Here is a 288,358-nt window from a genome sequence, read left to right as displayed (position 1 = left end):
AGAGCTCTAACAATGAAAACAATCCTTTAGCCTGTTGATCAGAGAGAGGCAGTCATTATGTCCATTTAAAACCTGTAATCAAAGAGCACAACATTTCTGTGAAACTATAAAGTCCATATGATCCTCATCATGTCCAGTGACTTCAGAGTGGATCCTCCTGTCATCCGGCCAGTGTTTGATGTGTGGCAAGCAGCACAGAAGCAGGATAGCTGAGGACTTTAAAAGAAGAGCAGAAAACAGGAACATATGTAGTTGTAAATGTAAATACCGGTGATACTTGTCAAAAGGAATAAAATAATGAAAATGTTAACTTACACACTCATTTAAGGAGGATCTTGACACTGCACAGAGGAGGCACAGTCAGTCTGACAATGATGGTGATCTCCAGTGATGTTTTCCTGCAGAAACATTCCTGCCGACTGGCCATATGATCCAGAGTAGTTGGTTTGTAATGAACAGAAAGGTGTATATGTTAGGTAGTGTGCACTTAGAGCTGGTCCTAAGAAACAAACACATCCTGTAATAAACTGAATACCTTTAGTAGTGCTGCTGCAAATATAAAGCCCTTCTATCATGTGTGGTTTCAAAGAAGGTGTTTTGGAGGCTCAGTCACAGAAACTGTGCAGTCTGTTCAGTCTTGAGTGTCTCAGCTCTGAAGGGGATGGATCACAGAGGGAAACACCTGAGTAGAGACATTAAAATACACTCAACATAACACTCCTAAGGTCAAGTGAAAACACAATTTAAACACTTTACAAAGAATTAATACATGTTTTCATGGAATAATGTCATTAACCCTTTTTGTTGTGAGTAAATCTCACCAACTGCTTGTGGGACAAGCTAGAAGGAGGACTTATCACAGAATGTCTCCTGTGCTCCAGATGTGAAGTCTCACGCTCTGATCGTACGGCGATGAAGATGGTGATGATGAAGCCTCTCTGATCTGTGGCATTACAGTTTCTGGCTGCTATGTGCTTCACACTGTTGGATTTTACATGTGAAGCTTGGAGAAGACACAGGAGGACTGTGTCTCTCTTGAAAAGAAAAAAAGAAAAAAAGAAACCTAACAACCTCCCACCGCACCCCCACCCCCATTCAACTCCCACCTACCCACTCCACTCAACTCCCCAGCCTCACACCATCCAATGTCTATACAAATGTAGGGTATCAGCTGGTAACAAAAAGCAAGTGTAACATATGTAGTACATATGTGACACTGCTGAAACATTTCTGGCCAGAAATCCAGAAATGTGCAGTTATCAGCCAGTGCATTTATCAACCCAGACCCAGACCCACCCTGATAAATGCACTGGCTGAAACACGATAAAAGCTCATAAAAATGTATGTTTCATTGAAAGATTTGTCCAAAAATATAATCATATACTTTTGAAAAAGTTTAAAGATTATAACAAACTGAAATCAATAACATTTTTGTAAATATTATTTCAAAATAGAGGCACAGATAAACTGGCTTAACTGTCATTATTGCTGTAATTAGGTTTTTCTTTTTTTCCTTTTTCTTTTTTTTTTAAAAAAAGCAACCTTTAGTCATTGTTGTTCTCTCAGAAACAATGAAGAAGCTGTTGAACATTTATGTGTTGTGTGGGCAATCCTCTGGTCCACCCTCCCTCCCTCCCAGCCACAGTGAGACTGGGGCAGCCTGAAAGGATTTTGAAGCCTGGCTGCAGAGGATATGCCTACACTGTTCGTTTTAAACTGCTATATTTGATTTTTCTGACATTCATAGATTACTGATTTTTAGATTTTCTGTAATAAATAAAATTGTCATATTTTACTGATATCATTACTTTATTCATTTAATTGTATTTTATGTAAAAAGAATTCAAACATTATACTGCAATGCAGGGCGTTTTTCTTAAGTCAACTTTTAAATATCGCTCTACTTTCTTAAGTCATTCAAAAATATAAAATTACTTACTGTAGTCAAAGATCTAGATCATGAATCATCACAGGACAATGCACAGTATACAGGGTCATGGTAACTATGGTAGGTCTTCATGACTCCAGAATGGAGACATCGCTCTGGCTGAGAAATGAAAATAAGGTCAAGCAGTGTGTTCTTCTCTGTAGTAGGGGCAGTGATGACCTGTGCGTATCCCCTAGACTCAAACAGCTCCAGGATTGGTTTATTTGCACTGGATAAAACATTCTCATTAAAATCACCACAAACTATGATGGGATGACAGTCCATGATCTCTAATGAGTCTAATAGGCTTACCAGGTTTTTCAGGAATGGCCTCAGAGTGTAGTCTGGAGGTCTGTATACAACTGCAATCAGTGCACTGACTGGTGCTTCAACCTTTAAAGCCAGAAATTCAAGGTCAGTTACATTATGGATGTACTGTTTTTCATGCACTTTAATGTCACTTTTCACATAAACAGCAACTCCACCACCACTTCTGTTTGCCATCTGGGGAAAGTTTGTGTAGGACAGGTGTCTGTTGCGTTTGAACAAATTGTAATTTTCCAAGTGGAGACTCTCTGCGACAAAAGAGCCCGCAGGTGTGTTTCTGTTAGGCACAAAACATCTGCTAGACAGAATTCATGGTGACTCTTGATGTCATTAATGTGAGCTGGCAGTCCCTCTGTATTATGATGAACAATGGTGAAAACCTCTGACCTGCTCAGTGTTTTTCTCACGTGTAGAAGAGGCATCATGTCATCAAGGTTGGCTTGTCTCATGTTCTCAAGCGCTGCAGTGATTTCTGGGTTGGTGAATATTTTTTTCTCCTCCATATCAAGAAGATACAGTCCACTGAGAGACGTCACTCTACTGACAGCTACGTAGGCCATGCCGGGCTCAAAAATGCTCTTAAGAGAGACAACAGCTGATGTGGTTGTCATACCCTGTACCTTATGTATTGTACATGCAAAGGCCAGCTTTACTGGGAACTGTCTTCGTACCACTCCTTTCTGCTTTAGATTCTCCTCTGCTCTCTCAATGTACACCATGTCGTCTGCTGGTGTGCAGTTATTCTTTCCAGATGTCTCATTATCCATTTTAAGTCCAAGCTTGATGATGTGTTGGTCATTTTCAGAGTAAACTACTCTAAGTAGTTTTCCAAAAGCTCCATTAACCAAACCATTTTGTATGTCAATGTTTCTGGTGAGCATGACACGAGCTCCTTCTGCAACTTTCAGTGTGTCTGGTAACTCGTTTTTACCTCCTTTGAATGGTCTGTCTTGAAGTGCCATTCTGCCAGTTCTAGGATCCTTTCTATAATCATCTGCATGGATGTCAATGATATGAGTATGGAGCAGAGCCAGTGTTGCAGAGTTGTGTGCATCCACTTCTTTATTAGTTGCAAAAATGTGCAACGCATCAGTCGGACAAAGGGCTGGTTCAGTTATGGCCTGTGACAACAAATCTCTATCTGCTTCGCAAAGCTCATCCAACTTTCCTTTCACACGGATTCTGTTCAGCATCTCAGCAAAGACAACATCATCTTTCTGACGCATAATCTCAGTCAGAGTGATCATCTGAAAATGCTCCCGCCACAGGTCGATCTCGGACGGGTCGTGCACACAGAGCGGTTTAGACTGTCGCACTGGGGGTAGCTGATAGAAGTCTCCAACAGCAATGACTGACATGCCTCCAAAGGGTCTCCGAGTCCCTTTGATCTGTTTGAGTCTTGCATCTACATATGCAAAGAGATGTCTTGACACCATAGACACTTCGTCAATGACGATTATTTCAGCATTCAAAAGTTCTGATCTGACTTCATCCAGCTGATTGCCAAGTCCCTGAATGGGAGGTTTTAAGCTTCTCGGGAGCTTGAGAAGAGAATGCAGTGTTGTTCCAGAAATGTTAAATGCTGCAGTCCCAGTGAAAGCAGTTAACAGGACAGTGGGTTTTGATATGTCAACGTCGTCTGCATATCTGGGCACTTTGCTCAGTATCTTAGATGCTTCTGAGTAGATGCATTTGATAAGATGTGATTTTCCTGTTCCAGCACCACCATTAATATAAAAGAAAAACTGCTCTGGATTTAGAGCACAGACTCTTTTAATGCACCAGTCTCTAACTGCATAAAATATGCAGGCTTGCTTCTTATTCAGATTCTGAAACATCTGACGTAACAACGTGGGATCAATAGCAGGGGGTTCCCTGATGGCTCTGACTTCTGTTGAAGCATCAGCCTGACGGCTGTAGTCAGGCACATCTTCCTGTTCATTTTCATTGTCTCGCTCTCTTTCTTGTTCAACAAGTGGCAACCTTACGAGATCTGATTCAGGTGCCAGATTACACCATTCATCAGTCATACCTCTGTTCTGTTCATATTCCTCAACAGCGCTCTCGATCTCCTCACTGTTTTTCTCATATTTCTCTCTGTTTCTTTTGACAATGTGTTGCACGTACTCAAGACGGTCAGTACCTGGTAGCTGTACACAGCCAGCACCATAGAAAGCCTGATAGGTTGGCAAAGATGGTGTTTTCAGTTCGTGGTCTGAACGATGAGGAAGGTACAGTTTAAGCAGTCTTCCGTAATATTGCTCTGGATGTTTTTCTTGTGAGCAGCGGTGAAATCTGATGATAGCAGGCTTATCATTTTTGCGCCTTTGCACAAATCCCATCTCATTGAGAAGGGGCAAAACATCTTTACCTTTTGTCTGTTGGCCATAGACAATCCTGCAAGTAGCAGCAAAGTCTGCCATGCACATCTCCTCATACTCTGGTGTTTCAGGTCTGGCTTTGTATTTGTCATTCAAAGATGTCATCCAAACATTGGAAGACTCAGGTGTTGTGTTGTCCAGAACTGACAGGGGACGACTCATTTTCACAGGATTATCATCTGTTGGTATGAATATTACAGCACGTGAACATTGCTTCATGTGAAGACCACATGCACGAGCAACACACTCCTGTGCACTGATCTCTCGCTTCTTTGAATATGCCTGCATGACGGCTCTCATTTCATCGCACTCATTTACACTGTCCTTATGGGAGTTCTCAATGACAGTTTTCAGGTACTCAGATAGCCCGCCCTCTTTTTTTGATATATATTTCATTAAATAATTTGCTGCACCGAAAGCATCTAGAACAAAGCTTATGTCGATATTACTGTTCCAGGCTTCAAGCAGATGTGGATTATAGCCGTTTATCCAAGAGTCTTTTGGATCACGCTTTAGTATGATCGTACTCCTTGTGTTCATTTTATTCAGGTATCTCTCATATTCTGCATGCGTCAGCTTGCATCGAGCCAAGAGCTGCTCTAAACTCATGGAAGCAGTTTCAGGTTCATTCAGCAGCTGGTTCAGTGGTCTGAGCTTGTTCTTTGCTGTTTCTACCTCCAGTTCATCATCCTCACTTGGTCTTGTGATCATTGTCTCATTGCAGGGTGGTTTGGGAAAACCAAAACGGCACCCAGAGCTTAAACTCCTAAAGCACGTCTTTGTGTGGTTCTTACTGTGTTTTTGCACTTCTGTTACTTTCTTGTACAGTTCAGGTTGTTTATGTGGATCAGGCAGCTGAGCTGTGATGTATTTGTTTATAAAATCAACAACAGTTTGATCATCATCCTCCTCAAACACAGGAGCACCTTCTACCCACAGGAGACAGTGTATGTGTGGGCTTCCTCTGTGCTGAAATTCAACTCTGTAAAAGTAGTCAATGACTTTGCCAAGTGGCTCTGCAGGAGATAAGAGTAAATCTCTGAATAATGCTTCAACTCTCTTGTCAAACATGCGCATTGTTGTGACAGGATTGCTCCTCAGGATGTCACACTTTGCTGACCAGTCGAGTCCTTCAAAATTGACTTGTTCACCTTGCTGCCTTGTTATTGCCTCAATCACTTCAGGCCAGCGCATTTCAGCAGCTGAAAATGTGCAAAAGAACGTGGGAGTTCCCAACTGTCTGATCATAGCAAAAAGATCTCTTGTTGTTTTCTCCCAATAGGCTGGGGTTCCTCTCAGAGGCTGCATGAATCTCACTGCATCTTTATTTTTCACCAGTTTCTCCACCTCATGTTTATCTTGTAACATGCCTGAGGTTATTTTTCTCCCATCTCTGGTCAAAGGCTTTGCCTTTCTTAACTGTATTGTCATGCTGGAAGTAGCCAAGTGTATTTCAGTCACAAACTGTGCAAAGAACAAATAGTTTGTGTCTCTGGCAAAACGATCATCAGTGCAGAAAAGTCTTGATTTGAAATACCCACTGGGGGATACTTTGATCAGCCTTCTTTCATCAAGTGTGTTTTGGCCTGTAGGAAACTGCACAGGGAAGGCCATGGCCTCCAGTTTAGGTGTTTTGAAAAAACTTATTGGATTGTTTCTCTCTGCAGGAGCAACAGAGTAGATTCCTTCACTGAAACATAATATTTCCTCAGCCACATCAGGGGGCTGCAAACAGGACTCAAGTGCAAAACCACCATTAGTCAGTCCATCTGCTTGCTCTGAATCATCTCTCATCTGCTCATGTGGTTGTTCACCATCACAGGGTAACATGTCAATATCCTGTTCATTTTTATTTTGTGCTTCACTCAGTGCATTTTTCTCACAGCTGTCAATTTCCATTAAATCAGCCTCATCATAATCGTCCTCATTCATGTTTTCATCATCCTCCTCCTCATCATCTTCATCAGGAAGTGTTGGGTCACACAGCTCAGCATCATCTCTGATGCTCACATCCTTATACTGTGGATGAATCTGCTTGAGTTTATGCAGTGCTTGCACAAGTTTAGACCAGCTTACAGTCTGAAACAGCTGATGACCTTTGTAAGACAAGCGTCTCTTCAGTTTTACTCTCATCACCTGAGAATTAATTCTCAATCGAGGCAATGCTTCAACAGTTTCCTGTACCTCTGATGGGACACAGACCACATTTCCTCTAATTGCTCTCTGCCTGCCTTTGGGAAGAGGAATAATCTTGGCAAATGGTATGCACTTGGCTATGAGATGTCTCTCCAGTATGTTGAGATCAGACAATTCAGGTGGAATATCAGCAAGATCCAGTTTATTGGCAACAGCAAGTGCTGGCATGGATCCATTTTTAAGATGATCGTGGCAGGTGTGACAAATCCACTCTCTCTTTCTCTCATCAGGCACATTGCACTGCTCAGTTCTGCAGTTTTCATCACAAACATGAACATACTTTCCTGTCAAACATGTTGCAACCACATGTGGGTTTTTGACATAATTTGACCTTGTGCAGGGTCGTACTTGGTTTGGAAATGAAGCCTTGAAACAGACAGTACATGGGTATGATGGTCCAACTTTGATTTGTGATTTGAACACCGATATGGCCTCGTTGATCACACTGTTGTCACTCTCTTGGGTTTGTCTGTTCACCCATCTGTATTCCCTTCTTATTTTCATGGCACATCTCATGTTGTGCATAATCCTGAATGCAAGATTACTTTGATACCTGTCTCGCATTAGTTGTTTCATCAGTTGTCTCTGTCTCTCTCTGAATTCTGGGTTTTCTCGATACCTTTTAGTGATGTAGCTTTTTTTCTCCTCTCTGAAATCAGTATTCTCACAGTAACGTCTTTTAATATATTGTTTTTGTTTTTGTCTAACTTTAGCATTCTCACAGTAGCGTCTTTTAACATATTGTTGTTGTTTCTTTCTGAATTCTTCATTCTCACAGTAACGTCTTTTAACATACTGTTGTTGTTTCTTTCTGAATTCAGCATTCGCATGGTAACGTCTTTTAACATACTGTTGTTTTTTCTGTCTAACTTCAGGATTGTTTTTATATGCCTCGCTTGTGCAAGATTTTTTCTTTTCTTTGTAATCTTTATTTGAAGCATACTTTTGTCGTTCTTTCCTTTTTTGGTTTTCTTTTCTCTGATTTCTGGGTTTCTCTGATGCCATTAATCTTCTTTTCATTTTGTGCCTTTGTTGTTTATTAACTTTTTTCAGTTTTTGTAAAACTATATCAGAAAGATCACAGGCAGCAACATTTGTTATTGCAGCATTTGATTGACATGAAAAAGCATCCCTTGATGGAAGGAAACTTAATTCACTGCATAGTTCTTCAGTTGGTATATTAGGAGGTTCATTCTGATCTTCATATGATGTGAACTGAGTCATGTGGACTTCTTTTTGTTTCACCAGTGGCGTACAAATGGACATTTGACAAAAGATGTTCTCAGTCAGATCAGTGATTGTATTTCTCCTTGGAGTAGAGGAGTTTGCTTCATCAACAGTTGTATCAGAGTGAGTAGGTGCCACAGCAGTGGCAGCTGTTGGTCTGCAGACTGTGTCTGTGATAGTATCACTCAGGTTGACTGTGCTCATACTGTAGAATTGCACAGGCTTCAGCTCATAGTTACAAAAAGGTGATATCTCCATCATTTCATAAGAATCTTGGAGCCTCTTAATCATGTCACTGAGGAGTGTGAATTTGAGCATCAGAGCTGTACCACGATTACGTGACTGTAGTGGTAGAGGAAGACCACAGGCTGTTCTGGAGTGTGGATCAAAGAAACCATATTTGCCTGATGTGGATCTGAACACTGCGATACACAATCCACTCATAATCAGTAAGGCATACTGCACATCTGACAACAGGCAGCTCAGTCCTGCTTCAAAGCTGAGAAAGGTATCTACTGCTTCTTCTGGAGGTTCTTCAAATGTCCCATACCGGGAAGGCTGTGTCATGTCGACATGATACATAGACCTGCGAGCATAAACTTTGTCTGGCAGCTCATCGGTTGCCAAATGAATATTTTTAGGAAATCTTTTCTTGGCCTCTTTGTACATCACATCACCTTTATCCAAGACCAGATTAAGGTCAGCTGTAGTCATGTTTTCATTCTCATGAAGGAATGCAAGAAATGTGAGTGAGTTACATGTGCACTGCTTGTTTCTGGAGTCTCCATATTTACGATGTGCCTGGCTGTGAGATGCACAGACATGTGTTACAGAGGGCTGGTTTTCAAGGTTCACTGTTTCTGCATGAGATGGTCCTGCCACATCAGTGTGACGGCAACTTTTCACAACATCAGCATAACCCACCTGTGGGGTACTTGACACCTTATGTTGGTCTCTATGATATACCTGATGTTCATTAAATTCATGCTGCAGTCCACTCTTTACAGCATCCGCATAGGATACCTGTTGTACATGTGCAGGAACATGTTGACCTGCCCGTTTGACACCATCAGCATTGGTCTTTGCAGACACACAGTCTTCTGCAGAGCTCTGAGGAAAATCATACTCAGCTTGTTCACATGTTGGTACTTTGTGAAACTCATGGAACTTCTTCCAGCGTTGTTTTGCAGCTTGTGACTTTTTCTGCTTTTTTGGCATTTTTACACACCTTTAAGTGTTTCTGTTAGTCTTTAGAAAATATATTCAAAAAATAAGAGTGGCACACACCAGGAGATGTTTTCTTTCTCTTTATAGTTCAGTTTTTATTTCTCAAAAACAATGTCTTTGTTTGTTTGACAGTTTGTTCTTCAGTCGAGAGAATATTATGCACTCTCTTTATTGGCTTGGCACAATTTAGCAACAAGCCCAGAATGAAAAACAGGTAGAGAGAAAATCTAGAAGAGAGAACAGGCAGAGCAGGAGAGACACGGCTTGTAAATCAAAATAAAACCGTGAATTAGAGTTTTCTCTGTTCAGTTTGTTCTCAGGGTAGAGGCAATATATGCACTCTTTATTGCTTTAATGGCTTGGCATTTTTCAGCAGCAAGCCAAGAGTGAAAAACAGGTAGAGAGAAAATTTAGCAGAGAGAACAGGCAGAGCAGGAGAGACACGGCTTGGAAATCAAACCGCAGAGTTTTCTTTGTTTGTTCTCAGGTAGAGGCAATATGCACTCTTTATTGCTTTAATGGCTTGGCATTTTTCAGCAGCAAGCCAAGAGTGAAAAACAGGTAGAGAGAAAATTTAGAAGAGAGAACAGACAGAGCAGGAAAGACACGGCTGGGAAATCCCAATTAACCGTGAATTAGATTTTCTTTGTTTGTTCAGTTTGTTCATAGGTTGAGGCAAAATATGCACTCTTTATTGCTTTATTGGCTTGTGCATTTTTCAGCAGCAAACCAAAGAGTGAAAAACAGGTAGAGAGAAAATTTAGCAGAGAGAACAGACAGAGCAGGAGAGACACGGCTTTGAAATCAAACCGCAATAAGATTCTTGGTTTGGCAAAATTTCTCACAAACCACAGGGTGAAATACAGATGGAAAGAAGGCAGAGACAACAGGTGGAGCAGGACAGAGGATAGAGGGGATGGGGGGTTGGGATGTGAGACAGAAGACTGGAGATCTCGTCCTTGTTCTTCTTCTGCACACTGTGAACAAAAAAGAAGAAAAAAATAATAATTTTATTAAAATGATATCACATGTTAATTGTATGAACTAATTGTGACTACTGAAACAGGACAAAACAAATATTCAAGCTAAACTGTTGTGGCTGCCATGTGCAAAAAATTATTAATCTAAAAAAGTTGGGTATTTTTTAGAATAATAATTATCTAATTCAATTCAATAATAAAATTTTTAAATAAAAATATAAATGAGTGAATCGTTAAATAATCACATGTAGTGTGACTACAAAAATGTACGAAAAAAATATTTTAGCCCAATTGTTAAGCTGCACTTATGTGTATTTATTATAAAATTGTGTTTAAAAGGTCTAGCACAAAGTTTGAACCCATCACTTTACAGCTTATATTAGTCAGATTATCTTTTTATTTTGGTCTACTTCTCTTGCAGTATGTGCACACCTACCAGTCAAAGCACAGATGTCAGTCAGGTTCCTGAAAGTGTAAGACGAGAAATAATGTTAGTTGTCTGTACAGTATTATCAGACTATCAACAGAAATACAAAGCCCACACGACATGATACACTGAACTTATAGTCAGCAGGTTAATTATAGAGTAATATAGCACACCAGCTGACACAGCAGTCATTTTATAATTCAAACTAATTAACTGAAGTATTTCCACTTATATAAGGCTACTGTTAGACTGCTGCTAGCCTTAGCATTGCTGCTAGCGCTAGTATTGCTGCTATCATTAGCATTGCTGCTAGCGTTAGCATTCCTGCTAGCAGCAGTGCTAACACTAGCACTCTTACTGTTAAAACTGAGCCACAGTGGCAATAATAAAGCTCATTTGTTACTTTTGTCTCACTGACTGCCAATAACTATCACAGGAATATCACAGGAATACTCTTTTTGACAGTTAACAACCACTAAGGCTAGTGTTAGCACTAAGGCTAGTATTAGCATTGTTGCTAGCATTAGCATTGCTGCTAGCATTAGCATTCCTGCTAGCGTTAGCATTCCTGCTAGCAGCAGTGCTAACACTAGCACTCTTACTGTTAAAACTGAGCCACAGTGGCAATAATAAAGCTCATTTGTTACTTTTGTCTCACTGACTGCCAATAACTATCACAGGAATATCACAGGAATACTCTTTTTGACAGTTAACAACCACTAAGGCTAGTGTTAGCACTAAGGCTAGTATTAGCATTGTTGCTAGCATTAGCATTGACGCTAGCATTAGCACTGCTACTAACAGCAAAATGTCATAAACCTATATAAATAATAGTGAAGGTTATTCTTTTTTTTTGCTTTCTTTATTGTTTGAACTCTGTTGAACTTTAAAAGGACTTGTTATGTGAGTTTAATTGTCAAACATGTATTTTTACCATCATAAAAATAAAACAGTGCAATACTGAGTGTTTTGTACTTACCACAGCAGAGAGCAAAGCGGAATGACGACAGTTGGTCCCGTGATGGGTTAAAAACAAATGAGGCGTTCAGGTGGTGCTTGGAAATTTGACCATCAGTTTGAAGAGCAATAATGAGCATATACATGTCTGTGTGTTGGTCTGTGTGTGTGAGACAGAGAGAAAGAGGGAAAAAAATACACTAGACTCATCAGTACAAATTGGTACTTTGAGTGAGTATAAGCAAATGAGTGACAAACAGAGAAAGAGGGCAAATGGCATTAAATGAGCAAATAAAAAGTATATCATCTTGAACTGTTTTGTGGGTTTTATTTTAAGACTACTTTAAGTGTGTTAGTGGGGGGATAAACTATACAGACTATAAACAGAGACATTAAATGAGATTAGATTAGTTAAAAGTTAAAATGTGGGAAAATCAACTACAGACAGGTAAATGCTGTGAGTTTTAATTATCCAGTCAGAAAAGATTATTTTAAAGTCATCAACTGACTCCAACTGCCCAGATCTGAAAAACCACTGTGTAGAAGACAAGTCCACCACTAAACTATAAGGTTGAATTTAACAGGCCAATCACAATGGTCTACTTAGTTGGGATATTAATCTGTGGCAAAACCCTGTCAAATCTGTCTTATTGTACCTATTGAAAAAGTTAATCTTACTACAACTGCTTAGATGCAACAGACATTTTTAGGTTTAACCATGGCAGAGTGAGAGACAGAACTCGTTAAGCAGGCAGGTGTGAGCCTGGTTGCTATAGTGATTGCACCCAATGGCTCCACACACAGGCACACAGACATGCACCTCACTTGTGCTGCTTAAAATGAACAGAAAAGTCAGCCGAAAACAAATCCTTCCCAAATGAAAAGTAAAAGTCGCATTGACAAAATTCTTTCACCGTGAGCAGCAGCAATGTCTAGTCTACTGAATTCTCAGTTTTCATAACTGTGGAGTTTATTATATTGACGTGGTGACAGTGTAAAGACAGCCCGTACTTCTGGTTTTCAAACGAAGAGAGTGCATTTTCTGAAGAAACTGCAGTGTGAATGCTTGAATCTGAATGTATGCACTGAAATGAATTAATTGCTGAATTTTAAGTTAAAAATAATTTTAAGTTAAAAATAAAAATGTTGAATGAGCTGGAAAATACAGAGTTTTTAACCTGAAAACAAAAGTGCAGAACTTTTGAAAGCTGATGTTCACGCAGAACAAGTTGGAAAAGAGCTGAAAAGTTTTTAAATTAAAATTTGGAAAACCTAAGAAATGAGAACAGAAAATTTAGAGTCAGAAAACATCTGAATGAATATTAAAAGTTCATATTCTTTGAATCACTGAATGACTAAAGTGTAATCCCTCCACTTGGATCCACACACTTTTAAAGGTTTACATCTCTGAGCTTTGAAAGACATGCTGGTGGAAAGAGAACAACGATGGCTTAGTTTTGAGGGTAAAATGATGGCTGTAGAGCAAACACTGTGGACACAGCAGCAGTTGAAACAGAAATGTTTAAGATGAATCTTGGCACAGTGAGAGACAGCTCGTTAGGCAGGCAGGTGTGAGCCTGGTTGCTATAGTGACTGCACCCAATGGCTCAGTACACACGCACACAGACATGCACCTCACTTTTGCTGCTTAAAATGAACAGAAAAGTCAGGTCGAAACAAATCGCTCCCAAATGAAAAGTACAGGTCCTATTGACAAAATTCTTTCACCGTGAGCGACAGCAATGTCCAGTCTACCTAATTCTCAGTTTTCATGCCTGTGGAGTTTATTATATGGACGTGGTGACAGTGTAAAGACAGCCTGTACTTCTGGTTTTCAAACGAACCTTCTGAGCCATTTTAACATTAGAGTCTATGGAGGAGCTGGAGGGAGGAGGCTGTGCATTGGTGACATTTATGAAAGAACCATAACACCTAGTACAATAGTAAACACATTGGATGAAAGAGGACAGCGATGGCTACGTTTTGAGGGTAAAATCATACCTGTAGACCAAACACCGTGGACACAGCAGCAGTTTTAAAAAATATTTTAAGAGTAATTTTTTCGCTCCTCTCACTCTAGCAGCTGAGCTGTCTCACTCTAGCCCCAACATTCCGTCCCATACACACCCATTATAAACTCTGAAACGGGTGAAAAAACATCATGAAACTTAAACTGGAACTGAAGAAAAAGTATAAAAGATATTGAAAAGATAAATACAAGTTGAATAGTTGAATGTCTTGTCTTCGTTTTAAAGTTTGAATGGTGGCTCTACGTCAATGTATGTGGAAGTAGATACAGTTTAAAGAGGAGTGAGTTGAATGAGAATTTGAAGGGTGTCCCCATTGAAATACATGGGAAATTTTTGTTGAAAAAAGTTGAATAATTTTAAAAATATAAATGTTATGAATGAGAAAAATAGAAGCAGTCGTGTCCAAAAGAAGAGGAATCTAACGGTGTTTGAATGGTTTTTCTAAGTTGAACGGTTTTGAAGGAGATAGAGTACAAAAAACGTACGGAATCTATAATAAAATAGAATAAAGATTAGAAGAACAATACTGTGAATGCTTTTACAAGCATTCACACTAATAAAGATTAGAAGAACAATACTGTGAATGCTTTTACAAGCATTCACACTAATTAATGACATTGCATTTCATCTCAACAACTGGTCAAACCCTGAGTATGAGTATGTATAAGGTGTTTGCTGGATTATAATTCTTTGTCTGAATCATGGATGCATCTTTCCAAATGTCTACATCTTTGCAACAGTGCTGCCTTTCCAAACATCTAGATGCTGCAATTAGACATGCCCAACATAATCTAGCACCATTCATTTCCCATTCAAGTAAATAAGGGGCCAACTGCAAAACTGGTAATATGGCTCTTGCACTCGTATAATCTAATATTATAATATTGCTCTTTATCTGTCTCTAGCAGTTCAAATGTTTATACCTTTTTAGAATCTGTTAAACTCTACAGGATTTCTACTCGTTTTACCAGACAGATGCTTCCACGAAATGATTGCCGGCATTTGTCTCAGTTAACCCACAGCTCCGCTTTAGGAAACGTGGGAATACTGTATAACGCCATTCAAATTAAATCTAATGTGCCAGCTAATTACAGAACTTATTTTCCATTCCTCCACGCTCACCTTCAACTTAATCACAGGTTTCTTTTTTATTGTCTACTGGGGATAAAGAGAGTTTCTGGGAAATTCAATTATCTAAGTGGAAGATACTGTTCTTTGACTACACATGCGACGGTCCCTGATTCAATTTATTTTCTCTTTTACTCTGCAGTGAGGGAGCTCTCCGATTTCCCCAGTGCTTCCATCCTTTTAGTCCTAGTATAATATTTATTATAAATAACCTCTAAGTCCTAATATTATAATATTAATTAATGAAGTTTTTTCTTGCAAATAGGAGTTAAAATTACTTGGCCTTTTGGGATGAAGCAGGATGCAAAATTTGTGTATCTAAAAGTGGATTTTTTTCAGGTTGGTATAGAGAAAATCCTCAAGAGCCAAAACAGAAGGAGACAGCAAGTTAAAGTGTTTTAATTTTTGAAGCCCAGATCAAGATCAAGAAATGTCACAGGCCCGAATGCTGTAAGCAGTGTGTTAGAATCCAGGAATCCCTCCTCCTCTTTTTCTCTCACTCACAGACAATATATGTACAAACACATGTTGACAGCATAAAACACTCTCTGCCCACACACACAAAAATCAAATGTGTGTAAGTGTGTGTCCTCTTGCACGGTGAAACCTACAAACTAAACCTGACACCACCTGCCACAGCGAGTCCCTGAGGTTTTTTCTCTTTTTCATTACAAGACCCCGTTTGTCTCTGCCGAGGTTTTAAGATGTAAAATCACACAGGAGACAGTCTGAGGAAAGTCATGTACTCCCATGTGGCCTGGGCCGTTTCAGTAGACTGAGGCAAATAAATAAATCATTCTTGAAATTACAATAGTTTTCACTGCTCCACTGTCATGAATGATATTTGATGAAACCTTTTGTTTCAATTACAATTATAAAATGAGCTATTAAAAGTTAATTCCATCACAGTTACTTCTTGATAATCACACAAACATACACATCATTTAGTATAGGGATTACAGATTGGTGTAGGCCATCAACACATAAAATAACTAAGGTAGGTAAAATTATAAAATAAATGGTAACAGATTTAACAGGAAAGAACTTTTAGATATGCTGTTGCTTTTTTCTTCCATTAAATACCAAACAACCTGAAATTGTTTAAACTGTGCCAGAAAACTGTGCATTTAAACAACTACAGAATGCCAAAGTTGAACGACTCAATCACGCTAGAGTAAAAACAGGACAGCTACCGATTTAAACTAGGAAAGAACTCACTGGTTGTGCAGTGATTACACTGAGTTTTTTCGTATTCAGCAACCAATTGTAGATATGGAGACCACTTTTGGTCACAAGGCAATTGGACAGGTCACCTGGTGGCAGGACACTGGTGTCCAACTAACTCTGGTCTGACTTGGGCTGAAATTGGAGGTTCAGTAAAAATTGCCATCTAATTTAGAAATCCAGACAGTCTGACTGCAACTTTCTGTTGTCCAGAAAGTCCAACTCTTCTGCAGTTGGGGATCTGACTTGATTAGCTGGGACAGGTTATATTCCAAACAACGTCTCTATGACATTTTGCAGTTAAATTGCCATTCTGAAATTTCCAAATTTCTCTTTTGAATCTGTGAGGTTTTGACTGGACTTTCATTGCATGTTAATGTGAATTTCTGTACATGCAGATGTCAACATTCTCCCCACTTGTCAACCTCAAATTAACCCCAGACAGTGCATCAGAAAATAAAATTGCTATTTTTCTTTAACTCTCCTTCACTGCTTGTGTCACACATAACACATTCAAGCCAAGTACATTCATTAGAATTAGAATTTAAATGGAATAACATTTTGTATTCTCGTGTTCCAATAATTTTTTAGTGTTATATTAATATGACATAAGGTTCAGATACCTTTACTTAGAAAGAGTTGGTTGAATTGTCCTTCAAGGAGCTTTTTTATTTACTTTCTGACTTTGAGTGTGTTCAGAGCCTGTACAACTTTTACTGTAGTATTTCTTTAAGCCAGGTATTTGTACTTCTACTTAAAATAAGAATGATGTTTTTTACTTTTGTCAGCTCTGGCATTCACATATGTTAAAGAAAAACAGCAAACCTGCACAACTGAAAATCTAAAACTTGAAGCTTTAAAACATGACTGGTGGTTAACAAATTGTTAAAATAGCTCCTCTGTGAAACGACTCATCAATCAGCAGTTTGCATCTATACAGCTTGAAATATTCAGTATGCAAGGTACGCTTTAAGCAGTTGAGCAATCATTCCTTCTTCCCGGGTGAAATACGTTTTTGTGGCACAACACAACCTTCATCACTGGCATATAAAAGCTGCCAAGCAACATAATAACATAATAAAGCTTCTTCCCAACACATCCACAACCTGCCGTGACCTTTGATGTTTTTAACCTTCTACATAACTCAGATAAGGACTTTTGATTGAGTACTTCTGGGGAATGCGTAGGCAGGTGTTTGCGTGTGCGTGCATTGGGGAATGGGATGTAAAAAGTAAGTTACAGAGTTTGACACCTACTCCATCAGCTCTGTGAATTGTGGAAATGCATCGATCGCTGCGACAACGTTATTGTGTCTCGCCCAGCCCAGCTGGGGAGCGAGATAACAGAGATAACATAGCTCGTTTCTCATGAGAGCATGCTTCTGTCTGTTTCCCCGCCTCTTCCCCCCGGGCTGCGCGTCTGAACACCTGCGTGTGTTTGTATGGATGTGTTTGGCCTATGCCGGTTGGATGTATGTTATAGGAGGGGTGTTTCGGTGACAGTGCTTGAGATAACACATCGGCAACTGGTGTGTGTGTGTAAGAAAGACAGAGATTTCCCATGTAAAATATGTTTTCACCTGCAAACAGGCTAATAGGGGGCTGTCAGGTAGTTTGAAATTTAAGCCAAAAACAGACATGAACGCACAAACATCAGGTGTTATCATCTGTCTTTTATTGTACTGCAGTGTGAGGAGGTAATGGTGCAATATGTTAACCAAAGACAGCTCCAAGGTTAAATGTTTGCATTCCTGTGTGCTCTGCCCCATCAGAGTTGCATTGATGAAAAAAGATTTCCCACTCTCTTATCTTTTTTTTTCCGGTGGAGCCCTTTGGATGATGATGAAGTGGTGCCGAACATGTGCAAGCAGCAGGGGAGTAAGAGATTAGAAGAGGTCTTATGTGAACTAATAGACTGCAGAGTACCTGAAGGTGGAGCTCGATCTGACAATTATCTTTGAGCACTTTGACGCCTTGGCATAAAAATGGATCCCTAAACCTTTGCATTTGGCTCTCCTTTCTGCTCTGTCCATGTCTCCTTTTTCTTTTTTGCCCTCCCCATTTTCCTGCCTTGCCTTTTGTGTCCCTCGCTCTTCTTCATCTTCAGCCGTCTCTCCTGAGAACAGAACGAGGCTCATTTTACTGCCAGCTCACTGTCAGAGAGAAAAACGAGATCATGAGACACATGGGACACAAAGTAGGCTTTTGACCGTAATGTAATTATGAGGCGGTGGTTGAATATTAAAGAAGGGGGAAATGTAAAGTGACATCTGAACAGAAGGCTAGCAACAGTTTGTCAGAGCTAGCGGTCGTTCCTGCGCCATGCAGTGAGAGGTGGATGCATCAGAGATGACAAGGAAAACGATAAAGGCTCCCACAGTCTGTTAAGTATTCCATTATGTGCCATCTTGTGATGCCAGAATGAAGAGGAAAGAAAGAGGGGTTGTTAGTCAGAACACCGGAGAAAGACATCCTGTGGAGGCCATGGTGCTCTCAATCATTCAAGGACAGCTTGCTAATAGAACTGTTTACATGCAAACAGCAACCCCCTCTCTCTTTCTGACGCATGCGGGTCTATAGAGTATGCATGCATGCCATTTATATGCGTTCCTGTTTTTCCCTTTGCTACAGACTGCACCAATCTCTGCACGCACACACTGAAATTAATCAAAACCAAGATTTCTTCCTGTATATTTAAATTCAGAATAGTGTGCTGAACTTGCTGTTTATGCCTGCATGTGTGTGTTTAGTCAGCAAGGCTCAATCTGGGACAAGCAGGCCTGTTAGTTTAACCTTGTGCCCTGCTTGCGTGCCCAGCAGATAATGGGCACTGTTGGCAGGAGCTAGTTAGTATCCACTGACTTCGCATCTGCCATGTGGTCTGGCCAAGTGTGAGGCCGGTTTCTGCTGAGGAAGGCTGCTGTACCTTCTGACTGATTTTAATTCTCACTTCTGCATCGCTTCTTAACACACACTGCAAGTTAGCATGCATGTGCTGTGTTGTTGTTGGGTTGCACCTGCCAGTCGTGCACCTTTCAGAGCTGCAGCAGGCTAGCAGCATGGGCAGCGATACACAGTTGTTTAATCAAAGGGCTTGAGCTCAAGCTGTCGCCGGGTCCTTGAGTGAGACGCTGTGTCGCTAATCCTGAAGGGAAAGCTTCTGGATGGCTTCTTGGTTTCTGTGTCTGACTGGTTTGAAAATGAGATTCCTGCTACCACTGTTGACAAAATCTGCCTTCAAAATTACAATTTCTGTTCTGTCGTCCCATGGGTTTCTAAAGAGGCAGGAACATCTGCCTTGAGAAGCACAGTAAAGCAATGGTGAATTCATATAACACAACACTAGACCCAGGCTGGCCAATAACTAAAGGATTTATCAGCTCTCAGCTGGATTGCATAGTGGTGAAATGGCATATTGTCTTACACAGACTGTAATATGTGGGGTTTCTGTCCAAATATCTAGCTTTTGAGCATCACCAACACCAAACTGATTAGATGCAATTGCTAAATAACTCAAGTAAACATAACCTAATGTGGGAGCAATAAAACAAATGAAGAGGGTATTTATTTGCCTAATTTATTTTATTCTACCGCAGCATGAGAGTCTCTACTGCATATTGGTGTAATTTACGGTACTTTACAGCGCTAGTTTCTTTCTTCTCTTCCTCCACGCTTCACAGTGTGAGCTCATTGTCATGCACAGGGGGAGGAGTGCATTAATGCAATAATGCTGTTAATCTGAAAACATTAACATCAGTCCAGAAACCAGTAAAGCAAACATATTTACAAGAACATCTTTTTTTAATCCAGACAAATTTGGCAAAGTAGCAAATGTAAATCAGACAAAGTACACCTTGGAGCCTCTAAATGAACAAATATTTCACAATAACACATTTTATAGAAATGATGTAATGGTATTTGTGAATAAAAAGCAAGATATTGTTTGATATATTTGCACTGGCACCAAAATATTAAAAATAAAGGGGAAAAAAAACAGCCAAATGTATAATTAATAGTGGAAACTTTTTCCAGTAGCCTATACTTGGTATGTTACTATGCTATATAAAACAAAAATCGTAATAAATAGTAAAGCAAGTTTAGAAAATTAAATAGAACCACAACCCTGCTTTCCCATGTTTGTCAACCCTCCTCATCAGTGTTTGTTTGCTTCTAAATCACAGTTAACTTGTTGGTGGATTAAATGCAATACTAATTCTCCTTTTTGAGGTGTACACATGCACTTCCACTGATGTGCAATGCTGTAAACAAAACTAAATGGGTCTTATTTAAGACTTCATAGATTTAGATCCTATTTGAGACAGTATTGGTCTGCACCCCTAGCTTAAAGCATCAGAATTTGTTGGGTTTTTTTTCTATTCATCCATTCAAGTTCTTTTTTTACTCTCTGTGTAGGTAGATCGTATATTTCTTCTGATCTTGATTTCAATGTTGTACAGAGTTGGGCTGTTCTGTTCTGGTAAATGTGGTTCACGCAGTGGAAAGGTTGGAGAGCCACAGATATTCTTTCTCTCCCTGACACCTCCTGGATATTTTAGACTAAAAGCTTTTATGCTCATGATAGAGAGTTTCCTTGAGGTTTTTTTTTGTGTGTGTGTGTGTGTGTGTGTGTGTGTGTGAGAGAGAGAGAGAGAGAGAGAGAGAGAGAGAGAGAGAGAGAGAGAGAGAGAAACACAGGTGGCACAGGTGGCAAATGAAAATACAGAAAAAGGTTTGCGCTCTGTAGTTATCTTGAACCATTATTTAAAGGCTGGTTATTGATATACATATATATACATACACAAACAGTATTCATCTATACCAAATAACAATATGTGTTTAATGTGACAATAGCTTCAGTTTGGTTTTTTTGTGTCTCATCTTTCTTATGACATGATTTTATTTCAAAATTCAAACACACACACACACACACATACATGCATACAGTTAGCCTGAGGCTCGCAACAGGATTTTATGGTGCAAAATAATAAAAAGACATTTTCGGTGATTAATATGCTTCTCCTCCAGCCTAGGGAGAACTGACGCCTCCACTCAATCATGTCTTGAATCTATTAGAAATTATTGATTTTCTAGGAAAGACAGAGAGAGTGCCATAGAAAGAGAAGGAGAGAAAGAAAAGTTGAGATATGGAGACGGCATAAAGATGAAGACAAACAACGGGAGACAAAGAGTGCAGCAATAAAGTTGTCGTCTCCCATCAGTAATTGGAAAATGCCATCCGAGCGGGCACGCCTAACTTTTTTCATAACAGTTGTTAAATGCGGTGACAAGTTTGGCAGAAGTTTGAGGAGTGCGGTGTAGTTCACACACGGCGCTGGCCTCAGGAGCACGCCGTCTCTGATGTGACCCTTTATCTTTGGTGTCGACTACGTCCTCTCTGCTCTGGCAGTGACTGATGTGGAGAGACAAGAGCGAAGCGGTGAAAGCAGTTTCAATGCAAAGCCGTTCAGTGAGTCCAACAACTGAAGAATGGGCAGGAATTCAGAGTGCTCGGAGACTGGCAGGTCTTCTCTTGAATTTTAATATCTAACATATTAAAAAATACACACAGACACCCATGCACACACACACTGACTGTAGGTGAAGTGGGTAGAAGTGTGTGTTTATGTGCGTTTATAGATTGGGTCTTAGGATGAATGTTTGATTTTAATTCCTACAGACAGGTCTGGTATTTCATGGTGAGCTGAGGCTCTCTGAGCCTGATGCAGTGAGTTGATGACAGCATCGCTCAGACGTGCTCTCTCACTGGCCACCATCTGTCCCCATCTTACCTGTTAGCTGCAGATACATTAGTCAGTCCTCGGTAATAAGTAATCCACAAAAAGGTTTCTGTAAAGAGATCTGGCACTGCACGGCATTGAATGGGATGAGCTGTCATGATGAGCATGAAGCAGGTCCAGACAGAAAAATCTCGCCAGCTGGAAAGATTGATATTGAACATGCAGACCTTTATAGATGGGATGTGGACTTCCTGACCGGTCCAGCATGGGTCAGATTTTGCAGACCCATATCTGCAAAATCAATTCAAGAGCAGTGAAATAGATTAGACTATAGGTTTTGTATAAAAAAAGAGAAAATTAATGGAGTGGATACTACTCTATTGAAGCCTCGAGCTGAGCTTTCTTTTTTATTTTCCCTTTCTGTTCTTTTTTAAACAGGACGTGACCCTGCTTTATTGTCTCTTTTACTCTAAAGGGGTCCGCACTTTACAAAATGGACATCATGGTGTATTGAAGAAGAATTGAGATCGCCTATTGGGATCATAAAACTGTCTGGAAAGTATTTATTAAAGTTATAAATCAAGTGATTTTTCCCTTGGACTTTTATATAATCTGACTTCTTTTTGAAACTAGAAGAAGCACTGACTACACTGACTTCATTTTTCTCACCTAAAGTCTACATCAGTGTTTTATATTCGGTTTTATGTACAGTCTCTTAGAAAAGGGAGGAAATCAGCGGGAAGGCATAGGCTGGTAACAGGCAGACAAAATGCCAGGAAAGAAAGTCAAAGGGGGGATTGGGAAAGAGGCCGGCAGGATTAAAAAAAAAAAAATAGGTTGGAAAGCTGCCGCTGAGATGGCATACACAGGCCCATTGACCTTTCATTTATCACTGCCGGGCTATTGGTGATTAACTCATTCACTGGCTTCAACATACACACACATGCTCTCCTCTGGCCTCTCGTGTCAACGCTGTCAGTTATGATACCGTGCTGCTACATTAACCTAAAGGCAAAGTGAATAGTTAATGATACTGTTTTATATTTAATTTAATGTATTCACAGCTTGTATGACTGATATCACCCACATCCGAGCAGTGGTGCTCAGATTGTGGGTGACCAGTGTAGGGTGCATTTGAATATTTATCATCGGTAAGTTGCTGGCATGTTTATCCAAGCCTTCTGGATAACAATGGAAACGTGAAACAGAACAAGACAGCCATCTGTCAAAACAGTTTCACACGGATGATGAGTCCTTATTAACTCTCAGTCGTTCACCATGATAATAATGGTGCGGACTGGTTTCTTCTTTACTCTATTGGATTCATTTTGCCCTCGATGTGGCTATTTTTTAAAGATTGTTATTAACACGGCTGCCATAATTTATCCTCTGAATTGTTGGTTAAATGTCACCTTCTTTAATTAGCCTCCAGGTTGGGAATCAGCTATCTGATTTGTGACCAGACTTGCCTCCTAACCTGCTGTCCAGGAAGGGAGACCAGATGCTTCTCACAGCATGATTAACTCATGAGACTTGACTGGTTTTGTGAAAGAGCAGATGCAGTATTTTTGGAGTTTTTGTTTCCTTTTCTCTGCGCTTTCTAACATGCATAAAGACACTTTTCCCTTGTTTGTAAAAGTCCTGCAAAGATCTGATGTTGCTGAAGAAAAAAAAATCACATACTTGCCCTGCTAATGCTCTCAAGTACATTTAAGTTGGGAGCAAAAAGAGTAATGTGAAGTCAATCTTTAATTATACCAAGAGTGTAATTTGGGGACATCTACTCACAAGGTGGTTGACCATTGATTCGCCAATCTCACTGCTTACTGATGTTAAGGCCTGTTCGGACAGAAGGTGATCATTCTGTGTACAAAAGACTCAGCAATCTTGCTTATATTGATTCTCCTTAATCCTCTCTTGATCTTTTGTCTAGAAAAGCAGCCGCAAATTCACTTTTGGTCACTGAGTTTAAGTAAACTAGGAAATTTTAGTGTCATCATTTCATTAGACTTAATCCTTATGCACTGAAGGATGCTCACATTTCCCTGTTTTATTAACATAACACACATCGCAGTGTTTAGTGGCACAAAATGGGGAAACGGTACAGGAAACATAGTGGAGAACAGATTTAGGAAACACTGTAATCATCTGAGAGCTGTGGTCTGCCTCTGAATCAGCAGCTCCTCTAAAATTGCTGCAAACCTTCTGAAGCAAATACATTAAAAATAGGTTGGGATGTCGTGCTCAATTTTTATTTATTTATTTATTTTTTTAATCTTGATTCAGATCCCTTTAATATATCATGTCTGCTCATGCTGCTGATAAGTCCCGCCACCATATTTTTCACAAGCCTCTGGAGCCAAACACTGAAGTTGATAATAAAAGGTTATTTATGTTTTATGAATGAGAGTTTAGCAGAAAGAAAGAAGGAAAGAAAGATTCTTGGCGTCACAAACGAGACTGCATAAACACTAATTTCAGCTGATGATGAGTGTGATGATTTACCTCATAAACGATCTTTGGCGAGGCGCCCGTGTCGCCATACACTTAAGGCACATGTCACATAACTTCAGCACCTGCTGTTTGTCTGAGTTATTTTCTTTCTTGTGCATCTGCTGCAGGTGGTACGCTTATGATTAATAAACCTGCTGCCTGCACCAATTTTAAGTCAGTTTTTTCAAAGTGGCAGTCAGTTCCTGTTAAGTATATAAAATTCCTTACTGAATTTAATGAGTAGACGGAGCATTTCGTATACAGTTGTGGTCAAACGTTTGGAGCTTTTAATAATTTCTTTGAACTGTTCTTTAATCTTTAATGACTTTAAAAAAAATAAGAATTGGGTGCACAACTTTGATTTTCTCTAATCCACACAGGCTCAAAGTATAAATACACTCCCAATAAAACACAGTTACATGTCCAGATGCTTTTGGTAACCATCACTAAGCTTGTGGAACAATTCTGGCTGAATATTTGACCACAGGGACATTTAATTTTATTGTGGGGTGTGTTTACTTTTGACCCTGTGTGGATTGGAGAACATCAATTAGAATTTCAAACTTTTGCACCCGATTCTTGTTTTGTTGAAGTCATTAAAGATGTTTGCTGTAGAATCAATCCACCCTGGAGAAAGAACGGTTCAAAGAAATCAGTAAAAGCTCTAAAATTACCATAACATTCATACCCATAATGAGTGTGTTTGAACTTATGATCACAACTGTACGCATTTATCAATAAGACCGAAGAATAACAGCTTTGCATATTTTGTGAGCGACTGACTCATAATAGACACAATCAGCAGAGCAACCAAACAGTTTTCTCATTTACACATGTAATTTCCACTGAGTGATGCTCACATTACAGAGCTCTGCTGCAACAGTAGCAGGCAGAGGTGGTCAACACTGAAAGGACCCGACTGTGTTCTGCTTCATTTTAGCTGGTATTGACGCTACAAAACATCATTTCCATTAATATGCTTTATGCACATTTCTATAAGGCACTTGGAGGGAAAAGGTGGGCGATATTTTCCCAAAATTATATCACAGTATTTTAACTAAATTTGCGTTCATATTTCTCATGATATAGACGAAAGTAAACTGAAAGTTTTATCGATGATTGCGGCTTGCAGGAAGAAGCATTTATTACCGCAAATAAAATGAAGGACATTTTTCGCCCTTCTTTTCCAATGAGCCGCTGTCACTGATGACAGACTACCTGATTTGAAGTGTGAATATTTTGCCACAAAGTGTCAGCAGCAGCTTTATAGTGCAATAGTGAGACAGCAGTATATACAGGGCACAACGTAAGTCAACTGTAAGGACAAAAGTAGCCTAGGTACTGTTTTCTCTGGAGATTTTAAGTAGAAGTAAAACAGAACTGCTTAACGTTTTAGTCTAAAAATAATCAAAGCAACTTGACTTTGCAGTTCTTCTGGATCCTGCACAATATTGTCACAAAATAAAACTACAAAATTTAAAATAAAAAAGTTTCTACCTGGGATGTTGTAACTTGAGCTGAATTTTCTAGCATTTGTGTTTATCTACCATTTGAAATGGCATCACATACTTGGCGCAACAATATGTAACTGCATCAGTAATTAACATCCACCCTCTCTCTTCCTGTCATACAGAGTCTAACTAGCAAGTGCTCTAAAGAAGCTTGGTTGAGCCATTTGTGTGTGTTTGCACTCTAATTGTATTCCCTGATATGTTTTTGAATGCAGACACACTGCTCTATCTATCAGACATTTCTGAGTTTGTCTCCATGTTGTGCACATTAGCAAACCTAAATGCATGGAGTTGCTATAGCAATGATATGGCACTATGATGATACTTTTTCCATGTAGAAATCTGTTCCAGTACTAATAGATATTATATACCAAAGCCCTATTGGTGAGTAGGTTTTACGAAAAGGACACGGTTCTTTGGATTTAAGCTCCCTGCATTTTCTGTGTATGGCAGATGTGACTCTTTGTGGAGAGAAACTATCCATTCTTCATTCTTTTAAGATAGCACTATGTGGGGTCCGTGTCATACTGTCTAAATAACTGAGAATTAAATGCCTACCTGATTATACTGAATGATGTAAATCAATCATTCATTGTTCGAATCTGCTTGTTCAGGTGAAGGATCCTGTTTTGACAGGACATGTTTTGATCAGATATTTAGCACCAACATGTCCGCGTGGCTAACTGTGGTTAGCAATTGCCCCTTTTCTTCACCATGGCTGTAATCTACTCCTCCACGAGTGTCTGCCTTTTACATTTATGCACTGGGCTTCTGCATTTCACATACAGTAACTTTTAAAGCAACTTGTCTGTAAAAGGTTTTGTCACTTCTTTAGAAATAGAATCTAACATAACGAGAGATTAAAGGCGTTGGCTGGTGACTACAAAGCAGATAGATCTGTGAAATGAGACCACGAGTGTTTGCATTCATATGGGCGTATTGTCTCCCTAATCTTTATCTGGACAGGCCTCACACAGACAGACAGATGCACACACACACAATGACATTTATTCATTGACATTTAAATAAATCTGGCCTCAGGGTCACAGAGAATATTTGAATCCATAAAGAAAACATCAAATGACAGCTGTCATTTACTTACAGTCGTTAGCACTGACGTAAAACTGTCAAACAGCTCTGAAAAGACAAAGAAGATCTATGTGCTTTCTCTACAAATATAATAAACAGTAGCAGTAAATGACAAATCATCCACAAAGAGTTCTACGGTTCATATTGTCGTTGTTTTTGGTGCTGATAGCGAGACTTTTTAGATCTTTATTTCCCTGCAGCCCAGCAGTCTGTTAGTGGGATTTCACAAGTGTCAGAGCCAGATGGTGTGTACGTGCCATCATGAGCATGTGCATGGTGCTGTGTTGAAACTGAATAAAAACAGGTGTGCCTCTCTGTGCACTGCAATGTTCAATAATTACACAACATACACATGAAATTTACAGTGCATTTAGTGGCAGAATAGTATTCTGAAATGCTCTTGTTAGCTAATCCACCCTTCCCCTCGTCTGTCTTTGTTAACAGCTCTCCTGGTGTGTAAATACCAGTCTGGTGATTAATGGTAGGATGTAAGTCCTGTTGTGTCTTTGTCACATCATCTATCATATAGTCTAGGATCACCAATAGCACTGACAAGATGAATGGATCTGATAAACTGGGTTTGCTGGCCTGTTACTAAGCTGGCCATCACTGTTTAATTTTTTATTACTTTTAAGGCATTTCACCTGGACACTGATTACCACACAATTTAGCTAAAAAAAAAAAGTCAGCATGAATCCTAAACACAAAGAATTGATTCAGCTTGTCAGCCCAGATTCCACAGGACTTAAAAAATACATTAGTTCTGCTATTTATAATGCATATGATCTTGGTATAAATGGCCTGTATTTATATAGCGCTTTTGTAGTCACTAAGGACCCCAAAGCGCTTTACATATCCAGTCATTCACCCATTCACACACACATTCACACACTGGTGATGGCAAGCTACGTTGTAGCCACAGCCACCCTGGGGCGCACTGACAGAGGCGAGGCTGCCGGACACTGGCGCCACCGGGCCCTCTGACCACCACCAGTAGGCAACGGGTGAAGTGTCTTGCCCAAGGACACAACGACCGAGACTGTCTGAGCCGGGGCTCGAACCGGCAACCTTCCGATTACAAGGCGAACTCCCAACTCTTGAGCCACGCTCAACAAGTCCTGCTCAGATTCGGTGTGGCATTGCCCTCTCAAAATAATCCAAACTAGTAAAATATATGCTCCTGTGTGTGTGAATGAACTGTTGCACACATAACTAGTGTGAGCATGCCCACAGGGCACTACAAGGAAGCACAGTGCAATCAGAGAGCCAACATATTACATCTGGAGCTGAATCTGCATACCTCAAGGGCATACCCTGCCCTTTCTGAAATGCTATCCGTTGCTTTTTTGCCACAAAGGGGCCGTTGGCTCTCACCTTCGCAGGCCAGGAGACCTTCCTGGTCCCCAGTGGTGTGCTGACCTTCTCACTCATTGAAAGAGAAATCACACCCTTCGCTTGATTCCACACTGAAGAGTCAAAGGTAATGCACCACAGTGAGCACCTTTAGCTAACAGGTAGCCTTTTTCATTCTTATAAATTGTTCCTTTTGTGTTCTTATAATGTATTTAATTGGTAGTAGATGACTCCTAACTATTGGTAGACACACTGATTCTTTAACATTAACTCTCACTTGTTTATTCTGCGCCTAGTTACCCTTTCATTCATTTGTACAGGGTGGTTGTGATGTTGGTTTACAGGCACTGAATCAGAATATCATTGAGAAGGTCATTCTCTCAGGCATACCCATAGAAAAGATAAGATTCATGAGCAATGTACCAGAAATGCCGTACAGCCTTAGCTTTTATTCCTCATAAATCACATAATGTTAATCAGCATAGGAGGGCCTTTCTGTTGCATAATGCATGGAAAAAGTAATGTCCTGAATTGCACTGATAGCTGAAGTGATAAACTTCCACTGTTATTGCTGTTGGTAACTGATCTTCACACCTGAACATAAAGCGTAAAAATCAAACACAACACCTAAAATGTTCAATAAGACAGAATATTTGGCTTAAATTCAGATTCACAAGAGGTCCCAGGTAATTCGTCCGGTGTGAACAAGGCCGTTCTGCAACAATTCACTGCCTCCACTTGTTTTGGGAGTTCAGCTAACTGCGCTGACGTTCCCAGGAGCCGTCCACACAAAGCCGGTTGAGCTGGTGGATTCTGGCCGCTATGCTTGACCTCTCTGCTGCCTGAAGTAATTGGCAGTCTAAAATCTCACCTCTCATCTACAAAGGGAAGGGTCTGTGCTCAGCATAAAAATAACATCTTGTCCATATACGCTTCAGAACACCAGCACTTGGTGTCATTGGACTTCATGCGGAGAGAAAAGGAGGACGAAGGTCTCGTCTCCATCTTGCATTTTCTCTTTCTGAGGAAGAATTGTGTGATTAAAGATAATGAAACTCAGCTTTTTCGTTTTAAATTGACTGTACTTTGATAGGATCTCATTTTCTTTCATAACAGTTCTGTTACTATTTCTAGCATTAGTATAATAGCATAATAGCTTATGCATTAATATAAATGTACAGCCTAGAGTACAGCTGCTCATCAGATGACCAAGATATCATGAATCTCATGTCTTGGACAAGTGCTGACCAGCATTAACCAACTGACATTATAGTCGTTAGCCCCTAGTGTGGCTATAAACACACGTTTGATGATTATGTACAAAATAGAATCTGACATGATGCCAAAGTGTTTGTTGCTGGTGCATTAGTTTATAAAAGTAAAGTTTTTATATCACAATTAACATTGTGCAATTATTGAAAATGATACACATACACTGTTCAAACTCAAGATTTCATCCATTCATCAGTTGTTGTTTTTTTTTTTTAATCAAACGTGCTTCAGTCGCGTCACTGGGCTACAAATACAAAAAACAAAGCCTGTTGCAGGGCTAACATATATCACCACTTAACCTATTGTGCATTTCTTTGGACTGAGGAAGGATGTCGGACCAAACTCCACTAAAGAAGGTTCTGTGATCGCAGCAACGGATGAATCACAACTAAAACATTTAAAGGTTTATTTGCAAATGAGGAGAGTTCAGTGACCACCGGTAGGGAGAAGGGGCAAATTTTAATTACTGGTCGAGTATTTGGACAGCGTCTTTGGAAAAGGAGAAAGACCATTAGATAAGGCCAGTCTGATCCAGACGATTGCTAAAATGAAGAGAGGGTCGACAGGTTGTGGTCTTACTTGTTATTGTAGGAGATCTGAGCTTGGAAAGGTGAAGATTTGAGGTGAGAGGCAGAGTGTTTTTGGAGAGTGGGCAGGCAGATGAGGAGCAGGTAAGTCTTCAAATCCAGAGTTTTTGGCTGTGAGAGCAAAGAAGGCCCTGAACCCTCGACTCCTTGAGGGAACACGGGCTGATGTTTGTTCAGTCAAAAATGAGCCTCATAGTTCAATCCATCCATCAATTTTCTTCCGTTTATCCAATTCCACCTTCTTATAACTAAATCATTTTAATCAAAAAAAAAAAGAGGAAAATCCTACTTTTACAACTTATTGCACTCTTTATGAGATGTTAGATCAGTCCCTGCCATGCCTCTTAGCTTGGAGTGGCCAGTCTCTCCGTGTCTCATAGGCTACATCTGAAGTCTGAAGCAGAGAAAACTGCACCAGGGTGCATTGCACTGCTGTTCCGACTTTAACACGCAGTATGCGTTATTGCAGGTGGATACTGTTTCATTAACCCACCTGTCAGCAGAGCAGGGTCTAACAACATTTCTGGAGGAAATCTAGCTTTGCATTCTGTGCAGCTCAGAAAACAATTTAAAATGTAGAATATTCACTGAAAGCCTTACAACATTAAAGTGAAGGGAACTGTGTTCTCACAGTTGGCAGCTGAAAGAAACAAAAAGCCATTTTTCCCTCTAAAAGAGCCCATCAGCGGACCTTTCACTTCAGATCATTTGTCACAACAGGTGTACATGTGTTGCAATCAGTCCAGCTACGGTGGCTGGCAAAAATGTTGTTCCAATTACAAACTGATTGTGTTCTCCTGTCCTCTGGAATTTGAAATCTCGAATTGAACTTGTCAGTTTTATGATGCCAAGGCTCTTAGTCTGAACATGAAGAACAAAGTATTAAAAAGGTCTCGTTTTTTTTCCTGTAGTCATGTTCTCACTGTTGCCAAGCAAACAGGAAACCCTGTAGGCTCCGTTTTAATAAGAGTTTCAACAATACGCCTGGCAAGGCATTAGATATGTGGAGAAAACCAACAAAAAATGCGTATTTGGATATTTGTGGATCAAATCATTTAGGACTTGTGAGTCATAAATTTCTGATCTCAGCTGGTACAGTATGTGTGCACAACTACATCTTATATTCCAAACATGTGCAGGCCTATCTACACACACCTTTACATATGACTGAACAGCTCTCTTGGCTGTTTATTTATTCATTTAAGCTCTGTTTCTCTCAGAGAGCGACCCTCTGGCTTTCATATCTGTCTGTTTTCATGATGATCTCTGCCATCACACCTTTCACATATGCACACAGAAGAACAATTGCGCTGTTCACTCTGGGCCCTTTCTAACCCCTAACACACACATGCACACACACACACACACATATAAAAGAGTATGAAAGAGTAGAACACCATTTCCACTGACACATTACAGCTTCCAGTATGCATGACCTACCTTGCCATTATCTCAACTTAGAAATAATTTGAGTGTCAGATGTTTCGTCAGGGGGTGGTGATTATTCACCCTGTCAAAGATTGTGAAATTCAGATGGGCGTTGAGGGAATGGTGTTAAATTTAGGCCCTGTATGAAAATGACAGTGGGGAGATTTGGCGGAGATCTGACCGGGAAAATGAGACTTGTGACTTATGGTTGTGCGGTTCAGCTTTTTAAAATGTGATGTGTTATCCCAGTTTTAAGATCGTTACAGCAAAGTCCTATTATCTCTGCTAATGACCTCATCATTCAAAGTGAACAAGCTTTATTCACTCCCCTTGTGATTTTCAATATAAGAGAGCAGACTTTTTGTGTATTTTTTTTTTTCGTTCGGCAAGCTCACATGAAATCACTACTCACTGCTACATCTTGAGTGCTATGGAGTGGAAAGTTGAAGTTGAAGTTCACCACGCAATTGTAAAATCAGCCCCATTTCAGCTTCCCTCAGCTGGATGATGGATTTGAAAATATGTTTCATCAATTGAAACTTAAGAAAATAGACATTTTAGGAAAACTGCCTCCAGATCAACATATCCTCTGGGGAAACATCAAACTGAGGAAGTTAGATGTAAAAATGCCAATCAGTGTGGAGGCCTTCATTTCTGGTGCTGTGAGCAAGGACATCCTGTCTGAATGAAGCCAATTCCCTGGATAGTTTATCAGATGGGTATTGCTGTTGGAGCAGCTGGTTTCCTTTAGGCTGAGGCTTGAATCACAAAAAAATGATTCTTTGTATCCGGGAAACAGTGCAGAGCTAAGAAATATGAAAAAATACATAAATAAATAAATTTCAGAATGACTTTATAGCCATGCTTAAGTATGCCACCTGTCAGTTGTAAGATTTTACATATTAGGATATATTAAAAAATCATCTGGTCTTCAAATGCAGTAAATACAGCCTAAGGAGCTTGGAAAGAAAAGCGTCTGGACTTCTTTGAGTTGCTTGAAGACGTTTCACCTCTCATCCGAGAAGCTTCTTCAGTTCTAAGGGTCAATGGTGGAGAGTCCCAGATTTAAACCCAGTGGGAGTTTCCCCCCAAAGAGGGACCAAGGACCCCCTGATGATCCTCTACCTAATCACATGAGCCAAGGTGTGAAAGTGGGTGTGGGTCCCAATCAGCCAGGGTTTCGGGTGAGCTCATTGTGAAACCTGGCCCCACCCTATCATGTGATTTCCTGAGGTCAGATGGCCCAGGATGTGAGTGGGCGTTAAGGCGTCTGGGAAGGGATCTCAAAACTGGATTATAGATGGCAGACAGACATGGCTGTGGTGGAATTTTGGCACATTCCCTTTTTACAAAGTTGCTTCCGTACTTTGAGGTATTTCAGATTTGTATATACATACTGTGATAACTCCTTGAGAGCGCACTATTTCAACTGGGTTGAGGCTTGGACTTTGATTGGACCATTGCAGCACCTTTGTTCTTTTCATTTTCTGACACTAAGTTATTGATTTTCTGCTGTGCTTGGGATTAGACCCAATTACAGTCAAGGTTGTCAGACAGATGGTCTCACATTTGACTCGAGAATATTTTGGTATATAGAGGCGTTTATGCTCAAGTCAAATAGAGCAAGGAGTTCAGGTCCTGTTGTATCAAAACAAGCCCAAATTATCGCCCGTCCATTGGTGCTTAATAGTTGGTATGAAATATTTTACAGATATGCTGTGTTTGGTTTTCACCAGATGTGTTGCTGTGCATTATAACCAAGTATAGTGCTACAGTGGTCTCTTTGGTCCAGAGGACATTGTAGCAGAAGTCTCATGGTTTTTCCAAATGTAGTTTTGTGAACCTAATCCATGCTGCCATGGCTTTCTCATGGAGCAGAACCGCTGCTCCTGCATGTCAAAAGGAGCTAGCTGAGGTGGTTTGGGCATCTGGTCAGGATGCCTCCAGGGCACCTCCTTTTGGGAGTTTTCCGGTCATTCCTAAGTGGGAGGAGTCCCCTGGGGTAGACCCAGAGCCCATTCGAAATTTGGCTTGGTAGAAATGATCTGACCTAAGTGCAAATTTGCTAGACGATTGTCTTGAATCTCTTTCACTTGTGAATAATCCTTCTCACTGATGGCCAGCAACAATTGCTTCTCTAAGATCACTGCTGGTGTTTTTCCTCTTTAACATTTTCCCGAAGGACACCTGAATGCTCCAGACGAGCAACTTCTGAGGCCTGTTAAGGATCAGATTATTTTCATGTCCTGATACATGAAACCTTAGAATTGAAAGAGGGTGTACTTTCTTTTTACTATGTGTGTAGGTTAAAGGCTGATAAAATTGAATAAAGTAGACAGCCTCGCTTTCACTTTTCCACACCTACAGATTTTGTGATTGACGAGTGCATTAAACGCTCAGCAATCAAACAACAGGCTCCATCAGCTGTTGGCTCTGCATTATAGGGAACAAAAAGGCTGCAGCTGGTGATTAGTCTGACTGACACCGCTGACACGTTAGCTGGCACAACAGGGGTAGCCTGTTTACAAATCTCGAGATGCAACTGTGTAACCTGACTATAGACTGAGATGGCCCTGAAGGCATCAATATTTAACCAAGCAGGCTGGCGGACAAAAAGAGCTTGTCCTGTTTTATCTGTCCCAAGAGGAATCAAGTACTCCGGCAGAGTAATTGCATTACATCACTATGCACAGGCAGTTTACACCTTTTTTTTTCTTTGAGTAAACCGACCATATGCCCAGACAGGGCTTTCCACAAGGATATGAAATAGCCATCCAGTGGTACAAAATGAGCCTTTTTATAGATATGAATGCATCTATTGCATCATGCATATGTACGGATCCAAATATTTTCAATAATTACATGGAATTATATTGAATGAATTGAAGATGAATTAACCAACATGTTGTAGTCCTTGCAGCTCTTGCAAGGACTAAATGTTTTAGCCCTGATGTTATTGTCTAAATGTTTGTTATAACTCAATACCTCCTCTTTGAAGCTCCCTGTAATTGATCAGTGCTTGTTGGCAGCTGTTTTTACAGCTGCTAAAAGGATTGTAGCTTGTTGCTTTAAACCACTGCGTGCACTGTGTGAAAGGCTCTGTTCCTGCTGGGGATAGTGCAAGGTCCTAACAATAGAATATTATTCATTGGTCAGAACTAAATATTGGTGTTAAATTGTGTGCGGTTTGACTGTTCAACATATATACATGTATTTCGTGTGCATTCTATGCTGTCTTCGCACATATATAATGGAGGATAGAGCAGATTACAGGTGGTAGCTGGGGGCGGCAGCTATGGGATGCTCTTTGAAAGGTCTGAAAGCTCTGCTTAGCTCAGGCCTAACTGTAAGTGCGCATGAAAAAAAGAAAAACAAGAATAAAAAACCAACACACAAGCACTGTGGCGCTGCATGAATTCACAGTGATAAAATTGTAAGGGGTTTTTTTTTATCGTTTTACAACATTGTGGAGAGTGCTAAACGACCTTGAAAACAGAACACAGAAATATTGTCAGAGGCCCAAATTGCTTTCTTTATATTCTTATGATCAATAGCCTTAGGCTGTCTTGCTTAAATGAAATGTTTAGATTTCAAATAGAATTTGAAATGCAAAGTAGTTCATTATACTAATATGCTGAGTCCTGGTGTTTCATATGCATAGATAAACAGTCTAAACGTGAATCTCTTATAGAATTCACTTAGCGAGATGGCTGCCGTTACAGATCGCAGTGCACAGGATTTCGGGGAGAAAGGCTGAATATATGACAGCTGTACAGTACATTTCTGCACATGTACTGTACCTGTATGTGTAATTTTTATAATTGGATTTCCTTTAGTGTCTAAAAGGAGCAATTAAGTGTTCAGAGGCACCTCGGCTTATTCAAGTGTGCTGATGGATTTAAAGCCCTGCTTAATGGGATGCAGAAAATTGACGGTCTCCTCTCCCAGCTCTGTCAGTGAGTGGGCTACCTCTCTCTCTCGTTCTCTCTCTCTGACATTTTAATACAATTCATTTTGATTCCAAATGTTGTACCTTTCTTCTAACAGATCTGCTTTAATTGTGCACTTCAACCTGCCCCTCTCTCTGACAGTCAGGAAGAAAATGCCACATACCACTTGCTGCATGTCAGGTTGCCTTAAAAGAAGTCTTGTGGGTGGATAAACTAAAATGTAGTTCTCAGCAAGAAATGGCAGCTCTATTTGTGTGTATAAAAGGAGACAGCTTCTGTGTCCATCACCAAGATCTGTTTAGTTAGATTTCATTATATCAGAGCAAGGTCTCCACATTGTCTATTAAAATGAAGCGTATTTCATCAGCCTTCTCCAGTGATAGAGGAAATACAGTACATGAACACAGAGTATAAAGGAGCAGTACAGAGGCTGATGTGACAAAACTGCAGGGCACATCGCAGATTTTTGTAAACAGTGTCAGTGGAGATGTACCTTGATATATTTGTCTTTGCATCTGGAGATCAGATTGCATAACTGACATGCCTGCGGCTGAGACATATGGTCACAGTATTTGATTGAATTGAAGAAAATACACATTTAGCTGAAATTTAACCATATTGTGGGAGGTATGGGAGGAATAGGAATTTGATCCAGTTAACTTGATTGACAGTGAAAATGCCACAGACCATTAGTTCACTATTCATCTTTGGTCACGGGGCCTGGAGCCTGACTTTTCATCAAGATGCCTGTGAAGATATACAGTAGCAGGAAAATGTCAAGTAATTTCACTAATGCTAATACTAGTACCCCAAAGTGTTGGCTTGTCTCAACTTCAGTTCATCTTTCGTCTCAACTTTTGGACTGTTTTCAAAAATGTAATTATGAGGAGCTTCATTGGTGTTTGTGGAATTTTACAGGTGCCAGTGATGGGGATTAGGACAGGACCCCGTGGTGATGGTGAAGATGAAGATGGAGGATTAGATGGATCTCTCAGTGACCAGGGTGAGGCAGAGAGGAGTTGTGTTGCACCAATGAGGGTCTAAAAGGCAGAAGAGCAGTGAAATTGAAAGCATGCTGAGTGGAGGCTGATTAGCTTGAAGAACGCTGGAAAGAAGATGATTGGATTAGGGCAGTGATGTCACCGCTCAGGTTGACAGCTTGGGAAAGGGTAAGTGATGTAAAGAATAGACTAGCAGCTAAACACCCAGGAAACTAGGCAGATTAGTGATTATAGATCTTCCCTACTGAACTCATGTCTATCTGCAAACTCGCAAACCTCCAATATATTTTGTAAAACAACTAAACCTAACGAGGCAGACTTTTCACAACTCTTCAAACTGTTCTCCTGACTGGGAGAGTCTGGGGAAATGTGGAGGTTGTTGATAATCAGATCAAATAACAGATTGTTTTCAAATAACTTATTGTATTTTTTTTTATATATGTAACATTTTGAATCCGAAAGTTAAAAACTGAGACAAAAGCAAAAGTTAATCGCTACACAGTTTGGTTTAGTAGTCCAAACCCAGCCTTAGGTTGTATCTGCTGTGTGTTGAACCAGTCAGTGCATGACTCAAATTGCATTGCTATGTATCAGGAGTACCGTCTATAACCCCACACAGGACACCACCACCTCTTCTTGCACTTTGGTCAAACTTCAGTCTGGTGTGTTTGGTAATGTAGAGGACAGCTCCAACACAGGGACTACATCTCCCACATGTAGAGTGACTCAGTGACAGGAAAATAAAAAAAGACATTCAAACTCATGTCTTATTACTTAGCATTGGAGAGACTCAGTCTGTCTTCCTGCACTCTCAGCATCTGTCATCTCTTTACCAGAAGCCCCAAGCACTTTCTGGAACACAGCATACAACATACCGTATGCAGACACAGGCACACAACGTACACATTTTAACTCGGATTCACTCCTTTGAACTTACATAATGAATCTACATTCAATCTATAATCCCTCTGTTCTGTAAATGTGGAAACAAAATACAGTACTGCATGATGCACAATAAAAATGTCTCTTTTTATATACACAATAACGTAGATGGCGTACCCTGCAGCTATTTTGGTGTTTTCTCGTTTCTTCAGTGTGAGTGCGGCTCAGTGACTGTAGCTTACATATCAAAATGATGGCAGTTGGTGGGTGACTTCATGAGGATACAAGCATCAGGAGTTTAAGGAAGAATCAGTGGTGAGTAGCATACCAATGACTGTTTTGCAATAGTAAAATTGTCAGTGGAGCAAGAAATCTCTACATGACACAAAATCAGTTTAGGAACTATAGTAAGTTGTTAACAGCTCTCTGAAACAGTTTCAAATTAAATGAAAAAAACATATGCTCTATGGAGGGACATTGTTTTTGTGGCCACTAGATTTCATTCGATTGAATTATGTTGTACAAATCAACTTAAATGTACCTTCTTGGCAAGAAGTACAAAAAAGAAAAGCTGAAATCTGTGTGTATATAATGTACAGTGTTCACTGGATTGGACAGTGAAAAAAAAACATAGCAAACACGCAGATATTTTAAAGCATTATTGTGTTTAAGCTCAACTCAGTCCTGAAACTGTTCGTCAGTGGCATAAAATCACTTTTAGAGTGAAATGAGCAAACTGTGAGTTTCATTTTATTCCATGTAGATATCAAGTGGAGATGAGATATGAATTTATCTTCAACCTCATGCACACTGAATGAGTTATGTTTACAGGAACTGGTGAGAATTGATAAGAATTTAGTGATTCTGATTCTATTATCAATATCACTTATAGGCAGGGGTGCACATAAGTGGTCCGCAGGTGCGCATTTGCTGTCAAAATAAAAGACGCGCACCAGATAAGAAGTTGCAACGCGCGTTTTGATTTGATTTGATTTGTTATCAGTTCTCTTATTGATTCTTGCTAGCTCTGCTTCGAGAGTAACCACCATGACACGTTACATTTGTGCATGAATTGCATGCTGTGACGTCAAATGTTTGTGGGTATTGGAGGTGTTTTCCCTCCTCGTTTTGATCAGTGTTGGCTCATTACTCACAAAAAGTAATGTGTTGCGCATATTACACAGAACACTTTTATTAAAAGTGATGTAGTACATTACTTAATTACGCCAAGGAGAAAACTATTCATGATGCTACTCATAACATTACTTTGATCTTATTTTGTAAAATGATTTGAAACACAATAGCTCATAATTACCGTTTAACAATATAAACCTGAGGCTACAGTCCCACACACCAACACAAATCCCTCTCCTGATGAGGACACACGTGGTCTTTCTCTATTTAGGTATGGTAGAAATGAAGGTTGCGGCTTGACTGCTTATTTGTTTGTTAGCTGATGAAGTTCAGAGGCGGCTGGCTTCACTGCAGCTCACAAATGACGGCTCACTTGACCCCAATCCTTGGCTGGGATTGGCATTCCCTCAGCTTCAGCATCACTCTGGGTTTTTGGGTAGCTTACCATTAGCATGCTCTCTCTGCATATACTTGCAAAGAGCGGAAGTTGTGTTAGCAGCATATTGCAGTTGTTTCTGTTCTGGAGACAGTTTGCACTTCATCATTACGCTCTTGTCCTTCTGTGCAATAAAAATAAAAGTAATGTCCATATCTATGCTGTAAACTACTCTACTATTTCCTCCTCCAACACACGAGCTGAAATCAGCTCATTGTATCACATGTGCAAGAACCGATAAGGTTTAATAGGCAAGCGGACTAATGATTCCAAGGAATTCGATTCCTCTAGTTTGCATACCAAAGTATCCTTGGCCAAGATATTTAACCAGTGCGATTGTGACTGATAGCTAAATAAGGCACCACGGTGGTGTGGCGGGTGGCACCATTTCCTCATAGCAGGAAGTTTCCGGAGTTTAAATCCATGGGTTGTCTAGGGCTTTTCCATCTTGACATTGTGACAGAGCTCGGTCGTTTCTCTCTCTCTACTTTGGCTTCTTCCCACAGAGCAAAGATATGTTACGTTAATTAGGTGGTGATTCTAAATTGGCTGTAGATGTGAATGATTGTCTGTCTCTGTGTTAGCCTAGATAGGCTCCAGCACAACCTTGAACTGGATAAGAGGGATCAATGGATGTATGGAACTAGTAGAAGTCATTTTCTGTTTGACTTTATCAGTCTCTCACATCACTGTGGAGGAATTTTGACCCACTTTTCTTTACAATGTTTCTTCTGTTCATTGAGATTTGTGGGAATTTGTTCATGCACAGTTCTCTTAAGTCAGTGCCCGTGTCCTGTGGCTGCAAAACAAGTGCTTGACAGATGTATGAGATGTTTGTGCTGATTTGGTTTTTACTGCTTTGAGCTCATCTGTCCATTGTTCCTAAAGTCTTGTGGTCTTGTTCTGATGCAAATCTGGCAACTGTTCCATACACCTCATACTTGTTTAACCTTTTTCTAATTGGACTGTCATGAACTTTAACATTTAACATGTTGAGTGAGGCCTGTAAAGTATCTGAAAAATTCAGTGTCTGACCTTGAAGTGAAATTACTGTAACACAGACTCCTATATAGGATTGGCATTGCCTGAAAGGACCCTCTTAAATCCTATGGAAGCAAGTAAAGGAAGTAAAGGTACTTAGTTGTACTATTAAAAACTTTCTTCTTCATGTGACTGTAACCTGTAATGTGCAATTTTAAAATTTATTTTGAACTGTATGACTTGTAAAACCTGTAATCAGGTCCAGATATTGTCGGCTTGTTGATCGTTTTTACATGTACCACACAACAGTGGTTAATCTTTTTAAAACCAGCTGTCACTATTGGTAGTACTATTTGTTTTTAAGCAAGGTAGCTGTCTGGGATGAGGTTGCCAAGGCAGCAAACATGACATTAAGTTGCACTGAATCCCTCAAACCATTATATGTGTAGTCCCAAAAAGGCACAGATGCACTTTACATGAAAGTTTAATGTCCTTGTGTTTTCACTTGCACCCCATCAATGAATTCTTGGGTTGCACTACATTGTAAAAAAACACCAAAATATTTGACACTTCCTGCTTATTTTTACCACTACTGTTTACATTTTTTTAATGACCAAAGTTTTGAAATTATATGTCTGTGACCCTGGAATTTCGATTGTAAGTAAGAATAGTATGAGAAACCACCTACCTCACATGCAACTGGTTATGTAATGTGAGAAGAAAAAAAACACCAGGCACACGAGGATAAAGAAAGTTCAAGTTTAGCCAACAGTTTTACAAATGCCAGCCCCTGCTATATTTTCCCTCTAGCTGCTAATTCAGACCTAATACGGACAGCAAGCACCACCGTGGAGGACACTGTTTGTACAGCAGTTTAAAAGAGAGGTCGCAAAGAAGAGAAGCTTTCCATCACTTGTTGAACCACTTGACACCTGCCCCAATGAGAGAGTTTCCAAGATGAATGGTCACCTAAGGCACTCATCACCCCACCCGTGACAAGCTGTGCTGTGAAAAGACTCTTCTTTGCTGTCACTCTGATATAAACTGGCATCAGGACATGAGTGGGGGCACTGGTGATAAACAGTTCAGCTTAACTGAAGGAAAATCGACTAATTTTATTAGACCATAATGAAATATTAATCAAATCAATTTTGATGCAATCAAATAAAAGCAAAAAGGAAAGAAAATCAGCAACATTATTTATTGGGCATATTTTTAATGTAGACTTAATGGGTGCAATCAGACTTTATGATGCAACTTCTGTGACCCTGAATGGATAAACAGGTATAAAAATGGAAGGATAAATGTCGCTATTGCCAGGTGCATGCATATCCCTGTACTGTATGTGTGTATGGGCTTTTCCTAGGCTTTTAGGAGCTGGTTTTTATTGCTTGTCCTTGTCCTTCTTGTGTAATCCGTGTTTGTGTGTGTGTGTTCTCTCCACAGATTTCAGTATTACTGTTTTTTCTGGTAGCTTATTGTAATGTGCGTCTGTTTTTTTTGTTTGTTTTGGGGTGTTTTTTTTGAAAAACTGTTGTTCCACAGATCCCTCAAAGACCACCTAATCTTGTCACTAAACATTTTATAGTCAGGATAAAATATATAAATATATGCATGCGCACGCACGCACAAACGTGCACACACACGTGCGCGCTCCAGTACCTGGCTGTCATCATCTTTTTGTTTTCATGTTTATTTATTTAACCAGGACATACTGTGGTGGCTCTTTGCAGTCAAATGCACTGCAACTTAAGACCCCAGCAGATAGAAAAATGCTGCAAAAGCACACAAAACATAATACAAGTTGAGTAAAACGCTGCAGAAATGGACAAAAACACAAAGGTTGAACAAAATAAAATGGAAGTGTTTTTGGGCAGACAGTAATGTAACAGAACAGCTGCGGAAGTGAAAAGCTAACAGTAACCGGCTACTAGCTGTATCTACAGTGTTATATGAATTATGCAATTAAAAGACACATTATTGCATCTTTTTCTCTCTCACAACACTAATGAACCGTCTGCTTCTTTTAAGCATATTTCATTTGTTGTTGTTACATCCTGTGAGGCTGTGGGAGTGTGTGGGCGTGGTGTTGTCCTCTCCTCTTCCTTGCCCCTCCTCTTGTCTTTCTGCCCCTGCCTTCTCCTTTAGGACACACCTGCTGCTCATCTGCCCTCGTTTACCACCAATTACCCTCCAGAGGTGATGTAAGCTGGAGGAGAGCAGTGTGGGTGTGGGAGAGGCTTCTGGTGGATTTCCTCTGTGCTGGTCAGTGTGTGATTCTGGTCTAGGTGTGGAAAAGGCCCACTGTGTGTGGCTTTTTTTTGTGCGTAGCTCTCAACTGAGCAGGGGGTTTTCCTTAAGTGTCAGCGGCCTCCATTACTTGGTTTGGCCTGTCTGGTTATTGCTAATAGCAGCGTTGCTGTCTTTCTGTTGAATCCTTGTAGTTTTCTTAGTTGAAGCGGCCACCATCTCTTTGGGTTGGCCTGTCTAATTTATCATTAAAGCAGCGTTGCTGCCTCTTTCTGTTGTTACTGTTTATATGATTATTGGGTTAACTGATTATAATAAAAATTTATTTTGTGTTAAATACCTCTGCCTGGCATCCTTTTCATTCCAATCCAGATCCAGTTGTTACTGTCCCCCACCCTCTTTGCCTAGCCTTCATGTGGGGACGTAACAGTTGTTTTGTGACAATTTTTTCTTTAAACCGCTATTGCGTTGTCTTTTGTTTTATTCAACTTCCGTGGTCTTAAACTTTTGTGCTGTGTTTGAGAACCTTTTCAAATTTTTTTTTTTCTATTGTTTTTTTTTTTTTTTTTTTTTTTTTTTTAAATTAAACTTACTGTTACTTTTATTTTTGTATCCACACCCTGGCAGTCAAGCCAGCTGCTTTAAAGCCAGGCATCATTTGATACACAAACAATATGTCAGTCAGCCTCTTATAAATCTTTGTAAGTCTGAATAGAATAAAGTACTCTGTTGGGGTGATATGTTATTAGAAGGTTTTTAAGATAAGATGGGGCCTGATTATTAGATTACGGATATAACAGGCTGCCAGTTGAGATAAGCCAATATTGCTAAAACTTACAACAGCTACTAGCCCATGGAAACCCATTCAATGAAGCTCTCTATGCACTGTTCTTGAGCTGAAGGCCACATGAGGCTTGGAGGGTTGCAGCGATTAACTCTGTAGAAAGTTGGTGACCTCTGAACACTATGCGCTTCAGCATCTGCTTGTCAGGGCCGGGAGGCCAGGTCAGGAGAATGAACCCGGACACGGACGGAGGCACCGTTAGACGTGATAACTGTTTTACTTACAGACTGATATGGCAAACTTGAACTGTTAACTATGGCACAAGCGTGAACTATGAACAAACGCGGAGCATAAACTGAACTATGAAAATCTTGAACTATAATTCAAACATGAACTGTGCGCCAGGCGTGGAGCATGAACTATGAGTGATGAAACTATACAGACTAAAGAGTCCATGAAGGGGGGCTAAAGGTGAATCTCAGGAAATGGGTCGTGGTTCAGAGAAGGTGCTCAGTCACTGCAACAAGAGGAGAGAAATATCAGGAGAGTTCCAAAGAGGTGTCAGGTAAGTAAGTCAGGTGACTTTCAGTCTCTTACTCGTTCGCAGGTGGAGGACAACGTGGTGGGGAAAGCAGTCAGAGAGGTCCGGGTGAGTTTCCTGTCAGATGTCGTGATCGCATGAATCCCAGTAGCCGTGGCAGGGAGGCAGGTAGATGGAGTGAAGAGAGGAGTAGAGCATGGACTGTTACAGTGAAGCTCCTGAGAAGACCAGCGTCCAAATAAAGATGAGTATTGTTAGTAGGTTAATAGGTGAACAAGATGACTGGGTGGGTTACTGGAAAAAGAAAAACAAGGTAAGCAAGACTAATAACTGTGACAAGAGCACACGAGAGCTTTGGTGGTCTAACACAGGTTAGCTAAAGATCTGGTGACGAGATCGCTGGTCTTAAATACAGGCAGCCTAATTGCTGACAGGTGTGGACAGAACGCTGAATGCAGTGGCTCCGCCCAGAGGTGGAAACTTTATGGAAAAACACAGGCAGTCACCTGGACCATGACACCACTAATCCAGCTCTATGATTTCACATGGTCTACCAGTTTGTGGCTGAGTTGCTGTCATTCCCATTCACTTGCACTTTGTCATAATTCCACTAACAACTGACTTTGGAATATTTAGTAGTGATTTCATGACTGAACTTGTTGCACAGGTGACATCTTGTCATGGTACCACACTGGAGTTCACTGAGCTCCTGAGAGCGACCCACTCTTTCACAAATGTTTGTGGAAGCAGTCTGAATGCTTAGGTGCTTGATTTTATACACCTGTGGCCTTGGGAGTGATTGGAACGCCTGTATTAGATGATTTGGAAGGGTGCATGAATACTTTTGGCAATATAGTGTAGGAGTGAAGACGTGTCACAGGAAGTTGCGTCCTATTACAGTAGCTCTTTAGAATGACCCATTCTTTCACAAATGTTGGTGAATTGCATAGTAGCTGCTTGATTTTATACACCTTTGACCTCAAAAATAAAGAGGTGACGCCCAGTACCTTTCTCTATATAGAGTAGTTGCATGTAGCCCCCTCTCTTACAACGAATTCATGATGCAAGCATTTGATTCATAATTTCTTTTGGTCAACTAAAACAACAACATTTCAGCACCGGCTTCTTTTTCTATGATCCCGGCTGCAGCGATGACCCACACAGCAACAACACGCTGTTTGATGAGCAGTTTGTGATGATTAACTTACACGCCCGAGGCACCAACTCCGTGATGGTCTTTTGTAATTTCATTCTCAATTTATCTGATTCAGATGTAGCAGAACGTGTGCTTAAAGCCAGCAGCATATATCATTATTCAGAACATTACTTTCTGATGGCAGCCTAAAAAGTTGCTTTCCCTTTAACTGCACCCATAAATCAGTGAAAAGCTTTTATGTTTCATTATGGGATGGAGGCATTATCCATCATTTGTCTGTGTTCAGGTTTGTTGTCTGGTCTGCAGACTAAAAAGGGAATATTTAAAAAGGTTAGATGGGGGGTTTGTCAAAACTATCAAGGCTTTAAAGTGCTTTCTCTCTTCAGAAGTAATAAGTAGGAATAATGAAACATTTTAACTTTTTTAAACAATTCTTTGAGCTCACTACATTTTTCCCCTTCAAATATTTACAGCATTTTTCTGTGGTTCGTTTAATTGAATCCTGCCTGACGACATACAAACAGCAGCATGTTACTTAGTCGAAACAGAAGACCAGATATTCCCTTGGTGTGTACAGTATGCCAGTAGATCGGTGCTGTAGTGCTTCAAACCAAAGTGGACTTCCCACTGTGATCTCCTCATCTAAATCAGGCTTTAGCTGCACAGAGTAATTGCTTCCTGTGGCACATTTATAAACTGTGATTATAAAGCAGGCCAAAAAAAGTGTTTAGTTCATTATAAGAAGTTGAACTTTGCTGGAGGTTTTAATGGTCGTCTGACTCTTTGCCAAGAGATTCATTTGGCTTTAATCTTCATCTCCCCAGGTACAAAAGAGTGTGTTTGGGAAAGATGCTCCTCCATAAAGAGATTCCTGCAGAAGTGCCTCTTATTTAAGATATCCAATGCAGCGAGGACATGCCATCAGTCATTTGTTAAAACTGTTTCTCATCCGAGTCTGCAAGTCGATTAAGGCTAACATCACCCCTCAATTTCACTGATATTATAGATCTAACAAGCCCTTACCATGATTTAATTATGCGATACACTTCAGTCAAACGTGGCAAATGATCACTACAAGGCATTATTTTAAAAAAACACTATCAGTATAAGGGAGGAAAGGCTATAAATTTTGTCAACCACTTTTTGGGTATTTGTTTTTCTTTCTTCTATTTTTTCCCCTCCATATTGTAATTAGCTCTCAGAGCACAAATTAAACCATTCTGGTGGAAAGCTGCAGTCTATTAACTCAGATTGCAAGAGCGAAAACACTGACCTTTAATCATTACACAATGTGCCGAAACTATTTACAGGTCCTGCAGTTTTGTTTGGATTACAGAAGAGAGCCTGATTTCTAGATCCGAGTGTGTGTTGTTTCAGTTTGTTTGAAAAATCATCTTAGATGTGTTGCAATGAATTATTTTCATTAAAAAAAAAAAAAATCTGAGGAGAAGGAAACTGTGCAATAAGAGTAGACGTATCTTCACCGTGTTACAAGTAGTCCAGTTCAGAGCAAACTGCACGGGGCGTGGAAATATTAATTCCCACCATCTTTGCCTTTGTGCTTGGTTGGCCTGTTGTGCTCTGATAAAGCAGCTCCACATAAATCAGCCTAACGGTGTTTACAGCATGAGCTGTAAGTGGCTATTTAACTAGCAAGTTCAAAAAAAGTATTCATTTGGCTATTGCACCCTTGCTTTATTGATCCAAAATTCATCATAAACATGCTAACCCGAGTTTGTTGTCTTGCAATATTTTGAGCATACATCAAGCTTTATTGTTTGCTGCTAACTACACTTGCACAGAACGGTACCTACGGCATATGGTGTACAGCTCCCAGTTCTTCCAGCCACCATGAATGAGTAATAATGCTCCTTTTAAATGGAGGTGAAAGAGTCTGACACTGAGCGCCATTATCAGAGACAAGAGTTTCTTTCTCAGGCCAACTGAAACAAGCACAAAAGAGTGACGGGGCGCTGAAAGAAGATAAGGCACATTCTCTCCATCTCCCCAATTTACAGGCCTTGAGAGTCAAAGGAAGACTCAGGCACTTATATTAAAGGTTTAAAAATGGAGTTGTGTTTTTATTTCTTTTCCCCAGACCTCATTTTATCTGCTCTGAAGCTGTTGGTGCAATTGGTTTCAAGTACAGAAGAGTCTGCCCTCACTACACTGCTTTGCCTCTGTCGGATTGTGTGCAAACTCGCCTCTATGCATCTTTATTCCTTGGTGTGTATGCTTGGTATTTATTATCAAACAGAATAACCCTCCCTCTGATTTCATAGAACATTCATTATTGTGAGGAAAGGGAAGCTTTCCTCAGCGAAGGCCTTTCTGTGTAAGAAAAGGAGAAGAGGAGAACATTGGTTTAAAACCTTTAATGCCTTCGGGAGGGAAAGGAAGTTTGAGAGAGCGTGTGTAAATACGGCGGGTGGTTGAGCTAAAGACGCGGCATGTTGTCCTCGAGGTTAGTATGAGAAACCACGCTTCTGGTGATAGGTGACATTTTATTGATCTGCAGCCAAGTTGGAGCTAAGCAGCAGTGTGAGCGAGGTAGCATTACGTGACTGGATACTTAAATTGTGACAACGACGGGCTTTTTCTCTCCTCACTGGGCTGGGTCTTCATCCCCTCCTCCATTGTGCCTTTCGATCCTTTTTCTACTTTCCCCTGCCTTTCTCTGTCTTAATGATTGAAACATATGTCAAGAAATCTAAAAAAAAATTCCCAGAGAGGCAGAAGACCAAAGTGAGCAGGGGAACTGCGGCACGCTCTAATTGAGACCTTACATCACCCTTTACCCACTGGAGTCCGCTGTCTTTGTTTTATTCAGCACATGGCTTCTTGGACTCTTCCTCAGACACAGTTTCACACAAACACAGATGCACAAATAGAAAAACAGAAAAAAGTAAGGCGTCCTCTTCTCCTGTAGACACAGGGACCTTGAGACAGCTGCTGTGAATGGCAGAAAAACAATGAAGCACTTTTCGTCCTCCAGTGAAGAGGCGTTGCCAGGCAGCGGGAGCAGGAGGTTGTTACCACCTTCATTCTGCCTCCCCACTCACAAGGCAGGAGAGGGTCTGTGTTTCACGGGAACCCAGGACCTCGAAACTCTATGCCTCCATATATACATATATATAGGACTTAGACAGACTTTAGCAATGTGTTCTAACTAGCATTGTACTCCAGAAATGGATATCGATTGCAATAAAAATGAGTAAGTAGTGAGACAAAGCATTTTAAATATGGCCATAAAGAATATTATTTATGTGTCGGGGATTATTCCTAAACATAAGCCTCGATATGAAACCATGTTTTCCATCAACCAATTTTTTCTGATTGAATAAAATTTGGCCATAGTAGAGGAGTAGCTACTGTTAGAGAAATATGGGGTATTATATTCACATGGGAAGGTCAGGGTAATATTTTTTTAACTAATATATCACACAAGCATTTAATTACAAGTAATGTAATATCCTCCTCCATGAACCTTTCCTTGCAGCTTCAGGTCAGGCACCAGTTCTAATCGTTGTTTGTGATTAGGTTGTAAATAAAAGCTTTGGTATGTGTGGCCTTCTGGGAGTCCTTGGGAGGGGTGCTGGAAGGCTCCTCATCTGGGAACATTGTTGTAGTGCTGGGGACTCGTGTAAGTAACAGGAGCAAAACCTCGGTATGTGTGGATTTGTTTAAACGTGGGCTTCGGTGCTAATCACAGTTAGTCCATAACTAATCCTCTGTTCAAGTAAGCATAAGGATGGACTACCAACAGTGGTAGGTAATCTCATATATAGATACTCAAATAGAGGAGCTGAGCCGTGAACTGATAGGGGTGGTCCAGCTGGTGGTAAGTCGGATAAGATGCCGGGAAGTGAGTTTGTGTTGGGAGCTGGTTTTGTAGCAGAACTTTTGCAGTAGTCATAGGGAAGCTGGGGACAATGAGTCTGAATAGTCCTTAATTCCTCCCTCCATTTCTGAGACAGCTGTACCTAGCTGCACTTAGCTGTTCACACCTGGATGCACATGGCCACACACGCTCCCCATCTCCTCATCCGTAATCCAGTCTTGTTTTCAGGTATTCATCGTTTATCAGCGGAGTCGGGATTGTCAGTTACTCAATAAGTCACTGTGACTCACCTCAGAGCAGAGCAGCGTCCTCAGTCTCTCTCCTGTAATCCTCTAATTCCTCGCTGGGTTGCTCCCTCTTTAATAAATATTATGTCTATGGAATTTGTTACATGTAGTTTTTTTTTTATTATTATTTGTCAAACGGCTAATTTTATGTAGCTCTTATCAGCCTGAATAGAAAAACAAATTGGGCAGACTTGCAGATGTGGCCCCACAGTTCACTGTGGAAGCAAAGACTTGCAGTGACACTGGACTTGAGTAATAAGACCTAAATGAGAAAAGAGAGTGATTCAGGCAGACGTCATAAAACATTGAAAACAGGGAAGGATTATGATAATATGTGCTAATTTTGTGTTCTTTCTTATTCTGAAGACTGTAGTTCTCCAGTGTCACGGCACCCACTCAGGACTGGTATGTGCAGCAATATGTGTCTTTGTTTTTATCTCCCCACCACTCGCCCACCTCTCGATCCTTTTACCCACCCATACCCCACTCCCCTCGAGCTGTCATTCTTCACCCCTGGCCGAAGATTAGCATATTATAATAAACTTATATACATATATTCAATTTGTACATGTTTATAAATGTATATTAGGTTGAACTACTTAGACACTCAGGATTTATATGTATGTCTGATATGCTGCCGCGGTGCAATTAATGCAAACTGAAATCAAGCACAGCAAACACTATAATCTGATATGATCACCGTAATTATACTCACAATCAGGGTTTCCACAGTGTCTATAACACATGTGGAATATTAATGTCGTTCACATTAAAGCAGCACACATTTCCGTTATTTTACATGAAAGGTCACTGAGCTTAATCAAAAAGTTGTTTGTCTTCCATTAGCTGCATGCACATCTGAAAAAGAACAGCATGCACAACAAGAAAGAGGAAAAGAACATTTTCATTAGGACATAAATACAGACTGGATAACATAATTTGTCCCCCAGCTCTAAAAAGACTGAAAAGGAGGTCTTAAAATGCTGCATTTTTCTTTCACTTAAAAAAAAAAACCCCACTGCTACAAGCCTTTCACAGTCTAATTAGATCCATCCAGGATGGAGAATCTATCCATCAGTCATCCCTATTCTTCCACAATTCAGGGTCACACTTGGAACCTGTTTTACAATTTCTATTTTTGGGAGGAAGCTGGACAGTCTGGAGAGAAACAACAGCCTGAGCTGTTTTTTTTCCCCATCCAGACCAAGATGGCCAAGAGGCTTCCTAATTGATCCTGCCAGTAGTATATGCTTATCTCAGATTAATGCGTGCTGGTGTAAGTACATGCAACTGCCTCAGTGAAGCTGTGAATGGCTCATTAAATCAGTTATGGTTCCTTTGATCACTCCTTGGTTATTTGGATAACAATTCTGGACTTAACATGCATATAAGGACTGAACTGCGGGTGTCGATGACCCAAAACCCGTGTGAGGAGTCCCTCCAGGGACATCTTATTTGAATGTCTGCCCCATTAGCTTTTGAAGTAACTTTGCGTGTGTACAATGGTGATTGTGGGTAACTGGGATTTAGGGTTTGATTCTGGAGAAGGAGCCTGAGGAATGGCTACCACATCCAAGGAAGGCAGCCACTCCTGCCCACTCCTGACCTCGGGGAACAGTGGAGAAAAATACTGACACAGGACTTTTTCAAGGCCCTGTAATTAGAATTAAATGACTATATGAAACTGTTTAAATTACATTACAAAATCACTTCCACTTAAAAGTTACTTGTTATTTTATCGCATTATCTAGGAAAAACTCATTGGAGTACTTTATCTACCAAAAGTGAGTATCCCTTAGTGCTCCACTGTCCAGAGAGCATGTAGCATGCAGTACATCTACTTCTGAACGAATGAACTCGACCTTAAATGAATCTGACATGTTATTAGGGCCCAAAACAAGCAGATTACATTAGCAAAAAATGCTACATATTTATGTTTAATGTAATGTAAGAGCAGCAGTTTATCAAACGTTAAAACACAGTTTTGCTGATTGATACAGTGTGAAGGATTACTTGTGTTTGGTAGAGTTTAAATGTGCAATCTGGCTGTTTAATAGTAAATTGGGTTTGATAAATGTGGAAAACTGATGAAAAATGCATTACATTACCATTTATGCATAATCTATTTTATGTTCCTCTGTAGACGATGAAAAAAGTCACATTCTAAATTCACAATTTTAAGTGTTTGTCTAGTCCAGTTTGCAAGCATCTTATATATGAATTGTGTAAATGTGTAATGATTTATTGATTTGCATCAGTTTCCATTCATATTGTTGCATGTGTATCACATTTACTTACTAAATGTCTGAACACAGAAAAATGAAATTACATACATGTATAAATTTGCAAACCTTTTACAGTTTACAAGATAAAAATAGGAAGTTTTCAAATGACTATGCATTCATTAATTCCATAAGAAATGGGAAATGTGCTTCATTAATTGATCATCACCAAATACCTGTATAAACGCAGAGGTTTTGGCAGTTTGCTTGTCTGGAGCATTCAGGTGTGTCTTAACACTGTGCTGCAAACTTCCTAGGAGTGGACATCCCAGCCAATTCACCCCAAGGTCAGACTGTGCCAGCTTCACAGGCCTCAGTTAACACGTTAAATTTTAAAGCTTATGACAATAAAATTACAAAAAGAATGAACGAGTGTGTCTGAAGGGATGACAAGAGGGAAAAAATGGCAGCTCTGCTTAGGTTTGCAAACTTGCTCTGAAACAAACCATAGAACTTCTGCCACATTGGCCTTTGGACAGACTGAAGTGGACATGTTGGACAATAATGCACAGCGCCACATCTGGCAAGATCTAACCACAGCTTATCAGCACAAACACCTCTTACCAGCTGTCAAGCATATTTAGTGGAGGGGTGATGATTTGAGCTTGCTTTGCAGCCACAGGAACCTGAGCATCTTGCAGGCACTGAGTCAGCCATCAGTTCCTCTGTGAGCCAAACTGTTCTGGAGTCAAATGTGAGGTGATCTAAAGAAGATTGGACAAAATGTCTCTGATGTGAGAGACAAAGTCACACAGACAATAATTGCTTCAAGTTATTGCTGCTTAAGTTGAATCATACGGCGTAGTTTATTTTTCACAGATTTGCAGAGTCCTGTGAAAACCTTGTTTTTCACATTACTGTATATCTGTTGGAAAATGTTCATTCAGACCCATGAGACGACCGCATTACAGCTGCATACACATGTTGAAAAATATGTTTATGTATTACAGACCTTTCACAAGTTATGCTTAGCAATAACCTTGCAGTACTCATGCATATCACTTTTATTTCCTGTCCTAAATAGTAAATTGCACATAATATGTTCTGCTAGAGAGGGTTAAAGTAAGCGGTGATTTTGGTGAAAGGTATTCCCTGCCTTCATACACCTTTTGAATATAAAGTGATTACAAGCTGGGGCCATCGAAGTGTGCCAAACTGACTTGAGTTTCACTCTGGAATTGAATATTTTGGAGTACATTTCAAGTTAAAAGGAGAATCGCACAAACAAAATACTCCGCTGCTACACCGTGTGCCCAGAATGTTTAATAGAGATGGCATACTAATCGCAGCTTATTTAAAAAGCGCACCTGAACCACCCAGCAGGACAAGGCGTCAAACTGTCACGAGAACAGTATGTTTAGACAGTTTTTGTTAAAGACGTTCATGATAAGGCTGCTTCTGTTTATTCCGTTTCAGCGTATTCATCCAGCTGGAGATTTTATATGAGGGACTGAAAGTTTGCACTGGGGTATTATGAATGTTTGCTGCCTCTGAATTCGTTTGCATGGTGGAAATATGAACTAGTGCCAAGTTCAATGGAATGAACTTTGGTTAAAAGTGGGAGTTTCTTCAGAAGCCTTGTGGGAAATTAAGGGCAAACTCAGATCCCCACTTGAGATATGGATGATGACTCATCATATAATACCAGTCTGTGAATAATACCCAGGATTTTGACATTTACATGTGATGAGGAGCTTTAAAAAGAGCCTTTCTAACCACTGAGTCTCATATGGTGTTTTGCCAAGTAGTGATGATAGCAAAAGAGCATATTGTACATCGTTTACAGTGATCTATTTAACCCTCTCGAGGGTTAAAGTTTTCACCAAGCCAAGATGACATTTTGTTTCATTCATTTATCCAATGTCCTCTTACTTTAAAAAAAATAATTAAAATAAATTACTTTTGAGCTAAATCTAAAAAGCAATGCTATTAAATAGTGTTTTTGCAAAGAGAACTATTATCAGTATATATCAGTAACATCACTAGGTCCTCATACTTCTGTTTTCAGAACATTAATTACCTCCGTCCATCTCTCTCACCTAACAGTACTGCCATTCTTGTTCTGCTTTAGTTACATCACACCCATCCTTCAGAAGCTCCATTAGCTTCTAGTTAAATATCGTGTTGATTTCAAGATTCTGGTCTTCACCTTTAAGGCAATCCACCACCTCGCTCCGCAGTACCTCGCTGAACTGCTGAATGTCTTCCCATTTGTACTCTCAGATCTTCTTCTACCCGCCACCTCACCACCCTATGGCCACCATGGGGTCTGGAGCTTTCAGCTGCTCCGCTTCCTGAAGAGCAGTCTAAGAGTGATCAGTTTCCAGTGAATATCAAATAGTGCCTGTTTTTTTTTTTTTTTCATGTCGATCCCAAATGGGACTGGGAAAAGAATGAAGTAGAAGAAGATTAAAGACAGAACATTTGTGATGTTCTGCATGTGGCATGGCAAATAGCAACAGAGAGGATGGTAATATAAAATAAATGACTCTGTTTTGCATGATCTAAGTGAGAGTTAAGTGTATGCTGGCATTTTTTAAATGTGCTTAATCTAAGGAAAGAATCATATTTTACTCCATTTCTGGTCCCTAAACGCTTGAATGCAGGAGTGTGACGATGGTGTGTAGCCAAAAGGGGGGGGAAAGTAAGTGGACACTTTTTGAATCGTAAAAAAACATTTTTAAAAGCCTGGTGTTGTGCTCCTCCCCCTGTGACTCCGAGAAACCTTGACTCAAAGCGGTTCCTCTCAGCTGCACATCACCGACTCCCTCTGGACGCTCCCACCACTCTGCTGTCACCACATGCTCTATTTCCCCTCCAAATGTGAATACTCTCCATCCCTCTGTCTTCTATATCGTTTAGTGACAGGTGTTTGTGTGGCTGCGTGTGTGTGTGTGTGTAGAGTGTACTCTGTTTATGCAGTTGTGTTGCACCTCTGTGCTTGTCTGCTTGAATGAATAGATGTGTGTACTCAGTTAAATAGACTCTCATAGAATTCCATTAGTATCTATTTCAGTGTACGGTTTTACTGTTTCTGACATCTTTCCAAGTACTTGATGGTGTGTGTGTGTGTGTGTGTGTGTACAAGACTGGAGCTCTCTTGAGGGAAGCAGAGAGAACAGTGGGACTGAATGTCGGACATTTTGGATGGCTTCCAATCCGATACAGTGCAATACCTTGCTTCTTCCTCCCTCAGGCTTGGTTGACATTTAATTTCTCTATCCTGGTGACCAATGCATAAAAGAAAAGGTCCTGCTGCAATTACAGCCAAGGTCAGTGCAATGAAGTGCAATGCACTGTGATGTTAAGATGTCGAATGAGCGCTTTTATAGCATAATTGTCCTACTCAGCGCCGGTGCACACACAAATACCCACAATAGTGCGCAACAGGGAAAGGAAATCTTCATTTTTTATTAAAACAAAGACGTTATTATCGTCCCACAGTATTACAGCGCTGAAACCATAAATGTAAGAGCATTTTTTGTCTGTGTCAGTCAGGATGTGTGCATATTTAATTTAATCCATTTATAGCTATTTTAGTCATCTGGCGTGGAAACCATGCGTGTCATGAATTCTGCCTCCTGCTAATGGTTTTAACATAATGGTTTGGTTTTACTCTGTCAGCCTGATAGATATGTGGGCTTCCATGTGCATTAATGACCTGTCAGTCAAGGACAAGCAGAGCAAAAGCAACCGCAGACAAACAAACATGACCTAAACACACACGTTTTTTTTAAAAAAAAAAAGGTATGCAGTCACCTAGAAACAGTCATACTCGGATCTGTGCAGTCATTTGTCCGTCAGTTTCTGGCATGGTCATTAGTGTGGTGACTCTCAGTGTGCACATATTGCTTTAACCCTGCCAAAGCCTTACTTACTAGCCTAGCTTAACACCAAGCCAACTGAAGTGACACCTTGTTATCATTTTTTTTTACCCCCACTTACTGCAGCTCTCAATCCTGCCAACCTTTTTTTCTCCCTCTATCTCCTTCTCCTTCCACCTAATACCTCGGCTCTCATCTCATTTAGTTCCTTGCCGGAGGCTCATTAAACAGCTTACTCTGGACAAATGCCTGGCCAGTGGAAGTACTCGTACCTGTGTGGGTGTAGTTGCGGCGAGCTACCACCAAGGGGTGATATTGTGCCATAAAGAATTTGCTTTTTCAACCCTACTTTACTTTCAAGTGTTCCTCCTGAGCCCCCCACCCCAAAGTAAAATCATGTAGCCCAAACATGTGTGACCATGTAAGTGAAGAGGCTATGCAGGAAGAGTGAAATTAAACTGTACATATGGGAAAAAAGACTTAGAAGGATGGAGCAGATGGTAGACAGATGGAGGAGGGCGGGCAAAGACGAGAAACGTCGCAAGAGAGGAGAAAGGGCAGGATCGAGGGTGAATCAATCAGCGTCTTCCTGTGAGGCGTGACAGAGTCGCGGGCAGCTAGATGGATGCCCGTAGGCGTGCTCAGTGGCTGGCAGAGCAGCTGGCTGTTCACTCCCTCGTTTTTTTTTTTTTTTCGTTGGATTCACCTGGATGCTCCATTGACACACGGCGCTGACACAGCACCGGCACCCCCACACGCAATCACGCATTCACCCTCGGCTTATCGCACGCGCACACAAACATGTTTAAAATTCACAGTAAGCCCTGCAAATCGAAAAGCTGTTTACAATGGGATTAATATGGAAATGGAAGTTAATGCATCTGTAGCTTTTTCAGAACAGTGATCACTCTGGAGCGGAGCCCTTTCGGTGAAACCTGGGTGAATACACACTGAGGCTCCGGTGGATGTGACTCAGTGGAGTGAATGGCGAGACTGAGAGAGACAAGTTGGTGAAGAAGTTGAATGCTGAGCAGGTCCTGCCTGAGGGCCAAGAGCCAATATCCGTCACCGTGGCATTAATTATATTCTCTGTTCATTAGAGCACACCCTGGGGACTGCTGTTATTAGACGCAGCCCAATTAGGCCTGCAGTGAGCTAACGACGCCGGGCTGAGGCAGAGGGGCAGTGAAATGCATAAGGAAACCTAGAGGGCTCCATCATCTCATATTTTTTTTCTTTTTTGTGAGGGTAGAGACCAGATGGAAAAGGATGATGTAAGAGGAAATGTAATCTTACAGGACATATCCTCAAAGAAATCTACTGCATTTGCTGAACTCTCTTTGAGTATATGAAACAAAAATAAAGGCTTGTGTGAAATGCAGATATGAAAGAAGGCCTGTGTCACAGGATCAAGAGAGAGAATTCTTTAGAGAGAACCAATTTCCCATGTTGGCATTCAGAGTTTTACCTGAAATAAACCTTGTGATAGATATATGTGATGGAATATGAGTGTGTGACAAAGATCTGTAAGGCACCGTGCATAGGGCCACCACATCCCAACAAACTAAATGTGGGATACAATGGTGGGAAGTAGTCAGATGTATTGTATTTGAATGTAACTTTTCCAACTCTTTTGCTAAGTAAACACAATAAGAGTAAAAGTTTTTAAATATGGTCTCATGCGAGTCTTTATGGCGTCCTGTATTCTCTGTTATCTCACTGTTATTTCACCTGCTGTTGCATCTAGTAACAGTCTCTGGGTTTCAGCAGGGATGCATCCAAAAATTGGTATACTTATTATTTTGAGTCATACTTGACAATTTTAGCCAATTATGACACATACTGTGTGTCGCTTCACATTATATTTTCCCCCTGAGCGAAGTTGAAAAGTGACTCTAGCAAGTGACTCTTTGTGGTAGTTTCCTTCATATATATTTACTTAAGCTTATGACTTTCTGTTATTGTGTAACAGTCACTGATGGCCATAACGTGAGACAGGCTAACCTTCATTTGACTGTAAAGTCTTCCCTTCACATGCATTGATTAAAAGCCAGACTTAGAAAAGTGCATGTCCTGCAGAGACGGGACCGCAGGACAAGGTAAAAATGCTGTACAGCCATCATTTAAAGGGGGACATCAGGTCGCTCATACGTGTACATCATTTTATATAACGTGACATCCGTGGCTCATGTGGTAGAGTGGATTTCACGCTAGTCACGCTGTTGCCAGTTTGATCCCCAGCCCTCTGACACGTGTGTCCTTTCGTGAAAAACTTACACCCCAGGTTAGTCCTGATGGCAGGTGAGCACTTTTCATGTGATGAATGATAACCTTACTGTAAAGTGAATTAGACCTGAGCTAAGGCTTACAGGGGCTGTATGAGGGTGTAAGTGCAGATTTACTTCAGAGATTTCAAGACTTTTATTACTTAAAGAAAGCTGCTTGGGAAAAGTCACTGTCCCATGAATGACACTGCCTATTGCTCATTTTTACAATCCCAGAAGGAGACAGTGGAAGTGAAATGGAGCCTGTGCATTGAGGAGTAATATGTCAACTTTATGATTTGGTGAAGGGCTTCCAAATGTAAATGGGTATTAGCAGATGAGAGGAACTTCACAGTCAGCATTGCAGCCTATCAAGCTTTTTTGCTATATATTCCATACACTGCTAAAAAGTTGGTGAACTGTAGTTCAAGATATTCTTCTGATGTCAGCTTAATTAATTGTAGTAATTCTCTGATCATATTTTTAACTGTGAGAGCTCATTTAACAGCTCCAGATATCTATTTTTATTGTAGCTTAACATTTATTTTTATAGCACTTTGAGTGGGATTTAAGCTGAGAGTAATATCCGCGTGACACACCAATATTTTTGGCAAACACACGTTGAGACCACAAACCTCCATCAAGGCAGCTCACTCTCTAGGCAGTGTTTAAGTATATAAAAGAATATTATTGTACAAGTTTATTTTTGTGTTGTTTTGGAAAAAATATGACTTATTCAGGAATATTGTAGATGTGTTGAAATTGTCGTATTGCTATCATTTAAACGATTTTAACCTGTTACTGTAAAAAGTCCTAAAAGTCCTTTGGGGTCAACTTAAAAGAAAGTAAAAGCTGTCAAATGTGGAAATGAAGTTTGGTGTGATATTTAGAATCTACATATACCAACATCTTTTCCTAAATGTTGCCAAAACCAACAAAGGCAGTAAATTTTAGGCATTTTTAAAGAGAAAGGCATTTTGACCTTATTTGACCATGTAGGGTTAGGGTCAGAGGTCAGAGGTTCAAAGTAAAGTGATATTTAGAATCCCCATATATTGGTCTCTATGTGCTCCCTATGTGTTGTCAATACAAACAATGGCAGTAAAAATCATAATTTTAAATAGCTCTATAAAACATTATTATCAAGATCAATCTATAGACCTTGACAGAGAGGTCAGAGGTCAAATGTGACATGATATTTGAAATCTGTATACGGTACCTTCTCTATGTTGACAATTGACAATGTTGACACCACACTTGTAAGCATCATTGTTTCTGTGTTACAAGGCTTTTTGTCCATTTTCGACCAATAAATCATTACGCTGACCTTGAAGACTCTGGTGGAAATGAGCCAAATCTTAATGGACTGTTAACACAAACCCACCCTACAGCCCTGCACAGTTTGATCACAATCTCATTCAAAACTTTTCAAGCTATTGAGTTTACAGACAGAAAGGCACACAGGCAAACACTACCAAAAGCATGTGAGAATATGGTTTCTTATCTGTTTGTTGATGTTATTTCCTTTGTCTGCTTGAAAGGTGGGGGACCCTTAATGATAAGATTCCAAGTCAGACATGAATATAAGCATTGCTTTAGCTATGGAGCTCATATTCATTGTTTTGTGTAGTTTCTGTAATATGCGATGACTGAATGACTAAAGAAATATCGAGTAAATGTCAAAAATCTCAACAGAAATCAGCAACACACCAGTGCTTTAGTTTTGACAGCATGCAAAGCATCACTTTGATTACACCCATCTCTGCTGACATAAATCCAGCAACCCACCTTTGCTAATCTAACGTGAAGGCAAATAAAACACAACCCGAGCTGCTGAACTGCGCACATCATGGCACGAACACAACTCAGCATGACAGAACGCTGTGGTGTTTGTGCTAACGGTCTTAAGCTTCTACAAATATGGAAATTCCCCAGCACGCCCCCTTGAGATTCTGCAGTATTAATGAGGAAATGCAGACAACAGCAAACAGGTGTTTGTGTTGTGTATTTATCCAGAAGACACTTGTGTATTCTGTGCTCAGCAACACTGTGTTTGCGAAAAGTAAAAAACTGCAAATTGGGGCAGTAGTTTTGTATTTATTTGTATTCCCACATTGTATTTATAATGAAAGACATGCAACTAAAGAAGAAACTGAAAACATCAGCATGGATTTCATGACTAGATCTTCGGAAAAAAATGCAAATAAAGATCATTTCTAAACAACACAGTCAGCTGTTGTGCAACAATTGCCCTTTTGGTACAAAACTGATGGAACAAGTTCATCTCTATGTGATGTTAAAACACAGCAGTACTTGAATACCATATTGATCTTCTGTTGGTGTGCACCCTCGCTTCCTGTTCAGTATTATTTTTGCCTTTCAGGTTATTTTTTCCATCTCTGTAATGATGACTGTAAATGTGAGCGTGCACTCAGCTGCCCCAGTTCAGGCAGAGCAGATACAGTGTGCTGTTATGTCTGGAGGAGAGGTGAATTAATGTGTCAGCACTTCTTTGGTGCAGGGCCTGTTTCGCTACAGCGTGTCTTTGGTTGATTAAACACATCGACTGGCCTGTCAGCAGGCTGGAGGGATGGCCCGCTGCAGGATTCTATGGAACCACTTCTCCACAATCTCTGAGCCTTAGTTGGAGGCTAAAAGTCAAAAGCAGTGCTGGGTGTAAAGTGATGTCAGCACAGTAAATTTGAAAACACAAAATCATGTCTTAATCTCCACTGTTTTACCTCCTCTTGCTGTTGTGTAGTATTACTGACAGGGAACTTTTATCTTTTAATCTCCAGCTATTCCCCACTTCACATCCTGCAGCGTTCTTCAAGGTCCAAGACTAAAGAACTGCACTTCCATGGTAATAACAGTGCCCATTTGAATACTAAATAGATGCTCATATTCTGTAATTGCTTCTAGCTGCTCTCTATTACTGAATTAATCCTTTCAGACGGCCTTCTTTCTCTCTTTTATACCCCTAACCGTCTCTAACTGTCGCTCTATCTCTGTCTGACTCTTTGGGGGAGCTGATGCCATGATATCGATGACTGCCCGCCTGTAGTGCAACCATAGGCTGATTATGCACTTTCCCCTTCAATCTAATCCAGCTAATGATCCAGGGATTTCATATTTATTAGGCAGCATCCTATTATTTATCATTTCCCAGCACCCCACATAAATAGTGCTATTGGATTCAAGCAAATGAGAAGAAGGCAAAGGCAGAACTAACTGTCTGGAACCTGGGAAGCATAATGCCACCATTTACTATAACGGGCCCAAAGCAGGTATTTGTCTCAGAGTATCATTATCTCATTCTCCGCCAAGTTACCTTCAAAAGTGTTAATGCGATGAGACCCATGGATATACACAAAATGGCTGCTTTTACAGTTTTCTTCCACATGACTGGCTGAAGGTTGTTATCGATTTAACACATCTCGTTTTATTGAACTGGTTCAGTCCAGCCGGGCCTTAAGGGGACAACCTACCAATTTCAGAAAGTCAAAGTTAATCATCACAGTCAAGGGTTGTTTGGGTTCTCACAGATATTTTAGTTTTGGAGACTATAATTTGTGAAGGTTTCAGAGTTGGTTTTGAGAGGCAAGGGGAATTAACCCAATACATCTGGCCACTCTAGGACTACACCTCCTTAAAAGTGTAACTAATGTTTGTTACTTGTGCAGCACAACAAACTAGGATTTTCTAGTTCGTGAGGTTTGTGTAGGTTTGCGAGTCCCTCTCAGTACTCTTACTGCAGCATTTTGGATCAACTGAAGACTTTTCAGCGAGCTTTTAGAGTTTCTTATCCCAACGTGATAATAATGAATTACAATAGTTGAGCTGAGAACACGTGAACTAGTTTTTCAACATCATTCTGTGAGTGATGTTTGTAACTTTAGCAACATTGCGCAACTGAATGAAGGTGGCCCTAATATATTTGTTTAATGTGCATTCTACAGGGCATATCGGGTGGCTGTGGCTCAGGCGGTAGAGCAGTTCACCTACTAATTGGAACATTCGTGGTTCCAGTCTGCATACTCACCCCAAGTTGCTCAAACGCGTGAATGTTAGATGGCAAGCACTTACACAGGAAACGCATATAAAAAAGAAAGTGCTGATGTGAATGGGTAAGGAGGCAAGTTGTATAAAAGCCACTGATCATCACAGTGTCGCTGGAGGCGGAGGTAATGCCAAATTAAGTATCCGATTAGACACCATGTATCTTCCTCTAGATACATATTTAAAACTGAGTGCTTAAATACAACAATTGTTTGCTTTTAGAAGAACTTTCAACAATATTCAGCTAGCATGCAGCTCATGGTGAGCTGAGGTTGCAGTGAGGCTAGGAAGGATAGGATGAGCTGAAGGAGGCTTGTACAGCAGAAAGCATGGCGGGCACTTTGAGTTCAGTTAGTGGATGGGGAATGAAGAGCAGGATAAGCAGGGCTGGTAGTTGAATGGTCCATTGACATGGAGCTACTGAGGAACAGGAACAAACAAGAATTTCTAGGGAAGTCAAACAGCAAAATAAAGAATGATTATGAAGTAAAATTAGCACCACATTGGTAAACTGAACAGTCAGGGCTTTATTCACCTTTTCAGTCTTATACAAAGTAATGGGTTTTTTTTAAAATCTCTTTGTCATCTACCAATCTGGATTTTGGTCCACAACATAAAGATGCAGATAATAAAGTATTTCAACAAGAAAAAAACTCTTCTTGATGTTCCATAAACTCAGCATTATGAGTTTAAGAAATACTTTCTTTTTTTCTTTTTCTTTTTTCTTTTACATTTCACCACCTCAGACTTCTTCTAACCCAGTAAGGGGAAATGACCTTTTTTCACTTTCTCCTCCAGTGCAGACTGCTGCTGCATTCTGATGTGTCTGTCAGAGCACGCACACACACATACACACAGAGAAGGAGCACGCAGTGGATTACAGATAGATCTGATATAGTGTTTGCTTTCTGTACTCTCCTTATGTTAATTGACCCCATTGATTCTGTCAGGCCGATCCAGAGCCTACAGACTCTCTGCCTCCTCGCCCCCTTCAGCACACGTTTCACCTCAGTTCATTTTCCGTTAGCCAACACACACGTACACACAGAGCTTTTCGCATAATCAAGGTGTGGCTTATAAATACATATTTCACAGGTCATGGAATTTCTATTTGCTGCACTCCAGCCCCGTAATGACCACATGCTGTTTTGAAATAACTATAATGAGAATTTCTGTTTTCTCAGCAAGTATGCGCTGCTCTGTATGCTCATTCATACGGCTATGCAATTGTAATACAATAAGGGGCTGGCCAAGATGTATGAAATGTCATATACAGTCACCTCACAGTGCTGCTGCAGAGATTGGCTAAGCAGAAGCAACAGCAGTAGAGTTATGAGAGTACTTACTGTCTTGGTTGGGTCACATTATGGTCCAGTTATAAGCACGTGAGTGACAGTGACTGATTGTCCCAGCCGGGCTTATTATCGCCTGGTGTTAGATTCAAACTGTCTGAGTCAGATCAGCTGTGTTCTTTGACACCCCCCGCCCCCCGTACAAGTATTACAGGGGAAGTACAGAATTAAAGCTCAAATTTGCATGAGATCATGATTGGAGTGTTTTATCACCATACTTTCTAAATGGCAGAGTATAGCAGAACGCGGTGGAGTGAAATGGGCCAAATGTACCTCGTGGTGCAGCAATTCATCTTTACAAAAGTCTATTTCTGCTAGATTCTTTCCCCTGACATCCTTTCAGGTACTCCAACGCTTTGCATGTTCCATATAATCCTTCTTTCTCTCGGTCAATTCGGCTCTGCAGCTCTACCCTGCGCCTAGATTAGGGTGCTGGGAGATGTGGAAAATGAAATCTTTTGGAAGCAGCCTGCTGTGATATTGCAAAGTTCTGCTGCCCTCACACCTACGCACACCCTTTCACCTTTACAATATTTATTATAAGCACACACTCGACACTTTCTAGCGCTGATGGATGTTGTGACTGAGGGCCGCCTTCCTCTCCAGTCACAAGTCGCCGTGATAGGCAACTCGGCTTCGGCTCCCAACCATTTCTAATTAAACGAAAAGAGATCCAGGCAGCATTTCTCTGTAATTCTCCGATCGTGCTGTGATTGTGATTCACAGTGTAAGCAGCCGAGGAACTCCACGCTGCCCTATCGTTTTGACACCTGTTATAATTCCTGCAGCTGATAAATAGGGGTCATGGCTACCTGGAATTGGTCTAGACTAGATATGTAAAGTGCCCTGTCGTTCTGGAGGAGAAAAAGAAAAGAGAGGACAGAGAGAGGACAAATGAAAGGAAATAAAAGAGCATGATGGAAGCTGAAACCGAGGGCTAAACTGCACAGGGATATAATGATAGACCTGCCTGAGCTACAGACTTAAATGAACCAGATTAGATTTACTCCCCAACACTATAATCTAGACTGTGAACCCAGGGCTTTAATGTATTATGTCATGGCCGGGCAGAGAAGAGCCATGTTCAGCGATTGTCTCTAATGAGCTCACCCATGTTGAAGTGCAAAATAGGCTGACATTAATTCTTAATGGGGGCATTAAAAGCTTAGTTAATGGAGAATAGTGAGCATTTGTGATTAACTGGCCAAATTAATAGCAAGTGTCACATTTAAACTTTGCTGAACTCGGTGTGCCGGCCTTTCTGCAGCGAGCAGGGCTTTACGAATTGCATCAGAGGGTATTCTGGATCTGCAGTGAGAAAATCCCCAAGAGAAAACAAACAACTCGAAGGCTTTGCAGGAGGAGAATGGTGTCATTCGGCTTTTTGCCATGAATCACATGGAAAAAAAAAAAACCCCAGAAGCAATCATTCATAGTCCACCTCTCAATACTGTCCAATTTCCCTGCTCTGTGTGTGGCTCAACAGGAAGCCTGTCAGTTTGTGCTGAGATTGACACCTTTATAGTTCATTCTCACAAACTTTGAGTCAAACAGGTGAAAAAGAGCTTTTTTTTCTTACCGTTGGCGTTTAAAAATTTTAAATTCAACCTTCATTGTTCTGCAAGTAGAGAGCACAAAACACACAAGAGCCAATTTCTCTCTGTCAGCTGTTAGACTGACAGAGAGCGATGTCCTGCCCACCAGACTCAAACCTCAAGCTTTATCTTTAACAACAACACTTGATTTCTTTCGTCCCTGACCTTTTTTATTTTTTCACGTCTGTAACTCTTCAAAGGCCTGTGCGGACTGTTTATGCTACTGTTTAACAAAAGGTGCATCAGTCTGTGTGATCGATATCAGTTCAGAATGACGGCGCCTGTTTGCGTTTGCTGATGCAACCCTCTGCAGGAGATTGTTACCCTGGCCTTAGAGGAGAGTTTTTAAAAATCACAACAGAGGAAAATTTAGCTGGAGCTTTTAAACATCGACTTCTTTCCCATTTGCGAGGTTTTCTTATCACGTCTGCGTAATGAACAGGGAAAAGCTAAGCATGCGATGCATCTGATGCCTAATTAAAAAGCCATTTGTATTATGACCCTAAACTGTTTCAGTCGGCATGCTAACATGTTTTTTTCTTTGATGAATCCAAATGATTTATGCCATATCCCTGTCTGTCGTTCCTTGTTTCGGTTTTAATGGGAAGCACATTAATCAGTGGTAATGCTTTCTGTGTTGCTAATGAAACTGATGTGACATTGTGTCACGCATATGAAGTAACTTTGTTAGATAAAACTGGTTTTTGTGGCTCTGTAAAGAATTCACTCTCAATATTTAAGAGTTACCTTATGGTTGCATCACAAAGCCAGTAGCCCAAACTATACATTAATCATTGTTTTGGCTCATTTAATGAGTGTGCACCAGTGTGAGTGAATGCAGTCTTCCAGGTTGAACTGGAACTGGCTCATAGTTTAGCCAAATAATGAATACCACACAGATAATCTTAAATTGAATTCAAATTTAATTAATTAAAATAATATTACTGTGATAAAAAATATAAGGAGGGGGGGCAGTGTCGTGAGTGCTTTGATAAGGTAAGTTAAGGCAAAATTTATACAGGAAATAAAGATAAAATAAAGCAAAGCGGAACCACATACTAAGCAGAGCTCGTGCTTGGCAAGATGAGATAAGATATACTTCTTTTTTTGTTTCCAATGTTTGGACATTTCTTTAACAGCAAACAAGATATTAAACACAACCTTGACAGTTTGCTCAGTAATTAAAATACTATATAACAAAACAAATATTTAAATAAGGTGAGAAAAAAATGCAGACAAGAGGGGAGCTCAATAAATTGGAAAACATAGATAAAGAACAACACAAAGGAGCTTAGTAATTAAAAAATATGTAAATAAAATACTGTAGAAATTAGTGAGGAGGGAACTAAAGAGGGAACCCTGCCATAGCAATCACAGAAATGATGTCAGGTCTCTCTTCTCCCTGGACTCTCCGATACCGCTCCAGCCACCTCCAACACAAAACCAAGAAAAATACATAAATAACAGGCAACCTGGGGGACGTCATCCCAATGTGTCATTTCCCCTTCTATTGAACTGTGACAACACCACATTGCCCCATTTAAGCAGAAGTTCTCCTGGACTTTTAGCCCTTCCACTCCCCAGAGTCATGCTGCTGAGACATACACATCAGAGCTCATTTATTTTGATAGTTGGAGACTAAATGAGTGATTAAACAGGTGAAGCAATTGTTATGGTTATAAAGTGGATATTTTAGAGAGACATATTGCTAAAGAGCCCAATTTGTTCCAGTCCATTTTTAGACCCAGACTTTTTTTCTACAGGTTATAAAGAATTCAGTCCACACATACATACATATGGAAGCCGCCGCATAGCAGGAGAACTATCCACCCCTCGGTCGTCCTCACTCTGTGGGACACTCTCTGTTCCTCTCTACGATCTCTTGTTAGACTAAAAATCAATCCCATCGTGGAGTAGCAGCCCATTTGTCCTTGGCTTTGATAGTGGCGTGGGTCAATAAACGGCACTGCACCGCTTCTCCCTCGTTTGGCCTCCCAGCGAAACCTCTGCTTGGCACAGCAATACTCTGACTGGAGTTCATGATAGATGGCACAGACATGTGAATGGAATCACTGGAGCAAGTCAGAGCTACTGGGAACCATTGACATATTTTCTTGCTCTCTCCCTTTTATATCAGGGTAACACATCAAATGCTAAAAGGCCTGCTTATACTGTAAACCACCCAAAAGCTGTTTGCAGGGGCTTTTGTTACCTTAATAACAAGCTCCCAGTTTGGATTATGGAAACTGACACTCTGTAATCTTAAGATTAGGCTTAAAACTTTCCTTTTTAATAATAAGTTCCTGTTAAAAGGGAGTTTTTCCTTTCTGCTCTCTCCAAGGGCTTGGTTAGCAAGTTGTGTGATTGTTGCCGTTTCCTTTGATAATTGTAGGGTCTTGTGTGTATATATGTATACATGTGTGATTAATTATGACGGATAATCATTTTGGTCATAGCAGTATAGCTGTAGTACCATTTATGTTGGTAGACTTTTATTTTATTTATTTTGCTTTGTGCAATCTACACATGTAAAGAAATCCATGGGCCCAACTAGTGGCCATGTAAGCCTGCACAATGATGCTTTGAGCAACATGACGGGATTACTCCACAATTTAAACGAGCGGGACCCGAGTCCATCCTGTCAAAGTTTGTATTTAAATGACAGCTTTAGACGAGTCGTTTGGCTCAAAATCTTTTCCCATCTGTGCTGCTGTCCATCTCCAGGTCCATCTGAACAATGCTGTGCAGGTTTCCGTGCTTCTGTAGCTACAATTAAGTATTCAGGTCCATACTTAGGTTGACTTACACGTGTAATGACTAAAGTAACACTAAGACAAGTAGTTTAAAAGATTTAGGAATGAAACAATAAATCGAAATGCATCTTCTTTAAATCTGATGTCAGCTACTGATAGTTTAGGTTCATGTCAGCATAGTCACTAAACGTAAAGTCAGCTTAACAGAATTACTTACTGCGACATATACAAAGACAGATGTTTGTAACAGGAAAATGTTGAACAATAACTTGTGAGATATGAAGTGTTATTTCCTGTTTCCTGGTTTTGGTATTTTTTTAAGTGCAACAATAAAAAATGCCACAGAAGTTGTGGGGTATTCACCATGGAAACGGCTGTCAGCAGTCTACAGCCACAACAATGACAATGGCCAAAATAACTACTGGTGACGTGAAGTGGATGGGTCCTGTGTTAAACTCTTTTTTTTTTTTTTTAAATGAGTTGAAATGATTACCAATGAGCCCGGAAATTGACATTTGAAAAGGTATTAAAAACATTAAAGAGTCATCAGGCAGCCAGACCCTAACCATCAGCTATAAAGTCATGATTTACAAGGAAATAACTTGCTGTGTGGACAGGAAGCCAATCTGTGTACGAATAGGTCAGACGCTGTAGTCAGACTCCTCGAGCAAGCTGGCACAGATCTGACATGTGTTGTATGTGTATATATATCTATATATATCTATATCTAGCTCGAAACAAACACTGAGTGAGATTCCCATTAGCTGTGCAGTTATTCAAGCACAGACTCATCTAAATGTATCCAAATTATCTTAAAGAGTAGTTTACAGTTTTCATACTGAACCACAGTGTGTGTGTATGTGTATCAAATGTTTGGGGGACCCATTCTAGCCAAAAAGTTGCTGCTGAGATTTATTGCCTTTGACCAAAATGTCACACAAACAAACTGAAAGTGCCTCTCTTTGAGCCACTACTGTTCTTGTGGTTTCCAAAATATTTATTGGTCACAAGGAAAAAGGAAGTTGGGAAGTAGTCATCAGTTAATGAGTTACACGGTAAATGATCATGAGATTTATTTCCATTGACCTTTGAATGCTTAAAATGCTATATTTGCATTTAGGTAAGTACGTAAAATGTTTCTCAGGAATTCATTTTTTTTTACCACGACTGGCTTCGAATCTCTCGGACTCGGTGGGAAACAGCGTGTAGCAAACTAGGTTGTCAAATTAATTTCCTTAGTGTTAATAAAAGACAGCTTAGCCTGACTAAGAGGAACATAATTAACAAAAATCCTTTAATTTACTTGATTGTCCCTTGGATGAACTTGTGATTTACTAATTAACCTGTTGCAGCCAATTTCCCTCAGTCCCAGTAATGAGCAGACTGGTGAATGCAATCAGCCTGACTCTGTCATTATGCGTTATGAATAAATGTATGCATTACCATTATTATCAATTACATGTCCTACAATACATAATCACGCATAAATTATGCATATCTATTCAGCTCCTCACCTATTAGCTCTTTTCTGAATTGCTTATTCAAAAACAGCTCAGCTAACAGGCACGCAGTCCCCAGCACAGACCCACATGCACAGACTCACACAATCGACACTAACTGGAGTTTCCCAAATTCTCCAAATGATCTAAACCAAAAAGGCCAACTGAGAAAACATTTGAATAATGTGTGGCCACATGTGTGGGGGGGGTACAATACTTTCAACAGCTAAAGTACGGTGGGACAGACCCTCCTCAGCAAAGAGCTGGAACAGCTTGTCACTTCCTATTCACTGCATCATGTGGCTCATGGTCTCGGCTACTTCCTCTTTTCACTACGTATCAATACTAGACGACAGTATTTACTTTCCACCACACACACTGGGGAGGCTGTATGAAGAACAACTAGTTTGAGGACTTCATGACAATTTACATATTCGATTTATAATGGATGGAGATCTGCTGTCTTTGTCATCTTCCTCCTCGTTATCATCTTCAGCAGCAGAAGCAGAAGCAACAGGAGGACAGAAAGATGCTTCACCTAAGAGTGACAGCAGCCTTCCTCAGAGCCAACAGGAACCCAAATCAGCTGAAGAAGAGTTGTGGTGAGTGTGTAAGTGTGTGTGAGTGCGTGTGTGTATATCTACGTATGAAATAGAAACAAAAACAGGAAAATATGCCGTAAATCCTGTCAATCACAGCCTCAAATCCATACTTCTCATGGTAAGATTTATGATGGCTACCTATACTGTACAAGGGCTGCTGAGTTTCTGTCCACCTAAAAAAGTACATAGTTTCAGAGCCCGAGGTATACAATAAATATTTAGGTGTCATTTTAACAGTCGTCTCGTCAGTGCCTGTAAGCTCTTCCCTTTTAGAAATGCTTTAAAAAGACTCAAACTCCCATTGTAGATAAAGTCCTTTTTCTTGTGAGATGTTTGTAAAGATATTTGTGTAGTTTTACGAGGAAGTTCCCCTCAGTGAGAGGAGGAATAAAGAGTAACTGCGGAGTTTCCCATGAGATCACCAAAAAAACGTAGGCTTCAGTTCACTGTTTCGCAAGACTTGGTTTAAATACAAATGCCACCAAAATGTCATTTCTTGCTTAATGTCAAGAAATCAACCTTTTAAAAAAGTATAATTTATGTGTCTTTTATGTTTATTATGCTAATTATATGCTACATATTAAACATACATGTGTGTGTGTGTGTGTGTGTGACTAATATTCTTTATTCTCAATGGGGAACAGTATTTACGCATATGATGAGTCTGTCTTAAAGCAGCCTCGTCCGCCTCCTCCTGTGGGGCTTTAACTGTGGCCACCCCACGCACAAGTAGAGTGATATTTGTCAGGGTTACCAGCAAGAAGGAAAGATTTTTTTCTGTCTACCTCTTTATTATATGACATGACAGTAAATTACCATATTGCCGCAGAAGGCAGTAGCATTTTGGTGTGGTGATGGCATATGATTGAAAACTTAGTGAAACTGGGTCACAGAGTGTGTATCGGCTGTCAAAGCTGGAAGAGAAAAAGCTCTGTATCAGGGAGACATGAAGCATAGTTGCCCCAGTGGGATGGCTGAATACACAGCGTTAGCTTGCCAAGACAGGGTTTTGGGCATGGGTGCATTTGTATTTAATGCCGTACTGGCCACTAAAGTTAGGCTCCGTTTCATTTCATTGTGTTTCTTTACAGCTTCTGCCCTCATGCTGCACCTCCCAAACTGCAGAGCAGGGGGTTCATTGTAGTTGATTTCCCTATTAGTGACCATAAACAGTCTGTGCTAAAGCCCTTTGCGCTCTCGTCGAGCCCAGAAATATGACAGATGGCACAGAGTGTAAAATTAGACAAGCAGTTTTAACCATGGTTACACTTGCTTTTTGTATAATAACCGTTTCAAATCTCAGAACAGGCTTTGAGCATTTTAAACGAACCAAAGGAACTTTTGCAGAATTTCTTCAAGGTTTTTGAAAATATCAGCTTTTCAGAGAACAAGGAAAAAGTCACTGTTCTGAGCTTTGTTAACAACATTCGTTTGATTGTCCAGGGCTTTCAGCAGTTCTCAGAAAAGCATAGTTTTTAAATGAGGTTATACAGGGCACTGGTGTATTTGGAGGAACTTTTGAGGTTTGTTTTGTCGTTGCTAAGCTAAACTTTTGGTGCCCAAAATTAGTCACACTAGACATAGAATGAAAATTTTAAAAAAAACAACTTCCCTTAATACTGTTCCTATAATCACAAGAGGACACAGAATGTATTGTCCCATTAGAGAAACTGATGAACCTGACAGCAAAGTTATCTATTTAAATAAAGGTTAGCACAGAGGGGCATGTAGGTCCAAGTAGGGTTTGAATCTGGTAGCTGGGGCCTTTTTACATGTACTTTGACTTCCTGGAAGCCAAGTTTGGGGGGATTCCCACAATCCTATCTCTATCAGCCCAGACTACGCCCTCTCAACCTGTGACAGCTGCGATAGGCTTCAGGTAGAGGTGGGCAGATCGAACCAGATATCCATAATATCGGTATCATTTTTTGAAAATTAAAAAAATATACCACAGACATAACATATGTTATTTATAGCCTATAGCAGATTTACAGATTTAAACAAGAGAAGCTAACCCAAAGTGCTTTAGAGAAAGGTACATTTGCATTCCAGATCTCCAAAATCTCCAAAAATCCCAGTTTCTGTCACCCAAATGCAGAACTAGGAAAAAAAAAAGTAAAGTAAAAATCACAGCTTTACTCAACGCTGGAAAAAACAACAGAGAACAACAACTAACTAAACTACTGTAGGGATGTACACGTGGATGTAAACTCATACATCATGAGTGAAAACGCAACAAAGAACAAACGGAGACAATAGATGCACAGCAGAAGCAAGAATGGACACACCTGGGGTGCACAGGCAGGAGACTATCAAAATAAAACAGGAAACAACACACTCGACCGAGACACATGAAGTTGACATAGGACGTGAAAGGAGAGGGAAATCAGACAAACACGGGGACATGACCAGGGAGATAAAGGATAACAAAACTCGGAGATTAGACAGACTAAAACAAGAGACACTGATGATAAGGCAGAGACGAAACCAAGGAACAGACTAAACACGAAAAGAGAACTAACATACACTGCTCTCTCCTGCATACGCCATCTTCACAGCTATCAGTACTGTATCGGCAACACTGGCCCTGCATTTACTTGGTATCGGATTGATCCATGTGTGCAGTATTGCACAACACTAGCTTCAGCGACCCTGAAATGGATAAATGGAAAAAAATGGATGTATGGTTAGATTTACTTATTTTTAACAGATTACATCACATTTATATATAAAAAGAGTCTTGCTAGCAATAGTAATAGGTTCTAAAGTTAACCCATTGTGCCACTTTGCTCATGATTAGACTTCCATGTTCCTATTTGTGGCTATTGCCTTGCTGCTTTCTGAAATTGTGTAACACAGATTTTCACATAGCAGGACACTGAACATAAGTGGATGAAAGCATGTGTTTGCGGAGGAGTTTAGCCTTGAGGGGAATGAGGTATGATCGCAAATTGTTATTCTTTGTAGTACTTAGCTCTGTGAGGTTGCGGCAGTATTTTTGTGTTAAGAAGCCCTGCGGCCTGCATTCACGGTTTTGTGTGTTCCTCCGTGAGCAGATACCCCACCTCCCCACCCTCGGGCTTCTTCTCCCCCTTTCGGCTGCCGCTCTCTTAGCTGCTTCTTTTTAAGTAGATCTCTTATCAGAGCTGGTAGAAAGGAAGCTAGTTTGTCTAATTAGGCCTTGCAAATATTTTTCGTTCCTGCATGCAGTTCAATAGAAAAGTGCATTTTCCAGGGATCATCACCCACGTTGTTTCCATAGGCTATCAATGCGCAGACACATCGGATAGTAAACAAACTTTGATATGCCAGGAGAGACACTGAGAAGAACATCGCTCTGTGTGTGTGTGTGTGTGTGTGTGCCTGAGTATTTTGAGTGCATAATGTGACTATGCATTTGTGTGTGTGTGTGTGTGTGTGTGTGTGTGTGTGTGTGTGTGTGTGCGTGGGTGTGCATAATGGCTCCTATTCGATTCACTGTAAGTGCACTCTGCGGGAGTGGGCGTTCAAAAGTACCTTGACTTTTTTTTAAGTGTACATGTGTTGGCTTATTAATGGAAATCCTTTTCTGATGTTCTTCATCATGATTTTATTTAAGGCAAACTCCATATCCTCTTCTGATATGTATGCATGCGTAAACAGCATCTGTGTGTCGGTGTGCAGGGCGCAGGAGGAGAGTCCCGTGGCTGACAGGCTGCTGTCCACAGAGGAGCAGGTGACTCTGATCACAGAGAGTCTGACAGTCACCTCGACTGACCAGGAGAAACTGCTGCTGCTCAACAAGAACACTGAGCTCCGCAGAGTCAACAAGGAGGTACAGCATCGCATTAAAACCGGCACATATCCTCTGCTGGCCCGCATTTTATTGCTGATGTTGGCAATTACATTTAGTTCTCTCTGAAAACCAGAGGAGAACTGTGGGTGTTGTGTGAAAACTGCTGCAAAGCTGTGAAGAACCATCATTTGAGTTCAATTTTTCACTATTATACAACCTCGGCTTCCTGATTTTAATTAGTTGCTTCTTAATAAAAAAGGGAACTGGTTGGGGGTGGGTAGGGGGGTAACTCTAATGCATTTAGAGTAAGAATGAAGTGCCTGGCTTCAGTTTGTGATGCCAGCATTGTTGTGACGACAGACAGAGTGACGGAAGTAAAGATTAAATGAACGATGCTATTGATTACTGCAGTGGAGGCCTTGGCAGTAATGACTGTTGTGAGATGATGATGGTGATGATGATGTGTCACAGCTGATGAAGCTGAACGAGGACTGGGACCAGGTGTACCGCAGTGCCACGCTGCGACTACAGCACAGGCTGGAGGCTTTGGAGCTGGAGAACAGCGCAATCAAACAGCTAAACAACAGACTGCTCCTCAAAGTTGAACATCAGCAGGTAAATGCAACAATATTTTAAGCGCTAACACGCCACCGCACGATTTATTCTGGGCATTTGCTTATATACTGAGAAGTGGGTGTCACAGACAAGGGGATTCCTAAACAGTTATCTTGCGCCTGTTATAAATAGCCATCGATAATAGATGTGGTTTGCATGTGTGATATTTGTTGCTATATTTGGGATTGCAGAGTGCAAAGGAGTACTATGAGCAAGCATTGATGCAGGAGCTGAAGAAGAACCAAGAGCTGCAAGAATATATCAGACTGCTGGAGAACAGGTTGCACCACCCAGGGAGAGACTTTACACCTGCCAAACCGGTATTGCTCCTGTCAGAGGGTCTCACCTGGACCTGATCACATTGTGCATTTTCTTTTCTTTTTTTTCAGTTGTATGATCACAGTGTTGCTCATCTCTTTGTCTTTTTTTTTCCATCAAAGGGAAGCTTTACTACTGTGATGCGAGGTCCAGCTCTGGGCCCGGGAAGTCATCCTGACCTGTCTTGCGGCTCTGGACAAAACCCTTCACCCTCCTTTTTCCCAGCTTCTACCAGCCCAGAGGCTGAGTATCAGCGAAAAGGCCAGGCCAGCAGTTCCCCACTGGGAGCGATGGAAAACTCCAAGCAAGAAGTGCAGGATTTAAAAGAGCAGCTGGAGGCACTGAGATGTCAGGTGGGCTGCTCTCTTCTGCACAGCTTCCAGAAATGTGTCTGTTTCTAATGAGACGAGAACAGAATTGATGTCGACTCGCTGTTGCCAGGGAAAGATTTGCTTAATGCTGAAAGAGACTTCAATGAGGCGGTGAACTGCACCACCAAGTGGTGGCTCTGTGCCGCGCAGACATTCATAGTAATAAGCGTCTGCAGATTGCAAGATACGGCTTTAACGCTGGCTCGCTGCCATGTTTTTGTCTTGTGTCAGCAGACTGAGATATATGAGGCAGAATATCAGACAGAGCACAACGACCACAAGCACACGCTGCAGGAGAACCGAAAGCTGAGGAAGAAGAGAGAGGAGATGCGCCAACAGGTGGCACTACTGCAAGAACAGGTAGTGTTTTTATCTACGCACAAGAGCACACAATCACACAGGCGAACACACCCACATTCATACTTAAATCCCTTAAACAAAGATTATGAAGCCTGCCTGCTGTCTGATCTTGATCCAAACCTTGCAAAATAAATGTAAAGCAATAGAAAATTCATGCAGTGACTGGTTATTTCTTTTGGTTTATAGTGTCAAACTAGAGACTTTAATGCCATATTTTTATTTATGCAATATGTTTAAACATATTGTAGTAGGCATATATGATTAATCCACAGCTGCTCCAAATAAAAAAAAATGTACGGATTAAACCCCTTTCAGCTTCGACCTTAATGTCTTAAAGATGTGTTTGTCACTGGAATCTCGTGTGTTTTTCCCATCAGCTTAAGATATATGAGGATGACTTCAGACGGGAGCGGTCGGACAAACAGATGCTGCAGAGGCTGCTGTTACAGAAGACGTCTGAACACAAAAACCCTGTGCTCATCCACCGCTGTAATAACGAGCAGCAGCTGCTAGGGGGCGACAAGAGACCACAAAACGGAGAGAAAAGGAAACAGCACCACCCACTCTGCCCAAAGCACCCTAACAGGGACAAAGACTCAGTGTGAGACTTAGAGAGTCATGTTTACAGAAAATGATTGCCTGGTAACATCAGACTCACTAAATGTGTCAGCAGCTCTCAAAGGATCTTAAGTACTAAGTCTCGTCTGGAAAAGCATCATTAGACAAAGTCAAACTCTTTAAGTAATTTTTTTAAGCACTTCAGCAGAAACATTTGCCAGTGTGTACATAACTATCACTGCTGCAAGTTTGAAGTTTCCTTATAGTGTAAAAAGAACAACTTTATGAAATATTCCCTTCACAGTCGAAGAGAAACTGAAACAAAAAGAACAGAAAGAGAAGTAGGAGCCCAGAACTGAGCGAGAAGATGAGCGAACCAAAAACTCTAGTTCGAGCTAAACAAACACCTCACAGATCCTCAACTGACAGATTCACTGTTTGTGCACAAATGTGCTGGTTTGTGAAGGGAAGTAGTTGCACACTGCTGTACGTATGACATCATCACTTAGAACAAACATAACCTGACAAGTTTCAGAAGAAAGTTCCTTCTTTTATTTTTAAGGAATATTTTGAAACTATAATGACGTCGTTACTTAACATGACAGTTTTCAGCTGTGCTAACTCGATCACTTACCCACATAACTTAACTTATACCTTAATAATTTAGCAACGCGGGACTGACATTGGTTGAAGATGTGCCTGTGTAGATAGTTTAGTCAAAATCAGGCATGATTTATGAATGTAATTCATGACACTTGCATCGTTTCATGTTTTTGATAAGGAGTAAATATGCTTTTATTAGGATTAACATATTTAAGTCGCCTTTTGAATCTTTCACTTCATTGCAAGACTTTTGTATAACCCTTTTTTGTAAAAGGTCATTTAATATCTATAATTTTTAATTAAAGATACAGATAATTAATATCACTAATAATTATATTTTCATTAGTTTGTGTAATTAAAGATTGTTTAAATGGCATATGTTGTATATACCATGGTGTTGTAACTATGGATATCGTGTAGTACAATCATGATTTTACTGATCAATGATCATTCCTGGCATCTCACAAACACAGACAAGGTGTTATGTTATGTTATTAACATAAGGTTTAGCTTCATACTAGTCATCGTAATAATGCTTATATATGCATTACAAATTACTTACTCTCATATGGATTCATAAATGACAGTTGTGGCTTTATTAAACTGTCTGTGTAATGTTCATAGATACTAATTGGCTAATATACAAAGCAGTTATTAGCCAATTAGTAAACATTATAAAATAAAGCATGATTTGATGATCAATTTTAATACATGTATTCACATTGATTCAGCATACCAACACAGCTGTGCCGTTTATGTAGTTCTTCAATGGACGCATTGCACTGAACCATCAAACCTATTTGCAATTTCAGAAAGTTGTAAAAGGAAGTAGGTTTGAGTGGGTTTTTTTCCTCAGAGGTTAATGTTTTTGCAGTCTGAAGGAAGTGGTTAGTGTTGCTGTGCCTTTTTACTGCTAAGTGGTCTTTGTCTTCACTGAAACCAGAGGTCACCAAAGAGTGACTGGAGGGGTTTTCCTAAACAAGATTTTCCACAGCATACTTCCAGGTTTTTGTAACAGGCTGTGAAAGGTTGCCTGTCTTTGTATTAAAGGGTTGTTATGTTTATTCGGTCATTGATTCATTGATTTTCACAGATATATTTAAAAGTAAAATTGCTTGTCAGCACCAAAGTGACAGAAGGAAGTCACTGTGGAAGGTGTTGTTTGTTTGTCACACTGAAACCGATCTGCATCCTCAAACTGATGGGTTGTTTCCATGCTGCTCATTTATCTCTTTTTCCAGTTTATAAATAAAATATATTGTTATTAATCTTCCCACAAGACCTTTTATTGAATCTAGTTTGGTTTTTTATCAGCTTTTATCACTGAAATAAAATGACACAAGTTATGGTTATGGTTATAAGGTTATGCTTTTATTGCATTGGCACTGTGTTTGGGATTTTTGCCATGCTGAAAAATTAAGCCGTTCGCAACCAGGTGCTTTCCAGATGGTGTTTTACGGTGGATCAAAAGAGGTACTGACATCAGTGACATCAATCTGGACAAGAGCCCAAACACCAGTGGCTGAAATGCAGCCTCAAACCATGACAGAGCCTTCACCGTGTTTTACAGATGGCTGTAGAAACTCACTGTTTTACGTCTATCTTGACCTGCTGCCCACAGATGTGCTCAGAAGTTTACATATGGGCATAGCTGTCAGTCCAGTTCTTGTATAATTTGGGATGCCTTACCCTTTTCACCCTCTTTCCCTTCATTATGAATGGCTTCTTGACAGCCACCCTTCACAGAGACCATTTCTGATGAGACTTCAGTCAAGAGTAGATGGTTTAACTGAAGCACCAGATGTATTCCTGAAATCTTGTCTCAAGTCTTTCCTGGATTTTTACCTATTTTTTAAGGACAGAAGAGGCTTGGTTCAAAACTTTTACACAGCACCACAGATATAATAAGAAAGGACGGAGAAAAATGAAACAAACAATATGAAGTATGTCTTTGTCTCATCGGTCTCTCATTCTGTAAATTCCTGACAAGTAAGAGAACATGCTGAACAAAAGGTTGTGATGAGCAGGGGAATTTAGTCAATGAATTCATGTTGCTTGAAATGTTATTGTTACTTGTATTTCACAACATGTCACACCTTTAAAATACCATTTCTTTTTCCTGATGGTAAAATGTGGCTCCGGGCTAACAATACCAGCACATACATCCTTTTTCCATGCTGCCTTGGCTGTCTTGAATCGTTCACTGCTCTGGTATTCATTGACTTGAAAAGTATGTGAGTCATGGGATAACTGTTGTGTAGCACAATTTCAAAGCAAAGAAGTTTTACGATGACACAGAGAGAGGAGTTCCTTGGAAGGTGGGTTGTACACTATATAAACCTGTGCAGCAGAAGCATTGGAGAGCATCCAGGATCCAGACTCAGAGAGACACCAACTGAAAACTGAACAGTGCACAGGTATGATGCTATTAACACATTTACTCCAGCAGTTATGGTTAATAATAACAGCTGTATTCCCTGTGGTGCATTCTCCACATTTCACCAAGTTATACATTTCTTATTTTACTTGTTTTTTACTGTGGTTTTGCCACTCCAGAAAAATAAGTCAGTTTTGCACCTCTGTAGGGTGTTTTCTTAATCTGCTTTAGTCCACAGAACAAACATTGTTTATATGGTTTATTTTCACCCATCATGGCAAGTGGGCAGGGCTTTTTTATTTTTATGTCACTGAAAACACGAAGGAAAACAGGAACTGTTCTGCCTTACCAACTCTTTCTATATCTTCTCTAGCCCTTAAATACCACCCCGACAAACAGCTTCTACCTTATAAATTCTGAAAAAGTCTTAGCCATCGTCTGTGAGACAAGTCCTGCAGAGATGACTGCATCCACAGAGAAACTGCGAGAGAGCTACAACCAGCAGGGCTTCCTCTCTGCACTGCCTGTGCTGAATGAGACAGAGCTGAGGGAAGCCAGAGATGCCTTTTCTAAGTTGGAGATGGAATTTGGTAAGTAGCACACAGCGATGAAGAGAGATGGATAACAAGACAATGCTAGTGCAGAAAAGGCAGTTGAGAAAAAGTAGCAACAGATCATTAATGAGTTAAATTTATTTTCTAAAAGTACGAATATACATAAAAGTAATTAAAACTAGTAGGCTAAATGTTGCCCTGTTTTTTTCTAAGGAAAGCTGCGTTATGTTTATACGTATCTCCAGGTACTAAGTACACGCAGTACAGCCTTCACAATGTTCACCTTCAGTATCCATGGGTGATGAACCTGACCAAACACCCTCGCATCCTGCAAGTGATCACAGCTGTCTTGGGCCCAGATGTCATCCTGCTGGATTCCCGCTTCATCTGCAAATACCCAACACTGGTCAAACCAGCCGAGGAGGAAAAGATTGCCCAAAGCAATGGGCATGCTGAAAAAGATGAACTTCCATACGTTGCCTGGCACCAGGACATGAGGTAAATTTTACTCAACAGGCAAAGAAGCAAACACGTGTTTGTTTTGCTTTCCTTTGTCTCACTCTATTTGTTTGTTCAGGTACTGGGGTATCGCTGGTGGCCCTGTTCTTTCTGTGTGGCTCGCTTTGGATGACTCACTAAAAGAAAATGGTGCCCTTCAGGTTATCCCAGGTATTTCATCTGCTTTAATGTTTTGTTTTGTTTTTCTTTTATGCAACTTGCTATAAAATGTGCTTTCTAAAATCAGCAGTCTTGCTCACAGTGTTGAGTTTTCCTCCTGTAGGCAGCCACTGCTCTGGCATGTTGCCCCATCGCCAAGCCCTCCGCCCTGGGAACATGCTGTCAGTGAACCAGGAGATCCCAGAGGAGCTGGTGCAAGTGGAGGAAGCTCTGTTATGCCCTCTGTTAGCTGGACAGATGTCTGTGAGTTCGGTTTTATACTTAACTTAGAAGGTTATAAATGAGGCTAAAGACATTGTATGTTGAATGAATGACCTTTTGTTTCTTTAACATATAGATTCATGATGGACTCCTTGTGCACGCAAGTGATGCCAACACATCACAGAAGAGACGCTGTGGGTTTGTGATCCGTTACGTTCCCACCTGTGCTTACCCCATAGAGGTAAGGCCGACGTTTTTCCCTGTTTTGAAAGAATCAGTTTCATCTCGTATTTTTCCGTTTTACTTACTTCTTTTACTTCTGTTTCTTAGGATCCTGATCGTCCAAGGAAGTTTCATGCAACAAAGTTGGTCAGCGGGACAGACGCATTCAATCATTTCTCCAACAAAAGCATATGAATGCTTACTGCAGTCCAACTTGCAAGACCAGGAGTTAATATATGTACAGAAATATAATGTGTTTTTAAAGCAAATGTTTAAGTTTATGTGATCAGCTACATGAAATGTATCCTTTCATTAATCACATGTCTACATGACTTTTCACCTAGTAACTTGTGATGAACCTATGCAGATACTAACTGCTTCCTGTTTTTAAAGAACATTTAGATGTAGAGAAGTGAAACCTCAGCTCGTTTTCAAGAAAATACACACACACACACACACACAGAACAATCTTGTATAAATAAAAAACGCAGACAGTGACAAAGCGCGAGTCCATGAGTGTCTCCTGTGCGAGTGCTCTGTGACCGTCCTCGCGAGTGAAAGAACTGCAGTGTTTGTGTTTTCTAACTCAGGAGTCTTGGCTAAAGAAAGAACGGCAGGGTGATTTAAAGAAATCCCCTGTCATAAACCAATCAAATTTCAGATTTCTGTCAAATTTATTACATTTCTGTAATTTTATGACATGATTTGCTGTGTTTAAATTCCTTTAACACTATATAATGAATTAATTAAATAATTTAATGTGTGGAAACTGGGTTTTTTGTGCCATAAACTGGTTTGTAAAATTTTAAATAAATGGTAAATTGCATACAAACAAAAGAGACTCACAGCAATTCTGTTTTTCAACTAAAATCTTTATATTATATTAATGACGAAACATCTACAGTATGTCAAAAACCAGTTTAGGATGTTTGCTTTGTGTAACAGATTTTTTTTTTTTTTTTTTTTTTGTTACTCAAAGCACTACATTCCTATTTACAGGGAGTGCAGAATTATTAGGCAAATGAGTATTTTGTCCACATCATCCCCTTCATGCATGTTGTCTTACTCCAAGCTGTATAGGCTCGAAAGCCTACTACCAATTAAGCATATTAGGTGATGTGCATCTCTGTAATGAGAAGGGGTGTGGTCTAATGACATCAACACCCTATATCAGGTGTGCATAATTATTAGGCAACTTCCTTTCCTTTGGCAAAATGGGTCAAAAGAAGGACTTGACAGGCTCAGAAAAGTCAAAAATAGTGAGATATCTTGCAGGGGGATGCAGCAGTCTTAAAACTGCAAAGCTTCTGAAGCGTGATCATCGAACAATCAAGCGTTTCATTCAAAATAGTCAACAGGGTCGCAAGAAGCGTGTGGAAAAACCGAGGCGCAAAATAACTGCCCATGAACTGAGAAAAGTCAAGCGTGCAGCTGCCAAGATGCCACTTGCCACCAGTTTGGCCATATTTCAGAGCTGCAACATCACTGGAGTGCCCAAAAGCACAAGGTGTGCAATACTCAGAGACATGGCCAAGGTAAGAAAGGCTGAAAGACGACCACCACTGAACAAGACACACAAGCTGAAACGTCAAGACTGGGCCAAGAAATATCTCAAGACTGATTTTTCTAAGGTTTTATGGACTGATGAAATGAGAGTGAGTCTTGATGGGCCAGATGGATGGGCCCGTGGCTGGATTGGTAAAGGGCAGAGAGCCCCAGTCCGACTCAGACGCCAGCAAGGTGGAGGTGGAGTACTGGTTTGGGCTGGTATCATCAAAGATGAGCTTGTGGGGCCTTTTCGGGTTGAGGATGGAGTCAAGCTCAACTCCCAGTCCTACTGCCAGTTTCTGGAAGACGCCTTCTTCAAGCAGTGGTACAGGAAGAAGTCTGCATCCTTCAAGAAAAACATGATTTTCATGCAGGACAATGCTCCATCACACGCGTCCAAGTACTCCACAGCGTGGCTGGCAAGAAAGGGTATAAAAGAAGAAAAACTAATGACATGGCCTCCTTGTTCACCTGATCTGAACCCCATTGAGAACCCGTGGTCCATCATCAAATGTGAGATTTACAAGGAGGGAAAACAGTACACCTCTCTGAACAGTGTCTGGGAGGCTGTGGTTGTTGCTGCACGCAGTGTTGATGGTGAACAGATCAAAACACTGACAGAATCCATGGATGGCAGGCTTTTGAGTGTCCTTGCAAAGAAAGGTGGCTATATTGGTCGCTGATTTGTTTTTGTTTTGTTTTTGAATGTCAGAAATGTATATTTGTGAATGTGGAGATGTTATATTGGTTTCACTGGTAAAAATAAATAATTGAAATGGGTATATATTTGTTTTTTGTTAAGTTGCCTAATAATTATGCACAGTAATAGTCACCTGCACACACAGATATCCCCCTAAAATAGCTAAAACTAAAAACAAACTAAAAACTACTTCCAAAAACATTCAGCTTTGATATTAATGAGTTTTTTGGGTTCATTGAGAACATGGTTGTTGTTCAATAATAAAATTATTCCTCAAAAATACAACTTGCCTAATAATTCTGCACTCCCTGTAATGTGAAGTGAAGTCTACTTTTTGAAATTAAACTTTTTAACTCTTAAATTTTAACATTTTCCTGTTCAATTCTCATCATAAACAGAGCTGCTCATACAGCTGTTAACATATACAGTAATGTGCAAAAGGCTTAAGCCAACTCTCGGTTCTGTATATTTTCCTAGCAAAATGGCTAATAGGTAATATAAATGGAAATGTATATTCTAACAAGCTTAAAACTAAACATTTGTTGTGATCACCTTTATGCTTCAACACAGCCTGAACTCTTTTAGGCAGATTTCTTGTCATTTCTTTAAGTAGTTTTCAGGAGTAGTTCTCTAGATTTCTTGTAGGACATTCAAAGCTCTTCTTTGAATGTCGGCTGCCTTTTTGTTCCATTCTCTGTCATTATGATCCCACACTGCTTCAATAATGTTGAAGTCTGAGCTCTGGGGAGGCCAATCCATGGCTGATGGTAGATTTACATAGGATTTTTGCAGCTATCCTATCCAACGCCACTGGCTGAAATGCAACCCAAACCATGACAGAGCCTCCACCCTGTTTTACAAATAGCTGTAGACACTCACTGTTGTACCTCTTTCATAACCTCCTTTGTACATATTGATGACTGCTTTATCCAAAACTTCAAATTTGGACTCATCACTGCACCTGTAGCGGTTGATGTTCAGTCCAGTTCTTGTGTAATCTGCAGAGGTGCAGTGATGTTTGTGAGCAGGTACGGTATGTTTGAGTTGTAATTTGTTTCAAACACTATTTCACCACAGTAGTTCACATTATACAACTACAACTGCGCATAAAGTCTTCTGTCTGACCATCTTCGTACATACTGCTTACACCTCACTCCTCTCTGCATGAGTGTTCTTTTTTTCATTCTTTCCTGTGGGGTGGAACTCAGCTCTCTCTAAGTCTGATGGTGTCTCTCTCTCCTTGGTGAATTCTGTTTTGTAGCGCTTTTCACAGAGTTAATGTCAGAGTTAGAGAAATATTTGACAGCGCAGCGCATGTATTCCACCGTGAAATCTGTGTAACAGTTGACCTGTAAACAATAGTTACCGTCAGTTCCTGACTCTTCCGCGTATTGAAGTTAGAAGGCAACTGTGTTGCCTGCGTAAATCCCCCCGTATTTACTGTAATGTATTACGAAGCTTCGGGCAGAGCTGGAAGAGTTGGCACGACCCGCGCATGGATACCGATGGTTGCACCCTCTTGCAGTAAAGACATGGTATGTTGTGTCACAATAAACCAGCTGATGAAGTTATTTCTCTGACTCATCTACACAACATGATCACTACATATTTTTGCTTCATATATATATTTATATATATATATATATATATATATATATGTGTGTGTGTGTGTGTGTGTGTGTGTGTGTGTATATATATATATATTTTCAGCATTAAACAGCTGCATTCGAAGAAGACAAAGGGAAGGTTCAAAGGCAGTGACACCAGTGGCTGTCTTGTTGTATTTGTACCAAAAATGGGCAAGATAATCACGGAAATCTGATTTGCTTACGTCTGCAGCACCCAATTTAACCTCCTAAGACCAGAACTCCTTCATGCATGCATTTTTATTTCTCTTTGCTATTTGGGCTGATTGTAACCTGGTGAGTGTAAAAACAAAGAATTCATTCTTTACCTGATTTTTTGTTTCTGAGAAAAATAATATCCACGTATGAGGACATTCGTTTTAAATTTCGATAGAGCAGTGGCAGTAAAATGTCCTCGTAAGTGGATATCAGGCCCTTATAGAGCAAAATTTTATATTTTGGTCTAGAAAACCCAAAATTTGATGTCCACATATGTGGACGCAAGGTCCTAGAAGGTTAAGGCTAATTTAATATGGCAAAAACATGTTATCTTGGCTGTGAAATTTGTAATAGCTGGAAGTGTTAAAATTGTTTATTATATAGTGTTAAAATGTATTTATTTGGAATGAGACGAGGACATGTTTGCAAAAAAGTGGGTAACGTGATGGGTGGATGGCTCGAAGCTGTGGGCGCAGTGCTAAAACGTTGGCTCTGTCCTGTAACTCTTCACTGAGTGTTTAGAGCTGAGTCTCTTTGTCAGTAGTGATAGTGTTTTACTACAACTGAACAAGCACAACTGAACGAAACTAAACATTTTCCAGTTTTTCAGTTGCATGTTCGCTCGGAAATCGGTGCATAATTACAACGTGTTTGCGTGTCTTTTCTCGATTTTCGTGGTTTCATTTCTATCAGAGCCACACAGACACACCGTACTTAAATTTCTAAAGCATATAAATGAATGTGACTGTGTCAGTGTCTCTGAGTTTAATAAGTACCTGCAATCTCGCTGAAAAAACGAACAATGCGCGCATTTACGCAGGTGGCGCAGTAATCTTTATTAGCACAGGGAGGGGTTGAGATCTGATAGCAAATAATAATTTGCAGCTCTTACAAAATGCAAGTCACTGTTACACACGGATTTCAGGCATACAAGGTGAAATAATTTGTAATAAAGGATAAATCTGGATAAATCTTACAGTCTCACAGTCCCAACCAGACAAGTTCACACTTATAGAAAACCATGTTGACTCCTCTCCATCCTCCTCTCATTCATTTCTCTGATGGAATCACGGACTTACACTGTATTATTTTAGTTACGACATCAATCCCATCTTTTCCCTCCCTCATGGGGTGTGCTTGTTTCTGAGCCGCTAATTTGTGCCGTTCTTGGCAGGTAATTATCGAAATGAACCGACTGCATCCTCGTGTATAAATTGGGGCACTGTTAGAGCACCCAAAGAACTTTTCATTCCCACGAGCCCATTTTTGCCAACGCATCATCTCGCTAATTTCAGTCACAGACATGAACCTGTGTCTCTTTGGTAAACTCATACAGCAGCTGATGCTCGACGCAGACCGTTGGCTACTAAATAAGATCACCCTGAGAGATCACGATGACAGTGTAGACTACTCACTTTGCCTTTATCAACGTTCTTGCATGAAATATCCTATTCTTAAAATAACAAGAACTGCTAAAATTGTATATATTGTAAGGACGCGTTTAATCGTTTGCCTAAATGTTCCGCAGAAGTCGTTCTGGGATATTTTTAGAGATATGTCAAAAATATTTGACACTGTAGTGACAACATCATTACAGGTGAAGAGAGTGTGTTGAGAAGATCAGACTAGTACTTTAAGCAGCTCATGAATTAAGTAAAGGATAGAGAGAGGTGGACAGTGAATCAGGAAGTGCAGAGGATTGATGTAAAGTAAAGGCAGCTATGAGGAGGATGAAGAGTGGAAAGGTGGCTGGTCCAGATGATACCTGTGGAGGTAATGGCGTTTTAACCAGACTGTTTAATGCAATCTTAGAAAAGGAGAAGTCTTTATAGATCTGGAGAAAGCATATAATAGGGTATCAAGAGAGGAACTGTGGTTCTGCATGAGGAAGTCAGGGCAGTTTAAATAACCATGTTGACGCATGAAGTTACCCCGGCAACATGTCCAGGGTGCAAACTGTCTTTTGTCTCATATCTGCTCACATGAGCTTCAGGTCCTGGAGATGCAAAGTATAATGAGAGATTAGGAAAATGGATTGAATGAAAAATAAATGATAAAGGTCCAGTTAGTTTGTCAAACAAAGAAGCAAATAGTCAAGTGTGCAAAGCAGTCTAATCCACATGGAGAACTCACTGTATGAAAGAAGGCAGGTGGCAGTCTACACACCTGCCAGCATTCAACCCATTACAACCCCTTTCAATTCCCCAGTGTTTCCCAGCGACAACACTTGAACCGGATATTTGACAGGCAGTGAGACAATACTGTTAAAATGTTACTGGTGACATAGGGCTCCTTTCCATTAAGTACTTTATCATTAAACAATGCAAGCGTTTTGGTAGGTACACATATTTCTTACTCCATGTGTAGTCGTATGAAAAAGGTTGTATGGGGAACCTCGGGCAAACAAGCCAATTGAAACGACACAGAAAAAGTGCATGAATAATTCCAAAAAAATAACAAAAAACGTTTTGCTGGCCACAAAAATAGTTATTAATCTGTTACTTTGCTTAAGGATACTGACTGACTTTTGCCTACAAATGAGAATCTCCAGTCTGTTCATCCAGTAAACCCCTCGGAGTAATAAAGCAGCCAGTTTCTATCACGATAGGTTTGAACATTATGGATTTTTGTATTATGGGTATGTCAGGAGATTATTGAATGACGTGTAAATAAGGAAAAACAATTGAATTGTGTTGTTTTTGTTATATAACCTTTTATTGAAATTGTTAGGGCATTCAAAGTTTCACATCAGGTCAAAACAAAAGTAGGAAATAGGTAAGAGAGCTTGATAAGCTTGATAGAAAAAAGGAAAGAAAAAAGCACCCCATAGATCACTAATGTGATTAAACTCTTGTTAAGCCAGTTTCAGTGTTTCTTTAACCATGGCACCTATTCCATCATAGACTTTGTGAATGGGAGCGTTGCACATGAAGGCAGAGGTGGTCACCAGCTTGTTTTTGGCGTCAACATGAACTTCTTCCACATCTTTGTTCACGTGTTTGCAGCCCAAGTCCTTCAGGGCGCCTGCTGTCTGAGCATATGGCCACCTGATGACAGGAAGAAAAGGCACTGTCAGAGCGGCTGACTGATGTAGTTTTGTACCCACATTAACATCTGATAATCAACTACTTCACCCACTTGTCACACTCTTTGTCCTGCCCCACGGTGAGCTCGCAGCCCGGCAGGATTTTTCCAGCCAGGATGGGCGCTATGCAGCACATGCCCAGCGGCTTTCCAGCTTTGTGAAAGTCCTTGATGACCTTCTCTACATTTGGCTGGACGGCACAGTCCTTATTCTTCACTGCCCAGTCGCTCAGGTTCTTAGCCACACCGAAGCCCCCTGAATGAGTACAAGAGAACATCACAAAAGTGCAACTAGCACAACAGAAAGACACAGCTTGTGTGTTTTATTCTGTGGTGTCTCACCTGGGATGATGGCAGCATCAAATGCTGAGACATCTAGCTTGGCCAGATCAGTCACCTCACCCCTGGCGATACGGGCGCTTTCCTGCAGGATGTTTCTCTTCTCTTCTGTGGGTTTCCCCTCGCAGTGGTTTACAACATGCATCTGATCTGCATTTGGAGCAAACATTTGCACCTGCATACACATGAAAGAAGAGGTTAGCCTCTGCAAGATTAAGGGATGTTGTAGGAGTTCAAATACTTCCAAATGTCACAGGGTTCAGATAAGTACAAAGATGAATGTGTAACAAGCCTTTTCTCGCCCTTACTTTTGCTCCTGCACGACTCAGGTGGACAAGGATGGCAGAGGCCTCGTGGACCTCTGTGCCGTCATAGACTCCACAGCCTGACAGAATGACTGCAACACGCTTGGCCATGATTCCTATAAAAACACACACAAAACAATCTTCCTTTAACTGAACATCAGCCAGCATGGACTATGGACTATTTCTTTCCCAGTCCGATATGATAACTAATTAGTTGGCTAATCACTGCTTCTGTGCCACCTGTTCTGCGTTCACATAAAATTTTTACATGAGCAGGTGAGTCATGAGTCCCAGGCGTGCTGCCGCTGCCAGGTAACACTTGACACCAGTAAACTGGAGTTACAGGATCGGGTGTTTAATCTGATGAATAATCAAGTTGTATCAAAGAGTAGTTTCGTCTGAACAGAGTTTTTCTTCTTTGCATGTCATGAATGAATGAATGAATGAATGAATGCCTTTATTGTCTGCAAAGAAAACTGCAAGCAAATGGCTAACAAAACAAATCTATCACTTGGAATTATCCTTCATTCATCAATGTTTGTCTCTAAAACGTAACTTGGGCAGTACAAGCAAAGACGGATGGATTTTCTCACCTTGAACGGCTGTCGGTCGGCTAGTTCTTCAGCTGTGCGCAGCAGAGTTTTCCAGTAGAGGTGTGATGACTGAACTCAGAAGCAGACTCTTTATAATCCCTCCCGGTGTCTCCTCCCCTAACAACTCTGTAGCCCGACAGACTGACATCATCCGCGTTACCGATAACGAGGAAAACGCTGAGTCATTCCGCGTTGCAATAAAGTTGTAATAACATGCTGAGTTATGAAAAGAAAACATGAAAGATAAGCCACGAAGCTACTGCATTAAAAAATCAAGTTCACTTCTTTGGCCTAACTTTTGAAAAAAGTGGCATATTAAAGCCACCGGGAATGGAAGACGTTTGTGAGGTGTGATAGGAATATCTGTCTTATCCTGGTTTGGATTTTTTGCAGCGGGGGAATGGTTAATAATTATTAATTAATTAATAATACTCTTTTTTGCATGATTCGGTTTAACTTTTAGGTATTTATCTGTGTATTTTACATGTTGTGCAAACTTCCAAATAATGACTACATTTTATTTTATTTTATTTTTTATGCAATGTAAAACATGTGCCGCTGTACCTAAGTGATTCATTTTAGACACACAACAGATGCCTGTTGGATATTCCATGGGCGCTGCCCGTGTTATTTCCCGGTGAGACGCGGTTCGCCCTCTCAAGTGTCTGCTGATGTTACGCCCACATGTATAAAACTCAGCCTCCGTCGACAGAGGGAGACACTACAGCCATGGCTCAAAGCGGCTCTCTGCACATATCCGTCGGCATCCTGAGCATCGCCGGTGGTAAGCTTATGGTTTGCTTTCGGAAGTGTTACCAGCTTTGTGTTTGTTTTGTTTTTTTCATGTAGACTATCATGGTGAAATGTGCGCTCATATTAATATCTTATGTCACATTAACATGTGGTGAAAATAATGAAGTACATTTTAATAAAGTGATTTAACTAAACTGCTGTAAGTGACCTCGAACAGCCGTCTGTCGTGAACGATATCAAGACATTTTAAGCCAGAAAGAACATTTCTGTAAGCTGCCATAAGTTTACGAAAAAGTGATTTTTATTTATCCTTTAAAAGAATATAATTAAGATGATAAAAACCTCTTTTTCAAGAGCTCTATAAATATATTTTAAGTTGAAAAAGGAGTAGTGTTAATATAGTGCAGAAGACAGAGGTACAATAATTCAGTCACAAGGATACTTGCAAAGATGTTATGTCTTTATTTTCTATGTAACCTCTTTGAGAATCTTGTTGAATACAGCCTATTTACCAAAATAAGTAAAAATATTAGATGAAATAACAACTACACACACTTAGAAAAGCTGAAAATCACTTTTAGCATTATTTTTTAAACTATGCAGTCTGCTGTAAATAAATAAGAGTTCATAATAATAAAAAACTAATTCATTATTAATTATGATTTAATAATTAAAGAATAATATAAACAATAATAAAACAATATTTTATGATGATCCTTCTAAGGTTGTTAAGTTAACTTAAAAAACAAACTAAAAATAGATGTGAAAAAAAAACACTTTAGTTAACCAAAAATAAATAGAATGGTTTTTTTTAGGTAAAAAAAAAATAAAGAGATAAAGATGAGAAATAAAGATAAAGTCAGTGATTTTATCCTACAGGTTCACTCCTGCTTTTGGTGAATGGTTATGGCAGCACGCCTGAAAAAGATTTGGTCCCCCACACTGCACTGGGGATTCTGCTTCTCATCACCGCAGCACTTCTGGCTTACTCAGGTTTGTTTAGGTTTGAGTTTTATTATTGCATGCTGTCATGTAGCTGTAAGTGTTTCTCCTGACCCTGCCTTGTTTTTTCCTAGGAATCCGTCACAGTCTGTCCCACGGCCGCCTGTTTTCCACCTTGTGTCTCACTGTTTCTGCTCTGTGGTGTGGCTCTGGTCTGGTGTATATCCTGGGAGGGCAGAGTGTCATACAGCCCACACAGCTTAGATTCGCATTCGTCCCAGGCCTTGCGGCGTTTATCTTGGCCTTGCTCATCATAGGCATTGCTGCTGTTGTAGCAAAGAAAGCAGTTCTCTTTCTCATAGCTGTTGGTATCTCCTTAGCTTCTGCCCATCAGATCGCAGGTCTGTCAGCGGTAGGTTTTGGCCTGTATGCCACAGCTGCTAACTACTTCCTTGTCTGTCTGGTGTGTCTTTACTTTGGTTCTGGACGTCTGCTGTCTGTGATCACTCACGGTAAAGTGGAACTTCCTGGAACAGGTGTGCAGAAGAAAGCTGAGCTGAAAGCAGAGCAGAACCAGGGGTGTAATGATGCCGTGTCAGTGAGTTTGGTGATGAATTTATTATCTGCATCTGTACTAGCCTGTCCCCTGCTAGGTGTGGTCCCTGCACTCTCTGTCGGTCATGTTCCCTGGCTGTGGACAGCTGGCGTGTTCCAGCTCGGCATGTGTATCCTCTTTTACAGAGGTATGGATATGCTGGCTGCCACTTTTTATGGCTTCACTTCCCTGTTTGCGTTTGCAGAGGGTTACAGTGCCCTGCTGTCATTTTATTCCATTCAGCCTTACTCACCTGTTCCCTTTCCCGTTGTCTTCTCAGTTCTTTTCTTCATACTGGCTCTGTTCAGTACTCAGAAGGACCTGCTGGAGGGCTTCTACCAGCTATTCTTTGTCGCCTATTCTATTGCTCTTGCAGCCCAGCCTCAAGGCTTCTTCCAAGCAGGCACTCAAGGTGTCCAGGCAGCTATATTTGTGGCTTCTGCTTGCATGCTTTTGATTACCACCTTTAACATGGCCTCTAGTACCAAGATTCCCACAGGGCAGAGCTGTTTCAAGGCTTTAGTTGGCAGGATGCAGAGCGTTACTCTTAGAGCACATGACAAAGAATTGCACACACCTTACCTGGGGTACTCTAAATATGCAGATGCAGAGGTGTTAGGTCATGCATCTAATGTGCTGGCTACATTCGCAATCACAGCCACAGTAGGTAGCCAAAATCCTCTCTTTGTGCTGATTCTACCCTGGGTGGTCATGGCTGGCGGAGCACTGGAGCTGCTGTGCGGCGCAGTAGCCTTTGCTCGGGGTAAAACCTTTGAGAGCACAGTCTTTATTCTCTATGGGGTGATGTGGACGGTGTGGGGGCTGACACGATATGGCGGCCTGTATGGGGAGACCAGAGGTCTTAACGTTGCTGTTGGGATCATTACCTTCCTTGTGTTCAACATTTTAGTGACAGCTGCAGCGCTGTTTATGAACGTCGCATGGTTTGTCTACGCATTTACCTTCCATCTCATACTCATCAGCTTCGTGCTGGATGCCATGGGCTCACTGCCTTATGGCTATGACATAGGAGTCACAATCATCTTTGGCCTTGTCAGTTTTTATTTTTTCTTGGCACACATTTTCAATAGCACCTTCAAGTCTCCTCAGATCCCCTTAGGAAACCCTATTATCAAGCTGACTGGAGCAGGGGGAGGGGCAGCTGTCTGTCCACATTTACCAGCCCGTAAAGCCACATCTGTCCTAGAGATTGCAGGTAAGATATAAGATACATTGATGCTGAGTCCTCAAATAAGCAGATGTTAGTATGCTGGATGTGGGTTTCATTTTACTATCACTCCCTCTTCTTTCTTCATGCAGAAATCATGAAAAATGGCGGCATATGTGGAATGCCTACTGACACCGTCTATGTGCTGGTGGCCGCTTGCAACAGACCTGATGCTGTAATCAAAGCTTACAAGTGAGTTTCCTATTTCATGTATTTCACTTGTCCCTGAGTGTATTTATAGCTGTCTAATTCCTGTTAAATCTCACTGTTTTGTTTGGCTTCAGGGTGAAGAAGCAGGCAGAGGACCGTCCCATGTCCATGTGGATCTCCTCCGTCAAGCAGCTGGAGCCGGTGCGACACCTGCTGAGCCCTCTGCTTCTGGACTTCATGGAGGCTGCATGGCCATCTTCCATTAGCATGGTTATACCAAGAGGCGAGTGTAACACTGTGTGTGGGTGTGTCTGTGTGCTGGTGGGATTTTTCTTATTATCATCATTTTTTGTGTCTTGCTTTCTCACACAGGCCCGTGGATGGAAATCTTTGGTTTGGGAGATGCTGCCAAACACATTGGGACTCCACAAAGCATTGCTATCAGAAACCCCGACTGTTCTGTAGCCACACATCTCATTGGTTTGGTAAGGGCCATTAATATTGATCATTGCATGTCCTAAATTGAACCAAAATCAGTGAATACCAACTTCTAATACTTATTCCTACAGGTGGGGCCCATTGCAGTAACATCAGCCAACCCCACAGGTGAAGCCGATACAACTCACCACAACCAAGTGTATGCCAAACTGGGAGACAAGGTAATGATGATAATTTAGTTAATGAAGACTAAATGAACTGCTCATTCCTAATTTTTTTCAGTTTTTTTTAGTTTTTACTGAACTGGATGTGGTTTTGTTTCTTAGGTGGATGGAGTGTTATGTGATGGACCCTCCCCAGAGAACATTGCATCTACTGTGGTCGACTGCACCAAGATTGAAACTGGACAAATTGGTTTCTTTAGAGTCGGTCTCATTCCAAAATCAAAGGTAATATAAAGATCACACAGTCATTCTCTCTGTTGTAGTAATTTGGTGGTTGTTTACTTTGAAACCTGCTATTTTTGTCTGCTTTCAAGGTTCTTCAAATCTTTGAGGAGGTTCAGAGGCGGCACAGACAAGGGCAGACGAATCCTGCCTTTCAGGATGATACGGAGCAACCACTTACAGAAAGAGACATTTCAGAAGTGGGAAGCACCGAAGATTCGGGAAGAGAGTCTGAAAACTCAACACCCTCCCCGCCTTCACCTGAAGAAAATCAAGTCGTCGGGAATGGATCGTAGTTTTTATGCATTGCTTAAAATATATTAAATAAACACAGCCTAAATAAATAAACCAGCTGGGAAATCACATGGAGAAACTAACTGGGTGATTTGTAATGTACTTAATAAAGTGTTATTTATAATGTTTTCCCTTTTGTCTGAAAATTACAAAATTACAATAATGCACCTTTTAACTTTTCATGTTGAAATATAAAACTGCATTTGATTAATTCTAAATGCCAATGTCCCTATCCATAAAATACTGTGTGAAAAAAGTTGTGTTTTCTTTTATTCTTTGACAAGTCATAATGTTCATAATGACATGTGGGTTTTTGATTATAATGAAAGTAGCTGATTGTGTCATAAGAGTATTGCAATTTTAATGTGCATTATTAAAAATAACAATAAGTAATGAAATTAGTAACAAATGTCTAATCTTACTATGATGATGTATGCATCACTGTATGTCCGTAACAGGGCTAATCTGAATACTCTGGATTTTCATATAAACTGCATGCATTTCACAATTCCCCTGCAAATGTGATGTTACATTTGTTTGCATTTGTTGCACCTGCAACGTGCATAACTTATAACTACATAACGTATAACAATCACCAAATGTTTTATCCAAGGGAGAATTTAGTTCAAGCCATCAGAATTATTATAGCTTTGAACTTCTAATTAGCTTTTATTTTGATTTAGTTTTGACTTTTTTTTTCTAGTCGTTTACTATCAGCAGTTTGCTTGTTTCAGTTTGGTTTTTATTGGTTTCAGTGCTAATTTTAGTCTTTAGCAGGGTATAGTTTTATTTAACTATAATAACCTTTTATAATAACCTGTAATAGACTTTTGCTTGTGATGATAAAATAAGCTTGCATTTACATTGCACTTTTGAAGACTAAAAGTCACAAAGTACATTACAAAATAAAATAAGATACAACATACAACATTAATATACAAACATAAAAAGAAGAAGATCCAACCAGTTGGAAAACTGTTTTTCTGTCTGTAAAAAGTGATTTTATCCAGTCAGTTAAATGAGGTGAAAAACATGTCAACGTGTTAATTTCCTTAATTTACATCACTACTAATTTTATTAATATAAATGTGATTAATAAATCGATACCATTTCAGTAGACTGAGCATTGCAGTATATGACATGAGTTATCAACTGTTCCAAGTATACCACTGTTTTTACCCCTTAATTAAAAGCTGGACCAATATTAGAAAATCATCTTTTAAAAGTGTATTAACGGAGCCTAGTCACCAGGAGAGAGCAGACTGTGTTCTGCTCGAGCAATTTTTGTATTTGACTTTGTAAAAAAACAAACTAAATCAAGTGAAGGCATCCAAATCTATCTGGTTACGTTTAGGCACTTAAAACTACAACGATTTTGTAGTTTTGGTTCAAATATTTCCCTTTCCAATACTAATGTTTCACATTAACTTCATGATTTATATATTTAATGCCAAGCAGTCTTTCATAAGCATGACAAGCTGACAGTAGCTGTTTTACAGCATTATTTTGTGAGAAACATCACTGGCACAAAAGAATGCCTTGCATGAGAGAAACAAAACAGTGCTCCTTGTCACCCTGGGAATGGAAAAAATGTCAAGATGTATCTAATATAGTTTTACGAGAAGAAGCATGAAGAAACAAAACCATTTATTTGTTGTTGTTTAGAGGCAAACACAGATCACCCCTAATGTTTCTAAGCAAATTCTTCTTTAAAAAAAAATCGTTTCAGAGAAGTGCAATTCAATTCAAGTGATACTCGTGTATTAATAAGCAACTCTTCATACATTCTTTGTCACCCTATAAAAAGTCTATTACCTGATACCGGAACCAGGAAATATTCAGGTCACTTTTTCTGAGCATCTACAGGCACGGCTTTTTAAACACAGTGAGTGGATGGCCCTGAAGTCTCAACAAAAAATCAGCAACATTGTGACACTAAAAGACACTCATCTTATAAAACGGTATTAAAAGTGCATAGATTATCAGTCAGGAGACAGCAGTTTTTGCCCTGTTGGTGAAATTTGTGTGAAAAACTGCTTTGTTAGTTTTAGGAAGTACTGTGTTTTTGGTTAAATATGTCAAAAACATCCCCACATGATGCTGCTACCACCATGCTTCACTGTAGGGATGGTATCGGCCAGGTGATGAGTGATGCCTGCTTTCATCCAGACATGACGCTTGCCTTTCGGGCCGAAGAGTTCAGTCTTTGTTTCATCAGACCAGAGAACTTTGTTTCTCATGGTGGCTTTAGGCAAACTTCATGTGCTTCTTACTGAGGAGTGGCTTCATCTGGCCACTTTACCATGGTTGTCCAGAAATGGTTGTCCTTCTGGAATGTTCTCCTTTGTCCACAGAGCAGTGCAGGAGCTGTCAGAGGGACCACTGGGTTCTTGGTCACCTCCCTGACTAAGACCCTTCACCCTGAGTGCTCAGATTGGTATTTCTGTACCTTTCCCTAGATCTGTGCCTTAATACAATCCTGTCTCTGAGGTCTACAGACAATTCCTTGGACATCATGGCTTGGTTTGTGCTTTGACATGCACTCTCAGCTGTGAGACCTTACATAGACAGGTGTGTTACTTTTCGAATCATGTCAAATCCACTGAATTTACCACACAGGTGGACTCCAATCCCCTGTAGAAACATCTGATAGATGATCAGTGGAAACAGGGTGCACCTGAGCTCTGTTTTGAAGTTCAGGTGCTTCAAAACACGGCTGTTTCCTGAATGTTTCTAAGCAATTTAGATAAAACCAGCATTGTTTTAAACACTTCCTTAATTGCAAATAATTAACCTGCAAAAAAACTCAAGTGATACTCAGTGATCTAATATATATATGTACTTTGTGACTGTATAATCAACCAGTTACCTAAAATTGTGCCAAGGAACCAGGAAACGTACTAGTCTCAGTGGGCTTTTTCCCTCGCCACACTTTCCTCCTTCCTCGAGCAGCAAAAGTCCCTCTGCACCTATTTTATGATGGGAAACTTTGTAGCTCAGAGTGAAAGCAAGGCCCCACCCAAAGTCTCAGAAAACTCGAGCTCCAACAGGTAGATGGGGAGCGTCAATTTTCACCCATTTCCACCCATTTTCAGATCTCTCCAGTGATGTTCAATCAGTTCAAGTCTGGCCTCTGGTTCGGACACTCAAAGTCCTTTACTCTGTAAAACAAACAAACAAAAAAATTCTAAATTGATCAAGTGAAGGCATCAAAATCTACCTGGTTACGTTTAGGCACTGAAAACTGCTTTGTTACATTTAGAAAGTATTGTGTTTTGGTTAAATATGTCGCTTCGCAACATAAATGCTTTGCATTAATCTCATGATTTCAATTTAATCCAGTGACTTTCATTAGCATTACCACATAACAGTAACAGGTGTTTTACAGCATTTCCATATCTGGTGACTAACATCACTGACACAAAAGAAATGTATTGCACATACGAGAGGAAATAAAGCCTTTGAGGTGTCCCCCGGGAATGGGAAAAATGTTAAGCTGACATTTGGCAGCATTGTCAGCTATTTCATTGTTATGATTGAAACGCCCGCATTATGTTGCCAGAAGAAACAAGAAGAAACAAAAGGTGTTTTGTTCTATTTTGTTTTGTTCAGAGGCAATCTCATGTTTTAATACTTCCTGACTTGTGCAATAATTGAAGTGATACTCTTCCATGAATAAGCAACTTTACAACTTTGTCACACTCAGTATGGCAAGCTGAGAGCAGTAGCTGTTTCACAGTATTATTTCCATATCCTCATGAGTAACACCACTGACGTAAAATGGTGTTACAGCCTTCATCAAAAATGCATTACATTCATTTTTCTACACACAACACTCCATTATCAGGGCTCTAAACTAACTCTTTGCCAAACTTTTTTTCTTAGGTGCACCAGCACAAAAGTTAGGTGCACCCAAATTTTTCAACTGCATCACTTAACACCGCAGCTTTACATGTTCACTTTTTTAAAAAAAATTGCTGTCCATACACACAATATTGATTTGTAAATGATTAACTAACAACTTGTCAACACAAAGTTCCTTATTTGGAGAACATTTCTACAAGAAATATAAGTTACCGTATATTTTTGTACCATAAGGTGTACCGGATTATAAGGTGTGTTAAGCAAAACCAAACAGTCAGATAAGCCCAACTTTACTCAACTCATTCTTCTTGCTTCCTCCACTTCTGTACCATTGATCATTAATGTTAAATTCTATTGCAGCTGCTCTATTCCCATGTTCTACTGCGTGACTGATAGAGTTTGAAACCTGCTTCGTAAGCATGTCTCTTAACAGGAATCAGCCCATATTCTATTCCATTTTGGGGTCCTTATACACACACAGTACGGTAATATTATGCTGAAGCACGGTACATATTACTCCGTGAGGCTCCTGACTATGGTAGCCATCATGCTACAACAATCTATCAAGCGGTGCGGTTTCATAGCTTACCAAAGTTGTACTAAAATATTTTGACTGATTTTCGAGCGCTGTGTACCACATAAAATCGGTTCGCGGTCAGTAAGCACAACCAGAATTTATGCATAAGGCACACTTTTGAGGAAATGAAAGGATTTTAAGTGCACCTTATAGTCCGAAAAATACAGTACTGAAAAAGTTCTTGTGTTTAAAGTGCTTCACTGTGCTGAAATTTAAACTTAAAATATCTCAAGATATATAAAATAAAAAGAAAGTCAAAATTTAAAGTGCCTCAAAGGCTTTGAACTGAACATCTCAATATCTGAACATCTTACCTTGGGCATGGGCATCTGAGAGGTTCCGCCCTTTACTATCTTTGATTGGTTTCAACTACGATATGGGCATAATGTGTGTCTGTTGTTGACCACACGGAGACTTTCAGAGTTGCGGAGACTTTTTTTTTTTTAACTCAAACACACCAGAGCGACCTAGGATTTTCTTGGCGGAACATTGGCACATTGGCAGAATGTGCAGGTGTCGCCGTGCGCTATTGGATTCCCTACATCATTTCCCCTTTCTGCATGTCTGTGCAGAGACACGCGCATGACACACAAATCGATCGAACAGCAGCAGCGCAGAGTCGGTGCCGCTGTTCGATGACAAAAAAAGTTTGCTTGAAATTTCTTCCAAGTTTATTATTTATTATTATATAATAAAACATTTATATATAAAAACATGTAGTCAGAACCTTTGCTCAATATTTTTTTGAAGCACCTTTGGCAACAATTGCAGTCTTTCTGACTATGATGCTACAAGCCTGGCACACATATTTTTGGACAGTTTCTCCTATTCTTCTTTGAAGAACCTCTCGAGCTTCAACAGGTGGATGGGGAACGTCCATTTTCACACATTTTCAGATATTTATTTGGGTTCAAGACTGGGTTCTGGCTGGGACACTCAAAGACATTCACAGAGTGGTCCTGAAGCCACTCCTTTGTTATCTTGGCTCATTGTTTCGGGGCATTGTCCTTTAGGAAGATAAACCTTCCCACCAGTCTGAGATCCAGAGCACTCTGGTCAGGTTATCAACAAGGATGTCGCTGTATGTTGCAGCATTTGTCTTTCCCTGGACCCTGACAAGTCTACCAGTTCCTGCTGCTGAACAACATCCCCACAGCATGATGCTGCCACCACCATGCTTCACTGTAGGGATGGTATCGGCCAGGTGATGAGTGGTGCCTGCTTTCATCCAGACATGACGCTTGCCTTTCGGGCCAAAGAGTTCATATTCCTTAGACTTCTTGGGCTTGGTTTGTTCTTTGACATGTACTGTCAACTATCAGACCTAACACAGAGAGGTATGTGCCTTTTCAAATCATCTTGTATCCACTGAATGTACCACAGGTGGACTCCAATCCCCTGTGCAATATCTGATTCTGGATCTGTTTCTCAGAGTCATGGCAAAGTCTTTGAATGCTGTATAATAATGTCGATGTTATTTTGTTTTTTAATTATTATTATTAATGCATTTGAAAGAATGTCAAGCAATCTTTTGCAAAGTTTTCATGTAAAAAAAATGATTAATAATATGTGTAAAAAGATTTTTATTAAATGCATTGCTGTTTGTGATTCATATTGCTTGCCGGAAGCTCGTCCTTGGACGGCCTGCTGGGCGGGAGAGCATGCCTGTGTAACATGTCTTGATAAAAAGAGGAACGGAATGTTCCAGTAAGACAGCCACATACTTAGTTTTTTGGCTGTGGCGCATTTTGTATGGCTTCTTTTCTTTGTTTAATAGCTTTCTGCCTTCACCTGAGGGTGTGCCCTAAGCATGTGACTTCAGGTCTCCATAATTGGAGTTTATTTAAAGATAAACAAGATGATTTCATATATTGCTCGCAGATCATGCACTAGACGGTATGTTGCAGTATTAACCTGCTTCAAAACTTAAACAAAACATCACTCTTTGTTTTATTATTATTATTATTATTATTATTATTATTATTATTATTATTATTATTATTATTATTATTATTATTATTATTATTATTATTATCCTGTCTCAAAACAGAAAATGAAATTGTAGTTGTTCTTGGCTGAGAAACACAAAACCTCTCTTTTTTTTTTTTTTTCAAAACAAGAAACTAAGTTTTAATTTTTCAGCCTTGTCACATAAAACAAAGCAGACAACCCAGCTCTCAGCAGGCTCTGGACTTATCATCATCAAGGACACATGGTGAGAGCCACTTCAGAAGTTACAGTGCTCATCACTCAAGCAACATTTCAAAAAAAGGAACAAAAAACAAAACTCAGCACACTACACAGAGAACAACAACAAGACACAACTGAAGGCGTTGTTCTTGTTTGTTCTCCTTGAATTTTAGAATAAAGTTATTACATCTCCATTAGTAAATCATATGCCTAATCATTATGTGCCACTGTGATCCACAAGTATGATCACACATTTATTTTCCAAACTTACTAAGCAAACAAACAAAAATAAAACAAATTGCCTATGGCATCAAGGCTTTGCGTTCATATTAATTGAGTGTAAGCTGCTTTCTTCATTGCAAGTATTTATTACAATACGGTTTAATTCATGCATCTTATCACAGAGTTCTAAATTCAACCTATCTCCTCACACACACACACGGTTTCCTGTCACCGACAGGCACACATTTCCTGTTTCTGCAGACTCTGTCTTTCATTGTATTTATAGTCTAAAAACCCTCTTTAATTCTACTAAAAACAATCTAAATCCTTTGATCTAAAAACGATACATTTGATGTATATACTATGGAACGTGTGACCAACTTTTCTGGATCAACTTCAACGTGACAAACCGGAACACATCCATTCACTTCCCAGTGTTCTTGGACCAAACCCCAGGGAAGAACCACTCCATGTGCTACCAGCAAAACAACGGTAACAGACCGCTTGGAAACACCACTAACTGTAATCAGACCGCTGGAAGTGGAGAAGGTGCCCCTGTGAACATGACCGGCCCCCACTTACTGGGTCCAAGGAATGGCCTGGCTATGTGGACAACGTGCTTATTTCATACTACCCCCAGGCTGGACCAGAGTTTGCGCTCCCATCTTCATCTCAGATCACACCTTCAAAATAACTATGGGAAATGCCACAAGGACCCGACGACGACGAGACGTCTCTGCAGTACAACCACATGACCCTATCTGGGGATCAGATGTTCGACAGGAATTTAAGCTTTGGACAACCGGCCAGAAAGTGACCCACGCCCTGTTTCCCTGGGTAGGAGTCGGAAAACATGCTTTACGAATTGAAACTCTGGACTACCGTTTTGGACTGTTCCTGAATGCATCCTGTAACATAAACAATAAACAGAATCAAGAAATTGACGCTCTGCGCATTGCAGTAATGCAACACAGGGTGGCGTTAGACATGATCCTCGCTGAAAAGGGAGGACTATGTGTCCTCTTTAACAACACATGCTGTACGTACATTCCTGATAATGTTCACTCTTCCAACATGACCGACGCCTTACGCACGCTGAAACAACTCAAGGATGCTCAGCAACAGGACTATGTCACAAACACTGAAGATTGGCTTACATGGTTGATAAGCGGCTCATGGAAGTCCCTTTTGATTAAAGGATTAGTTTTTGTGGGAGTTTTACTGTTATTGCTTTGCTGTTTTACCACATGTATTCTTCCCTGCATACAGTCCATGATAAACAAGGTGATCGCAGTCCGTGTACAGGCATATTTGACTCTGCCCATGGACGAAGACGAAGATGACCCTCCTAAAGATGACTTATCTATGATGTTGTAATTGATCTGTGAATGACATGCTGATTAAAAATGCCAAGCCAAGAAATCATGCATAGATAACAAACAGATTGTTTAACTATTAGAGAAGTCAAACAACAGGAGGGAAATGTAAAAAGATTTTTATTAAATGCATTGCTGTTTGTGATTCATATTGCTTGCCGGAAGCTCGTCCTTGGACGGCCTGCTGGGCGGGAGAGCACACCTGTGTAACGTGTCTTGATAAAAAGAGGAACGGAATGTTCCAGTAAGATAGCCACATACAGAGTATAGTCATTTTTCTGAGAAGAGCGAAAATACGCCGCCCTGTTGTGTGGGCACCAGTGACTATAAATGCACGAATAAAAAGGTACACTGTGTGACTCTGTCTCGAGACGTTCACCCATGTACATGTGATTTATTACGCAGTCTCATTGTGTTCTGTTTATATTTGCAGTTTGTCATTTGGGATTTTCCCTTAACAATATGAGTAGTCAGTTTTTGAATAAGGCAAATGATTTCTGGATGCACTGTAATCTTTGATACCCTGGGAATGAGGAAAATGTTAAGCTAAGGTTTGCCCAGGAAATTCAGCAGTTTAGTTGTTATGGTTAGCAATGCCTTTGTTATGTCTTGTAGATAAAAACATCAATTATGTAACTAAGAAAGTGCTCGAAGAAGAAACATGGATAAAAAACATGACGAAAAGTAACCAGTAGCTGTAGGAAACCCCCGCAATTCTGATTTAGAAAAAAATCAGAATTGTTTTAAATACTTCCTTACTTGCAAATAATTAACTAGCATAATAACTCAAGTGATACTCAGTGATCTGCTCTTCATAGGAACTTTATGACTTTATATGCTGCCCCTGCTTCCTGGAATAATCTGTAGAAGGAACTGAAATTATCAGAATTGGTTACCTTGGGAGAGTTTAAGTCTGTCTTAAAGGAACGAGAGAATAACGAGAGATTCAGGTCTTTCCTTCCCTGCAAGGCTACTTTCCTTCCTTACCTGCAGCGTACTATACACCATGGTAGTTCTTGTCAATCCTTGTCACTACATTGGATGCCTGGCCATAAACATATATACACAGAGTTGTACATATATTTATATATTTATATAGCCACACCTTATATAATATGCATAAAGTCTAGTTATACACACAGACACATCTATATCATTCACAGACAGACAGACAGATGTGTGTGTGTATACATACACCAATATTTTTGAATACTCGTGTCCATATATATGTTTCCAGATTGTTTGTATAGTGCACTTTCTATACCGTGCTCTGTCCACTTTTTTGCAATGACAATGCAGATTTTCCACTTGTGGGAGAAATAAATGCAGATTTGCTGTGTGTGTGTGTGTGTGTGTGTGTGTGTGTGTGTGTGTGTGTGTGTGTGTGTGTGTGTGTGTGTGTGTGTGTGTGTGTGTGTTTGTGCAACATTTGTTTACTCAGATCCAAGGCAGGCCAAACCTCTGTGTTACAACCTACATACAAAAGACACACATTCACAATATATGGGTACACAAGTCTGTTTTATTTCAAAGTGTTTCAAACTTTACAGCGTTTGCAGACCCAGTGTCCATCATCCCTGGATTTGGCACAGGTGAACTTCTGACATGTTGCACAGGTAAACCTGCTGCGATTCCTGCTGCAGCTCTCTTGCACCTGGCACTGCGTTGTCTTTACAGTCCCCGGCACAGCAGCTGCAGCAGCCTGCCTCTGTGCTAATATTTCCTTGTGCTGCATGAATCGGCAATGAAGTTGCTGAGCTAGAAGACTCAGAAACAATCTTCTTTTGCCTGTCCACCCTGTACATGCCTTGTACAAAATGTAGGCATTCACTGCCGCCAGGTCCAGCATATTGTAGAAAACTGCTACTGGCCACCTGCGTGTTGCTGATCTTACAGAATACATCCATGTCATTTGGTCCAACACGTCTACACCACACTGTAAAAGCAGAGAGAGTCATGAGTATATGTTTTTTTTTCTATAGGCCTGTATAGCACACATCAGTAAACATTGTAGCACTGGTGTAAAATTGTACACACATTCACATACCTTCATGTGGTTATAGTCTGTTATCGTGTTGGGTTTCCTCTTTCTGCCGTCACCGATCGTCACATCTTGGTGCATGGAACTTAGAACACACACAGTCTTGGTTTTTTTAGGTGCATAAATTGTCAAGGAGACACTGCCACTTCTAAGCACTGAAGTGGAGAATACCTCTCGCTTTGCAGTATCTTTTGCAAGTTGAGGAAGTTCACGCCAGACTTTATTCACCATGCCCAGTAACGTTGTTTTGCGCTGCAGCAGTCTGTGCGACAGTAACAGTGAAGTAAAGAAATTGTCCGTTGTGACATTTCTCCCATCATCCAAAAACGGCTCCATCAGTTTCATGACCACGTTCTCTACCAGCCTCTCTCCCTTCTGACGACTGGGGTCCTTTCCCAAGTAAGGAGATGCACTGCAGACATATTTGGTGTCCAAATCCGTGGCCATCCAGAACTTGAATTTGTCTGGCTTGGTTGCAATATACTGTGTGAATGGACAACGAACCTTGGTAGGGAACAGCTGTTCCCTACCAAGGTTCGTAGGGAAGCTGGCAACAACGGTCGTGCATTCAGTATAGTTGTGACTTCCGCAAGAAATGTGGTCAAAATCTCATGAGTAAGTTGAATCATTTCTACCAGGCATTTCTGAAAGTTGTAACACAGAGGTTTGGCCTGCCTTGGATCTGAGCAACTCTGAGTGAGCAAATGCAAATGTGCCAGGCCTCAAGGATAATGGGTGGTTTGCACAACAAAAGCTGGAGGAGAAACAAGCTGACGACCTGTGAAAATCTCAGCAGGGGTGCTTAACACCTCGGGACTTGCACCAGAAAATAAAAAAGCCAGTAATTCTAGGGGGTGTTGGGTTTAGGGAAGTTACGCAAATTTGCACAGGATAGTAAACCTAGTGTTAAATGTTATATACTTATGTGGTATGTGTATTTTGACTTTTGTTGCCATGATGCCAGGTCGCTCTTGGAAATTAGATTTTTTTTTACCTGGATAAATAAAGGACTAATAATAATAAAAATAATAATAATCAACCAGTTACCTAAAATTGTGCCAAGGAACCAGGAAACGTACAGGTCTCAGGGGGCTTTTTCCCTCGCTACACTTTCCTCCTTCTCTGAGCAGCAACAGTCCCTCTGGACTCATTTAATGATGGGAAACTTGTAATGTAGAGTGAGAGCAAGCCCCCACCCAAATTCTCAGAAACCTCTAGGTGTGGATGGAGCAGTAATATTGTCAAACTATTTATATGTGCATGTGCAAACATTCGTAATATTTTGCTCAATATGTATCTTTGTTTCACTGCCTTACCAACTTTAAGCTGTATTCTAATGTTTTTCGTTTCTCTAATTCAGACCATCCAAAACAGCATTTAAAAAATAAATATTTTGCTGTATTTTTTTGTAATGTTATCTAATGAAACTGTGGAAAGGAGAGACACAGTGCACAGTGTACTGCAACGTGTTCCACAGTTTGTCATGTAACAGCCTTATTCCAAAATGGATTAAAGTCATTTTTCACCTCAAACAATCCTGTGAAAGGAATATAATAACGTATAGGTTATTGGAAAGAATTTGACGCAAACTCATTTCAGTTTATGATTATGTAGCATTGTTTGCAGAATGAATTTGATGTCACATTTTTAACTAAAAGTGCAACATAGTGAAGCCCTGTGAATACTTTTCGGATGCACTGCAGGCCATGTGACAGCTGTGAAAGCTTTTTAATCTAACTGCTCCTTCCTGGTAATAAATTGGCTCATTTACAACAGTTTGTTTTGTTCTTTGTGAGTCTCTATTAATTTCCTATTCAAAAAGATACCTTGCTCAATGCGTGTTTGAGATAATGATGGAGGAGATGACACTCCTTATGAACACTCCTTAAAGCAAGTGTGACAAATGTTTTCTCGTAGATACAGAGATGAGACATGGTAAATTCTTTGGCGTGAATAAAAACAAGCCTTTACATTTCTTTCTAATGAAGGACGCTTGAGAATATTTTCTTATTATATTTCATGGTTAGCTTTGGCTTGCTGTCAAACCCGTATCACAACAATATTTGTTCTTGGTGTGGTGCAAAGTTTTGGATAAAACTGGTTTTGCTGATAATTGTTGCAGATGACACGCTCTCTTATGTAACCACACTATAGTGACCATTACATGATTATTTGTCATTGCACTTTAAAAATCTAGTAATGTTTCCTTTTACACGAATCATCTTATTGTTTCTGTGTTTTTGTGAAACACGTGAGGTAATTTAAGTGGTGCTTTTTTTTTTTCAGTGACCCACCCAACGTGTTATCCTACTCAATTCAATGAAGAAAAGAAGAAACATAAGGGGAATTCAATCTACAGTACAATGTTTGGGGAAACTACACGAGGTGCACTGGTTTTTTCTCATCTTGTATCCAGTTAAAGAAATTGTGATTTTATTGAAGGATGTTAATAAATGGCCAATGGTCACTTTGTTAGTTACACCAGTCACTGCAGCATTGTTGGTTGCACATCCATGATATGAATCTGTAAAGTGACGAAATGTGCAACAAGTGAAGCGCTGTAAGTTCTGTTTGGATGCACTGCACACCATGGCTATGTGACAGCTCTGAAAGAATTTCACAGTAACTGTTCCTGGTAATAAATTGACTCATTTAGTAGAACAGTTTCTTTTGTTCTTTGTGAGTCTCTATTCAAAAAAGATGCCTTTTGTGTGTTATAGATAATGACAGAGGAGATGACATGAGTATGTACACGCCTTAAAGCAAGACTGACAGGTGTTCCTTTGTAGATACTGTGATGAAACAAGGTATCCGAATATTTCTTTGACTTGAATAAAAACAAGACTTCACATTTCTTTCTAAGGAAGGGACGCTTGAGAATATTTTCTTATCATATTTTGTGTTTAGCGTTGGCTTGCTTTCAAACCTGTATCAGGATAATATTTCTTCTTGGTGTGGTCCAAAGTTTTCGATTAAACGGTTTTGGATAAAACTAGCTTTGCTGATAATTGTTGTACACGACACGCTCTCTTATGTAACTCAACTTTACTGACCATTACATGACTTTTTGTCATTGCCATGAAAAATTTACGTTATGTTTCCCTTTTCATGAGTCATCTGACTGTTACTTTGTCTTCATCAGAGTTGAAACTTGTCAGATGAGGCAACATTTTCCACAACATTTTCCAATCTTATGTTATCCTGTTTTTATTCTGTTGTGAACTGTAGCCTCAGTTTCCTTTTCTAAGCTGCCAGAAGCGGTGCCTATGGTGACCAGATAACCCTCTGTACAACATTTGTCACAGGCTTTGCAGATTGCAGTGTATTTTGGGAAATACCCTTTTGTCTATTTCAATAAAATTATTCCCTAAACGAGGAAAAATATAGTGTAAGAGTGTAAGGTGACATGGTATATATGTATCATAACATGGCTAAAAAAATGGCTCAAAAATAATGACCTATGAATCTCTCCCTACTGAAATCCAATAAAAATAGGGAGACAAAACAGCAGCTGAAGTAACAGCATCATAAAAGAGAATACAGGAATGTATAAAGATTATGAGACCATGAATACAAACTTCAGCTTCCTGTTATGCTCTTTGGTCTTATAACATTTAGTCAGTAAGACTAAATTAGAAGAGTTGCTTATAAATCTTATTTCTTTCACCTTAACATGCTAAACGTAAACATGCTAGTCTGCACAGTTTATTGTAAATTGGTTTAAAGTTGGATGTGAAAATTTTGGAGAATATACACACACACACACACACACACACACACACACACATATATACATATATATATTCAGAAATAGTCTGCTGAATATCTTGATTGTGAAAGTGATTATTTGAGTTTCTGCTGCCTTCCTATCAGCTCAAAGCAGTTTGGCCATTCTCCTTTAATGTATCAACAAAGCTTTCTCACGTAGAGAACTTTCGCCTCTGGATATTTTTCTTTTTCAGACCGCTCCCTGTTAATGCTAAAGCTGATTGTGTAGGAAAATCCCACTAAATCAGCAATTTTCTTACTCAGACCAGCCTATCGGGCACCATCAACCATTCCATTTTCAAGGTCACTTAAATCACGTTCCTTCTCCATTGTGAGGACTAATGTTTAAACTTTACAGGCTATCTTGACCACATGCACAGGGTTGCCACGCGATGTGATTGCCTGATTAAATATTTGCATTAATGAGCAACTGTACAGGTGTACCTAATGAACTGGCTGGTGAGTATATGCTGACAACAGGAAATCAGGTGATGTTCTTTACTGTTACTGATATTCCTGTGGCCCAAGGACTTTGAGAAGATGTATAACAAACACAATTGACTTCAACAAAAACAAGGGTCTAAATTTCCTTTAGAGGAAGACTGTGGGAATGTACAATGCACCTTTGTGTTCTTTTAAAGAGCGTTAAGAGCGTAAAAAGTGTTTGCCCAGAGCACCAAACAGGCCAGAACCGCCCCTGGCAACAGGTGAGAACATTTTGTTCAACGAACTACCCACAAGGAAGTTGGCACAAAGCGGTGAACAAAACAAGAATTGTGTTGTAAAACGAGGTGTGATAGATGTGTGGCATGAAATCTTCAGCACATGTTTATCCTTTAAGGGAAATTCTGAAAGATGTGCTTCCACAAAAGACAAGATGTACAATGACTGCATGCACGAAGGCATCACTTACATAACGTGCATCCAAAAATGACACAATGGCTTTGTTTTCAGTTTAAACTCTAGCGAACCCACAATAAAAGTATAACACACAAAGCTTCATTAATAAAATAATGGACCAAAAAAATCAAAGAAAAAAAAGATTTAAAACCCCTTTCTTTGGATTACTATAATAGGCCTTATGGTGTTATGGATTTATGGCAGTAAGGTTTTCTTTGGGCATATTTGGACTTTCAAAACAATCTTTCTTTTCTTTTCTTTTCTTTGCATCTTTAACAAAGATATTGACCCATTGTTTGGACAGTGTAGTCCAACCTGTCATTAAGGTTAGTTTTATTTATTTGTCTTTTCTTGCCATACATTGTATGGAATTAAAACAACTTTTATATTATATTATATTATATTATATTATATTATATTATATTATATTATATTATATTATATTATATATTTTTTGCTGTTTATGTGGATACTATACCTTAGTTAGGGCATTATTCTTAGGGCATTTGTGTTATTTATTCTGCATTATTTTTTCTGAAAAATAAGCAGCAGGTGCAGCAATTTATTGAAAAATAAATGGAAATGTAGTATGTAAGCCAAAAATAGAGTTTGTAAAATAACAAGCTTGAAAGTCAATATTTGCTATGAACATCTTTATTGTTCAGCAAAGCCTGAACTCTCTCAGGCAGGCTCTCTTGCTTCTTGCTGTCTTTATGTTGTCTTCAGGAATAATTCTCTGGGCTTCTTGAAGGACATTCAAAGCTCTTCTTTGGATGTTAGCAGTCTTTTAGCTCCTTCTCTGTCAAGATGATCCCACACTTCTTCAATAATGTTGGGGTCCGGGCACTGGGGAGGCCAGTCTATGACTAATAGTTATGTGGTGTGCGTTCTTTCCAGATATGTTTTTACTGCAGTATGTTGTGGATCACTGACAAAGATCTCCAACTGACCACCATCATGATGGCCTCCAGTGTGTTTAACAGTTGACTGTAGACACTCAATGTTGTAGCTCTCTCCTCTTTTCATCTGTACATAGTGATCAAATGACTCATCACCCCAGACCTGATACTACTGATTTTCAGTCCAGTTCTTGTGTAATTTGGCATACCTCAGCCTATTCTCCTCCTTCCCTTTTTAAAAAATGACTTCCTGAAAGCCAATCTTCCAATAAGACTACATGATGACGTATGATTCATAGGTCAGTGTTAAGTGGCTTAACGAACAAAAGAAAATATTCTTCTGTAAATGGTCAGGTACAAAGTCCTCCTAACCTCTAACCTTGGAAAAACCAGGCAACGTACAAAGAAAAACTCGTAAAGACCTTCAAAACACCCAAACTATTGCTCAAGAGTACTTTAAAAAATGACAATAAATTTTGTCTCTTTGGAAGCAAAATATAAAGAGATAAGAAAATTAGGCTTTTGCACAGTACCATAGCTGCACAATTCATGTTTTTGATCAAGAGAAAGCAAAAAGTGACAGCTTGCTTGAAACAATGAACCTAATAATGTATATCCTATAGACAAGTGCCCAAATGTTTTACACAAGCTGTCTTGAAATGTTTTTGGAAAACTGTCAGCTTGTTGAACACTTGAATGGTTTCTTTTCAGCCTGCTTTCAAATGACACCATTGTACCATTACTGATGAGGCTTCAGTCAACATTAGATGGATCCACTGCAGGGCCAGATCTATATCTCAGGTCCTGTGTCAAGTCATTGCTAGATTTTCTTTCCTATTTTTTAAGGATGTAACTTTCAGATGTTGCTCATCTGTTGTAGTTTTCTACTAACTGCTCTTTAGAAATCACTTTATTGACACATAAGATACAATTTCCTGCCTTCTAGGCTACAGTGGCTTGCAAAAGTATTCGGCCCCCTTGAACTTTTCCACATTTTGTCACATTACAGCCACAAACACCAATCAATTTTATTGGAATTCCACGTGAAAGACCAATACAAAGTGGTGTACACGTGAGAAGTGGAATGAAAATCATGCATGATACCAAACATTTTTTACAAATAAATAACTGAAAAGTGGGGTGTGCGTAATTATTCAGCCCCCTGAGTCAATACTTTGTAGAACCACCTTTTGCTGCAATTACAGCTGCCAGTCTTTTAGGGTATGTCTCTACCAGCTTTGCACATCTAGAGACTGAAATCGTTGCCCATTCTTCTTTGCAAAACAGCTCCAGCTCAGTCAGATTAGATGGACAGCGTTTGTGAACAGCAGTTTTCAGATCTTGCCACAGATTCTCGATTGGATTTAGATCTGGACTTTGACTGGGCCATTCTAACATATGGATATGTTTTGTTTTAAACCATTCCATTGTTCCCCTGGCTTTATGTTTAGGGTCGTTGTCCTGCTGGAAGGTGAACCTCCACCCCAGTCTCAAGTCTTTTGCAGACTCCAAGAGGTTTTCTTCCAAGATTGCCCTGTATTTGGCTCCATCCATCTTCCCATCAACTCTGACCAGCTTCCCTGTCCCTGCTGAAGAGAAGCACCCCCAGAGCATGATGCTGCCACCACCATATTTGACAGTGGGGATGGTGTGTTCAGAGTGATGTGCAGTGTTAGGTTTCTGCCACACATAGCGTTTTGCATTTTGGCCAAAAAGTTCCATTTTGGTCTCATCTGACCAGAGCACCTTCTTCCACATGTTTGCTGTGTCCCCCACATGGCTTGTGGCAAACTGCAAACGGGACTTCTTATGGTTTTCTGTTAACAATGGCTTTCTTCTTGCCACTCTTCCATAAAGGCCAACTTTGTGCAGTGCACGACTAATAGTTGTCCTATGGACAGATTCCCCCACCTGAGCTGTAGATCTCTGCAGCTCGTCCTGAGTCACCATGGGCCTCTTGGCTGCATTTCTGATCAGTGCTCTCCTTGTTCAGCCTGTGAGTTTAGGTGGACGGCCTTGTCGTGATAGGTTTACAGTTGTGCCATACTCCTTCCATTTCTGAATGATCGCTTGAACAGTGCTCCGTGGGATGTTCAAGGCTTGGGAAGTCTTTTTGTAGCCTAAGCCTGCTTTAAATTTCTCAATAACTTTATCCCTGACCTGTCTGGTGTGTTCTTTGGACTTCATGGTGTTGTTGCTCCCAATATTCTCTAAGACAACCTCTGGGGCCGTCACAGAGCAGCTGTATTTGTACTGACATTAGATTACACACAGGTGCACTCTAAGCCACTGTATGTTATCGTTAGCATTTTTCATAGCATTTAACTGAAAAAAAGAGGGCAAATGATGTGTTTTTCCAACTAATTTCCAATTGCTACTCTAGCAACAAACTGCTCAAAGTAGAATGGATCCTTTGGAAAGTTGTCTGTTATGTTTAGAAGCAACACTGGTTCATCCAGTTAGATGACTTTTTAAATGCTGGAGTGATTCATTCACAAAAAAAAAGTCATTCCTTTGAACATGGTCAGGTACAAGAGCTGAACTGAAAATTAGTGAAAAGGCAGCTAATGTCCAAAGAAAACCTTTGGAAGACCTTCAGAAAGCCTGGAGAACTAAAACCTGGTCACTTAGGACCGCTTTAAAAAGAGTGGCCGGAAAGCCTTGCTCATTGGAAGCAAAATATATGGAAATGAAGGGTGGCTCAAGCCTTTTGCAAAGTGTTCATTTTTATTCATGACTATTTCTTTATCGAGAAGTAAAACTTGGTGCATATCGGTTCAGTCTCTGCTTCAGTAAAGGATCTTTCTAAAAATCTGTTTGTTTTCTCTTAATGCTGAATAATAAATATGTAATATATGACTATGGAATATTAACAACAGCATGAAGACAACATCAGTTAATGTATTTATTTATTTCAGCATAATTAATCAGTACAATTAAACATAAAGAACTTAAATACATATACATACCCAAGAAAAGAATATAATTTAAATACATATATACAGGTTTAAAAATTATTAGGCAAACAACAACAATTTTACATATATGTGTGTTACTATTACTGTAGTTAGCATAAAAATAATTTTTAGAATGGCACATCCGAGACACGTTATCTTCATGAAGCTGTAGTATCATAGCAGATTCTTCATCCGCATACAATTTAAGATAAAGTTCCTACTACAGCTAACAGATGGCATGGATGGAGTTTTTATTGTAACATATACCCATACATCCACAATTACAACGACATAAAACAGCACGAATAAGAGCATTGAGAGTTCCTGAGAGTATTGAAAAGAAAGAGAAAGAATGACAGATAAAGCTGCTGATCCTGAAGGCAACCATTCAAGCATATGCTCCAATTAAAGAAAAGAATCGTAACAATCACAACATAGTGCTTTTTACTCGCTCAAAGATCTGGTAAACTTTAACTGCAGGGACACAGCCCTCTCTCACAAGGGTGATGGTGCCTGCAGAAAGAGTGAGATAAGCCAGAGTTAGGTGGTGCTTCATAAAACACCCAAAATTTGAATTTTATGCGATTTCTTTTGCGTTCACCTTCATCAATCTTCAAGCAGTTGACCACAGTGGAAGCAACAACTTCATTAGAGTCTCCATCACACAGAACTCCTTGGATCTTGTGTCCGAGTCGACTGTGCCAAAAAAGGGTGGGTAAATGAGCGATTAGCGATCACCTATTAGTAATACTCCACATCGTAAAATAAATTATTTGTCACTCTTCTACAGAAACATTGGCTGTAAAAGGACTACAAATACTGTCACAGGTTAGATCAGTCTATTACTTTGTAAGCTGTTTGCAAGCTCTTACTCAATGACCATGCTGTGGTGGGTGCTGTCTGCCTCTCCACTTGGATTGGCTGAGGTGATAGCAAGTGGTCCAGTAATATTACACAAGTGGCCGGTAACCGTGTGGTCAGGGACACGAATCATGATGCTGTCCCGAGTCCCAACACGGTCATAAGCTGGTCCCACTCCTACACAGACAGATTAAACTGAGGTGAGTGCTGATAAATGACACAAATTCCAGTAACACCATATTTACGCTGCACTACAAAGTTTACCGAGTTGGAACAGCCAGTCTCCTTTCTTGACAATGCAGCTGATGCCTCCAGGATACACATTCCTCATAAACTCCCAGAGCAGAGGACTGAAAGGAGGCTTGGCTGCCACCAGCTGTTCCACACTAGAAATGCAAATACATATGGGCTTCTCGGCTGGTCTGTCCTGGAACAGGTTATAGATTAATAAGCTTTATACATTACACACACGTGAATATTGAATTAATTTGCCAATCTTTTAATGACTCTTACTTTAATGTTGTATATTTTTTCAATGGCCTGAGGATTTTTGCAGGATGCAGCTAGGGCGTACACAGTGTCTGTCGGAATGCCGCATACTCCTCCTTGCTCCAGAATTCCAGCGATCTTCAAGAGACCGCTGGTAAGTCGTGAGCTGGCTATCGGACATGGCAGCTCTGGCGAGGTTTCCTGCTTCTTTACCTCCTAAGACAGGACACAGTGGAGAGGGCATGTTTAAAAAGTTGACTTTGAGAAGGAGCACAAAGTCAGTTTCATCTCTGCTTACCTTTAGTAAGGGAGGACCCATAGGTATGAGTCTCTCTGAGAAGATGCCGCTCACCAGTGTTGCCAGAATGCCATATACACAAATTATTGCCACCAGTGCAAGCATGGCAACTGTAAAAAAAAAAAAAAAAAAGTCATAGTTTTAGAAATAATCAGCTCTATATAACATTTTATATCATTTTTAATCAAAAGTGAATCCTATGTTTAAAAATGAGGCTTTATCTATACTTACTTTCCAGCCTATATGGCAGTCGCTGGAGGGTTGAGAGCAGGAAACAGACGAGAGCAACTTCCATCACAGTCGTCAGAAGCAGCAAAACCAGGTTCTTATAGGCAGCTAACACACACACACACATAAAAAAATCCTTCTTGAAACAAATAATCCAATCAACAAATCTTCTATTGAAACTAACAGTGAATTTTAATCTTACCAATCAACATGAGGAAACCATTAATGACCAGGAGGGCAATGGCTCCTGCTGTGAAAGCGTAAGCTGCCCCTGTGGAGAGCTGAAGCAGGGTACCTAGAAAAAAAATAACTTGGGTTAAGAATATTTTCTAAATCAGAAAGGGAAATGTCCCCACTAATGTTTGTACTGGCATACCTGCAAATCGAAACCAGGTCCATGTCGCCCATACTCCCACATAGATGGATGAGATGACTGACCCAAACCGGCCACCACCTGTGACTTGCAACCTGCTGACATAAGCCTGGATGATCGCTCCAGAGATCAGGACCCAAGGGATGGTCAGATGAAGGAATGTGGGATTCATACTGGACACCTTAGAATGAATAGCTGACAGAGCTGCGACCCCATTTAAAAGGTAAAACAGAACATCGGACGCCTGGTCAGTGTGGGGCACCATCTCACTGCCTACTTGTTGCGACTTCCCCCACTTCAAAGCCTTCTTCATATTTGCAGTGGAGACAGGCTGCTTCCCTACAGGGATTAGTAACTTTTCTGCTATACTGTTGATGAGACGTGCAAAGGTGCCATAGATGGAGACTGCGGTAAACAGAGCGCAAGCTACACCAAAGAAGATGTAGTAACCCTCAAGTGGAATCTGGGGTACTGATGAAACTGTGACTAGGACAAAGAGCATGTTGTGGATCAGTTCTAGGATGTCCATATTCAGACTTCCCACACACAGAATCAAGCCTGCCACCACAAAGAACCAGTTTCCCACCATTGCTTCTCTAGCAGAGCCTACTTCGCTCTTATTTCCGATCAGAGCAGACGCCACAAACTCACCCCAAGCCTTAATCAGCCAATATGTGGCATGAAATCCAAACTTTGTAGTGTGGTAGCAGTCTTGGCGCAGATGGGCATAGTAGCTAGAGAACAATTGGGCGAATGAGATGATTGAGATCCAGGCAGCTCCTAAACCAAATGACTTCATGTACCCGAAGCTGTAGAAAGCAAATATGAAAGGAGCTATAGAGTCACAGAAGAAACCCAACGCCATTGGTTCGGCATATTTGGTGTTTTTCTTCTTCTCTTGGCCAATGCTCTGCGCACTTGCTGAGTTTCCAATTCCTAAGAGAAGAACATTAAAGAGGGGGGTCCCAAAGCCTTTGAGGGCTAGACGTTGGGTCAAACCTTTGAGGAGCAGTACAGCTGAACCGTAGATGGCAAAGATCAAAATGAGCAACTCCAGGACCCCGGATACTACGAGAGCCCAGGAACTTGCTACTATAGCCACTGCTTCAAAGATTAAAGTGGCAGTGATGGCCCCAAAAACAAAAGGCATGATGTAGTTGACTGTGGCAGAGCAAAATGCCAGGAGAAAGGACAGTAAAATGTAGGGGATCAGACCCGCAATGGCTGACTCTTTTATGGACAGGAAGAAATAGCCACCTGGTGTCTCTGCGGAGCCATTCAGAGATATGTTGGTCATGAGGTCAGTGGACAGAGACAAATTGCTTGTCTGATTTGTTGTTTGATTGTCAGAGACACCAAAGTAGATTCGGGTCGCCCCATAACTAGCCCAAAGAGCAGCATAGCCAATAAAGGCAGTGCCACTCAGGTGATCGTATTTTCTAAAGGAAAGTAGCCCGGCAATAAGTTGGCATATACCGCCAATCAGGATGAGATGAACACCTGTTAAATAAAATGAAAATGACTTAGTTAAATCTTCCGTTATTTTTAATTTTTTTTTACATTATTATAGCTGAATGTCAAAAATATGTACCTGCAAGTATGTTCTCCACCCCATATGCTTCTTTGCCAGTGTGGGCTGCATTGAAATTCTGCAGAAGTACGAGGAATGCACTGATCCCATTGGCTAGCATGCCCAGTACTCCTGGTTCCCCATAGAAACTGGCAGGAAACCCTTCTGGTGTTGCCATGATAGTTTTGCTGTCAATCTACAGATGTGTAACGAAGCAAATGAGGCAAACAATGCAAATCATTCAAAATAAATTTCAGATTCTGACTTAATCTTCTATTCATCTGGCTAATGTAATGTAGTGTTAAAACAACTTAAACATTGTGGGAAAATACATTAAAAAAATGAATAAATAATTCTAAATAATTATTTATAGATTCATGAGTCATTTTCACATAAAAATAGCAAAAAAAATTAAATTAAAATTCTTCGAAATATTCCAAAAATACACTATACAGCATACTGAATCACACAGCTTCACTTACATCTTGTTAATTAACTATAGTTAGGCTAAAACAATATGTATCTCACTAAACATTTAAGGCTGAGGGGCTGTCATTACAGGCTCTCCTAAAGGCAGCAGAGACACACACAGAACTCGTATTCAACTTTCCTGCTCCAGTAACTGAAAATTGTCACTGAGCACTAACAGGGAATTTTATTCATATCTAATGAAAAACATTTACTGAATATTTAACAGAAAACAGGCTCTGTTAGATCAATTATATAGTGTCATTTAGCTTGTATTTAACTTTAAATGGTTACATATTTTTTAACCAAGTAAAGCTATTTAGCTCACGTAAAAACATCATCTTAATCAGTACAGCTTTTTAAGTTGTAGTTGGGTTACATGTTCCTCTAAAAAGTAAAGTAATAAAGAAAGTGAAAATAAAGTCATACCTGGCAGAGAATCTTAGAAAGATGAACGGGCAAAGTGCTCTGAAGCTGGAATGACAGTTTGCCATAAATAAGGCTTCATGTAGGAGGAGTTGCTGTAATTTCCCCTGTCCCAAAGCCCTTAGATGTGACATCATCTTTGCACTTTGGACAGTAAATCTCAATCTTTCCTCCTCCTCCTGCTGTGGCGATGGTGATGTTGAAGACGTTGCCCACAGTGGAAACTCCTTTTTTTTAAATGATAAGTCTTTGTTATGGATAAGCCTGCCCTTCCCCGTTCCTTTGAGTCAGGTATAAGATGTCATTGTAGTCCTGGACTATATAAGGCAGGTATCGTCTCACACTTAGAAGCATCAGCATCCCTGCTGCTGGTAAAACTGCTGCATTCAGAAGAAAAAGAAAGAAGGACAGTCAACTTGACAGAAACACCAGACTGGAACCATGATTTCAACTGTAAAGGTAAAAGTTATTTTTGTATTACTATTTTTAGTAGAAAACATTCATAAGTCCAATCAACGAAATAAATATGCCTCAATTTAAAACTGGCTGCCGGACTTAATTCAGTCAAGTGAATAAGAAAAACATAAATCCTAATATCATATTTTTGCAGTGTGTAGTTGTTTCTCTGAGTAGACAGCAGAGTGATACTTAAATGAGCTCTTGGTAAATTTTCAGCAGGTTAGTCATGCTGTCTTACACCTGTTACAGCAGCATCGTGTCAGCACAACAGCTCTTTCAAAAAAGTCACACGGCTGAGTTCTACTCATTATAGTGATGCCGATGTTTACTTAGACATTAACAAAGCCAGAGTAGAAAATAACTGTCTCTAGAGTGTGTAATAGATCTGAGATGTTTTAAAAAGAAAGTACAATGTGTGTTAATTTCAGCATGGTTGTTGCTAATAAGATTTTGCGCTCTTTGTCCTGTAGAAAGCCATTAGACCTGTGTGGGCTGCCAGGGCAATCCATAAATCTGCAGTGGAAGGTAAAACCTTTGTTGTGTTTCACTCTGTCAGTTCACCAGGAAACACATTGTGAAACACACGTTTCACATTTTCCTTTTGCTTAGTCCAGACCGTGTTTTTTTTTTTTCCTCATTGCATTCTTCATTCATTCACTCCTCCCTGCAGTCTTGAAGCAGCCAGCGCCCGAGGACACAGTCACAGCCAGCTTTGGGAAGTTTATCGGTGAAATTAAGCCCCAGCACCTATCCCCTGTAGTGCTCCACCGCAGTAAAAGAATGGTGCTGGACAGCATTGGAGTTGGGCTGATCGGAAGCACAACAGATGTGTTTGAACTGGCCCTCCAGCACTGCCAGGTGAGTTGGGGAAAGGGATTAAAAATAAAGGTTTCTTATTAATGTTTCCTCCCATATAAGGCAGTAAGACAGGTGAAAGCAGAAGCCTGACCTTTTATTTTTGTTTTAAATTTCCTTTCTTTCTGATGATTTTTTTAGTTTAGGTGTTTGTCATATAACTTACACAGAAACCTGTTGAGGTCCCATCGTTATTTAAAGCGATGGGACAAACATTTAGTTTGTGTGTGTGAATGTGTGTGACTGTGTACACTGAGAGTGTCAAATGTTGCATTGTGCTTACCTGTCTCCGTCGCTTCCCCTCAGAACATGTACGCTCCTGGTGACACCAGCTCTGTGTACGGACGCAAGGGCATCAGACTCTCCCCAATACTGGCAGCTTTTGTCAATGGAGTGGCGGTGAGTATGAATAAGTGGAACAGATGTGTCAGCATGCCCCAGACAATTTCACGTGCACAGAAACCCATACCACTCCTAAAAAGTTGCATGTGTGTGTGCTCGGTTTTTGGTCCAATCCTGGGTGGTAAACAAAAGTAGGAGTTGGTGGAAAATCTCAAAAATTTCCATCATTACATCAGGACATCTGCAAACATTGCTTTTTAAAGATGCCATCAGAGTGCCAAGCTCATTTCTATAGCCTGTGTTAGTCTCAGACAGTAAAAGATTGTAAAGTGAGAGGATTTTCTAATGAAAAGCCGCCTGTGACCAAGTTTAGCCAGGAAGAGTGTGCGCACTAAAAATAATAATGTGAGTGTAGAGAGCTAAATTACATCATTTAAACACAAACACGATGCTTGGTACTGGGTTATTTCAGAAACAGGAAGCACCTGTTTTTGCCCTAAGCTCAGGAAATGTATCAGTAGCCATCTAATTCATTTTAACATTAAACTAATGCTGTGCAGGGCTGTGATGTCCAATCATTTGATCATTAAAATCTTTTTGGTTCAGACTCACTCCATGGACTTTGATGATACGTGGCACCCTGCCACTCATCCCTCCGGAGCTGTCCTTCCTGCTGTGTTAGCTCTCAGTGACATGATGCCAGCTAACAATAAGCCCAGTGGCCTGGACTTCTTACTGGCTTTCAATGTTGGCATTGAGATTCAAGGCCGACTACTGAGGTTCTCTAATGAGGCCCACAATATCCCCAAGAGGTGAGTGCTTTAGAGCTCTATAGCTACATTACAGTATGCTATGCTTAACTGATTGTATCATTGATATTAGGTTAGTTTCTCATTGACAATTCTGCATAGATGACTCTGGCTCTGCTGATCTCTACCCTGCAGTTTCCAAGCAGGCTGCAGAGGTGTAATGCACCGTCTATGAATTGTGTCAACAAGCTCTAAAAGGCGTGTTTTTGTGCTCATGCGGGAACAGCTGAGACTCTGTGGGTAGTTTTAGCACTGCTTAGCCATGTGGAGCAGAAAATGACAGAGGACTCTTTTTGCCATGTGCTTACACCCTCAAATGTGTCACCACATTATGTGCTTGTTGATTACTAAAATGACCAAAAAACTCTTACCACTCATGAAATGAGCTCACTTACACAAGTGAGAGGCTGTTTGAAAAAACAAATTTTCAGACAGGAGCTCTATTATGACCATTACGATATGTAGCACCCATTTAAGACAACTAATCAAAGTTTCTGTTTCTTTCTGATGAATTTTCCAACAGGTTCCACCCTCCTAGTGTCGTAGGCACTATGGGAAGTGCTGCTGCGTGTGCACGCCTCTTATCTCTGGACCCCACCCAGAGCAGTCATGCATTGGCTATAGCTGCTTCTCTAGCAGGAGCCCCAATGGCTAATGCTGCCACTCAGTCCAAACCCCTCCACATTGGCAATGCCTCCCGTTTGGGGCTAGAAGCAGCTCTCCTGGCCTCCAGAGGCTTAGAGGCAAGTCCTTTGGTCCTAGATGCGGTTGCAGGGGTAGCCGGCTTCAGTGCTTTTTATGAAGATTATGTGCCACAGCCTTTACAATCACCCAGTAATGACAGCCATATGTTCCTGCTGGAGGAACAGGACATTGGCTTCAAACGCTTCCCTGCTCATCTGGGGATGCACTGGGTGGCAGACGCTGCAGCCTCAGTCCATAAGGTTCTCGTTGGAGTTGGCCCTGGCACCATCTCCCCAGCTCAGGTGGAGGACATCCTGCTCAGAGTCCCCAAATCGAAGTACATAAACAGGCCTTTCCCAGAGTCTGAGCACGAGGCACGTCACTCCTTCCAGTTCAATGCTTGCACTGCTCTCCTGGATGGAGAAGTGACAGTGCAGTCCTTCACCCCCGCTGCCATGGGCCGCCCTGACCTGCACGCTCTGCTGAGCCGTGTTCGCCTGGAGCATCCCAATGACAACCCCGCTAATTTCAACCGCATGTACGGTGAAGTCCAGCTAACCTTGGTTGGGGGCGACATTGTGAAAGGACGCTGCGACACCTTCTACGGTCACTGGCGCAATCCACTGTCCAAAGACAGCCTGAGAAAGAAGTTCAGGAGCAACGCAGAGGTGGTGCTTCCCTCAGAGAAGGTCGAGCGGCTGATTGAAGTGGTGGAGGACCTGGACCAGCTCAGGGACTGCAGGAACCTTCTCTCACAACTGCAATAGACTTTGGTTTTGTTGGAGTTACACAGTAGCCTAACAGCAACACAAATATTCTTGCACATAAAAATATTCAAATCAAAATATGAAAAAATCTACATTTTGAGCCATCTGACAATTTTAATATTGTAATATAGACATATATTGTTATTATCTCGGTTCATGGAAAAATCAATATTTTGAGATAATAAGTTACATTACAAAGGGAACATAGGTGGGTTCTATCTACTGAATGCTCTCCAGTATTGCTGCTGTATATACAATGTATTAAGAGTGCTTTTCCAAGCAATGGATTCCTAAGCGGGGTAAAAGGTTGCTGCTTTTAATCTATATATCTGTTTCTATTGTCCTTCAAAGAAGATAAATTCAGTATTTCTGTTTGTGTGTTTTCATCTAAATAAAATTACAAAAAACACAAAAAGCATTGTCTGACATGTTCTGTGTTACATATCCCAAAGGTGCTTATAGAGTCAGCTAGCTAATGATGCAATAAAGTAGAGCCCCAATGGTTTGTCAATAAATGAATCACACCCATTAGATAATTTAAAACTCAAATACATGGCGTGGTATCTGATTTGATTATAAGAAGAAATATGCTCGTGTACTTCAACTGACACCATCAGAACATCTACAAAGCAAAAGAAAAAGTTGATAGCTGGTTTTATGTTTCAAGTGTGTTTATTTGGAGTGCAAACAAAAAGATGCGATAAAATGCAAACTAGTGCTGGGGAATGTAGGCTGGTTTCCTCATTCCTGCTCCTTGAGCATATGTGTGTTTAATGATGTGTCCACTTCAGTCTCACACAGTGAACTGGAATAAACTTGAGTTTGGATCGTAAATGAATAATTTCACAAATTAAAACAAATCAAACTGAGATTAATGAAGCAGAAAAGAAAAGTCACTTTTAAGTTAATCTTTAAACTAAGCAACAGTATCATTACCTTTGGTGCCATTTCAGTGGTTTCCCCTATTTCATAAACCTTTGTCTGGTATTCATCCTCTTATGCATTCATATTCATATTCATCCATTTTCTTTCACTTATTCAGTTTAGGGTTGCAGGGTTGCCGGGGGGAGGGGGGAGGGGAAAGAAGAGTATTTTGCTTTCAGTTATAATAATAACAATTAAACACGATATCTGTTCTGTTTTTCAATGCTGATAAACAGCTTCATAAGAGACAACTGTGTGTTTTACTTATTTATATTTTTCTTTAACTGTGGGCCAGCAACTGAATTTTTAGCATTTTTCCGTTATAAGACGAAGGCTGGATAATGCTCTTCTATTTTTTCCTTTGGTAGCTATTTTTTCCTTTAGTAACTATTTTTTCCTTTTGTAGCTATTAATGTGAGGTCTAAACATGTGTCCAAAAATGTGCTGAAGCAAGCAACATAAAGCCAACAAAAAGAACTATTAGTGAGGTGGGAAAGACTTTGGGAGTGGCAGATAAAGGCTTCCTAACTGCATTCGTAACTGCTATGTTGGCCTTTCACAAATGAAAAACAAAGAAAAAGTACGAGTTTGCTAACACTTGTTGGGGACGACATTGTGAAGGGATGTTGCTACACCTTCTACACTCTCTGGTCCAATCCACTGTCCAATGACAGCCTGAGAAAGAAGTTCAGGAGCAATATTTGTATCCATCCATCCATCCATTCACTGCCGCTTATCCTTTTCAGGGTCGCGGGGGGCGCTGGAGCCTATCCCAGCTGTCATAGGGCGAGAGATTTTAATTTAAATCTTTAAATCTGTTTCTATTGTCCTTCAAATTCAGTATTTCTGTTTGTGTGTTTTCATCTAAATAAAATTACAAAAAAAACGCCTAGAAAGCATTGTCTGACATGTTCTGTGTTACATATCCCAGAGGTGCTTAAAGAGTCAGCTAGCTAATGATGTAATAAAGTAGAGCCTCACTGGTTTGTCAATAAATGAATCACACCCATCAGATAATTTAAAACTCAAATACATGTTGTAGTATCTGATTTGATTATAAGAACAAATATGTACATATACTTCAACTGACACCATCAGAACTTCTACAGAGCGAAAGAAAAAGTTGATAGCTGGTTTTATGGTTCAAGTGTTTTTATTTGGAGTGCAAACAAAAACATGTGACAAAATGCAAACTAGTGCTGGGGAACGTAGGCTGGTTTCCTCATTCCTGCTCCTTGAGCGTATGTGTGTTTAATGATGTGTCCACTTCAGTCTCACACAGTGAACTGGAATAGATGAAGGTGTCTGTCTTTGGATCGTTAATGAATTACATTTGGTGCAATTTCAGTGGTTTCGTTTATCTCATAAACCTTTGTCTCTTATTCAACCTCTTATTCATTTATTCATCCATTCTCTTTCACTTATCCAGTTCAGGGTTGTGTTGGGGGGTTTCCATCCTGTCCCACCTCTATCATGGGCAACCTGAATAGGTTGTCAGTTCATTAAGTGTCTTATATCACATGGAAACATTTAACCATATAACTGTGTAAAACTGAAAAACTATGGTGTATTATCTGATCATCAAAGGTGTGTCTTTAATAAACATTTGATAAGGACACAGTTTCTGTAATTTTCCCTCTGTACCCCAGTGCAATGGATTTAAAAGGAACCAAGCCAGGTATGACATAAGTGTGACCTTTCAACTTTAATACACAATAAGAAACATGTTTGATGAACCATTTAAAAATTACAATAATCCACCCCCCACCCCCGAAAACTGTCCCTCTATTACCAAGGGGTCAAAAGTAATTATTTAAGTAACTGAAGTACTAAATGGTGTTATGGGCAGATGTGGTTCACTGTATAGCAGAAAGAAGAGTATTTTGCTTTCAGTTATAATAATAACAATTAAACATGATATCTGTTCTGTTTTTCAATGCTGATAAACAGTTTCATAAGAGACAACTGTGTGTTTTATTTATTTATATGTTTCTTTAACTTTGGGCATGCAACAGAATTTTTAACATTTTCCATTATAAGACGAAAGCTGGATAATGCTCTTCTATTTTTTTCCTTTGGTAGCTATTTTTTCCCTTTAGTAGCTATTAATGTGAGGTCTAAACATGTGTCCAAAAATGTGCTGATGCAAGCAAATAATTGCCAACAAAAAGAACCATTAGTGAGGTGGGAAAGACTTTGAGATTTGCAGATAAAGACTAACATTCCTAACTGCTGTGTTGGCCTTTCACAACTGAAAAAAAAAAGTTGAGAGTTTGCTAACACTCGTTGGGGGATACATTGGTTTTATAGTTACACAGAAGCATAACAGCAACACAAATATTCTTGCAAATAAATATATTCAAATCAAAATATGAAAAAAATATACATTTTGCATATTGCAGAGCTGAAAAATACATTTTGAGCCATGTCACTATTTTTAATATTTGTAATATAGATTTATGTTATTATTATCTTGATTCGTGAAGAAATCAATATTTTGAGATAGTAAGTTTCATTACAAAGGGAACATAAGTGGGTTCTATCTACTGAATGCTGTCCTGCATTGCTGCTATATATACAGCATATTAAGAGTTAACAACGCTTTGTGCTTTTCCAAGCAATGGATTGGTAAATGGGATAAAAGGTTGTTGGTTTTAATCTCTATATCTGCTTCTATTGTCCTTCAAAGAAGATAAATTCAGTATTTCTGTTTGTGTGTTTTCATCTAAATAAAAATTTTTTAAAAAACACCTAAAAAACATTGTCTGACATGTTCTGTGTTACATATCACAGAGGTGCTTAAAGAGTCAGCTAGCTAATGATGCAATAAACTAAAGCCAGACTGGTTTGTCAATAAATGAATCGCACCCATCAGATACTTTAAAACCAAATGCATGTTTTAGTATCTGATTTGATTAAAAAAACAAATATGCTTGTGTACTTTAACTAACACTATCAGTTGAAGTACAGGTCAAAAAATGTGCTGATGCAAGCAAATAATTGCCAACAAAAAGAGCTATTAGTGGGGAGAGAAAGACTTTGAGATTGGCAGATAAAGACTTTGGTACATTCTTAACTGCTGTGCTGGCCTTTCACAACTGAAAAAGAAAGTTTGTCGATGCATCATTCTTACATAACTACAATCCAATCTAGCTGTTAAAGTGGATAAATGCCAGACAAAGTTGGAGAACTACACGCATATGTATTTACACAGGGAGGTTATCACTGAATATTGCTTAATTAGAAAATATAATAGTAGATGATTAACAGAGAGTTTGTGTGTTTAGGTTTTTTTTTATATGGAATAAAGATCATAAAAAGATGTTATAAAATGCAAAATAGTGCTGGGAAATATTATTGTTTTCCTCATTCCTGTGTCTTGTGCTTATAAAGACAATATTACTGATATAAGGAATAACAATAATAAGGAAACGATAGAAGGAAGGATATAAACTATTTTTACCTTACGGGATAACTGTGACGCTTGTATCACACATCATTCATTATAATTCCATAGTGTCCATATATGGACACTACACTGTTTCATCGTGAAAAGGATTACAGCTAAAAATACCCTCCTCTGTGTTAAAGCCCATCTACGATGAGGAAAACTCTTAATATGATGCAACATGAATCCTTTTGTATTGGGACACACTGATCAACAAGTCAGAGAACTCAAACACAATAGGCACGAATACCACAGGTTCAGCTATTATACTTTTTACACCCACATCAAAACAGACAATATAACGGTGGTGCAACACCAACCCTCCCAACGCTCATCGATACTGCTTCTGTTGTCAGGTAGCATAGGGGGTGTTTACAAGTGGGTTATCTGTGTCATCAGTGGGCCTTTTCCTTGACAACAAAACAAAAACTAGAACAATGAGCATTCATGCTAAAGGGTTAAAAATCAGTGGAAGACAATAAAAGGTATGTTTGTTATGCAAACGTCACTTTAACATTAAGGGAAAGTCCTGAATGGGAGAACTGTAAACTGACTGAGAGCTCTGGAGAAAGAAAACAGGTTATATAAGACTTCTGGTTTCAGTTTTTCATGAGTAAAAACTCGAGTCAAATAGCCCGTAGCTTAAAGACTATGTGAAATTCAAAGATCTAAACAACTCTGCAAGGAAGCAGCTTTAGTGTATTCCCTGGAAAAATTAATTCAGGGCTTCCTTCTGGAAAGAGACTTGACCATTGATTATTTTGGTGACCAAACCTTGACACACAAGATGATGACTCGGGAAGTGAATGAGTGCCTTCATGCTCAGGAATAAAGAGAAACCGCCAACCTGAGCTGGGGGATATTGTTAGGCATCTGAAGACTCAATCATCCTTCACTAATATGGAAGATTTTCAGGAACAAGGTGAATTACTATAACTAAAGGCAAACTTCCCTGTAAAACTGAAATGTAACATAGCCCTTGTATATTTACTACTCCATGAACTCTAAGCGGGAATTACTGGTGTGCAATTTTGGGTTGCAGCAAACATTATATTAGTAGTTGGTTCCTGCTGTGATAGTGATGAAGTTTCCATATAACAATAGCTGGTCAGGTTACTTGTGACTGACAATGATAAACAGTATTATGTTTTCTGTCCAGTGATAAATGGGAAATCGGCTTTCCGTCCTGTGACGGGGTGGATATAGTCAATAACTGGGTCATCTGTAGTGTCTTGTTACGGACATGAAAAGAAATCACTCACGTTTGAATACTTTGAATGGGGAAAAAAATTAGAATATAAAGACGACAATAGCAGTGGCACCACTACCAGAACTAAATTTGTATTTATTTGTTAATAGGTTTTTTTTAACTTATAACATCCATGTGATTGTTCTTCACTAAATCATAGAAACGTGTAAAAAAATTTATAATCATCTAAACAAAAGCTGAAGAGGCAAAGTGCATGAAAAATGTACTTTGTGCCACTGCCAAAACTCTGGGCCATAACTGTAGCTCATATCCCATGTTTAAATGGGACATTGTGTATGTCTGAAGCAGCAATAAAGAAATAATATAACATGGGTGAGCCAAAAGAATTGTCTCACTGTGGGGTTGAGAAGCTAGAGAAAGGGCTTACCTGTTCATGAAAGCGCTTCAATATTATGTTATATACAGTTCAGTATACAGCAGTAATTTTAGCCATTCAATATAAGCTGCCAGAAGAGCTCCAAACCTCTCAATGCATCAACATCAGTACATCAGCACTCCGGGAGCTTCATGGGATGGATTTCCATAGCAAAGCAGCTACTGCAGATGCAACGTGAAGGTGGCACAGTACTTTAGTTCATACAGTGCTTTTTCAGGTAGCGTTTTTCAAATGTTTAGGCCATCTCAGTGTTTTGGCTCTTCGATAAATCCACACTGATTACATAATGTTGACATCAGACCTCTTTGTTATTCTTCTCCAACAAATTTATCTGATTAGATGCCTTATGTTAGTGTGCCGTAACTATCGATTTACTGCGATCTCACAGCCTCTACCACAGCACACTTATAAAATAGTTTTAGTACTACTCTTGCATTTAAATAACTTAAATGCCAGGATTTTATTTTTCACTCTTAATCTAATGTGCAGGTAAACGTTATAATGCTGAGTAATGCAACTGTAGTGCTGCATTAATAAATGGCTTAAGAACCCAAAGTGACAAAAACAACACAAGAAATGGTAACAGAAGGAGCAGATTTTTATCTTGTTTCCAAAACAGTTATTTAAAAAAAGCAGAAATCCAACAGAGCCTTTGGTGCACATTATAACCTTTTATTTTCCTCTGCAAAGCAATGTCACAGACAGAGTTATATAAAAAACTTCATAAGTGCCCATTTAAACTTGTGGATAAACATCCTCTGGTAGTATTCTTCACTTTTTCTACTAAACTGTGCCTGCACTGCCTTGTCCAAACACAACTAAAACAGAAACTTGAGCAGAGCTGAACATCCACACCCTGTCCTAATGACTCATAACATTAGTCATTAAAATAACAGTTTAAACTAAATACAATTATAGTAAACGCAATAATTTTGCGTTGTATACCAGACTAGAATGAGTTTGGTGGGCTGGTGAGTTGTTTGACATGTCAGTAACCAAGGCCAAAGAAGTATCAAGAAGAGTCCTTTGCTGTTGACTGGTTATAGTTTGACACTTCAATGAGATTTTGGTCAGGATCTCTAAAGTACAGTGAGGTGATGGTCCCCACAGCCCCCGTCCTCTCCACGGGACCCTCTTCAATCTTGACTCCACAAGCCTGCAAGAGGAGAAAAGACCATTTTAACAAGCACTGATTTTTTTCCAACTTCCTTTCCTCAAAATGGTTACATAATATGACCTGTAAAATCAAAACCACTTAAGGAATTGTGTGAACTACCTTAAGATGAGCAGCTACTTCAGCTAGAGGGGTTTTGGTTATGAGGCACAAGTCTGCAGAGCCAGAGGTTGGATGCTTAGCTTTTGGTTCAAACTCCTGCCCCCGCTGGTGAAGGTTAAACTTCTGCTGCCCAAAGCTCAGAGCCTTGCGGTTTCCCTTGAAAATGCAGATAAGATGTGAGTGGGTGTACAGAAGACTCCAGGCTCAAGACTCATAATCAAAGCATGCCACCTAGTGGACATTTGTTTTAAAACCATGGCAGTTCACTTTTTCTACTGCAATACAATGATTTGTCATTATAATAAACAAGCGTATTTAATAGAAACATGTCCAACAGCAATAATAATAATAGCAATGGGGTTTTACTGTGCATACCTTAAAAGTGACCACCTCCATGCCAAGAACTGAGCTGTAAAAACTGATGGTATCTGGCACACTTTTCACTGTTAGCACCAAATGATCCAGATGGCTCACTTCAACGGGACAGGTTCTTTTGTATTTGACAGTTCCCAGTGTTTGAAAGCTGGTAACCTACGAGAGAAAAGAGAATAAACTTTAATTAAGAGTTGACTTTGTCGTCAGGAATAGAAAACGCTGTAGTTGAGCTGAGTGCCAACAGCGACGCTCCGTGGTGAGTGTGTGCTTCAGCCCGTAGACGTGTGAGAGGTGAAAGGAAGTCGTATACACCGGTTAAAAACAAATCGACTTAGCTTTTGTAACTTGTTAGCCCATATCCTTAGCTCGTCAATATAAACTCGAGCCACTTACACCATTAACCAACTTCACAACTCGGTTCCGTCGCTTCCCTAAAAACGGTTGTCTAAACTGTTTTTGCGTCTAAACATCTGCAGCCTGTCAAAGTTTACGGGGAAAGAGTGGTGATAGGTGTGCACTGTTAGCCACATTTCCAGATAATAACGCATTTTACCTTCAGACAGCTCCTCTGAAACTGCCATAAACGACCTCCAGCTGCCCGGAGCGCCATCCTGCCGTGATCTGACAGCGGTAGGCTACTTCCTCGTTTTTTCCACTCGTGTCCTGTGAAACATTTACCACAGCACAATGGCCGTACGTTTATATGCTTGTCGAAACATGCAGTTTATGCAGAGTGCATGGGCATAAATAAGGACCATTGTTTTTTGTCTGTCGGCTGGGATTCTGAGGGGTAATAACAACACTAATCGTTGTACACTATAACGCTTTAACAGATACACCTGTGCAGGTACGGCTGCCCTGCCGTAAAGTGTAATCATGCCTTTAATGTAAATAATAGTCTGAGTTTTGTTATTGTTAATGAGGTCATATTGATGTACTGCATTCCTCTATTTAAATAAGGACAGTGCTCAGGGTAAACCACTAAGTACACTAAGCCCATCATTTAATGCACACTTTACAATGCTCACACTATTCCACCTTTATAAAATTTGCAGTATTGAATTTCAAACAAAGGGGTCACAGATTTTTTGGTTTGTGATATAGAGCCTGCTGACAGGCAGGCTCATGATCCATCTACTTGTTCTGATCACAGGGTGCTTTTAAGGATCTGCTCAAAGGCCCGTTAATAAATACCTGGCAAAGTACAAATAATGTGCACTTACTGGCCATTTCATTATGTACACCTATTTAAGTGCTTGTTAATGCAAATATCTAATCAGGCAATCACATGGCAGCTTTGCAGTGCAGTTAGGCGTGTGGATATCATCAAGATCACATGCTGAAGTTCAAGCCAAGCATCATAATCGGGAAGAAAGGTGTATAAGTGACTTGGAAAGTTGCATTGCTCTTTGTACCAGATGGGCTGATCTGAGTGTTTCTGATAATGGTCTGAAAAAGAGAAAATGTCCAGTGAGCCAGTTTTCTGGGTGAAAAATACATAGCTAATGTCAGAGGTCAGAGGAGAATGGCTAGGCTGCTTCAGACTGATAAAGCCAATAGGAAGAGGATGAGGAAACTGAGGCTATAAGTCACACAACCTCACCAAAAAAGGACAATAGAAGATTTCAAAAAAGGTTGCCTGGTCTGATAAGTCTTGATTTCTCCTACGACAGTCAAATAGTAGGATGAGAATAAGGCATAAATGCCATCAAAACATGTATCAACAGTTCAGGCTGCTGCTGGTGGTGTAATGGCGTGGGAAATATTTTCTTAACACACTTAGAACCCCTCACTGCCAACTGAACGTCGTTTCACTTGACCGTGTCCGTCCCTTTAAGACCACGATGTGCCAATCTTCAGAGGACTGCTTCTAGCAGGGTAAGTACCGTGTCACCAAGCTCAGATCATCTTAAACTGTTCGCTTTACTCAGATGGCATCCGCAGTCAATAGATCATAATCCAACAGAGCATTGTTTTGGATGTGGTGGAATGGGAGATTTGCATCATGGATGTGGAGCAGCTGAGTCTCGCTGTCATGTCAATGATGATGCCAAAATCTCTTGAGGGATGTTTCTAGCACCTTTGTTGAATCTGTGCCATGAAGATGTAAGGCAGTTCTGGAGTCAAAGTGGGGTGGGGGTCCATCTTGATCAATCAAGATGTAATTAGTGAAGTAGCCAGTGACTACAGCTGTGGACAGGTGTTCATTTGATCAGACAGCCCAGTAAGTGTAGAGAATGCATACTGGCAAAGCATTTCATAGCATAACAACTTGTTTAATTCAGCGGTTAGTTTTCATTTAACACCCAGTTAACATACTGCACTGGGTGGATCACAGAACAAGGCCAAAACTAAAGCATGGCCTATGAGGGAACATACATTTTGTTTACATGTTAATGGTATCCAACATCACCTTGCATTCAAACCTTTATGCTCCACAAAGGGAAGTAATAGTTGTGGCTAAGACATCAAACAATAAAATAAGAAATGTGACAGGATGGCTTTAAGAGTGTTGCTTTTTTTCTTTTTTTCTTCCTTTAGCCAGTGTCCCTGTTCATCAACAGTGCTATTAAAACCTACAGAACTTCTAAATAAAATAAATTCAACACATAATGGGTAATAAGTCTTCATTTCCCTACTTTTACATTTGCATGTATTGCACACAGATATGGAGCATTTGCTCTTGAGGCAGGAGGAGGGCACAGTGGTCAAGAATCTTGACTTTCTTATGACGCAAAGCCCAATGAACAATAATGGAAACTTTCCCACCCCAGACTTGGTATATATCAAACCTTTGGGGCAATAACTTAAGCTGCAACTTAAACATGAAGGTGGACTGACAGGTAAAGAGATCTGTTGTGGCTTAAGCTGAGGAGGCAAGTCTGCATTGCCATTTTATTCAATCTGTGATTATTTCACTCTGCCAAGACCACAACTTATTTCGTATTTAATTAATCCAATTGTTAGTAGAAAAAAAGAATCGAGAAGAACAACAACACACAAAAGGATCACAACTGTGACATCATTTAGTATTAAAAGTAAATCTCCTTTTGCATCTGTGTCATGCCTGCTAATATTTTAGAGGTGGGGAACACACAACTTGATACTGACAAAGCCTCCATTACCCATATTGAAAAAGCTTTCATTTTCTCATACGATTACGTCTGGCATTACAATAATTAAGAAAGTAAGAATACAATATTAATCCAAAACAGACTTTAACTTTGAAAAAAAAAAAAAAATCAAACCTAAAAAGTTCAACATTCTGGGGGGTTTTTTCTCTGCGAGTTTATGGTATATCCCGCTCAAAAACAAACAAACAAACAAAAAAAAAAAGAACAAAAAAAAAAAAAAAAGGAGTTTGTTTCTTTAGGGTGAACAAGAATGGAGAGCACAAGTCACACTGTAAATTGCAAAACACTTTGTCCTCCATCCTTTGGACATCACAATCTGTAAATAATTCTGCTGTATACATTGTTAGCACCTAAACATTTAAAATCAAATTCAGAGAGTAATTGCAGACCATCATGACCCAGATCTTCAAATGAGTTCATTTACAATCCGAAACCAATTCAGTGATACAATGTATGATTCAAAATTATTTTACAAGCTTATTTACAGCTAATACTTTGAACTGGTGTAACTAGCAACTGTACCTACACCCAGCTAATGTTGTACAAGGGGCCATTCGGGAGTTGAGAGAACAGAACAGATTTGAAGTGCCTGAACTACCTGCAAGTGTGCAGCATTTATAATCAGAGGATTTATTTTTATGAGATATCAGTCTACTTGTGCGCATGGCTTGATGCAACGCAACACTGCACAGCCACTACCGGTTGATAGACAGCATGCATCGCTTGTGCCCCACTTTGGACTGCAATAATAATAAATGTCTAACTAAAAACTAAATATTCTCCATCGTCACTGTAAGGAGCACCCCAAATAAAACCTGTTGTCTGCGATACGATCAAACTCACAAATAGTATGAAGGAAATACATTTCAACAGCGGAAACACGTTTTCTCACAGCCTCTTACAGACTTGGGAGATATTGGATTACTTCGGCTTAGACAAAAGGCCTTCAGTCTGTCAAAGAGTTACACCACACTCTCTCTGTTGGCTGACACTAGGACAGCCCTGCGGCAAATGGGGCACGTGGAGTTTTCCGAGAGCCAGCGGTCTATGCAGTGCACATGGTACTCGTGAGAGCAGGGAAGCTTACGTAGCTTGTTCCCTTCTGCATACTCTGTTATGCACACACTGCAAGTCTTCAAGGCATCACTCTCTCCAAAGTTGCGCATGGAGAGGTTGTCAATCTGTTCTTTGGTCAGCCCCTGGGGCTGGTCTTCATCATCATCATTTAGTAGGAAGAAGTGAGCAAGTCGCAGGAAGGGCAGGGAGCTGGGCTCCTCCAGGCCGATAGGTGGTCTTGGTCGAGCCCTGCCACCAGTGGGAGGCGGACCAGTGGCAAGGCCTTCATCCATATCAGTCTCAACCGTCCTTCCTCTGCCTCCAGCAGCAACCGGTTGCTCGTCAACATCAGCAGCAGGAGCATCGGCAGGTGTAGCATCTGGATTATGGAGGGGTTCTATTTCTGCAGGAGCATTGGCTCCACGGTTTGAATCTGAAGAGTCGGAGTCCGAGTCCATGAGGTAGCCGAGCTCACCAAACCCAGTCATGATCTGCCGTATCATAGACTGGAGAGCCAATGAAGTTGCCTCTCCCAAACCTGCATCGGAGATTCTTCGGATGGGGATGCGAATAGTGCTGACGTAGGTCCTCACACCAGCACGCTCAGAGCGCGAGAAAGTCCTACGAAATCCACCACGTTCACTCTCATACATAAATGTGTTGTTTGAGTTCTGGGAGCGCGAGCGAGTACGGCTGGCAATGCTGTCTCTTTGCCGATATTCACCTGGACGCACACGGCGCACCTGAAGATCAAGCATAATAGTAGGGGGACGGCGCCCTGCTGCGCCCCCTTCGCCCCCAGAGGCTTCTCCCTCCTGAGAGGCAACATTGTGGGCCTCTGGAATGAATTCTGCAACTGCCCTAGACTGCTGAGCATCTCCCTCAGTGTTGCTTGGTCTTGAAAGAACATGCTGTCGAGTCCGTGAGCTACCCTCCATTTGAGGTACAGGGGGAGCACTGCTGGAAGAACTGGCACTTTGAGAGATGTAAGAATGCCGTGGATTAGGGAGTCCATCAAGTTGATCCAAGTTGAGAGGGGAGCGGCTCCTGGCTAAACGGGCCCGAGTCCTGCGTGGTTCTGGACTACGGCTGCGGGGTCTCCTTTGCCCTCTGCGTGGAGAAGGACAGAGTGGTGGCTGCACTGGCAGGGGACAAGGTGAGGTGGGAGATTCACTTACAAGCTCTTGTGAAACAACCTCTTCTAGTTCAGGCTCTGGTTCCACTATGACCGCCAACTCATCTACAACTGGTTCTTCTACCACTTCTGTCTCCATGGGAACTGGTGGTTCAGCATTTGCCACTATTTCTTGACCTTCTGGAGCTTGTTCTGGAGACTGTTCTGGCAAGTCTTCTGGAGGTTGCTCCGACCTCTCTTCTGGCGATTGCTCTGACGATTCTTCTGGCGATTGCGATTCTTCTGGAGATTGCTCTGATGATTCTTCTGGAGGTTGCTCTATAGATAACTGCTCTCCCTCGACAGCTGCCTGTTGCTCAGCCAGACTGCGGTTCACGCTGATTTCTAGACTGAAGCGAAAATCGCCACTGTTCGGGTTGGTCTGACTCACAGCCCGCCATGACTGATTCCCACGATGACCGGTTCTAGTTGTGTTGCCTGTGCGCCTCACAGTGTTCAGCCAGTCAAGCAGACTATCGCCACTGGCAGGATCCTCTGAGCTTTCCGGTTGTTCTGAAAATGAGCAGAATTAGCAAGTGAGAAATCATATTTTGACATAAAAGCACAGTCAAAGAATGAGAAAAAGAAAAAGAAAAAAAACAATATATAGAGAAATATCAAACGTACCAACTGGATCTTCTACACTTTCAGTACCAGCGGTGTTATTCTGTTGCTCAGGACCATCTTTGATTTGCTGAAGTCTATTGAATAACTCATCTTGTGTTACCTCGCCTGAAAGAAACATCACAAAATAACATTATGTTATTAACAAAGAAAAAATAAATAAATAAATCATCAGCAGTCCATCTGCTCCTTAAGGGTTAAGTTCGCTTCCTCTTCTCAAGCAGCTGGTAGAAAGTGCCAATTTAACTCCCTACAATAAAAACAAATATTGGATTTAATGCAAGGAAGGAGGGGAAGCTGACAGAAGAACAAGCTACATAGAACTACATATCTTTCAGCTAATACATTAAAAATATATTATTAATAATAATCATTACATATATTTTGATTGACCACTTTTCTTTGATCACAGCAACAGGACAATACTTAAAACCTCTAGACTTACCAGGGCACGACACTCTCCAGTCATAGCCCTCTCCTTGTAGGGTGCTCCACTACATGCTCCAAACTTACTTTCCCACTCCCACTCTCCTGGGACAGAAATGGATTGGACGTCTTCAATAGTCCATAAGAGTTGAAATTTCAAGGATAGCGGCGAATCCAAAACTAGCCGTAGGTACCTAAGCTTAACATTTACTTTAACTTCTACTGACAAGCAGGAGCTATGTAAAGATGGGAGGACAGAGATTAGACCAACAGGTCATAAATTTTTATATCAATAAAACTGGCAGAAGACAGCTAAAATAAGATGAACCAAAAGAGGGGCTTTCAAGAAGGACCATCTTTTTCTCTCATGGCAAAGTAGGAGAAAATTACTCAGTGACAGGACAACTGAAAATAGAAACTACACATGATATGTATGATGCGGAAAACCATATCGACATCAGCATATTAAACTATATGCTGATGTCGATATGGTTTTCCGCATCATACATATCGTGCAGGAAATTCCATTACATCAGATTTTATTTTCAAAACATAATTTGGGGCATCAGACTATTTCACATAGTTTGGTAAAGGCAATAAAATATAGAAAGTTATAGAAAGTTGTACACTTTAAACTGTGGTTGATGAATAGCGTTTTATAAGAAATGCCTGTTGACAGTTCGTGTTTTAGTTAACTTAGAGGTAAAGCTACTGTTAAAAAAAAAACAACAAAAAAGACACATTCCAACTACAATTACTACAAAAGATTGTTCAAAGATAAACTGTAACTCTACTTTCCACAAACAGCCAAGAGATTTATCCACCAAGAAATCTGGGTTTGAAAACAAAAAACAAAAAGAAAGCCAGTATGTGAAAAATACTGCACTGTCAGTGTGATTTTTAATGCTTACTGCTCAATCAAGGTGCCTTGCGTGTGAAATTATTTAACTTTCTTCATATCAATAGCATAGCATATTCCTGCCTTCATCCCAGTTAAACAGCTCAAAACTTTTAAAGAGAGGTGCGAGTTCAGCACAGAACATCGAAAGGGAGTGCAGAAAAGAAAATGATTTACACAGGTAAAGATTACTTTAACAAGACTAAAGAATAGACAGGTTAAAAATTTACTACCTGGAGTGCCCAAAAGGTTGTTGTCTCTCATGAGACGGTAGTCCTCATCACTGAGATTGTTGACAAACTGGTAAAAGGCCTCCTCCCTGTCCAGGCGGTCCAGCTGCCTCCTGCGCTGTGACTCTGGCAGGTCACTGCCATTCTGCTCCACGCTGTCAGACCCCTCCATTGGTTCAGAAGGGAGGGCGGACTAGAGACGATCCAATATTCAGCAAGATCCAGTTGCTTCAGAAAAAAGTAAACAAAGGATTAGGTGTTGATCTAAAAGACATGAGCATGCTCTCCTGCAACTGGGATTCATCACCAACCACTCATGAAATGTATTATTTGATACATCAAGTATTTGCACAAAGTATCACAGTTATTGTAGTGATGACAGTTAAGAAGAGAGGCAACTGGGCATCAAAATTAGACATAAACAGGCACCACGCAGCATCAAATAAGAATAACGACACATTAGCAAATGTTAGCACCGGTAATGTCTTCAAAGCGTAACATGGAGCCACACTTGTAAGATGAGCCCATATCGAAACGCAGAATACGATTTCCTCAAAAATGTCACATGTATTTTAAAGTCGTATAAATAACTCAAATAATATAATGATCTATGTGATTGTAAGTCGTACGATGAAGCCGTATGTTGCTCAAAGTCAAAGTCGAGATAAAAACAAAATGGCATCATCTAGCTTAGCTTATGCTGGCTAGCGACCAATTAGCATGCTACATAGGTGCTAACGCCGGCTACTTCCATCATTTTCAACCATAAAAGAGGACCCAACGTGTGTCTAATGACCTGTAAATCAAACAACAAGCAACTCGCTGTGTAGTGACTGCGACATCATCCAAACAAGATTATTCAATGACAAAGCAATCCGGGTTGTGCTGCGCTAACACTAGTTAGCTTCCACGTCAACTAGCCGAGTTAGAAGCGTTACAAACGTCTTACCCAACATTAGCTTTTAACTTTGTGCTAGTGCTCGCTTTTACATCAGCCCCATGTGAATATATGAGGCAAAACAAAGCTGAGGCTGGAATTTTGAACTTGATATTATTCTTGTTTACCGTTACTGGACATTGACTATAAACATCACGGTTTCATTAAAAATACATTGAGCTACCATTAGCATCACCGCAAGCTAACGACGTCAACCAGTGACGTTAATAGCCATAACCTAACCAAAGCGATCCAGCTAAAATTAGCTAGCTAAAGAGAGTAAAGTTAATTAGAACGGATACACCATCTGTCACCAAACCACTAATACATTACCTGCTTGGCGATGTTAACGACAGCGTTATCGTACAACCCAGCTGCCCTTTTAATATTCTCTCAGAAACGATAGACTGTTTAGCTAAGTGCGACTGCCAGATTCCATTTTCTTTCTTGTAGGAAGCCTAAAATGATTTTCCGGAAGCGGACGAAACATTTGGGTTTTACCCCGAGTGATTCCTTGCAGGCACTGCCAAATATCTCGCGTTTAGGCGTAGCGATGGAGACCGGGTGACAGAGGCGCAGCATTCCTGAGAGACTGAAATCAGGGCGATAAATTTTTTTGGATTAAAAAAAAAGACGAACAAGGATGTTTGTTGACGAGGGAGCTCCGCTGGTGAGTTGTAGCGTCGCTGTGCGGTCACTAATGCAAAATACTAGGTAGAGTTTTGAATTTTTAAGTGTCCAGCATAATACAGCTGTGTGTTTTTTTTTAAGGAAAGTTAGAAATAAATAAATTAAAACAATGAAAAAAAAACCTCTATGTTTTTGCATAAATTCTCAAATGAGATTTAGCTCTTTGGCGGAGAAAAGAAAAATCTTATTTGAGAATTTATGAAACATTAGTTTAATACAGTATAGTTCGTGTTGTTTACATCTTTTACAATTATACGCCGTGTGAATGTTGTACATAAAAACAAGATAGAATGCATTTAATGTAATAATAATGTGGGGACTGAATGATGCAAGTTTATAGTTCAAAATTTCAACTGCTGTAACCAAAGACATGAATGCATAAAGTCTTTTGGGATAAAGTATTTTTCATCTTATTATCTTGTAGGGTGACTTCATTATGCCATTACGTTGATGTGGCCTACCAGTTAAGACACCACAAAACTACAGTGTCTATAGTTTGATTCTTTGCTATAACCATGTCTTCATTTGTTGTGTCTTTGAAGATGTGTTTTGTAATAAACGAAATAAAGCTTTTGTAGTACCACTTCAAATGGTTTCCAACTACAAACAAAAAAATGGGTCTAAAAGACAGTCAAAGCATTTAAAGTCCTGAAACAACCCAAGTGTAAGGTTTGAGGAAGAAACACCAGAGACTTATATCAGTCCCTGTATATATTTTTAAGGCCAGGAGGGAGCATTATTGCTACAGCATACCAGAAGAAACCCAGTGATGATTGTTTGGTAGTAGTGCTTACAGGTAATTTGTAAACCAGCGTGGGGAAAAATTGCTCACAAACTAACAAGACACGAATTTGTGAAAATTACCTGGAAATACCATCAAGAAAACCCACTGGGCAGCTATTGAAAGCCTCTGAAATGGCTTCAGCTTCATTGTTCTAACACAGAGAATGGATTACCCAGCAGAAGTACTGTGTCATTTTTAATGAACTCCGCACATCAGATTAGCCCGTAAAGCTTTCTACTGAAAGAACTCCCTTTGTTTTACAGCAAATCTGCCAAAATGTATAACAATGTGTTGCGTAATTATTTTGTTTTTTTGGTCCCCATGATTGCACTCAATGAACCTGAGCTATGAAAACATGCCAATCCCTTTAAAATGTTGCTTTATAGCTCTATAATTTATTTATTTATTTATTTTTAAGATAAAAACAGTTCTCCTAATGACAAAGCTGGCTTATGGCTGTCTATACAGCATAAGCACATACTGACAAAACAACTAGCATCTCATTTAATAACCACAGGTGTACCTGATCCATTGCATTAGACATTCCATCTTATAATTTGCTCGCTCCCTTATCTGCTACGGGTGACTAAAGAACAAAAACAATGCTAATACCAGCTGACAATTTTGGAGGCATACATCACAGGATCTGTTTATGGTCTCAGACTGCATCTCCAGCTCCAATTAAGCATGCCAGAATGAGTTGCAGTGTGGACCACAGCAGCCCAGCTCAGAGTTATGGATGAGCAGTCACTCTAGCAATGCCTGACCCTGAGTGCTAATTAGATATGACATTAAAATAACATGAGCCAAAGCCAGACTTGTGCAGAAATTAAAACGACTTTCGTCTAAGAATCCTCCAATATAACAACCAGGGAAAGACTAATTGGAATTATTAAGGTTGTTTTTACACTTACACGTTTTGTGGCACGAACAAACTGAATGGAATTGATAATATTTATCCACATTACTGTTATTTTAGTAGTATCAGAGAGAAAGGTGGAATATTTACTTAGCAGAGATGCTACGTTGCCTTTACTCTTGACATCTTCATGTAGTGTCTGCAATATTAGTTTTATTTTCCACAATACTCCACATCACAACCTTTACTAATTGTGTTTTGAATGGAGTGAAGCTGTTTGCAGATATGCTGGTAGAGTGAAGATTTGTAAATGTACTCCAGCGTGATAGTAGTTCCTGGTTAAAGCAATGGATGGGTATTATATTCAAATCAGCTTTAAATAAGCTACTAGAGTGAAGCTAAGCTAGTAGAAGCTAGGAGAGAAGCTATTAGAGATTTGTAAATTTACTTTAATGTGATGTAGTTCCTTTTGAAAGCAATGGGTGGGTGGTAAAAAACAAAAAACAAAACAAAAGACAGCCCAACTCTCAAAAAAATACTGTTTTAAGTTATACATTGAAATTTTATTTAAATTAAATTAAAAGCTAGTAGAGTGAAGATAATCTACAGATGCTATTAGAAGCTAACAGAGAAGCCAGCAGAGTCAAAATTACTACTACTTTATTACTATAATGTAATGTAGTTCCTGGTTAAAGCGATGGGTGGGTGGTAAAAAACACAACCCAACTGTCTTTAGAAAGCAGCATTCAAAATCTTACTTTCAATTAAAATAAGATTTAAATAAACTACTGGAGTGAAGAGTAGCTAGTGAAGCTAGTAAAACCTAGCAAATAAGCTAGAGAAGCTAACAGAGAATTGTAAATTTACTCCAATGTAATGTAGCTCCTTTTTAAAAGCAATAAGTGGGTGTTAAAAAACACAACCCAACTCTCTTCAGAAAGCAGCATTCAAAATCTTATTTTAATTTGTATATTTACTCCATAAACATTATTACAAAACTCAGCAAGTTACCAATATTACATTATCACCATACAGGCTTGATCACAAATATTTAAAACCTTTGCAACAGTTACAACAAAACAAAAAAAACAAAATAATACTCAAATAATTTACATGAAAATCTATAAAACAGCAAATTGTTCACAAATTATATTTTTTTCCAAGTTTTCATTTTTTTTCTTTGCTTATTTGTGTTTTGCACAGTAACACAACACTCTCACAACAAGATCATGGTCTTATTACAAAACTCCCAACAAAATGTAAATATTTCTAGTTTTCTGTTGATACTTTCATATTTTGGTTTTTAAAACCAGAAACTTGTCATTGTATATCCTTTCCACTGCCCATAGAGGCGCATAAAAGGTTACTCACACACACAAATACTTCACAGCACTTTCTAAGAAAAATATACACTTACAAAATATGTTACAAATTGGCACACAAAAAATATACAAGATTTTGTAGTGTCAAGAGTTCATTAAGATTCCTTCTGGTAACAACTCTAGACAGTATATATAAAGCTCGGTAATCTTTTAATGAAAAGAGCAAAAGTAATTCCAATCAGTGTCAAAGAATCATGAAGTGAATACATCAAACATAACATTATAATATACATTCATAAAGAGGGTTAGGAACCTAATCTATTTTGCATTTCTTTTTTTTTTTTCGTTAACACTGGTGAAATGAAACATACCGAAAAATGAAAATAAAAAAATCGAAACTGAACGGTAAAGAAAAGAAAACAATTGTCAGCTTTCTTAGCACCATTAACATGAGGCAGCTCAACAGTGGCACATTTTAAAAACAAACCGAAAAAAAAGAAAGAAAGAAAATTATGAACTCAGAGAAGTACATTCAATTTGACAATAGGCAGAAATGAGAGAAGGCAGACTAAATGGGCTTGCAGCCCATGTGGAGCTTCCCATCAGCAGCTTGTCTTGGTCCTAACCCTGATACACTATAGAAAAGAAACAAAGGATCATGGCAGAGAGGAGAGAGAGAGAAAAAAAGAGACACAGAAAGATTGATTACGATTCTTGCCGTATGCAAGCAATCAATTAATATAACCTGTGTGTCAGAACTGCCATATCCACTGTGACAAGGCCTGCTTTAAAATCAATCAATCAGTCAATCAGTTTGTCCGCACATCTCCATGCAGTCTCATGTAATTACTGCTAAAAATGATAACGTTGTTTAAAAGACAGTGAAAATAATTTCACATATTTCTACACAATATACTAAGTGTTTGATTGGATCTGCATTTCTCCTGAAATTCGTTTAGTGTATAAAATCAAAGCGATTTTATTACTGATTAAGCGTGATTGTATGGTTCATTTTTAAGTGGCTTTCTAGATATTTATTTCAGAGCTGTGAGGTAGTGAATGAGCCCAAATTAAAAGAAATGGCCTGTGAATACGCTGGATCAGACAGACGCAATATATATACATATATATATATATATATATATAATATATTTCTTTTCAATTTGTGCCTGTATTTAGCCTTAAATTTCTGGTCACAATATTTTCTGCCAGAAGTCTGACCCATTAAACAGGACAATCAAAGATGTAAAATGAAGTAGAATGAAAAGAAAGAAACATTATGGACATTATGTGAAATATGAGCTAAATAATCAGACTGAAATACGGCAGCGCCATGAAATAAATTACATGAGAATGTCAAGAAAAGTTACTGTTTAAATTACCATTTTTTTCAGGTAAGATAGAAGTAAAAATTCCACATGGAGTGAATGCAAAGACATGCTTTCCTTCATTTACAAGATTACTGTTTCTATTTGTACTGAAAACTGCTTTCACGTTCACGCTGACTGCAATAATGTCCATTCGTGACTGATGTGCGCATCAGAATCTCTACTGCCTTAAATTTCCAGTACAAACAGCTTTTCGGTGAGGCACAGCCCCAAATGACAAATCATCTTCTTGCTTACCCTCAGACATCTGCGCTACACTCTTCTTGGTCCAGAGAAAGCTCATTTGAACATCTCTCTCTTTTTTTTTCATCTCCTTCCTCTACAGTAGCCTTCAGAGCAGATCTCCCCTTTGCCTCTCTTTTGTTGCTTCTCAGTGCCAGGCGATGTTGAGGTAAATTGAATTTGGCAAACAAAGTGGGGGAAACGAGGAGAATTCAGAGTCTTTCTGATTTGGTTTAGTGAGTGGTGGTGTACCACTGCCAGCTGTTGGTGCCTTTCATCAGAGAAGAGAGAGAAAAGTCTCAAATAAAGAATTCCTGTAGTTGCAAGTCTCTGTAAGGAGTCTCCAACCCGAGCAGCCAATATTCCAATGGATAGAAAAGAGGAACAGCCAATATTCACACATATATAAGAGGTCATTTACACAGCATTGTTACTTTTGGCACAATGATTTTAAGATTATAATTATCTTTTTTTCTTTTTTTTCTTTTTTTTTTTGCAAATATTGCATGTCCCTGTACAACAACATTGACAAAAATACTCTGAGGGTGGAGCTTTTATGAATTTGCAAGGCGTAAAAATGTTAATTTAGATAACCAGTTCCTCTAAACTCCAGAAGAAGAAAACAAAAACTTGACAAAAGGAAAGGGGGAGCCATTCCAACTTTGAGGGGGGGAAAAAAAAGACAATGTCTGATATGTCATCAATACAAAATGGTCCCATCTCGTGTTTAAGATGTCTCGGGCTTAAATTGGGCTCATTTATTGAAGGTTTCCCTCTTGAAATGAGCCAGGCAGTGTATGACGGACAGCAACAACAGGACATCCATATTCTGCATACAAAAACAGATGAGGAGGAGGGGTGCGTAGATGTCACTCAATGCATTTATGTATATAGCTACATCTTTAGGGAAAAGGGAAATAAATATGTAATTCAGGGAAGCTAGTTCTGCTGAGAAAATACAAAAACAAAGTTCCTCAAAAAGGCGACAGAACTTTTTTCAAGGCTTATTTCTCTTTTTCAGACAAAAATCAAACAAAAAAGGAAAGAAAAGAAAAAACGACTATAAGAAGAACAAACAAAGCAGAAACAACAAAAGCAAGAAAAATGCAGCCATGGTCGTTTCAAATCTCAATCAAGCTTGACACAATCACTCAATAGGTAGTTTGCAAAGTACAAGAAGTTTCTCATGCAGATATTAATTTCCTCTTCAGGGGGTTAAAAGGAAGTGGGAGTAGTCAGGGGGGAAACGTAGAACTCATGCAGCTCTGGCATAGCGTCAGTGTAGGTATGTTTGGGAGGGAGGGCTGAGCAGGTAGTGGGGGAAAGTGAGAAGGGGAGGGGAGGGGGTACAACAGCAGCTGATAACAAAATATTACCTCAGTTTCTCAAAAGAGGTCATCAGTGCTATGTCCTTATTTGGGTCTCTCTCAGCTCGCTTCCCCTTCAGTGTCTCAATCCGAGGGAACTTTGCACTCGTCTTGTGGCGGTACAGCTTTTTGTGAGCAGGCCCGGGGTTAATAAAGTTGGGTTTATCAAACATGTTACAGCCTAGAGCAAGTTGAGGGAATAAAGGATGAGAGGGGTTGAATTTGGCCTGGTTTTTGCCTCCTTTCCCCCCTGCCTTTCTGCCTCTCCCAGCCCCTGTGAGCACAGCTCCTTTTTTCTTCAGGTCAGCCTCAGTTCCTGCCAAGATTTTGAGGGTCTTTAGGTTGAGACTGTTGGCCTCAGAGGGCATGCAGGCCTCCGACATGGGGTTCCACAGTGGCTCAATGGAGGCCATCATGAACCTTTGGACCTCGGCCATGCCAGAGACAATGTTGGACAGAATATTGGAGGGCTCCTCAAATTCTCTCTGGTCATCCCCCACCAGGCTGTTACTCTCCGACCATCCGGTGCCAGGCCAGTCCCCAGTGCTGCTACTGTCAGTCAGGCCTGTGCCACCTGCCTGGTTCTTTGCTGCCTTACCCTCTAACATGGCCTTTATCTTTTTGGTGGAACGAGAGTTCTGTTTGGGAGTCTTGACCTTCTCTGACTTGGGGGCTCTCGGCGCCCGTACCTTCTTCGGGCTCTGTCCTCCTGCTGTTTGTTTGCAGCTGCCTTTCCTTTTTGACTTTATGCTTTTCGCGCCATTCTGTTCATCAAATTCTGTAGCTGCCATCTCCTTTTTATCTAAACCTAAGACATCTTGATTGTTGAAGTTGTGCAGCGGAAACTGGTTGTCCTCCACCGGGTATGCGCTTGCCGTGCGCTCCTGTTGCTGTATGACGTCACAGTTCCACTTTACCTCCCTATTGCAGTCCATGCTTATATCATTCACATCCTGGTATTCTCCAACATTCCCTGCCATCTTCATCTCACGCCCAACAACCTGAGGGGACAGATTTGGGGTCTCAGGAGGGGAAAGCTCTGACAGTGATGAGTGCCTAAACTTGTCAGGGGTGAAGTTAGAGATATCCAGCAGGTCTGAGGACTCCCTGAGTGGGGTAAGGGCATCCACACTCTGCTGAATCACCACTTTAGGACTGCAATGAGCTAAGAAGCTGTCTCGGCCCTCCTCCTCACCCTCTCGCTCACAAGACTTGAGGCTGAGTGAGCTGTAATTGCTGGAGGAGGCTGACAGAGAGCCCACTGAGTCATAGCTGATGAGCCTGCCATTGTCTGTGCACAGGGACCCTCGCTGGTATTGCACCTGGCCCTCCACGCAGGCAGACTGACACACTTGCAGATCTGCCCCGGGCTGCAGCCCAGACTCACTCAGGTAGCTCTTCTCATAAAGCAGCCTGTCAGCCTCAGGGCTCAGCTGGCTGTAGTTAGACACTGGCAGGCTGTCATTCAGGGGAACAGCAGCTGGGAAGTTGTTGGGTAAGATGGGAGTCTCGGGGGTCTCAGGCCCAAAGCTCTGGCTGTGACTTGCACAGAGCTGTGGGTGCCACATCTGGGGGAAGCTGGGGCAGTTCTGAGGAGACTGCTGGAGCTCGGACTCAGAGGGAGGCGAGAGGACGCAGCTCTGAGCGAGCTGCAGAGAAGAAAACTGTTTCTCCTCCAGGGACAGCCCCAGAGAATACTGCTGCCTAGAGGACTGCTGGGGGAAATAAGAGATAGCCGCTCCACCTGAGGAGTCTGTGGCATCTAACAGGGTCTGCAGGTAGCCCCCCGGGATGACAGGGACACCCGTCTCCACCTCCTCTGAGGAGGAGGCAGCTTTGTCAGGAGAGCAGGTGGATGAAACAAAGGGGAATTTCTCCTCAGCGGCTTGAGCGGTGGCGGTATTGTCAGAGAAATGCGGTTTGACTGTAGTTGAGCTAATGCCTGCCTCTTCTAACCCAGCAGTGGGGTCCTCAATCTGTGCCGCAGTGGCACAGGCATCCGTTTCATTTGTCACGCTCCTCCCCTCCTCTCCTTCTGCCTCTTTTATTTTCTTGCTCCTCAGCCTGGCTTCACTTTTGAATTTCCTTATCCTGACTGTTTTATTTCCTCCCAATCTCCTCCCCTCCCTCTCCTCCCTCTCCTGGGAGCGGCTCTTGGCTGTGACTGTGTGTGTGATGGAGTTTGTGTCTAATGTGACTGGGAGGCCTGGGGCTGCTATTATTCCTCCTACCGTGGGGGTGGCCTCTTCTTTAGTGACACCTCCCTGGCCCCGATCAGAGAGAGGGGAGGACTGTGCTGTTGCTGATTGCTCCACAGTGTGAATCCTCTGAACCTTAAGCCGGTTTGCAATCTTGTATTTCCTTTTGGGATGACTAGAATTAAAAGGGCGATGGTGGCGTCCGTTTAGATGAAAACCGCGTTGTTGTTTATCTCTGGCAGCCAGCTTAAGCTGTTCCTGTCTCTCTCTTTGCTTCTCCTGCCAGAAATGCTTCAGAGGAGCCAGTGTCTCATATTTGCTTACTGTGTCGGCATTTAAGCTCACAGTCGCATCCACAGGGTCCAGCTTGCCCAGTTTCACTGACATGAGTCTCTCTCCTTTAAACCTGTTGATGATGATGTACTTGATGACCACGGGTGGCTCTTTGCGGCAGGATTTCCGGCGTTTTTTGGGGCACCAGTCTACATCCTCCTCTTCTTTCTGACCAGCGGGGGCTTTCTCCTTTTTCTCCGCATTTTTCTCACTCTCAAGCGAGTCAACATCATATAAGTAATCATCGCTGTATCGAACCTTTCTTTTGGAACGCAAGCCATAGTTGAGAGGGTTCGAGGGACTGAGGAATCTCTTTGAGTGGCTCTTTTTAAACTTTCCCTCCTGCAGGGTGTCTGAGGACGAGCCAGTGCAGGAGCTGTCATCACTGAACTCCCCTGACTCCTCTGTGGAATTGAAGTCCATTAGGTAGCTGACTTTGGGAGTGGACATAGGCGAGCCGTGGGAACCATCAAGTGGACTCCTAGCACTGCAGTCCCCGGCCTTTCCTTCCTGTGCTCCCTCCAGGATGAGTTCATCAGTTTTGGGCTGAAGATCCTCTGCGGTTCTCCTCAAGACTGCTGCTCCTTCCTCTTTCTTGGCACAGTTGGCCAGGACGCTGGGGAAGAAGTTGAACTGCGTCTCCTCCTGCAGAACATTTGTTTTTTCCCTCATGTTGTCCTGGAAAGACTCATAGCGAATCTTGAGCGAACAGACATCACTGCTTAATGTCGAATCGTCGTCTTCGTCGTCAAACAGATTGTCGACGTCTTCCTCTGAGAAGAGGTTGACCGACAGTTCATTCTTAGAACAAAGGTCCAGCAGTTCCATCTTACTCTCACTGATAAAAGACTCAAAGTAGCCCCAGTCCTGGCTGGCATTAGCCAGCAGAACTTCTTCTCCACTAACCTTGTCTAGTAACAGTCCTTCATACAAATTCTTAGCTGTTGCATCATCTTCGGGGTCATCGCAGTCCCCTGTTGTTTTGTTTGCATCCCCTCTCTTGCCCTCACCTGGGGCTTTTGGCAGAGGAAAGCTAAGTAGCTGGTCAGAGAGGAGCTGTTCTCCATAGTGACTCACTGCCTCCCCCGCGTGGCTCAGGCACTGAATGCTGATGTTGTTGATGTCAGAGAAGTCCTCTCGGCTCACATCCCCTATCCTTACACTTAGACCAGTCTCCGTGTCAGGGTTGGCGGTGGGGTCGTGGGGTGTGTTCTGGATGGCGTTAGGGTCAGTGGCATCACGTGTTTCAATGAAGCAGCCGAGGCAGGTTCGGTTAGGCTGAAGAAGACACTCTTCCGTCAGGCCAGACACGGTGCCAGGCTCCATCATTGTCGCTGATAGAGGGAGGGCAACAGGTAATGGAAGGGACGTTTTCTGGTTGTCTCCTGTCGGCGCCCAGGAGCTTACAGCTGGGCTAGAGAGTGATGAGGGAGCGGGCGTGTGGTGAAGATGGGGGACCACAGTTGGAGGGTCATTGGAGGAAGGGGATGCTGTTAGGCCCAGAGAGGGCTCAGTCCCAAGGGGCAAGGGGAGGGCTGGCGATGTAGGAGTGGTCCTCTGATGCGCTGGGCAGGCCTGTTGTGAAGTCTCTGCGTCAGGAGGAGGCGAGGACGGAGGGAGAGCAGCATCGACGAGCCCGCACAGACTCAGATCGCTACTCTGCTCACATAGCCCTGCAGGGGGAAAAAAGAGAAAAGATTTCAGCTCTTTGAAATGTAAGTGTGGAGTTAAATTACATTGTTTTTGTTCTTTTAGTTACCCCGACATTCTTCTAAGCTGCTCAGACGCAATTAGTGTCAATTAACCCCCTAGAGCTCAAAATGTCATTTCATGATGCCAGCCTTAAACATTAATAATTCAGTTTTGGTTCCAGATTCAATAAGAGGTATTAGCAATGTCAAGTTGGACAATTCCTTACTCATTACTTGCTTGATGTTCAAATGTGAAAGCCGAGACTCGGCGAGAAGCAACACAGCCGTAAAGAAATCCCACCAAACTCTGAGAGCACTTAAAACACAAAGACGATCAAAGATAAAATGGAGTCACCTTTATGTAATGTTAGCATGCTGGCAAAAGTGAAAGTGATACAGAGCTGCAAGAATTTTAATTGGCTTATTTGACAGAACAAAAGGAGCAATTGTATCACATGCTTGCAGGTGACAATGCAAAGAGCCTGTTGTCGTTCCTGCCCGAGCAGTATATACGAGATCAAATTAATGCAGCCACCTTGCTTCATGTCCCCCACCCTGCAGTGTTTCTGTGCAGACACAGAACCACTAGCTTTTAAGTAACAAGATACCATTAAATTACACAGACCGACCGAAACAATGACTCAAATGAAAGTAGATTTCGGTGATTTTCCACAGGTCACTTGTGACAATGTCTTAATCAGTTGAAGACATCCATCTGATGAGTAACAATCAAAACTCGCAGAAGTGGCTTGCAGCAGCAGGCAGATCGCTGTGTTTGCTCTGCATAATTAGATGACAGCAGCGGAGGCAGGTATGTACACATGGGACACGACAGGCCCATATGTTGGAGACTGTATAACCAATACCATCCACACCTGCCTCCCTCTACAATCCCAAGCTGCTGCCTTCCAGATATTCTTTAAAACGATGCCAGGGAGAGAAAAAAATAAATAAAATTGAAAACCCTAGCACAGCAATTAATGTGTTCACAGAGGTTAACTAGCAACAACCCCCATTTTAGAATGGATGCGCCTAATCATTATTGAGGTAGTGATAAATGCTTGAGGGGAAGACTGCTTAGCAAACCGTATTCAGCGTTGCTGTATTGGCGGTGAGTAAATCTTTGAATATGGATATGATTTGAGAGTGATTTAATGAGGTAATGAAATTTCTGAGAGCTGGTCTCTACGGGTCTGCGGCCTGCAGACACACCGGAGCAGCCACAGTGCTTACTAAAAGCATGCGACTGCGGTACTGTCACTCTTAATGAAGAAAACCTCTAGAGAAATATCCATCCTCTCTTTCCCTCTCGTCGTCAGAGAACTGTTATAGCAGCAACTCGTCAGAGGCTGCAGAAGCATCACAGCGAGGCGTTCGCCATCAGGTCCTCTCAATCTGTGAGCCAAAATGACCTCAGAGCTAAAGCATGGGACTGACACATGTTCTCTGCGGAGAGTCATGACAGATACCCTTTTTCTACATTTAAGATTGAATACTAGCAAATTTACATGGTTGCTTACTGTAAAGAGGAGGACTACAAAAGGAAACGCTTTCCATTCGTGAGCACACTTCATCTTGAATTACATGTAAACAGAGCAGATTTCCAGCAAGCGGAGACAAGACAAATATAAAGCAGAGATTAGTTATCGCTCGCCCTACAAAGGTGCGAAGCCACCGAAATGAGGAAGTTACACGAAAAGGGAAAGAGGTTATTAACTTCCTTCATCCCTCTGTGCTCACGTGTAACTTAAGCTGCCACCAAATATCGCCGAAAGATTGGTCAAAATTGCCCTGAAACATTAAACTCATATTGAGAAATGTGTTTCCTCTGGGTTTATAATGGATTAACAATCTATCCTGTCCAATGTGTGTGTGTATTGTATGTGCTGAGCGGGGCAGAAAGTGTGTGTGTGTGTGTGTGTGTGTATGAGAGGGAGAGTGATAGAGTGTGAGTATTGGCTTGGGGGTATAGTGTTATCGAGAGGCCATCTGTCTCCAGCTGGACCATTAGCTCTTCAGCTGTTCAGAATGTGGCACAGATCAGTCAGTCAGACAGGTATACAAACACACACACACACACACACACACACACACACACACACACACACACTGGGTCTTACAGTGATGACTGTAGCTGACAAATCGAGTTTGACATTTGAGGTCAAAGGGGGGATCGGCAGCTTCCTGTTCACTGATATGGTACAGCATAATGTTACTACAATATCTGAGCTGGCAAATGTAAACAAGATACACATCCAAAATAGTCGCTGCTGCCAGAATTCAATATTTAGCTTACAGAAAGAGTAGCAAAAAAAGAAAAAAAAAACAAGCTTTATACACTCTGAGATCCTCCAAGCACGGCTGTACTTTTCTAATGGTGTTATCGGGAGAGGAGCTCTTCGGATAGAAACTGAGGCTGGATGTGACATGGCTCATGCAATCTGGCGTGGACATTCACCACTGAGCATATGGAAGGACCCCGGCTGCTGGCAGGTGGTGGTGATCTTCTGATTCCCAACACTGCCAAGCCCAGCCATGCTAGACAGCCCGATCACTGCCAAACTAGACCAGACCAGACCAGACCAGTTAGCACTCGGAGCTCTCCGAGACACATCTCTTTTTCTAGCCATAACATTCGGGGCTTCGTCCACCTGAGGTAGGCCCAGGCTGCTTTGTGCCAGGCAGCTCTGCACGGTAACAAGCCCATGCCGAGGGACACGGTCACGGACATGAGGGGAGAGACTAGTTGGCGCCTGTGGGCCTGTCTATTAGTGTGTCAGATGCCACACGTGCGCATACACATGTATGCTTTTTTTGTCTTTAATTACATTCCAATTAGAGCTACATTATAAAGCAAAGAAAAACAGAAAAGCCTAAGAATAACAGGAACATCTGTCACTGATATTAAATTAAATTCATGCATCTTCTCCAAAGGAATGGCCAAAGGAACACATTTTTCAGCTATCACAATACGACACACAATGCAAATGAAAACAGCTGACATGGCCTTTTCCCCTTTTGCGATGGCTTTTAGAAAGCATTCCTTTTTCCATCCCCCTTTTCATCCCTTCTTCCACCCTTTTCCCTTCCAACTTCCTGCTTCTTATCCCCATTACATGGAGGCTTTTACAATCGTAAAATGCAGAGCTAGCCATTCTGCAGCTCAGCCACCCGGGGCGTTCAGTCATCCAGCTGGTAGGCCAGCCACAGAAGCCGTTTGCTCCATCTTCACTATATGACATTTTGTGAATGGTGGTGGCGGTTGTGGTAGTGGTGGGGGGGGAATCAATCCGGCCAGTACAGGATGTTCATAATAAGTGGTGAGTAACTGCGGCATGATTCATGGCCATCCTCCTCAAAGAACTGCCCTATTCCTGCTCAATGGAGCTGCTTTCACTCTCTCCTGTATTTTTTTAATGCTCTCATTCCACCTCTCCTCGTCTCTCTTGCTCTCTTTTCCTCTTGCTGCCTCTCAAGGAGTAGGCAAGTGCTGGGGATAATCTGTCTCAGTTCCAACTGAGGCTGACCAGAGCTGAAACACCGAGATAAACCTCATCGAAGGATCAGTGGTGCTTGGTAGATAGAAACTATGGGGAGAAGTAGGTGGTGGGTGAATGACTGAAAATGCACAGCATCAGTAGGGCTTATTGTCCAGTAAAAAGGAAGAGATTACACTGCTAGCTGATTTCTTTTGAGTTAGATTTGGTTTTAAAAACCATTTATACAGCTAACAGAAACATGGCCCCATATTGTAATGGTTTACACATTCGCCTAGCACTGAAAACTCTCCTGTTTGATCCAGGAAAGCGACGCAGATCCCTTTGGGTTCTGTCAGAAAAGGCATCTGGTGTAAAACAAAAATAAAAATTCTGCCAAATCAAACATGTGGAGCTAGCAACTGTGGAGACCCCTTGTGAATAAGGCAGCAGCCAAAAGTAGCTCATATACCTTTTAGAAGAAAACATTTGTAAACCCTTTGGAGATACCAGGATTTCTAAATTGATATGTGGTTGCAAAAAGTAAAAAAACAAAATCCAACTGGACTAATTCATAAATAATTGTGTGTGTTTTTCATAGTGGACAGGGAACAAGTGAATTTAGCAAATTGTATAACTTTCCGAAGGTGTTTTGCTGTCTCTCTTCTGGTGCTCTTGGTATGATCTTTGCAAGGAAAGCTACAAAAGTCCTGAAATTCCTCGACTTGGACACAGTTATGTCCATCTTCATAACACTCCTCCTAAAGTCCTCTTAAAGTCCTGTGAAAGTTGGTTCTTTCTTCATGAGGGCAGAATTTGGCACTAACCAGATGTTTGTCTTTATTTGGGGACAGGCTCGATTCCATCTCGCACTCCAACGTCAAATTGCAGACGGTCTTTGGAGTCAGGTGTTCCTTAATCACAACATCTGACTCTGCTGGAGCCTATCCCCCATAAGGGCGAGAAGTGCACTTTGCACAGTTTGTACTTTTTGAAATTCCCTTACTTTCATTAATAAAAAATGCATGAAAAATGCATGTTTTTGTGTGTTACTGATTAACCGTTTTCTACATTAGACAACGTCTAATGTTGACTTTTGACACTTCCGTTTATATCAATAAAGATGTGTTTTTTTTCATGGGTAGCTGCATAGGCAGGGACCACCTTCACTAACTTCTTAGGAACCAACAAGTCATTGCGTTATATAAGCAGGCCTGAAATATGACAGAAACCACTCAGGTCAGACAGGAACTTTAAGAGTTACTCCTCATAGGCTTTCAAGGGGTAAAGAGTTAAGTGAAACTGTGTAGAGTGAATGAAGTTCAGACGACAATGTGCAATGTAGAAATCTTAGCAGTTTCAAAGCATTTGCAACCTTTTTCCTGCAAATATATAATTACTAATCAAGGTTTCGGTTTCTGAGATTTTGCAGAGAAAAAAAAACAGGAGCCCAAAACTGAACTATAACAAGAAAATAAAATAACAATACAGTTATTATTAAAACAATGATGTAGACCTTTTGTTTTCACTATGTAATAAATGTGTATGAGAGAATTAATGGCTCCACCCACTTTTATATTTGCAGCTTTTTATGAGAAAAGATAGATTTATATTTCTGAGTTGTGGAAGCATAAGCAGAGAGGATTAACGACAGCTTAAAAAGCTTCAATTAATAATTCTTTTCCACTTTTCATTTAAAAAAAAACACACAGGATGTGTTTCACGCTCCCCATATCTTGTAAAAGAGCTTAAAACTGAGGGTGAAAAGCTAATTCAAGAAAAGCTAATTCTGTGCTATGTGCTAATACTAATTGTCTTTTCAAAGTTTTAAATGTGTTGTGAGAGAAACTGTTGTTAATAAGCTTTCATTTATTTTAATGAGTGCTTAAATATTCTTGGGCAAATTAAAAAAAACTCCTCTCTTCTGCAACCAAGTTTCTCTAAATGTTTAAAGCTGAGAAATAAAGAGCAAAATTAGCGTTCATGTGAGCTACTTAAAAAAACACAAAAAAACATGGTGTTAACGAGATATACCTGAATAGTTACCTGTGCTCTCCACTGCATTTGGATTCTCGGGTTCTGAAGTCTTCACAATCAATGTGAGACTGCTGTCTGTTAACACATCCATCAATACGGCTCAACGCTGCACCACCCACGCATCATTTTGACTGTCCCACCTGTTGAAAGACAAAGAGAAATAGAAAGAGACGTGAGTAAGAAGGCAATCGGTAAAAAAGGGCGACCGCCATGCGTATGAGGCAGAAAGGCATTAACGGCAGTGCATTAGATTTCATTACAACAAAAGACCGACGTTAAGCACAGACAAACAAAGTTGCGGCGGTTCAAGAAAAAGCTCCAAACGTGATCGAGGCATCAAACAGGCCCTTGGGGCATCAAACAATCACTCATTTCTTCTCCGTATCACAGATTCGTGTCTAAGATTAATTTAAACTTTGCCAACCACGAAAGTACACAAAGAATCGCAGCTTGGATCGCTATGGCAACTGTATGCCATACGATCCTATTTTAAGCTTCATTTAACATTTATAGCAGAGTTGTTAACCTATGCCAACCTTACATAGGCGGCTCTGAGCATATTTGTTTATTGTAATTAGCTGACTCCCTCCCTCCCGTGCGCCTCAGCAGCAAGAAATCTGAAGGAGCTCAAAGAGGAGAGATTAAAGAGATGTGACTGAGGCGGTGACAGCAAACTGTGAACACTGACAATACTTTTTATTGTAGCAAGTGATGGTGAAAAGTGGGGGTGGGGGATGATTGAGAGTACACGCGTGCGAGGGCCGGGTACGGCGTAATACAAAATAACATGTTAAAGGGTAGAGGAGAGAAGAGAGGTTGAAGTTTGTCGGCCTTTTAAAAATAGACACGGTAAGAGGGGCAACAAAAAGAAAGCATATTAATCTGCTGTGATTGTGAAAGAATAATGGCGATAAGAGAGACTCTGGGCTGGTAAATGATGAACATTTGATGTTGTGGCCTCCTGCCTGCTTATATTGTTTTCTTTTTTCCTCTCCTGCAGTCCTCCTCTAGAGGAGTGGTGCTGCAGGATGACAAATGAGCCCAGGGAGGGGATCTAATAACACGATCTCCTTGTGGTGTGAAAAGGGTGGCTCGGAGATTAAGACAGACGGCAGACAATAAGACAAAGGTAGTGTGTGGCTGACTACAACCAACTGCCACCTCTTTCATCCTATTTCTTCTAAATGTCATTAGCTGTTCACTGACCTGAGCGAGAGCGCTACCTGAAGGGAACCCCTGCTTCAGCTTACAGTTGCATACACACCAGCTCAGTGGGTAATTACCTCATGAGCCATCACATCTACTCATGTGTGCAGCAGGTACAGGGACCCTGTAGGTAGACTCAGTTAGATCCTGTTCTTCTCTTCAAAGAGAAGCACTGTTACACCCAAAGCCTGGGCTTAAGTGTACATTTACAGAGCTATGAAATGGTTTTGAGGCCATCTCCTATCAATTCGCCTCACCGAGGAGCTGAAATTCGACATCTGGCAATAAACGTGTCACCTGCAACAATGCGCGAGTTGGAACTGGATATCGCCACCAAACTGGATGACCCGGTTGAGCTGGGCTCAGCTTTTTGGGCATCACCAATGCAACGATCCTGAGGTGAATAGCAAAGCCACAACAGCAACCTATTAAATATAGGCTGTGGCCACCGAGCAATGTGTCTCCAGCATGGCTGTGACACAACACACAGCTGGGATGCTGGTCAAGCCACAGAGGTGCTGCTAGAGTTCAGCACTGAGAGCTGCTTGTGGGTGTGTGTCTGTGTTTATGCTCAGTTGCATGTGTGTTAGATAAAGCCCCAAGGCTGAGGATCCACAGCATCAACATCCACTGGCAGAGGCTGCACATACAATCACATGGAGAGAGGGAGAGAGGAGCAGAGAGAAAATGAAAGCCAGGCATTTAACAACACTCCCAACACCCCTTCTGCCAGCCAGCGCCAGTGCTTCAAATGTGTTTATTTTCCACATTATTCATGATTCTTCTGTATGTCCCCCCCTCACCACACGCGCACTCCACCCTTTACCATCTCCACCACTCTGTCAAGACCTGACGAGAGGCCATTTCAATAATGAAGATGGACTAACTGCAATAGAGAGTGCACATAAATTGGAGCTACAGCCAACAAGCATGTCCAATTTGCCAAGCGGTTAAGCCTGATGTCTGGGTGCAGCTTTAAGAGAGCGCCACGGCTGCCGTCAACAGGTTTGTGCCGACCTGATTCATCCATCCACATCATTAATACTTCACAGAGGGCACCACCATTTAACTCTGCTGCGGGAAACCACTCTTTAAACACCACACATTAGGGCACATAATCACTGTGCACTCATTTCTGTAGCATTCAGCAGGTGTAGGAAAATAGCTAGCACTTCTGACCCCCCTCCATTGTTCTTGCATGTGGGCTGGGGTCCTTTGCACGATGAGAAACTGAAATAGAGACAAAGAGCAGCGAGCGGAAAAAGCCAAACAGAATGATTAGAATTTGATTTATCCTTTTAAACCCTCCTCCACACGCGCCATGTGTTAATATGTAAGCTGGATAACAAGATAAGAACATGTTTACTTGCTCTATATGGAACTTATCAGCGCCACAATCTAATTCCTGCAAGCCTCTTCCCGGTTCTCCGTTTCACCGCATTTCTCCTCGATCCAATTGCATTTCTCGTCAATGAAGCGGCAACGAGAGGGATAGATGGAGTGGGATTGTGTATAATTGCCAAAAACTACGAGGCAAGGTCCCACAGCAGTAGTATATGTAGGTACAAAGGGGCCATTGTGCCAACAGAGGGATAGAGTCAGGGGCTAAGGAATAGATCCCCAACAGAGGAGCTCTCAAAGAGGGCATAGCGCCACAGGGAACACTGATCCAAACAGACAGCGCTGAAATGGCGAGTCCTGTTTTCAGCGCAGGTATACGGTTTCAGAGCAGGTTCACTGGTTGCAGACAGCCTGAGTAACCTGCCTCACACGCAACTCACGGTAATACTCCCGAGCTTGTGAGCTTGCAGCACTACGTGGTAGGACTACAGAGAAGCAGAAATCCAACACACACACACGCAATTGTACACACATCATGAATTTTAAAAATATCACATACTGTATTCACAGACCCACACAGTAAAAGCAGTTTGGACTCGTCTTTCAGGTTTTCTAAATTTGGGAAGAAAACCTTAGTGCTTAGAGCCACACCGTGAACGACACTGAGAATTTAGGTAGCTTTTTTAAAACACACGTGGAAACTCTTCTGCACGCTAGGGTACGACCTGCCCTGCTCCCCTCCAACCCTTCCTTCCGTTTCTCTGTCACAAACGCGAGCTTTGTTCTGTCAAATGGTCAACGGGCCTCCTCGCAGCTCATATGTCAGAGCTCTCCTCTTTCGAGGGCCAAGTGAACCTCAGAAAACCCTTTTTCATTGAACCATTTGCATCAACTCGTGTTGCCACGTCTTCTGATAAATGCTCCAAATGAACACATTGCAAAGACTGCTGCAGATGACCGCCTGCTGAATGCCAACATGTTAAACAAGTGAGCCATCGGTGTTTGCAATTATAGCTGGTCGATATGGCGGCACAGTATTAATCTTTCTTTTAATGCCGTGCTGTAACAAAGGCCATTATGCAAAACCTCATACAATTAGACCAGGAAATACAAGACTGACGTCGAATACGGCGAACACATTAGCAGTGTTGCTAATTTGCACCTGCAGTAACAGTGTTCAGCAGCATTTATGTTTTTGACAGCAACAACTGCTGCATCGCTAGCACCATATGCTTCCCGTGTTGTGCCGCTGTTTTTGTTTCAGCTGCCTCTTCAACACAAAGCTCACACCGGCTAACTCGTGTCATGAGCGTGCTCTGCAGGTTTGGCCTGTGCTGCTGTTGCTGCTGCTGCTGCTGAGGAGAAATCTCAATGATTTTGTCTCTGACACATGGAGAGGGAGGGAAAAAAAAGATTCCTTATCTGCAAATCTTAATTCAATGGTGTTTCCTACACGCGCCTCTGCTACTGTGCACCTTCCTTGTCAGCTGTTTGCTGCTGTATTTGATCCAACATCCTCACCTAAAACCCCCCTGACACGGCCACGGTGATGGCAGAGATACGGCCTGCGCTTGAGATAATCACTGTCAATCACGGGCTGCTGGAGAGCCCAGGAAGCATCTGATAGGTAAAGATTCACTATGAATCAGGATTATAGAGTTGGATCTTTATCAGCGCAGCACAACCTGCAGAGACAGATCTGGACAATTGTAGCTACTGTTACCCCCTCAGGCCTTTGCATGCTCCAAAATAAAGGTGCAGGCCCAGGAGTGTATGGCAGGAGAATGCTCAAGCCATTAATGCTATCTTCCTATTAAAATGACTGCAAGCCTGCTGAAATATAGTATGAGTGACAATGATGACGGGATTTAATCCAAGCTTGCGTGGCCTTAGCGTGCACCGTCACCGTTTTAAATATCTTTGATTACGGTTAATGTTTACTTATTTAGATATTAAGGTAATAAGGGCTTAGACTTCCAAACCTGTGCTTTTAATCTTTCTTTAGCTAAACCTGGATAAAACGCTTTCCGTGTCTTCAGGAATAACTAAGTAAGATCTCTGGTCTCTTGTTGGAAAAGCCGCCGAAATATAATTCAATGCAGCATAATACCGCTTTAATTTCTGTTAAAGTCGCAGCTCGATAAATTGTTTAAGTAAGCGTTCATTCACTTCTAGCCGCTGTGGACACAATACAGAAGCATTAAGGCCTTATTGTTTTACTGTTGTTACTATTGCATTTCATTTCAAGTTGTTTGCTGCCCTGTTTTCACAAATGCAGTAATAATCACACGCAGTAACTACTCCATTAAATGACTTGAGCGAATTGTGCGTGTTATTGCAACATTAATCCCCCATGTCAGGTTTCAGGGTGGTTTTTTTTAATATTAAACAGATAGAAACATAATTTCTTTTATATCATCGCGTGTTCTCGAGGATTTATTTAAAATAATTGCAGGTTATTTTAATACAAGCTCCTGACAATGGGATCATTTAAATGTGCGGAAATGATCGATACACAGGAAATTGCTGCAGATTAAAGGAGGTGTTCTACCCTGGACGCAGCAAAGTGATTCTTCCTATTTAAAATGATTATGGAAACGTATACACTTTGTAACAGGCGGAGATTGCAGATAAGTGGACTATTAAATGACTTAGATACACAGCATTTAACAATAAAAAAAAACACATTTAGTTTGTTTTCCTATAAAGTGCAGAAACAGGAATGGACTGAGGCTACTTTTCAAATGCAAAATATTACAGACTGCATAGAGCTGCTACACTGTAAAAAATACAACTTGTAATCTTGCAGTTTTGAAGACTTTGACAGAGTTATGCAACTGTTAACAAACTGCAAATGTTTAAACAGAGCAGCAAAGCTGAAAAAGTTCTCTGCAAGCTGTCGATGATTCCCAGGTTTAAGCATTTTGATGCTGAAAGCATTTTACCTCTATTAGCACACTTTACTCTGCAGTACCCACAGAGCAGGGATGTCAAGCTCAGTTTACATCATGCCCCACATGGAGCCCACTTTCATCTTAAGTGGGCCAGACCAGTGAAACCCATCCTTTCTATCAGTGTAAAGGAGTTTAACGGTTTACACATTCAACATTTAATCCGTAAAATATCTCAATATGAGAAAAAGAAGTCCAATTTCAACATTACATCTCAGTTTTCCTACATGATATAGAATCTCTGCTGTATTAAAGAAAGAAATCTGTCAGCATGAGTCTTTGACTGTAAAAGTCTGTAAAATTATATTAAATTTTCAGGTAGCACATTGACCAGATTGTCCTGTAATTATAATGCAGGACATTTTTTGTTCATTCACAGAAAATACTCTTTTTTTAAATTTTGCACCCATTGTAAAAAAAACAAAAACAAAACAAGACTTTTAATGTCATTTCATTGTTGATCTATTACTTAATTACTTTGGTGTAATATGAAATACCATGGGTGAGGCTTTTATCAGGAGGAAAGCTGCAAAACTTGTGAAAATACAGTTTAAAGTCCATCCTTTATAACCTTATCTGCATTTTCCAAAGCCTTCCAGTGGACCGGATTGGAGTCTGTGTCAGGCCCATTCTGGTCCCTGGGGCTTATGTTTGACACCCTGCCATTTCCTGATTCCTGAAAGAAAATACTGTTGACTTTTCAGCACTGAAAGGTGTTCTCGTCTGATGACATGACCGCCTGCCGTGTGGTCGACTGGTTACAGGCATGGCAGGCTGCTTGCTTTCAAAAACAAAACCCAAACTCTAAGAGCATGCTGCCAGATAAATGGAGCGTGTCTAGACGTAAAGCCATCTCCTTATAAGCTATCCTGCCCCTTGATGGCGTCCACCCGCTTGTTCACAAGCTTATCTTTTATCATTTTAACTCATAGCTGTAATTTCATTTTTCTGAGTAACTGTAACAGATTGTAATTACCTCTCCTTTGTAGTTTAATTACGCGACACAGTTAACTACCTACCACATGGTACATTAATTTTGCATGGTTTGATATTTACTTATACTGTTTCTCTTTTATCTTCTATACATCCCGAGCTCTCCAACAGTGGGGTGAAGAAGACAGTAAGAGATAAGGAAAGGAGAAAAATAAGTAGAGGGAAGGTCAAGAGTGAGGAGGGAGACAGCCTATTACAATAAATCCCTCCGTGCCTCCAGAGACTGCAGCAGCATGTGTTTACAATACTGCTTCATTCATACATGGACCGCTGATCAGTCAAAACAAGGTTACTGCTTACCAAAAAGAAGAAGAAGAAGAAATATGGGATGGGGCAGCGCCCGGTGAATGGCAGAGAGAAGAATGGCAATAAGGCAGGCAGTAGGCGAGGTGTTAAAAGTTGATTAGGTTGTTAAAGGTCATATAGTCAGGCCTCATCAGCTGTCCCAATGGAGCACAAGAAGCAGCTCAGGGCCTCAGCACTGCTGCTAATGAGACAGAAGCGATGGCATCCTCACTAACATATGGATATATCCTGCTTCCATGTACAGCAGTCTCCTTATGGTATATAAGCGCATAGCAGTACCCAGTTAATGTGATGACATTAACAAAAAAAAAATGTCGACCAGCCTGAGGCTGTTATAACAAGCCCAGTACAGAGCGCAGAGGAAGGCTGTGTGAGGCGTGTAATGCTAAATTATTTGATCACTGAAACTAGAAATGTATGGTATGTTTGAACATGCTTATACACACAAAGCGTGCACATACACACACACACACACACACACACACACGGTAAACCATAAACTTCCACATTACAGATTCATTTGCTCATTTGAGCAAATCTGCGTTTGGTCCACCCACCGCTCTTGAAGGGTCAGTCTTATGAAACAATTGCGTATTTAATGAGGCTCTGCATACAAGCAACTCTGTGCACGAGCTCAAACACACACATGCACATTCCCATACACACTCATTATGTACGCAGTGCTCCCACTCAGTACAGTTAAAAAGATGCTGATGTATGAGTAACTGCTGATAAATACAGAAGATGCTTCCACCCCCCAGAAACACGGAGCCAAAACTAACAATCATGACCATCGCTTCGATCTCCTGACTGACACACACAAACCCGAGCGCTCTCACGCTTGCACAGAGAGCATGCATCAAATAATCTTTGCTGCAACAGCAATGGAGATGCAATTATCTTATTTCCAACAGGTGCATTTATTAGAGCTACGCTTCATTTGCTTTGCTGAATCTAAATCAGGCTCTGCAGACTGGGGGCTGTTACTTCAGCGCTGACGCAATGACATAATGTCCTGCAGGTTTACATTCCTGCAAAGGCCCTCTGTCAATGCCTGTTTCTGCCACAACGATTCCTGTCAGGCACGCTGTGGGCTGAGTGATCGATATTTTTTATTACCACCACTTTATTCAACCTTTCTCACATGCGCGCTGGAATAATGGACATTTATGCAGTTTTCATGGTCACTACCTACTCTTTCTTTGCATTCGAGCAAATGTGTGCCATGCTTACAGATCTGTGCGTGTGTCTGTGTGTGCTCCTTGCTATGAACAAACACGCACTAGTCTTTGTCTATGGCTATGTATTGCCTACAGGTGTGTATGTGTGTGTGTGTGTGTGTGTGTGTGTACTAACATTTATACTGTGTGCACAAGTGTGCATGCTACGCACATCTCCTCATGTAAGAACTTAGAGTCCCTCATAATGAGAAGCCCTTAAAGGTGAGGCTGGATCACAAGGAAAGGGCATCAGAGGAAGTGATGATGGTCGCTATGGTGCTGGCCTCCGTGTCAGGCAATCACAGCTTAGGGGGGGGGGAAGCACATGTAGCAACACAGAAATATACTGTACCATTTTAATTCAGGCTCTGCAAGAACAGACCTGCCTACAGCAGAGACGGTGGAAAAAAGCAAAAATCACACTCAATATCAGTGTTGGCTACAACTGCCGAGAATGGCTAATCAATAGAGCAGTGCACCTATGGGAGACATGTTCCATTAAGTCTGTGGGTCAATGTGTTTGCCAGCAGATAGCACTGGTTTATTTTCCCTGATGCTTGTCCCTATCCCCATACCCCACATGCTTGATTAGCTGCCCTACTTGGCTCCATTGATGTGTATCAGTGATCACCTCCGGAGTCCTATCAGTCAGTGACTCTCGAGAAGGCAGAGGGTGAACACATGTGACCTGTGACCTCTGCCCTCTGCCCCCCTGACCCCGAATGATCCTCAGTTAATTAGCTGCGTGTTTACCCAACACCTGCTTCACTTCCAAAACCACTCTTTTATCTAAAATACAAAATCACAGACACAAATACTGTTGATGATTTATGATGCAGGGGAGGATTGAATATTGAGCAAGCTAGCTAAGAGACAAAAGACTGCAGCCAAATTTCAGCTATCCAACACACGTTATTGGGCGCTTTGAAGAAAATGTGGGTTTATTTTTGCATAACTGACCATCGCTCTTTTTCTTTTTTATCTTCATCGTTAAAAGCAAGGTGTTTTGTCAACACGTGCATGACAATCACTGCGCAGGCTGAGAATATGCACCCATCACAGGAGCTAATAATTAATGAAATGACCTCTGAAGGCTGCACCCAAAGCAAGCCCCTCTCATCCCTGCCACACAAACACACACACAAATACACGTGCACGCTACTAGAATGGAAAGGCTGCTGGAACCTGCCAATTATTCTCTACTTTACTGGACCCTCGCTACATCAGAGGTGTGATTGGAATAACAACCATCCACCGAACCACGCAATTCTCCATTCCCTGTAGGGCAGCACTGAACCAGCAGGGGAAGAAGGAAGGGAGCGTGAAGGGATTGTCGCGATGATGAGGAAGAGGGTGCATACAAGACAGAGGAAGAGGAGTTGTTGGGGGGGGTAAAAGCAAACGCTAAGGATTACATGAGGAAAGGGGGAGAGGGGAAGAAGTCAAAGCTGGGGCTCCCTGGCAACATGCAGAGGCAGAGGCTGTGTGAGAGTGAGTGCTGTCTTGAGTGACACTCACTCTCATATCCCCCCCTCTGGGGAAATAACCCCCTTAATCCAACATGCTCTTTCAGATAGACAAGATCCCCCTTCTTCTCCCAGCAAGGATATGAAACGCTCCCCCTTGTGATTCAAATACCAGGGATGAGGGCTGGAAATCGAATCGACAACAGTGTGACGTGGCACAGCTAGAGAGAGACATCAATGTCCCTGTCTCCTCCTCTCCAGCAGCTGACTCACTGCCACAGAGTCATTGGTTACTCTCTGAGGAAGTGGCCTGCCATTGGCTAGCTGTTGGGAGGTGGCATAACATTGGTAGTAAGAGGCACTATATTAGATAATAGGCTGATTTTTACTACAAATACCTGCTGAAAGAATGTCAGATGCAAACATTTAAGCTTTTATTGTGCTACCATGTGCATTTTTTTGTCTAAAATAACTGGCCTTAATAAGCAGCTTGTCTGCGATGATTATGAAAAATCACCTTCTATAGCCTTTTCAACTGTTTAATGCCCGGGCCCTCTTTGTAATATCCTTTCTCATAAGCACACACAATGTTACAAACATTCAGAAACACAGTTAATTAACAGTACGCAGCGCTAGATGGACCACAGAATCAATAAAGTCAAGGCGGGCCCAGTCGCAGCAGGCCGAGCGGCAGGACCCGCCAACCACACAGCCTTTTCAGTGTGAACCGAGGGAGGTCTTTTTCTCTCCATACTGGTAAATCACTCCACAGCCAGGCTGCTTGGTACACAGAGCGAACTGCAGAGCTAGGCCGACACAGTGTGATATTATATTAGCATTACAAAGGCTTTCCCACCATCTGTGACACACTGTGGAAGAAAAAAAAATCACTTTTCTGTTTCCAAGCCCCGACTGCTGATGTTTCCATAGGTTCTGCAGGGAGGGCTGATGGGACTGTGGCTGGGAATGACAAAGGAAACATGCGTTTATTACAGCCTCTCTGACACGCGTGATTCACTTTCAGCACACACGGCACATGCAACAATTTCAAAGCCTCGCAGTTTGTTTCCTGAGCCTTTAACTTTCAGATCAGGGTTAACAAATGTGGTTATTCACAGCCGTCACAAACCTACTAATACCACCACACTCCACCGGTATGTCTAGTCTGATTCAAAGAGATGGCTGGGTTTATGATAATTTCCAGCATAGCGTCTGATAAAATTTTTAAAAAAAAATCCATAAAGTGCTATGTTCTCCTCAGTGAGAGCAGATAGAGTTCTGCGCTTCACTCAGCGGCCTAGGGGAATGAATAGACTTGGCGCATCCACACAGCTCTCCTTGCTTTCCACTGTAGCCTGTTGTCACTAGCCCCTGGTCGTATGCCAGTCGCCTACTTGGCAGGGAGAGGTGCTGTACAAAGCAACTGGCAGGTCTGGTAAATAATGCTGATGGAGTGTGATAGAGAGAAAAGCATCTCCTTTATTCCACACAGCTACTCTATCTGTTTCAGCAGAGCAAGAGAGAGAGAGAGGTGGGGGAGGTGGGGGGACAAATGCTGTCTCTTTTTTCCTGCAATCTATTCGACTGGAGAATCAGGAAAAAAAGGAAAAAAAAAACTACCTAGCTCATCGTTGTGTTATCTTTCATTATGTTTGCCAGCTTAAGAAAAAACCAATACCCCTCAGCCAATGGCTTCCCAGAATACGTAGCACTACAGAGCAGACAATCTGCCAACAGCTGGGATTTACAGTTGAAACTTCACGCATACAATTACACAGATGAAGGAGGGGCAAGTGGACAATAGCAGCGCGGCATTGAGGGGAAACACTCATCCAGGCAATCATGCAAAGTCCTCTACTTAGTCAGTGAAACAGGAAAATGGAGAGCGAGGGAGATACGTGATTATCACCCACTGCATGGCTGACTTAGTTCAAGCTTCAGTATCACATAAACATGATCCTGTGTGACTGCTGCGTTTCCCTCAAGAAAACCGAATTAGGCAAGCACGAGTACAAAATAAAAGTTCAGTCACCGTGTCAAAGTGCAGTGCATCTGCGTGTCTGTACAGATATGTATATACGGCTGCATATACCAGACTTATCCGATCGCTCATTATCCCCACTGACTACATTTGCAACCTTCTGTGCCTCTTTAAAAGCATAAAGAGGATGAGCAGCTTACCAGGGAACTTTACTGAATAGGGGTACTCCCTGCTTAGCTTACCTGCACACATTTCATTGCTTTAGGAAAAAGAAGCATGCACACTTATCAGTGGACTGATAAGAGAGCAAATCCTGCAAATGACAGCTCAAGATCCTGTCTACAAGCTCCGCATCCACCGTAACCCACGTATATGAGCGGATGCGCTGCTCATGTGGATCCTTGTCATCTGATGTGGATATTAACTGGGAGCATTACTGCACATAAAGAGAATATACGGCCCAGTGGCAATAAATAAAGACACTGTCATCCCCATGGGAGTGCAAAGGGTCAATGAGGGTTCCAGCCCGGTGTAATATTCCTGTCACTGAGCCTCATTCTGCAAACACCTGTAGATGCATCCAGCATCCTCCTTTTCACTAAGTGTAATTCGCATTAGCATATGGCCCAGTATACCCAGTGTGGCGAGGCAGTCAGGAAGACAGCCCGGTGAGAGCGAAGGTAGCAAGGTTAGCTCTCTTGTCAAAACCAATATCCACCTCTTGAAGACTAGACTGGGGAGCAGCAGCCAAAATCATCTGCATAAAGGAGAGGCACTAAAATCACCTCTCATAAAATACGACAGGGGAGCCAGCTCACACTGGTTAAAGCATGATGAAAGGAATGGAATCCAGCACAGCTCCCTGTCTGTGGATAATCAAACAACCCTGGCACTAAAAGCATGGCATTCAAATTCAATTGTGAAAGCTGCTACTGTCTGAGGAAAGAAAAAGACGTGAGGGAAAAATACACTCTTGTTGTTTTGAACTCTGTGGGAGCTTAAAAGATGTGTTTTATAATGCCTCCCATTAGGAAAAAAAATAATTTAAAAACAAAAAAAATAGTTAAGGGTAGACTTAGTGTATGCTGGAGTAAAGACGTGTAATTGCGTCAGATGGTGGCTGATTGTTAATGCAATGAAAGCAATAAAGATTTATTAAAGTGCCGCCAGGACCACGATATGATGTCTTCAAGCCCGAGCATGACAGCCACATCTAATCCCCAAGGAAACAGCGGTACATATTAACCAGCAGACGATGACAATATATCACACGGATTCTCAATGCGCAAGATAGCCTTGTTTCAACAAGCTGATCACCTTGTGCAGCGTTGCATTGTCACAGAAAAGGACTGAAGCGATGAGAAAAGAGCCGTTCTTGCGTACCTACAGTGTACGTTTACACGTATTGCAATGCAGCGGTGCGCCAAAAACAGCCGAGGCAACGGAGAGAGAGCGTACCGATGCCTTATTACAGTTTGTGAAGTGGAGCCGGGAGCAGGGAGGGAGTGAGGAATGTCTCAGTGACAGAGGCAAAGGCTGATGAAAGCCCCGCACAGAGCAGTTGAAAGCGCAGACACATGACACAGCTCATAACTGCTCACCATCCAGGACAGGATCGTACTCATGTAGCCCTCTCCTTCATGTATATTTAAACACTCGCAGCTCCAGCTCAATTTCAGCTAAAAAAACCTTTTTTTTCTAGCACATACTTTACATTTAAATAATATATTTATCAGCCTTACATATAAGCTGCTGACGGCTCTTAAAACACACCAAAAGTCTTTATGTCATTTTTAAAATGAGTAGAAAAATCGAGCAGGCTGTAGTGGCCCAGACACATTAAGACTGTGATCTCACACGTGGCGTATCTTCAAGGCCCTTGGTGTTTTTTGTGTGTATGGGTGTCAGTGTGAGAAAGCGTGTGGGTGTGTTTGCTTGACTATATCTTTGTGTAAGAGAAAAAGGGAATGACGCGATGATGTGAGCGACTGAGTAAGAAGGAGACGTGGAGAGAGAGAATATGGACAGAAGGAATGAGTGTGAATGAGACGGAATAAAGGAAAAAAAATGGCGGTAGCGGTGGTGGTGGGGGTCTGCGCGAGCCCAGGGGGTAGGTAAGATTACAGATGTACACACAATGTTCTAGAGCGCAGGCCAAGGGCTGAATAACAGAGTGTTGCTGTTTCTCCAGAGCTGCTTGCTGCAGCTCGCTCTGTGCCTTGTTCTGCTCAATGCCCAGGGCAGCCATTCAGAGACGCTCCCTGAGTAGCAGCGCGGATACACTTTCATATCCCAAATAACGACAGAACGGCACTGTTGTTGATGAGCCTTTTGAAAAACACCCAAAGCACAGAAATTCAAGAAAGCACACACACCCCCAGTACCTAGCCCTTCAAAGAGCATCTCTAGCTTCTATTATTTATGCAAATTTTTTGCTTTTATAATTTGTAATGACCCCAATGTTAAAATGCAGGGCACTAGGTAAGCCTCCTTCCATTATCATTACATTCAGATTAAGGTGTTACTACAATTATCTAGACTGCCACGTAAACATCCAGGCTCATGTTAGTCAAATTAAGGTGGAAATAATCTGATTACCCTGGCTTACCTGTCAATTACTGTGACATGTATAGAGCTTAACCTAACTTCTGTCTATGCTCTAATTCTCCACACAATAATGAAAAAAAAGCATCTTTCTACACATAATTCACCAAAAACAATAAACAACAACTCATTCTGATTCCTTCAGCTAGCCTTTCTACTAATAATTCTGATTATTAAAAAAAATTAAAGTCACATCAGCCATATTTACTGAGCAACACCGGTGTAAATGCAGTCTGTCTTTCATTGTAGGCATTTTGAATATAGCAAGCAGTGAAGAAAAAAAACACACACACAAAAAAAACAAAGGTAGAACCGTTGTTGTCAAATGTTGTGTTTGTCAATTTGAAGAAAATGCACTATGTGGTAATAAAAGGTAAGACATGTGAACACTGTTTTTCTCCATAGCAGCGATATCAAAATATGTCCTGTGAATTTTGCACTTGTACAAACAAATGTTATACTTGTCTTTGGTAATTTGCCTCTTTTGTACCTTTTATTCTCGCTTCACTTTGTATGACAAAAACGTCACATCACAAATTCACATCTACTCTAGTGAGGTGCAGGCTCAAAGCCAAACAGCACATAAGAGGAACTAATTACCCTGTTGTAATTATTTACTTATTAAAAAAAAAAAATCAACACTTCAGAAAACTGTTACCTGCCATTTATACCGAGTGGGACATGTGTTATTGTTTCAGGACTTTTGCTAGATCGACTTATATATATGTATGTATATACGAACTGTGCATTAATCTGCATGTGTTTCTGCCTCTTCTGTCTTACTAAAGTTAGCACAAGGCTATCAAAGCTATTTGGCATTCACTGGTATAACTTGTGCACATGCCAACCTATCCTACTCGCATATACGCTTAAGTGTGTTAAGCTTTTGCTCTTTAACCTCTTGCATGCTTAATTTTAATTAGTCGAAGGCAGACTCTGGGGAGGTTTGCGGTTACTGCATTATTCAGGTGGGAGCAGAATTAGCAAAAACACAAATCTATGCATTTTATTTCTGCAGACCAGAGCAATAAGTCATTCCTCAAATTCACCCAGCAAAAAATCTCAGGGCATTTTTTTTTTCTTCAAACCAATGATGCTTCTCTCTTTTATTTTTGAATACCAAAATAATATTTTTCTAAAAGGAGAATGAGATTGTTATAGGGGGTAGCAGAAATGCAATCATGTAAATTGCTATAGTAAAACAGGCGATTGCTTTCACACAGGATGTGGATGTTGAGAGCTGTGTTGTCATTATGTAATTGTGCCCAAGTGCTGCTGCTTTGTATTGTCACAATGTATATTTTTACATGCAGCCCAGGAAGAATAGTTGTTGTCATCCAAAACCTAATGGGAGTCTAAACACACGGTATTTTGATTGGACAAAACTGAACACTGACTGCCAAACACTCTTTTCAACTACACACAGAAACCTGCGCAGGAATCCCTCTCTTTGAAAAACTGCTTAGTGTACATGCTCGCAAACAAAGAGGAATGATTGTTGAGTGTATATTTAGATTTGGGGTATCCCTCAACAACCCCAACACGGACGGTCGTGACAGGAGCTGATCTGATGTTGCACCCCACCCTCTTAAGATGGAGCGCAGCTGATCTAATGGTCACTCTATCTTTTATTTCCACTGCTCCCGTGGCTACCTGAGGCTTGCACTTGTTTCTAAGGAATTTCATGAAAACAGTTGTTGGGTGGAAAAGCCGGTGTAGTATTTGAAAGCCACATTTCTGCACGTGTCATAATCATTGGGATGTATGAATAATAATGAAGGAATATTTTCCTCTTCCTCTTTCTAAGTCCAAGTGATCTGACAAAGGAACCTCGCAACCTACAGCGACCTGTGGGTCCGCCCCCAGTCATGAATATTTAAGACAACCCTAATAATATCACACAGACCCTTAACTTTTTCTCAGTTCAGTTTTTAAGAGTCAGAAATTTTGACTCTAACTATCTTGGGTCAAACAATTAATGCTAATGTAGGATCTGAATTCATCTCCAACCACATAAAGCAGCAGTAAAGGCATTTAATACTATGCTTCTTATTATGGTGGTAAGTTGCTGTCTGTTGTTTTCTATTCTACTGTGTCGTTGAAGTAACTTTTAAAAAATCAGCTTTGCATACTTTGTGCAACAGTCACTCATTTCTTTTAGTGTTTTCTTCCCCTGGTCAAGAGGATCCACTGATTTGGGATAAAACCTCTCTGCCAAAAGTCCAAATGGCTCTACATCCACAACATTGTTCCCAAATCAGGATTAACAGTGTTGTGAAAGGATGAACACGGGCTTCAAGCACATAATTATAATAATACAAGCTTATCATATGATTAAAGAACTGTGTAATTCTAGATGTAAAGCCCCCTCAACCGAACGTTTGCTCTTCTTCTTCCACAAGATCTTAGATCACAGGTAGCGAACAAGCAAAAATGCAGGAGCGCTGTCACTGCTGCATACAGTACTGTGCAAAAGTCTTGAGCCATCTCTTATTTCTTTATTTTTTGCTAGGATCAGATTTATTTAAGTGCGCAAACATGCGTAGTATATAAGGAAAAAATCATTTGTACAATTTTAACAGGCTTGAAAGTCAGTATTTGGTATCACCACCTTTATTCTTGATCACAATCTTCCTTTCTGTGTTTTCTGTCCAGGTATGCTTTTAAAGCGTGTTTCATGGTGAAAAATGAAGCTGTTACCAATCAGATGCTTTTTAGGTGTTATTACAAAATCTGGTCGTACTTATTCATAATTTCATCAGTTTAACAAGATCTCCAGCACTACGGGCATGTTGTGTCAAACCATGACAGATCATTCACTATGTTTTCACACTGTCATACCTCTCCCCTGACCTCCTCTCTACATATCTATAGAACCAAACATTTCAAATTTGGATTCATCCCACCATAAAAGCAGTTGACGCTGATGTTCAGTCCAGTTCTTGTGTGATCTCTCACGTCCTGTTTCTGGTCTTTGCTGGCGTGATTCCTATTTCATTTACCTTTGATAGTTCTGACTTTCATCTGCTTTAGATAGGTTTTAGGCCTGGCACTGTAGTTTCCTCAAATTTTTTAAGGACACACTGCACACCATGCTGAGATAAGCAGTTTGTTTTGCAAATAGCTCTTTGGGGATCATTTTGTTGGCGCAAAAATACTGTTATCTTTGACATTTTTCATGAATTTGAGAAAAAAATGGGAAATATTATGCGTTCTAGTGCCTAAAGACAGAAATTAAAAATGGTTCCTCGCTACGTTTTCTGTAATATGTAAATAAAACCCTCCTTTTTACCAGTTAGATGCTTTTTTTAATGCTGAAATTTTTTATTCAAACAAACAAAAGGAATTTGTCTGAAAATGGTCTGGTACAAGGAGTGAACTGAAAAAAGACAGTGAAAAAGTAGCCACTGCCCAAAGACAAACTTTGAAAGTTTGTCAGAAAGCCTGGGGAACTACTGCTCAAAAACTTACCAAAGAAAGTCTTGATTTGGCTGACGTGTAAAGGAAACATGGATGGCTCAAGACTTTTGCATAGTACTGTATGTAGCTTCCTACAATAACTTTTAATCAACTATTCAGTTTTAATGACATGCAGTTTGATAATTACTGAATGGACACTGTGATCATCAAGTGTAATTTTTGCATTGAATATATATGCAAATTATGACCAATGCGGACGCTTTTATATCTGAGGGGATACTGTCATACATTCACTTTACCCAAACACTAGAAGTCATAGCTTACATTAACAGCACTGGCAGTTTACTTCATAAAGCCCAAGGTCAATGAAGCTGACTGCCTCCATGTGCATTTCAAATTTTCATTTTCTCAAAAAAATATTGAATAAAAAAATTAACACCTTTTGTGTCGTTTTTTTTCTCTCTCTCTCTTTCTTCTTTTACAGGAGCTAACAAATGAGGGTCACATTGTGAAAAACCAATTACAAAATCTACTGCAGTCAAAGTCAAAATGAGTTTCTCTTACGGCTGCACCACCCTGAACACGCCCAATTTCAGAAGCTAAGCAGGTTGGGTCCTGGTTAGTTCTTGGATGGGAGACTGCCTGAGAATGCAGATACTGTAAGCTTTGTTTAACAGTCCATATCTTATAAAGCGCCTCGAGGTGACTGTTGTTGTGATTTGGTGCTATATAAATAGAATAGAAACTGAGCTGCTGCTTAGCATTCTTCTATTGTACGTATTCACGTTTTTTATGGTCAACCAAAGGTCCCAAACATATTCAGATTACTGTTATTAACAAAAACACTCAAACGTGAGCAACTGACATAAAAGAACATGTGGTGTTATTTTTTTCAAGTAAAATCTTTGCATTAACTTAAAGTACATATAAATGCAGAGCATTGATCATCTTTTAAATATCAAAATAATCATGGCAAGTGTTCAGTTTTGTTCTTTAAAAAATACCCTACCTTGTTTTAATTGCTGCATATGCAAAACTGTGCAACATGTTACCTTACAGACGACACACATCCAAAATGTTATCAAGCAAATTAAGTAGCTGATTAGAGACGTGAAGATCAGCATTTCCTTAAAAGTGCATTTTGTGTTTCAAAATCAAGGCCACGGTACTGTTATGTCACTGAAACAATGCACCAACTTCACCACAGTGCCTCTCTGACCTTGTTAGATGCTGTTTTTTCCCTTTACAATAACAGCCTAGCATTGGGCTTTTGTCCTATTCCACGCCGTGGTGGCCTTGCCTCTATCCAGCTTCTCCTGTGTGAATGACAGCTGATAAAAGCCCTGAGCTTTTGCTGGCGTCACCGCCACTATGTAATTCCACTGCAGGGGAGTGTGCTTTTAGCTATGAAGCCCACTGTCACAAGAGCACTAAAGACACAGGCACAAACCCTTGCCAAATTGCCCTCAAGCTCCAGAGATATTTCATCTGACATTTTATTGACAGAGACAATTGTCACTAACCATGTGATATTTATTGTATTGCATCAGTAGCCCTGCATCTACCACCGCCACCACCAGCACACAGATAAGGCTGGCAGCTGCATCAAATACAGCCACCCTAATTACGAGGGTCCGCATTAAAATTTCATAACAAAAAACAAGATGACAATAAAGCCTCTCAAGTCAATAATGCGCCAAGGCAGCACAATACAAAATTATTTTCAACAACCACCAAACCTCAAGTAAAATACTGGACCGAGCTTAGTTATGCTTGCAAATATGCGTGTGCCTGTGCGTGTGTGTTTGTGCACATGAATGTCAGTGGATGTGTGCGTGTGTTAGCGAGAGAGAGAGAGAGAGACCTTGAGTGCAATGGGAGGAGTAGATGCTGCAGCATTCAGGGAGGGAAAGCAAAGCTAACTGTGAGTCAGACTCTCTCTTTCTCTCTCTTCGGCCCTTACCTCCCTCCTTCCACTTCCACTCTCCCCTTCTCCTCCCTTTCTCAGCACTTAAGCAGCTGCCTCCACTTATGCAGGGCACATTTCAGATGACAGGAGGGAGGGAGGGGAGAACAAGGGGTGGCAGGGAATGATGGTCGGGGGGGGGTAGCAGGAGCAGCACTGGGGGGAGGGAAACAAAAGGTTGCACGATGATTGCACAACGATTCAAAAGCTGCTGAAGGGGGACATTCCAAGCTTAGGTGAGGATGCTTTCCCCTCCTCCTCCTCCTCCTCCTCTCCTGCTCTAAAACACCCATGCTGCTATACATCAAAGAGGAGAAGGTTAACCGCTAGACATAGTAACCTCTGTAATAGAACTGTTTTCTAATGACCATCAAAGACTGTTTACTACCTCTGCGCCTGTGATTAATGGCTGTATGCACGGACAACGTCCCATTTCACATGCTCGCTCCCTGCGCTTGAAGATGGTAAAGGTGATGTGGAGAAAATGACAGACAGAATGATGATGGAGGATCCTTCTGAATGCTCCTCGAGGATCCTTTAGGATGTGGCCCGATCGCCCGATCCCTTCTAAAAACATGAGCGCCTAACATCAAACCACAAGAAGAAAAGCTTCAACGACCCTGTTGTGATAACACCATTACTGTGTTTTTACAGCTTAATGAATGATGATGAAGATGATGATGATGCAGCAGTGAGAGCCAAACACCTACGGGCTGTTTTACATTGTTTTATATTGATGATTCATTTCTACGGTAGTATTTTTTGTTTGTTAGATTTCAAAGTTACCATTCTGTTGGGTTTTCATGATTACCATTTAACCCCTTAAAGCCTAGTGCATCATATTTGATACATAGAGCTCTTTATGAGTTTTTGAGATTTCTGCATCATCAGTCTGATTTTACTCTAAATAAATCACACAATACATTTTTAAGCAATTTTTTAAATGCCAGATGTAGCAAATACGATACAAATTAAAAGTCACATATGAAAATTAAAACGTCATTAATTTTTTAAAACAAATTTGTCACATGGTTCAGTAAATTGGTTCAGTAAAATAGACATTTCTGGCAATTATTTCATGGTTCAGGCTTTAAAGGGTTAACAGAATATCGACCTGATGTGACAACGACACTAGGAATGCCACTGTCACCTTTCATGACTTAAGAGGATAAACACCTTTTTCTTCTGGCTTTTAAATTATGGCTCTCGCATCTTATTTTAAAGATCATATAGTACCGTATCACCCCAATAGAGCGCTTCAATCTCAGACTGTGAGGTCACTTGTGGTGCCTAGAGTATTTAAAAGTAGAATGGGAGGCAGAGCCTTCAGCTTTTAGACCCCTCTACTGTGGTACCAGCTCCCAGTTTGGATTCAGGAGACAGACACTCTCTCTACTTAAATCCTCTGTTAGTTCCACTGCAGTAGGTGTAGTCTGCTGGGAGACTTCCCATGATGCACTGAGTGTTTCTTGTTCATTCACCTTTTTTACTCTTTATGTGCTTACACAGCACTCTGCAGTCAACCATTAGTTATTATTAATCTCAGGCTCTTTTCCACAGTGTGTTTTTCACCCTGTATTACTCGCCTCAAATCCCCCCAACCATTCATGGTGGCAGGTGCCCCCCCTCCCTGAACCTGGTTCTGCTGGAGGTTTCTTCCTGTTAAAAGAGAGTTTTTCCTTTCCAGTGTCGCCAAGTGCTTGCTCAAAGGGGGACACTTAATAGCTGGGCTTTTCACTGTATTATTGTAGAATCTTTTCCTTACAATAAAAACCACCTTGGGGCAACTGCTGTTGTGACTTGTGATTTCTATATAAATAAAACTGAACTGAATAAAATTGAACATTTTGAATTGCACAATACGAAACAAATGACAAAGTTTGTTGTTTTTTCATGCCCGAAAAACAAATACATCTAACACCTGTATGACAGTCAGAAAGGACCACATCAGTCTGAATCTTGAAAACCACTGAAAAGGAAGTTCTAAAACCAGTTTCTGATTACTGTTTGGATTAAGAACAGAAAAAATGAAATAGTAAGCTTTAGCCGAGTACTACGACTACTTTTTGTACTAAAGTCCAAAGTTTTTTGTTGATCCATCTTTTAAAACCAAGTCCTTTGTACACTCACTACAGCCACTGGAGGGTGTCGGCACTTCCACTGAACAGCAAGCAGCAACCTGAAAAAAATGAAGCCAAGGCCGACCTGCCACTTGAGGCTGGCTCTGAAAGTGAGTCACTCCATCTTAAAATACCAGTCATTACACCTTGGTACAAAAACTTTAAGACAGTTTAGCCCCTTCATGACCCTTCACAAGGGTTTTTACTCCGTCATTTAACGTGCCAAACTTATACATTATTTAGACTGTGGCTGCTTTGGTTGACAAGTGGGTGCCGACTAGGCCGCTAAACAAATCATGCAGCTTGACCTCTTGACCGTGTTTGTGCTAATGGCATCTTTTAGAACATTTTTAATGCCGTTACTTAATTAATTACATGGCTTGCTGTGTGGTTAATTGTAACAGCCAGTCAAATGATTTCTCTGCTACTTAGCATTACTACCAGGTACCTGTAAAGTCGGTGGATGGGGCTTGCTATCCAAACTTAGCAGTACTAGAGAATAATGTAGCTCTCCACACACTTTCCCAAATATCTTCAATTCTGGCCTCAAAAACTCAAGCTGGCAGTTACGCTAAAATCAAGGCTTCAAAACAGGTCTTCACAAACAGAGGCTATATCGATTTTTTAAAGCTGCTGTTTGCACATATGTTACATAAACAACTGCAATTTAGCCTTTTTATTTCAGCTCGTACATCTGACCATAACATCTCGTTCGCCTACTGCAAAATAATTAAGTCTCCACATGAACAGCTGATATGTATATGGAGTGAGCTGTGTGTGAAAAGAAAACAAAGACATTTAAAATAAGAAAAAGAATCAGTGCTGAATGTCTTTACCGCTGCAGTGTAGTGAGCCGGTATCTGCATAAAGAGCAACATATTAATCTACTGACTTTTTTGGTTTAAAAGCACTCATATTTTTGTCTACAGTGGAGATTTAAACCACATCAAGTGTGCCCTGCAGCTTTCTTGATAACAGTTTTAATATATTTTAGCTGTTTATAAGTGTAATTTTAATAATCTAATCTTTAACAGCGCTAAACACAATGAATATGACTGCATTTCAAACCTGGACTATGTTTTTATTGTTACCAGTGCGCTAACAGCACATCACTAGACAGTCATGTCTAATTATTGGTGACAAAGGGATGGTAAAGTTGTGTCACTGTAAGGTCTGTTCCCCTGCAGACTGTGCTGATGGCTGAGAATTAAAGATGACTAATCCTGTGACTCTAACAGCTACCAGAAAGGAAGCTAAGTCACTCCCCTCAGTGTTGAGGGGGCAGGAGGCTGCAGGAGTGATGCAGGACTCTGTGCCGCTGCTACAAAAACAACACATCTCCCTCTTCTCTGTGGCCTGACGTGAAATGCACCAATCATGCCAATTCTTTTTTTTTTCTGATTAGTATTCATACTAGGATTTACTGTTTCACAACATTAAAAAAACACACCTTATCTGTGGGGGTCATATTGGTTTGGCTAAAACCATTAATCATTTCAGCGCTTTCACTCACTGTCTAGACTGCAAATTCAGTTTTTGAATATTTCATTGTCATATTTTGCTCATTTAGTATTTTCATCTCATTTAGAGATGAAAAAAGTATTATTTTTTAGGTATTTCTGCAATATCAGGAAAACTGTAAACTGCATTGCTAGCATCTTACTAATCATATATATTTAATTGCGTTATTATCTTAACATGTTTTTTGCTGAAAAAGTAATTCCTGAAACATCACAGGAAGACTTTAAACAAGCAGTTTATTTATGTTAGGGTGTTTTAAATAGAGCTGAACAAACAGGTATTAGTTAGCTATCAGCGTGGCTTAGCTTAGCATAAAGGCTAAAAGCTAAAGAAAACAGCTAACCTGGCTCTGTCGAAAGTATCACTGACATGTGTTCAAAGAGACATGATGGCAATTCACATCACTCTCTAAGTTATAATTGTAGGTTAGCAGTCAGTTTCTTCAAACCTGCATTATTAATTACTATTAATCTAAACTGTGTAACATAAGGGGTCCCTGACAACGCTTTAATCACAAGAATTATCACCACACCTTCTAAGCCTTTATGTTTTAGCACTCCCCCCTTATGCTTTTGCCACAGCTGCTGTCATTAAACTTTGTAGGCATAGTTTTTGAAGATAAAAAGCTCCATTAAAACCACATATGTCTCAGTACCTGCCCAGCACCAAACAGCAGACAAAGTTAGCACCTATCAAAGGAACAAAGTCAAGCATCTAGAATGTTAAGGACCCAGATGGTGGAGACGAAACCAGACAAAGCCGAAATAAGAGTGAATATTCAACCACCAACATATCTTGCCAGAAACTCAACTCCAAAAGAACAATCACGCTGCTCCTTGTTTGCAGGATGTGAGAGAAGGTTATTTTTTTTAACAATAGCAACTTCTTAAGCTCATAGCTTTCGGTTATGTGACCGGCGCGGAGAGCTGGAGGGCAGCGTGCCAGCCAAACACTGGATAGAACTGTAGCACATGCCTGTCAACTTTTCTTCTTCTTCCTTTTTTTAAAAAGCCATAAATATTTAGATCTCCTTTTAAGTGAACAATAAATAAAGATATGTGAAGAAACTGCCAGTTTTGAGCACTTGGGATTCCAATACTGCATCCGAGCACAGTATTCCTATCACTATGCCCTGCCAGACCCCCATCTTTCCCAAACTTTGATGTAGCTTGTGGAGAATCCCTTTCTTTATGATGCTACCAGGATGAAAATGTACAAAACTGCAGAGAGATTAAGATTTTGGTGAGAAGTGCAGGGCGAAAAAGAAGTAACGGTAGCGCTAATTAGCTAGCTTTTATTTTATCAATTCAAATGACCCAAAACTGACCTAAGTAGGTCTGGAGAAGGAAACATTCATAGGATGTTGACTCTCTTCTTTTATGGCAGGATTACAAGGATGTTTACATGCTGTAGTAATTTACTTATAAATGTGAACAAACTGAGTGGCTGTCTCCTAATGGTACTCTCAGTTTCCTTTTCTTAGCTGACTGGCTGGTGTGGTCTTCTGCTGCTGTAGCTCATCTACTTTAAGATATGTGTTGTGCATTCAGAGATGCTCTTCTGCATACCTTGGCTGTAACAAGTGGTTATTGAAGTTACTGTTACCTTCCTATCAGCTTAATGAATTCAACACGTTCTCCTCTGACCTCTGGCAGCAAAAAGGCATTGTTGCCCAGAGAACTGCTGCTCACTGGATAATTCCTCCCCATTCGATTTGAACTTGCGATACCTATATTATCAAGCAATTGAACAATATGGCGAGTTGAGGTAAGTGTATACGGATATGTATACTAAGATATATATTAAGTTTCAGTAAGAAAAAAAGGTTTAGCCACGGTCCAGCCTACAAACAGTGCAAACATTACACTACTATAAAATCCAGTGTACTATAATAGTACGCTGTCTGATAGCCCTAACTGATAGAGTTATTTGAGTGTGTCATACACAGAGATTCAAGGGAAAGAGCAGACCGACAATTATAATGACAAAATCTGTGGTCTTCTACCAGCATTAATCTGCTTTGGATGCCCAGCTACACATCTTTATGCCTTCAATGAAAAGTCAAGAGATTTTTAGCACCTACCAGAGAGCCAGAAAGCAATAAGGTGAGGAGGGTCATTAAATCGTAGGGCTCTACTTAAACCCACTACTTCACTTTCTTTGGAAATTATTTCAAATCTTATTTATGTACATATATATATATATATATATTTTAATTTAATGATTAAATAGTGGATTTTCAGGTTACTGCGAGAATCTTGAATACAAAAGGGTCACTAATTCCCTCACTGAAGTAATGCCAGCATATTTTTAAAAAGCTACGAAATTTCTATTCCGTCCTTTACATGCTGGTGTTAGGTTAGCTTATTGTTTATTCACTTCCAGGAAAGAGTACTGCAGAAAACAACAACACATCTACTATACTAGAAAGATATAGGTTTGCTTGTGAAAACATACAATCAGTTACTGGGTTAAAAAGCCTGAATAATGAAGAGGAAATACACATTGAGGAGCCTGAAGTAAGCCTTCAGCAGACATCCACTGCATCTCTGGCCTCGTAACTCCTTATTTTCAACACAATAAATGTCCTGCTTATATGTCCACAGTCTCCTGAGCCAAGACAAAAGCAGCTCATTGATAACAGCTCAATAAGTGGGTATGGGGCTCTCCTAAGGGCTTTGAGGAATTTGCAGTCAATATATGATGATAATGGGTTGCACATGGCCTTTTTAAAACTGTGGTGATATTGCAGTAGCTTGAATTTAGATGCAAACTTTTACAACTCTGTTAAAACCACCAAAAATGCAACTGTAGCGCAAATATATATATTTATTTATGTTTTTGTGGGGTTTTTTAAAATATACCAACCATAATCCTGATATAAAAGAAAAATCTGTTTTGTCTGTATAACAGAGTTATTATTGTTCTCAGTAAATTAATCTTTTACGAGTATTTTGTTTTTTAAAATGAGAGCCTAAAATGAAGACGGTTCCATCCACATCACAAAAATCCGTTCCATTACTCTCACAGTAAAGACTTCCCTTTGTTCTCGGAGCCACAAATTATTTCCCCGTTGCTTCAGAAAGCGACTCCTTTACTTGGCTTCAAAACCAAAGGACAGGGGCAGGAGGGGTGGGAGGAGGGGGGTAGCAGAGGACAGAAGGAGAAGAAAGGAGATACACAGAGAAAAAGCGAGCGAATGAGGCAATGGGAAAGGGAGGGCAGCGGGAAAAGAGCCAGGGAGACAAGGCAGGAAAATGCAGAGAAGGGTGTCAGTCATGTGTTTGTATGTGTTTGGGGCTAATAATGAGGAGGGCACGGGACAGAACAACAACACTGCTCCGTCTACAAACTCAAATCTCGATATTCACCATCTCTGGCTGCTAATACGCCTCCTTTCTTTGATATTTGTTTTCCCTTTTAAAGTCATTGATGTTATTAGTTTTTGAAACCCGGCTTAGAGGCTTATTGATAGGCCGCGCAGATGGAAATATTAATGGCCTCGGAATCGCTGATGAGAAAGAACAATAATTCTTGTCTGCTGCCCGTAAAGCTGCGGCACGTCTACAGCGCAAACCGCGCCAAGAGGGAGTTTCTGTGTTTTTCCTGCATCGAGACGCTCTCTGCGCTGCAGTTTTGGCCACTGTGTGTTTTCAGTGTTCGTCCTCAATAATAAATGAAAACCCAGCTTTCTTGCGAAACACTTAATCGGGCAGTATGGAATCAGCGAGAGCAGTAAAAGGAGCATACTGTCACGGCTTTAATGTGTGTCTCTCTGTGTTCGGTGAGGGGGGTGGGGGGGGTAGCCTCTCTGATGTGCCACAGCTGAAATTGGCAGGCTATCAGTCACAACCCTGTAACACAATGTACAGCATTTCTAAACAGTATAAAGAGAAATGACAGCCAAGAAGGCAGAGAGACAGACTGAGAGAGGAGGAGAGGGATGGAGTCAGTGCAAAACAGAGAGTGAGAGTGAGAGAAAAGCCATTTTTAGAAACCTGATGTGTAAGTCTAAATGTTTTCTTTACAACTGGGTCAGAACAGCACATTATTCTAGACTCACTGAACAAGCATTTGTCGTTTGACGCGCTCAGATCCAGCTCTAGGTGCCGCAGGTTAAATCTCTCGTCAGAATAGCAGAAACGCCGTGGCTGTGGGCTTCAAATGTTACCAGACTGCGCCTGAATTAAAGCAAAAGTTGGCAAAATGTTTGGTGGGAAGGGAGGTGGGGGGGCAAATGAGAACCGGTGTTAATCAGGCCTATTGATTAGAGCCTGTGTGAGTCTGGGAGGAGCTGGGAGCCGGTGGCTGTGTGCATATGCACAGGGGTATTACCAGCACTTATTCTTTGGGCCTGTGGGACAAAGCAGCCTCTGAGCGAGGTGATTAAAAGGCCCAAGCTATTGAGCTCCTCCAATCAATACCCTCCTATGCTATTGGACAGAGCGGGAGGCCGCTTCCTAAGCAACACAGAAACACACGCACACACATGCTAACACGCTTTCACCTTCACAACCCCGTATTTTTCTTCTGTTTGCCCCAAATCTTAAACCAGCTTCATTAAGTGTTGGGGCAAAGGAGGACAAATCCCCATTGGCCTCCTGTAAGGCTTTCTTGACCATACCACATTGGAAAGGGACTTGCCATTTTCATCATGTGCAATGGCCAATTAAACAAATCTAATACAGAGGAGAAGACGGGGTGTGGGATAAAAGTGGGAGCTTTTCATTTAAATGGATAAGGTTAATGAGTTATTTGTATGGTTGACGTATCCTGATGGTTTAAAAGGTTAGGCGCATCTACACAGCTGCCCTTTGGAGTGATCTCCTCCGTTTCACGCTCCCTCAAGCAGTGGTAATGAGAGGTCACTGTGCACCACGAGGGCCCTGGGAGCTAGCAGCCCAGCCAGACAACACACAGCCACCGACATATTACTATTTCCTCCAAAATAAACAGGCCTCGAAGAGAGGAACAGGTCATTTCAGCCCTTTCTCTTAACCTGCCTCTCCCTCTCTCTCGCTCTCTCTTTCTCTTTCAATATCCTGACAAGTGGTCTGCTCTCAGCTCGCCGTGACCAGAGAACACTCCTCTCTCTTGTTTTTTCGGAACATCCACTTTCATATTTTCAATAACTGCAGAATCCTATTTTTGTTTCCTAATGGAGCCCCTCTCCTTTTTCCCCCCATCTCTAAATTCCATTTCACAGAACTGGCCCGCCTTCTTTACGTTCGCTGCCATAACAAGATCAGCTAGGCTTTTGTTTTTTTGGTTTTTTTTCCGAGTCTCATCAACACCTCGGGTAATCCGGTCAAAAATATCTGCACTGCTGACACATAATCAGTTATGCTAAACATAACTCAATCACAGCGTGATTATTAAAGAGCACACAGCAAACACTTACAGCATCACTCCCACCGGCCTTAATGGCCTCGCTGCAGCCCTGGCCACGGCGGCTGCTGAGAATCACGAGAAAAGGCCTGGCTTTGCTTAATTCAGAGCTATTGATTTGGTAATTATTTCATAAGCCGCTATGTCCAAATACTCACAGGCACCGAAAAGCCCATATCACAGGCGACCAGGCAGCCCGGGGTGTGTTGCTGTCAGGTTTGCCAGTGTGAGCGGACAGAGGCGGTGGGTTCTGCTTAAGACAGAGTATTGGACAAACACAAACAAACGAGGCAGCGGCCACTGTGACTCAGTGCTCTAATGAACCAGCGTATTGACTTGCTGGCTTTCTCTTTCTCTCTGCCTGCATGTCTTTCTCTTCCTCGCACACACTCTGCCTCGCTCGCACTCTCTCCCTCTGTCTGCTATGTTTGTATGGATCCCAGCTGCCACTCGGAATACCAATTACTGTAGGTCCAAGATGGGGGGGAAGAGTGAATGAGAGAGAGAAAGAGGGACTGTATGAAAAGGAGAGAGAGAGAGGGAGAGAAAAATGAAGTAAGGAAAGAAAGAGGAGAAGCCATGCAGAGGGAAAATAGCGTGCACCCTGGCAGGTGATGCAGGACGCTCGTCCCCCCCCACTTGGTCACCAGGAGAAACACCGTGGTGTTGTAGCTGATGGCGAGGAGAAAAAAAAGGGAGGGGGGGGGTCCTCATTCCTGATGCGGTGGCACCTCACGAGGAGGGAAAATCAAAAAGCATCTTCATGTGAGACACTTACATCCCTGATGCTCCCTGACACTCCTGCAGCTAACACACAAGGAAGGGAAATCAAAGGGGGCCTTTTTGTGGTCTACCACAAATAGGTGCAGCTCCTGCACACGGAGGAAGGGAGGGGTGTCACATTCCCCCCATGAATTCCTGGGACAAAGCTAGGGTGCTGCATCTCCCATTACCAGATATTTGTATTAGATAAAGGGATTTAGACCAAGGGGAGCTGTTGGGTCCAGTGACACTCCTTCGCGCGCTCCCTTTTCTCGTCTCTTTTCCAACTGCCGCAACAATTCTCATGACAACCATAATGAGCATGCTCACATTCAGCACGATACCACTAATTTGAGAAATTTCCAGCACAAAGACATAATTAGACAAACTAATTAGACGAAGACTTCGCTGCACAGAGATCCTCCACAGTTCAACTCATCCGCCTACCTGCCGATGACTAAAATAGGAAGCAGCCGTCAAGCCCATCCATGCTTATTCCCCTCAGTTAGTGCAGTGAGATGTTTGTGAGATGGCGCACAAGGGAAAATAACATGATCTCTCCCAAGGGCTGCAGACGCTCCTCAGCAGCAGCAGCAGCACAGCAATGCCTTTGTTGTGGCTTTAGTGTCAAATAGGACTAACAGGTCTTACCCAGTCACAGATTGTCTTCCTATTTATATCTGAGGCAGCAACACTGTCTATATGCTGTGAAAGAAGCTGCGCAGTCCTACACCTATATGCCACTGTGCAAGACATATTAATAAATCACAGTGAGCCACTCACATGTGCCTTAAAAATACACAGAGCTCCGCTTGAGGTGTTCATAGTGAGCTATAGGTGAAGTGGTGGGTTTTCTAATGAAGAATATGACAAGAGTACTTAGAGAGAGTTGGAGAGGCGAGGGAGGTAGAAAGGTAATTGATTTTAAAAGTGATGGGAAAACCCACAGGTCTCAGGAGGGAGCAGAAAACCATCTCAACGGATCCAGAAGCCCCAGCTGCCTCCAAGAATAATGGAATTAATTCTTAGTCTCACTTAAATACATTTTATAATGGGAACTTAAATTAACATTTGGTAAGGCCCCCAGAGATGGAGTCAAAGTGTAAATTGTTACCATTTTTTTTTTTTTTTTTTGCTTTTCTCTCAACAATGGAGCCCTTGTCCTCTGAATACGCTTTCCTTGTAGGCACTCGGAAAATAACTGTGCTCGCCCGTTATTGTTTTGTGCAGCGCGCGATGAAAAAACACATAACTAATTTTATTACTACATGAAGGCTGACCGATTCATGCATATACAACAGAAAAACAAACAAACTTCCGTGCCCACATAGAAGTCAGGGGCCAAGACTAAGCATGTGCACATGTACACATTCATATTTTGAATGCTTGGCACACTGTCACTGCATTCACCGTGGAGTCTGAATAGTGGTGGGCTGATTTGTAAGAGCACAAGAGAGAAACACAGACGGTGTGTTACACTGTTTGTTACTCCTAATCTTCAGTCGGGTCAGTAAGTCCAGGTAGACTCACAGTACACTGGCATTAAGAGTCAGCACAGAGGGCTTCTGAAAGAACGGGCAGCGCCTAAAAAGCAATATTTATATATATATATATACACACACACACACACACACACATATACAGCACTGTTCCTCCATAACTACAGAGGACATTATATTGACTTCAGTTTAGTTTCTGGAGACTTAATTTAACATTAATCACAACTACAAACCCCCTATCCTTAAAACAGCTCTTCACCTTAAAGTGCTGGACCTGCCTTGTCCCCATAAGGAAGACAAGTCCCCATTATATGACGGTGTAAACAGATCTAGGTCCCCACAACATGAGTAATACCCACCCACTCACACACTCACACACACGAACACTGAGCACGTAGCACATACAGTACAGCATGCACAATGCACACGAAGACACCGCATCTCCAGAGGCCTCATCACTCGAGCCAAAACACCGCAGCAGCATACATCTTTGATAGCGGCTTTTAAACCTATTAGATCATATGGCTATAAAGTATGCATACAGACTGTACACTGGCTCTCCCACGACAAAGAGTTTCTCTCAGTGGAATTACCTGCATAAATAAACCATAAGCAAATCCCAAATATTGCACACAAAAGGCAAAAAGGAAAAAAAGTGCACTCATGCAAGTGCATATACACACTCACGCCTCAGAGGGAGATCTCAAAGGAGCAGGTAATACACAAAGTTATTTGAATATAAAAGGGAGATACCTGGTCTTGTGATGTTCCCGAAGTATTTAGCCGAAAGTGACAGAAACAGAACGACGACAGGAGCAACAAAAACGTGTTTTCACTGGAAGTAATAACAGCGATGAGGGCCAAGCATGTCCTTGACACCACTGGTAGCATCTTATTAAATGTAATTTTTCCACTTCACTTCCCCACTAGTGACTACATTTACATCTGTAGCCCCCCCCTTAAAAAACTGTATTCTTGTATCACACAATAATGACTGTTCCGTCCACTGACTTGTAAAAAACAAAGCAATCCTCTTACATTTTGAGTTTAATTTTGTCTTAAACAAGCCGCAACCACCGATTTTTTTTGTCGTTATTTGCTGACTCCCCCCTTTTGTGCCACTAACCCGCCAATTTACCCTTAAATTATTAAAAGAAAAGCAGCAGATCCGCTCAATTAAGACGACTATCTCGAGGCAGGATTTTTCTTTCTTTTTTAAAATAATTTCTGTTCAAAAATGTCTTAAACAGATATCAAATTAGTTGCAGATTATTTTCCTAACAATCAAGAAAATGATTGACTCACTAATTACTTGAGCCCTAGTCCAAAGCCACCAAACAGCAACTTTAATTAAATTACACGCTCTACAATGAGCTAAAGAACAATTCTAATCAGTGTATATGATATAAAAAGAAAAGACAGAGTAAACAGCACAGGCATTCGGTGCCCGCCTTCTGGCTGGTTCTGGTGCTCGTTGCGATGGACAAATTTCAGTGATTATTCATACAAAAGCACAACCAATCATAATGAAAATACCAAATGCAAAGAGATGCATAAACGGAACAAATAAATGCGGCACTTTATTCAAAATCGCAGCTAAATACCTACATCGGAAAACCTGGATATTATTCATTAAATGCAGCAATGCTGAATTTGAACCAATATTACAAAGAATCTCTGAGGCTTTGTGTGACTAAATGATGAATTAGCCCTTTTATCAGCAGCGGCTACACTGAGGTGCATATTTGACTCCTCGTGGAGAGCATTTTACTGGCTCAACTGTGATATATGCGGGTCGTATTCTGTCAGTGTTGCTGAGTGATGACTTGGGGAAATGGGTTAGAAGAGCACCGAGAGATAGTGAGTTGAAAAATGTCTATTTGCGCATGACAGAGCTTCGGTACGTCACCCAGTGCTGCTGTCAGGGGTGAGCCCAGAATAAATGTGAAGCTGACATCCTGGCCCTTCAAGTATCTTTATGCTACAATTAGCTGCTTGTTTATGACAGCAGAGACTGGGTCACTGTCATGATGGAAAATATACAGTAAGTGTGAGTGTGCAAGAGACAAAAGGAGTCCCGAAGCAGAAGAAAACCCAGAACCAGGAGATGGAGAAATCTTACTGAGCCTTGCTAGAGCTAAAGCACACACACACGGAGAAACAGGGGAGTATACACACAGCTGTTCATCCTAGAAGTCAAAGTACACACTTCATACACTCTCCTGCGATGCATCTGAAATGAGAAGTCCTAATTATTATTTCCATTGTGTCCCACTCCTGTGACAAGGACCACTAGCTGTGAATGATTATAATTATTACCCGTAGTAGAATAGCAGTCATGCTGTTGTATCATCAGCAACATCATCCAACAGATCAGGGTCAGATCCAACTTGAAATTCATGTATGCAACGCAATTCACATCCTCTGTGTTAAGATATTCAAAAACATTTCTCATTTGACTTCTGCTCAGAAGCAGTATGCATGGATTATGTTTTGCCTCTGGCGCGCTATGGTAAATGAAAAGTAAAGCGCCATCCGTCAGCTGACTGCATCTGACAGAAAGACCGTTGCATCTGCTCCACAGACCTTTTTTTTTTTTCTCACTTCTTCCCATCACGCTCGCCTGCATCAACCACAACTTATGATTAAAAATAGCCATTTGATTCAATTACCTCTAATGTTTGATTAGGGCACAAATGCCGCAGTCTCCACAAACAGCAGCACAATTAAACTGAAGTGAATTACAGCAGATCTTTGAGCGAACGCCGGCCATGCCATAAATTTTAAATACTCGACTTGGGGAGTGAAAAAAAGAGAAAGAAAAAAAAGAAGAAGATTTACAGCAAAATATGGCCTGTCTCTTATTTGTACATAAATTCACAACATCGTTTAGAGTAGCAAACAAGTCTGTCTTGAATGGCTGGTAATTATGTACAGCAGCAAATAAAGCGTGGTTTTCTTTTCTGAGGCACTGGTGGCTTGTTAAGTGGTGAACAGACAAAACAGCATTTAGAAAATGAAAGGTGGAGGGAAACATCCAGGGCACAGCGAGCTTCTCTCCCATTAGAAACAACGCTGTCTGTCTCGCGACCGTTTGTTTGTTCCAACTGGCTGTACTGGAAAGACGTGCCCCGAACCCCCACCACCAACACTAACTACGTCTTTCTTGTTGTTTCTGTCCCCTCTCCCTCCGTCTGTCCGTCCAGTCCTTCCTCTAATCTTCCCACCATGTCCGTCCCCCATCTCCTATGCAGCTCCTCTGTTTTGTTTTGGGTTGTTTTTTTTGTTTTTTCTGCATCCTACCTAATGTTTTGGTCCCTATTTTTCACTTTATCAGTCCTTCTTTTTTCAACCCGCCCACATCCACTCCTTTTTCAACCACCAAATCAAAAATAAGGCTAACAAATGTGGCCTATTATCCAGTATTCGGGACACTGACAGTACGTGTCCATGAATGTAGAGCTCCAAATGGCTCAAACATGAGGAATCTAGAAAAAAAAAATATGTTCGAATTAGACCAGGGGCACTGCAGACAAGGGGAATCTATTACTGTTATTATATAACAAAAAAACAGAGCTGTTATTGCCACTGTGTGCACCATTACAAAGGAAACAATGCATAGGAGCACACTGTGTGAAACCAATTAAAATCCAGCCCTGTCATATACCTTCCTCTCTTTCCAGTCACGTTGTGAATATGCCATTTTTACACCATTCATAACGGCGCACCTGTGTCCACTGCGTTACATCTCCGCCTCTTTCAGCATCCTTCTCAAATTTTCCAGCATCGGATCTCACTCTCTGTTTCAAGAATCCCACGAGCTGAAAATACAAGGGGGCCCGGGAGAGTGTGTGAGCAGAACAGGGGAAATTTCACATTATCTATCTATCTGCAATATAAGAGTGTGATGTGGAAGCAGGAAATGAGCTATGAACGTCAAGCCTGCATGCTCATGGTCCCAGTGGCCACCAGCCTACATATTGAGATCAAGTAGGCAATGTGGAAAGTGGTTTAATAGACCCCAGTTTAATTGGACTTTTATTTGTTAATGGCTGAAATCCTGATGCATTACTTTAATTATCTTGGCAGAACTAATTCATGAACACGTAGGAAAAGAAAAAAAATGTGGCCGGACTTGGCATTTAAATAGCATCCAAACGCTCCCTCCCTCCCTCCCTCCCTCCCTCGCTCTCTCTCTTTCTTTTTAAAGCTCCTATCCTCAAAGTACTCTGCTTTTGCTTTCCATGGGATTCTCTCTGATACGACTTGTAAGGCATGTGATGGTTTAAACCCTCAGTGTGCTTTAACCAGCCAGCTGTCATGAATGAGTCCACAGAAAGAGGAGAGGAGAGCACTGAGGCCATTTTTCTCATCTTTTTTAAAAGCGCTGGGGCCCACCCAGATCCTATACGTGAGCATGGCCGTGTTTGCTCTGCCCTCCGAGTGCAGAGTAGGTTTGGCTGCTGCCATGGAAGTGAAAGAGGAGGGGAGGGCGGGCTCACTTCTACACTTACTAAGCCCACTCACACATGAACTGCTCCGTCAATGCTGAAGAGCAGCCAATGAAAAGGTGAGTTCCTTAATGTCTTTCTGATTGCGTCGTTTCTAATTCATCACATGACTGCACTGTAACAGTTTTCGCCTCACACTGACACTTGTGTTCTTTAAAACAGGGCGTTCTTTAAAGCAGTTTAGCACAGTTTGACTTTCAGCTACAGGGGAAAATGTTTTCCTCCCTCAGCCAGTGCATGTGTACAGTATTTTTGCATTTCATGGTGTGTTTGTGTGCATGCTGCAGATTGCACTGGAGCATGTTTACGTCTGTGCACACGCAAGTAGTATGCGAAAACAAATGTGTGTGTCTTCCCTGGAACGGCTCCTGTCTGGGTGGGGGGGAGCGGAGCAGGCGGTGAAAGAGCTCAGCAGCGCCTCAGTCCCTCAGGACGGACTGCAGCTCTCTCCTCGCGGCCATGAAAAGCAATCAGAGCTCAGCCTTCTCCCCTGGACTTACCTCTGCCTTTAATTACAGAACTCAGCAGCAGCAGCAGCACAGAGAAAGACTGCCTCCGCTGGGCCACAGCCAGCCCGTCACAACCCCAGCACAGGACTGAGGTCGACACAGCAGGCCTCGGCATACAGTGGCCTGACATAAGCACAGTGTGCTTAAACATGCAGTCGGCCCCGGTGAGCTCAGCGTGCTTCTGCATAGACCGAGACTTGGCTAAGGTGCTTCTATACTGAAAACCACAGCGCTCCAGGCATAAAACACAGCAGGGCTCCATATGAGCTAGGAATGGCCTTTCTGTATGCCTAATGAGATGTTCTCACCTGTGCTCTAGCAGGATAATGCAACATAAGCGACTGGGGAATTACGGAAAAATAATCAATAACACAAATAAATGTTTGCTGCTCGGTACACACATGCACACACTGCCGACCAGAAGCATGACCCTGAGATATGAAGAATGCGAACACTTGTAGGGAAAAGGATTACTGATGAGGAGCTATTCATTGTGTATAATTGAGACTCTTTCCCATTCAAGAGACATGAGAGTAGAGGCCCAACATGTGCCTTTAGGCTGAGCAGAGGAGAAGCCACGGTGCACACATGGACAGGGGAAGATAAGAGACTATGTACACAAGCTGCTGGTTTTATTGCTGCAACATAACGCTCGGATAGCATTTTAAACACATTTTCAGAAAACCTGCCAGCGCCGTCCTCGCTGCCGTGGAACCGTGCCACGCTGCTGAAATGTGTCATTGGGCTCAATTTCTCACCTAATTTCAACCGAACGGAAAATGGCACTTTGGTGACAGCAATGAGGCTGACCAGGAGGAGATGTGAGTGGCAAATGCCGTAAAAGACAAATCTCCACGGTGCACTCGGTGGCACGTCGCCGAACGAAGGCACGGCTGATATGATAGCTATCATCATTTCCGTATCTATGATCCTCAAACAAGGCCCTCTCCCCCTCCACACGTCACATAGCCTCGGGTCCAATGGCGCACTGTGCCGTCACACGTGATAATGACACCCACATCAACGTGTCAACTCAATTTGGCCCTCTTATAGGCTCTCTTTGACTCAATCAATGCATGGCCTTCCATCTGGGTTCCACTCCTGTCCTCACATTAGAGGAGTGGGGACGGACAGACATTTTACTAACGGCTCACTATACCTGCCCCCACTCTCCACCCTTGGACATCTGCAGTTTAACATCACATATTACATATTTTCTTTAAACTAATAATCCAACAACTTTCTCAGACCGTGCAGCAAAGTCAAAAGCACCCTGTCAAGTAGGCTACAAAGGCTTCAAACACAAATCAAAAACCAAGTCATGCCGGGTCAATAACTGTGAGCTGAACAGATCATTAACTGTGGCGATAAATTTGCCAAGTTTTTCTTCTTCTTCTTCTTTTTTTTTAATTTGAAAATCCCATCTTACAAGGCATTCCAATAAATATCAGGCAGGCACATTTCTAGCTCGTTAAAATTTAATCCAATTAAATCCCTATTTAAAACAAAGTTACACCTCCACAACAACCAAGCACAGAGGCTGTTATCTTGGACTGCAGCTCATTATTTCTCAGAGAGGCTCGTCTGGCTGACAGTGTGGTAGACTGGGACATCCAGTAAACATCTGTCATGAAGCATCCTTACAGGGGAGCACAGACACAGTAAGCTACTGATCCAGTGACCCGACAGTGCAGGCATTCACACATGCCTTGGTGCACCTGCGTGTGAGCCTCTGCTATCGTCATGTTTAGGCCAATTTTAAGGATTTGTGCTTATAAACCGTTTATGAATCATTTATTCGCCATCACAGTGGAGGGGCCTAGAGAGATGATGTGTTATCCCATTAGGTTTCAATAGCTCATTCATGAATCATTCATCAGTTTGGACTATAGATTATTCCCCCTTTATTCATTTCTTATTCATTTTGGGCCAGTATACTGCTCGGGATGCATTACGTTGCTTCAAAATGACGTCCACAGGCCAGCGTTTGCCTTCAAAACATGCAAACAGTGCAAGGTAACTGGCATCAACGCGAACAACCACACGTGGCATCTGTATTTGGATTGAATTTGTGAGCCTTAAGCGAATAGATCGGAGCTTGTGCTTTAAGTAAGTGGGGGTATTTTTTTTTCGCAGGGAGAAGGTAATCGATGGAGCAGAGACGAATGAATGTAGGCTACGACAGCTGTCCCAAGGAGGTAGGGCTGCTACTACACCGCATGCATGGTGTGAGTTCTCCCTTTGAATAAAATGTCCGATCAGACCAAATCAAGGAAGGCAGGGATATAAATCAGTGTGTGCGTGTGTGTATGTGTGTGTGTGTGTGTATAAATCAGGCTGTCCTGTGCATACCAAATAGAGCTCGCTCTCTATTCAAATACACACGGCACGCTGAATAGCAGCATAATAGCGTTTTCTCTGCCTACCTCCAGAGCGTGTGCGCCCAAACTGCGTTTTTTCCCCCGTCGCAATGGGATCCTTCTCAGCTGCCCTGGACAGTATCAGAGATGCGTCTTTCCCCCGAAATGCAAACACTTCCCCTGCATGTCCCCCAACCCTCCCTCCCCTGCCGCCACCACCAGCACCACCACCACCAGCAGCAGCAGCAGCCCGGGCCTCCAGTAATAGCAGGTGGACGCGCCTCTCAATGATGGAGACAGCGCGACTCTCCTCTCCCCCGCCGCTCCATTTTCAATTACGGAAGAATTCGTATTCCAGGAAACGCGCTATAGGGCAGCCAGCATGTCCTAATATCGCCGCTTTTCTCGGGACCAACAGGGGCCGTCGCCTCTCAAACTCCCGATTCGTGGCGCCCCCTCGCCTGTTATCTACCTTTTACGAGATGCTTGATGTTGCCATTGTCACGGTGTATTTTTTTTTCGCCTTCCTTTTTTTTCTTTTTTTTTCTTTTTTTTTTCAGCTGAACCTCTACCCCTCCTTGCGACGCGCAGTCTCGTAGGCGCGCACTTTACTTGCTCCCCCTCCGATTCTTCTTGGTCCGACCTATGAGCGCGCACAGCCAGCCGACGCAGGGCCACGCACTGCTTTGACGGACGCGCTGAGCAAATCAGGTATAGCCCACTCCAAATAGGACTGTATCATAACAGGGCAACTGCAATGACATGAATAATGAATAGGCTACTCATGTTTGCTGTGCTGTGTGATAGGCCCACTCACAATGCGTACCGGACTGGAAGCGATATTTGGGGAGACTTGAGCGTCTCTCGCTCTCTCTCTCTCTCTCTCTGTCTCGCTCTCTCAGTATGAATTTGATTAGCAAACTCAATAAACCATTACTTTAAAAAAACGTGTTTTGCATGTACATGATTATTTCTGTGTTATTAAAAGGGGACAATGTTTTTTGTGTATTTTTATGGATTTTAGATCATATGTTAGAGTATATAACGATGTCTATCTATCTATCTACCTATCTATATGTGTGTGTATATATATATATAATGTATATTGCCCTCTTCACTGTCCAATTTTCAGCTTCACAAATACATGTTTTTAATTATTTCCCTGATTACTGATCGATTGTCACACTGAAAACATAAAATGTTATTTTAAAAAGTGGCAACAGCCTGATTTCATTTTTCAGAGGCCAAAGTGTCAAATTCAGACTGCATCCTTCACATGTGACAGGGTAGACCAGCATCATTAACTTAACTCACCACATTTGTAAGTGGCACTGGTTTGGGAGTGGTTTTCTGCGTGTCTTACACAGTTGCTGTGAGCCAGTGGACCACTGTATTTGATTGCGTTTCTACTGTCGTCTACTTATGCTCCACACTGTCACTTTTTTTTTTTTTCTTTTGGGAGGGGACCTATTTAGTGCATGTGTGTTACACCGTCCAGGCTTAGATTATTAGTAGAAATCAACACTTCCATAATAGATATTTCTTTTGAGGGTCTGTGAGCTGTACAGTTAAGATCCACCTGAACACGTGGTCACATTTTCTCATTCCTCTGTGTTTCTTTGTGCAGGCCAAGGCGTACAACATGCTTCAGGCTGAAGGCGGGTGATTGCACAGGGTGGAAGGTGTAGGAGGATGACTGCCGAACCCTATGCAAGTTGTCAGCGTGCTAAATAGGTTAGGCGACCCACAGTACTGCTGACTCTAGCCTTGGACTGTGGGCTCTGCCAGTTTTACAGGTGGGACAAAGGACTCACCCTTCCCTGCTTTAACTTTATATACAGTTGTATACTGCAGACAGATCTCTTGGATCTTTGATTGTAGTGTTTGCCTAATAAACCAGAATAAAATTCTCCCTGGAGGTGGTCTTTTTGCTCATAGCAGTGACTGTCGGTCATATCTAGAATCTGTGTATTACACATCCGGCTCTCTAAAATTAGAGTTTGCTGTTGCTAATGACAAAGACTTCCATCAGATGTACACAACAAGGAAAGGCAGCAAAAAGCAAATGTTCAACATTTTTGCACAATGGACTGAAACATGAAGTGTCAGCTGTCAGTTTGTAAAACAGTTAGTCATTAAATTAATTGGTTGGTATAATAATGACAATTATGGTTTCATACTGTTTAATGAATAACAAATACTAAACACTTCTTCTTTCAGCCCCTGAAATATGATGATTTGATGATAGTCTGAAAAATAAAGGGTCTGATTTCGAGAACTTCTGGTGGATATTTTTATTTGTTTTCTAATATTTTACAAACAAAACTTCTCTCCTGATTGATTCATTTTTCACTTGCTTAAAAATGTCTGTCCCATCGTATTTAACATTGTTAAACTTGAATAATCAGGTTATAACTAAAAGGTATTCTCTCAGCCAAATAAAGCGATTACTGTTTATCTAAACTGGGTCACAGTTTACATACAATGGATTATTATGGACATTTGTTTTTGGTCTATATCTTTTGACTTATTTTAACTACTCTACTAAGTCCTGATGTACTAAACAGAGGACATCCTGGCCTTTCCAAAGATATCTCATGTGCTTGGGTGTCTTTTAGCTCCAAAGAGGCAGGAAATTACAAAACAGTTAAACTGAAAAATGTTTTTTCTTCAGTTCTCAGGTTGTTGTATTCAGTCTATAGCTATTTGTGGCCTATATATAGTCATCATGGGCATGAATGTTATGGTCATTTTGGACTTTTAATGATTTCTTTGAACTGTTCTTTTTACAGAGTTGAATAATTGTAGAGCATATATCATTAATAACTTTAACAAAAATGAATTGGGCCCACAAGATTTTTAATATAGTTGAAATTTTCTCTCATCCATCTAATCCATAGTCCATACGTTCACCCCCCACTAATGTTTGATTAAATGTCCCTTAGCGAGTTGTACCTGAACCACACACCTTTAGAATCCATCAACAAGCTTCCGGAGCAATTCTGGCAGGATATTTGACGACTCTCCTTGGTAGAATTTGTAGAGTTCATTTAAATCGGTTACTTTCCTGTCACACACCCAGCTTTTAAGCAAGTCCACAAATTCTAAATAGGGCTGAGGTCAAGGTTTTGGGACGGTCATTCCAGAAGCTAGTTGTTAGCCTGCTTTATCCACTCCAAAACCAGCTTTGATTCATTTTGGCTCATTTTCCTGTTGGAACAGACTGTGTCCAAATTATCATCTTGCTAGCTGTTTGTTTGAAAAAATTGAGTAATCTTGAGGTAGCCCTCTGTTGGGTCTCCACTTGCAGGCCCCGCTGGTTCAGAGACTTATCACCCGTGAACAAAGCAAGACAAACAGCTTAACCGGTTTTTAACTTGCGGCGCAAGGGAAGCCGATCAGATCAGGATCTTGGAGCTGAACGCTCCTCCACCTGTTCCCAGCCAACTTCGACCCCCAGCCTTCCCTGCAGCCTTTTATTCTGTGAATACACGAGCATAGGTGAGGCCATAAATGGCAAGAAGTAAACATCCTTACTAAATAAGGGCACAGAACCTTTAGATGGAATGTGCCTGCAGTTAAACACTATAACTAATTGCTTCCCCCACATCCTACATATGTAGGGGAGGAACAGAAGAATATCTGAACATGCAGTTTAAGACAAGGTTTACAAATTTAAGTACAATAATGACAACTATTACCAAAATCAACTTAACACCCTCCTTTTATTATTTTATCCACTGTTTACAATGTACCAGTACCACTGGCAGGAAAACAGCCCCAGAGCATGATGCTACCACCACCGTGTCTGACATTTAGTGCAGTCTTCTTAGATTTAAAAGCCACGTCAATCTTTCATATACAGGCTATAAACACTCTTTTTTTTTTTCAAATACACATAACAATACATAGTATTCAACTTACAATCTCCAAAGAAATTTCAGTTCCAGCTGTATGTCTCAGTTTTTCCATATTAGTCAGTCTGCTGTCATTACAAAGAAATGCTACTCTCATAACTCTACAGATCATGCTAGCATGGCACTGAACAAGCTAACTTGGTTGTGGTATGGCAGGCTTTGGATAATCATCTTTACATTTGGAGCAGATGAAGTCTGTATCCATATTTTAACAACATGCAACACAAATCGCAGCTGTTTAGGTTGTTATTAAAAATGACACCCTGATAGTTTAGATTTAAATGCTGATTCTTGTCCTATGGCACGATGTCTGTCTGCAAACAGCTGTAAACTAAACAGTTTATTTCCTCTTGTGTGATCGATTTGTAATGGTCTCCAATATAAATCGTCCAGTCACGTTATTACTGAAGTCACATACAAGGACAGATTGCTATTCTTTGATATTTGATATCGCTCTTAGATCCGTCCTCATAACCATGTCTATCTATAACTCTTTGAAACGCGTTCAAAGAGAGCGCACACAAACACACACGCTGCAAATTACCTTTGAAATAGATAGCATTTATTTGATTACCTATGTTTTCACTGTAGAAGTAAAGTACAAGCGCTGATGATCTCCATAGTGATTCCATAGTAACAGAAATTATATCCATACTTCTTAAAATACCTTTTCAACTGCATACATCAGTACAGATGTGTTTTAAGAAAGAGACAAATTAACTTACAGCTTCTCTCAGTGCAGCAAGTTATTAACTAAACTCAAAGCTGCCAGGAGAGAAACGTTTTCATTCCTCTATAATTAGAGTTTCTTTGTGTCTTTACAGTAAACAGAGGTAATAAATACTGTCGTAGTGGAATTAATGTGAAAAATGTGCTCAGCTTTAAAGACTCACAGTGAAACTTACATTTTGCTTGTACAGCTAACAAATACACCTGAAAACCACTGTATTAGGTACACCTGGTCAACTGCTCATTAACATAGATTTCTAATCAGCCAATCACTTTGAAGCAACTCGGTGCATTTACACATGTAGACATCAACAAGATGACCTGCTGAAGTTTCAATGTAGCATCAGAATTGGGAGGAAAGGAGATTTAAGTGACTTTGAACATGGCATTGTTGTTGATATCAGACGGGCTGGTTCGAGTATTTCAGAGCCTGATGATCTACTGTGATTTTCCCACATAACCATCTCGAGGGTTTGCAGAGAAAAGAGAAAACATCCAGTCCTGTGGGTGAAGAGGCTGCCAGAGGTCAGAGGAGAACGGCCTGTAAGCTTCAAGCTCGCAGAAGGCAGCAGTTACTTAAATAGCCACTTGTTACAACCAATATATTCAGAAGAGCGCACAGCATGTTAAAGATGGGCTTCAGCAGCAGAAGACCACACCAGCTGCCACTACTGTCAGCTAAGGACAAATCATCAGATTGCACCGTAGAAGATCTTTATTTGTGCTGCAACATTCAGATGATAGAGTCGGAATTTGGATTAAGCAACATGAAGGCACGGCTCCACCCCGCCTTGTATCAGTGGTTCAGGTTGCTGCTGGTGGTATAACGGTGTGAGGGATATTTTCTTGGCACATTTTAGCCCCTTTGCTACCCACTGAGCAACATTTAAATACCACAGCCCACCTGAGTATCTTTGCTGCCTATGTGTGTCCCTTCATGACCACAGTGTACCATCCTCTGACAGGAAAACACACTATGTGGTAAAACTCAGAGCAGTTCAAACTGCTTTCTTCAACATGACAATGAGTTCACTGTCCTCAAATGAACTCCACAGTCAGCAGATCTAAATCCAATAGAGCACCTTTGGGATGTGATGGAACTGGAGATTCACATTATGGATGTGCAGCTGATAAATTTGCAACAACTCTGTGATACTTTTATGTGAGTATGAACTAAAATCTCTGAGGAATCTGTCCAGCACCTTGTTGAATCTATGCTGTGCTGAATTAGGCCGTTCTAAAAGGAAAAGTGTGTCTAAGATAGTTTTTGCAAGGCGTACCTAAAAAATTATATAATGTATAATTTAAACATTTAAATTAGGACGTGAAAATGTTGGCTTATCAACGATGATGGCAGAAATAAATATTGATCACCAAAGATCCGTCCATACAGTGTCAAAGAGGAGCTGGAGCCTACCCCTGGTGTCAGGAGGAGAGGTGGGGTACATCCTGGATTGGTCATCAGTCTGTTGCAGGGCATCCCCATAGATGATATGGGATTATTATAATATAATCCCATATCATAGAGCACAAAGAAACATTTCACATATCTATTTCATGAGACAGGTGAGACAGGCCAAAGGCTGCACACTGGTCAATGTGCAAATGTGCATGTAGTGTTTGAGTGCGTGGGAATGATTTGACATGAAGCTCAAGAAGAGCGAACTGGAATCTGCACACAGATTTAAAAACTTGTATTTCCTCCTTTCGAAACCAGCTTCTTTACAAAGATTTAACATGCATACACGCATAACTGACAGCAGCTTTAAAGAATTTTTTTTTTTTTAAAAGCACACAGTGATGTAAATCACAGAAAAATAGGTAGGGACCAGAAGAAGAATGACATATTATTTTCATTTCTGTATTTCAGAGAAACAGCTTCACTGACAAGCTCTTTAAATGGAACGCCCAAACAGCTGCCCATCACAGCTGGAAGCTTTACATGTCCAAACTCTTGTTACACACGTGTGGAGTGGAAGCATCATGCTATTTCTGTGTTTTCTTACAGAGAGTGGCATTGTTCTTTCTACAGGATTATCTCCCTTTATTACTAGATTGTAAATCAAGGGCTCTCATTTAATTGCTTTCACAAAGAAGCATATATTCCAACAAAAAGCACATTAGCGGCCTCATGGATTGACCAGATAGCCCCCATTTATACAGCTGTTATTATTTTGTGTGGTTCATTATTTTTTATTCAATTTAAAGTGATTTAATGAAGGATGGAGTTAATAACAAGGTGATCACATGTAGTGTAAACTACAAGTGGCCAGCACACCCTGACAGATTTTTTTTTTTTTTGTAACTTTATAATGTTTTATCACATTATGCAGCTGAAAGGCCATCCTGAATTAAATATGAAAAATGGGCAGTTTCTACCTAACACAGTTTAAAGTTTAAATAAATCCACAGGGGGTGATTCTGACATTGGAGCCAATGTAAAATTAAAGGCTGTTATTTCACTGAGAGGGGAAAGTAAATGCTGAAATTTCAGGCTTTGATGCTCACCAGGTTTGACAGTCGGTGTGAAATCTCCAATAAGATTATGACAGTTGTAACCTGCGTGAATCCATCTCTGCATTAACATCAGCGTGCCTGACCAAGCAGTCTAAGAAGGGTGGGGGGGATGGGGGGGGGCTACCTGGACCTTGATTTGCCGCCTCTGTATGAGATGCACTGACTGCAAATCAAATAGCAGAATTGAACATGTGCATGCAGGCTGCAGGTGAATCATGTGAATCAGTTTCAAGTCTTTATCACAATAACAGGCCACAATCAGAAGAAGCGCATGCAGCTCTCATGCATCTGATTTCAAAGCTGTGTTATATGGAGCTTTGATTTTGTATTTTTATTTTACATTAAAATTTTTATTTCTTTTTTTTAACACAACTAGATTTCAGAAAGTTTTATTACCGTGTCATTTCAAAAGTTTGAAATGAACGACCAATTATGTTCGCAGGAAGCAAAATTTTAATGCCAGAAGTAATTCTAGACATGACCTTTCTTATGGAGATTGAAACTCTGAAAAGATAATCTCTCCTAAAGTAGACGCTAATTCTGCGCTACTTTTCAGAACAGTGCTGTAGCTTTGACCGAGGTTTTGTTTTTTTGCTGAACCACGCTACTGATGATGATGATGATGTCATTTAGACACAGCCCCCCCTGAAGCCACTCTGCACACTGTGAATAATGGAACAACTCCACTGGGATTCCTTGACAGCAGCCGTAGTCATTTTACTGGGTCTCCATCTATTATGTGCCAGCCTTTAGCATCTTACACAAAGTAACAACATTTTTGCAAACCCATGGAGACCAAACTTTTAAAAAAAGAGAGAAAGAGAGAAAAAAAGGAGTACAACTGCCTTCAAAAAGGGAGCTATTTAACTTTGCATGATCAGATTTGGAAAATATTCAGCTGTTTATATGATGCTAAAAAAGGGAGAATTATTCTTGTCTGTGAGGACCAAACATATTGAAATTCAAAATACATTCATAAATTTGGTATCTGCAGCAAACACTGCGCACACACACAAAATGTGTGTCCTGGATCATCTGCTCAGGGGTTGCGTCATGCGCAGCACACTGTATCTGTGCAGAGATGGTTATGCCGTCGTATGTGTGTTTATTGACTTTAAAAGAACCAGCTGTATGCGTGCAAGTGCGCGCATGTGTGAATATTCATTCTCATTTTGACCAGGAGCATTGATATAGTACACAGGGATTACGCACATAAATTTACACTCCCACACAAAACGGTGGAAATAACTACATCTTCTCTGAGGCATCGATGCATATTTATTAAGGCGTAAACGCCCTTGGCCACATGCTGGTTCCATTGTAGTGGGATGGGAGCGAGCTAACTGTCTGCTGCAGAGGGATCGCCCTGAGTCTCAGCCTGGTCTGCCTGTCATCCCGATGAAAATAAGCACGGTGGAGTTCAGCAACAGGCCGAGGGGAGGGTCAGCAGGGATTTGACGTGTGTGGCTGAATGCGTCTTATCACCTGTGTGCTCTGGGTGGCTGTCGTGGGACCCGAGACGTAGCTCTCTGGGCATGTTTAAGGGATCTACATATTAAATTCTGCACTGAATCACCGTGAAGGATAATATGTTCTAACCATGTACAGGCAGAAAGAGTGGGCGCAACAAGAAGACATCATCCAATCTGTACATCAGCAGCATGTTCTTTGAAAATCTCTCCTTCAGTTAGAAGGTCGTGCTTTGCGTTACAGGCTCACTCGCCTGCTGCGGTCCATATTAAGGTCATTAATAGAGGCTTTTGTACGCCTGCCTTCCTTTACGCTCGCAGAATGCTGCATAGTAAAGAGGGGAATGCCTTCCCATATTATTACCTCCTTAAAACATGCAGGCAAACAGCTCAAAACAGTGCTAATCACATGCACAGCATGCAGACAATTAAAGGTCACCGAAGAAAAGATTTTTAGGATTTTCAGTTTCTAAACATTAAAAAAGCGAGAAAGCAAACACCCTGCCTGTGTGAGTCAATCTCGGATTGCTTAGTAACTTCAATACTTGAGAGTGTTATGTCCTTGACCGTATCAGACACACACAAAGCTTTGCCTCAGCAAAGAAGAGGGAAAAAAATAAAAGTCGGTGTAATATCTAAGGCTCTTTCACAGAACCCAAGCAGATCATAGCGAGTTATGTTCACTGAATAATTAGCGAATAACCTGTTAGGGGCAGCAGCTGAACGTTGTTGGGAGCCGCTAATGAATAGTCTCATAATCTCATCTGCCTAGGTTAGATGAGAAGGACACCATTAACATCAACTCGACTGCCTGGACATCTGACGCATGAAAGAAGACCCATCCAACCAGTAATCATCCAGTTGGGTTCCTTTTAAGCAGGGCTTTATCAAAGTCTACTTTCATCTGTAATGTGTGACTTCCTCAGAAGGTGGTAGAGGCCTCACAATGCAGCGCAGCGGGGCTTGGTCTGTCACGTTATGGGAATGTTTTTGTTATTGTCAGTTTCAATTATAATCCTGCCGAAAGGCCTCGCAGAAAAAAAATGCTGTCTGATGTCTCCGGTCCCGGAGGAGTATCCAGAACGCTGCAGGGGTTCTTGAGGGGAATCCAGTGTCATTTTGTCCATCAGACAATGAACACAAGGAGAGCATGTTAGTGCCACTGTTGCGTTCCAAGCTTGGATGCTTCGCTCCTAATGACAGATCTTATCTGCTTTAGTGGGGCCAAATGCAAAAGCTGAAACAATCTCTTTGACCGCTCTCGTGGGTGACACGGATCCAGTATGTAACACAGAGATATTTATTAAGGGACACTTTACAGTTAGATCCATAATTTGTTGGACAAAGATACAATTTTTATAGTTTTTCATCTGAAACATTAGCACAGTCAATTTTAAATCAGTCAGAAATGGGTTTTTCATGATTTAGTTTCATCTCGAGTAACTGGGCTCTAATTAGGCGGAGATCAGGTGACTTGGTCTTTTAAGAATATCCCATTTCTTCACCTCAAGAAACTCATGGGTTGCTCTTGCAGTGTGCTTTGGATCACTAACTATTTGCACAGTAAAATGCTGATCAGTCAGTTTTGCAGCGTTTGTCTGAATCCGAGCAGAGAGTACAGCCGTGTAGACCAGTGGTTTCCACAGGCAGCCATGCCATGATAATACCTCTACCATGTTTCAAATATAATGCAGCACTCTTTAGAGCTTTCAGTTTGAGTTGTCCAAAGAATTATTTCCAGAACTGTGCTGGTACTCCTGGAAAAGTCCAATCTGGGTGTAACCAGTGGTTTGTATTTTGCTGTAAATCCTCTGTATTCACAATCATTCTCTCCTAAAGTGTCTTGTTTAGGTTTATTGTTTTTAAACCTAATGACATTTGGTGATATTCATGGTTCTAGATTGATTTCCATCCAAGTATAAAAAACAGTCCTTATATTTAAGATTATGTCAGTTTCCCCTGTTAATTTTGAGCCTCTACAAAAATGGGGCGCTATGTTGTAACTGTATATTTGTAATATTTTAAATGCTGAGGGTTTTTGTGGTTTTTGAAAGTAAAAATTTTAAATTAAAGCAAGCAGCTCATTTAAAAAAAAAAAATGGGCAGATTTACGCCTTTTTGTCCTTTATTTAGTGATATTGTCTTAAAGTAAGCAAAGCGCTCCCTGAGAATGATGTCATCCAGATGGCAGCGTATGTTCCTCCAAAACTTACAGGATAATGTGTTCTTTAGCATTAATGGAGTTTTCACACACTTGGAAGTGACCCCATGCTGTGTGCACTACACCCACACGCCACCACAGATGCTGTTTTTTTGAACTGCACACATAAATAGAATGAGCTTGGAATCAATTTTTAGTCCAGCTTTGACAAGCTGATACCAAACTTTGTCAGAAATGTGATTGTTAATGTCCAGATCATAAGGTCCTGAATGTACTAAGGTTTATGTAATTTTTTAAAAAAAAAAGAAAAAAAAGAAGCAATTTTAAGATAGAATTTTGTTGCTGAACTGAGACAATTTAGTGATATGTTGATGTCTTAAAGGACAAATAAAGCAAATATAAAAATAAGAGATTAACGCAAATCAAATTCAACTGTTATGCTAGCTGACATGTTGAATCAAGCAGTGAGTGTTTAAGGCAAATATTTCATTCATTTCTTATTAATTTGAATGTTTTTGGAGGTCAAAGTAACAAAATAAAGACAGCTGAATATTTCTGTAAATAGCCTCATTCACTTTCTAGCAGACGAACAAAAAGCCTGAATCCATTTTCTGTCACATTTGTACATGAACGTCGGCTAATCTGAACCCAGCAACACCTTTAATGACTTCAGACACCTTTAGATTTTAATTCATGATCAGATTTTATCAACTCCAGTTTGGTATTGCACGACTGAGAACTGGTCTGGCATAAAAACAGCTGCTAAACAAAACAATATATGTATATATTTTGTACTAATTAAACAACACATGTTAATTTGCACATTTCACAACTATTCCTTTAAAAAGTAAAAATCAGTGACTGAGAAATGTGCACTGCTCTGAGTGTCATGTTGTGAGCACTTAGACGTATCAAACCTGAAACCATGATAGAAAAAATAAATGCCTATAATCTTGTTTTATACATCATCATATCTCTGAAATTAAAAACAGAACGTGCATATGAAGCCGACATCATTGTTATTTAGAGAAAAGCCAACATTTATTAATCTGAATTGTACCAACACACCAACATAGTCCAAAGCACTATGAAGCAGAGTGTGAAAGACACCCAGTGATAAATTTCTTCATTTTTAGATACAACATTATAGCAATGGTCCAAACAAAAATGTGTTTCGTAACTAAAGCGGCCCTCAGAAAGAGAGGGCGTGTGCGCGCTGTCCGGCTTTCCAAATCTACACGCAACCTTCACACGGAAAGAGTCTTTACTTTGGTCATACACTCAAAAAAATATCAATCTTCCCAAATAACTGCATCAGAAGAGGCTTGTCAACCAAGGCTAAGGGATATGATGGTTAAAAAAAATGCTTTTAAGATGTTACCTGTAAATGCAGCTCAAATTGTAGTGAGACCCGTCCATGATTTATTAGAGTTCCTTCCTGTTAGTCTCAGTGTTATGCTTACATGAAAGTGACCGTGACATACGAGCAGTTCACGGGGGAGCTGTTCGGTGTTTTTTTTGAGTGCCAGCATCTAAATGATGTACAAAGGCCCTGACGTTCCACAAGTCAGTTTTATCTTATAATTGTGTGAACAGGATAATGAACTTGTTTGCACAAAATAACTCGTGCATACAAGATAAAAAAATACATATATCGCCTTCTACTGGGATCAGATCATCTACACATCTTCACATTTTCAGAATAATTGTCGATAACAACGTGACGGGCAAACATATTGCAGCACAGCCTGCCGCACGTATACACCCTTTATATATAAAAAGCAAACCTACATTTAATTCCTTTCGTAAAGAATTGTTTTTAAAAATCATATCAATACAAATTGCATCAATATCAAGGCATATGCAAGTCATTACATGTAGGCTCATCTGTTTCCAGTGCAGAGGAAGATGTCAATAAACCTGATGTCAAAAAAAAAAAAAAAAATGAGGAGGAGGGGGCAACCATGTTGACTAACAGATGTCTTGCACGCACGTATGTGATATACAAGGTCTCTTATGCTTTGCTTCAGCTGAGACAACTGGCATATAAGCTCTCTCTCTCTCTGGACATCAGCCAGTGCTAAACACTCTTGCTCCCTGTTCCTGCTCCTCCTCCTCCATTTTGGCGAGCGCTGGCCTTTATTCCCATGGAGAGGAGGAGAGATAGTCATTATAACAGGGTTTTGGCTGGAGTGGGTAGTGGGGTAGTGGGGGATGTACCCGCCTGCCCAATAGCACGCAGACCAGGGATTCCAGTGTAGGCCATCTGTGAGGGATGAACAAACATGGCGGGTGGCAGCTTCTCTCAACAGGAGCAGTTCCCACAGCCTTTCACACTGTTGAGGATCTCCTCCTGCAATTTCCTCCTCTCCTCCTCCTTCTGGGACAGCCGCTCGGCCTGCGGCTCGGCCGAGTTCTTGCTGCTGTTCAGGATTCTGTTGTTCTGGGCGTTCCAGAGGTCTCCGTACAGGCTGCCAGGGGTGCTGAGCAGAGCCTGGTGGGTGCCTCGCTCTGCCACTTTACCCTAAGCAGAGAAAAAGAAGCCAAATTATATGGAAAATTTAAAAAAAGTGTAATTAGGGGGGGGGAAGGTTTCACAGGACAATAAAAAGGGGCTGTTAACACAGAATCATAGCTAGCATCTCTTCACGGCCACTCTCTCTGCAGACGCCCCCCCCCCCCCCTCCAATAACAATCCCTGCCGCCTCCCCAACAACTGTTGCATTCCTCTTGCAAAACACGCAGACACGCACGCAAATCCACACACATACACCACACAGCCCTCCCACACAGTCACACACAAATGAAAGCACCCCCCTCCCCCCACCTCCCATGAGCATGCAGAGGTGTGGGCATCATCTTTAGTGCACCCAGGATGAGCATGTGACTGCTTCCGCTCGTTATTTTAATGAGCACCCCAGGCAGTCCTCTGCTGGTGACACCAGCAAACGCCGTGGCGACATCACACGCAAACATGCCTCCTCGCCACGACCCTCTGATCCCCACCATCTGACTCGGGAAACAGGAACGGCACAGGCTCAACTCGCCGCAGTTCAAAGAGAGCCTCTTCTCATTTTATCCCATCTGACTCGAGCGCTGGCGGAAAATGTCACTTCACCTGTGTTACATTTTATTTGAACTCTTTCTTTCCAGATAATAACTGACTTCACTGTGTTGTGCTCTGCAGCGTCTCTGAGCCCAAGCAGCTGGGACAGCTCTGTAATGCAGCACACAATAGCAAAGCACACCAAGTATCGCTGTTCACCCCTACCCTGACTTAAACGCATCTGACCGAAAAACCGCATAAAGCCATTTGTGTGGCGAGCGCCGCGGAAAGACATGTTTAGTCGCGGATAGGGCCTCATCAGTGTCTGGGAAGCTGGCCCATACATTATTAGTCACCGAGACAAACAAGACACGCCATCTGACCAAAACACCCAGTCGAGTCTGACTGGTTTAATGAGCCCTTATGGAGAAAATAATACATTCACTTCTACCAACAGTGTCCTGTTGTTGTTGAAGTTAATGAGAGGAGCTAAACAAAGCATGTTTTTATCACGTACGTTCAAGAAAGGTAAATAAATGAGTGCCAAAAAAAAAAAAAAGAAAAGAAAAAAAAAAAAGGAGAGAGACAGACGACTTGCTAACTTCTTTCTAGTTGCTGGCACAAGCGGTGCACTGGGGGTCACGCAGAGTGCGGGTCATCATCCTTCAATGTAAAATCGTCTAATTGGACTGGCAATTAACACACTGCGTGTTTATACTTGGGCACACTCAGCAGTCGTACAAAACTACATTACACCTGAAGATGATCTCATTCTGCCCTGATTAACAAGTAAAAAAAATAAAAATAAAAAAAATGTCTGAGTTCTCACCTCATTGAGCACTATAATCTCATCTGCGTCTACGATTGTGGAAAGCCTGTGGGCGATAAACACAGACGTCCTGTCCTTCACCATCTCCTTCATTGAAGTCAGGATGTTCTGGATGCACACAAGGACAGATAACATTACTACACTGTTAAGCTTTACAAGAGTACCCCCATAATCCAAAGGAAAATATTTCCAAGTTTGCAATAACAAAGGTCTGAAAAGAAAGGGAGGGGGGGAAAAAAAAAAGAGCATGAATGACAGGAAATATATGAAATGTACTCGCAAACTTTGATTTGAAAGAGAAGCTAAGTCAACACAATGTTGCTCAGCAACATCCACCTTCATATGCTTTTTTCTTTGCAGTGTTTACATATGATAATTTAAAAACACCATCATGACGAGAAGGAAGAGAGAGAGGGAGGAAAAAAAAATCTCAATTAACAACCACGTCTACTGCCCCACTCTTTTCCCTGAAGTTCAGTGAGGGCGCGCTGAACTTTCTCATTAAATGTAACATTTACAAAGACTGTGTGGTTTAAGCTGAGCTGGAGATTAAGTAGGAGAAAACAGTGGCAGGTGGCAAGGGAGAACATGGGGGTGGTATGCGTGCATGTGTGTGTGTGTGCAGCGGGTGTATGTCGCAGCAGGTATGTGACGCAGGAATGAGCTGAATTATTGTGTACCTACAGCAGGTGACTGAGTGGGTGTTTGTTCTGTTAAATGTGTATGCAGACACGCTAATGCGTGCGTGCTGCCGGGAGCGGGCATTTGTGGGTATATTAGAAATTCGTGTGAGTGTCTGTCACTGTCAGACTGACCTCTTCAGTGATGGAGTCCAGGGAGGAGGTTGCTTCGTCATACAGGAGGATGGGCGGATTCTTTAGTATTGCCCGTGCGATGGCGACCCGTTGCTTCTCCCCTCCTGGAACAAACCAGACGTCATAAATAGCGAGGCGAACGCCGAAACCTTTGAAATACGCGTTACTGCAGGTCTCCGTCTGACCCTTCTCGCTAGATAATTACCTCAAACTGAGGGCCAACACTTAGACAATACCAATGCTACATGTTTCAGTCTGGTAAGAAAAGGAAAAGAAAAAAAAAAAAAAAAAAAACAGACCTGATTTAATTGTGAAGAAAAATCAGCAGGATGCAAAGCTTTCTCCCGCTGTGCCTGACTTTGCCTTTATTACATATGAGCCGTGTGCGGCCACTTGAAAGCGAGCGGTGTTCGGGGAGAGTAAATACTGCTGGCAGTGGAGAACAGAAATGAAGAAAGTTAGGAGCCTGAGAGCCCAGACTGCCTCCTTCCTCGTCCCCCCACCCAGCCCCCCACTCCCTTCCTCCCTCCCACCTCTCGCAAACTCACAGGCAGCTGTCACGTACAGCCGCAGTGAAATTAATGAGAAGTTAGTCATGTCTTTATTTTGTCCATTCTCTCACTCACTCTGTCACTCCACATAAAGAAATCTGTGCTGCCAGTAATTGCATCTTGAATGCTGAGTGAAAATGCTCACACTATGTGTGTTTACGTGGGCTAAATGAGTTGCACAGTGATGCTAGGAACCTAATACTACACAGTCGTGTGTAGATCAAATGAGGGTGACTAACTGTAAGGCAACATGCCATTAAACAAGTTCAGACACTAAATTGAAGAAAATGTTGAAGTAATGACAGTACGGCGAGAGATTAATCACAGTTAAAACAATTTCAAAATGCCATGCTAGGGGGTGAAAAGTGAGGAAATTTACAGCTCAGCAGCTATATGATACAACGCTCCTGTTTCATTCATACTACTTTCATATAAACATACTATGCTGAAACTAATGTTCTGAATAAACACAATGTGCTCATTTCATTGAATTTGATAACAAAGACTTTATTTGAAAAGAAAAGCTAAAACGTGCAACTCTTAAATAACAATGAGAACTTATCGCTTCATCTCTTTATTCTGCCCTACTTCAAGGTAATTTCTACCGGATTTAAACTCACCAGCCACTTTGTTGGGTACACCTGATAAACTGCTGAGGAACTCCGTGCAGTTGGCACAAAGTCATTTAGACACGGTCAAGATGACCAGTGAACGTGGCATGGCTGTTGGTGCCAAATGGGTTGGTCACAAATTGCTGATATATTGAGAATTTTCCCACATAACCATCTCTAGGGTTTATAGAGAATGATCTAAAAAAATTAAAAAAAAAAAAAAAAAGAATATCCAGTGTGCAGCAGTTTCTTGATGAAAATGTTGATGCCAGAGATAAGAGGGGAATAGTCAGCCTGCTCTGAGTTGACAGGAAGGCAACAACGAGAAGAGCAGCAAAATCCTGACTCGTATCAACAGTTCAGGCTAGTGATGGGGTGAAATGGTGGCATATTTTGGGCCTGTTAATACCAACACAGCATGGTTTAAAGCCACCACAGTCTACCTGAGTACTGTTGCTGACCTTATCCGTATTGTACCCATCCCATGATGGCTGCTTCCAGCAGGATAACATGTGCCATGTTACAAAGCTCAAATCATCACAGACTGGTTTCTTGAACACGACAGTGATTCCACTGCACTTAAACAGCCTCCACAGTCACCAGATCTCAATGCAATAGAGCATCATTGGGATGTGGTAGAGCGAGAGATTCCCATCATGAATGTACAGCTGAAAAATCTTTAGCGGCTGTGACATGTTGTCATGTCAATCTGGACCAAAATCTCTGGGTAATGTTTCCAGCATGTTTCTGAATCCATCCCATGAAGAATTGAGGCAGTTCTAAGGCCAAAAAGAGGTCGAAGCCAAGGTGTGCCTAACGATGTGGCTTCTAAGTATATAAAGTCAGTTCAAATTATTATGTTTATATTTTCATCTTAGAAAAAACATGTTTTTTTGCTATTAATTAAACATTTATAAAGTTATACAATTTACAATATAAATAATATAAACAAAAAGTAGCTGATAACTGATTAAGCAAAATATGGCTCAAACCACGTATTGGTTCTAACATTTTCCAACAAACGGTTTCAACAATGGTTTTGATTTTGGACTGTTAGATGTTTGAACATAAATAACTAAATAAGAAGCCCATTTTTTTCTTCTTCTTAGAAAATTCCATTTGTTATGAATCATTCTTTTTTTTGTGTGATTTTAAAATAAATGAATGGAACCAGTGGATACTCTTCAGTGAAAATAATAAAAACGAAATAAACAAGAAAAACAGCCAGTCTTAGATTTCTGTATAACTACTATATTATAATGTGGAACTATTAGCGCGCCAATTATTAAGAGAATGGGTGTGATTTTCTTTTTTCTAGTGTAGTACAGCATCCAGAAAAAAGCAAAACACACAGGCTTTTCAGTGGCTTGCATGGAGAGAGCATACTTAAACAGCAGGCATAATGATGCAGCTAACCTGAGAGCTTGAGGCCCCGCTCCCCAACCTGGGTGTCATAGCCATTGGGCATCCTGAGGATAGCGTCATGGAGGCCTGCTAGACGAGCTACTTGATAGACCTCCTCTGGCGTGGCGTTGATTTTCCCGTACTGCAGGTTGTAGAAGATGGTGTTGTGGAACAGAACGGCATCCTGACAGCAACACAGTTAAGGAAAAAAATAAGGCTTCAGAGATTGTTTTTTTTTTTTTTTTAATTGCAGCAGTGAAAGAAAACAGAAGACTGCAGTTACAAAGAGGGAGAAAGTGAAGGAAGCAAATGACAAAAATATGTGCATGTACCATCTGTTCAGATCAGCCTCTGAGCTCACTGCAGTGAAAACCAAACTGAATTCAGCTCATTTCTGAATGCTATTGTTAATGGTTAATGTTACATTGTTCTTTGCTGCCCCCTTGTTGTGCTTAATCACTAACAATATATTATTACCTTTACCACTTAGAGACAAAAGGTCCACGTACTTCTTCTGAGGAGGAGAAGGTTCAGACCCCACCATCCCACCCCCGCCAAAAACATCAAATAAAATAAATAAAAATCTCTGTGTGGCTGATGGCTTTTCATTTCTGTTTATTTCTGTGATGGATTTTCTCATACCTGAGGAACAACCCCCAAAACCTTCCTCAGGCTGTCAAGGCTGACGTCTCGGATATTCTTCCCTGCTATGTAGATGTTCCCCCGCTGGGGCTCGTAGAAGCGGAACAAAAGCCGCACAATGGTGCTCTTCCTGCAACCAGACGTGGAACCAATCGTCAGCATCCTTCTGTCTGTTAGCTGGGGTGAGCTACACCCCCCAACTCTACTGATGATATCTGATAAGACTGTCTAAGACATGCAAATAAGATGACATGGGCTGGGTTAAAGGTTTAACATACGGCGCAGATCTCAGAAAGGTTACCTACCCCGACCCGCTGCCGCCAACTACAGCCACCTTCTTCCCAGCAGGTACTTCGAAGGACACTCCGTTTAGGACTTTCTGGCCCTCCAGGTATTCAAAATAGACATCCTCAAAGCGGATGGTGGCCTCCTGTGGTGTGATGGTTAATGGTGGGGCGAGATCCTTCTCCTAGAGCACACCATCAGAGGGTTAAGACAGGCAAAATGGAAAAAGAAGAGAGGGATCCAGAACAGCCACTGGCAGAGAAGGCTCAACATGATGCAACATTACTCCAACACCTTGTAAAGAGGCATACTGCTGGAGCACGGAGCCTACACGGACTGCATAAAGCGAGACATTCACAGCAAATTTGAGAGGTCGTTTCAAAAAGGCCGTATGAATCTTCACACGCTGCCCTTCACGGTGATTGAAGGATCAATAGGCGTGAAAACTTTCGGTACATACTGAGCTCAGTCACAGTGCGGCGATGCAGCCAAGGTCAGCAGTGAATAAAACGCTGTCCTTAGCTTCAGAATAAAAGCATGTTCTGCTCAATGTCTATACCACCTAATAGCAACATAATCACACACTATCCAACTCAGTCAATTAATACAAATAACTCTCAGTCCATTAGTATAAACAGATGATAATTTTACACCCTGCGACATGGGAAAAAAGCCAAAATAATTTGTCTTTTATTTTGCGGTGCAGCTTCAAGAGAGGGAGACTTTTAAATTATTTTACATCTACATAATCGGCCAGTGTGTTACCAAAAAAAAGACCCCAACAAAAACCCCACACACTCAGACAGTAATGGCCTGCTGGGCAGTGCCATTCCACTGGGAATTACAATGGAGAGGAATATTACTGATGAGTGAAAAGTAACTGGACAGATTCATTTCTCTGACTGTAATTACAGGCTGCAGATGAGAATGGCCTTCGTATTGTTAGGGAGGAGGTGCACATTTGCACTTAAGTGCACTCTTCTGACGCAACACGGGCTGTCTTAAACAAAGAAAGGAAAACGATCCATACAATGAAACATCCCATGAAATAAGAAAATCAAATAAATATGAGGTTTGGATGTTAGAAATTGTACAAATGATGGGCATTTTATAATTTAAAGGGCAGGATCTGTCTAAACATTCCTAATTTCTATAGGATGAAATTCTGTACTGTTGGTAGATTAATCCCAAAATTATTTCATTATTTTAGTTATCTTTCAGGAAGTACTGATAGAATTGTTATTAGCACCCTCAGCTGGCAGGGGAACAATAAAGGAGACACTGAGAAAGCTGCACTGCAGGCAGAAGTGGCTTTTGTTAACAAAAAAAAAAAACATTAACAAGGCAAAAAATTAACTTTAAGAGGCTGCCAGCTTCTTCAACCTCTCCTGTAACCACAGGATGAGACAGACCAATACCGTGCTTTGAAAGCGCACTCAGTAATCACTGATGACCAAAATTATATGAGTGTAGCAATTTTAACAGAAAGCCATTCACTTAAGTGCAGTTTGACCTTTCATTTCTCCCCATTGACACTCCTTTGTTTCTGTCTGTTTTGCTACCACTAGTCATAATCAATAATTGCACTGGAACACAACACAAATATTAGGCAAGTTAACAAGTTTATCATTTGTATAGTCCAACAGATAATTGCAACACAACAAATTAACTGAAACACTGGAGTGAAATTAACAATAAAAACAAGGGAAACGAGGCCTAGTTTTTTGTTTTTTTTAAAGAAAGCTTTTAATATACTACATAACTCAGTCTAAATTATGGATGCTCTAATTAAAATGACCACTGTTTAGTAACTAAAAAACACTGAATAAATCACTAAGTAAGCAGCCGACAGTTCTGCAGGAATTTCCCATAATATCCACAAACTGATCGCATTAATGCAGCGAGCAATGTCATGCACTACAAGTGGCAATAGACGAGGAAGCACCTGAGTCCCATGAAGCACGTAATTACTATGTTTGACTGCAACCTATCATTTATTTTACAACACATGTGGATAGGTTAGTCATGCAGCAATAAGAGGAACTCAGTCTGCTGTTAAAATCTTTCACCACTCGCTTATTTTTTTAATCTGCTGGAGAAAATGGATGGGTAACGGGCTTCATCACATTTTGGACTTGCCTTTATCTTCAATTTTTAAGATTCAACTCTGTGGAGATTCATCTATTCTGCTCTGATTCACCTATTCCGCTCTCTACCGTCAGGAGGGAAAAAAAAAAAAAAAAAGTGAAGAAGCGCGTGGCAGGCTGATAAGTTACCTTGATCTTGGTGTCGACGTTGAGCAGGGTGAAAAGAGTGTTCATGTCTATAAGGGCCTGTCTGGTCTCTCTGTACACGGTACCCAGGAAGTTTAGAGGGAGGGAGAGCTGAAAGAGCAGCCCGTTCACCATGACCAGGTCTCCCACCGTCATCGTACCTATAGAAAAGCAACAGAACAGCTTACAGCGATGCACACGCTCTCGCTCTGCTGTATCATGTATGCATCTTTGGATGCAAGATCCAAAAAAATAAATAACAGCCAAACCCTTTTTTTCCTCCTTCTCTTTCTTTCAAGCTGAGAAAGTAGACAAACCATCTCCACCCCCTGTGATTTCAATTTCTGCATCAAAGCTATTTTATATCCTATTCATGCCACTTTTTCATGCTTGCTGTGTTTTGTTCTCATTTAGTTTCTATTATGCAGTTCAGGCAGAGTTTACTTTTCTTTTCCAGTTTCATCGGTCCATTTGATTTTGTTTTGAGATGTTTAAACTTATTTATGTCTAAACCCTATTTCCATTGTGTTCTTACCACAAAACATTGGCATGAAGAGTTATATTCAGCTCAAGTCAGTCTAGCAAGTTTTTGGGGGTTTTTTTTACCTTTACACATGGATCCAATTCAATTTATGGCTCAAAAGAAATCGGAAGCCCACAACAGACATTTACGCATCACCTTTCCAAACTCTACACTCACCTGCTGCAATGCCCTTGCTAGCGAGCAGCATGATGGCTGTGAGGCCGACGCTGAAGATGGCACTCTGACCAAAGTTGAGCATGGCGAGTGTGGACGTGGTTTTTAAAGAGGATGACTCATAGATCTTCAGGAATCCATCATACCTTTCAGCTTCGTACTTTTCATTATTGAAATACTGCAGCAGAGATGAGAAGTATTAAGAGACAGAGCACAGGCCACGGAGACAATGAGAACATTCACAAAAGGAATGAAAGAGTAAGTCGAGAGTGAAAGAGGGAGAGACTCAAATATGGTAATGGTTAAAGGTTAAGGAAGCATGGAGAGCCGTGTCGGCCAGATAGACACTTTTGCGCAGCCTGCCTCGAGGCTGCATTTGTTCTCTGTGACCGCTCTGGGCATAGTCTGGGTCTCAGTTGGCCTCTAAAGCACTTTTTCATGTCTCTGTATCTTAATCTGCTCCCGTTAGATTTTAAAGGATGTGGAAAGCAATACAGCTGCCTTATCTTTGCATGGTGAAGTTTTGGCAGTGAAACAGTAACAGCAGAAACACAACAAATGTTACAAATATTAGACAACTGGAACAAGAAAAAAAAAGAGAGTGAGAAAAGCCTAAACATCCCGTGCAAGTTAAACAAGAATTGCTGCAGATTATTCATCACTGACATTGTCATCATCCTCTGTGTTTACATCTGTAGCAGCTTACACAGACACCTAGATTACTAACAGAGTGCACATAGCTCTTTTAAGTGTTACACCACACAAGCAGCACTAATTCTGATTAAGACATACAGCTATCATTTAAAGGGGGGGGGGAAGAAAAAGAGCCCCAGCCACCAGCACTCTCCTGCACATCTCTTAAATTCGGCACATAAAACAACAATATAATCATAACAATCCTCCTCAACTCTGCTGCCAATTACCTAATATTGTTGCTGCACGGCTGTTTGTTTAGCTTGCATCATTGTTTCTCTGCTCTGGTTAAGTGGGCGATTTGCTTCTCTAGCTAACGGCAGTGGTGCTGTGCGGACACAGACCTGCCACTGATTTGCATATAAGGAAATGCACCGAATAAGAGAGACTAGAAAGTAGCGCATGGAGGACAAACCGAAGCAGTGCAAGGAGCCGTATTCAGGTTCTCATCCAGCCCTTTGTGAAAGTGGAACGGATTTCTGAGTGGGCGGAGATCTAATTACATATGCACACTCACAGCTCAGAGTGATGCTAAATCCGGCCGCATTGACACAGATGACACAAAATAACACAGAACAAAACGTTAAGAAAAACAGGACGCAAAATAATACGGCAAAGAAAATAACACGGTATCCAAAATATATCTGCAACGGCCAACAAAGCAATGAAACGCGATACTGATTATGTTTGTGTTGTGTACTAAAAGATGACCTAAAAAGAGATTTAAAACTGAACAAGACAGAGTTTAAGGTAATGTGACCTTGAGAAAAGTTTGCAGTAATCTTTACTGATCACATCAGGCAGGTGAGACTCGCTCTCACTCATAAACCACCCAGGACTTCAGATGACATTTCTATTATATTTTTAAAGCCCCCAGTGGCAGATACCTTTCAGCCCAAAACTATAATTGTGACACAATTTGGGCCATTGACTAAACTGTGAAAATAGTCCTGAGTGTCCGGTGATAAATGTCTCATTGTTTGTAGCGACTGAAGTGACATTTACAGAAATGGTGGACAATTTCATACTGAGAAGAAGAGTACCGCAGAGAATTAAGGGGAAGAAATGAAGACAAAGAAATATGAGAAAAGTAAAAACACAGGAAATTATGCTTTTATAATGTGTGAGAGCTGAAAAGAAAATAGCTCATGGAATAACCAACAGAGAATTAATCAAATATTTTGATATATTCAAGCAGAAATGCAAAAGAATTCCAAGTCTATGAATTGGGATAATTTGAGGTTTTTTGTCTCATGTGACAGATAAAAATGATTCTGGAAAAACTAATCCATGTTTTACAGACATTTTGACCTTATACATATATACAAAAGCATGCTTTAAATCATTTTCCTGAAATTTTTGTCTAACATAATAACAACCATTCTCCAAGCCAAGGTCTTCATAATGTAGTGGTTAGCATATTTGCCTTATATGTGTAAGGTTCTTGATGCATCCCCTTGCAAATAAGGAAGCAGATGAAACAAGTCCTAGCTATGGCCTTACATCGGTATAAGCTTATAGTACGGTGGCCCTGAGAGGCCAAATGGACTGCAACTTAAGAAAACACCAGCAATAAGAAAAACGCTGCAAAAGCACACAAAACACAACGGAAATAGGAAAAAACAGATTTCCAAAAGCACAAGGGAAGTGTTTCTGGGGAGACAATAACCCGACGGACCAGTTGCAGGAACCAAAATTTGCTAAGAATTGCGCTGGGAGACACTTAAAAGAAGTGGAGGATCTATCGGTTTTGTGAGGAAAGAAAAGATGAGAGGTAAGTGTGTTAGCCTAACTATTAGCCTAAAAATCCATCATGAGTATTATTTGAATCATGATAAAACACACCTACCATGTTTTGGGTTCCTGCAACTGGTCCGTCGGGTTATTGTCTCCCCAGAAACACTTCCCTTGTGCTTTTGGAAATCTGTTTTTTCCCATTTCTGTTTTCCTTTTTCCTATTTCCGTTGTTGTTTTTCCTCTTTGTGTTTTGTTTTTTCCTATTTCCATTGTGTTTTGTGTGCTTTTGCAGCGTTTTCTTATTGCTGGTGTTTGGCCTCTCAGGGCCACTGTATTTTAGACCTCAAATAGATAATAAAAATATTTAGATGGTGCCATACACATTTGTTAATATCGATGTGCCTGGTCAAAGTCAGCTCAAGGAGCATATTTGGTAGGTGTGTACAGGTGTTGTTGGGGGGGGGATTTGAAACTCACCTTAACAGTCTCGTAGTTGAGCAGCGAGTCAATAGCTGCATTGCCTGCTTCGTTGTCTGCTTTGTTCATTTCTATTCTGAAACGAGTCCTGTGTGCACAGACACATGAACAACATGGCAGTCACTTGCATCAGTACAAAAACCCGGGTCATGGACCTTTCCTGCAGTGTCCCGGACTGTGACACTGGCAGTTGGAGCTCCACTGAAGTAAATATTTGAAAATTATTTGGTTAAGTAATTTACATGCAACACTATCAATAAAATGCTCACAGGAGTTCTTTCTTAATAGAGTAGAGTCTTGCTGACTCTCACTTCCCTGGGAGAAATGTTCCTACTTTGAAATAATAGCTTCAGTGTGACTGGTAATTCCAGTCCTTAATGTGAGTAATGCACAGCTTGTAAATTTGGTCTACTCATTATTGCCATGATAAAGTTGCTTTTGAAAATGAAATGCTATTACATGCATTTCATTATCGCCAAACTGAAAATGAAAAGGGTGACTGGATTTTTTTCCTATCAAAAATGATAGAAAACAGGAGTTTGGTGCAAATTCTGGCGAATCCTTATGTGTTACGGGTTGGTGTTGCCACGGATCGGGCTTGATTTAATACATCTCATGGGCATTCGAACAGACTGGGCTCTGAGAAGTTTTAAAAAGAGGCTCTTTGTCATGTTCTAGCAGTTAATGAGCAGTTTATCCAACGTGGGTGGACAATGTGAGGCCGTTACTATCAGACAGAGGTGCTGACAAGGAGGCTGTACTTGGCTGGCAGCAAAATTTAGGCAATTTGGGAAACCATCGACTATCGTTTGATGGCTTAGCCTCTTGGAGCAAAGAGCTAATATTTCATAGCTTTCAGTGTAGCCACGAAATATTCCAGTTGTGTGCACTGGTCTTTGATTACCACTTTGTAGTCAGTCCTTTTAACCAACTGCATTTGTGCAGACTTTGTTTGCAAATAGATAAACATTGTCTGACAAACTGGCTGTAATTGGAAATCAAAAAGCTTCTGGTACCAAGAAACATTTTTTAACATATTCATCCAATTTCAAAGAACATTGTTTAGGTGGTTGATACTTTTCTAAGAAACAACCACATCGATGAAAGGACCCAAGGTCTCACAGCAGAACACTGCATTGTAATCAATCTTATGTAATTTGTCGATGGCGTTAATCGTAGCTGATTTGTGGATTTCAAAGTGAGCATTTTTACAATGCAGAGAGCCACAGAAATATTAACCGAATCTCTTTGAAGCGATAACAAATCTGAAGAACAGGCAGACACAGAAAAAAAAGCAGAAAAAACATCAATCCTACCTCCACTGTGTGATGAGAATTGTGAAAATGGTATATGCTGATAAGGTACCCAAGGCCACTGCTGCAAACTGTCCGCCACACTTGTAATACTGCAGAGGAGAAAAGAACAGGCAGGAAGAAGCATCTTTTACATGCTGTAACTCAACAGCACTGTGATAAAAGTCAAGAGACCACATCAGACCAATCTATTAGCGTCACACGGTACTTTCAGGGGGTATTGTTTTTGATCATTCCACTGTGAAAGCAAGTGTTACAAATGAATAGGAAAAGACAAGAAGTACTCATGATGATGCTTTAGCTATTTGGCCAGTGGAGTCTGCACTTGTTACAGGCAATCTGATCATCCACAGTGGAGTAATAGCACGAACTAAAAGATGAGCCCTTCTTTCAGTGGAGGAAGGGGCATCTGTTTCGGGCACACTCCACAGGAGGACATTAAGATGCAAGAAAGCTTTAGGTTTCATCATTAGCACTAATGGGCCCACCAAAAGTTCACAGGGATTCATATTCCATTTAAAATGTAAATGAGATGGTATCTGTGAAATTAATTTCCGGGAAATCGGCTATGAGGAGTGGCAAGGTGATGTTAACATCAAGCACTGAAACAGCAACACCAATAAGAAGTAAAAGCTGAAAAAGAACGCATAAGCACACTGTGTGGTAGTTTGGGTCTTCATTTCCACCTATAACTCACCAAAATGGCACTGACGAGGGCCATCTCAAAGACCGTGGGACCGAGATTGAAGACGAGTGCGCTCAAGACAAAAGAGATCCCCCGTGTGCCGCGGTCGATGGCCTTGGACAGCGCCCCTGTCTGTCGGCTGAGATGGAAACCCAGATCCAGATTGTGCAAGTGCAGGAAGACATTCTTTGCTATGCGTCGGATGGAGCTCTGGGCCACCTTGCCGAACACGGTGTTTCTCAGCTCGTTGAAGAAGGCTGCACAAGCCCGTGAGGCACCATCTGGGATAGCGGAGGAGATGGAGAGTTTAGGACACCTGCTGTGAAAAGCAGGGAGGTTTAAACTGCAGAAAGTGAGAAACTATTGCCATCCTGAGCACAGGAGACTGTTAAAAGGCAGCAAAACAGCAATATGACCCACACTTGTCTTGTCCTATTAAACAGAATGCAGCACATTGAGGCACTTAAGACTAGACAGGTTTTAGGCTCATTGACCACTCTGAGGAGACGGATCGTATGAGGTGGCAAGACAAGTCTTTCGCATCATCTCTGGTCTGCAAGCCCTGCAATGCTACAGCAGCAGTCTCCTCTCTGTAATTACAGAGCAGAATGCTGTCTGAAGCCTCACTACTATAGCAGGCCAGCTCACTGCAGACTGAAGGGAGGGAGGGTATCCGAGTGTTCAGCAAGGCATTGAGCGTGTTTACCGACAGAACAGAGCAACAGAGACGAGGTTTTATAAGAATGAAATGTAAAGATGTGACCGAGTTGTCAATAAACAGGCTTAATTTGAATGCAGCGTCTAGACTTTCACTAAAAGAGAGAAGTGGAAGCAAGCGTGTCTTTATGTTAATCTTATTATTGGAGAATTTCTTCTTTTTCTTTTAAGGATCATTAATATACAGCAAGAAAACTGAGTTGTTCGGTTCGACAGCAAATCCAACTAAATACTAAAAAGAAAAGTCAGTTCATCTGAGCTCTCACACTGCTCATAAATTGTTTTACAAGCAGATGGCTAGCATGACTGTCACAAATTGATATTAGTCTGTGTTTGAATGACATGTGGTCTTCCTGTGGTGATTTCACTGAGTTGTGTGAATACATGGCACATCTGCTGAGACCAAAGTCAGGGCAATAATCGCTCTGTCTGCCAGTCTTCGTGGGGCTGTAATGTGGCGTTAAATAGGAATGCTCATCTAATGAACAATGTGTCCACATCTGACAAGGTAGGATGAGCACGGTGCACCCTTTTCAGCCAAATTACACCAGACACTGCAACCTACAAGCACTGGGTCCTCTGTGTCACAAAGAAGAATCTTTAAAAAAAAAAAGAAAAAAAAAAAAAAGAAATCTCCCTTTTGTAACAGCTTCCTCATTTTCTTTCCTCATTTATTTTTCTTTGTCATCCTAATTCATCTCATCTTGAGTCCTCGTCATGTGCTTCAACTGTAGTATTAGTGTATAACACCTAAGTGGGTTTATTAGGACAAGTGGCTACAGGGCTAGCATACAGAGCTTACAAGCTGATCTTAGTGAAGGCCACAGTGACTTACAGTGGTTGTTAGTATTGTCATGTTTATTCATTTGATACTGCTTTCCAGCAGCAGTTCCCAGAAATCCTACGCTAATCAGGAAGGCACGTCACATTCACATCTCACTCCTGACTCTTTTCTTGTACTCACAGAAGCATTTGGACAAAGAGAAGAAAAAGGTGACCCCAAAAGAAGAAGTGAAAGAAGCAACCCTGGCCTCGCCACAACACGAAAAAAATAACTACCTAACCGCTTTCAAAGGACATCTGCAATTTCTTCTCCACTGCTTTATAAATCTATTCACCTCTGTTTGCCTTGAGAGCTCACAGGTATCATACATGATCGTCCTCAGTACTCACGAGAGGGTCGTGAGGATTAAAAGGAATGGAACTCAGACACAGAACGAAGCTCATAATGTAAATAATGTGAGCGAGTAGCAGAGGTTGTGCCGCGGCATTGATATGAATGTGGTGAGAAAGGTCAGCCTGTAGATAATAGGCAGTCCCATAGTCCCATCTGATGAGCACGGCACCTGCCAGTGCAATACAAGTCTGGGACTTACAGCCAATCAGCACGGCCGTTGCCATGGTAGCCACAGTGCTTGGCGCGTCATTTAGGTTCAGCATGTGTCCCGACATCTGGTTAAGCTCGTCCACTGCATACTTAAACATGAAGGGCACCATCACATTGGTGATCTGGGAAGGGAGAGAGGGAGGGACAAAACACTCAGAGGAGGAAACAGTTTCAAATAGCCTATTAAACTGACATATGTGTCCAGAGTCTTCTTTTTCTGGCTTTCTGTGGTGTCTCTGTGTGTGCAAACCTCACGGGTCTAGAAAGTAAAACTCCATTGTTACAAAGTAAAACCCAAGATTACCATTCAGGTGCATTCAGTTATGTGTATGCATGGCATGGTGTGGTAGTGTGCATGCATGCATATGTTTTCATCTTGACTGGCTGTGCTGGTGCTGGAGAGGAGGCTGGTGCTTCCTGCTAATGGAATTGAAATGGTTATTAGGGCTAATTAAAAGCACAGGGACAGCTGTGTGACTCAGGCTGGGCGGTCCGCTGCGCATTAGGACACACAGAGAACACGGCATCACAGAGCAAAGCATTTTCATTTTTAAAAACCATTTCATTTGAACGTCTCAACCTCTAACACGGGGGGAGGGTTACTTTATGTTCCTTTACCCCCATCGAATTCTGTGGGGTATAATTTTAATAAAATATCACCAGCATATATGTGAAATAAACCTGTGCCACCTCTGATGTATGAAGGACACCTAATAATGGCCCATTTAAAGTGCAAAAGCTACATCTCTAGGGTTCCTGCTTTATACTCTTGGGTATTATGCTCAGACAATAGAAGTCCTCTGAGTCCCTCAAGGAAAAACAATATCTGCCACTTTGCTACCAAGACAACAGAACATGACACAAAAATAGCCTGAGCCTATTATCACAGGGCCAAAACATGTCCTCAATTTTACCACTAATACATGATAAGGTTGGATGCGCTCTTTAAATCCATTAACGAGCAATGCTGGAGATTAAATTGACACTATGTCAATCTGTACCTCGCAGTATGTCATCCCATAATAGAGATGCTGTGTCAAGTAGCGGAGAAAGGCTTCGGGCTACAAAGAATTAGCTTAAGCTTATAGTAAGGCATGCAGACAGAGAAGGCTTTCTTCGAGGGCAACAAAAACAAGAGCTAGTATATAATCATTTATTTGAAATGAAAATGTCACTGATAATGTCCCTCGCAGAGGTGTGATGCACTTTAACCACATAATTATTCTGCTGATTTAAAAATTGCATCCACACTGCTGGTGCTTTTAGTTCAAACAGACATACTGCAGAAATCAAGGTTAACTCCAGCCAAGCAGGAAAAAGGGAGGAGAAGATTGGATTGCATGTATGAGCTCTCTCCTCTTTAGCACACACTAGAGGGAGCCATGCTGAGTGGCAGCAGGACACGGTTATTGAGGAGCTGTGAATTTGTGATTGTTTTCCAGGGTGTAAATTAGAGACCATCAACAAACGAAGAGGGATTGCATCATGCGATGATTGGTGCATGCTATTAATTATTTCATAAGACGCTGTTTTAAATGCATGACAGTTTTAGTTTTACATGGGATCTTCACCAAAAGGTGATCACCCATCGTGAGTGCTCATGTTGTTTAAACACAGGGTGGTCAGAGCTGAGAGGTTAAGTGATTAAGCAAGAACGTTTTTTTTTTTCTTAAAATAAACAAATAAATAAATAAATATATATATATAAAAAAGATTAGTGTTCTAACATGCTTAATTTCTATTTCAGTAGAGCTACCTGCTGTGGCGACCCCTTGTGAGTAGCTGAAAGTAGCTTTTAGTACACAACTACAGAGTCACTTGTATCTCGTAACACAGCATCACTGTAGTAAATTCTCAAAGCAAACTTAAAACAACAAGCTGATCAAAGCAAAAATTCATCCTAAAAAACTACCAGTACAGCTGTTTGTGTGACAAAAATGATAATATTTTTTTAAATCCTAACACTCATTAATTTAATTGCTTCTTGGATGACAGAAAACCAAAAGCAATAAGATATATAAACAGTGATGATACATCAAATTTACACAAAAAAGCATCATTTCCTGCAATAAACTGAGGACCTGTTCAGTGTGTACCCTGCCCCTTGTCGCATGACATCTGCGATAGGCTGTACAGGCCCAACCCTATGACCCTGAACTCGATAAGCAGTTAAGCAAATGAATGGATGTGTAGAGTCACTGTATACAAAAGTGAAGCTACAGGTCAACTTTCTGCAAAGTAATGACGTGCTGGTATAATTAATGACTAATTGACACCACCCTTGCAAGAATTACATGTTGTAAATGTTTATTTGTTGGGGTTTGTTATCATTAAAAATGAATGAAGCAGGTCCTGAATGCAATATTGAACGGCCAAATTTCATCTGTTGGGCTTCAGAGCACTTCACAGACTTTTGAAGCTTTTGGGGATGGGGCTTTTCACTTAAGTCCTATCCTTCAACAACAGTGCCAAAAAAAATATTAATAAAAGCCGGTGACAAATAACAAAACCAAGCATGGTGTTTTTTCTAAGACTTTCCTAACACAGTTTGTTAGACCCACTCAAATGACTTGGCTTGACTCTGGCATTTTTTCTTGATTCATGACACTTGCTTCACAGATCTTACATCTTTGCACGTACGGATTTTCAAAAATTCAATTTTTGGGGGGGAATCTGAACTTTTTTTTAGTTTAATGACAGCATAACTTTTCAAAAAGAAAGTGTGGATATGGTACGTTTACCCTTGTGCCCTGTCTTAAGCCTGAAATCAGCAGGAAATCTACATTGTAACTGGTAACCCCTCTTAACCTGACGCCATAACGTTCCAGGCCAATCAGAGTGTGTCGAGAATGTGTAGCACAATTCAAACATTGCTATAACACCAATAACATTGGTCTGAAAACAAAAGGTTTTTCAACACTGGTTTTGCATACAGATTTCCCCAGGTTCTGTTAATATTTTAATATCAAATATTTTGGATTTTATATATTGAGATAGATTTTTTTTTGTTTTTTTAAACTTCTTGCCTGAACTGCTGTCAAATAGCCAAATTAGTAGTTGTGTGAATTATTTTTAGCATTGATATTTCTAAGTTTTTGCACACATTTTTATACATTATATTGAAAAAAAGACACATGCACAACAAAGCAAACACAATTTCTCACTTTTTAAAACTGATTTGTTGTCTTTAGCATTTTTGATTAAACAGAGCTTAAATGATGTTTGTTTCATCTTTTTTTGGTAAAATATGATACTCATTTTTATGATGACTGTTATAAATAATAATGGTGGATTTAATTGAAGCCAGTGGTAATCTTGGATTATAACCTCTCTTTGTCATTGTGTTTCACTGTGAAAAGCCACGTACATGATTTACAGAATTGTTTCTTAACATCCTGATGATGTCCTTGCCTAAAACATCTACCAGGGGAGAAATTAATAATAATCTTTTCCAATTACCAATTCTCTAAAATGCATCTCTTTTGAAAACAGTAACAAATTAAAATGAGCAGCAACATGCAAGAATGACTCTGAAGCTGTGGGAATATATGATGAGTGAAGACTGCAGGGGGTTTTGTGCTAGTTAACAACTCTGTCTACAATCAGCTGAGTTTATTTTGTCAAAGTATCTTGCTTTCATCTAAGAATATCTGGGTCCTGATGTCACAAGGGAGGGCATTAGCTGTGAGCTAACCTTCTTCTTCAGGGTGGAACAAATCCACAAAGCATAAAGCAGAAGTAATGTGATAAAAATATCAGTTGTTGTTGTTGTTAGGTAAGCCCAAGTAATTTGGCTAATCACCAGTCAAACTAATTAAATTCTCTTTATAAGATATATATAAAAATAAATAAAAGAGAAATTAGGCTTACCTTGGATCCAGCGAGCAGGCCCAGAGAGAGAGCAACACGGGCCCGCAGGTCGGGTCTATCCTTCGGCCACACATAAGACAGCATCGCAGACAGGATTTGAGCTGAATTCACCTCCTTCAGCTGTGTAAAAAACACAGCAGAAAACTTTATTTATTCAATAGAACACCTTGTAAAATATGTGGGATAACTGCTATGTTAACAGTCTAATTTGCCTCACTGGGCAATACTGGCAAACACCATACAATTTGCATTCAGTGTTGACAATCCCAGTAACCTAAAGATGGCTCTCTGGGCACGCACGTAGAACATCAAATGTCAACAGGAGTCCCCAAGGAGATATGGCAGCCACGATGACAGCAGAGTCTCCAGGTGGACTTGGGGATCCAGTCTGACACTACAAGTCCCACGAGATACCTGGGCTGTCATCCCAGCTGAGGCCGAGAGCCCACTGGTGCCAGCATAGCTGTTTACCCACGCTCCAACACACATCTGCCACAGGGACTCTCCACAGGCCGGAGAATATGCAGTAATTCCTCTAATCCACTCAATATGGTGGCACCATGTTACGACGCTGCTGTATGGCAGCACCTCCTAACAAATTACAGTGAAAGTGCGCCCAGCACCTGCTTTTAATCAAATACAATCAGCAATGTGTGACACTGCTGAGGGAGGATTAAAATGAACAGTTTAATGCACTACTGAAGTTTCTGTAAGGCCCAACTTCATTACAGTTACTTGTTTTATCTGGAAATATTAAATGTAACTCAGCTTTCAGTTAAACTCTTCAATATTGTGGAGTTAATATTAATACCTAACCCAAGTTTTTGTAAAACTAATGGCTCTTTTATTCAAGTCACATAACTTATGTGAAATTCTCAAGAGTCTTATTTTAGCGTTTGGCCCATTAGGCAATGAAGCTGTTAAGAGTTTAACCATCATTTGACCAGCAATAAGACAGTCTGAGGATCATGTGAGTCTCAGAAAGAATTGAATTTGTATAATAAATGTAATGTCATGATGTATTACCCTTAGAAACATTATACAGCTCTCGAATCAAATAAGAAAGATTAAAAAAAAATCCCCAACCCCACAGCATGCTGACTCTGTTGTTGATTTAGAATCTTTGCAGAGCCGACATAACATGTGTAAAAGGCCAATGCATTTGCCCACTTTCATACTTATGCATGGTGTTAATCAGAGGTGGGAGGTAACAAAGTACAAATACTTTGTTAGTATACTTAAGTACAATTTTAAGGTATCTGAAGTTTACGAGTATTTATTTTTCTGACAAATGTTTACTTTTAATCCCTACATTATTAAACAAATATCTGTACTTTCTGCTACATTTATGCTTGGGAGTTACAGTGGACAGGAAGGAGTGGAGTTGTCCGTAAGTTGTGGATGCCGTACTTTAGAATCTAGCTAGCCCTAGAGAAGAGGAAGAAGCATGAAGGGAGTGACAGGTTTTTTGTTTGTTTTGTTTTTGTTGTTTGTTTGTTTTTTTAAGTGGAAGATAATTTAAAATTGAATGTTTCTATCAGCTCAACAATCATCAGCAAACACACAAAGTGTTTGTGTGTCACACAGTGTGTTGGTAGCTAAAAGTCCAGCTGCTGTATTTCACAGGGAGAGAAAAAAGCGTGCGAGAGAACTTCAGTCATAGATGGAATAAAGATGCAACATATTACATCTTGTTGAATTCAGTTACGAAAATCCAAAAAGAGCAGCAGGTCAACTGATCACAGCATGTACACAAAGAAGACCTGCTGACGCTCATAGAAATTATTGAGAGTTGTGATTCTTTTCCCTGTACTGAGCCACTACATAGATCATAGGGTTCCCGCCCCTGCTGAATCACACTGTAACCCTTGACTGTACTCATTTTACAAAAGAAAACAGAAGTATAATTGTCCTTCAAGGAGCTACTTTTTACTTTCTTACTTTGAGTACATTTCAGAGCTTGTACTTTTTTACTTTTACCTGAGTAAAGAAGTTGGCACAGTACCTCTACTTTTACTGGAGAATGTTGTTTAACACAGTTATCCGTACTTCTACTTATGTAAACGTCTTGATGCATTCTCAATCATCCAGGAAAGTAAATCTCCAAAAAGTTGATTCTGTTCATCTGGACGTAGCGTTTTGTGGGATGAGTGACGAAACGTCACTTGGATGAGTGACGAAACATTTCTCCCACAAAACGCTACGTCCAGATGAACAGAATCAACTTTTTGGAGTTCTACTTATGTAAAGCAAGTAAAGCAAGTCTGTACCTTTGCCATCCCTCAGGTTTTTCCACTTCTTTGTACATTTTTGTACATGTTCCTCACACATATTCCAACTCCAGGAGTTTGCTAACATTTGCAGGCCCTTATATTGAGGCTATAATTATTATTCTCTCAATTTTAAATTCAGCCAGAAATGCATCGGAGGAATCAGCAGTACTGAACAGGCCAATGACAACAGGTGCATGCTGTGTCAATGCAGCATGTGGTTACATTTCCAGGTAGGTGCACATTAGGTTACGGCATAAGGTTTCAGAGAGATTTGCAATTATGATGTAACTACAGCGTAGATTCAACGCAGCAGTTTAAATCAACTTTAAGGCTGCGCAACACCAAAAGATCCACAGATTGCCACAGTTTAGTTTTGCCATCTTAAGAATAACATTGGTCAGCATTTTAAAACTAAAAAAAACTAAAGGTTCAATAAGCCAAACTGTTTCAGGTCATCCATGCATGAAAAGTTTCACTAAGTAATCATTAAAACACGGTACCGTACTCACCACATTTTTTGGGTCTGCGCTTAGTCCCCCGCCTGCATGTCCGTGCCAACATGTCCGTTTGTCCGTCAGCTGCAAGTGCTGTGGAAGCAGAATTAACTGTTACCCTATATTTAATTTGAATAACAGGACACCAATACTTGATTATTTCTTACTTTTGCAGCCTCCAAAATCTGTCGACTGTTTTCGCTCCTTTTGGTGCTCCATGTAGCCGTTCGTAGGTGTGGAGGAGAACTTGACTGAAACACACAAGAGATTTTCCAATGTTCCTAAATCTTTCAATAATTCTGTTTTAATACTCAGAGACAATGAACAGTAAATAAAAGCAAGCAAAATTTAAATAACCCCAAAATTCACATCATTTAAAACAAGCGCAGTTCTGCATGTTTGATTTGTAACAGTTTTTACTCCATTTGATTCTGGGAGGAATGGAATGGATGATTTTTTACTTGTTTAGGCAAATGGGTAAACCACTACACTCACATCATTTAAACAAGTAAATACTAAATATTTAATTCATTGTGTGCTTTCAGCAAAATTTTAAGCATTCATAGTTGGAGTTCAAAGGTTATGCAAACCAAACAAACAGAAGAGAAGCTGCCTAAACTGGTTTTTAAATAAAGGTTTGGTAAATGTTTTGAAACCCTGAGAACAAGAAATACCACATTGAAGCACAGTAATGGTTTAAGCAGGACCTGAGTGCTTAAAAACACACCATCTGTATGGTTCATTTAAGATCAAACAGAGCGTAAACCTATCCTGTAATAAGACTCCAGTAACTATGAGTGAAATAGGTTAACATGTTTGATAGTTTTATTTCCTATAAGACACAGCACGACTGTAAACATCCCTCTTATCTGTTTTGACCTGCCATGTGAAGATGACAAATAAACGGCATACTTAACATGAGGTGAGAGTGAACAGTTCTAGTGTCACACATTAAATAGGACTGTGAGAACTTGGAAGAGTTGGAGCTAAGAATGAATAACTTCTAAAAACAACAGTAAATGTGCCAAATAATTTATAACAGTGCGTTTACGTGACATGACAGTTACCCTAGGTTTGACAGGGTGGGACAGTCTTATCTAAGTTTTCAGTAAAGACCGATAACACGTGACTGGGACCTTTGACAGGCTTCAGACTTTGCACGCGCACACACACATATATTGAATTGTATTTTTAACAAAACTGTTTGACTTTGACGTGCTTTCCGTTCAGTTGACACACATTCAAAACTAACAACGACGTTATGACATAACATGAGTAACCTAAGTCGTTAAGTTAATGCAGGGTTAGCTACTTAGCCAGCTACTTAAAGCAAACCCAAAACGGCTCTTTTAACAGATGACACCGGCCTGTCTCTCTAACAAACCAGAAAACAAACCAGCTATCTAGGTATCATTCCTGAAAGTTACTTAGAAACACTTTTTTTCTCTGCCCTTGCCTGGTGGCTAAAAGCACCGTGTCCTCTCTGACCAGCCCCGTCCGGACTCACCGGATATGTGCTTTGGCGTGTATGGCCAGTCCCCGGCTCATTACGACTTTTATTCCAAACATGATACGAGCTCGTCTGCCGAATGAGAAGCGCTAGTTTTCGTTTTTGAAAGTGAATGCCGCATTTCAGCGGTGCCAACATCAGCGCCATGTTGTATGAGGAAGGAGGGCAGTTAGTCAACACGCCGGGTACGTCATATCCGGCCTTCTTTAACATTGTCAGTGTCAATGCTAGCGGGCGTGCAGGCTTTCTAATCGCTGCGTTTTCTTTTGTTTTTTTTTAGCCAGCAGTAACGGCAAGGAATTGTTTTTTAACACTACGTGTTTCGGTGTCTGTACATCTGTGAGTGAAGTCCTAACGGGGGGTGTCTGTGCAGTAGCTACTCGAAGTTTAAGAGTTGAAGCTAACGGCAGAGCACGTTGCGTTCCTTGTGACACACCGTTAGTACGTGTGTGGCGTAACGGAAAGAAGCTAGCTGACTTTAGCATAGATATCTCTTGCTTTTACTCAGGATGCCATGCCACAATCAGCAGCTGAACAGTGTGAGCAGTGGCCAGGAGCACCCAATGAAGCAAGTTCGGTTTGCAAACAGTAACAGCAGTGTGCCTGCAGTAGTATCCAACTCTGAACCAAGTGATGCCACAACACAGCCTGACAGCCAGGACAACCTGGGACCCCAGCTTAAGCTGCTTCCTCTGAATGACCAGATCCGTGAATTACAGACAATAATCAGAGACAAGTGAGTCCCCCGCTCTTATTTACTGACACACAGGCCATATTCATAGTGGTTGTGACCAAGGTGGGGGCATTTTCAAACAGCTACATCCGCAGAGCTACTTAAATTATGTAAATCACATTTTTTAGGCCAAATATCTCCGACCTTGACTTTATGTAGCAAATTTGAGTTTATCATCACCCTGGGAATTTTTCAGACTGGAAATTTTTTCCAGATTTAGTCAGTTGATATATGACCCATATAGCTTCAATGATGACTCAACATGGTAAAGAAACTACTTTATGTGCGATACTGTCCATGCTTCTTCAAGGAAACGTCACAATAACTATCATAACAGTTTCAGCTACAGCGTTTTTGTAAGCCTTTCAAGAAGAGAATAATTTATTGTATCAAAAGAACCAACATAAAAATAGCACATATCTTACAGTTGTTAAGATGTCTTGTGTAGTTATGGCCTCGTATTACTTTACCTGATACAAAAAGGAATAGTCGTCGTCTGTTCACACAAAAAGAGATGAAATTGAAGCAGTAATAAGATCATTTGAATCAGAGCAGTGCTGAGTATCAACCAGCTCCAGAGACGCATGTGGTGATTCCCAGTGGCTTAAAAAAATAGATCATAAATGCAACAAAAAAATGATATTATTGTAATGAAAATGCAAAGTTAAAATACTAATTATGAATAGCCCACTTAAAAGTAGTCATGTGTGGTAAAAGATTTGCATTTTTACTGTTATTGGTATTTTGATAGGCAAACTTCCACATAATAGGTGGTGGCTTCTTCATTAACACATGATAAGAATTAAAAAATGACACGCATACAGTCATGTAAAAAAGAGTTTTCACAGCACTATGCAGTGCTGATAACCTGATCATCACCAACTGTCAGGACCTTTGTAAAAGCACACGTTTTGGCAATTTGCTGGTCTGGAGCATTCAAGTGTGTGTTAACGACCATGCAATGCTCAGATAATCTGTAAAAAACTCCCAAGAGCTGCATCTCAGACTCTACAGGCCTCAGTTAGCATGATAAAACTCACGACAGTACAATCAGAAAAAGACTGAACAAGTCTGGTTTGTTTGGAAGGGTTGCCAGGAGAAAACATCTTCTCTTTAAAATTAACCCAGCAGAGGGGGGCATAGGTTTTCAAAGTTGATCTGTACAAACCACAAAATGTTGGGCCAGGGTTCACGTTTCCGAAAAACCAAACACAGCACATCAGCACAAATACCTCATACCAGCTGTAAAGCATGGTGGAGGAGGGGTGATGATTTGAGCTTATTTTGCAGCTATATACCCGAGCACATTGCATTCACTTAGTCGACCACATGCCAGTATTTTACAGTGAAATATCAGGCCATGGGCTAAAGCTTGATGTCACACAACAGGACAATGATCGCCAACAGAATGACTGAAAAAGAAAAGATTAAAGGTGTTGCAGCAGTCCAGTCAAAGTCCAGACCTCAGCCTTATTGAAATTCTGCGGCAGGACCTTAAGAAAGTTGTGCATATATGAATGCCTGCAAACCTCAATGAACAAATAGCACTGTAAATAAGTGTGAGCCACAATTCCTCCACAATGATGGGAGAGACTTAAAACACCATACAGAAAAACAATTACTGTTAAATAATAAGCTATTGAATCATGGGGTATCCTTTAAGTTTTTAAAGAAGTACATATAGTCATGGGGAAACTTACTTTTTCACATGACTATATAACAAATGGCTTAAATAAATAGGCATTGCAAATATCAGGTTAAGAATTGCTTGAAAATGACCCTTTTCATAGTAAATGTTTGCCAACCCCTGATCTAAAATGATCTAATCAAACTCATATTTACGTTTTCAGGACAACCAGCAGAGGAGATTTTGTGTTTTGTGCGGACCGACTGGTAAGATCATGACTTTAATACAGATCATGACTTTAAGAGTGTGAAGATTTTATAAATAAAGTCTGTTTGTGTTGTAAAAAACCAGATCAGGCTTGTAGTTGAAGAGGGCTTGAACCAGCTCCCCTACTCTGAGTGCACAGTGACAACACCAACAGGTGAGGAGGATCTCTCTGTAATAACAAAGTCATTATTCAGGTGTAAAGACTAGGTTAGACAAAAACAGAGTTCTTAGTTCTGACCAGTGGGCTCCAGTGTTTGAGTGTTTTAACTCCCACCATTATATGACTGCGTGGGCTTTTTCAGAACAGCTACATTTTGGGACTGTTTCTGCTTCATTTTTTCCCTCAGGGTACAAGTATGAGGGTGTCAAGTTTGAAAGAGGCAACTGTGGAGTCAGCATTATGAGGAGTGGTAAGTTAAACCTGCTCTAGCACACCTATCAAAACAAATTAGTGTCTTTCCTAGGTACACATAATAAGTCTTCCATGCAACCGTGTACTCATACTGTACATCTGTTTTGCTCTTGCTCGGTTATTATTTGCACTGGATCATAGACTTCTTTCTTGTTTGAATACTAAGTTGTGTAAACGTTATGCTAGGCATTGTCTTTAGTTTTGTAGAGAGCACAGTCTCTGAAGGCTTCGCTGTCAACAGACCACACAACCAGAAGTGACACTTGTTAGCTATGCTTTGGGTTTAATGAGACTGTTACCATAGCTGTCTGCAAAGCCTGTTTTGCCTTTTTGACAGTCATGCTAGAATAAAACACAGGAAGTATAAAACTCAAACACTGTACCTTAAAGGTAACCCATCAGCTAAGTCAAAACACCGTTTCTATTGTTTTCCACACCACAGTCATGTCTTGACACATCCTTGTGGGTTGACTTTGAGCATGTCATGGTAGAGTGCTGTAATGTAATGAAGACTGAATGCTTTACAGTGTGTGAATTTTTCTATGCAGTTGTGGAGGAAAGCGGGCAATTCTGCATTTAGATATAGCATTGTTTTGTGTGTGTTTTTTTGTGTGTTTTTTTTAAATGGCACCAGCCATGTCTTTATATTTCTTCAATGTTTTAGGTGACTCTGGGTTTAGGAAAATCCGGAATTTTTTTTTATGATTAGCACTGCTGATAATTATTCTTCTAATTTGAAACAAACCGACATGGCGTGAGCGTGTTTTACCGGAGAAATGAGACGCAACACACATGTAGGTGCAGGTCTGCTGGAAATCCCCGCTGATGAAGACAACACTAACCCCAAGCAACAAATATATTTGAGTAACCTTTCAACCACAGTTGCGTTTCATGTGCTTTCTCACAGGCGAGGCCATGGAGCAGGGTCTCCGTGATTGCTGCCGCTCTATCCGCATTGGCAAGATCCTCATACAGAGTGACGAAGAGACACAGAAAGCCAAGGTCTACTATGCCAAGTTCCCCCCAGATGTGTATAGAAGAAAAGTGCTGCTCATGTACCCCATTCTCAGTAAGTAACAAGATGGCTGAGCTCGTTTTTTCTTGCTGGTGACTCCAGTTTGTCACCTTCAGTAGCACGTAAATGTCAAGAGATGTTCAATTCTGTGCAAGTGTAAAAAGAAAAAAAAGTTTTTTGTATTTATTCATTTTGGAAAATCTCCCTTGAGTTGACCTTCAGCACCAAGTCTGCATTTCCACATCATGCCGGCCCATTCACACTGCTCTGATAATTATAGTTCTCATGGGGGTAATTATACACTGCCTGGGAGATAGCCACCAGGCTGCTGAATAACATAATGAGGGCCAACAAAAATAGTATCTTAATAGCCCCGGTTTCCCTGTGTCACAAAGCAGCATTTTTCTGTTCTCAGCTTTAAAAAAAAATGTGGCCAAGCTAGGCTCAAGGTATATTTTATAATGTCAGAATGATGGAACATATGGTTTCATTGATGCATGCTAACTGGATGTGAAATTAAAGCCTGTCAATTGTCCAGACTCATGGGCACATCAATCAGCACATAATCACTTTCCTTTCCTTTTAAGATGCTCATAATGCATGAGTTGCATATAGATGAATTGGGAAAAATGCAATTATGTAGTTTGCTTTGGGAATCTGTTACGGCTTGTCACATATTCTTGAGATGAGTCAGCAAATTTGTCATAATAAGCAGGAATGTGAAGCAAACCTTATCTGTTCTGTGTCTGCAGGTACAGGGAACACTGTGATTGAGGCTGTGAGGGTGCTGATAGAGCACGGGGTCCAACCCAAACATATTATCCTGCTCAGCCTCTTCTCCACACCTCATGGTAAGCCAGACAGCTCAACACAAGTGCAGTCGCCACCAGCTCGGTTTTGTTTACCTCCCAGATCACACACTTTGTCCTCTATTGCTCCTCCACTCATGTTTCTGCTGCATCAGTGTCTATATAAAACATACTGTTGCCAACTACAATGAGGTTCTGTGGCACTGCTGATCTGAAGTCTTGCTCAGCGGTCACTAGCAAACTATGTAACTTCTGCACGTTTATAGTTTTCTCTACTTTAGCTTGGGCCAGATTGTCTTGATGTTTAATGGATTTATTCCACCTAAATATATGAAACATTGATATATTAAGCACATGTTGCCATTAAAATATAAAAAGCTATTTAGTCCTCTGGAGGGGATGAAGCCTTTTTAAAGACATTTCCTTTTACCAGGTAATCAAACCCTGGTCTACACTATATACAAAAGTGGCCGCTTTATTAGGTACAGGTGCTCAGCTGCTCACAGGCACAAGTATGTAATCAGCTAATCACGTCACCAACCCAGTGCATGTAGCCATGTCAAGTTGGGCAAGAAAGGTGATGAAGGTGAACATTCCATGGTTGTTGGTGTCAAGCAGGTTGGTCTGAGTGTTTTAGAAATTGCTGATCTATTGGGAATTTCCCACACGATCATCTCTAGAGTTACAGAGAACGGTCTAAAAATGCCTTGTTGATGTCACAAGTCAGACTGCTTTGAGCTGAGAGGAAGGAACCACCAACTCAAAAAGACATTTTAGAACCAAGGTATGATGTGTTGAATGTGCAACACATCAAACCTTGTAGCAGATAGGCTACAGCAGCAGAAGACCACACTGCCACTCCGGTCTGCTAAGGACAGAAAACAGAGGCTACAGTTCACACAAGTTCACAAAAAATGGATAATAGAAGTCTGAGAAACACATCACCTGGTCTGATAAGTCTCTATTTTTGCGGCGGCATTTGGATGGTAGTGTCAGCATTTTCCATCCATTTATAACCGCAGTGTGCACATGTTATGGTGGCTGCTTCCAGCAGGATCTCAAAGCTCAAGTCATCTCAAACTGGTTAGAGACAGTGAGTTAACTGTACTCCAATCTCTGAGGAATGTTTCCAGCACCTTATGCAAAAGTGGCTCCAACTTAATACTAGCAAAGTGTACCTAATAATAAAGTAGATGATTCGAGTGATTCCTGGACACCAATGTTAGTAATCTCATTGTCATGTGGAATGAGACCATTGTGTGTTACCATTACATTATTTTTAATAATCTATAATTAGTATTTTTTATACTAACAGTGTATCTGACAGTGCTAAAGGAGTTGTAATGAACCGACAGGATCCCCTGCAGCTCTGCTTAGCTGACAGTACTTTATAGTGAGTTTCAGTTCATTGTTTAGTATTGGTTCATTCTCACTCCATTTGCAGCTACAGCAGACAGCTGCCTTTAACAAAAAAGCACTTAAAAGCCACAGTGGGTAGCAAGTGGAGTAGCTGATGAACATAGTGGACTTAAGGTAGATTATTCCCCTCGGGGGTTGGTAGAAACAAAAACAGTGCCAAATGCCAGATAAATAATAATTTTGTTTTGGAACAGGTGAATATGTAAATATGCATCTACTTTTTAATGTTTGCTGTATAAACCTAAAAAGTGAGGATATATCAGTGTTGTTGCCTCTTAAGCTTTAGGCCCCTTTATCAGCTTACCTGAGCTGTGCTTAACCTCTCCACAGTACAGCTGAGGATGGTGGGAATTAAGATGGTTGCTTTTTTCCATCCTGGTCATGAACTGGCATTTCATGGCAGCCTTACCTCAGAAAAGCTTCAGGTTTTGGCTGCTAGCTGCTTTTGTTAATTCAGCACGTCAGTGGCTTAGGTTTCAGACAGAAAGTGAACCAACTGTACATTTTTCTTCTAGGAGCAAAATCTATAATCCAGGAGTTCCCAGATATCACAATCCTGACCACGGAAGTCCACCCAGTGGCTCCAACACATTTCGGACAGAGGTACTTTGGCACCGACTAAATGGAGGACAACCCGAGGAACATGATCTGCAAATAGTTTTGGTTGTATTTTTAATATATTTTGCAATGTATTCGTCATGTTCTCCTCATTGTGCGAAGTACTGCTTCTCATTTACAAAGTTCAAAAACTGATGTATAGTGTATAGTCTGTGTATAGTCATATTATAAAAAGACTACACAGAACCATGTAAAGAGTTCAACTTGGATCATTTTATTCTGCATGTTACAACATCTGGTGGATCAATAAAGAATGTATATTTGTTTACAAAGAGAACAGCAAATGAAACTATGGGTAGTTTTGACGTGATGAAAAAGGGAAGCACCACAATCACATACTCCAAAGACGGGTTAAAGAGGGGACCACATGTGCTCTAGCAACATTGAACTCCTGCCTTCTGAAGTTGTAAATGTCCTGTTTGATTAAAGTACGTTACTTCAATAGTTCACTTACCGGTAATAGAACAAAATATACAGACACTGCCTGCAGAAGGTATGGTTCAAACTCGGTAAACGAGAAAAAAAAAGGCAGACTTTTATAACAATAAATAGACAAAAGACTAAATGACACACTCAACAGACATATCCTTCTCAATGTTTTTATACAAGCTTTCACATATCCCTGATAAATAACCTACAGTTTCAGTAGAATGAACAGAAGCCTTCCTTAGATATGAGCAGCATTTAGTTTAGCTCACTCAACTTGGGGAAAAACTGATCTGACAAAAAGTTTAAGCTTCAACATAAAACTGTACAGACATCTGGTGAAAACCCAACTTCTTATGCATGACTGAATAAATGGGTTTACTCAGTGAAGGAATTGGTTTTCTGCCAGGTGCACCATCTAAATACACAAAAGCAGTCTGAATAAGATTAGCTTTGATTGGTATTAAAATACATAAACACAGGTAAAAAAACAAAAAAAATAATCAGAACGTTATATTGCAGAAGATCACTGCCCTCTACCAACCTGTTGATGAGGATCAGTTAATATATATATGTACAATGTATTTATCTAAAAAGATCAAAAACAGACATAGAACCTATGCCCTCTCATATGCATTTTATGTGTTTATAACACAAGCAATTTTTAATCCCCTGCTTCCACAAAGTGTTATCTTCCCAGGGATAGCTAATGATAAAAAAGACTGATTAGATTAAAAAAAAAAGAAAAAAAAAAGGTCTCAGTAAATCTCATATGCTCAAACCCCAGACATAAATCTAACCAATCACTGCATTCTTCTTAATCAATGTAGCAAACAGCTTTGAAGCCATGATATACAGTATATTCAGAATATGACTCCACTGATAGACACATCAAGTTTGCCATAACACTCAGATGTAACATATAATCAGGTCTAGCTATGACCAAATTTATGCTTGTCTTGTTACAGTCACCATTGTGATTAGACACTGAGCTAATGACATTCTAACTGCAACAGGGAGGATAAAACACTCCATAAAGGGGCAAGAAGTGCCCAAAATGTTGGTGCAATGTACTCAAAAGGATGATGGTGAGCAGGAGGATACATTCCGAGGAGATACTGACTCCAAAAACAGGAATACTTGTTAGTAAGGCTCGGGTTAAGTTAGCTTTTTAATAATATGTTTAAGTCAAATCTTGTGTTTAAATGCTGTAAACCTCAAACTTGTAGACAACTCTGTCGCTATGAGACTTCTGGAGCCTGAAGAGTACGAGTTCCCTTCCCGTCCCCCACTGAAGAAACCATAAGGTGCAACACTGTAAGCTTAACTCTCAAACAGAAACCTATAAAATTGCACACTGCCAGACAGAAGCTGTAAAGGTTTAGTGCTCTGTCAAGAATAACAAATACAGGCAAAATATTTGCTTTGTAATAAAAAAAGAAAAAGAAATCAGTTGCTTTAACAGGAAACACTTGACTTGCCCCAAAAATAAAATTTTATGATGATTATGATGACATGAGAGGCGATGCTTCCACTGGTCATCGAATGAGTTCCTTTTTTCATCAGTATGTGAAACATCGGGGTAGAGTTGGCAACGACAGTCCAAACGCAGGTCTTAATCCTCTCGTTTGGGCCCCTTCGGTGTGTCTGAACGTCCTCGCGATTTGAATGCATTTACCTCTCAATACACAGTGTGTGCGATACAAGTCCGGGTCTCTACCAGTGTAAATTATTCCTCCATCTCTATGGTAACAGAGGGGTCCACATCCTCTGCTGGAATGATTAAAAAAGAAAAAAAAAATCAGCATGTAAATTAATTTTTTCTGTGGTTTTGTTGTAAACGATGCAGCTGGTAGTGAACAGTGTGTTTCATGTGACCAGCAGGTGGTAGCAGAATATAAACACAGCAGCAGTTTATAGTGAAGCCCTAAGGTCATTTCAAATGAACAAATATTGAACTAATCTGCCGTTGCATGGTGTCGTTACTGTGTCCCATCCCCTCCGCCGTTAGCCCAAGGTTACAAACCCTGTCCATCTTATTGCTCCTACTGTGCAACCTCCAACAAGGTTTGTTTTTGGATGTTTCAGTGCAGGCATTCCATATTTAGAAAGTCAAGTCACGGAAAAGTCTGGGTCTCTGAACGGATATTTATCTGTCACTACACTTGAGCAATAAATATGACTTTCATAGGAATAAAACATAAATAAGAGACAGGCACAAGTAACTTATAAAGCACAAGTATTCACTGGACACTATTACTTGTTTTTGTAAGACCTGAAGGTGATAGAGTGGGTAAAATATTTGTTTAGAAAATACAGTAAAAGTCACCGGATGCCTGCAAGCATTTGCCTGTGACTCATATGACTCACCCTTTATTTTTGTTTTTAAATTTCACAGTGCAGAGCAACTACAAAGGTCAAAATGACACAAAAGATAACTGTAATTAGATACTAACAGATTCTGGAGAAAACTCAAGCATTTAGTCTCTTAAGAGGTTTTTAATGGATTACAAAAAACAAAAAAAAAAAGGCAAACAAAAAAAAAGGCAAAAGTATTAGAGCCAATTATTTTTGGAAGGAAACTACTTGTGTCTCTAGCACCAGCAATCTCATCTATAGTAAATAGAAGCCAAGAGCCATATATTTCATGGATCAGGTGCTACTGTGAAGATATGTTGACCAGCAGGTCATGACAGCTGCCCTGGATGATATAAGATGAATAGGATATAGAGTATATTGGGCATTAATGAGAAAAAGCTGTTTTCAGTTCTGTGCATTTTAAATATGACAGAATTTAAATAAACTCACCCAAGCTTCCCTCCTCAGACCCATCATCTGACTCTTCCCACATGTCCTCGTTAGCTAATAAGGGGTTCTGGGATTCAGAGCTCCGGTTCTTCAAAGGAAAGTAGTGGCCATTCCCTTGGCTGACATATAAGAGGTACAGAAACAGATGGAAGCTTGTTAAAGATCCAGTTAACTATTAAATAAGTTCCAACCATTGATCAAATTCTTCACTATGCATGTTATTCATTAGCTCCACTGCAGCTTGATGTAAAAACTACTCTGTATTCTGAAGTCAATGTCATATTGTTCACCATCAATTATTCATATCCCTTATACTTCAAATATTCGGTGTACTACTTAAATCATTATACTGTATTGTACTGATCTCTAACTCTTCCTCCACCATGGCAATAAGCTGAGGTACAGACACTCGCTCAGCCTGTTTGTCCACAACATTATGCAAAAACTAACAGGCCAAATTCCATGAACCTGGTGGAGAAGTGAACAGAGAAAGTATCCATTAGCTTTTGGTGAGGATCCAGATCATGTTCTGTGAGTACTGGCTTTGGCACACGTTGCACTCTTTGAATTAATTCTGTGTATTTCAACACTCTGTTGCGAACTATAGGGCCAAGACTTAAGTGTAAAGATGCCAAAATGCCATCACTTCATTACAGAAATCAAAGAGCTGCCTCCTGTCAACAAACTCACCTCGTAAAGACGGGGATGAACCACAATCTCCGATTCTCTCCAAATACCTGCTCCAGATTTCTGCGCATGCCGACGTTAAAGCCATTTTTGTCTGGTCCGTTGGCAAAAAACGGAGCTGAGAAGGCCTCTAAAAAACAGATATGAAACTAGTTAGGTTCCCCCTGTCAACCTTTCAATTCTCCATACCATATTTAATGGACTATTTAATTTATTAAATAAATGAGATCAATTTCTTAAAAAGGAAATCAAAGATGGGTTTAATCAGTAAATGCGTCAAATTTTCACCTAATGTGGATCTGTTCTTGGCCACAAGCCAACAGTGGTAGCCAAACAGGAACATGAGACTGACAAAGAACATGAGAGCCACAAACATGAGGAAGAGGACGTGGAACTTTGCAGGCCCGTTTGGCAAGACCCCCTGGGAAAGAGAGAAATGGGAGCGCTAGAAACCTGAGAATAAACTATGACAGAATGCTTGAATCTTGCGGAAATGCAATACTGCTGACTATAAGGACTTTAAAATGACATTATGACAACTCGTGAATATGAGTCATAAAGCAAGAATGACACTCACCTCCCAGAATTTGAGGAAATACTGAAAGACTGTTGCCGCAATGAATATACAGTACACCATAGAGTAGGCAAGGAAAAGGAGAAAAAACTTGTAGTTGGAAAAACCAACACAGTTGTTCACCCTTAAAAGGAAAAAGACATTTTGGTTTCAGAACAAAATATTTATTCAACATTTAAACACTGACGAAGAGGAAGAGGTCACAACTTACCAGGGACAGTGATGGTCCATCTTTAAGACACACCTTAAAAGCAAGACAAGGTTTCTACATTATTTTAATGCCATTTTTTTCATGGTAGGCCAGCTTTTCTTACAGCTTTCTTTAACATGTACACTGGCAGCTATTGGCTCGTTCCCTTTGCTAAACCTCTGCACTGATTGATCTTTGGAATAATGTCTTCAAGACATGACATGGCAAACAAAAGGAACATCCTCTAATTATCACAACAGTCCCTGGCCAACAAATATCTCATTGCCTCTCTCAATCTCCAGATGAATGGACTGGGGAGGAAAAGGTGTCTTACATTTCACAGACGGAGCAGTGGTGACAGCGGTCAGGCTTCAGCACCTGGCAGCGGTCGCAGAACCTGATAGCTGGAGACAAGAGGATGGCGAGTTGAATGGACGACATTTGAGCTGAGCTTGCCCTTCAAATATTTCCTGCAGCCCAGAACTGAAGTCTTACCAATCAGCATTAATGAAAGAGATACACTGGCTGATTACTCTGGCTGAAGATGCTCCAGAGCACACACACAGCTAATTGCTCTCACCTATTTCATTCACCACACACAGATTATGTGTGAGATGATGGATTGCGGCTAATATACCTGCCTTGTTAGTGCAGCCCCCCCCCCAACTCTATATCAAATAAGCTTACCTCCAGATTGTGCTCGAGTGAAAATAGGCAGCTTCTTTGCAATCTCAACCAGGATTTGCTTCTGAGCATCTGGTCTGTCTTCCATTTCGTACCTTTGCTTGTCTGAGTATGACAGCTGAAACTAAAGCAGACAGAGAGATATTGGCATGCAACATATTCAGCATAGGCCACAGTTAATTGGTGATATTCAGGTTAGCTCTCCAGACCTTTTTGCATGGGGACGCAGGAGGGGTGAATATTGACTTCCAGTAGGTCCAGGAGAACATCACAAAGCAAACATGAAATAAAAGCAAATAGGCCACTGCAAGCACAAGAAATAATCACCATAATACATAATATATCAGAAACAAGCCCGGTGTTATTCTAGTTCATGGTTCAACAGTGCACATTACACTGAGGCGAGAGGGTAGCTTACCTTTTTCCAGTGTATTGGTGATTGTAACTGTTAAAACAAGAACATGATTTCAGAAATACACCCAAGCTGGCTGACTGACAACAGTCTAGCTAACTGTGTCGGCTAACACTAGTTTGTTTATTGTTTACTGAAACAGCATTTACCGGCTAACACGACTAGCCAGACTGTCAGGTTGTAGTTAGCTAAGAGGAATAACAGCACAACAGTTTTGGTATAAAAACAGGAATTACCACTGAGCTTGTAGGGGAAAATGGGAAATTAGTTTAGGTTTAAGGAGAATCTGATTGTATATTAAGTAAATGAACGCACACACCCGAAGCCACTTCCTGCTCTTTCTATAACGTTATGTCAACACCGCTGTGCGGCAGTCTGCGGTGTCTGTACCTAAACGATCAAAGTCGCAAGAAACCAACACAGTTTGCCATACTTACAAAGACATAGTTCAAAGACATAGGCGTAATACGACCACAAGACAACGGCGGTGATAATAAGAACAGGTATCCACGAGAAAACCCTCTGACAGCATCTCAAACCTCTGGAGAGAGCCATATTCCATCTGAGCTCTGCTCTCTTCCGCGTTCGACTACTATTCCTGGGATTTGTCCATCGGTGGCATCGGGGAGCGATTCACTGCACTGAAGTTACCGTTTGGCTGGTGTTCCTTCTTTCTTTTTCTTTCTTTCTTTTTTTAGGTAAATATTACTTTTACTGTTGTTGAGTTACTCAAATATGCTTGATGGGCACATTAGAAGGGTTTTTTTGTGGGTTTTTTTTTTTTTTTAGGAAGGAACAGCTGTTGTACATGGCAAATTCCAGTCAACTCAGGGTTAGGTTTGGTTTATTGGCACTGTGCAATGTTTAGCAATAATTAAAGAACATAAATCCTATTATAAGAAGCCGCATTAAAAAGCAAAAATACAAAAGAGCACACATTTTAATGGTACCCTCGAAAAAAAAAAAAAAACCCGGCCCAGCTGAAAATAGTAAAAAATAATGATGAAACAATTATGTCTTGTTGCCTCGGTTCCAGGGCCCTTTTGTTATTAATGTTATCAGTAACATCTGGACTTTTACTTCTGTCACAGGACAGAGTGTCTGGAAAGGTCTAATTTTTCTGCAAGCAAGCAAAGAACGTAAGCTCAAAATATCACACTTCAGAAAACTTGGGAAAAATACACAACAATGTATTTTCCTTATGTATCCTGTCAAAGTACCCTCAGGTACAGTCTTGGTAAGAAGACAGCTATGTCAATTTTAAGGTTTCACATTAATAAAAAAAAAAAAAACAATTAAAAAAAAACATCTGTAGCTTAACCGGGTCTTAAAATGAGATAAATGGAACCTGAGCTGAACAACAACATGTGACGTGACACTGTACCATTTTGTTTAAAATTAAATAAAATTGTGGAAAACTCAGTAAACCCAATGACTCAGTAGCTCATAGAATCACTTTTAGCAGCAGTTACTTGAAGTAATCATTTTCTGTATGGCTTTATCAATCTCTCATATCTTTTGGAGAAGATGTTCCCGCTCTTCTTTACACCATTGTTTCAGTCCATTGAGGTTTGTGGACATTTGTTTGAGCACAGGTTTCTTAAGCTCCCACCACAGCATTTCACTCAGGTTGCTGCCTGGACCTTGACTGTACTATTGCAGTACATTGATTCTCTTCTTTTTTGCCCATGCTGACATATCTCCACTTTGGTCCACAAGGGACATTATCACGGAAGTCTTGGGATTTGGTTAGATATGATTTGCAAACCTAAGCCATGACGCTGTGTCCTCATAACCCTTCCCAGACTAATGGGTTGGAAAAGTTGCCTCATTAAGATCAGTCCTGGTGTCTTTCCTCTTTGGCATTTTTAACACACGCCTGAATGCTCCATATCAGACTAGAGGTCCTTACACTTGCTGATAATCAATTAATCAAGTACATTAGATTAACAGCACCTTCTTACACTCTTAATTCATATGGAAGCAGCAAGGGTGTACTGAGTTTTTCACTCACTGCTTTGTCTTAAATAATGTTGGCTTAATTTAAATAAATAACAACATGCTATAATATGTCACATTTTGTAGTTCATCTGAGGTTTTCTTTACATCAGATGACCTAAGACCTTGTTTTGTATGTCCTGATATAAAAACCTTAAAAATGAAAGAGAGTATGCTTTTAACATTTATTTATTTAACCTTTGTCTTCATCAGAAAATCAGTTTATTAATACTACTCAGAAAATAAACTCCAGGATGTAGGATGATTTTACACTTTTCTTTTTTCCACGATTTGAAATTAGGTCATAGAAGCTGATGTAGAAATGAAAGGAGTGAAATGTGCGACGACACGCACCGCAGGTCCCCAGCTGGACCTCACCTTAGGAGTGACTTAACATTAACAGAGCACTTTCTTCCAATTTAGCCCCCTTGTTACTCCGAAGTGTTTCATTTATAGGGTGTAGAACAGCTGTATCTTTGTCAGAATAACTGCAGGCCTCACACATGCTTACACGCAATTACTTAGGCTAATTGTTATGACCTGCCAAGGCCGAGTCAGACTGCATTGTTTGAAGGTAAGACCTGACTGCTGCTGCAATTCATTAGCTTTTAACATAAAGAATAATGTTCGCCTTCTCTGCTAAACAAGGCTCAGTGAATGACTTCTTCTCCTGCTGTTTCTTATTAATATGTTGCTTAAAGTGTTAACTTTCACATAAAATAAAGCTGAAACAGTCGTGTCGTGTATTTTTGGGAATCATCTGAGCAGTATTCCAGTAAATACGAGCCCGCTGATCTCCCCCTGGTTGCCTCGGTGTGCGGCCTTTTAGTCATAATTTAGTTTCCTGTTACACAATCAAGGTACGAGGTGGAAGTTGTAAGAGTTTACTGCTTCGGCTTCTCACAGAGGAGGTTAAAAAGGATTGTCTCCAGGGGTTTTCAGGTTTAGCCCTGTAAGAGCCAGCCTTTCCACTGCTTTGTTTATCCCACTGGTCTCTCTCTGCTGGTGCAGTTGATGGGCACAGGCCGCTGTTTTATAGTTTTATTAGCTGGACGGGAGTGTGGCATCTCCAGCTTTCTCGAGATGGTGACAGAGGTCAGGTGTTTTTTCTGTTTTGGAAATTAAGTACTTACAGCTTCTTCATCACATTCTTGCAGTGAAACCAAAATAAAAGATGACCAGTGTATTGGAGGCAGAAACCTGCTGCACCTCAGCTGTTTGGGCTTTTATTTATTAAAATTGTGTCTGTGATTGGTTGTTGCAACACTCTGAAATATATGCAAAACACAGAAAATAAAGGTGAGGTTTTCAATTCAAATGTGACAAAAGCACCAAACACCACATGCACTTTGCAGGAGTGCCCAATAGGAGGCACTGCACGACTACTTTAAAACTGCAGGCATAATCTGTGTGGTTTACTACGCTACAACTTTTACTGATTGCTCTATTTACAAGCTCAAATTTGCATGTAGTCAAATGTTGGTTTAATGGGAGCTCATTAGTCGTGTTCATCGACTGCAGGTCTTGGCATCAAAGGGCACTAAAGCTTCATAATGAATGACTGTGGGTGAACATCAAGGAATCCAATTATACCAGGAATTAAACTTGTTTGAACATAGATTTGTGTTTTTCAGGCTCATCTTTGTGAGATATGAAAATAAGAAAGAAAGTTCTGCAGAAACTGATGTCTGTTTATGATTGTGCGAGTCTCTTCTACTCCCCCTCCTCATCCACCCCATCACAGAGATGCTGCTTCAGCCCTTTACGCCTTTTCTTCTCAGGTTTTATGGCATGCTGTCATCTTCTGACGTGTCAGATCAACACAATGCGTAATTGTCTCCCCATTTTCACCATGTTATGGGACCCCCAGATGACTGGAGCATTTAACCGTGGACTAACAGCCACAGCAGGACTGCGTATAAAGTACCACCTGCTTTCCCCCCTTTTACGTAATGCAGACTCCCTCTCTGCAGTGCCTTCTGGGATTGGGGTGTGAGGTGAGCTGCACCCAATACTGACCTCTTCTGTTCCATCCCACATGTTCTTCCCCCTCTCGCTTTTTCAAGGCCTACATCTTCTCCTTTCCCTAAATTTCGTCTCCCGCTTCAGCACATCGTCCTTCGCCGGCTCTCCATCTAACTCCTGCTCTCTTTGCCCCCCCCTACTACCCCGCCCTCCTCTCAGTTCAAGCAACAGCGTCGGCAGCCCGGTGATGACAGCTCCTCTCTGATTCAACCGCTCACTGGAGGCAGGGAGCGGCCATCCATCCGTCAGCACGGCAGCAAACCCCTCCACTACAAAGTCATTGTGACTAGCAAAATAGTAACGGCCTTTTAATCAAAACATTTACCCCTGTGTAAAAGTTACAACAAAAAACCCCCCAGTTCATATCAGCAAGTCGAGGCAGACTCCTCATCTAAGAGATGTGTGCGAGCAGATCGTATTGGAAGTGCATTCCTTGCCGCCCTGGTGGCAGTCTACATAAACAGACAGTAGGGGCTGGAGAAGAGCCCATTTGGGGAGAAGTCATGCGTGGCTGGAGAAAAGTGCTAAAGGACCATGCTTCACAATGAGCTACCATGCAGGCTTATTAAGTGGCGAGAGGAGCACAATGGCTGACACAATCCAGCGTTATTCGAGTTCGCTCTTGAGCTCCTGCTCACTGTTATGCCTTGAAGATGAAGTGGCACTTAGAGTGTGCATTTCATTTGACCCCTGAGACTCTCATGTCATGCAGTTGTGCTCTGCAGTCACGGCTGATTCAGGGAATGCTGATGATGCTAAGCACTTGGGAGGGTGATTCATTTGGGAGGTGTGTGTTTCCATGTGTATGTGAGGGAGCAACAGAGCTTGTATATATGCGTGTGTGTGGAAGAGCGAGAAAGAGGAATGGTGGTATTATTAGTTTTGTGTGTTTGCAGGCTTCATGTCTGTCTCGGTTTTTGAAACGCCACGAGATGATGCAGTATTGAGTTTGATTTCCATTTCATTCCCTGCATGCTTCAGCGTCTGGACGGGGAGTTCATCATGTGTGCATCCGTTTGAAGTCAGTATGCAGCAGCACACACTGGAAAGTCTGCATTCATCTTGACATATTGTCATTGGTGTGCGTCCAGGTGATTGAAGAGTTGTTGGTTTGAGTTGCCCTCATTCAGACAAAAGGTATGTGTGCAAAAATCAGCCATGAGCACAGGAGTAATTAGGGAGACAGACCAGTACAAGAAAACACAGCTATGACTTCACAGAACATGGTCACGCACGTCATCTGCAATTTAGTTTAACACAACCCAGAAAAGGACTTAATCCAGTCCACTATTAGCCTATTAACACCAAAGCACTGCGGTGAGAAATGTCTAGAAACTTGTTCTGATGCATTATGCATGTATGAATAAGCCAGGTTGGAATCGGGGAGAATAATGCACGCCGTTTCTGCATTTTGACGTCAGACTCCGAGGACAACTGCACAGCCTCAAGGTCTCGTTCTCACCCCACCGATGGATACGGCGGGGCTCAGACGTCTGGAAAGCTGTTGGTGTGACATCAGCAAACGGCACTCAGCGGAGCAGGAGAAGCCCTCAAAACAGGGCTATACTTCTGCCTAGCCTCTGCTCATATTCACACTTAACAGCAGAACAAACAATGACAGGGCAGGGAGGAATTGCAGACACCTCACCCAGCATGTGTGAAAATAAATCTGCTCAAGGGTGGAGACCTCTGTGTCTTCAACAATCATGGAAATTTCAGTGGCCACGCCACAAAGGAGGACCGCATGCGTTTTAATAAAGGCATTTCATTACACACCGTGTGCCTTGAAGTCGTCCGTGGAGCTCTTTTCACTGCCTTGATGCTGGCAGGATTTAAACAAAAACTGTTTTTCACCATTATCATTGTTCGTGATCTCCGTGCCTGTCATCAAACCAATTAATTGAATTTCATCAAGTGATAAAATAACAGCGTGTTTAACCACACGGTAATATTGGCTGGGGAAATCAAAGGGGCACTGAAGCAGCTCTGTCACTTTGAAGTGCCCTTTTTTTTGGAAGCAGTCAGTCTAAATGTAAACACCTCTACGCCACCGAAAGTGGAAAGTCTGATGTGGTCCTTTTAGATAGTGAGAACAAAAGGCAAGCCTCTTATATCTAAGCTCATTTTCATCACCTAAGGTTAACTTTCCATAATGACAATAGATTGTATCAATATGTTTTATTTGACTGAGTGAAAGGGAAGCGGTTGTTAAGTGCCACCAGTGAGATACAAACAGAGAAAACAAAGTACTGCACTGGACACCGAGGCCAGCTGGAAAGTCTATCATCTCTCAGGGTTAGAAGCTGTTTGCCCTGCATTGTATGCCCACCTTTCCATGCGGCGCACAGTCACAATATACATAATACAAGGAAAAATGTACTCATGAATACATTCCCCTTTTGGATGTTTTGTATCCACTTGTTTCAGATTCCGGGCATGCGGTGAGAACGCATGAGAGCAATAGCAAGAACATCTCCCGTCCCCCTCAGAAAACAGATTACTCACTAATGGTGCAGCAGGGAATAGATTGAGGTAGACAGTGGAAGGCCTCATTGGGTTCTGATGATCCAGTCCTACTGACGCAACTACGTCAGGTTCACATGGGACTGAATCAGTCTTCTTCCACCATTGGTGTCTGTCACTCATCCTAATGAATAAACACTGCTCTGCCCATATATACACAGACAGAGAGAGAGTGACTGCTCTCAGAATTAATGATATGGAACTATTCATAAACTTTACAGACTCCTTGCCTACTGTATAAAAGGCAGCAATGAAAAATCCAGGTGGCACTTGGCAACAATGAAGAAAATCTGATTTATCATCTCTCTGACAAGCTAGTCGCTGTCTGTGCTCACCTAAGAGTCTGCTTGGAAGGTCATCTCAAGTGTCTCAAGCAGTCTGGTACCAGATGTGCTCAGATCCATCCGAGCCAGATCCTGCAAGGAACGGATCTCAGGCAGAGCAGTAATGTGGCATAAAAAGAAAATCTGGGTGACAACAGCTCATCTGTCTCCTCTGTAGAAGTAATTTATGAGTACCCCCATCTGAACCCTTCACAAATGAATTCTATCCAAAATTATATGCTCGTAAATATTCCGATGAACGCAGCGAGTAAAGAGGTGACACCGTCTAAATTTTCAGCAATTTACATTTCAAAATAGTCAAGGAAAGTCTCAAACTGGAGACTCGAATTTGAGTTCGGGCTGACTGTTTTTCCCAGCTCTGCACGGAAAGGGTCTGGAGTTATCATCGTGTAGGAGATTCCAGAGTAGGTACTTAAGGGAATCTGTTTCCATGCTCCAATTTAACACACGGGGACAGAGAGGCAGACTGTGAGAGTGGAATAAATAGAACAGACAGGGATGAATGTGGGAGAGAGATGAAAAAAGGACAAGATGGCTGAGGAGCAACGAGAGCGCGGAGCAGACAGGAGGGTAAACAAAGCATAGGTGAAAGAGATTTAGAAGATACATGAGCGTCGGGGCGCTGACAAAGAAAGATCCAGGTACACGGAGCAAATCGAAAGCATATGGGAGTGGAAAGGGGCTTATTGATTTAGTAATGCAGTCAGAGCTCCCAGCTCAGCGAGAGAAGGCAGCCAAAGGTGGCACAGTTACTGAGTTGTAAATGGCATTAAGTAATCCCAACCTTTTGCATTTAAAGCCTCCCGATGTAGGCACTAATGTGTTTCATGCTATGGGTTACCAAAACAGACTCGGTGACCGTGTTTTGTTCTGTTTCGCAAGGAATGTAACAGATGCAGTCTGGAGCCGCAGGGGGCTGGTTAGTAGTCATAGCACATGTTGTTGACCTTGTCTGCACCCCCAAGAAACCTGGACCGGTCGCTCTATCTGATACATACATGCCTTTGAAGTGGAGACAGACAGAAAGACAGGCAGGCAGGCGCAGAAAATGGGCCCGTGTGCCATTTCAAATCACTGCCTGTGCCAGCAGGAACACTTCATTAGCTGACATTGCTTTTAAAAATAGAACATAATACATAAGCCATGTGTCTTGGAAGTTACTCATATTGCTAAGAAATTTCCTCTCAGTTTGTACAATGCAACTTCATGCCTGAGGGTTCACACTGTTGTAATCAGCTGTAGCCACCACCAACGAAAATCTGCATGACGCCAACAGCAGCTAAATTTTTCATTAGTCAAGTTTATTTGTATAATACCTTTGAAAACAGCAGATGTAGACCAAAGGGCTGTACAGCCAGTAGAATCAAAAAACACGAAAATATGTAGATTTTTTAAAAATAGAGACATACAGTGAGAAAACACGAATAAAATAAAAACTAAAGAATAAAAATGGGGTCTCAGATGGGTTTTTAAAGTGTCTAATGTTGGAGAGGACCTGATGTGGAGGTGCAGTTTGTTCCACAGATTAGGAGCAGCTACTGCCAAGGCGTTGGGACAGCTAGGAGCATTTGCTCTGCAGACCTCGCTTGTCTAGAGGGAGTGTGCAAAGTTAAAAGATCAGAGAGGTAAGGAGGCGCCAACCCATGCAATGCCCTACGAGCAAACAATAAAATCACTCCTGACTAGCAGCCAGTGTAAGGATGCCAGTATGGGGGATATGTGATCTTGAGTGCATGTGCCAGTTAATAGCCATGCTGTAGAGTTTTGGACTGGCTGCACTCGACTAAGCAATGGCAGACTAAAACCTGCATTTTTGAAGTTTAGGTGTATGTGCAACTAATAATTAATAACTAATAATTTCCTCTGGGATTAATAAAGTGTTCTGATTCTGATTGATTCTGATATCTGTCAGCCAAAAGTTTAGGTTTAAGGTTTTACTGGTTGAACATTCAGCTTTGGACAGTTTTTTATTCTGTGTTTGGATCTGTTATTACAGAGGGAACATGAAAAAAATGGTTGGTTATGCTGTTTAAATAATGTTCAGTTGGTGCTAAGGGGTTCAAAGTGTGCCAAGAAAATTTCCCCCACACCATTACACCACGACCAGCAGCCTGAACCATGGATCCAAGGCAGGATAGATCCTTTCTTTCTGAATGTCACAGCAGAAATCAAATCAATTTTGGTGAGCCTGTTCTTATCTGACAGATGAGACATCCGGTGTAGTCTTTTGCTGCTGCAGTCCGTCTGTTTGTGCGATCAGAGATGCTCTTCTGCACACCTTGGTTGTAACGAATGGTTATTTGAGTTACCGTTGCAGTCTGACCATTCTCCTCTGACCTCTGACATCAGCAAGACATTTTCACACAGAGAACTGTCACTCATTAGATATTTTCTCTTTTTCAGAGAACAACCTGTGCAGGTAAATTCCAGTAGTTTCTGAAATACTCAGGCAAGCCCATCGGGCACCAACAAAACAACGCCACATTTAAGATCCCATAAACAACTTCTTTTCCCCCATCTGATGCTCAGTTTGAACTTTACCAGGTCATCTTGACCCTCTGATCATCCCTAAATGTCACTGGCTGATTAAATATTTTCATTAGTGAGCAGCTGGACACATATAGTAGCCTGTGAGTGTAAATATAGCTGGAAAAAGAAGGCTTTGAGCACCATGAATGTTTGCGCAACATTTTACTGCAATCATTTCAATAGCTGTTGAGATATTTCAGGCTCGGCTAAAGTAATAGACAAAGGAGTTAATCAAAGCATGGCAATTATAATTATTTTATTAATTAATCTATTTTATAAATACCACTTGTCTCGTCTCTAATTTTGCCTAGCATTGCCACAGGAAAGCCATTAATCAATGAGAAATTTATAGTGATGTTTTATTACAAAGTGCCAAGAGATTGTTTTGTTTGCAGGTTTTTTCAGCACCTTTTATCAGTAGGGGAAAGCTGGTTTTACTGCTGGTCTTTCCACTGATGTATTTTATTTTAAATGCTCCATCTTTCCATTGGCAGTGTCATGTAAACCCTGGCAGCTGCATCTGTCTCCCCTGTACTGGATCCAGTGTTACAGTCCCACTGCTGTCAGGAGCCACCGGCCAGACCAACAGCTGCCTGGAGAGAGATTCTCGCAGGTCCAAACAGAACCTTAGTTGGGGTCCTCCGGGTCTCGGCATGGCTGTAAATCCTCATCTAGTTGGTGAAGTCCAAAATATTCCCGTTGCTCATAGATGCACACATTGCAGACTATACCTACTGTAACCCTAATGCCTCCTATGGCATGCCATTCCGAAATGCTATTATAAATTTGACAACATAAGTAATTACTGTCAAAAGAGTGCAAACACAAATTCCTCGTAATGTGTGTGTGATTCATTGATGGAAAACAGTAACTCAGCGGGTAGAAACATGTTGCTCTTGGATCGTCTTGTAAGCCTAATATTCTGAGCAACTGTTGTACGTCTGGCTTGGATTGATTTCAGGCTACCAAGAGTGGCACGACTGCTGTTTTTCTTAACTTATCTCCACTTTGCGTTTGTCAGTTATTGTTTTAGCGATAAGCTCCTGATGTGAAGCATTTGTGCAAAATTCAAGCCGTGAGACTTGCGTGTAAAATCCCACCAGGCTTTGCTGTCCTGTGGCCAGAGATATGCGTTGTATATACTGCAGTGTTTCTGTCTCCAAGACAACAAATTCAACTTGCTCACATGTCATCAGGTGGCTGATAATGAACGTGTCTTGGAGTGATGATGTCACTACCTCCATACAAAGGACAGCTCCAGCATTAGCTAGAGTGTGGAAGAGACTTCTCATTCGCAAAAGAGCTCTGTGTTAAGTTAGGGATTAGGGGGGGAAATTAGAGTGCCAGTGTCACCTTCAAATAGTTCCTCCATCTTTTAAAGTCACATAAAAAGCTAAATCTATGCACTTGGGCAGTGGCAAGAACTTTGTTACATTGGATTTTCCATTTGAATTCAATAGCCAAGAAAAATATGGCACAACCAACAGTGCTACATCAAAGTCGGGGACTGCAAACGGGGGGAGGAAAGAGAAAGCGACACAGAAAGGAGGGGTATGGTTCACGCTGCTCCTGTGTACCCTCAATCCCTCTCCCCACCCTCTGGCAAGTAGCAAGCATCCAGTGCAACAGTGCAACAGGACTGAGTCCAGGAGCTGGGACAGCAGCCGAAATATTTAGATTTTTAGCCATACATCCATCACACTTGACACTTCTCCCTGCAGTCCCTCAACACATTTGCATAACAAACTTTCCACTTGAGGTAGTTCTTTTTTAGTAAAGAGGGGTGTGTGAAGAATGTCTGTTTTCTGATTAATGGCTATATAGGACCGCAGTGATGATCAGAACTGTATGTGACACAGGAGGCCAGGCTGCCTTTGTGCTAATGAAGGCTATCATAAAAACAAAAAAAGCTCAGAGCAGCGATCTGTGGAGCTTTTTATGCTTTTCATTCTCAGTGCTGAGTAAATTGATTATTAAAGCTGCTTTAATAATCAATTAAATCCATAGAAATTATGGAGCTGAACTCATCTGAACTTCAGCTCCATGGAGATTTTTATCACCGTTAAGCTCGTTGCTTTATGTTTCCTGCCCCGCGATATTCCAGTCCAACCTCAGCACTCACAAACAAAGATAAAAATGTAAAGCTTTCTACCTGCAAAAGGTTAAAAAAAAGCCTGTTGCTGGATGAGGAAGCAGAACTTCATTCACTCGTTACTGGGCAACTGTTTTAAAGCCTTAAGTTTGAGATGTTTGCTATCACATTTTTAATTTTTTGGTTGATTTTGGTGTTTTTTGAACATGGCTTTGTTTAGCTACAAGAGTATAATTTATAAAAGATCCTGACTTCAGCTACAGCTTTGAGCCTTTTTGTATAGCTTGAAACTGAGACTGTGGAGTTTTCTTTCAGTATGCTGGCTTCCTCCCACAGCTGAACAACCTGCGTGGGGACTGGTTAAACTGACCTTAGGTGTGAATGGCTGTTTGTCTCTATATGTTAGTCCTGTGACAGCCTAATGACCCATCCAAGCTGTACCCTGTTTCTCACCCTATGACATCAGAGGCTCTTAAAAATCTTTCAGTTCACTTCGGTGATGAAGACGAAACAGCGGCAAACTTTGAGCCTTATTCCCATCAGTACCTACTGTGCAGTCACCATCACGATGGGGCAAAATTTCTCCAAAACTGTCTTCTGAGGAAATTTCATGTTTTTTGCACTTTGGCATCGACTTCATTTTGTAGTTTGCTGCTTGGTTACCAGAGATGGGCAGTAATGTGTAATGTGATTACTTTTTTCAAGTAACAAGTAAAGTAAGGAGTTACTATTGCAAAAAAAGTAATTAGATTACTGTTACTTTCCCTTAAGGACACTGCGTTACTGCGTTACTAAACCGTGATTTTGTTTGTGAGAGTGTCTCATGACAATCCACGGCAGCAACAGACGTGTGTAGGTCAACAATGGATAATATGGAGTGCGGGAGAGCGTACGACCATGCAGCGTTTAAAGCTTGGAAGTACTGACATTACTTTGAGTTTGATTCTGTAAAAAGTGACAAAAACATTAGTGTCCACTGTACTCTCTGTGTGGGAAGAAAACTTCTTTCTACAGCGACAAATTAAGCCTCAAATTTGAGCAAGCACCGAGCACGCTGACACAGGAATGTGAAATTCACGGAGAAAACCGCGGATCCCCCCACTGACATTACCGCTGCGGCACCAGGCAAACCTCTGACATCCCCACTCCTGCTAAACAGGTGAAAACAGATTTAAGAACGACAGGACTTAGTGCTGCTGAATCTTTGATTTTATTAAGTTTTTGCTGTGTTTTACTTGAATCTATTTGAAAGAGTGAGTGTAAGCACAAAATATGATTTTGTTTCATATGCTGGAATTTGCAGAAAATAGGTTTAAATGGTAAACAAATTTCTTCATGTCAAAGACTGTTGCATATAATTTCATTTTTGCTTGATGCATAGAGTTAAAAGATTAAAACTAATAAAACAAGTTTTATAAAGAGACTTTTTTTATTTGACTCAATTTTATATGATGGATTATGCCGAAAAAATAGAATTGGGCTGAAAGGTCTATTGCTTTCTTACCTATTCAGGTTGTGTATCATTTTTTTTAAAAGTAACTAAGTAATAAAGTAACTAATTACTTTTGAAAATAAGTAATCAGTAATGTAATGGGATTACTTCCTTGGAGAAGTAATTAGTAACTAATTACTATTTCCAAGTAACTTGACCAACACTGTTGGTTACAAACATGCTAAATCTTGTTCTGTATCTATTAGATGGAAACTGTTTGCTAAGGTAACGTCATAATTACGTCAGTGCTCATGTGTGCTTCCCCCAAGTAGCTATATTAGCAAACATAGGCTTAAATGAACTTTGTGTGGTGACCAAATGTCATACTCATAATGACCCAACTGACAAAAAGAAAAAAAAGGAAGTGGAAAAGTGCAACACTCACAGCTGTCGAGACAGCCTTGTTCAAAGGAGGGATGATTACTCCTGTTTTAAATCAGATAGAGGCTTATATCATCACCCTTCAGAGTGAGCACTACTGCTGTGTCTAAAGCATTTAAAGAATGCCCAGGACATATCAAGCAGAGCAGAAACGGCATCCCTGCGTCATACAGAGCTCTCACAGACGCCCTCAGCTTTACAGTTGCACCTGCAGGTGCTCTGCTGCAACCTTGACAGATAGAGATGAGGCCGTGTTATTTTGTTCTTTTGGGTGACTGGTGACCGTGGTTTGTGTGAACTCTTCTGCACGCTCCACTCTGAACCCGTGTGTTTGGTCGTGTTGAGGACAGCTGGGGTCATAACACTGCTCAGATAATCTCCATCTTTGACGTCTGTGTTCGGCCCCTAATAGAAAACAGACACCATTAATAGCAGATTCCAGTCTGTGATTAATGATATTGCTTCAGTTTTCCAAGCCTGTGTTTTTCTTCTTCTCTCCGTCTGAAATATCTCATCAGTGTTGCCATGGCCAATTAGTCTGATTGCTCTGCACGGGCATCAAAGCCGGTCGAGAGAACGGGCCTGATAGGTCCTGGGCTGAGTGTTCGACATGCACCAGTACTGGAAAACAAGCCTGATGTCTCTTATTAGAACCTTTCTCACATAATCAAACAAGACATGTCAGCTATTTCAGCTATGCTTTGCTTCTGCTTACACAAACGGTTACAAGGACTAAAATCTACACTAAATAGCCTTCAGGGGGGTTGGTATAGGTAACGCAGAGAGACAAAGGAAGGGGATAAGAGGCCTGTCAACCTGTTCAAATCACCTTTTATTACGCAAATTCAAATGCACTACTGTTCATTGTGCGACACTATCACTGGGGAGATTAAAGTGGAAATCTTTTCATAATGAAATCACTCATGAGGAAATGTCATTCAAAAAGAAAATGTCATTCAGCAGGGGATTTATGATGCATCACCACAAGGGCAAGTGGAAACAATCAGAAACCAGGAAAAGAATGACGACCAACAAACCACAAACACCTACAGCATTCTTCTGCTTTTAGCCTTCGCATTAGGCTGAGACGCATGGCTGGCCGCACCTTAGGCCACGTGATGCAGATATAAACCCCCTCTTCAGCGCACAATTTTCCTATTTCATTTAACTTAAAATGCGTCATACTCACAAATGTTATTAAAACAAGATACCCTGAGTTGAGGAAACATGACCACGGTAAATGATCTGATGGCCTTCCTCAATGCTCAGTGACCAGTGCTCTGTTTGAAGCCTGTACACTGTATGAAAGCATCACCACTAAATAAGGCAGGTGTTATGTATAGTTGTGGTCAGAAGTTTTCTCATGTAATTTCGGGGCTTTTAGCGATTTCTTTGAATTGTTCTTTTTCCAGGCTGGAACGACTGTACAGCATACATCTTTAAAGACTGAAGAATTGGGTGTAAAAATGTGGATTTTTTTTTTTCTCTAACAAAAGTATTCATACAGGCTCAAACGTACAAAAAACGCTCACTTGAATCTTTTAATAATATAATAATTCATGCATGAAATGGTTAATAAGCTCCTCCCATATAGTTTTGGGATGATCCACCACCTTTCTCTAAATCATCCTCACCTCACTCTTGCACAGAGCTCCAGACTGAAGGCGATTGATGGTCATTTTATATTTATTCCATTTCCAAATAATCGCACCAACTGTTACCACCTTCTTACCAAGTTTCTTGCTCACGCTGTTGTTGCTCATTCCAACCATGTGCAGGTCTACAATATTGTTCCTGTCATCTTTTGACAGCTCTTTGGTCTCATCCACGGTGGTGGAGATGCTGGAGGGGAAGAAATTGATCTGACTGGGTTGTAGGGGATCAAATACTTATTTCACTCAATGACATGCAAATCAGTTTATAACTTTTACGTACGTTTTTTCTGGATTTTTTTTTTAATTCTGTGTCTTTCCATTAAAATGAAACTAGCATAAAAAAAAATGAGAGAGACTTTTGTTTTCTTTGTATATGAGCAAACTTACAAATTCAGCAGAGGATGAAACAATGATTTGCCCCACTTTATTTAAGCCTGTTTGTATACGTTTGACCCTTTGTGGATAAGATAAAATCCTACACCTGTACACTTTACACTCGTTCCAGCACAGAAAACGAACAGTTTAAGAAATTACTAAAAGCCCAAAATTACTGTGACATTAATTCCCCCAGTGAGTGTCTGTAAACTGTTTAGAGGCAGACGACCTGTGAAATCAACATGGTCACAACAACTACTTGTAGTCAGTAGCTGAATGTACAAAAAAATTGATGCAATCACCAGACAGCCACCATTTTTTCCCAGTCACAGGAAGGTTGATGTTCTCTTTGTACGCTAGGCAACCAAGCCATTAAGAGGTCATCTGTGGAAAGGAAGTTGTTGGCACTTTTGCCCTGTCTACTTTTTTCAACACCAGGGATTGCTGCTTTCTCTAAATGCTGATGCCAGCTTCCTCCTCAGAAGCCACAAGCTCCTATGAACATGCTGTGAGAGAGCTGACGGCTAACTGGTGAACACAACAGAACACTTAGGTGCTAGATAATTCCTTTAGGAGTTGGTTAGGGACAAAAATGATGATGTAAATTCTTGACATTCATAAACATGCTACTGTTGTTTTATGATTATGATAGTACGAATAAACAGTCGTAGTGCATTTTTGTGCAAATAAAACTGTGCTAATACTGGAGTTTTCCTAATTGTATTATCTTTAACCACATATTAAGGTAACACAACCTTGCTTAAGTATGTGATATATGATCAGAGGCTAATGACATGTGATGTTAGCCTTGCTTCTGTGCAGATGCTGGCCTCGCAGTTCAGCTCATAAAGATGTTAAACAGAACACTGTTGCCAGAACGTTGCTATTTTAGCCACAGTGCAAATACAGGACACCAGCGATTCTCATTACTTAACATGACTTCACAGAAATTCTCATTAGAGATTTTGCTTCTGTAATGTGCAACCAGTTACACACTGAATTAGCCGAGCATATGCAGAGTACAGGTCTTGAGTTGTTTCTACTGAATTTGCTGAATGACTCTGGAAATATTCCTCAGAGATTTTGGTCCATATTGACTCGATAACATCACAGCTGCTGCACATCCTTGATGCTTATCTATTGTTCAACCACATCCCAAAGGTGCTCTAATGGATTGAAATCTGGTGACTATGGAGGCCATTTAGTGAACTTGTTGTCATATTCAAGAAACCAGTTTCCTTTTACTGACAGGAGTGCCACCCGGTGTGATTTTCTGCTGTTCTGTTGTGCTTTCCGAGATGCTCTTCTGCCTACTTTGGTTGTAACAAGTGGATATTTGAGTTACTATTGCTTTCTTGTCAGTGTGGCCATTCTCCTTTGAGACATCAATGAGGCATTTTCACCCAGAGAACCACCACTCACTGGATGTTTTCCCTTTTTCACACAGTTCTCTATAAACCTTAGAGATGGAAAAATCCCAGCAGATCAACAGTTTCTCAGATACTCAGAGCAACCCAAAGTCACTTTAATCACCTTTTTTCCTAATTTTGAGTGCTTGGTTTGAACTTCAGGAGGTCATCTTGACCATGTCCATGTTCCTAAATCCACTGAGAAATTTGTATTAGACAGCAGGTAAACAGATTTACCTAATGCAGTGGCAAGCAAGTGTCTTTCTCTCATCCTTGATTTATTAAATAGTTTCAAAATACTGAAGATGTCTAAATTTCCTCCTTCCTGATAGAGTGTTCCGTGCTTTACAGCCTACATGGCTCTAAATCAGAGGACTGTAAAAATTTGTGCAGCATTTGGTTCACATGCAACATGCCAGGACCAGGAGTGAGCGTGCAGCGGAGAGGGAAACAGGCGTTTTCTGAAAGAAAAATGTCACACGATCGTGTTCCAGTGGCTCCTTCTCGACATATATCTTAACTGAGAGATGTGCATTTGTTGCACACCGTGCGTCCAAACATGCTAACGACGCTTTATCAATTCAGCAATGACATTCTCATTCACTCCGTCTCCACAGGGTGCCCCACCCTAACTCAATCCAGATGAGCTCCATCATGTCATACTTGGAGGGGAACCAATCTTACATGACAGAAGTGGGTGGGTATTTCTGTACTTCTGATAAAAATGGGGGAGAGTAGGAAAAACATTTCTAAAGGGACACTCTATTAAAGAAAAGGCATGAGGCCTTTTCCACAGCTGTTTTGCACATTGGCCTGAGTCGAGCAGCACGGCTGGTAATGGAGTGATAGGCAGTGTGAAGGCTCGTTCCACTGAGGGCCATTTTATGGTTTTCAGGGTGTTGAAGAAGTACACTGGGAGGACCGCACACACTCACAACCTTTTATATTTGTTTCTCACACAAACCTATACATGCCAAGAGGCACGTCAAATAATAAAAAAAATAAATAAAATAATGTATGTATGAATAAATAGAGACAAACAGAGTGTAATCACAAAGTTCCACTATTATTCTCATAAAAAGCAAAAAAAAAAAAAAAAATTACCTGATTTAAATTTGGTTAATGTCCCTTTCAAGGTGGGCTTTGTGTACACCTGCTTGGTCCTATTCTTAGTATCCACACACATCAAAGGTCCAGTGTCCAGATCCCACTGGGTTAGCGCTATTTTGATGGCATGAGAAGGTTCGAGGCAATAGTAGCCAGGTGGTTTTTAATGTTGTGGCAAACCATGCAGCAGCAATCTAGTCTGAGCAGCAGCAGAACCTTGAACAGTCCAGCTCACAAACACCTCAAACAGCCACTCACTTAGATGATCTCTGTCCACCAGTTCCCACAGTTTAACTGCCTGGCATGCAAGAAAAACTCATTACATGAATGCACACTTCAAAGTTCATTTGGATTTGTGAGCTTCACGCACGCTGATTGCCTCACTTGTACATTAGAGTCAAGAGCAATACTAAAACAGGCTGTAAAATTACAATGGGACTGTAATGTTTAATGCAGTTTCTGATGTTTGCTGCGCGCTGCAAGACTTAATGTTTCCTTTCCACACAGCCAAGCCTTATTTCAAAGCCTGCTCCAGTAATCGCTTTGCATTTCGGTCCAAAGGCAGGTTGCACGTTGAGAATCATCTTTGTCACATATAATTATGTGAGCAGATGGAAAAAGACTATGTTAATTTCCCCCCATATGTTAAAAAATAAAGAATGACATATGAAAACAGATCCAACAACATAAAAAGTATCCAGGTAAAAGCAGCAAAGAGCTGTTGACTCTAAGTAACCACAGTAAATACCAAAAGCTTTATGTCTTCTGTAATGCCCAAAGCCCATTGACTATAAAAGATGTAAGGGCATAGCAGCTGCACTATGTCACCCACTGGTTTATGGACTACACATTTTGCTAGCTTTCACTTTATGGCTGTTGATATCTTGATTTTCTGGAGCCAGAAACGACTATATTTAGATCAGAGGCTGGAGTGTTAACTCATCAGCTACTGCTGGCAAGTTGAGTTTGCAAACTGAATCCAGGATACAATTTGAAAAATTTTAAAATGCAAAAAACAGAGAGGGCTTTTTCAGGAATATAATTCAGGAACCAGAGCACTCTTCTATACTCTGAAACCTGTTAGAGTAGGCTGTTTGTTACTGCTGTCAATATAAGATTTAGAGAATAACTATAAACTTTGACCAAACAAGTTTAGAACTTAAACTTTAAACCAAAAATAAATAAATAAATAAAACCAATATGTGAGGTGTTTTCAATTTCATGCTTTCATGTTTTAAATATGCCAGAATTAAAGCCACTGCCTATTTAGCTCTATTTAGCAAGCTGTGAAACAACATGCAGGGCTCACCTTGCATGTCATGACTCAGTGGAAACATCTCTAAAAATATGACACTGAATCTTTTTCATTTTTCTTTTATTACGCTAGCAATAGTTTTCATGCTGAAACAGCAATGACTGATGGCATAATGTAATGCTGGAAAAGAATGGGATCCAGATCATTACCTTCTGCGCAGTGTCGTCTCTACTGATGCGGGATTATGAGTGCTGAAAGTGAAAGTCCATCAACCCATCATAAAAATCAGAGGGAGGTATAAGATTTTATGCCCATTCCAGTTCAGTAAAAACAAAAACAGTAAAGCTGGGCTTTTTAAAGTCATGTGAAAGGACAAATGCAGGAAGAGGATGCTCCAACTTGGCAAACTAAAGGTTCTTATTAGAAATTTCTAAAAGGTTACAAGAGAATTTATTGACCGTCTATACAAACATGAGTTAACGCATGGTAACTCATGTAGCAGTAACTTCTTGAATTTTATTATTTTATTTGTTGATAATTGATTGGGTTTGACAAAAGTCATTCACTGGTTTTTAACCATTTTTATACATAATCCCCCATCTTTAAAGTCTCAAAAGTAATAAGACAATTGACTGGCAAAACTTTTCATGACTTTGTTATCTTTCTTCATTATGTCATGACAAATGAACAGAGGAGGGAAAGTACAGACTTTGTTTACTTAAGTAGAAGTACAGATACCTGGGTTAAAATGTACTCCAGTTAAAGCTGAAGTAATGAACCAACTTTTTTACTCAAGTAAAAGTGAAAAAGTACAAGCTCTAAAATGCACTCAAAGTAAGAAAGTAAAAAGTAGCTCCTTAAAGGACAATTCTAAACATTTTTTTTTACAAAGGTAACTGAACCTTATGCTATATTAATATAATAATAAAATAATATTAGTACAAATATTTAATACAAATATTTGAATCTATCTTTGCAAATTTATCTCTGCTACACTTGATGTAACTTAAATGTGACCATGAGCACCGCAGCCACTGTGCAGCAGTCCAGTGAAATTAGGACATAACATTTCTTTAAGTTTTTAGTTTATTAAAAATGGTAAATGGCCTGTATTTGTATAGCGCTTTACTTAGTCCCTATGGACCCCAAAGCACTTTACACTACATTCAGTCATCCACCCATTCACACACTGGTGATGGCAAGCTACATTGTAGCCACAGCCACCCTGGGGCGCACTGACAGAGGCGAGGCTGCCGGACGCTGGCGCCACCGGGCCCTCTGATCACCACCAGTAGGCAACGGGTGAAGTGTCTTGCCCAAGGACACAACGACCAAGAGTGTCGGAGCCGGGGCTCAAACTGGCAACCTTCCGATTACAAGACGAACTGCCAACTCTTGAGCCACGATCGCCCCATAATGGCCCATTTGGCAGCACACAAGCTGCTTTGTTAAATACAACAAAAACGTCTTCAACGTCTTTTTAGGCATCACTAAGCAGACCTTACCTTGGTATATGACCTCTCTCTTCCTCTCCCATCCTGTCCTTCTTATTTTGCTCCATCTCTGAGTGAAGTTAGCAGCTGGACCTTTAGCTAGCAACGCACTGTGTGACCAACTGCACACAAACAGTTTGTGTGTTTGCTGATGTTTGTTGAGGTCATAGAAAGGGTGCATTTAATTACCAACTGAAAAAAACTTCACTCCCATCATGCTTCCCCCTCTTCTGTAGGGCTTGCTAGATTCTGTAGTACGTCAACCACAACTTAGAGACGAAGAGAACCTTCATGAAAGGAAATACAGATGGTCTATGACAAGATTCAAACCACTGGTTACACTCAAGAACCAGAAGGCTAGATTAGACTTTGCCAGAAAACATCTAAAAAAAAAAACCTACGCAATTTTAGACTAAATCTTTGGACAAACTTGTACCAGAATGGTGGTAAGAGAAAAGCATGGAGAAAGAGACAAACAGCTCATGATCTCAAAAATACCACATATCTGTCAAACATGGTGAAGGTATTGTTATGTCCTAGGCTTGAATGGCTGTCAGTGGACCCAGGTCACTACTGTTTATTGACGATGTGAATGCTAATAGAAGTAGTAGGATGAATTTTGAAGTTTACAGAGCCATGCTCTCTTCTCAGATTCAGCTATATGCTGCAACGGTAGTTAGAAATGTCTTTACAATGCAAATAAATAATGACCAAATCATCCTACACAGAGTTTCACAAACAAGCAGCAACTGAAGGTGGCTGCAGTTAAGACAGATTGTCCCAAGAAAGGAAGTTGTATATATATATATATACAATGTGGAGACAGAGAGAGAAATATGAACAAAGAGAAAAAGAATCGGCCGTGAAAGTGTCAGTGTGGAGTTTGTGACGCATTGTCGGTTCAGGGTTTGCCTTCTCATGCAAATGGGTCTCAGGGGCTCTTTATTTTTTAAGCTTGACTGCAATTTGGATAAGCGAGCCAGTGGTCCCAGGGAAAGAGACGCCAACCCTGACAAGCTGCTGGAGGAGCCGTCCACAGGGTCACAGAGGCAACCCCATCTCCTACGACACTAGAAGACAAGCATGCACCTTATGCACATGCACACACTCGCTCTGCACACATGGTGCACACACACTACATGTCCTCATGTGAGCAGGGGAGCTCATCAGTGTGTTGTTGTTTACCGTGTATTATTTCCACTACACTTATTTCTATCTTATTCACTCCTTCCACCATAACAAAAACCCATCTTAAGCCATGGAAAGCAGCTGCAAGACAACTTCAAACAAATGATTTTCCAACTATTATCCCCTTCAAGTGTATTCACACAGACACAAAAATCGTTTCCCTCATACTGGACAATGCATGGACTAATTTGTCAGGCTGGTACTTCATGTAATGTAATGAGGGCAGCGAATGTTTTGATCAGGAGATTCCATTATAACTGCAAAGGTTAAGCCTCCAAAAGTCTGGCTGCAGACTGGTTGATGGGATTAGAGAATACATAATTATTTGCCAGTCACATGTGTCATAAAAAGACATGCCAAACCCTTTGTAATGAGGATTATGTGTCTTTTCCATGGATTCATTTCTCCACTCCGTGACATTATTGTGTGAGCTGTGGGGGCCAGTATCTCTCCCATCCTAACTGTCTTTCTCTGAATGCACACACGGGCCAACTACCTTGACTTTCCACTGTGCACTCTGAGGTTTTTTACTGGTCAATGCGGATACAGAGCACCACTGGCCAAAACCTGTAAAACTAGCACAAGCATGTTTCATAGCACTACAAGGTGTGAACTAAGAGAGTCTTTGAGTTTGGCAACAGAGAAACCTTGAAGCGAATCCTTGGACCTTGACTAATAATTGTCTGTTATTTAGCTTTTACTCGGGAAAAGTCACGATGGTTTATGATGAAGGACACCGGAGGAATTTTCTGTTAAATACACGTGTGAAGCTGTTTATTGCTCAGTATATTAATTGACTGTAAGTGCTCCCACAGGCGCCACAAAGTCAAATTAAATAGCCACAGTTGTATAAATTCTCCATCAGAAGGTGAATACAAAAACAAAAAGAAACCTCAAATAATCAAACAGACAGAGAGATGGGAGGAGATGGTAAGAGAAGCAGATATGAATATGAATGGATTATTTAATGTTAAATGGTGTAAAGATGAAGAAATGAAAGCTCAGTCCACTCAAAAATAACTAACTGTGGACAAACTAACATCATTTTAAATGTAAGGATTGGTTTTTAATACTTGGATGAAAACCCTGCTCTGCCTGGCCTTTGCTTCAGCCGTCTTCAGTTGCTGCTTGTTTGTGGACTTCCTGCCTTCAGTTTGGTTTCAGTAACTGAAAAGCTTCCTCTAGTGGGTTTAGATCAGGTGACTTGGCTTTGAAGAACATCCCATTTCTTTGCCTTGAGAAACTCTTGGGTTGCTCTTGCAGATTGCTTTGGGTCTTAATCGATTTGCACCATGAAGCCTTGACCAATCACATCATCAATAAACACTAGTGGCCCATTTCCACTGGTAGCCATACAATAACACTGCCTCTACTATGTCTGAAGATAGTGTGATATGCTCTTTATCATAAGCTGTTTCTCTGATTATCCATACTTTTTGCTTCCCATCCCCTATCTTGGTTTCATCTGTCCAACGCATGTTTTCTTGGGGGGTTTTTTAGAACTACGCAGGCGCTTTTATATGTTTTCTGCCAAAGTCTGGCTTCTTGGCTTTCTTGTTACTGAGTGTAACCAGTGGTTTGCGCCCTGTTGTAAACTGTCTGCGTTTCCACTCAAGAAGAAATCCGTGTTCTTGACTTGGTTAGATAAGTTGTTTTTCTTAACCATGAAAAAAGTTCCATCATCATCTGCTTTAGTTCCCATCTGTTGTCTTTCAGGCCTTTTGGTGTTGGCCAGTGTATTCCATCTTTTCAAGAATGAACCAGATTGCCGATTTGGCCGCTCCTAACGTTTTTGCTGTCTCTCTGGTGGCTTTATTTTGATTTTTCAGCCTAATGATGACCTCACTTACATCAACATCTCTTTTGCCTCATATCGAAAGTTCCAGTGAAGAGCAATGAAATTCAAGTTCAATCAACTCCAGATCTTTTTTTTAACAAGGGAACCGGCCTGACCTAGCTGTGAAACTTCTTGTCGGTCAATTGTCAAATTATCTTTAAGCCTCTGAAAATGAGGAACTACATATACGTATTCAACAAACAGTGAATGAAAGCTTAAAGTCTTCACTCCAATTACATGTTTATTGATTGATTTAAAACCCATTGTGGTAGTATAGAGAGGCAAAATACAAAATAAATGGGTGAATATGGACTGAACTGCACTTGTCTGCTTTGACCTTTTGAGAATTTTCACAATTGTTTCCTGTCCCCCCTCCCTGTTACTGTTTTTTTCTCCCACTTCTCTGCCCATTATAGCCTACTCCTTTTTTCTCCTCACAGTCTGTTGTGTTGTTTTTCTGTTTCTCACTCCTGATTTCTATGGTGACACTGCACTTCCCAGGAATAATGGAGGCTGGGGGATTGGAAGGCGTGAAGGCGGATGGATGGCTTTCTCATAAAAAAGGTAAAGAAACTCCAGGAGCTAGGTGGATGGGATCAGCAGATGTGTGACATGAGCTCAGGCCTCTAATTGGAGACTTTTCCTCCACTCTGAGGCACAGGAAACCAGGAAACATTTTCACAGGAGAAAGACAGACACCTACCTTCATGACATCTTGTCTAAACTAAGAGGCCACTCTGTAACACCACTTTATCCATGTCATAACCAAACACGAGCAATACACACACACCAAATGCGCATGTACACATCCCCATGTGCTCCAGCAGGTAATGACATCATCAGATGCCACTTGCAGGTTTCATCACAGCGAGGCTGCATGCTGACAGGATCCCATCCAGCACTGCTCCAAATGTTATACGAACTGCACACACACACTCACACTGCTAAAACCTCAAGTCAAAACACATCAAATAACTCTCTCACACACACACAGAGAGGCAGCAGGCAGGACAGGAGGCTGAACAGAAAAAAACTGGGCATGTTTAAAATCCGATTTGACTTTTCGGTGTGAGAAATTCAGGCTATTGGAGGCTTTGTATGGATGTTTCACTGCAGTGTGCAGTAAATCTTACACAGTGTGAAAAAAAGGAGTTGAATTTGTGGTTATGTCAAAGGAAATGCCAACTTCTGTGGTGTAACACTACTGGCCTTTAGAAAGTGAGAGGCAGAGAGAGTGTAGCTGCTGTGTGTGTGTTACTTAGAGAAGGTTTGTGTGCTTTAGAGCCTAAAACATCCAGTGGCTGCTGCGCTCCATATTTGCCTGACCGCGGTAACCACAGGCGAGCCACAGCTAAGCCTCCAAAGCCAATTAAAATGTTATGAAGTGCAGTTCGCTTTATTTATTTATTTATTCCTCCTGGCGGTGGAAACAGCCAGACAGTTATTGTAGCTACACAAAACTGGCTGTGAGCATCAGATCTCCACCTCCTCCCGCCGCCTGTGGGAAACCTGCGAGTGGAGGTCCCTCTGAGGCCTGGCGGGACACACCAAACCTCCAGAATTTTTGAACAGGCCGTCAGACAGACTTACAGCAAAGAGGGGAAGGCGTGTGGGACTGGTTGCCATGAAGCAGACATCAGACAGAGGCCACAGGAAAGGCCTTCTCGCTGCTCTGAGACTTGCCTGCTCTCTGCATACCGAACATATTGTGCAGTGACGCATGCAGCATTGACCACGTAACCCTGCGCCATCAGAACTAAAGCCTGTGAGCACCTGTGTATGTGTGTGTGTGTGTTTGGACTTTAAAGGAGGAGATCGCCTCCCTTACAAAAACATCCTGCAGGTCCAGCTGAACCCATAGCAAGGTCCCCAGCAGCTCTCAGCTCCACACGCCGCACTGCGCTGGCAAACACACACACACACCCCAACCCTCGTCTCCAACTCGCCCAAGGGAACCACAACCACGCTTTTCCCAGGCTGTGCTCACTTTGTGTGTCACAGGTGTTTCAGTGCAGAAACAGCGGCGGAGCCTCAGAAATAGTCCCGCCGCACACGCCGTCGCAGGCGTGAGAGAACATGCTTGATATTGCCTTGGCAACATCTTTATTTCTTTGCTGTTTTACCTTCGCCCCGACAAAATGCTTCTCACCTAAGTCCATGTACAACACCAACACCCTGCAGATGACAAGGCATCACCTGAAGTAATACCCAAGTCCTGATGTAATCCACCTGGCCTCGCTCTGCAGCACAAGTATGCCTCTTCTGCTTGTGTGTGTGTGTGTGTGTGTGTGTGTGTGTAGGTGTGGAAATGAAGAGCTCTTATTTCTCTCTCTGAGTTTGACAGTGTGTCTGTGTGTGATAGGCACCACAATCAGAGGGATTACACCTGATTGTGTCCACTATCTTGCTCACTGTGAACTCCTTTATCTCCTTGTTCCCTGTCTCTCTCCCTCTGTCATTCACACACACACACACACACACACACACACACACACACACACAGAATCCCTCAGGGCTCCTCCACCTCCTGATTGAGGAATGTTTTTCTCGCTCAGCCATCAACATAGGGGGGAAATTGTTTGTGCATGCGCCCATGTGCACAGGCTCAAGAAAGACAGCTCGTAGAATGCCTAAGTATTAGCAGCAAGACAGTGTCTCATGTCTTTGCAGGTCGAGGAGACAAAGTAAACAGCAAGCAAGCACAGTGGGAACATGACATGCTGTGCCTCGATCAGGCGGAAAGTTCCACTGCGCACGCATTGTTTTCCGTCAGTAATTGTGCTATCAGAATAGATCACATTTGACTCATTATCGTTCCGTTTGATATGGAAGATGCATAGCATGAGAAAATCAGCTGCAAACCAAATTACAGAATGGAAAAACCTTCTTTTTTCTTCTTCTTCTCCACATAATGGCTGAGAAGACATCTTTCATCTTTTAAATCACATGTCAAATTGTTTTTTCTGGTAACCACTTGAGGCTGTCATTCGCTCGGAAGGACAATTTGTCAAAACAAAATACAAACGCCCAGTGGATGAGGTTATGAGAAGGATGCTCTGAAAGGAATGAAGGAATTCAGATTGCATGTTCTGAAAGAGAAAGAGATCCAGCTCTGTCCGTCGCTTGGATGAAGAATGATGATGTTAATGGTGCTCTTGTGGGATGATGAATGTGTAAAGACTTGTGTTTCTCCAGAGCCCGAGAGGTGTGCTTCCTCGCTCTCCGAAACCTTTGATATCACGACTTCCCTGCAGCGTGTCCGACCCTGGCAGGAACACCAACACTTATCCTCCCCTCTGGAAGGAGTGGGAATATTTGTATTTGTCAAAATGGTAGGAAAAAAAACTTTGCAAGCCAGAGAAAGACTTTTCCCACAAATCTGAGGTGCAACCTGGAAGCAACAGGCCTGCAGGAGCTAAAACTGGACACAATGGCGCATGTGTAATTGTGTGTCGATAAAGATATAACTGATGAAAACCAGTTAGCGTCTGTGGAAAAGTCAAAACAAATCCTGACGACTGTAAAAGTGTCTGAAAAAGAAGGGAGTTCCTCGGGCTTTGGGAGAAATTCTAAGAGTCCCAAGTCCTCCAAAAACAGCTAAGTGTATGATCCAGGAAATACCACAAAGACATAAAGTTGTGTGAGGAGTTGAGAGGCTTCATGTGTAATTAGCTCTGCCTGTCCATGCTCCACTTTTGAGTTCAAGTTCTTGGATGTATGCACCAATTCTCAAACAAGAGGTAAATATTTCAGTGTGATCATAGGGCCAAACCTTACATCTGACTTATTTCACATAAATAAAGAAGGATACTCAAGCAAACGAGATCGATCAGCTCTCCATTTTTCACATTTATCAAAGCTGGTTGAACCCATGTTGGATTCATATCTAGAAACGTCTTTGATTCGCTTTTAGTAAAAGAAAACATTTTTTTTTCCTTTGCTTGAAAAACAAACAGTGGCATTCTTTCCAATCGAGTCTACCGTATGTGCAGGCGCATATTTCTTTCCCCTTTCTCTCCCCTCCCCCCACCAATTCCAATCAATTCCTGATGGAATTACAGCATTATTCCATGGAAACTGCCTAACATGAGCAGGTGTTTCAGACTCTCGAGCTGATTGCCAGGCAGAGCAGGCCGGGGTGCAGCTGACTGTTAGCGCTAATGTGAAGTGACAGGGCCTCTGAAGCTGGGAATGGATTCATTGTGCTTTCCAGAGCCGCTCTTAGAGTTATCAGGTTAACCACAGGTTAAATCGGAGAAAACACTTAGATCCAACGTTGTTGTTTTTTTCTGCCTGACAAGCCGAACTGCAGTTGATTAAACGTCAGTGTATTTCATTGCTAAATGCACTTTGAACACTTGATGCTGTGCTAAATCATAAAGAGATGAAAGTAAAGCAGTCTTGGTCAAGACTGCCAGAATAAAGCAAAAGGGTTTATTAATGATATATTCATCTTAGGAGTTTATTCAAGTGAATCATTTTTCAAGATAATACTTTTCGTTGCGTACAAATTAATGATGGATGCTGTTTCTACTTCAATTATAACGCAGCATCTATGACACACATTTGTCTGTTTTATGAGGATTAAAAAATATCCATAAATCACACGCTGAACAAAAGCAGTTTTTCATTCCGCATGTCTTTCCATCCCCTTTTTTATTTTTTTGCATCTGGCTTTCTTCTGTATGGCAACGCCAAAGACACGAGAGTATCAACTTTGATTTGACATCCGCAGCAGGTGATTTGAAAGCACAGACACACTCCATAAATCCAATGAAGAACATGTTCACAGGCAAACAAAATGTCATCAATTCGACCAACTACCAGGTTTTCGATCGAAAACAGAAACCAGCAAGAATCTTGCTCACATCTGTTTCTTGTGACGCCAGACCGACAAAAGACATGAAATCACTCGCTAGAGAGGCAGAGTGGGTTGGAGGGAGAAAGAGAAAGAGAAAGTCAAGGTGGTTCTAATAAGAGAGCTATAGATAACCCTTCATTTATCTGAGAGTAGGCCTCAAAGAATGTTAAATTCACACCACTGGTGAAAAGAGTCTTCTTTAATGAAAGCTGATACTTCTATCAGTCCTGGGCATCATCATCAGCTGTTGGCTGTTTTTAGCCAGCCATGCAGACAGCATTAAGGGTAAACACATGCAAAGCCTGAACCTGCACTCCCTGCACTGAACCCCTGAAAGGGAATAACTGAACAACTGCCATGGCAGCCTGGACGAGGAACAGAGACAGGACCACATCTGTTAGGCTCATGACTGCACCGACTGCAGCCTGTGCCCCTGCGCAGAGAGAACAAAGTTTAAAAGCAAGAAGTCACATCCACCTTCAGACTTCTTCCACTTCGCCCCCTCATCGAAGCCCATCCAGCTCAAATAAACCTGCAGTTCATCCCCCAAAACATGATATCCCCAATAAAGACCGTGCTGTTTTGAAATCCGACTGTCAGGACAATAGTATACTGCAAAGATGACAGCACCTCTCAGTTTAAACTTCTTGTCAGCATTTAATATTGCAAGGCAGAGGGCGTATGAGTGAAACCTTATGGGCCAGGTGCATCCGCAGGACAGTGTCAGACTCTGATTGAGGCACAGGCAGAGGAGGCAGACAAAAAGATGGGCTTTTGTGAGGACAATGAAAAAGCCATGTGTCTGTGGGTAGCTGCAGACCCCAAAGGTCAGAGATGTAAAATATTATAATGTGGAGATCACTCTGCAAAACCTAAACAAGGCTGATTTTAACCTTGCTGCTCTCCACCTTCTCTGGAAAATGTTTCATGTCTGGACCTCTGGAATGTGTTTATGGAGGGCTGTCCACCTGACAAAACCATCGCCAGATATATGAACTACTGTCACAACTCACTTCAAAGGTTATGCTTATATCTTCCGAAGAAGCGACCGCTGTGTGTGTTCTGTCTCCATCATCCTAACATTAAACTCAACAGAAGGAAATGTACTTATCACCACAAATAGAAACCACCAGGCCAATGTCTCTGTTTCTCACAGCCTGGTAAAGTCATCCACTGTTTATTAGTATTTTAGGATAACTAGTAAAGTTACTTAGCATTACTGCTAACAGTAAGGGGCACATCATTGACCAACATTATGTTTGGGTCACAGGCTATGTGTGGGTAAAAAAAAATGTGATCACGACTACACGGCTAGGTATTTATGGGCAGACTAGCTCTGTCCTGATCCTTAGTGAATTTTGGAAAATTTTACACTCCAAAGATCATTATTATTAGTATTATGTAACTTCTAAACCCTTTATAAACAGGAACAAGTAGTAATAGTAAATGCAAGAAAAACCTAGACTGCAATATAAACCCACTTTATAAGGTACAGCTAGTCAGTCAATCACATGGCAGCAACTTAAAAAAGAGAAAATATCCAGTGAGTGGGACTCACTTACTCAAGTCAGAGGAGAATGGATAGACTATTAGAAATGATAGGAAGGCAATGGTAACCATTCATTGCAACCAAGGTATGCAGAAGAACATCTCTGAACGCAAAAACAATTTGAATCTTGAAGCAATGGGCTACAGCAGCAGAAAACCACACTGGGTGCCACTTCTGTCCGCAGGAATGAAGGAAAAGGAGGCTACAATTCACACCAGTTCACCAAAACTGGACAATAGACATTGCCTGGTCTAATAAGTCTCAATTTCTGCTGTAACATTCAGATGGTCGAGTCTCACTTTAGTATAAACAACATGAAAGCATTGATCCATCCCGCCAAAAGTACCAGTCCATGTAATAACACCTATTTAAGTGACTGGATAGTGTACACGGAGAAGCTGTCTCTTTGTTTTAATGTTACATTGTTTTCACTGCTGAATTTTAGTGTATTGCACATTGGACTTAGCTGAGTTGTGTTTTCTTACCCATTCCAATTCAAGTCCATGATTTGAGCTACAACGGGTACCATAGGACAAATATGTTTTAGTCAGCAAAGAAAGATCAAAAACACTACATTTAGACATACTCTTTTTATCCTGTATCTGTGAAAAACTGTCAGTCCACTGTTTACCTCAGCTGTCAATGCTAGGTAAGAAGTGTCACCTTTATTGACTCTTGTTTACTCTTTACTCTTATTTACTCTTGAGGAGGCTGTACTTTGTGAGAGGAAACAGAGATGCTCACTTCTAAACAATGACACACTTTGACATTTGATATCCTCAAATGTCAGCAAGTGCTGCTGTTTTTGCCGCTGTTAGCTTATCTTCGTTTCTGTTAACTAGCCCTGTTAGCTACTGTTAGCTGGGGTTAGTGAAACTGTCTATGAAGTGGATGTAGTTTTGTTGGACCCTGACACACAGACTGTCATATGATGTCAGAATGTAACCAAACTGTTTGTCACAGGGAAAGTTTGATTTTTCGTACACTCAAGCCTAACATTAGCTCGCATAATGTTAGCTTATAACTAGCTATTAGTTTTTAGCTAGCTTGCTGTCAGCTGTCCGGAGATCAGAAGGTTGCATGTCTAATCTGCTGACAATGAATAAGTGCAAAAATATCAGGAACAAATGAGCATGTTAATACATGTTTTCATGTGTTAGAGACCTGAGTATGGGCAGAAATCTGTGCCATCAGAAACTGAATTTGAATAAGTTAAATTTGAATTTGAATTACTCGGATTGAATCTGAATTGTAACTTGAATGAAAGCTTTTGAAAACTGAATTTGAATTAGTCTAATTTGAAATTGAATTTATGGTTTGAAAATGAATTGATTTGCTTTGAAACTGCATTTTATCCTTTAAAAATTCAGCTCTCGAATAATTTCAGATTCACTTCTCACCATTCAGTTTCAGTTCTACAATTCAATTTCAGTTCCAAAATTCAGTTTTTTGGGACTTACATCCGGTTCCGGTTCAAGCGCAGATTAATAGAACTACAGACTGATAGCGTTACTGACGGAATCTACAGCGTCTTGAGCTGAATTAAGACTTCAGAAGTCATTCGTCACGTCGAATGACCAGCGGATAAACTCTCAGGTTGGTAATAAATGTATTACATGTATAAGAACAAGCGTCATGTTAACAATTGATAGCCGTACAGTAACCTTTATGCTTATTGTAGCTGCTAGCTAAAAACGCTAATTTAGCGTAGTTTGCCCTGAATTCAGCTTTGACAAACAAATATGATCGACTGTTTCTAGTAGAATTCCAAAGTTGTCATCTTCTACCCTGTCAGAGCCCTGTATGCTTGCAGAGACCCCTACAGTAAGGAAACATGCAAAACGGTGTCCAAACCTTTGTATTTGAGCTTTATTTATGTCTTACACAGCATCCCAACTCTTTAGCTAACTTAATAACTTTAGCTAAAGTGAATAGTTCGTCTAATTCATTAGTGCAGCTTTACTGGATCACCTCTGTTTGAAGTAATATAATATGATATACAACTATCACTGTGTTTAACTACCATAATAATTCTTAGGGTACTGAGTGCATGCTTAATTAGATTTTTTTTTTTTTTTAAACATACTGCTCCATTGCTATGTTTGACAGGCTGAAGTTGTCGGGTCACCTCCTAAATTGACCATCTTTTACAGGTGTTTTGTGCCAGAAATGGAGTGTCCACTGAAGACTGAAGATACTGAATCTCTACGCCGTGCCATTGATCCCTCCTGTGCCTTCATCTAGACAAGAGACATTAACTTAACCACTCTCACATGCTCTGTACCTACATCACCTTCCCTGACAGTCGTAGCCTGGCTCATCTGAGGGTGAAATTATAAGAATGTGTTATTTTGCAAAGTGCTCTCTAGGGTTCCTAAATAAAATATGGCATTGAGGTCATTTCTTTTGAATTAATCCCTTCTTCTGAAATATAAGAACCTCTCCTGGTTTAAATGGCACTTTCTGTTCCTTACTTCCTGTTCCACTCCCAACCCCAAATAGATGCTGACAAGCTGACACAGTAATATGGAAGAGGGAGAGAAGCTGGAAAGGACTACTACAAATAAACCCAATGCCTAACTTGAAAAATGTAAAATAAGAACAATAATAATAATAAAGATAAAAGATGAAGTAACAAGTTTTTTGTTTATTCCAAATGATCATCCAGATGTCTGTGACATGTGATGACAAACACCATAATGGAAGGCCTTTGTCATCACATGCTTAAACTCATATTTTTGCATATGCTGAACAGGCAGTCAGACATGCTGTAACTGTGGGGTAGAAAACTGCATGAACACCATACAGCAGGGGTCTCAAACTCCAGTCCTCGAGGGCATGGAAAAGTTGCATGACACCGGCCTTTGAGGAATGGAGTTTGAGACCCCTGTCATATTCCATATGACAGGTGTGGTTGAACTTCATGAAGACTCTGAAGTTTCTCTTCTCTTCTGGCAGGACAGGAATGTCGCCTTGTCCTGTGAGCCACCGTAAGGATGTACTTAGAGTAGAACTGGAGTGTCACTGGCCTCAGGCTCTTCACCTTTTCAAAGACAAAGCAGTCATTTAGATAAAATATTAGCTATTGTTTACCTGTAAATGCACAAAGAGAATTTAGAAATGTAATTATTGTCAAGAGTGAAAAAGCACTGATAGTGTAATTTACAGCTGTGGCCAAACGTTTAGAGAATGAGAAGTGTTGTTTATTTACAAAGTTCGCTGTTTCAGTGATAGTTGTATATCATATTATATTACTTCAAACAGAGGTGATCCAGTAAAGCTGCACTAATGAATTAGACGAACTATTCACTTTAGCTAAAGTTATTAAGTTAGCTAAAGAGTTGGGATGCTGTGTAAGACATAAATAAAGCTCAAATACAAAGGTTTGGACACCGTTTTGCATGTTTCCTTACTGTAGGGGTCTCTGCAAGCATACAGGGCTCTGACAGGGTACAAGATGACAACTTTGGAATTCTACTAGAAACAGTCGATCATATTTGTTTGTCAAAGCTGAATTCAGGGCAAACTACGCTAAATTAGCGTTTTTAGCTAGCAGCTACAATAAGCATAAAGGTTACTGTACGGCTATCAATTGTTAACATGACGCTTGTTCTTATACATGTAATACATTTATTACCAACCTGAGAGTTTATCCGCTGGTCATTCGACGTGACGAATGACTTCTGAAGTCTTAATTCAGCTCAAGACGCTGTAGATTCCGTCAGTAACGCTATCAGTCTGTAGTTCTATTAATCTGCGCTTGAACCGGAACCGGATGTAAGTCCCAAAAAACTGAATTTTGGAACTGAAATTGAATTGTAGAACTGAAACTGAATGGTGAGAAGTGAATCTGAAATTATTCGAGAGCTGAATTTTTAAAGGATAAAATGCAGTTTCAAAGCAAATCAATTCATTTTCAAACCATAAATTCAATTTCAAATTAGACTAATTCAAATTCAGTTTTCAAAAGCTTTCATTCAAGTTACAATTCAGATTCAATCCGAGTAATTCAAATTCAAATTTAACTTATTCAAATTCAGTTTCTGATGGCACAGATTTCTGCCCATACCCTGAGTTCAAAACTCAAAGATGGCACCTGCTCACTTCAATAAAAGTTGTGCTAAATAGTTTGTCTTCTAGGTTTTCTTGCATTGACTGAATAAGAAAATCAGAATAAGAACCATAAAGCCCACCATGCTTTGTAGTTGCTGTCTATGGTGCAAAAACTCATTCTATTATTATATTGAGCTTTGTTAGCTCAATTAGCTAACTAGCTACTGAACTAAAAAAAAAATCTTACTAGTTCTAAGTGGTACAATTAACTCTGTACCCTCACACACCCATGCACACATTCACTTTGCTCTTTTCTTCAGTTGCTTGAGCTCTCTGATGAAACGGCATTTTGTGAGTAACACATCACTCTGAGGCACAAAGGTCTATTTCTGTCTCTCTCTTTATATACAAAGCTGCCTGCTGCCTCTATGAAATGCAGCTGTTGCCTTTACTAGAGCTGAGGGACCATGATAATTAATAACCTCACTTGTGCCTCACACGCAAAAGCCAATACGAGCAAGTTTAAAGTCAAAATACACACAATGCCATGACAAATTGTTCCATTTTTCACCCATGAAGTTGCTGTTTTGGTTTGCAATAGCCAGCAGTGTCTTGTATTCACTGTGGAGAGCTTGGCATGGAGTTGATGTTGTGTACTCTGTGTTGATTTGTTTGAGGTTTTTGGAAACGTAAAATGAAGTTCATGATATCAGAGGATTTTAGAGGGATGCTGTCAGACTTTCAGAACAAGTGAAGGATGGAGAGAGACCAAACCACTTGTGGATTTGACTGCTCTTTTCAAGTTTTGGAAAAACAATATGAACACATACACACAAGCAAACACAAAGCAGATAACATACTCGTGTACCTAATCTCTATGGCTCAAAATAGAATGAGATTGTTTGAAAAAGCTGTCTGCTGTCTTATCCCACTGACAGATTTGAACCTGTGCACCCTTAACCACAAAGGGCAGACAGAGTCCGGGTTTGATTCAAGCGCTGCATTGTAAAACAAAAGAAGATGTGAACAAGACTGAACTACAGAGACAGGGCCAAGAGGGCAGTTCTGTTTAAAACTGATATTCTGTACTTTACCATCCAAAATATTTGACTACTAGAATCCCAGACTGATCACATCCAAGTTAAATAGTTGGACATTTAGGGAAAATATGCTAGCCTAGGTTAATATGTTGTTGGACCCAGCAGTCAGATAAAGTCAGCTTTTAGCCTTTATTATAACAGAATGGTAGAGACCACTGGGAAAAAGGATTGTGGAAGACACCCAGTAAACGGCCTGGGTTGTATTCAAGCAGCCCTCTGCTATAGTCTTATGACATACTGGTCACTTGCTAAATCTGGTAAACTATATTGACACCCAAAGTAGTAGTAGTTGTTGTTGGCTTAAAAAACAAAGCAGAACTTGAATAAACTATGAATAAATACCACGAGATATCATGGCCTTTTTTAATCTTTTTTTAATCTATCACTACAGCTACTTTTGGCAACCAGGGATCTGACTGATAGGGTCTCTAGCCTACAACCCCTCCTCCAGGTGTGGGCCTACAGGAGGGCAAGACTGTGTTTTGGTGTAGGACCAGCCAGATCCCTATGGGTTAAGGCCTGGATGCTAGGTGCTGACCCTCAGGTTTTCTGCCAGTCTTGGTTCTTCGGTAACACTGATCTTCTTCATGGGGTATTATTAGTCTTAGTCTGGCCCGTCATGCAGGGTTAGTATTCCTGTCAGCGGCAAATTGGCTTTGACAGCATACCTCTTGGTATCATTCAGGCACACAAGTGGAGAGAAGTTGGTGCCCCAAGTGGAGTTTAGGTATCTCAGTGTCTTGCTCATGAGTGAGGGGGAGAATGGAGTTGAAGATTGTGTAGGCTCACCTGTGGACAAAAGCTGTGGAAAATAACACAAAGAATTAAATTGTGGACACAAGTCTGAAAATGAGCTTCCTCTGTAGGATGACTGGGGTCTCTCTTAGAGACAGGGTGACAAGGTTGTTCATTTAAGTAGACCCAATACGTCTCTATATCAGAAAGGGTCCAGTTGAGGTGACATGGGCATTGGAGTAGGACAACTCTGGGCATCTCTGCTTAGACTGTTGCTCCTGTGACCAAGACCTGGGTAAGTGGCAGAAAATGATGGCTGGCTGGCTGGCTGGCTGGGGAAACACCAGAGAAAGCACAGCTATATTGGGATGACTCAACAAGCAAAGGACAAACAAAGGGGAAACTGAGACAGAAGGAGAACGAAACTAAAGCTAGTCACGAAAGACAAGACAAGACAAGGGAAGTAAAGTGAAAAACCCCACGAGACACACATGACCAAGGTTACCAAAGTAAAACAGGAAATAACAAAACAAAGGAACATCCCTGATGGAGACTTGACGCAACAACAAAAAACAAATTCAGAGAAGGAGACTGAACCAGACATGGAAACACAGAAGAGGCAGGAATACACAGGAACTCCAGCCAAAACCATGAACAGAACCAAAACCTGAAAATATAAAAATAAAGAAGCAAACCAGGAAACACTATTCTAAGAAAAATACAAAACTCTGGGTTCAAGATCAAAGGACCATGACAATATTACAATAACATTTGCAAAATAATGTATCCATTTAAAATTTTTATTTTGATGAGATGCTTTTCGAATGGGTATCAGAGACATTTCGGTGCAGTTACAATGAAAGATATTCATGCATCATTATATGCAGCTTTTTTTCACTTGTTTCACAATTGATTTTAATGGTATAAATGGGGGTGGGGGTTTGGGGGGGGTTATATAGTGTAGTGGTTAACAAATTCACCTAACATGTGACAGACACCTCCATTTATGACCAGGAAGAGACACAGATCCCTAGGAGCGTTTTGTCAGGAAGGGTGTCCGGCAGAAAAGGTTGCAGATCCATTGTTAATGAACAAGCAGCCAAAATCTAGAATTTGCTGAATTCCTGCCTCACCATGCATATCTCTGAAAACAATATAAATGAAAGCATATTGTGAATTTTCTCATTAACCTTTGATTGTTCATTGTATTTATTTGTGTAAAATCTCCTGAAAAGTTCACTTTGTTTCGTTCTTTCCTCTCTCTTGCCAGCCTAATCTGTAATGTATTATGTCTTTTATTGTTTTCTTACCTGTGTAAATAAATGTACTAAATTACACTTTCAGTTAGAAACCAAAAAACAAATTAGCTTTTTAGATTCCTATGGCTTTTACTAAACTTTGTGAACAAATCCAGCCCGAACCAAACTGGAAGTTCACCACAAAGACGCCGTTCAAAGTGAAATGGAAAATCAGAATAAACCAAAGAGTCATTGTTCTACCACCGTGTGTCTAATAACTACTTTTATCTTTGCCCACATTTTTCTTTCTCTTTCTAATCCCCTACACGTCGACCCAAACAAGGAAATGAAAACTTCTATTTGATTCCATAAATCCATTTGGCACGTAAACAAAGCTTCCTCTCAGTGTGTGATCCCAAAGAGAGGCAGTGCCTCATCAAATTACCACCGCTATTCATATCTGCCTCTGCCCTACTGGAAAGATTTAGGTAGAGACCAATCCCATCTTTCTTCAGCAATCTTAATTGTCCACTGTTTAACGACCAGATTAAATCGCATCAGATAAACAGCCAGCGGGAGTGAAATGAGCCTCTCTCATTGTAAACTAAACAAGAAAAACTCCAAGTCCATTTTACTTAAACTGTTTAATGCTTCGTATTTAAAACCTCATCTCTTTTTAGTTATCAGTGTTGCTGCCTCACTCTCGTTGCTGTTTTCTTTGGAGCTTATTCATGTCAGCCACAAGGGGGCAAAAATATGAGTAAAGGTTTAATTGTACCTTCATGTAATTACAACTTCCTGTTTTATTCAGATAAATATTTCCAGTGCAAGAAAGTGTTTCTACAAAATACCTAAAAGTCACAGTGGTATTTATAGTGTGTAAGCATGTAATTTGAACCAAATCAGTTCATTAAATTACATCAAATAATGTAATTGCTGGCCCTGACTTACTGCTCCTCAGAATAGAAACACAATCAATCACTGTTGCCCAAACAAAACTGATGAAATTACCAGAACAGCCTTTCTCATAAATGCTGGCAGTAGAGAAGCACACCCTAGAGTTTCTCGAGCAAATATCTCCTCCGCTTGTTTGGAGACGTTTTGGTTTGTCATAGCAAATATGGGTCAAATCGATCCGTTCGGTGGGATCCAAAACGTGTGCAGGTTGTTATTCTTAGTATGATCCCTTTGGACTGCAGGGGCGGAGAAGCTTGGCGGTTTTGAAAGACCTTTTCAGTGGGAGCTGCACAAAGTCCACCAAGTACATCCTGTTGTCCTCCAGGGTGACGTTTCCGCTTTATTTATTACCTTACTAGAGGCCACCTACAGCTTAGCGCTGCTTTACTCTCGCACTCATTTTGCTTCTGATTGATGGGGCGCAGGAAATCATATCTGTTTCACATACTTTCATAAGATTACAAGGCCTGAACTTAAAGATTTTGAGTAATCAGTGCTTTGGCATCTAGACAATTCAGCCAGCCAAGTGCAAAACAGCTCTTTTTTTTTGCTTTTTTTTTTTTTTATATCACATAAAATTTACAAACTAAATGCAACATGGCATTTGTGTTTGTTTGACTGCAAACACCTAGATTGATTAAGCCTTTGTATGAGAGTGGAACAACAGGTGTCTTTGTGTGTAAAAGGCTGCAGTGAGCAGAGCGCGGTCGGCGCTTAGGGTTTCATGCTTTGAAAGTGATATGGGTGAGCTGCTTTTCTCAGGCCTAACCCCAGATCTGCCGCTGATGGACAGACCACCCAACTCTCAGCGCTTATAGGCACACAGTGGGGCCACTCACAGCAGAGGCAGTCCCCCTGTCATTCTCCTTTGCGAAGGAAATGGATCAGCCGACTGTTTGTCAAGTACACTGTCAGGGTCGCCTTCAGAATCAAACAGCCAGCATTACGCTAATGGATACCACTAGAATGCATTCAGTGCTTTGCAAACCCCCAACATTAGTCTTCCAAAATGGTTCAAAATGTGACAGCAGAAGCAGCAACAGGAAAAAAGATAACTCCTGCTCTTTGTTGAAGTACAGAAAACTAACTTCAAGGGAAAGCAGGACAATGTGACCGAGCAGAATAAAAGATAAATTGCATTTTTATGGTGATCGGTCCCCCTCGCCTCTGCAGCTCAGTCCAAGGTTTCTCTGTTTCACTGTTTTGTGGGACTTTATAGGAGCTTTCCGCCACGTATTCTGATCAGAATAAAGATTCCCCCAGGACGTCACCGTGCCAGAGTGGAGGATGCCAGAGCCATTGGTCAGAGGCGGAGGAACAGGGCTTAGCCTCCCCGGGCTGCTCAACTGACAGCGTGTTGTGGCCAAGAGCGGACTCAGGCTAAGACAAAAGATTCACACCCATCCTCTCCTCTCCAGAAACATCTTTTCCCTGAAGTCTTCCTGATAAGTCACAGGGCGAGGAAAGCCACCAAACACACGTGTTTTCTGTCTGTGTCCTCCATGATGCTGAATTATAAAAACTGAAGAAAAAATAAATGTAAGGTTTCAAGCGGGGATCTGGTTCTTCTTCCCAGGAGGAAAGGCCTGAGAACAGCCAAATGTTGCATTAAATCTTGAGCCAAAACGAGCTGCTCTACCTCTTGTCCTGGCACATCAGACCTACTATCTTCTTGGACAAAACCCCTACCATGTATCTCCCCCTTAAATCTTTTTTTTTTCTCTCTCTCTCAGAAAAATGTTGATAAATACATACACTAAGTGGCCAGGATACAAGTTGTATTTGGCTGGTAAAGGGGGCAACCCTGTAAGTCCAAATCCTAAACATATGTTCCCCCCTTCACTGGATGAGATCTGAGATACTGATAATTATTTTCATTGCTTTTGCCTCTTATGAGGGAACCCCTCCCCAATTAAATCAGGGCCCCATGTGTCTCTCCGATGAATAAAATGCGAACTGGACTGAACACTTCAGCCAAAAAAAAGAAAGAAAGAAAGAAAATGACAATAGTTGGCCTCAGTCTAACATGGATTAAATCAGCGTAAGTGCATAATCCATATGCATATAAAAGCGTGAAATGTTACAACTATTACTAGAGCTTCGGCTCAGCTTCGAATCGGTGACTCTCCTAAAGTAATCCAGCCTCCAGCCCTGAAATAAATCAATCTATTGCCACATAAATCATAACAGCGTATTAAACAATGGGGCTGAGAAAAAAAAATTAAGCCCGTGATTAATTTTTCTCTGGACATTTTTTGTCAAAACGCTTACTTCATCCTATTCTTTATTCATTACTCAAACACATCTGGCTGACAGGTGCCCCGTCTGTTAAGCGTTGAGTAATTTCATTCCAGCAAAGACGAGCAAATGGAGAGCAGCGGAGGATAAGGTACTCTATCTTCTATCTGTGATGACATCAGGGCTCAGAGAGCTTGTTAGAGATGGGGAGGTACAGCGGCGTTGTTCGCTTTCTACAGACAAGAAATCCAGCCCCGCCGCTGTCAGTGCCCTTTCAAAAGCACTGATTACTCCATTTCCAAGGGCCTAATCTCTGTAAACAATCTCTGTTTTCATTATCTTTTAAACTGATTAGCCCGATGAACATAACTTTCCAGCACTGGGCTCAGACAGAAAAAAGCTTTGCCATATTGATGCCAGCTGTAGCTGCATGACCTTACAAGAGAAATAAAGCTGTGATACAAACACAGATAGAGGAGTAGGCTGTGGAGGAACATATGTGGCTAAAACATTGCTTGAAAAGTATGACAGACATTGGATTAAAAAGAAAGACTTCCTGAGGGAAAATCCTTTAACCTGCTTGTGGTTTTGCACAATTTGCAGCTGGAGATTATGGTCGAAACCTGGGAATAAACAAAGTCTCAACCATTTTCTCTCAGACTGGATTGACAGTTGAAGCACATAAAGATTTGTTTTTTGTGTGCTCAGTGTTATATATTATCTTCAGCTGTAGGGCTTGGACAAATGCTAAAATTAAATTTTTGATTGATTTCTCTCTTATCTTCCTCTTTCCCCGTCTTTGTATCCCAGCGTCCTTCGTGCCGTTGGAAATTAGATGTTGCTTTCTACCCCGTCCCTGCTCTCTCTCCCCTCTTTCTGGTCAAAGTGAGGTAACGTTTGCCAGCACATGTCTCCATCTGTTAACAAACACTTCCAATATGTTGAGAACAACGTCTTGGCCCTCAGTCTCCTCCATCAGGATGTGATGAACATGGTGCACCTGTCTCAGCCTCCAGCCTTGTTTCTGGCAGCGGAGAGACTGTCTCAACCTAACAACTATTCACCCCCGTAACATCAAAGACGGAGAAGCTGAAGGCTTCAGATGAAAACAGTGAGTTTGCGAGCTCTCTTTTCCATTTTAACCTCCCAATACAAATCATCAACAATGAACCCGCTGCCCCCATTAGTTCCTCTGGCGTTTTCTCACTTGCCAAAAATCACTTGAAGTCAATTAAAACGTCTCTTGGGGAGAAACTGTTTAATGTCGATGAGCACGCAAAAGACATGCCTTGTGATAATCTTATTTGGTCCACAAATGGTGCGTTCTGAGGTGCAGGCTCGCACAATCAGCCTGAACTGTAAATCACTCAGGACACTAAATTACCCCTACTAATATAGCAGATCTAAGTGTTCGCTTAAGTCAACAACCAACCCAACAACAGACGGGAGAATAACAATGAAAACTACGTCAGAAACTGAAGCGGCCTTGATTACAGAAACTGAGAAAGAACTCGACCAATCACGCCAGGGGAGTCGGAGAGTTGGACCCGGCTCCGCTTTCGCATCGTGACACGGAGGAGGAATGTTTAAGAATGAAAGCGAGAAAAGAGAGACGACCTGCATCACCCTGCTCTGAACTCCCCACTTTAATTAACTAATGTATCTCCATTTGTCATAGCGTGACATTGCATGATTCTGAGGCAATCTGAGATGTTGGCTGAAGCTCTGAGAGGGAGGGAAGCATCAGCACCCTCTACTGACCAGCCGGCCAGCTTCAGGGCCCCGGTGGACTTTGATTTCATTTCCTTTCATTTACATGAAGGCTGCTTGTCTAATTATCATCTTATGATAATGCTGCCACCGAGCTGATGTTAATGAGCACCGGATCCCTCCCAGAGCGAGAAACCTCTTTGCGCTGCTTTGCATCGTTTAAGTCACTGTGACTGTTACTAAACCTTAAGGAATAAGAAAATGACATAAATGCAGTTAAATGACAGAGCCACACAAAGAAAGCACACTTAGGAGTCAGTTCTGGTTGAATGAATGGAATCTGTCCACGCTTGTTTCACTGTGTCTCGCAACGTTTGGCTGTAGAACAACTAATAAGAGGGGGGAAAGAAGGGGAAAGAAAGGAGGGAGGGCTATGCATCTGAATTACAGGGATGTGTCTCTAAACTTTTGTCATCACGGATTTCTTTTTTTCAACTCTTGTGAGCTACAAGGCATAAAATAAAGTTTGGCCATTTCTCCACCCTTGTCAAAATTTTGCTAACTGTTGCATGACAACTTCTGTTTCACTAATATGTTAAGATTTGAGTCACCATCCTCAACTGCTAATGCATTTCGGGGTGGCTGTGGCTCAGGAAGTAGAGCAGGTCACCTACCAATCAGAGGGTTGGTGGCTGCTTCAGTCTACATGCCTCCCTACGCATTTTTTGGTGTGAATGCACTTAGGCATAGATAGGTGAATAAGTGGCATATACTTATTCCCTGGTGTATAAATCAAGCACCTTGGCATGCAGAGTGCTCCTACAAACATTTGTGAAAGAATGGGTCACTCTCAGGAACTCCAGTGAATTCCAGTGTGGTAAGTGGAAGCAATTGGGAACAACATCAACTCAGCCATGAAGTGGTAGGCCACTTAAAATCACAGAGTGAGGTCAGCAGATGCTGAGGTGCATAGTGCGCAGAGATCACCAACTTTCTGCAGAGTCAACAGCTACAGACCTCCAAAATTCATGTGGCCTTCAGATTAGCTCAAGAACGGTGCATAGAGAACTTCATTGAATGGGTTTCCATGGCTGAGCAGCTTAGTCCAAGTTTCATATCACTGAACACAATGCAAAAGGTTGGATGCAGTGGTGTAAAGCAAACTGCTACTGGACTCTAGAGCAGTGGAGACGTGTTCTCTGGAGTGATGAATCAGACTTCATCTGGCAATCTGATACACGAGGCCCTTTAGTTCCAGTGAAAGGAACTCTAAATGCTTCAGCATGCCAAGACATTTTAGGCAACTTCATGCTCCCAACTTTGTGGGAACAGTTTGGGGATGGTCCCTTCCAGTTCCAACATGACTGCACACCAGTGCACAAAGCAAGGTCCATAAAGACATGGATGAGCGAGTCTGGTGTGGAAGAACTTAACTGGCCTGCACAGTCCTGACTTCAACCTGATAGAACACCTGTGGGACGAATTAGAGCAAAGACTGAGAGTCAGGCCTTCTCATCCAACACCAGTGTCTGACCTCACGATTGTGCTTCTGGAAGAATGGTCAAAGATTCAAATAAACACACTGCTAAACCTTGTGGAAAGACTTCCCAGAAGAGTTGAAGCCGCTATAGCTGCAAAGGGTGGGTTAACATCATATTAAACCCTATGGATTAAGAATGGGCCGTCACTTAAATTCAATACTTTTGGCAATATAGTCTAATTTAGCTCAGTTTTATTTATATAGTCCCAAACCTCAGTAACAGTTGCCTCAAGGCACTATATATTGTAATTTAAAGACTAGAATAATACCCCACCAATAAAACCCCGAGCATCAGATGGCCCCAAGCACTTGGAAACGGTGGGAAGGACAAACTCCCTTTCAACAGGAAGAAACCTATGGCAGAACCAGGAGTCAGGGAGGGGCAGGGCCATCTGACGTGACAGGTTGGGGGCGCTTTGAGTGCTAAGGCAAAGTAGAAAAAGAACTCAATAAGAATCAGTCCATTTACTTTGGTTATTAGTAGTGAAGATAGCTGCACTATTATTTTAGACACTGAGTTTGTTGCCGCTTTTTCTCCAACTGAAGGAGAAGTTATCGAGGCCCCACTCTCTGCAGTCATTTGGGCACGGTCCCTTAAAAAGCTCCAACTTTACAGATGAGTTAAATTAAGCTGAATAACTCACTTTACAAATGGCTTTCCTCTAGCTATGCAAGAAGTGGAAGGCATTTTATATCGCCTCACAAGATTAGTGAGAAAGCAAACAAAAACTCCAATTCCAGGAATGATTCTCATTATAAATCCGTCTCTCCCACATCTGCTTGGACTAGAGGACTATAAGTCAACATAGCAGGTAAAGTTTTTCGGGGAGGTGGATATATTTGGCTTTTCTGTGAAAGCGACCAACTAAATATAAAGTGTGTGGGTAAAGGTTTGCGTCACCCCCGAGATATTCTGAGATATGGGACGCCTGGCCTTTTTCATCTCTGCGTGAGTGAACCTGCGTCAGTATGTCACTGTCTCCTCAGCTAAACAAATTTGTACGTTTGATTGATCAAAGTTTATACGAGGGCAGGTATTTGATTTCAAAATGCGAGGGGAGGGGAGGAAGGGGGGCAGGGAAAGCGAGGGGATGGAAATGTATAGACGCGGGCAGAATGAGAGGGCAAAAGGAAAGGGAGGGTTTGAGAGCAGCAGAGAAAAAGGAGAGAGACTGAGCAGCTGGATTGCCATGTAAATAGCTGTGCAGATAGGTAGGGTTGGGCTCTGTGCCAGAGGCTCTACAAAGGGCTCCTAACATCTGTTTGAGACTAGATTCCTGCTCTGTGTTGTAGTAAGAATAATAGTCTCACTCTGAGGGCTTGTTCCCTCATCAGACAGGATCATGAGCACGCATATACAATCTCTAACATCAGACCGCAGCCCTGCAGAGCTGAGAAACAGCTTAAACGCTGTTATTGGTGTTCATACACCGCACCTCGGCACGGGTGGACAGGTGGAGCATCACTTGGGTGACGAGGACTCGTTCAAAGCAACAGCACAATTAAATTAGCAAGAATCAGGTCCAGTATAATGCTGTAAATGTCCACTCGTGATAAGGAAGACTGAGCCAAAGAGCATCAAGGAAGGAAAAAACTTATAACTCCACTCCTTGTATCATGGATAAGAAGGAAGTTTATTCCACGAAACACAACTTTTATTGTTCCAGTTTATAGTTAAGTCAGGCCTCTGATGAAAACAGAAAAACCACAAGTTTGGAGTACGGATAATTAACTGCTAAACCAAAATGTTGGAGACAAACTTGAAGTATTCCTACCAAGGTTTTCCCTTCGGTTTAAAAAAAAAATGGGACATCTCTGTTGGTGTCATAACAAGGATCTTTTTTTCCCCCTCTCCCAAGAACATATGTAAGCAATTTGTATAACAAATGTTGGTTTTACACCGTGTTCCTTGCATACAAGTGGCTTCTCAAAACCTACAGGGCTCCATTCGTTAGTGCTTGAAAGCAAAGCAAACAAATTAATTAACACTATCTTTACATGGGGTGGCCAAGGAAAGCAGGCGCTGAAATGTTACACCATTACCTAAATTCGCATCTGTCTGTGCCCCCCCCCATGCGCCCTGCCCTAGTCCCCCCCCCCCCCCAATGTGTACTCTCCCAACCCTGCCCCAGCGCACACAGCGCCCTTGAACAAGGCTGAAGGACCACCTGTGTGAAAGAGGAGACCCTCTCTGTTATGTCTCTGCTAGGGAATGAAATAACATGGAATCCAGCTCTGCAAATAACTCACAGTGAAGATCATTTTCCACATGCTGCTTGACAAAAGGTAAAATAAGAACAGATGATATCCCCTCTCTCTCTGGATGTTTGTAGCTCTGCTCTGCGGCTTATGCTTCGCAGCCTTTCTTTACACTTACAGTTGTCCAGCTCTGCGTGCAGGCAGACGGGAGGTCCTGACCCCTTTAGCGGCCTCGTTAGCCGAGCAGTATGCGATATGAGGCCTCAGTCTTATACTGAGTCAGCCTATTTTTTTTTAAATGCCCTCACTGGGGTAAAGTTGAGAGGGTTTTGAGGAATCTGATCCTAGATCTGTGTGCCATCATAAGAAGCTGGAGGTCTTCTTCTAAACTGAGCATCCGTCAGAGGAAAGAGGCTGCACTGTGACTCGGGCCAAGATGTAGTCCAGCACGTAATCTCCTGTGAACCCTGTGTTATTTTGAAACTCAGGTTTTTGTAGAGATTAAGCAAACAAGACATAACATGGTAGGAACTGAGGCGATGGTGGGGGAAATGGAGCCAGCAGATCTGTTTCTCCTTGTTTCCAGTCTTCATGTTAAGCCAGGGCTGACTCTAGCTGTTTTGGTGCCCTAGGCAAGATCAGAAAGCAGTGGTCCCCAACAGCTGTAATGAGCTCATATCAGAACCTGAAGATGTCCGCTGCGTAACAAACGATCGGACTGTAAGATTGGCATTCTGCGTGTGGATCCTACAGCTGCAGGTAACCCCAAAGAAGCTGCAGGTATTTAATAAGCTCAGAAGAAAGACTCCTACAAACAGCAGAAAGCAACAAGCGCTAATGGCACAATTAAAGTTATATTCACAATCTAGTGATTCTTACCTCCATATTCCATATTTTAATTGCCCCTTGGGGATAAATAAAGTTGTTGTTTTTTTACTTGACTTGACTTGATTCTTCTGTCTTCCTCCCCTTTCTCTCTTTTTTTTGCGCCACTTTCAGCGCCTTGTGCTTCTGATCATTTTAAACCCTTTCATGAGTCCTTTCGCAGATGTGATTCAAAGGCGGGATTAGACGCAGACATGGAGGATAGCGCACATGCTATCAGGAACTGGTTTCGCATATCACATCATGATAGCAGGCAGTGTTTACTCATGTTGTGCACATGAGACTGACGGTTCAAAAAGCGCACTAGATTTATTATTGTAAATAAAAATCTACTTTTGTTGATGATGTTGTTACTGATCTCCTGGCCTTTCAGATCCTAGGCAACCAGACCGGCTCTGAGCTAAGCTAAGCTAAGCAGCTGCTTGATTCTGTTTACTATGAGACCTGCTTTAGTCTTCCCACCTAAATCTGGGCATGTAAGTGTATCTTGTGTGTCATTAGAAAAACTTTAAACTTCAATAATGACTCTGACAAGCATCTCCAGAGAGATACATAATCAAATTAAGCACACCTCAGTCTGTGCATTACTTTTCCTTGCAGGCCTTTGTTCACCTCTTGGAGGAGGACACATAAGAAGTTGCTCTAATCCAAATAAACAGGTGAGGTGCTTATTAGCCCCCCTGTTCCCAGTGCAAGTGTAACTTCATTTTCAATTCTGACTCTCTCTCTCTCTGTGACTCATGGGAGAGCAACTTCAAAGCTGTAGCTTAATGCACTTGAGGTCATTATCTTCATTTCTATATCCTCTGCAGGTTCTCAGCATATGGGAACATTTTGACTCTGGATTTTTTTTTTTTTTTCATCTGCAGCCATAAATCTG

The 288,358-nt window shown here is 41.0% G+C and overlaps 13 protein-coding genes and 3 long non-coding RNA genes across 26 annotated transcripts; 6 read left to right on the top strand and 10 right to left on the bottom strand.

The window, feature by feature from the left end:
* Positions 1–156: 156 nt before the first annotated feature.
* LOC112841919 (uncharacterized) lies at positions 157–2,523 on the bottom strand. 2 transcript variants are annotated; one of them, XR_003213396.1, is made up of 5 exons: positions 2,240–2,523; positions 1,940–2,047; positions 536–682; positions 316–419; positions 157–216 (listed from the first exon to the last, which is right to left on the bottom strand). It is a non-coding gene; the product is annotated as an uncharacterized LOC112841919 (long non-coding RNA). The 2 variants fall into 2 exon arrangements; XR_003213395.1 differs by having other exon boundaries at positions 316–682.
* Positions 2,524–2,534: 11 nt separating this feature from the next.
* On the bottom strand, positions 2,535–12,073 carry LOC109205088 (uncharacterized). The gene is made up of 9 exons (XM_025898759.1): positions 11,672–12,073; positions 10,702–10,730; positions 7,180–10,262; positions 6,519–6,654; positions 4,626–4,778; positions 4,287–4,469; positions 2,926–3,659; positions 2,662–2,832; positions 2,535–2,549 (listed from the first exon to the last, which is right to left on the bottom strand). The coding sequence occupies exons 3-9, from the start codon at positions 9,274–9,276 to the stop codon at positions 2,535–2,537; spliced, it is 3,489 nt and encodes a 1,162-aa protein (XP_025754544.1). The 5' UTR covers positions 9,277–10,262; positions 10,702–10,730; positions 11,672–12,073.
* Positions 12,074–42,806: 30,733 nt separating this feature from the next.
* On the bottom strand, positions 42,807–43,850 carry LOC102083198 (uncharacterized). Its single transcript, XR_269048.3, has 2 exons — positions 43,517–43,850; positions 42,807–43,436 (listed from the first exon to the last, which is right to left on the bottom strand). It is a non-coding gene; the product is annotated as an uncharacterized LOC102083198 (long non-coding RNA).
* Positions 43,851–68,700: 24,850 nt separating this feature from the next.
* si:ch211-153b23.7 (uncharacterized) lies at positions 68,701–76,842 on the top strand. The gene is made up of 7 exons (XM_005467870.4): positions 68,701–68,974; positions 72,638–72,788; positions 73,221–73,364; positions 73,556–73,684; positions 73,805–74,035; positions 74,288–74,413; positions 74,791–76,842. The coding sequence occupies exons 1-7, from the start codon at positions 68,817–68,819 to the stop codon at positions 75,016–75,018; spliced, it is 1,167 nt and encodes a 388-aa protein (XP_005467927.1). The 5' UTR covers positions 68,701–68,816; the 3' UTR covers positions 75,019–76,842.
* Positions 76,843–76,983: 141 nt separating this feature from the next.
* On the top strand, positions 76,984–80,498 carry zgc:174917 (probable alpha-ketoglutarate-dependent hypophosphite dioxygenase). 2 transcript variants are annotated; one of them, XM_019367596.2, is made up of 7 exons: positions 76,984–77,991; positions 78,351–78,541; positions 78,751–79,003; positions 79,083–79,174; positions 79,287–79,426; positions 79,521–79,625; positions 79,715–80,498. In XM_019367596.2, the coding sequence occupies exons 2-7, from the start codon at positions 78,412–78,414 to the stop codon at positions 79,799–79,801; spliced, it is 807 nt and encodes a 268-aa protein (XP_019223141.1). In that variant the 5' UTR covers positions 76,984–77,991; positions 78,351–78,411; the 3' UTR covers positions 79,802–80,498. The 2 variants fall into 2 exon arrangements, with proteins under 2 accessions (XP_019223141.1, XP_003445994.1); XM_003445946.5 differs by having other exon boundaries at positions 78,325–78,541; positions 79,715–80,497.
* A 3,120-nt stretch (positions 80,499–83,618) lies between these two features.
* si:ch211-153b23.4 (uncharacterized) lies at positions 83,619–93,113 on the top strand. Its single transcript, XM_003445947.5, has 10 exons — positions 83,619–83,776; positions 88,613–88,803; positions 89,652–89,765; positions 89,849–91,525; positions 91,630–91,729; positions 91,822–91,970; positions 92,060–92,172; positions 92,257–92,346; positions 92,452–92,574; positions 92,664–93,113. The coding sequence occupies exons 2-10, from the start codon at positions 88,704–88,706 to the stop codon at positions 92,865–92,867; spliced, it is 2,670 nt and encodes an 889-aa protein (XP_003445995.1). The 5' UTR covers positions 83,619–83,776; positions 88,613–88,703; the 3' UTR covers positions 92,868–93,113.
* si:ch211-153b23.5 (ES1 protein homolog, mitochondrial) lies at positions 86,387–88,152 on the bottom strand. Its single transcript, XM_003445896.5, has 5 exons — positions 88,020–88,152; positions 87,430–87,542; positions 87,125–87,296; positions 86,837–87,038; positions 86,387–86,745 (listed from the first exon to the last, which is right to left on the bottom strand). Exons 2-5 carry the CDS (start codon positions 87,535–87,537, stop codon positions 86,553–86,555), a joined length of 675 nt encoding a protein of 224 aa, XP_003445944.1. The 5' UTR covers positions 87,538–87,542; positions 88,020–88,152; the 3' UTR covers positions 86,387–86,552.
* Positions 93,114–111,597: 18,484 nt separating the features above from the next.
* Positions 111,598–116,461, bottom strand: si:ch211-153b23.3 (uncharacterized). The gene is made up of 11 exons (XM_003445948.4): positions 116,376–116,461; positions 115,500–115,674; positions 113,912–115,408; positions 113,738–113,830; positions 113,539–113,643; positions 113,308–113,417; positions 113,034–113,225; positions 112,785–112,947; positions 112,532–112,697; positions 112,261–112,355; positions 111,598–112,172 (listed from the first exon to the last, which is right to left on the bottom strand). The coding sequence occupies exons 2-11, from the start codon at positions 115,654–115,656 to the stop codon at positions 112,087–112,089; spliced, it is 2,664 nt and encodes an 887-aa protein (XP_003445996.1). The 5' UTR covers positions 115,657–115,674; positions 116,376–116,461; the 3' UTR covers positions 111,598–112,086.
* Positions 116,462–116,693: 232 nt separating this feature from the next.
* irg1l (immunoresponsive gene 1, like) lies at positions 116,694–120,727 on the top strand. Its single transcript, XM_025897211.1, has 6 exons — positions 116,694–116,831; positions 117,302–117,356; positions 117,502–117,689; positions 117,993–118,085; positions 118,635–118,840; positions 119,361–120,727. The coding sequence occupies exons 1-6, from the start codon at positions 116,814–116,816 to the stop codon at positions 120,286–120,288; spliced, it is 1,488 nt and encodes a 495-aa protein (XP_025752996.1). The 5' UTR covers positions 116,694–116,813; the 3' UTR covers positions 120,289–120,727.
* Positions 120,728–127,318: 6,591 nt separating this feature from the next.
* glod5 (glyoxalase domain containing 5) lies at positions 127,319–128,567 on the bottom strand. The gene is made up of 4 exons (XM_003445897.4): positions 128,511–128,567; positions 127,958–128,113; positions 127,583–127,738; positions 127,319–127,462 (listed from the first exon to the last, which is right to left on the bottom strand). Exons 1-4 carry the CDS (start codon positions 128,565–128,567, stop codon positions 127,319–127,321), a joined length of 513 nt encoding a protein of 170 aa, XP_003445945.1.
* Positions 127,978–137,057, bottom strand: rlim (ring finger protein, LIM domain interacting). Of its 2 annotated transcripts, none has more exons than XM_005467867.4 (5): positions 136,770–137,057; positions 135,503–135,727; positions 133,949–134,053; positions 128,511–133,834; positions 127,978–128,113 (listed from the first exon to the last, which is right to left on the bottom strand). In XM_005467867.4, the coding sequence occupies exons 2-4, from the start codon at positions 135,669–135,671 to the stop codon at positions 132,054–132,056; spliced, it is 2,055 nt and encodes a 684-aa protein (XP_005467924.1). In that variant the 5' UTR covers positions 135,672–135,727; positions 136,770–137,057; the 3' UTR covers positions 127,978–128,113; positions 128,511–132,053. The 2 variants fall into 2 exon arrangements, with proteins under 2 accessions (XP_005467924.1, XP_025752991.1); XM_025897206.1 differs by lacking the exon at positions 136,770–137,057 and adding an exon at positions 136,449–136,716.
* A 2,644-nt stretch (positions 137,058–139,701) lies between these two features.
* On the bottom strand, positions 139,702–191,735 carry nexmifb (neurite extension and migration factor b). 4 transcript variants are annotated; one of them, XR_002064551.2, is made up of 4 exons: positions 190,994–191,734; positions 152,801–152,943; positions 141,717–147,272; positions 139,702–140,726 (listed from the first exon to the last, which is right to left on the bottom strand). XR_002064551.2 is itself a non-coding variant. In XM_019367560.2 (4 exons), the coding sequence occupies exons 2-4, from the start codon at positions 152,892–152,894 to the stop codon at positions 140,660–140,662; spliced, it is 4,356 nt and encodes a 1,451-aa protein (XP_019223105.1). In that variant the 5' UTR covers positions 152,895–152,943; positions 190,994–191,735; the 3' UTR covers positions 139,702–140,659. The 4 variants fall into 4 exon arrangements, 3 of the variants coding, with proteins under 3 accessions (XP_019223105.1, XP_019223110.1, XP_025752957.1); XM_019367560.2 differs by having other exon boundaries at positions 143,078–147,272; positions 190,994–191,735; XM_019367565.2 differs by having other exon boundaries at positions 143,078–147,272; positions 152,813–152,943; positions 190,994–191,733.
* On the top strand, positions 188,131–193,281 carry LOC112841921 (uncharacterized). 2 transcript variants are annotated; one of them, XR_003213399.1, is made up of 3 exons: positions 188,131–188,773; positions 190,704–190,765; positions 192,555–193,281. It is a non-coding gene; the product is annotated as an uncharacterized LOC112841921 (long non-coding RNA). The 2 variants fall into 2 exon arrangements; XR_003213398.1 differs by lacking the exon at positions 188,131–188,773 and adding an exon at positions 188,780–190,583.
* A 9,458-nt stretch (positions 193,282–202,739) lies between these two features.
* On the bottom strand, positions 202,740–228,213 carry abcb7 (ATP-binding cassette, sub-family B (MDR/TAP), member 7). Of its 2 annotated transcripts, none has more exons than XM_005467857.4 (16): positions 227,976–228,213; positions 226,687–226,770; positions 226,535–226,612; positions 223,753–223,872; positions 219,872–220,004; positions 217,791–218,059; positions 217,097–217,185; positions 215,781–215,868; positions 212,877–213,051; positions 212,180–212,337; positions 209,924–210,087; positions 209,619–209,748; positions 208,989–209,160; positions 206,411–206,514; positions 205,596–205,703; positions 202,740–204,244 (listed from the first exon to the last, which is right to left on the bottom strand). In XM_005467857.4, exons 1-16 carry the CDS (start codon positions 228,174–228,176, stop codon positions 204,026–204,028), a joined length of 2,292 nt encoding a protein of 763 aa, XP_005467914.2. In that variant the 5' UTR covers positions 228,177–228,213; the 3' UTR covers positions 202,740–204,025. The 2 variants fall into 2 exon arrangements, with proteins under 2 accessions (XP_005467914.2, XP_003446000.2); XM_003445952.5 differs by having other exon boundaries at positions 228,027–228,213.
* uprt (uracil phosphoribosyltransferase (FUR1) homolog (S. cerevisiae)) lies at positions 227,422–235,206 on the top strand. 2 transcript variants are annotated; one of them, XM_005467858.4, is made up of 8 exons: positions 227,422–227,441; positions 228,538–228,765; positions 230,613–230,655; positions 230,741–230,810; positions 231,004–231,066; positions 231,976–232,137; positions 232,836–232,934; positions 234,827–235,206. In XM_005467858.4, exons 1-8 carry the CDS (start codon positions 227,437–227,439, stop codon positions 234,931–234,933), a joined length of 777 nt encoding a protein of 258 aa, XP_005467915.1. In that variant the 5' UTR covers positions 227,422–227,436; the 3' UTR covers positions 234,934–235,206. The 2 variants fall into 2 exon arrangements, with proteins under 2 accessions (XP_005467915.1, XP_005467916.1); XM_005467859.4 differs by lacking the exon at positions 227,422–227,441 and adding an exon at positions 228,074–228,214.
* zdhhc15b (zDHHC palmitoyltransferase 15b) lies at positions 235,128–241,339 on the bottom strand. Of its 2 annotated transcripts, none has more exons than XM_005467861.4 (11): positions 241,148–241,335; positions 240,717–240,743; positions 240,508–240,602; positions 240,302–240,422; positions 239,949–240,018; positions 239,636–239,668; positions 239,428–239,548; positions 239,139–239,271; positions 238,854–238,980; positions 238,164–238,282; positions 235,128–237,128 (listed from the first exon to the last, which is right to left on the bottom strand). In XM_005467861.4, exons 1-11 carry the CDS (start codon positions 241,263–241,265, stop codon positions 237,085–237,087), a joined length of 1,008 nt encoding a protein of 335 aa, XP_005467918.1. In that variant the 5' UTR covers positions 241,266–241,335; the 3' UTR covers positions 235,128–237,084. The 2 variants fall into 2 exon arrangements, with proteins under 2 accessions (XP_005467918.1, XP_003446001.2); XM_003445953.5 differs by lacking the exon at positions 235,128–237,128 and adding an exon at positions 237,152–238,056 and having other exon boundaries at positions 241,148–241,339.
* Between the last annotated feature and the right edge of the window lie 47,019 nt (positions 241,340–288,358).

The sequence above is a fragment of the Oreochromis niloticus genome, linkage group LG2 (assembly GCF_001858045.2).
Source record: "Oreochromis niloticus isolate F11D_XX linkage group LG2, O_niloticus_UMD_NMBU, whole genome shotgun sequence".
Taxonomy (NCBI): Eukaryota; Metazoa; Chordata; class Actinopteri; order Cichliformes; family Cichlidae; genus Oreochromis; species Oreochromis niloticus.
The sequence above is the reverse complement of the archived record's forward strand: the minus strand, read 5'-3'. Positions and strand labels throughout refer to the sequence as shown.

Bases quoted from the DNA above. Each gene is read 5' to 3' on its own strand.
- uprt (XM_005467858.4), top strand. The intron at 228,766-230,612 runs GTGAGTCCCCCG...TTACGTTTTCAG, and splicing joins CAGACAATAATCAGAGACAA to GACAACCAGCAGAGGAGATT. The intron at 232,138-232,835 runs GTAAGTAACAAG...CTGTGTCTGCAG, and splicing joins GCTCATGTACCCCATTCTCA to GTACAGGGAACACTGTGATT.
- si:ch211-153b23.4 (XM_003445947.5), top strand. From the start codon at position 88,704: ATGTATAAAACTCAGCCTCCGTCGACAGAGGGAGACACTACAGCCATG. The intron at 91,526-91,629 runs GTAAGATATAAG...TTCTTCATGCAG, and splicing joins ATCTGTCCTAGAGATTGCAG to AAATCATGAAAAATGGCGGC. The intron at 92,347-92,451 runs GTAATGATGATA...TTTGTTTCTTAG, and splicing joins ATGCCAAACTGGGAGACAAG to GTGGATGGAGTGTTATGTGA.
- zgc:174917 (XM_019367596.2), top strand. From the start codon at position 78,412: ATGACTGCATCCACAGAGAAACTGCGAGAGAGCTACAACCAGCAGGGC. The intron at 78,542-78,750 runs GTAAGTAGCACA...ACGTATCTCCAG, and splicing joins TAAGTTGGAGATGGAATTTG to GTACTAAGTACACGCAGTAC. The intron at 79,004-79,082 runs GTAAATTTTACT...TTGTTTGTTCAG, and splicing joins GCCTGGCACCAGGACATGAG to GTACTGGGGTATCGCTGGTG.
- nexmifb (XM_019367560.2), bottom strand. From the start codon at position 152,894: ATGGATGTGTTAACAGACAGCAGTCTCACATTGATTGTGAAGACTTCA. The intron at 147,273-152,800 runs GTATATCTCGTT...TTCCCCCTGCAG, and splicing joins GAGCACAGGTAACTATTCAG to GGCTATGTGAGCAGAGTAGC. The intron at 140,727-143,077 runs GTAATATTTTGT...TCTTTTCTATAG, and splicing joins ACCTCTTTTGAGAAACTGAG to TGTATCAGGGTTAGGACCAA.
- glod5 (XM_003445897.4), bottom strand. From the start codon at position 128,567: ATGGCGCTCCGGGCAGCTGGAGGTCGTTTATGGCAGTTTCAGAGGAGC. The intron at 128,114-128,510 runs GTAAAATGCGTT...TTTCTCTCGTAG, and splicing joins TTCAGAGGAGCTGTCTGAAG to GTTACCAGCTTTCAAACACT. The intron at 127,739-127,957 runs GTATGCACAGTA...TGCATTTTCAAG, and splicing joins TGGAGGTGGTCACTTTTAAG to GGAAACCGCAAGGCTCTGAG.
- abcb7 (XM_005467857.4), bottom strand. From the start codon at position 228,176: ATGGCGCTGATGTTGGCACCGCTGAAATGCGGCATTCACTTTCAAAAA. The intron at 217,186-217,790 runs GTGAGTTATAGG...TCTCCTCTGCAG, and splicing joins CCCTCGTCAGTGCCATTTTG to TATTACAAGTGTGGCGGACA. The intron at 215,869-217,096 runs GTAGGATTGATG...CTGTGCACACAG, and splicing joins ATTCTCATCACACAGTGGAG to GACTCGTTTCAGAATAGAAA.
- LOC109205088 (XM_025898759.1), bottom strand. From the start codon at position 9,276: ATGCCAAAAAAGCAGAAAAAGTCACAAGCTGCAAAACAACGCTGGAAG. The intron at 4,779-6,518 runs GTGAGAAAAATG...GTCCCCTGTCAG, and splicing joins TTTAATGGAAATTGACAGCT to TTCTGGACAACACAACACCT. The intron at 4,470-4,625 runs GTAAAGATGTTT...CTCATCGTTCAG, and splicing joins CTATGGCCAACAGACAAAAG to ACCACGAACTGAAAACACCA.
- irg1l (XM_025897211.1), top strand. The intron at 117,690-117,992 runs GTGAGTTGGGGA...GCTTCCCCTCAG, and splicing joins TGGCCCTCCAGCACTGCCAG to AACATGTACGCTCCTGGTGA. The intron at 118,086-118,634 runs GTGAGTATGAAT...TTTTTGGTTCAG, and splicing joins CTTTTGTCAATGGAGTGGCG to ACTCACTCCATGGACTTTGA.
- si:ch211-153b23.7 (XM_005467870.4), top strand. From the start codon at position 68,817: ATGGATGGAGATCTGCTGTCTTTGTCATCTTCCTCCTCGTTATCATCT. The intron at 73,365-73,555 runs GTAAATGCAACA...TTGGGATTGCAG, and splicing joins TCAAAGTTGAACATCAGCAG to AGTGCAAAGGAGTACTATGA. The intron at 74,414-74,790 runs GTAGTGTTTTTA...TTTTCCCATCAG, and splicing joins TGGCACTACTGCAAGAACAG to CTTAAGATATATGAGGATGA.
- si:ch211-153b23.5 (XM_003445896.5), bottom strand. From the start codon at position 87,537: ATGGCCAAGCGTGTTGCAGTCATTCTGTCAGGCTGTGGAGTCTATGAC. The intron at 87,297-87,429 runs GTAAGGGCGAGA...ATGTGTATGCAG, and splicing joins TGAGTCGTGCAGGAGCAAAA to GTGCAAATGTTTGCTCCAAA. The intron at 87,039-87,124 runs GTGAGACACCAC...GTACTCATTCAG, and splicing joins TGATGCTGCCATCATCCCAG to GGGGCTTCGGTGTGGCTAAG.
- rlim (XM_005467867.4), bottom strand. From the start codon at position 135,671: ATGGAGGGGTCTGACAGCGTGGAGCAGAATGGCAGTGACCTGCCAGAG. The intron at 134,054-135,502 runs GTAGTAAATTTT...TGTTTCTTTCAG, and splicing joins CAACCTTTTGGGCACTCCAG to GCGAGGTAACACAAGATGAG. The intron at 133,835-133,948 runs GTACGTTTGATA...GCTCATTTTCAG, and splicing joins AAGTGTAGAAGATCCAGTTG to AACAACCGGAAAGCTCAGAG.
- si:ch211-153b23.3 (XM_003445948.4), bottom strand. From the start codon at position 115,656: ATGGCAACACCAGAAGGGTTTCCTGCCAGTTTCTATGGGGAACCAGGA. The intron at 113,644-113,737 runs GTAAGATTAAAA...TGTGTGTGTTAG, and splicing joins TGGTTTCCTCATGTTGATTG to CTGCCTATAAGAACCTGGTT. The intron at 113,418-113,538 runs GTAAGTATAGAT...TTTTTTTTACAG, and splicing joins ACTGCCATATAGGCTGGAAA to TTGCCATGCTTGCACTGGTG.
- zdhhc15b (XM_005467861.4), bottom strand. From the start codon at position 241,265: ATGGCTCTCTCCAGAGGTTTGAGATGCTGTCAGAGGGTTTTCTCGTGG. The intron at 239,669-239,948 runs GTAAGACACCTT...CTTGCTTTTAAG, and splicing joins CACTGCTCCGTCTGTGAAAT to GTGTGTCTTAAAGATGGACC. The intron at 238,981-239,138 runs GTGAAAATTTGA...TCTGTTTTTTAG, and splicing joins CAAGAACAGATCCACATTAG to AGGCCTTCTCAGCTCCGTTT.